The sequence below is a fragment of the Urocitellus parryii genome, chromosome 1 (genome assembly GCF_045843805.1).
Source record: "Urocitellus parryii isolate mUroPar1 chromosome 1, mUroPar1.hap1, whole genome shotgun sequence".
Lineage (NCBI taxonomy): Eukaryota > Metazoa > Chordata > Mammalia > Rodentia > Sciuridae > Urocitellus > Urocitellus parryii.
The window spans coordinates 250,800,124-251,088,481 of NC_135531.1; the positions used below are offsets into that span (position 1 = coordinate 250,800,124).

The 288,358-nt window shown below is 38.3% G+C and overlaps 4 protein-coding genes, 2 non-coding genes and 3 pseudogenes across 8 annotated transcripts; 4 read left to right on the forward strand and 5 right to left on the reverse strand.

Moving 5' to 3' along the window:
• Positions 1-9,919: 9,919 nt before the first annotated feature.
• Positions 9,920-31,435, reverse strand: Tmem237 (transmembrane protein 237). The gene is made up of 13 exons (XM_026405366.2): positions 31,333-31,435; positions 29,288-29,319; positions 28,669-28,679; positions 27,486-27,542; positions 26,483-26,620; positions 22,697-22,817; positions 21,881-22,038; positions 19,422-19,545; positions 18,815-19,006; positions 18,148-18,221; positions 17,349-17,442; positions 16,148-16,269; positions 9,920-12,892 (listed from the first exon to the last, which is right to left on the reverse strand). The coding sequence occupies exons 1-13, from the start codon at positions 31,372-31,374 to the stop codon at positions 12,831-12,833; spliced, it is 1,227 nt and encodes a 408-aa protein (XP_026261151.2). The 5' UTR covers positions 31,375-31,435; the 3' UTR covers positions 9,920-12,830.
• A 1,730-nt stretch (positions 31,436-33,165) lies between these two features.
• Positions 33,166-76,612, reverse strand: Mpp4 (MAGUK p55 scaffold protein 4). Of its 2 annotated transcripts, XM_026405337.2 has the most exons (21): positions 76,537-76,612; positions 75,653-75,774; positions 73,044-73,121; positions 69,723-69,803; positions 68,462-68,593; positions 67,715-67,796; positions 65,814-65,899; positions 64,499-64,570; positions 63,874-64,070; positions 61,691-61,755; positions 60,309-60,326; positions 54,321-54,359; positions 50,195-50,215; positions 47,467-47,481; positions 46,246-46,287; positions 44,085-44,255; positions 42,585-42,665; positions 38,835-38,928; positions 38,330-38,438; positions 36,108-36,242; positions 33,166-33,357 (listed from the first exon to the last, which is right to left on the reverse strand). In XM_026405337.2, exons 1-21 carry the CDS (start codon positions 76,610-76,612, stop codon positions 33,166-33,168), a joined length of 1,908 nt encoding a protein of 635 aa, XP_026261122.2. The 2 variants fall into 2 exon arrangements, with proteins under 2 accessions (XP_026261122.2, XP_077655370.1); XM_077799244.1 differs by lacking the exons at positions 47,467-47,481; positions 50,195-50,215; positions 54,321-54,359; positions 60,309-60,326.
• Positions 51,500-53,413, forward strand: LOC113194300 (ras-related protein Rap-1b pseudogene; annotated as a pseudogene).
• On the reverse strand, positions 58,471-59,457 carry LOC113194299 (endosome-associated-trafficking regulator 1 pseudogene; annotated as a pseudogene).
• A 6,210-nt stretch (positions 76,613-82,822) lies between the features above and the next one.
• Positions 82,823-156,918, reverse strand: Als2 (alsin Rho guanine nucleotide exchange factor ALS2). Of its 2 annotated transcripts, none has more exons than XM_026405327.2 (34): positions 156,852-156,918; positions 144,064-144,143; positions 141,417-141,571; positions 137,286-138,223; positions 133,034-133,391; positions 130,369-130,537; positions 129,347-129,443; positions 128,136-128,213; positions 125,053-125,235; positions 118,827-118,998; positions 116,490-116,670; positions 113,777-113,842; positions 113,279-113,441; positions 109,330-109,461; positions 108,814-108,942; positions 107,930-108,000; positions 107,424-107,490; positions 106,917-107,119; positions 106,740-106,805; positions 105,344-105,442; positions 104,510-104,674; positions 102,694-102,805; positions 102,449-102,526; positions 97,371-97,504; positions 96,313-96,477; positions 92,706-92,823; positions 91,278-91,435; positions 89,011-89,133; positions 88,381-88,557; positions 87,067-87,112; positions 86,816-86,877; positions 86,529-86,678; positions 86,088-86,184; positions 82,823-84,188 (listed from the first exon to the last, which is right to left on the reverse strand). In XM_026405327.2, the coding sequence occupies exons 2-34, from the start codon at positions 144,081-144,083 to the stop codon at positions 84,150-84,152; spliced, it is 4,971 nt and encodes a 1,656-aa protein (XP_026261112.2). In that variant the 5' UTR covers positions 144,084-144,143; positions 156,852-156,918; the 3' UTR covers positions 82,823-84,149. The 2 variants fall into 2 exon arrangements, with proteins under 2 accessions (XP_026261112.2, XP_026261111.2); XM_026405326.2 differs by having other exon boundaries at positions 96,313-96,480.
• Positions 149,203-149,278, forward strand: Trnai-uau (transfer RNA isoleucine (anticodon UAU)). Its single transcript has one exon. It is a non-coding gene; the product is annotated as a tRNA-Ile (tRNA).
• Positions 156,919-165,648: 8,730 nt separating the features above from the next.
• On the reverse strand, positions 165,649-165,846 carry LOC113194331 (U2 spliceosomal RNA). Its single transcript, XR_003302263.1, has one exon. It is a non-coding gene; the product is annotated as a U2 spliceosomal RNA (small nuclear RNA).
• Positions 165,847-179,201: 13,355 nt separating this feature from the next.
• Cdk15 (cyclin dependent kinase 15) lies at positions 179,202-269,022 on the forward strand. The gene is made up of 14 exons (XM_026405349.2): positions 179,202-179,324; positions 180,052-180,201; positions 180,432-180,526; positions 187,045-187,124; positions 199,639-199,733; positions 200,712-200,774; positions 210,329-210,452; positions 212,102-212,222; positions 228,166-228,259; positions 235,689-235,752; positions 250,752-250,800; positions 255,492-255,631; positions 266,395-266,537; positions 268,705-269,022. Exons 1-13 carry the CDS (start codon positions 179,202-179,204, stop codon positions 266,502-266,504), a joined length of 1,308 nt encoding a protein of 435 aa, XP_026261134.2. The 3' UTR covers positions 266,505-266,537; positions 268,705-269,022.
• Positions 204,393-204,676, forward strand: LOC113194315 (elongin-C pseudogene; annotated as a pseudogene).
• Positions 269,023-288,358: the final 19,336 nt, after the last annotated feature.

Consider the following 288,358-nt stretch of genomic DNA (forward strand, 5'->3'; position numbering starts at 1 on the left):
CATTAACTGCTATCCCTTCATAATAAGGGGGCGCGGCAGAGAGGCATAGCCAGCAGGATTGGGTGAGGTTTGGCTGTGTGGAATTCAGTACCTCAAAGGTTCCTTTAATTAATTCCCAGGGGGAGGAGTCAGCTGTACTCTGGGCTGGGGACGTAGGCAGAGAGGGAAACCGGGAGGAATGAGATAATAAAGGGATTCTGGTAGTTCTAAGCGAAGGGGGTTTGGGATGCTTAATTTCTGGCTTAAAGGGATTGGGCCCTATTGCCGTGGGATTTTCTTCCTGCTTAAGCCTGATGGTGAACCAGAGACCAAAGTCATAGGTGGGGCCATAAACATAGAATCGCATTCCCCAGGTGTTCCCCGTAAGCCATGTCGTCCTGAGGTAGCCCCTTGCTTTGGAGGTGAAAGTTATGTTAAGGGGGTTACACAGACTAGTTTTTCCACAGCGAGTGTTCGACACTCGGCTAGTTAAACAGTCTCTAGGGTTTATCCAGGTGTTATTTCGCCCTACCTGAATCATGCTGTCTGGGGAATTTGGTTTCCACCATGCAGCTCCTGTCTGTTCACAACCCCAGGATTTGCAATAAAAGTCACCGGGCCCTCCACAGGTTCGGGCCTGTTTGCGACTTCGTAAATCAGCTGGACACACATAATAATCAAGACTGGCTAGTCTACACCTATAACGTGGGCGATGACATCCATAATGCATATAGTTACCCCGTGGGGAATGTTGCCCTGGCTTGGGGTCAAACGGGATCTGTGTGGGGTCCTCTATGTCAGGGAGGTCCCAGTCAGAGAGGCCTATGACCAGTTGACAAATGTCCGGATGGAGAGATGGCCACCAAGTCCATAAGGGAGCTATATGTGAAATAGACCATACTACTTGTCCAGTGGGATTTATAATCTGCCAGTGTTGTTGAACAGGCTGATGGGGGTTAGGGCTGCAGGTGGTCAGGGGAAGAATCCATAGCCCTACCCACACGACGGACACGCAACTTGAGAGGGTTACCAGTCTGTTCCAGTTTCCAGCCGGAGTCTGGGCAGGGCGCAGGCTTGAGATGAGAGGCATGGATCCAGGAAGCGATTCCATCTACTTTTACCGCCGTAGGCGTTATAAGCAGCACCTGGTATGGTCCTTTCCAGCGGGGTTCCAAGGATGACACCTGATGTCGTCTTACGTAGACGAAGTCTCCCACTTGATATTGGTGTGGGATCTCCTTGTCCCCGGGCTGATAAGCAGTGGCCAGCTGTTTCCACAGGTATCGCTGGGTGTGTTCAAGGGCTTTAAGTCTGTTAAGCAAGGAGGTGTGAAAGGAATCATTAAGTCTCAGGGTTGGGGTCAGGTCCCTGATTGGAGGAGGGGCACCATAAAGAATTTCATAGGGGGTGAGGTTATACAAAGAGACTGAGGGGGTATTTCTTGCACGAAACAGGGCATAAGGTAGGAGCATAGTCCAATCTTTTATGCCGGTCTCCAAGTTTAATTTTGTTAAGGTCTCTTTGATTGTTCTATTCATTCTTTCTACCTGTCCTGAACTCTGGGGTCTATAGGCACAATGTAGCTTCCAATTAATCCCCAGGGTCCTGGCCAATCCCTGACTTACCTGGGCCACAAACGCCGGTCCGTTATCAGACCCCATTACCTTAGGCAGTCCAAATCTTGGAAAGATGTCTTCCAGAATCTTTTTGACCACCATCTGAGCCGTTTCTTTCTTCGTGGGGAAGGCTTCGACCCATCCTGAAAAGGTATCTACAAAGACTAGGAGATACTTAAGTCCATACCTTGCTGGCTTGATTTCAGTAAAGTCCACTTCCCAGAACTGTCCGGGTCTGGTCCCTCGTAAACGCTTTCCTACTGGAAGCTTGGATGGGTATGCATTAACTAACTGGCAGACTTGACAAGCTCTAGTCACCTGCTCAGCTATTTCTTTCCTCTGCGAGTCAGTCAACAATAAGTCCTTTCTTTTGTCCTTCAGGAGTGCCTGTAACTTTTTTGAACCTAAATGGGTGAGCTGGTGTACATCTTTAATGTAGAGTTGGGCTCTTTGGACTGGTGAGCTTGGTTTTGTGGGATCCCGGAGTTTGTCCGTGTCCCCAGGCCATAAGCTGCCTGAATGTTCCTGTGCAGCCAGGTTTCCCGGTTGCTGTTCCTTTGGCGTGGAAACAGTTAACAGGATCACTCCGTTTAGGGCTGCCAACTTAGCTTCCTCATCTGCCCGTCTGTTTCCAACTGCCACGGGGTCATTCCCCTTCTGGTGCCCCTGACAGTGCACTATAGCTAGTTCTTTAGGGCCTTTTACTGCCGAGAGAAGATGGAGGATCTCATCTTTGTTCTTTATTTCTTTCCCGGCGGAGGTTAGTAACCCCCTTTGTTGGTAAATAGCCCCGTGCACATGAGCAGTGGCTAAAGCATAGCGGCTATCAGTGTATATGGTGGCTCTTTTGCCTGATGCTAGCTCCAGCGCTTTCGTAAGGGCAATCAGTTCTGCTTTTTGAGCTGATGTTCCTTCTGGAAGGCTAGAGGACCAGATAACATCAGTTTTGCTAACTACTGCTGCTCCAGCCCGCCGCTTACCGTCTTGGAGGAAGCTGCTCCCGTCCGTAAACCATACGACCTCAGGGTGGGGCAGTGGCTGATCCTTTAAGTCTCGGCGTACACTGGTCTCTTCTGCCAGTATGTGTTGACAATCATGAACAACAGGTCCTGATGATTCTTCCGGCAGCAGTGTAGCCGGGTTAAGTGGAGCAGGGGGTCCCAGCGTTATTCTGTCTTTGTCGAGCAGGAGGCTCTGGTAATGAGTTATTCTGGAGTTTGATAACCACCTGTCTGGAGGCTGACGGATGATGCTTTCCAGGGCATGGGGGGCTATGATGGTTAGCTTCTGTCCCAACGTTAATTTATCAGCATCCTTTATTAGAAGGGCTGCCGCTGCTATAGCCCTTAGGCAGTGGGGCCACCCGCTAGCCACTGGGTCCAGTTTCTTTGATAAGTATGCCACCGGCCTTTTCCAAGGTCCCAAAGTCTGAGTGAGCACTCCCCGGGCTATTCCTTTCTTTTCTTCGATGTAGAGAGTGAAGGGTTTTTCTACATCTGGGAGTGCCAAGGCCGGGGCAGATAACAGCGCCTTTTTAATATTGTCAAAAGCCTGTTGGTGCTCAGGGGTCCATTGGAATTGGACATCCCCCTTTATCAATGGGTATAGAGGGGCCGCCAAAGACGCAAACCCAGGAATCCATAATCTACAAAAGCCGGCAGTCCCAAGAAACTCTCTGAGCTGTCTCTTATCAGATGGGGGCGGTATCTGCACAACAGTTCGTTTTCTAGGCTCAGTAAGCCATCGTTTGCCACCCCTAAGAGAATAACCCAGGAAAATTACTTCTTGTTGACATATTTGGGCCTTTTTGGCAGAAGCCCTATATCCGAGCTGAGCAAGCTCGGATAATAGTGCTTGGGTCCCAGACTCACAGTTCTCCTTGGTGTTGGCTGCCAGCAGCAGATCATCCACATATTGGAGTAGGGTGACTTCGGGGTGTGCAGTTCTGAAGTCGTTGAGGTCCCTGTGGAGAGCTTCATCAAAGAGAGTGGGAGAGTTTTTGAACCCCTGTGGGAGTCGAGTCCAGGTTAGTTGGCCAGATGTTCCTATTTCTGGGTCTATCCATTCGAAAGCAAATAACAACTGACTGTCCTTATGCAGGGGCAAACAGAAGAAAGCATCTTTTAAGTCCAGCACAGTGTACCATATCCGCTCCGGATTCAGAGTGCTAAGTAAATTGTATGGATTAGGCACCGTGGGGTGAATGTCCTGCACTCTGCTGTTGATCTCTCTCAGGTCTTGAACAGGACGGTAGTCCCCAGTTCCTGGCTTTCTTACTGGTAACAGGGGGGTATTCCAGGCCGATTGACAGGGCCTTAAGACCCCAAGAGCCAGGTATTTCTGAATTTGGGGTCTTATCCCATCCCTAGCTTCTTTGCTTAGAGGGTATTGTTTAACACTGATTGGAGAAGCAGAGGCTTTTAATTCTATTACTATTGGAGGTTGCTTTACGGCCAGACCTAACCCAGCAGTTTCTGCCCAGGCATCAGGATAATCTTTCATCCATCTCTGGGGTAGTCTACCTGTTTGACCAGTCCCAGAGGCCGTGAAGAGTTGATGTTCATCTTCTACTGACATAGTCAGAGCCGTGACTATGGGGGTCTTTACTGAAGGGTTTAGAAACTCCACTTGGGGGCCATCAGGGTTAAAGGTTATTTTAGCCCGAAGCTTGGTGAGTAGGTCCCTGCCCATTAATGGGGCTGGGCATTCCGGAATTACTAGGAAAGAGTGGTGGACTTTTCCCCTTCCTAGGTCCATTGTCCTCTTTGTTGTCCAAGCCCGATATTTACTGCCATTAGCCCCTTGAACTAAGGATCTTTTATTAGATAGAGGGCCCAGTGGGGCCTTGAGGGCTGAATATACTGCCCCTGTATCTACCTCAAAGTTCACTGGGGTCCCCTCCACTTCAAAAGTTACCCTGAGCTCGGGGAGGGGATCCGAGCCCCGACTTTCCTAGTCATCTTCTAGAGTCAGCATGGCAGGCCGGCGCGTCTGCTTCCTTTTGGGGCACTCTTTAGCCCAGTGTCCCTTTTCTTTACAGTAGGCACATTGATCTGAGGCCAGGGGCAGCCTTTGGCGTGGGCCCAGGTATCCCTTCCTGTCTCCCTGCCTTCCAACTTCTGGCCTATCTGTGGCTGTGACCAGGACCTTAGCCAATGCTTTAGTCTGCCTTATGTTTCTCTCATCCTCCCTGCGTTCCCTTTCCTTCTCCCTCCTCTGTTCCTTTTCTTCCTCAGTTTCTCTCTTATAATATACTTTTTCAGCCTCTCTAACCAAATCTCTTAAGGTCATCTCTTGTAGTCCATCTAGACGTTGTAACTTTCTCTTAATATCCAGGGCAGCCTGCCCAATAAAAGCCATTGCAACAGATGCCTTTTGGTCCTCTGCCTGAGGATCAAAGGGAGTATATCTCCTATATGCTTCCATAATTCTCTCCAGAAACATGGAGGGAGATTCATTGGGTCCCTGAATAATCTCTCTTACCTTGGCCAAATTAGTTGGCCGCCTAGCGGCCGCTCGGAGACCCGCTACAAGAGCCCGGCGATAGGTGGACAGATGCTCCCTACCTTCAAAGGTGTTAGGATCCCAGTTGGGTCGGTTTAAGGGGAAGCCAGCTTCGATAATGTTAGGAAGTTGGGTTGGTCTCCCATCTGGTCCAAGAATATTCTTTCTGGCTTCCAAGAGGATTCTCTCTCGTTCCTCTGTTGTGAAGAGAGTCCCCAAAAGCTGTTGGCAGTCATCCCAAGTGGGCTGGTGTGAGAACATCAGCGACTCAACCAAACCTGTAAGCCGGGTGGGGTCCTCAGAAAAAGGGGGATTGTTATTTTTCCAGTTATAGAGATCGGAGGAGGAGAAAGGCCAATATTGGTAAGCTTGCATCTCTCCCCCATGCCCATCATCTATTGTGGGCCCATAGGGACGAAGGGGAAGCATCACCGGGGCTTCCAAGTTCTCCATTATCCGCCGCCTACGGGTTCCTTTAGCTGGCCCAGTTTCCTCCGGTGGGGGAGGGGCTGCTGCTGCTGTTGCCGTGGGGAAGTCCCCGGGCGGGCTTGGATCTGACCCCACCACCTCCGACTGCCGGGTGATCGAGTCAGCTGCAGGAGGGTCACCTTGGGCGAACTGGGGATTTGGGAGCCCGGGTAAAGGATAAGGAGGGGGTGTGGAGTCCAGTAAAGTTAAATCCTGCGACTCAGGGAGAACGGAGGGACGAGGGGGAGGAGCGGAAGGTTTGAGTGATAGGATTGTAGGGGAAGAGATTGGAATAGGAGGGGGAACCAAGAAAGGCTTGACCCACATAGGAGGAAACTCACAGAGGTCCTGCCAGGTTAAAACATATGGCTGTTGATCTGGATGGCCATGCAGCCCTGGCTGAAAGACAGAATCTCTGACTTTACGGATTAAAGGGAGGTGGAAGGACCCTTCCGGGGGCCATTCAACTCCGAGGGTGGGCCATTCTGAAGCGCAGAGTGTCCGCCAGGTCCTGCGTTCTACTACAAAAGAAAGATTCTGGGCCCTTGAGCGGACATCCGTCCAATGATCAAGGGTCAGGGACAGAGGTGTGGAATGGTTCTGTCCCATATTGGGAGTTGCTTGACAAGGACAGAGACAAGACAATACAAATGGGACACAACTAGACACAATCACAGACACACAGTAAAACGTTTAACACAGGTTTAGAAGTCAAGATTAAAGACAGGCAGTAAACTCAACCTGAGAGAAAACAGAATTGCCGGCAAAACCAGACGGGTTGGCAGCACCAATGGGGGCGTTTTTGCCCCCCCAGATGAGGGACCTTTGTCCCTCCCCCGAGTTCCCCAGGGCGTCCCTCTGGGGAACGTGGCTGGCTAAAGACACGTCTGTCCGCCACAGCCAGCCACAGCCAGGGAAAACTCACGTTTTCCACTGGGAACCACACGCTACCAACCCAAAACCAGAAAGGCTCTGAGAGCTCACGCCCTCTGGGGGCTCACGCCCGCCATTGAGCCAAAAACCGAACACCTGGAGAGGCTCTGAGAGCCCACGCTCTCCACTGAGCCCAAAACCAAGCCCTGAGCGATCGCAAAAAAAAGACAAGAGAAGAAGGAGGAGAAAGAGAGAGAGAGAGAGAGAGAGAGAGAAAGGAAGGAAGGCGCCTTACTACTTACCCCCGAAGCAGTCCGTTGGGGTCTCCCTGTCCGGCGATGCGCAGTTCCCGGCCAATGCACCAAATGTAAGGGTCCGGCGGAGCGTCGGAGGAAGAGACCACACAAGAGACCAGCTTCATGCAATAGGCAGGAGGGAGTTTATTGAACCAGCATGCTGGGGCTCAAGGCTCACTCAGAAAAGGAGAGCAGCCCAGAGCCCAGAGCAGAGGTCAAGCAGGGCTTAAGTACACTTTTTGGAGAGGGTAAGGGGCTTTGCATACATCAGAACAAATCATCTTGAGGCGCGGGAAAATTGAACAACAACCCTGAGCCCTGATTAGTACATTTATTGGCGGGAACAGTCTGGGCATGGGCGATTGGTCACTACTAAGTGGGGTACACATTTAAACTGATTGGTTTGGTGGCCTGGATGTTTTCCTACCGAGTTATTTGGAGCCCTTAGCTAATGAACAACCAGGGATTCAATGGAAATATTACTGAGCAGTTCAGGTATTGTCCTAACAGCTACAGAGATTACAGGTTCCGGGAGTTGCAGAGGAATTTTAACAATACCTGGTCTATTATTTTCTTTTTTTAGCCCAAGCCTTTCAATTTAGAAACTTTACAATGCCCAATCTTTTACACTTTAACTCAAACTCTTGCAGCTTAGAGTCAGCTTGGAAATTTTACCTTTACACTTTATATATTGCTCTTCCCTCTGAACCTCTAGTATGGTTCCAAACCCACTTGTGTTTTTAGGAAACAAGCTGGTCGAGAAGCAGCAATTGGTATTCGGAGAGGAGAATTCCAAACTATTTTATACCTGTGGGCTGAGAGGAAAACAAAACTCCAAAGTCTGAGCTCCCATCTACAGTTTCTCACAACATTTATAGGCTATATTGTGTCATAAATTATCTAGTCCAGATTGTCAATGGGGTTTCTAGCAGGAAATATGTTTACAGAAGTTCAGTGTGATAAGGGGAAGAACTGGCTCCTCTTACAAGGCCTTTGATAAATCTCTAGGCTTGGGCCCTGAGCCTCCACAGGTGCATTTACAAGTTAAAGGGAGTAGTTAGACTCCCAGGGGAAGTTATCTACAATCCAAAAGGTAGGGGGGACTCATGATCACTCAGGCTTCCAGGAGAAAGGCTGAGAGGGGAAGGGTAACTGACCCCTTCCATAGGCATTGGTTTCTTACTATAACATAATTTCATTTCACAACCAGGTCCGATTTTGCCATCACAACCATTTCATGGTTGTTTCATGCGAACAACCATGAAAATTCCGACATTTTTTTAAAAATTTGAATCCTATTATCTGAACTCAACTTTTTCTTTTTAAAAAACGTAATTTGGGACCCTCACACTCAAGACTATTGCAAAGGTTTACTCCCTATCTGCTGCCCTGGTGAACCCTCTTCTCCCTGTTCATTCCTTCCACTATTCAAGTAGTAATACTGTTTTGCCATTATACATAAAGCAAACCCAGAAACTTCCAGAACTGCATTATTGACCACAAAATTTAAATTTCTTAATACAGAAGACAACAGTCTCCAAAATGCACTTTCCTACCTCAGAATTATTCTTTATCACTATTCTGTTTGGAATCTATTCATTTATAAAATAGTCAGCTTAACATCATTTAGTTGTCTTTATAACTCCATACACATTTATTCATCAAAAGCAGAATAAACTGTTGTCTTCAACCTACTTGGCATACTCCTATTAGTTCATCCTATTAATCTCAAAAGATACAGAGCTTTGAGGGCAAGAACCTGATCCACACCTTTTACTTTTCAGGGTACATGACACAATAACCCAAGACCCTAAATACATATTTGTTGTCAGTTTGGGTCTATGCCACATTGGGCCTATGTGTTTAATCACTCTGTCAATGAGAATTACTATTTACCATCTCACTCTGACTTCCTTAAGGTTCATGTTATGCAGCATCTATGGAAGCATAGATGAAGTAATCTTGTTTCTTTAAAAAAGAAAATAGCTAACCAAAAAGGTAATCAAACTTCTAGACCTAGGCTCCAGTCTACCGAAACTTCTGTTTGAAAAAAAAAAAAAATTAAATGACATTATAGGGAAAAAGTCAGACAGTCCAAAATGTGAGACACTCTAAAACAAAAGTGGCTTGGACTGTTAAAAAAAAAAATTGTGGCAATGTGTAGCATACAAACAGCCACTCTAGAAAACTTTTAAAAACCTACACATGCAACTACCATACAACCCATCAATTACACTCCTGGGTATTTATCCCAGAGAAATGAAAACTAATATTCACACAAAAATCTATATACAAACACTTATAAGTTTTATTTGTAATAGCCAAAACCAGAATCAGTTTAGATGTCCTCTCACAGGTAAATAGTGCAGCACAAAATACCTTGTAATACTGGTCAGCAATGAACCATTGATACACACACTGGGATGAAATTGACAGGGAATTATGCAGGGCAGAAAAAAAGGCAATCTCAAAAGATAATATACTGTATGATTAAATTGATAATATTATTGAAATGACAAAATTTTCAAAACATAAGACAGATTAATGGTTCCCAGGGGTTAGAGTCAGGGGTACAGGGGTATACTGCAGAAGTGATTTGGGCATGGTTAAAAATAACAACATGAAGGAATTTGTGGAATTGTTCTATATTTTGGCTGTGATGGCCAATACACAGATTTACACAGAAGGTACAACTCTATAGAAATTAAAACTGAGAAAATCCAAATAAGATGGGTGGGTGATCCATTTCAACATCCTGGCTGTGACATTAATACTATAGTTTCACAAAGTGTTATTGGGAGACACTGACAAAGTATACAAAGGATATCACTATATTAATTTTTTTTATAATCAATTGATTCTGTTCGTCTCCGTGAAAATTCTCATTAAAGAGTGTTTTGGAGGGGGCTGGAGTTGTGGCTCAGCAGTGGAGTGCTCACCTAGCATGTGTGAGGCACAGGGTTCAATCCTCAGCTCCACATATAAATAAATAAAATAAAGGCATTGTGTCCATCTACAACTGAAAAAATATTTTTAGGAAATGTTGTGGAGGGGGACAAAAGGTAAGGAAACCAATTTAAACAAAGAGATAAGGGAGACAAAACGAAAAATAAATGTGTACACCTTGACTACTACAGAAACAAGTGGGAAAATCTGAGAATGGACTGGATATTAGATATTATAGAATTATTGTTTTCCAACTGTTTTAGTAACATTGTACTTACACAAACAAGTGTCCTTATTTTTAGAGCCACATGCTGACATACTCAAGTGAAATGCCATGATTTTAGCAATTTATTTTCAAGACTTTGAAACAAAAAAAGAACATACAAAGAAAAGACAAATGATGCAAATTGTTAACAACGATTAAATCTAGGTTGATCTATATTAGTTACTGTTATACTGTCTCTCAACATTCTGTTTTGATCAATTTCAAATAAAAAGCCCTCAGGGTTCACCTAGCTGTGGCTTTTTCTGGGGGCCCCATCTCCATTGGTAGAAATCCCATATATCCTATAAACTTCCTGTTCACAGCATCCTATTAATCTGACCCACAATTCCCTCCTAGGTTCTTCTACTCCTTTGCCTACCTATGGCTAACTACATTACATGAGCCTCTAGAAGGCTACCACTGTTTTTGTTTGTTTGTTTGTTTTTTGTCTTCCCACAAACCTAAACCTCATCCTTAGAGAATCTAATAGGTCTGATATTCTCATCTATAGCCATAGCGATCTGCCTTGACTTAGCCACAGTGAGATTATTCCCTAAATCCTGGGGCATTCATTTGCAATAAAACTTCTTTCCTGTTTCCCAATCATCATAATCAAAGGAATCTTTAATAGACACTTAGGTTTTCCCTGATGAAGGATTTGTTCAAGTGCACCAGTGGCTCTAGGATTTTGTACCTGCCTGGGGTCATCAGGAGATTTGAAGTCCAGGTCATATTTCCCAGACCTGAAAGAATTCTAAGACAACCATACTCATGCCAGCTTTCCCAGTTGCATTCCATAGCAGCTCTAGGCTTCTTTATTCTCTAGGACTTTAGGAGCAAATTTAGCAGCTCAGACAACACATTTGCTATCTTATAGTTCTGTGTACCAAGTCTAATGTGGGGTATCATAGGGCCAAAATCAAGGTTTCCACAGAGCTTCATTCCTTTCTGGAGGCTCTAAGAAAAGATGTTTCTTTGTTCATCTGGGATGTTGGCAGAATTAAGTTTCTTGCAGGTTTGGGACCAAGATCTCTGTTTCCTTGCTGGCTGTTGGCCAAAGGTTTTTCTCTATTCCTCTGAAGACACTCACATTCCTTCTCTCACAGACCTCTCCTGCATCTTAAAATCAGCAACATCACAACTAGCATCTTTCTCTTTGATCAAGACATGAAGGTTCTCTGCTTTTAAGACTCATAAGATTATACTAGGTCATCTGGATAATACAGAATACTCTCCCATTTCAAGGCTCATTACCTTAATCTCATCTACAAAATCTCTCTTGCTGTATAAGTAATATATTCACAGATTCCAGGGATTAAGACATAGACATCTTTAGTGGCCACTGTTCAACCTATCACAATCCTCCACATCAGTAGCAGAGCCCCCATATTTCTCCTTGGTGACAGACTTCAGGTATGATAAGCCTCAGCAATAATGAGCATGGCTTCCCAGCAGTTTGCTGACAGGGAGGATCATGAACCCCTACACTGCCCACCTTGTTCAGCAAGAGAATCATGGCAGACAGCAGGGAAAGCTGGAACTGGCAGAATGACTTCCGAGTTGCCAGGATTCACAGTTCTGTGACAGCAGGGCAAACAGCTGTTTAGCAGCTCCAGCCTTACCAATAGCAAAGGACATTTCTACATGGTGCTGCCATCAGATACAGAATGCTTCTCAGGGCCATCTGTCTCCGTTATCAATTTATCAGTCCTCTTCTATTCCACAATCTTTATTGCTTGCCAATCAGTGCAGGCACAATAGTTTTATGGATGTGCTGAACAGCCTTTAAACCACCTCTTCACCCAGCAAATTTTATCATTGTCTTGAGCTGTCGAGTCTCACACATGCCAGGTGAGGAACCACTGGATACAGCCCTGAAGATACCTTTTTCAGTGCAGGATCCACCTCAAGAGTAGGATTTCCTAGAAAGCCAAAGATCTCTCCAACAAAGAGCTTACAAATAGGGATGGTGAATTTCTATCCATATTTCTTATTACTCAAAACAAGAAACAAGAAAGGATACTGCAGCAGTCAATCAGAAGTGTTAGCTCAACAAGCTCACAGGTCTCCTGACTGGCTCAGCTTCTCTTTTGCTATGTATGTTTGTTTTGGGTTTTTTGTTTTTTTTAAATATTTTTTTAGGTGTCAATGAACATTTATTTTATTTATTTATTTATATGTGGTACTGGGAATTGAACCCAGGGCCTCACACATGCTAGGCAAGTGCTCTACCACTGAGCCACAACCCCAGCCCTGCTGTTTGTTTTTTAAAGCTCCCTAACCAGACATGGAAATCACTGGTACAAATTTCAAAGGGAGATTAACATTTTAGGTTATAAAATTTTTCAAACAAAAAGATATACTTCCATTTTATTAGCCATAAGAAAAGCATCTTTCAGGCTAAATTACATCATATTATAATTATTTCATGACACACAACCACTAAGCCAGATTCAAAGAAGACAAGTTTCATATTTCAATTTGTTCAATAAGGAGACATCAAAAATAAATAATGAAGGCCTTTTTTTCCCTTCTAGCCTATTCCCTAAATTTAACACCAAAGTCGTGGGTTTTCCAGAATTAGTGCTTTTTCAGATAATGCTTATGAAAATAACTAATTTGAAAGAATAAAAAATAAACTCTTTTACCGGCTGGTTTCTGGCTCATTATCTCCTTCGCCATTAAGATGATAATACTATAGAAATTAATGTTTAAGTATAAATTGAGGTACAAATTTAACATTTTCCATAATTTTGAGAAAATTTCCAGTATTATGTAACAAAAAACAACTAAAAATACACATATACATATCTTATAAAAATACACTTAAAAACAAAAATGGAAAAAATACTGCGTCATTATTCCTCTGAACATGAGTTGGTATTATGAAGAGGCTTTGATTTCTGTATCAGGATATTCGTCCACATCAGAGAAGAACATTAACTCTGGAGAAGAAAATGAAGAGATCATATTTAAAAGTGGTTTCCTAGCATCTCACAAAGATTTACAAAGCTTAGTTATAAACAGTCTCTTAAAATATTGGCATAATACACAGTAACACAAACCCTCAAGTAAGAATTCTTGACAGTGAAATCTGATTTAAAAAGTGAGCTAATAATAAACGTACACATTTTACTTTTTTTTTCTTTTCTTTTTTTTTAGTTGTTGATAGACCTTTACTTTATTTATTTTTATGGGGTGCTGAGAATCAAACCCAGTGCCTCACACATTCCAGGCAAGTGCACTACCGCTGAGCCACAGCCACAGCCCCACATTTTACATTTTTAAATGTTTAAGTTTTAAATTTATCATAAAGCCTGAAATAAAACTATATAATATAATGCATACAATATATTAAATCTTAACAGGAAATTTAATTCACTAGACAAGAATTATTGTACAGATAAAAAGTCTAATTTTATAGTGGTCATATAATTTAAAGTGTAAGGAACATATATGAAGGAAGGACTTGGAACTAATATTAGGTGTGTAGTAGGGTATGTTGAATGTGTTATTCCATTGGATCACCAAAACAATCCAATAAGCTAGGCATTGTCCTCATTCTATATTTATCCATATGGAAATAAAATGTTATATGACTCACATGGCCCTAAAAAAGAGCAGGTTTCTAGATATATTTACTGTACAATACATACTTTATGATTTAGACTGAATATTGCACAAGCCAGCCAGATGCATCTTTAGTCCCAACCACAGCACAGAATGGTATCAGTTGACATTTTACTTAGCATAGATAATGTAATTCATCAAAATGCCAAGAAATATAAAAAAGAAAACTTTGAGAATCTAGTAAAATAGATTCCTCTAATGTAAGTAACTAGATGAAAAATTCTTTGAATAATCAAAACTATACTGAGAGAAAAATAACAAAATATATAAAGCAGAAGACTTTTAAAAAATATTTTAAGTACATCGAAATGAATAAAGCAACAGGATATTTACTGGAGCAACTTGAGAATTGCAATGCAAAAAGGTACACTTATGAATGAAAATACATAAGAAGATAATAGTCTTTGTCCTGGTTTTTATAAATAAAAATGATGGGAAGATTCTCCATTCTCACACTTCTGGGACAAACAAGTTGTATTAATTAATCAAATAAAAAATAATAACCAAATTCCAGAAAATATCCAAAAGAAAGATTTAAGGATAGAAATGTAGAACACCTGTCAAGGAAGTGCAATGTGCACTACTAAGCAGTTCCTAATGCATTGCTGTTGGGCTAGCAGTCTGCTAACACTCTTCTTGTCAGGTGTTCAAAAAGGGCCTGGCTGTAGAGATTAGTAAATCTCACTAGACACTGGGCATATTAAAGGCAAGATAACTAAATACTATGTTATACCATGAAGGGTTAGGAATTTGTGCCAACAGCAAAGAAAACAATTAAGAATGCAAAGAGAGAGCCTACTGAATGGGAGAAAATCTTTGCCACCACCTGCACCTTAGATAGAACATTAATCTCCAGGATATATAATGAACTCAAAAAACTTAACACCTAAAAAACAAATAACCCAATCAATAAATGGGCAAAGGAACTGAGCAGACACTTCACAGAAGAAGAAATAAAAATGGCCAACAAATATATGAAAAAAATGTTCAACATCTCTAAAAATAATTAGAGAAATGCAAATTAAAATTACTTCTCACTCTAGTCAGAATGGCAATTATCAAGAATATAAGTAACAATAAATGTTGGTGAAGATGCAAGGGAAAAGGTACACTCATATATTGCTAGTGGGGCTACAAATTGGTGCAACCAGTCTGGAAAGCAATATGGAGATTGCTCAGAAAACTTGGAATGGAACCACCATTTGACCCAGTTATTCCACTTCTCAGTATATACCCAAAGGACTTAAAATCAGCATAGTACAGTTGTAGCAGCCACATTAATGTTTATAGCAGCCCAATTCATAATAGTTAAGCTATGGAACCAACTGAGGTGCCCTTCAACAGATGAATGGATAAAGAAAGGGCTAGGGTTGTGGCTCAGTGGTAGAGCACTGGTCTAGCATATGTGAGGCACTGGGATCAGTTGTCAGCACCACAAATAAATAAAGATCCATCAACAACTTAAAACAATTTTTTTAAAGTTTCTTTTAAAATGAGGTATATATACATAATGGAATATTACTTGGCCATAAAAAAGAATGACTTTAGGACTTTTGCTGGTAAATGGAGGGATCTGGAGACTATCAATGCTCTCTGAAATATGCCAATCCTAAAAAAAAACAAAGGTAGAATGTTCTCTCTGATATGCAGATGCTAACACACAACAAGAGTGGGAGAAGGAAGAATAGAAGTTCACTGGATTAAACAAAGGAGAATGAAGGGAAAGAAGGGGAAATGGGAATAGGAAAGACAATAGAATGAATCAGACATAAGTTTCTTATGTTCATGTTTGAACATAAGTGAAACTCCACAACATGTAGAGCCACAAGAATGGGATCTTAATTAGAATAAGTCATACTCCATATATGTATAATATGTCAAAATACACTCTATTGTCACGTATATCTAAAGAGAACAAATTTTTTAAAGAGGAAAATCCACAAGCAAATGTTCCAAGAAGTCTGAGTAGAGTCTGTGAGCTACATTATGACTGTGTCCCGCTTTCCCAAACATCACTTCTGCTTCCCTTATACAAAGAAGTCAAAAGGCAAGCCTAGTTTCAAGGAAAATGTAATTACACCCCATCTTTCAATGAGAAGAGTAGCAGTCTTTATAGTCATCTCTAACTTACCACATAAAATAAATAAATATACTAAAAAAATTTAAAGAATTTTTACCAAGTAGAGGAAGTGATAAGAATAATTTATTTGAATATGTATCTGACAGAGACAACATGGATAAAGCACAATTTATTTTAAGTTTAGAAATACTTTCATCAGAAAGATACTAAGAATAGCAAAGAACAAAGAATTTCTATAAATTACTTGAGGATTCCAAGAGGAGAAATACCTCTTGATTATGCAAAAGTTCAGCAGATGCCCCCATTCACTTCCACCCTCCCGCTCTCTAGGTCCTTCTCCATGCTTCTCCTGTCACTCTGTTAGACCACTTTATTTTTATTCTTTTTGAACTATTTTATTTTGAATATATCTTTGTTTTAAAATATTATAAGATTTATGAAATAATTAGAGAAGAATTCAGGATATTTTGTATCATTTTCTCTTGAATACCTTCACTAAGATCCATGCCTGGCCTATAAGACAAAAAAAGCCAAGATAATCCAACAAGAAGAGCCACCACCAGATTCACCACAATCCATGGCTGGAGAATCTGTTCCTCAATTCCTGCTGCCCTGGAGATACAGAAACACTCATTAGAAACATCTTTATTTTGGTTTATATACCCAAATGCAGTTATTTTACGAATTTGGGGTGGGGGAAGCAGTAAAATAACAAAACATGAAATAAAATATAACTTCCCTATGAAATACACCATATACATCAGGAGAATAAGGTTCAAAGGTTATTAAAACTGTAAATAGATCTGCTGTTAACATTAACATAAATGGAAAGTTAGTGTTCCCAAAATGTTTCCTAAAAGTTTCCCTTCCAACTACCATAGTCTTTTTCTTCAATTAAGTATCTTTCCCATTCCCCAAGCCACTCTCCCAAGGACTGTCCCCTCTGAGTTTAAACTCAAACCTCAGGATCCTGTCAGCTCTATGTTTGGCCACTAATCTACAAATGTTGGCTCTCCCTACTCTTCTCTTTCTAGCATGCTTGGTTTTTCTGAATCTATTCCAACCACTCTTCCATCTAGTCCATCAAATGATGACTTATTTTAAAGATCTAACTTTTAAAAAAAATTTTTTTAGTTGTAGATGGACACAATATCTTTATTTTATTTATTTTTATGTGGTACTGAGAATCAAACCCAGTGCCTCACACATGCTAGGAGAGCACTCTACCACTGAGCCACAATCCCAGCCCCCTAAATTTATACTTTTGAAAAGAAGACATTTTATTTAAAATGGAGGCATTTATAACAATAGCTATCAATTAACCAAAGGAATAAGGATTTCCTTTCCTTATTTTTGGAAATCAAAACAGGGTCTTAATATTATTTATAAATGAAAATATAAAAAGAATGGAAGGGCCAGGCACAGTAGCATACATTTGTAATCCCATTGACTTGGGGAGGCTGAGACAGAAGAACGGAAAGTTCAAAGCCAGCCTCAGCAACTCAAGGAGGCTCTAAGCAACTCAGCAAGACCCTGTCTCTAAATAAAATACAAAAAAGGGCTGAGGATATGACTCCATGGTTAAGTGCCCTGGGTTCAATTCCTGAAACCAAAAAAAAGCATAGAAGGAAAAATTCTATTATTTCCACTATTGCTGTTATTACCATTAACATGTTACTATAAATTCTTACCAGAGGCTACCATTAACAGAAGAAGGCGTATAAAGGTGGATTCTGTCACTTGTCATTTGCTGACTCAGAGATAGTATAAGAGCAGTCAAGTACACTGAGAAAAAGACAGATAAAATTACTAATAATTTTTAACAACTCAAGTTTATTTTGACCTATATATTTCTTTAAGGTCAAAAATACTATATACTTTAGTGAGTGATGGTATCAAAGACATTCACTTGATCAATTTCAATAGAGAGCCTTATAGTATTTTTCAAGAACACAATACAGTCCTTTAGATGATATTTTATCATTAAAACTAAGAGGAACCTAGAAGATCTTTTAAGAAATTAAATGAACTTTCTCAAGGTTCCAAAACTAGCTCTATTAATATTCTCATAATCTAGAATAAAATGTATTCTAAATTACCAGAAAGATACCAAATGGTGCTTGCTACCAAAAGGTTGATTCTGTTTAATGTAAAGTTGAAAAAAAAAAACTAAAAGTTTTTAAAAATACTAAAATTTCTAAATATAGAACACAAGTTAAACTTTTATTTATTCGTTTCTTTTTAGTGCTAGAGATTGAACCCAGGTCTTCATGTACAAATGAAACCTTTACAAGATATTTAGATGAACCTCTAGTGAAAAATAACATCAAAATTATATCTACCATGTTTTTAATTACAAATTCACTAAACATCTATAGGTAGTAATTTCTAAGTAATAATATAAACTTTTTTAAAAATAAGATTATATTTTTCCTGGGTCAAAATTACAATATAATTCAAGTATTACATAAAAATTAAACTATTACTCACAGAAAGACGCTAAAGCTGTTGGATCCAGGGCAAAAAAATTTCGGATTGCTACTGACGTTTTAGCAAAGTCAATTCTAGAAAATACAAAAGCTTCTCATCACAGTGCAATTGTAAACTTTTAATAAAATTTACTTTTCTACATTTTTTTCCTTTTTTATTCTATTACCAAATATATTGTTTATTACTAGGCTTTTTACATATCTATAATTTATACTTACACAAGAATATTTTCTTTACAAAGGCCACACAAAATACCTAACTAGAAGGCTATTTTAGGAAACATTACTCTGCAGTTTAGACATACTGAAGAAACAAATTATACTTGATCTGTAAAATTCATTAGCTTCTACCTTTTTCTATTACCCATATCATTAGGTTACAAAGAGGGGTATATTTGCATTTAATGGATTATATTGCATTCCCTCCAAAAATATGGTGAACTCCTAACTTCTGGTACTTATAAACATGACCTTATTTGGAAATAGGGTCTTTGCAGATGTAATAATGTTAAAATAAGTCACCCTGATTCAAAGACTGGCTTAAAAATGGTAAAGAAATACTAATATTCTATAATTCTATTTTAAAAACTGACATACTCAGAGACACATTTCTTTCAGTATTTTCTCTTGAATAAAAGTTAGAGGAATATTTAGTCACAACATCTTACCTGTCAAAAGCTGAAACTGTACTTAAAGCCAAAAGTAAGTAAAGGAGACTCTGGAATGGATACGCTAAGGTCTTATAGTGTTGCAAAAGGTTGGAGAGGTCAGACAGCTGATCTCCAGCTAGAACATATATCACAACAATATTCCATACAGCACAGCCAGCCAAGAAGCCATGAGAAAACAGACCAATCATCCTGCATGAAAAAGGGTTAACTATTATACACAAACTACTTAAGTAAAAGGCTGAAATATTTTTAATTTTTTTCACATAAAAGAATAAAAATTGACATATTATCAAAACTAAAAACAAGACTGTGTGTGTATGTGTATGCAAGCAAGTGTGTGCACACGCTCAGTAATTGAAGCCAGGGCCTCATGCATTCTAGGCAAGTGCTATACTACAGAGCTACATCTCCAGCCCCAAGCCTGTTCTTTTTCTTTACACTAATTGGCAAGTAGTTTAACTTTATTGGAAGGCTTAAAAAATAATTTTTATAACCCATTTTAAATTGCAATTACATTAACAGAATTAAACAGCTAAGACTTTTCTTTCATTTTAAATTATGAAACCCAGTTAATATTTATCTTAAGTTCAATAAAAGCAGCCACCTAAAAGCTCGGTGTACTGAAAGTGCCACATCTCTGGTGGTCCAGGAAGGTTTCATGTCCATTGACACATCTATGTTTTCTGTGGTCTTGATCAATTCTGAACGATCAGCAGCCTGGAATCGCCCTAAACACACAGAATACAATTATGAAAAACTAGCAAGAGAGAACCTATTATTCCATACTTAAGAAGCTTCATCCTAAGACTGAAATGTTGCTGTTTTTCCGAATAAAAATCTCTTTGACTCATACCTTTTTTCTTTTTTTGTGTGTGTATGTAGGGGGAGGTGTTACTTAATCATACAATTTCTTCATCTTTTTAAAAGATAAGCAACATCAATGCACTTCTCAACAAATTGATGTTAAAGTAACTATTTTAGAAATCAATTATATTTAATAATAAACTTTCAACTCAAAGTCTAAAAACCTTAACATGACATAGTCTATAAAATTCAGATTCAGAGATTTAAGAAGTATTAAAGTTTAAATGCCTATACTATCAACGTTAAGTCAATATTTAAAAACCAATTAATTTCTTAGGAAAAGACACCAAGATGTATAGCATGGCTTCTGTAATGACAAAAAGAAATTAATTGTTTCATAAATTTATCTTAAGATTATCCAGAATATATCCATGGGAGTAGGACATGGTCATGATCACACTTGGGGCAGGATTTCTTAAACACTGTAATATAAAGTGAATATGTCCCACAAAATTCATAGGTTTGAGCTAAACCCCAGTGTGCTAGTATTTGGAAGAGGTACCGGGAAGTAATCAGGCTTACATGAGGTCACAAGGGTGGGTCCCATGTTGGGATTAGTGTCCTTCTAAGTAGAGGAAGATATACCAGAGCTCTCTCCACCATATAAAATGACATCCGCAAGCCAGGAAAAGAGCCATCACCAAAAATAGACTCTGCCAGCACCTGTCTTGGACTTCCCAGTTTCCAGAACCATAAGAAATAAGTGTCTGTTGTTATTGCAGCAGCCAAAGTTAAAATTAACTGCAAGCCCTGTTGTTGTTGTTCTGATTAGTTATGCATGAGAGTAGAATGCATTTTGACACATCATAAATAAGTGAAGTGTAATTTCTCATTTGTCTGGTTATATATGATGTAGAGTTACAAAGGTCATGTAATCATATGTGCACATAGGGTACTAATGTCTGATTCATTCTTCTATCATTCCTACCCCTGTGACCCCTCCCCTCCCTTTCTTCCCTCCCTTCACTCTCCTTTCAAGCCCAAAATACCTCTACTCCCCCCTTATTGTGAATTAGCATCCGCATATCAGATAAAACATTTGGCCTTTGGTTCTTTGAGATTGGCTTATTTTGCTTAGCATAATATTCTCTAGTTTCACCCATTTACTGGAAAATGCCATAATTTCATTCTTCTTTAAGACTGAGTAATATTCCATTGTATATATATAAACCACAGTTTCTTTATCCATTCATCTGTTGAAGGGCACCAAAGTTGGTTCCAGAGTTTAGCCTCCTGCTTCACTTTTCTTGCTAAGGATTGCTTTGGCTATTCTGGGCCTCTTATTTTTCCAGATAATTTTCATGATTGCTTTTTCTATTTCTATGAAGAATGTCATTGGAAACTTAACAGGAATTGAATGTAGAGGGACACATTTGATTTATAGGTGTAATTTTTTTATCCTACTACTTTGCTAAATTCATTTATTAGTTCTAGAATGTTTCTGATGGAATTTTTTGGATCTTCTAAATATAGAATCATGTCATCAGCAAATAGTGATAGTTTGAGTTCCTCTTTTCATATCTGTATCCCTTTAATTTCTTTCTTCTAATTGCTCTGGCAAGCCCAGTCTTATAAGCAGTACATGCTACACAACATCAGAACTATTTTTCCAAAAAATATATATTTAGCTACAAAGATGTATTTCTTATTCAATATGGTAGTATCATCACGTAGTTTCTCTTTTGTTTTACTTGAATTATACTATTACCTGCCCTACTACCATAACCACTACCATTTGACAAAAACTGATCAAGAACAATAAAACATGAAGAAATGGTTGGGAATGGGGGGAGATATAAAAATTACTCATAACTCACAATGAACCAGCATTAATATTCTGGTATATTTCCTTCAAGTCTTTTGTCCTATGCATTTTTCTATATTTGAGATCAAACTGTGTATATGTATATGGTAGATAATTTTTCATTAGAATCTTCCCATGAAATGAAAAATTCTCTATGAAGATTTTAATACCAAAAAATAGGTTATTATAGACAAAGCCTAGCCTTCTGAAATCACTCCCCTTATTTTACATTTAGGGTTGTCCAGTTTTCACTCTCCTGATAAAGTGTGGTGATAAATTCAGTATATAAATTACTGTCCACATTTTTTTCAGATTGCAGAAATATAATTAGAAGGCAAAGGATTTCCTTACATAATTTTTAAAGAGGTAATACTACAAAATAAGAAACTACTTACGGCTTTTTTCCACAAATACTTTGCCTACAGGCTGGCTAATGCCAGTGGGTGCAGTGAATCTGGACTGTTGTTCTGGAGTTGTTTGCTCATCAGTGATTATGTCTTCATCTTCTACTCCTAGTTCATTGGCATACTGTAACTGCGCTTTCTGGGTTTTCCTATAATCAGGGAGAACATTAGGTTAAAAAAAAAAAAAGATTCTTGAATTTTTAAAGAGTCCAAGACTTAGAGTCAAGAAATAGTTTTTTACTCAAATGAGTAAAACATTTCTCTGGGCCTCAGTTTTCTCATCTGGAAAATGTAGATATTTCCAGACTTAAAATTATATGATTCCATATATAAATCAATCACTTTGCAGCATCACTTTCAAATAAAATATGTTACATAACTTTCAGGGTATTTCTTACATCATTCTATTTTACCCCAGGACAATCTCCTGTGCTAAAATACATAGTATTACTATTGCTAAAATAATCATAATTCAAATTCTATTAACATGAGGAGATAAATCAAATGGCCTAATTTATTACCTTTAATTTTTAATATCTAATTTTTTGTAATTTATATAAAATAGTCTCTATTATTTCTTAGAGATGACTCCTTAGGTTTTTTTTTAAGTACAATATTGATTTTTTTCCTTTCTTAGTTTTTACCTCTTTTCAAATTTAACAGTAGGTTGGTTTGATATTTCATAATACTACTTATGCTAGAGATATACCAAAAAATATTGACCTAATAAGAAACTACCCTTGGTAGCTCTGAATTAAACATCTGAATAATCCTAGAGAAGATTTGGAAGGATAAATAAACTATTACTTTGTCTTCCTTCGTGGTTTTGGAATAACAGCCTCCTCAGCTGGCTCTGCATCAATACCATTTTCATTTCGTAATAAAGATGGATTAGATGTCTTCTTCTGAGTGAAAGAAGTCTCCAGCTCTGAAAATAAAATAAACTATATTTTCAATGACTAAAAGGTAACAATAAAAGTAATGTACAAGACTCTTGTAAGACAAGAAAATTTTAATGGGGCTAAAATTTTTTTTTTACTCTTACAAATTCTTAATTTCTGAAAGCTGACATCTATAAATTCTCAACACCTAATTCAAGATAGCAATGCCAAACAGATAGAAAAGAGTTAAGTGATCTTAACACCCAGAGTTGGGTTATCTCCAGGTCTAGTGATTTGCTAGAAAGATTCACACAACTCAGAAGTCATGACATGCACTACTACAGTTTATTACAGCAAAAGAATAAAAAGTAGACAGTGCAAAGTCCAGACAAAATCAGGTATAAGATTCTAATAGTCCTCTAATAGTAGCATCAAACAGGATGCATTAATTCCTCCAGAACTGAGTTATCACAACACATGGGGTCCACTCTCTGCCAAAGAGACTTAGTACCCAAGGTTTTCATTGAGGGCTAATCAATAGGCTTAGCATATGCCAAAATTTCAGATTCCCAGGAGTTCAGCATAAACTATATTTCATGCACAACTGCACAATGAGCTACCCTTATAGTTTTATGTCAGCGTAAGGAAGTGCTTACCATCTAAGTTCCCATATACTAAAGACCAATTTCACAAGCAAGCCTTGCTAAGAATAGCAGTATCAACTCTCTATGTTAACTCCTTTCTGCACCCAAGGTAGGTATTACGTTTAAATGAGTCAACAGAGACTTCTAACCTTCTAGCTACTCTTCCTTCCTGGAAATACTGGCTCCCAAGAATGCCCTTATATCCATTCAAATTCAATTTGAATAAAACAATTCCATCCTCAGCTGGAAAGACTATATAAGCAGTGGATCCTACAGTGATCACTCTAAGCAAAAGAAAACAAAATTTTAAAATCTTGCAATTCAGAAAGCTCAACTTGCAAGGTGGAGTACACTCTGGATAGTGACAGGTCTTTACTGAATCCAAGCTTAGTTGGATCCTGAGTTTTCTGAAATTGGTCATTTCTGTTACAGACATTTTTTTTTGCAAACTATAAAACTTGTCATTAATATCCATCTTAATTTTCAAATCTGTCAATTGAATTACAAAAAGGGTAGCTTTTATTAAACTATATTTAGAGTCAGTGATAAATCATTTCACTGAAGTAAAACTCTGGGAATTGTTCCTGGTTTGTTTTTCCTTCTGCCCTCTTCTGCTCTTGCCTTTTCCTCATATTCCATACTCCAGGCTCTGTGGCATCCACTTCAACTTGTCTTCCAAAACTGTGCTGCATTCCCCTCTCTTTTCTATTATTTTTTTATCCTATTATTTTTTACTCCTATTTTTTTATCCAATCAGGACCTGCTATTTTATAAGAGGACAATTAATTAGGGAAACTAAATTGTAATAAGTTACTCACAGGGGCTGATGTTAAAGGACAGCATTAATCTCACAATCTTATGCTCTTCCCTTTGTTTTACACTAACTAAACCTGTTTTCTTTTTTTCTATTATAAAAGCCAGACATACCTCTATGTGAAAATTAGTACAATATAAATGAAAAAAAAAAATAAAATCACTTTTCCTTTTGAAAAACTTTCACTTTTTTATATACTTTTATTTGTTTATTTTCACATGGTGCCGAGGATTGAACTCAGGGTCTCACATGTGCTAGTCCAGTGCTATACTGCTGAGCCACAACCCCAGCCCCAAACCTTTCACTTTTAACACTGCTATATTCTTCCAATTCATTGTATATGTGTAAATTGAATTGTGCGTTCAAAAAAAAAATTTCAATTCCTAACTCCAAGAAACTGTCAGTATAACTTTATTTGGAAAAAGGGTCTTTGCAGATATAATCAAGTTAAGATGAGGTGAGGAGGTAATACTGGATTAGGATGAACCCTAAATCTAATGACCCATTTCTTTATATTTAAAGAGGAAAATTTGGACCCAGATACTCAGGGGAAAATGTGAAGATGGAGGCAGAGATTGGCATTTTGCTGCCACATAATGCTACAAAGACTCACAGAACTCGAAATCATGACACACACATTAAAGTTTATTACAGCAAAACAATAAAAAAGTAGACAGAGCAAGGTTAGACAAAATCAGGTTCAAGATTTCAATAGTCCTCTAATAGTAGAGGATTAATTCCTCCAGAACTGAGTTATCTCAACACATGGGGTATATTCCCTGCCACAGAGACTCGGCATGCAAGAATACCAAGGATTCTTAACAATCACTAGAAGCTAGAAGAAGCAAGGAAGGATTCATCGTAGACCATTTAGGGGAAGTGCAGACCTATCTGTGGACACCTTGATTTCATATTTTTATCCTCCAGAATACATTTCAGTTAAGCTATCCAATTTGTGGTAATTTGTTACCCCACCCCAGGAAACTAATCTGTTAAAAAAAAAATTGGAATCCTCCAATGCATACTATTTTGTAACCTCTGTTTGGGATTTACCAATAGTCAGTTTTCCATATCACTGTTTCACTTTAACAATTCTTTTAAAGAAAGAATTGGTTTCCATTTATTGGCTAAATCATGTTTATTTATAGTATCATGTTGTTAAGTATTTGGTTATTACCATTTTCTACTCTTAAAATAATGTTGCTGATAACATTCTTTCATTATCATAGCTATTAGGGTTGTTTTATTTCTAGCAATCTGGACAGGCTATGTCAGTTTACACTCCCATCAGTGTTTGAGTCCATTCCTCTAAACACTGGGTTTTCTAATTTGAAAAAAATCATTGCCAAAAAGCATTACAAAAAAAAAAAAAAGGTGATATAGTATTCTGTTTACCTTGTGAACAATTCATAGAATAAAGACTCAATAAGTGTCAGCTAATGTTTTCATTATATTATCATTAACGCAGAAGTTATGCTTTCTTCACTAATCTAAAATGTCTATTTTTTTTTTTTTCAGTACTGAGGATTGAAGTCTGGGTCTTTTTAATATTTTGAGTGTAAGTAAGCCTGGCCTTAAACTTAATCCTCCTGCCTAAGGTTCCTGCGTCTACTGGGTTTACAGGGATGTACCACCACACCTGGTATCACTTACTAAATTCTTATGTATACCAAGATCTGAATTTTCTGTTTTAGTCCTAAATTTGTACATGTATTATCAAAAGAGGCCTGTAACATGTTCCTGACTGAAGTCAATGGAGTTGTAGTGGTAAATATTTTAAGAAAGAAAGCAAGAAAACACCTGTGAGAAATGGATGGGGGGAAAATGAGGGTAGATATGTTATTGTCATACCCCCACTCACAACTGCTAACATATAAATGAAGAAAATAAAAATCATCCTTCCTTCTTAAAAATCTACCACTGTTAACATGCTACATCTTTCCATTCTTTGTGTTTGTGTATGTTTTCTGTGTCAAATTGTGCTCCCCCCAACAAACAAAAAAAAAAAGGAAAAGAAAAAAATGTTTTCAAGTCCGAACTTCCAGAACCTATAAGTATAACTTAATTTGGAAATAAGATCTTTGCAGGGGCTGGGTTTGTGGCTCAGTGGTAGAGCATTTGCCTAGCATGTGTGAAGCACTGGGTTCAATTCTCAGCACCACATACCAATAAATAAATTTTTAAAAGATCTTTGCAGATATAATCAAGTTAAAATGAGGTAATGCTGGATTAATTTTCTTGGTTCTTCACATACCAAGAGGTAGCCTCGTCTTCCTCTGTCTCCTTTGAACAGGAGCCTCTGGATGCTCTTTGAGTTCATTAGTTGGTGGCTCAATGCCCTCAGATGATCTATGAACAACAGTCTCATCAAAACCTTCCAAAGAAGCACTAGCTACAGGGGAAAACAGAGCAGGAAAACATGGGTAACTTGAACAGAGATTAATCAGTCTTTAAAAGATAGGAAAAAGATTAACTAAAATGTTTCCTGCAAAGTAACACTTTCTCTATCAGAATTGGGCCTCAAATCTTATTTTCTTCCTCCTCACTTGTAACTTTAGACTTTAAGTTAAGCAAACATATAAATGAGGAAATAAGAAAGGCTGAGGAAGAAAAGAGTAGGGGAGGGCTAGAAAGAAGAACACTAGAAGGGGAGAACGACAAAATGGTTCAGAATATTTAAAATTATCAAAAAAGTAAAAATATTATAAAAGCTGACACCATAGAGAACTCTTCTACTTGTCTCCTGCCTCAAGAATTTTTATCAGCCTCTAGTCCTTCATTATTAACCCATAATGAAGTCATCACAGATAATTAATCAGAAAACAGGTAATTTATTAATCTCTTCACTTGTTCATTCATTTCAATCTCTCCCCTCATGAAATATTTTAACAGGATTTCAATAATTTCACTTGACTACATTTGCTTGCCTATCTTCTTTACAAAAATAAGAAATAGAAATGTATTAATAAGCAAATTAAAATATATAACCTCACTAGTATTTGAGAAATGCAAACTAAAATAAACTACTTTTCACCCCATTGAATTAATTTTGAAATTAATCAAGTGAAATTTAGAAAATATAACACTCTCAAACTCTATTGGTGGTGAGAAAATAACTAATGCTTCGGTGAAAGCAATTTAGCAGAATCTATCCTTTCAGTACATTGCTGGGGTCTTGTCTCTACCTGATTTGTGAGGTTTGTCACATCTCACATCCTGGGGAAACCTGTGATCCCATGCTAAAAAGAACTTCTTACCTAGTGTAGCTTTGGTTCTGGACTTCTTTCTTTTAGGACGACTTTGTGAAACATCATCTATAAAACAAAGAACATCAACAGAAAAGCCTACCTTAAATTCAATGCAGAGGAGAGTCAAAAGAGAACTGTTGGTTGGGAATATTTTCCCTCTCTTCCCTGGATCCAGCTAACTTCTACACATTAGAAGGGAAAGGCAAGAAACTGACAAGGTCAAAGAGAACCCATAGGGTGGCATCAGTAGAACACTGATCAGTAATGTCAGAAACAGTGATAATAGAAAGTGAGTTTAACAAACGTTCATCTGACTTCCAAGCCTCTTGCACTTAGGTGTGGCCTCTGATGGGTTCTAGTCAATGGGCTATGAGTAGAAGGGATATATATCTGCCTCTGGTTCTACAACCCAGAAGGTTCCTGATCTTGTCTGACTTTAAAAGCTAAGCAGATAGACCTGGTTAGCACTTGAATGGGAGAAATAATCTGTGTTACATGGAGGCCAAAACACTGAAAAAGTCATCTACTATGTTAAGAGCAGCATGTTAAGATTAAAAAAACAAAAGATAGAAGTAACCAGGATTTCACATCATTAATGAAGAGGAAAAAGAAGGGCAACTTTGTTGCCACAATGAACTTTGCAATTGACCTAATATTATTTCTAATAATCCTACATGATATTAAGTCACTGAGATTTGAAAGTGGTTAGTGTAGCATGATCTTTCCTATGCTGACTAAATGAGGGGGCAAAAAAAGGGCAATCTATCTTACAGTTATAAACTAGTCAACAGTTATGTTCTGGGTAACTTCTTTCAGGGATGAAGTGCTCTTATAATAAAGCAATCTGGTGTCATACATCATTCATATTTAATAAATGAAAGTCATGGAAGATGATTATGACTAGTAGATACTATACTATTATCAATAACACTATTCAGATATAATTTTAAGAGAAACTAACTAAGAAATCAAACTGATTTTTATTTTTGTAGCGGGAGAGAGCACTTATTTTTAGAATATGGTCTGTGTTGCCCAGGCTGGCTTGTACTCCCAGGCTGAAGCAATCCTGCTGCCTCAGCCTCCCAAATAGCTTAGACTAGAGGTGTATATCCCCATGTCCAGCTTTCAAACTTATATTTGAACACCAAAAACTATATTTAGAAAATTTTATATTAACAGCAAACTAACTCACCTTGAACAGCACTTCATATGACACCGACCAAATTTAATCAGCACAACAAAGACAAAAAAGGAAACTATTAATTAGAAATTTATTGCATGAATGAAAACTGACTTAAATCATTATAAATTTAAAGTAAAAATGGTTTTTATAATGTCAGCTAGTTATAAACTACCTTATCAGTAATAACTAATAAGCCTTTTAATTGCACTGCTAATAAAATAACCCCCAAATTTTCCTGAATATATTCCTTGCTGTCTATTAATAAAGTGGATTAAGCAGATTAAGAACTCTTATTTGTCACTGACTAAAATCAGCTTAAACTCTGAGGAAACTATTCTAGCAAACAAAAGAGGATCAAAATTCTGATAAACAAGACACTAAAACATTCAGAATGGATTCATTGTTCTATCATGTTGATATTCAGGCTTTCAAATAGAACTTTTAATTATAACTGTTATTTTCATGATTCAAGGATTTTTTTTTTCCTTTAAAACTTTAGGAACCCTTTTCCTAAAATGTTCAGGAAGTTTTCTCTGAAGCATCATATTTTTTCAATGGTACTAGTCAATTTTTCCACTTTTCATTTTACATTTTTAAAATTCAATAATGAAATTAATGAGATTTTTACCTTGGTGCAGGTGGAAGTGCTCGTGGAGGACGCTATTGGGGAGGGGAAGAAAGAAAATTGCTTGTAAGTAAAATCCTGGAGCATCTTACCATCATGTATCTCAAGTACCATAAAGCTATCCTCTAAAAAGCCTATTGTTCAGACACAGCAGGAAAATATAATGGATCAGATGAATATCCTCAAATCTTTTGATAACTGTGTTCATCAGCAAAACCTGGGAGGAACTGATATAAATCAGATGGGTCAGTGTAAATTTGTTCTACCATTTCTAAATTTCACATAAAATTCTTTCCTTCTTACATTTCTTTCTGTCCACAAGCCAGGCTCCATTTTAAGCATTAGGGATGGGAACAAAAGAGAGATCACTGCTTTTCTGAGCCTACATGGTAGTGATTAAGCATTAGAAGATAAAGTTTATATAATAAAAATACACATTTTATGATAAAATATGTAGATATGTATATATCTACATGTTATATATGATAAAATGTATATATATATATGATAAATAAACATATATATGGTTTTAAAATGAGGAGTGCTACTTAGGGAAAAGTTTCTCTGAGATACTTGAGCTAAGACATGAATGAATAAGGTAATGGGCAGCAAATGCTAAATCCTTCGGGCAAAACTAAGCAAGGCTGCAGCACAGTTATCAAGAACATGTAGAAAGGAATCCGATTAATTAGGGCCTTGAAGACAGAGGGAAGAAATCTGGATTTTGTTTGAATTAAATGGGAAGCCAGTGGAAGTTTTAAGCCACATGGTAATATGCTTTTTTTAAAAAAAAATAACTTTGAATACACAGTTTAGAATGGATTTTAAGACCAAAAAATGGGGGTGGGCTCAAATATGCTGCTATACATGAATAAAAAAAGTGTGTGCAGTTCAGAAAGTACTACAGTTAAGAAGCATTCTGAAATCTTTCAAAAATAAATACAGAAATGCCTACAAGCGAATTCAATATTCCAGGTAGCTCATGCTGCTTGCAGAAGACACTGATTCCAAAGACTTACATTTTAGACACCCTGGTAGTGTGTCCCATTCAGCACACTACGTTCCATTTAGCAGTCCATTCAAACCCTAGTTTTAACACAAATGCTACAAGATTACGACAATACAGGATGTCTTAATACTATTCCATAGTCAAAACTACAACTGGAAAAGAATGAGAGGGCAAAGTCTGGTGAAAGCACTAATCTCAAGTTCTATCCAAGGACCCAGAACCCAAGATAACTGCAGCATCTCAAAAGCCCCGCAAAAAAAAATGACGTTTCCTCCGTACAGAAACCTAACCTCTAAGACCCTCGAAAGTAGATGGCTCAACTGAAGACAAAAGTCCTAACAGCTCCAAAGTTACTAAGGCTCGCTTACCACCTGCTTCTTCCCCATTCCGTCTTCAGCCCAGCCAGCGGCCGCCGGACCTGGGCGCGGAGCGCCACTCTGCCGCCTGGCTGCCCGGCCTCGCGCAAGCGCAGTGCGTCATCGAGCTGCGCCTTACAGGCCGTCCAGCGCCCGTGACCCCTGAGGAAGATGTGAGGGGGACGGGGGCGCCGGGACCTGGTTTGACCTTTCCAAACCAGCATTACGGAAAAGGGGCCTCGAGATCGTGGCCAAACTGCCCGGGAGCCGAGACTCCAGCGGGGATGGGGCTACGATCACGGTTTCCCCCATGGTTGGCTAAGTGCTTGCCGTGATTTGTTGTGGTGGGGGTAGGGGTAGAGAATAGGAGAGGAGTCCTTGATTGAAAGGCTGAAAGGCCTGTCTGGGAGCTCTCGGAACCCGGGCTTTAGCTGCAGCACCGCATCCCGCCCGGGGACGGCGAAGCGACGCGTCGTCATGGCAACGCGAACTCAGGAGTCGGAAACTTCCTGTTTGTTCCCAGCCCCTTCCCACCCTAGACAGGCTCCAGGGGCCAGTACGCAGCAGTGCAAGGCCTCCCGAACCCCGCACGCTGGAATCGGCCCTGCCCCAGGATAGCTACTGCTTTAGGGCACCCTCGGACCCGCCAGCCCTAGGGGCAGACGCGACCCTCGCCCGCTCACCGGGTGGCCCTCCTCCAGCGGAGGCCCGGCGTCGGTCCTCATGGTGGTCTCCCCCGGGCTCCTTCGAATGCAGCGGACCAGAGCCTCGCTCCCCGCGACGCCGCGGCTTACAAGACCTGCGAGATGCTGGAGCTTCGTGGCACGGGGCGAGGCCGCCACCCCCTGGGCCAGATCCCCGCCCGCATTCGATTTGACAGGCGGCTGGCTTAGAACGGAAGGAATCCGCGCCTGCCTGCCTTTCCATTAAGGCGAGGCAGTTCTGCTTTTCTCCAAAAAAAAAAAAAAAAAAAAAAAAAAATCTACTCACCCTCCATCCTACATCAAGTGTGGAGAAACTTTTTCTCAAAGAACCACAACATAAAATCAAATCGGATCTCACATAAGTATTAAAAAAGACAATTTTTTTCGTAAATTTTTTTCTTAGAAATGTTAAGGGCTGGAATTGTAGCTCAGTGGTAGAGTACTTGCCTAGCACGTGTGAGGCTCTGGTTTTGATCCTCAACAAATAAACAAAATAAAGATATCGTGTCCATCAGCAACTAAAAATATTTTTTTAAAGGAAAAAAATGATGCCTTGCAGTGGGAACTTTGTCTCAGTGCAGACAGACAGGAAATCGAGTCAAGGCAAGCAGGAACATACAGGCTAAGCTTTTATTGGGCCTCTACTTGGGAAGCTCCACAAGAAACAAAAGAAAAGAGCTCCTTTTATTGGCTCTTAGCAGAGATGGGGTTAGGAATGTTAATTGGCTTTAGAAACTCTTCAAACCGTGAGGTCACTTCAAGCATCTTTGCCCTGTGATAGGGATGAGTCGCCTGAACCACCTTGGTTGTAATGATAGTGGATAAATGAGGCACATTTGTTATCTGAAAATCTGCGAGTGAAATGGGACCTTTTAATGGCTGTCAGGCTATGAGCCAAGGCCCAAGAGTGCTTTTGCCCTTTATCCCTATGATGTCCCCTGATCATATCAGAAAGATAAAATTTGTTATCTAAGTAAAAAAGAACCATAAATATTTTTGAATCATACACTCTGCTTTATAGTTAAGAGATTGGAGGCACGGTATACATATGGAGAAAGAAAGTGATGCGAAAGATTAACAAATATACGAGCAGGGAGAGCAACTGAAAGTCTCAGATCTAGGAAAAGAAAGAAAAATAAGTCTTTGGAATAATATCCTCATCTTATGGTGTTCTCAGATCTACAGATCTACAGGACTAGTCCATCATCTTTTCCAAATTTAGGCATACATATGGATGTTGGCTTTTAGGAAAATTTATGATTGTTATACCTCTGATCAGAAGAATATGTGTTCCTTGTAGCCTGATTCATAAATGACAATGGCATTTGTAGAAGTTTTGATGTTAGATATGAAATGTACATATTAGCTATTTTTGCTGATTTGGTCCAGTAGGCACTTTTTGTAAAAACAAATTTCATAAAACAAGTTTCATGAACTAAAAATACAGTTTCTGAAATTAAGTACTGTTTATTTTATTTAGGAAAGCTCTTTTTACCTGAAACTTAGACCATATGAAATCTATGAAAGGTTCTCATTTTCAGCAACTTAACATAATTCATATTTCTACCAATTCTTCATATGAAGTAAAGGGAAAAAAATGCCTAAAAGCCAAACAGGTAAATCTATGTAACTATACAATAACATATCTAACCATACATTTTAAAAAATAAGAATAATTAATAAACTACAGTACTTCATAAGTTGCACACATTATAATGGGACAAATAATACTGTTTTAGATTGCAACTGTCATTTCAGATCTCTGAAACAAGGGTACAATATTAAAACTTCAGTTTTAAGCAGGAGGCTTGATTAAGACTCAGCATCGGTGGAAATCCATGTTGCTGGTACCCACTGAGGCTCTTCCTGAGCCTTCTGTACTGCAGACAACAATTGGGCACATGCATCTTGCAAGTTGTCATTCACAATCATATGATCAAAAAACTGGCCAAACTGAGTCTCTATTTTTTTGGCTAAATCTTCCATCTCTTGCAGGTCTTCATCCTTCAGAGAAAAAAATATATATATATTGATGGCACAGACTTAGTGACACAGAAATAATACACAGTTTGTTATACTGTCACATTCAGTTGTGAAGTAGTTTATAAAAACATGTTAAATAGGGGCTGGGATTGTGGCTCAGCAGTAGAGCACTCGCCTAGCATGGGCGGGACCTGGGTTGGATTCTCAGTACTACATAAAAATAAAGGCATTGTGTTGTGTTCATCTATAAAAAAGATTCATATTCTCTCTATCTCTCTCTTAAAAAAAACATGTTAAATAAATGCCCTCTATTCTATATTACAAAACCTACATTTTTGACCTTTAGTCTTACTCAATGTTTCTCTCATCAGTATTGCAAATTTTAGGAATAGTTATAGACAAATTACTCCTCAACTTCCCATGTAGACTTATTTTGCTCCATTATCTACATATTTGAAGCTCTCAAACCATATGTGGCATAAAACCAAAGGAAAATTATCCACTTAAATAAAATTTAAACATAAATTTCAAATGAACATTAACCCAATAAGAATGACATTATTTTGCAGATACAAAATGACCACTTGCAACATTAGGGTAGCCTGACATATTCCTATTGCATTGGGCATACATAAATTACCTTTTGTTCTATGATGACATAATTTACCTATAATATTATCTATTTCTTCCCTTGTGAAATGGTCCTTAAAAGAAGGTCATTTGGCCTTCATTTGTCCCTAATACACTAAATTCATTGCTGTTGTTTTCTTAGTTGTCTACAACAATTAGAATAGTACAATTTGTTGCCAATGCAATCTTAAATGCACATATAAATGCTGCATAGAAATATGTGGCAGTATTTCTTTACAAGGTAAATCATACTCATGATCCAGAAATAATTTTATTAATTTGTTGAGATGACTACAAATAAGAACACACTTTTTTGGAAGTGTTGGGAAGGATCCCAGGGCCTCACACATACTAGACAAGTGCTCTACCACTGAACTACATTTTTTTAAATAAACCTTTCCCTTTTTAAAACTTTTTAAATTTTTATTTATTTATTTATTTGTAGTTGTAGATGGAAAGCATTCTTTTATTTGTTTCATTTTTATGTGGTGCTAAGGACTGAACCCAGGGCCTCACACATGCTAGGCCAGTGCTCTGCCACTGAACTATAGCCCCAGCCCCTAAACTACATTTTTATTTTATTTTGAAACAGGATATCACTAAATTACCTCAAACTTGTCAATCTCCTGCCTTAGTCTTGAGTAGCTGGGATTACAGGCAAGCACCAACACACCCGGTGAAAACACAATTTTAAATGCCCAAAAGACTCGGAGAATACATTCGTGGACTCCAGTCCAAAAGGCAAATTTAATACTCATTGAAAAAATATGATGACAAAAATAGTTAAAAATAAAAGATAATATAAAGCCACTTTGTGCTTACTTTGGCAGCACATATATAATAATATAATAGTATGGAGATTAGCAATATCCTCTCTGCAAGGATAACATGGAAATTTGTGAAGTAGTCATATTTTTAATTTCAGTTTAGCAAAATGAATAATATTTGGCTATTTACAGTAATATGAATATATTCAACACTATTGAACTGTACACTTGGTAAAGATGGTAGGTAGGTTTTATGTTGTGCGTTTTTTACTTCCCCCACATACAAATAAGTATAATATTTTAGTCTAGGTGATGGTTGTAGGGTGCATACAACATGTAAAAATTCATTGAGCTGCACGCATAAGATTTATACAACTTAATGTATCATATCTTATGACCCAAAACATCTCAAGTAGACTTAATTTAAAAATACACATACATGCATACATATATGTGTGTATGTATGTATGCTTAGTTTCTCTATTATTGCTATCATCATTAATAAGAGTTTTTACAAGGGATTGGATTGTGGCTGAGCGCTAGAGCACTTGCCTAGCATGTGTAAAGTACTGGATTTGATCCTCAGGACCACATAAAAATAAATAAGCTGGATGTGGTGGCACATGCCTTTAATCCCAGAGGCTTGGGAGACTGAGGAGAGTTCAAAGCCAGATCAACAAAAGCAAGGTGCTAAGCAACTCAGTGAGACCCTGTCTCTAAATAAAATACAAAATAGGGATGAGTGGGGATGTGGCTCAGTGGTTGAGTGCCCCTAAGCTCAATCCTTGGTACCCAAAATTAATTATTTAATTAAAAGTATTGTGTCAATCTATAACTAAAAATATTTTTTAAAAAGTTTCTGTGAGATACCTCATATTACAAAAATACATTCACTAAAGCATTTTTAAAAATTAATGTCCAAGTAAAAATAAATGATCTGTTCAAAATATAAATATGCTTGTACATACTCATTTCTGTTTGGCTTTGCAAACTGTGGCATGAGGGTCTTTAAAAAAAAAAAAAAAAACTAGACCCCCAAAAATAAAAAGACAAAAAATAAGCATCATAGCATTTACTAACTTTATTCAAATATCTATAAGTGATGTCCAGTAAAAAAGAATAAATTATAAGGGCACTACTCATTAGGAACAAAAATTACATTCTTTGATATGGGGATCATGTAAAAGCAATACAATGATTTTTATTTTCTTATTTATTTTTGATTGAACCATTCTGAGGGACTCTTGGGAAAAGGATCAAAGAAGGGGTAAGTAGGACAATGAGGTCAAGGTTTTCAGCTCAGCCCAACCTGGCTTGGATCTCCTGGCCTCATCATCACTGACAGAAATACAGTAATTTTTTTAGTTGATCTACCTTGAACTTCATGTCCACAAAGTAGTCAGTGATAATCTTGGCATTTTTCCGAGATTGTTTCATGCAACTCAGGCTAGATGGCTTTATAAATATAACATAGGGCTTCAGTTCTCGGGTTCGAGCTGCCTGAATATCCTACAAAGAAAAAATTGAATGTACATTTAAAAACCAGATTCCTAACTTCCTAGAGTCAACTGGAATATTCTCAAAACTTCTAAGAAGACCAGAAATAAACTAGAGTATAGTCTCATGAACTCCCAGTTCCTCAACTCTAAAATAGTAAATGTTTTTTTAATAATTAAGAGGTGGGGTTCAAGAATCAAAATTAAGTTTCAATCCTGGTCTTCCTCTTTCTAGTTATGACTTGCTACGTAAATCTTACAAGCTGATTAAGCTCTATTATGTGACAGAATCTTACTGAGAATAGGATCCTATATATGATTTCGTATGACACAGACAGAAACTCAAGATGAGTCAACTCTGTTTCACCCTCATTTCTCTTTCCTTTTGCTATCACCTCATGTTGGATACTGCTACCATCTTCACCTTGACCACTGGCTTTGACCCAATGAAAAAGAATCTCTCTTCCTTTGATTCTCTCTAGCATACAAAGTATATTTTAATGTTTTTATTAGTGCATTATAGATATACCTAACATTGGGGTTCATTTTGACATAATCATATAAGCATGAAATATAATTTGCTCTACTTCAGTCCCCAGTACTTCCCTTTTTCCTCCTCTTCTTCCTCTCTGTTCCCCTTCCTCTAGTCTTTCTTCTACTTATTTATAGTTTTTTTTTAATTAGTACATTATAGACATACATAAAGGTGAAATTCACTGTGAGATATATATATATACATATATATATAACTTATGCTATGTCATTTATATATATATACTTATTTATAGTTTTTTTTAATTAGTGCATTATAGACATACATAAAGGTGAAATTCACTGTGAGATATATATATATATAAATTATGCTAAACACAGCATAATTTGGACAATTTCATTCCACGATTCCTCTCTTTTCCCATTTATCCTCCCTCCCCCTCAAGCCCTTCCAATGAGCCACTGATTTTTTATGGAACTCTGCACACACACACACACATACTCACACACACACACAAACACACACACCAAAAAAAACCCCACATTTTCCCCTTCATTTTAGTTTCTGCATACGAGAGAAGACATTCAACACTGATTTTATAAGTCTGACTTATTTCACTTAGCATGATGTTCTCTAGTTCCAGCAAATGCCATAATTTCATTCCTCTTTTATGGCTGAGTAAAACTCCGTTGTATATTACATTATGTTTTCTTTGTCCATTCATCAATTGATGGGCCTCTGGACTGATTCCATAACCTAGTTATTGTGAGTTATACTGCTACATACATTGAAGTGGCTATATCACTATTGAATACTGATTTTAGTTCTTTTGGAAAAATACCAAGGAGTGGGATTGCTGTGTCATATGGCGGTTCCTTCCTAATTTTTTAATGAAAAATGAAACAATCTCGGAAAAATGCCATACTGCTTTTTCAAGTGGTTTTACTAATTTGCAGTCCCACCTACAATGTAGGAATAGATATCTTTTCCCACACATCCTCACCAGCATTTATTATTATTTGTATTATTAATGATTGCCATTCTGACTGGATGAGATAAAATGCCAATGTAGTTTTGATTTGCATTTCCCTAATTGCTAGGGATGCCAAACACTTTCATATATTTATTGGCCAATTTATATTTTTAAATGACTAAGAAAATATGAATCATAAAAAGTGAACCTATTCCTTGCATGCTCTTGAACATACCCTATGTTGCTCACCCCTGCTCCTCTACATGTGGTCTCAGAGAATTAATAAAGATATGAAAACCTAGGAACCTCACCCTCCTTGTATACAGCCACATGTTATTGCTTCCATAAGAAGTTACCTTGATGCATTTATGATGAAGGTCAAAGCAAGAAAGATTCTAAATTTTCTTTATGACCAACTTTTCAGTTCTGTTCTTGTGTCTGACAAGTAAGAGTTCTTCCATAACTGAGAATAAGATGTTAGGAACTGATACTTCAAGTAACAACCTCGTCCTTAGAGAGGGGGTCTCATAAGGCTAACAGAATAAAATGTCTCAGCTATAACCTACAGCATATGCATAACACGGGTGATGCACTTAACTTTGGGGCGATCAGAAAAATTGCCACACACACCCACCTGAGGCTCTAAGTCCATGACACAGACCTTTCCTTCATCAAGGACAGCATTAACAGCATCCACACTAGTGCCATACAGGTGGCCTTTGTACTCACCATACTCCAGCATCCTGCAGGGGTAGAACAAAGGAAACAAGAACTTCTCTACAAGTAAAATCATAGTAGTAACATGAAAATAATTTCCAATAGAATTGAATATAAATATAGAGATTTTATATTTGTTTGCAAAGAAAAGAATTAGTGAATACTCGGTGGGGGAAAATATATTAGAAGACATAGGTCTTAACTATTTCCTCAGATTCTCTAAATTTTGCAACCTGATTCTGCCCCCTTTCCAAAACCAATGGATTGGTGTACTAGGTATCAATGTACATTTCCTTGCTTAACTCTTTAGTCCAGAGGAATTTTCCCAGAGGAGCTTTAGAAAATGCATTTTAAAAAATGGAGAATGTCAAACATTTTAAATTTCAAACAACTAGCAGCAAGAATTAGCTTCTGAACGTTACCTATGACTGTACATGAGGTTTTCAAATGTTTCTTTCGACACATAGTGATATTCACGCCCATTCATCTCATAACTCTTTGGGGATCGAGTAGTATCTATAAAAAAGGGGAATGAAAGTTTTCAGAGTCTTCAAAATATTTTGCTTTGTTATCAATATGCATTTGGATAAAGAAGCTTGATCAAAACAAATAAGTGAATACGTAAACAAACAGATAAGTAAAATGCAAAAACCAAAAACAGGAAGGCTGAATTGGTGATAAGAAAGAAGTTCTCATATCATAAACAATCAATAAACCTTTATTGAGTGCTCAGACTGTGGAAAAGAATGTATTAGTATTAAGCCAGGATAAGAAGGCCCTAACAGAACACCTGCTAGAATTCAAAACAGGGGTCTGGGGATGTAGCTCAGTGATACAGCACTTGCCTAGCCTATGGGAGAGCTTGAGTTCAATTCCCAGCACTGGGGGGAAAGTCCCTTAGTCAAAACAGACAATGATTAATTATGTGTGGACCCTAAAATTCCTGTATACTCCCAGGTAGCAATACCAACAGTACCCTTCGATTGGATAGTACCTTTCTAATTATTTCATTTCATCCCCCATACTCCTAGATAGATGAATGTTATTATGTATATTTTTCTGAAATGTAACTCATGCTTTCGGAGAGTAACTAGCTTTCTCACATTCATGAGACTAATGAAAAGCGAAGGTGAAATTAGAACCTAGTATTCTGCCTCCTCCTAGACTACTATTTTCTGTTCTACCAGATTGTCTCAAATTTGAAATGGAAAAAGTCCATGTCATTCTACAGTCTTGCTCAAATGAAATGTAATAGTACCCAAGTCAGGATGGTGATTATTCTTGGAGATGACTGAAGGGAAAAGTTAGGCCAAGTCTAGATTCAGTCTGATTCTTTGACATGGCTGCTTTAATTTTAGAATCTTCAACTTAAATAACACTTGGTAGAAAATATAGGAGTTCATCAAATACCTAAAAGTGAGTTACTTATTGTCTGCTCATCCATTTATTCAACTAATGTGTACTGTGGGCCTTCTGTGTTCCAAATATCATGTTAGGTTCTTAGAACTCAGATGAATAATACACAGTTCCAACTCTGTATCCCACATGCTTCAAAGCTAGTTCCTTACTCTCCACTACAAAAATCTTCCCTTATTAATAAAGAACTTCTGTTTTTGCATTTGATAAAGTTTAAAGATGAAATGGATCGATACCTGATGTATCAAAACATGGAAATGACCAAGCCAGAGCTGGAAACACACCCTAAATGATCAAAGTTACAGACCTTCAAGTGGCTCAAAAAAAGTAAATGCCATCTTGGGGTCATTTTTGTTTTTTATTCATTCAAGTCTCTAAGATGACTCCTTCTCCTTTTTTTCAGTTGGATTGATATTTTATAAAGTAAGTTAAAGTCTACAAATTAATACATAAGTGGGATAGCCATTTTAAGTATAAAACTGTTCAGCTAACTTAAAAAAAAAAACAAAATATAGGCATTTTCTTTTCCCTCACTTTGAATGATAAAATTCTTCTACGATCTGTGGGCATCTTGCTTTTATCTGGACTACTGAAAAATGGTGATTTCTTAGTTTTTGTCTTTGAGATTAATGTCTGCTCTTGCATATGTAAGTGATGTTGATACTTCACAAAACACAACTGATGGGGTGGGACCATAAAGCAACATTGATGGTCTCCCATTGCCTCTGGGAAGCAAGACCTTCCGTTACCTTGGAAGAAAATCTAGTAGTTCCTCAGACTTTTCTGATCAGCCTTAGGTTTAATTTTAAACAATTTTTAAAGTCTACCATCATTCCTTCCACAATTACATTTTCTTCATTCAGATTCAATTTAATAATTTAAACTCCTTTTCCATGTAATAATCAAAATTATGAGCTGCATTTATATTTTTGGCATTTCTTCACATCTGTCTCAAATGTGTTACACAGAGGGAAGCCTGAAGTTAGAGAAGCCAGAGGTCAAGAAAAGGAATAATATTCTCTTTTCTTTCTTTTCATTGCATTTCTACCATTCCTCCCTCAGTTTTTATAACTCTCCAAACTAGAGTGCAGGCAGAGAAAGGAAAAACAGGTCAGAGAAGTTTCCACTTGACAGATACCAAGGCTGCCCTTGGCTTCCTTTAGACTCATCAGATGTTTAAATCTGGCTCTTTCTCTCCTAGATGAAGTATTGGACTATTTTGCAAACCCTACCACCCTACCATCACCACCCACACAACAACTGGGGCTGGCAAATCCAATCTCTTTTCCGGCTTGTCTGTGTATTCCTTCTATACTCTGATGCATCTGGGAGTCCCTTTTGGTCTTCAACTGAGGCCTCCTCTTGGGCAGGTGCTAAAATAATCCCAGGCTGACATTTTCCCACACCATCTACCCAGATTTGCCTGTCTACACAGGCAGCTATTTCCCAAATGTCACCATTGGCCTCTTGCTCTAATCTCTTGTCCTTTAGATTTTTCAGGAATAATTCTAACATCAGTCTTCTGTGTTTCTCCCTCTACATTCCCTCCATGAAGGGAGCACATATAAAGCTCCCTAAATTAGTCTCCCTATGTTCCTTCCTCCTGCTCTGAAGGGAAGGAGAAACACCACACCCACATGCTCTTCCCACCCACATTGGCCTGGAAGCCATCCCACAGCATGGCTTACTCCAGTAAAAGTGTCCTTAAAATCTCCTATTATTTCTATTCCCACCCCTTTCACTCTGCTTATATGTGTGCCAGGCTTAAATAATTTCTACATTCCTCACTTAAAAGTTTACATCTTAGTGCCTCAGTTAAACTTTACCCTCCTTTTACATGTAATAGACTATATATGATTAGAAACCTTCTATTTTCTTGAACTCAGGAATTCTAAGTCTTTGTCTTTTATATTTTTGCAACCAAACTGAGTTTCTTAGAGTGATTTTAAAGATGTTTTTTTTGAATAATGAAGCAAATAATAATAATACCTTATTTTTTAGAAGTACAGTTCTCAAATATCTTAAAACTTAGAAAATATACTCTGACTGGATAAATGAATATAGAAAAATCTAAGAGATTGCATCTTGGGAGGTGGTAGTGGTGAACCGGTAGCTTATGAGAAATAAAGGACCCTGGGTAAAAGGTAATAAGAGAATATGATTTTTAAAAACACCATGTGTGGTTTAATCATACTTACAATTTACATAAAGTTACATGTGCAAATATTAATTTTTTAGATTAAAAAAATAGTAAGATACTGGGCTGGGGATGTGGCTCAAGCGGTAGTGCGCTCGCCTGGCATGCGTGCGGCCCGGGTTCGATCCTCAGCACCACATACCAACAAAGATGTTGTGTCCGCCAATAACTAAAAATTAAACATTCAAAATTCTCTCTCTCTCTCTCTCTCTCTCTCTCTCTCTCTCTCTCTCTCTCTCTCTCTCTCCCCTCTCTCAAAAAAAAAAATAGTAAGATAGGCAAGAGCCAAGAACAGTGCCAGGAAGATAAGAAGTACTGAATGAATATTTAGCCTTTTTTGCTGAAATATTCTTTTTCCTGAGACGTCATTTATATTACAGTTAAGAAATGGAAAGTCACATTTGAAAAGTCTCTCTATCTGAAATGCCAGTATATAGTTAGAAATACTTAGGGACTATTCCTTGTGTCTTAAAACAATATGACACGGTTAAGTAAGATTGGGACATTTGAAATAATGTTTTACCAAAACATGAACTGCTAAAACAGAAACCAAACGTACGTGGCACAGCACTCTGAAAATGGTTGGGATTAAATTCAATAAGTTGTCTTCTCAGCTCAGAGACTCCAACGCCAGAAGGTCCTAAATATAAAAAGAGTCACATACAGAAATTATTAGATGTGCATACAAATAATTATGTGCTAAGATCATTATTTCAGTCCTTTTATTGAAGAAACTTGAGAGCAAATGTTTCTTGGGGAAATTATGTAACATCCTTTCTTGTGAAATAATAAAACTCTTGGGAATTTTCTTGGTGATCCGTGCAGTAACCCACACTGCTTCAACATGCAGAAATGAGGTAAGGAATTGCAAGCACCTGTTACTCCAGTGAACTTTACCTAATGTTGGATGCTGTGAGAACTTGCTGGTCTCATTTAGGATAATCTGAGACATCCTGCCTTTCCTCTTCAAATGAAGTTACTAACATATCACAGTCAGAAATCAGACTTGACAGCCATAGGTTCTGTGATTTAAGGAATTCAAGGGCACATTTCTGACTGGTAGTTAAATCAGCAAAACATGTCTAACTAGAAACAGGGCTGATTTTCTGAGCACAGAGAGCCCATGCTTAGGATACCTTACTTGCATTAATGCTCTGCTATTCTACCTTGAAATCCTAATAATTTGAACAAACAACTCTTGTGTTTTCATTTTACACTATTCCTTGCAAAGGAGATAACTGGATCTATGACATGTTCTGCCCTGCAGGGGCCTGCCCTGCTCACAGCTGAACAGAAAATGGCAGTAAGATATAAGCTGCTAACTTTGTAGAGATCTTGGTTACAAAAGCAAGACACTCAAGCTCAACATTTGCCTGGTTATTTAGTCCCCAAAATACAGTACAGAAGACTTCAGCCACTTTTCTGGAGGAAATGGTTACAAAGTTCTTAGGGAAATCAACTTTAAGTGTTTATTTTCCTAACACAGACTAATGATCCAGTTTGGGGGCATACAGAACAATGTATGCTTACAGAACAACTTCTAAACAGACAGAAGAAATATCAATTATGACTTTGTCATAATACAACTTTTTATTATGTTCATACATAATATGAACATAATAATTAGGTTTATTAGGTTCATACATGGCATAACATATTCAATTGTATATTTTCCCAAAAGCTTGCTACAATAAACTTTTGTTTATAAACACAAATATGAAATAAGCTTTTTTTTTCTCTCTCTCCCAGTACCAGGAATTAAACTGGAGTGCTCTACCACTCAGCTACATTTCCAGCCTTTTTTTTTATTATTTTTATTTTTAAGATGGGATCTTCCTAAATTTCTGAGGTTGGTCTTGAACTTGCAATCGTCTTGCCTTTACCTCCAGATCTCTGGGATTACAGGTGTGTGCCACCCACACCCTGCTGAAACAGGCTTTTTTTTTTTAAGGAATTATATAAAGGTCTATAAGGATTTCTACTACTCACAATGCAAGACAATTAAATCTAGAAGGCAACTCCCCAATGACAAGTAGAGGCAGAGCATACTGAGACATACCCACAAGCACTATGAGGCGGTGCTTGTCTGTTGGGCGTCGCTGGTACCTCACCACCTCCTCATAAGGGGCACCCATTGCATTGTAGCAGCTGCCATCGCAGCATGCAGTGGCATGCAGCTGGCTGAGGTGAGACTTCCTTCGACAAAGGCGCATGCTGCGGCGGAAACCAGCTGGGGAGGATGGAAACACACAGAACATGAGCTCCAGGGCAGGAGCTTCAATTCTGATGAAGCACATAATGTCTGTGATATCTGAAGTAAGAAAATAAGAGAGAATGTGAAGGGAAAATACCCAAATGTCCCATGTACTATGTAAGTTGCATCCAGCATCCATTATGAGCCAGGCATTGTACTGGGTGCTGGAGCTGTGTGACCAACCAGCTCAAGCCCATCATCTCTTGAAACCTATGTTAATGGAGGAAGAGACACAAAAATAGATAACAACCAAAATAAATACTTGGGGGAAAATGGTAAGTAGACAGAGTGACAGGGGTGCTTTTTTAGACAGTTCAAGAATCTGAAAAGTTGGCATTGAGCAGCTGTCTGGATGCAGAGATGGAGCCAGTTAAGGAAGCATCTAGGGAAAGAGCAATCCAGGCTGAAGCAACAGAAAATCAAAGGAGCAGAGAAGGACTGTACTTGCAGCATTTGTGGAAGGCCAGGTAGCCTGGATAGCTGCAGGGCAGAGAGTAATTGGTAGTGTAGGAGGAAATGGGGTTGGAGAGGTAGCTGGAGGCAGATCACACAGCACGAGTTGGTGAAGTGTTGGAATGTGGTTCAAGTATAAGTCATTGGACAGTGGAGAGACAGTTTGTGACTTTATTTGATTTCTGTTTCTAAAGGATTCCTCTGATTGCTGTTGGCAGGATGCAAACTGTAGAGAGTGAGTCAGCTTCAGGGAGAGCAGTCAGGCAGCTACCACTCTAGTCCAGGTAAGAGATGATAGTGGCTTGGGCCAGGGTGGACAGGCTTCTCGTTCACATTTTTCAGGTGAATACACTAGGACTCAGGTTGCTCAGGACTGTGTGATCAGTGGCAAAGTTGGACCTCTTCATCTTGATTTCCAAACTCCTAGAATCCTGCTTTGTCTGCCCATTGAATCAAAGAGCTTTCTGGTACTTTCAGAGCTGTTTCTAGCAGTACAACTAGAAACCACATATGTGTGTGTAATATATACACACACTACTATTTGTATTTATACCTATACATATCGAAAGTCATGAGATCATACCAATGCTTATGAAATGAGTTCAAACCACAGGATTCATTGCGGCCTTCCCCTTTATTTGCGACTCCCTTTTCTAACAGGAAAAACCCTGACATCTGATTCTCAATACATCTACTTATTACATCAACTAAGAACATCTGTGTCAGATGGGACTAACAGTAGTGGCAGCCTGACAGAAAGTGTCAGCCCACGAGAGATGATCTTTGTAAAGGTTGTGGAGTGTTAGAGGCCAACAAATGACAACTGCCATCCTCATTTCCTCTTACACTGACCACCTGCATCAGGCCGCCCTCATCCCCTGCACAGATACCCTCCACCTTGCTCTACTCAGGCTCCTCATTCTCCATCTTCATGCTGCTTCCTAACCTGCTCTACCTTACCTAATGGCTTTGGGGCTGATGATTCTGGAAGTAGTACAGAAAGGTGGCCACTTATTTTTTTAAAGGTCCCCCAATGATTTCAAAGTGCATCTAGGCTTGGGAGCCAACACTCTGGTTTACAGACTGCAGCTCTGTGGTTCTCTCTCATCTTATGAAGAGGGAAGTCCAGAGTAGCTCTAAATGAGAGATACCTGGTCCCTTCAGAAAGCTCTGCGAGGTGACAAACATATAGAAATGTGACCATAAAAGGAGAGTTTAGTAATTAGAGAACTGGTCTCTTCAGAAGGATAAATAGGTTGTGGAACAGACTTGGAGACAATGAAAAGAAGTATGTTTCATAAATAATTAGGAGATACCTAGTGGAAATTAGAAGACTAACAATGAATAATTAATAGATCAGAGCACTGAGAAGAAAAAGTAGACAGGTGGAAAACAGGACAAGGAACAATTTTGGAAATGTCCACCAGCAAAAGAAACTTTCAGCAGAACACCAGGCTGATATGAATACCACTTCAAAATGATTAAGACTCACCTCTTATTAATCATCACTTACCAATAAAGAACTTTTGACCAGAGCCAATAAATTCCTCCTTGTCTGGGACATGAAATGGCAAGAACAGAATATGAGGACAAAGAGAAGTTTACTTAGAACCAATGCATGAAATCATCTTCAGATTGTCAATTGACGTTGTTTTATTAGTTGGCAGCACAGTTGACTTGATTCTTGAGTGGCTTTCTAAGATTGTTCTCAGCAATTTCCATCCTTTTATTCTCACTCAATAAACTATAGAAAAACATTCTTCAGAACTTCCGTTTTATACTGAACTATTTTTATAGTATGGTTAAAAAATTAGGCTTGTTTAAAGATATAAGAAAAGAGATGAAGCCATAGTAAAAACACAAAAGCTGGGTATTCATTTTTTAACATATCCTAAGAAAACTGATTTTTAAAAAGAAAGAAACTGGCTTTTGTCTTTAACTTGCTTATACAGTGTTCTTACAGGTCCTATAATTAATCTCTTTGCTAAATATGAGCTTTTATTTTCCACTTAATTAATATTCTATATAAAATTGGTCCTTGCTCTATGATAGTCACTTGTTTTCTTATTGCCGAGAAACTATAAGACTAAGTAAGGAAAATTGTGCCTGGGACCTGTAGCATATAGAACTAGTTCAGAAACCTGTTTCTGCTTCTTCTGAGTCTTTGGACAAACTTATAAACTCCATAAAAAATGTTCTAAAAATGTCATTTCCAAATTATTTGTACTTAAATTTGTTGTCATCTATTCAACTCTGCTTTGCTCATTAAATAACATAAAAAACATTTGTTCATAGGATGAACTGACAGACAGCCTTCTTTTTCTTAATCTTTATTTTTAAAAATTTTTTTAAATACACATTTTAAAATACAAAAAAGACATACCAATATCAGTTACATCTGCTGGTAAGTACATTTTTCATCTCAATAAGTTTAAAAGACAATGTCTACTGAGGGACAGTTTAATAATGCTTAATTACTTCCATCATTTATATTTATATACTTGTTTGCAATACTGGAAATCCCAGGGCCTTGCACATGTTAGGTAAGTGCTCTAATCATCATTCATTTTAAAATGCAGTCTATGAAATTGAGTATTTTATCATTGATTTCACCTTTAACATATCTACTCCTCATCCTAGAAGTTATCCTGTCGATTATTCACTTTGTGGCACACTGAAAGACTTTAAATAGAGCTCGGTCTAGTGTGCCCAGGAAATAAAAATGAACAATTACCTTCTGAAAGTTCCTCTGGGTATTTGGTCAAGTGAAGAAAGAGATGTGAAAAAGTTAGGCCAAGTTAGCCATCAAATACAGGCAAATGACAGCATTCATGTCACCATTAGCAAAAGTTTTAACTTGGGTAAGGCCTAGGACACTCATCTGACCTCACTCTACCCCTGAGGGACAACAATTTTTTTCTGCAAGTTGCCTCTGAGACTCTCCATGAAGTCTTTTGATCCATGAAGACTCTGTGGGTTGGAACAAGATGAGTCTTGAAAGAGACAACTACCCATTAAAGGCAATGGATTTGAGGCTTCTCTCTCCTCTCCCAGAGGCCATTTTGTGGCACCTTGTGAAGGGGAAGAAGAAACGACATGAGGGTGGGGGTGGGACAGATGCTGACCCAACCTCTGGTCTGATTATCCTCATTTCTTAAGCCCTTCCTTGGTCTAATGTACACATTTTCATCTCCAACTGGCCCCTTGGAGACAGGGGAACTGAATATGAAGCAAACTGTTTTGTTGTCTAGACATCCTTAACAGCTGTACTTTCTTTTCTTTTTTTAATGGCCTTCTTAATTAAATGAGCCTCCCAAAGAAATTTAAGGAAGTCACATTATACCTCATGAAGAGATCAAAACTGAAGAACCTTAACTGCTACTAAGTGAGTGTCTAGGTAACAGGAGTAAGTACCATGAATGAATGCCAAGGGTTATCTACTTGGAAAATACGCCAGTTGGGTGCTAATTGTTCCTTAATTGAGCTCCTAATAGAGCCAGTTCAGCATGTTCTTGAGAGTTCTTTTTCAACTGAGAAGCTTTGAAAGGAGTGCTTTACACTGCATGCTTTCCTCTGAAGGGCTGGTCTTAAAAAACCAGCCACAAACTGCCCTAAAGAATAAGATTTCATAATAACACCAAACTAACCCTCATGTAGGATTTACTAAGTATGGAGGTGGTGGGGGGTAAGACACTATTCTAAGCACTTTACTTATGCAAATAATCTAATTATGGTTCCCATTTTGGAGATGAGGAATCTGAAGGCAGAGGGGGTAAGCACCAGAAGGTTAGCCAGAGTTAATGAGTAATGGACCCAGGATTCATACTTGGACAATGTGACATGAGATCATGGTCTTACCTACAATGACACACTGGCTCAGCTTTTACAGACCCTTAAAATAATGCCCCTGAGCCTCAGCCACAGCCTTAGCTGGTGGAGTATTTTCCAGCAACACAATGAGTCGAGCAGAACAAAGAAGGATGGGTATAACTCAGAGGAATGAAAAACAAAACCAATCCCAAACACTGACCCAAGTATAAATAATTAAATTATCCCCAGTAGACCAACCATCTCATGAAATACAGGAAATTTTAGAAATAATATAAATGATAACTAGGCTAATTTAAGTGAGTGGTTCCAAACTCTACCTAATTCAATGCTATCTTTTTTATAACTAATATTTGTAGCAGTCTATTTTTCTGAAATAAAATTCATAGGTGATATAATCTACAACACATGTAACTTTAAAAACCTATACAATGCTCTTACTATAATGTAAAGGAAAAACAAAAGGAAGTAATTTATATTTTAAAAGTATATATACCAAATATAAATTTATGGGCAACATCTCTAAAAGACATAGAAAACTAGTAGATGTTTATACCTACTTAAATGAGGAGGCATAGATTTAAAAGAATCAAGATCAGAAAACATTCTTTATAGGAAGTGCAGAAGAATAGAACAAAAAAAGGAAAGAAGTGGACACTAGAATCAAAAGTATTCTGCCAAGTAATAACAGACCAGATTGACTTGTACATGATAAGAAAGGGAAATTGCTTTAGTTGAAATAGGGATAATATACCAAAGCAATTGGAGACCAATGAAATAGAGAAAATGAGGAAATGTAATATACTTGGAATCAGGTAAGTAATGTTAACAGGCCCCAACAGGTTGCCAGCTTTTATAAACCTCCCTGTGGGACATATTTTGCTACAAATGGGGTCAACATTATTTTGCTGGATAGACCCTTGATACTTACTAGGTGTCATCAATAATAACAAGTAATGTATTAAGGAAGAAGAAAATGGATTCAGTATAGATACAATACTTTCCAATTTATTTACTATCCATGTAGTGTAGACAGAAAGTTTGGAATAAAGGACTTCATAATTTCTAAGGCAATGTCATTATGTCTCTCTAGAGTGACCATCTTCTGAACCACTGGGCCCTTCATGTTGACTTGTGAAAACTTACTATCATGTAGTAAAGAGCTTTTTCATTAGATTGGTAATGGGTTTTGCCTAACAGGAAGATATGTGGGTCTTGAGTTGACCCTTCATTGTGCAGGACATTTAACATTCTTGATCCTACTAGGTAAAGGCTGGGAGGGACCCCAATCCATGTGGCAGCCAAAAAATGCTCCCACAGAGTTCCAAAATGCCCAATTGAGGGTAATATTGACCCTAGGAGAAGCATTAGTTAAGGTAAAATTTATATCTCACAACCACATTGTTGATTTTTTAAAAATAAAACTTGTATTTTTGAGATTTACAACATGTTAAAGAGTATATACAGATAATAAAATGGTTACTATAGTAAAGCAAATTAACATGTTCATCATCTCATATGTTTATTTTTACTGTCATATTTAAACAATTATTATATCATATCTCTAAATATATGGCTAAATTATATTAAAATGTGGAATATATATTTAAATTCAGTACAAATTTTTCACTTACCAGATTCAAATGTTTCTTCATCTATGGTTTTCCATGGAGGCAAAAAGCAAAATTGTTATTACATTACTATCTACACTGAGACTGTATTTAACAATATAATTGCCTGGCTAATGCTTTTGTGCCTATGCTACCTTTATCAAGGTCAAGACAGTGGTATCTCTAAATCATATACAGATATCTTAAATGAGATACGTAATATTTAGTAGTTGGGCTGTAATGACAACCAGAGGTGTAGCCGGAACTTAAAATAAATAAATAAAATAAACAAAAGAGAATAAGTAAAACACAATTTTAAAAGAGGCTCAGAGAGAAGGGAAAAGTGAAATGTCACAGGAAAACCCTATGGATAGTTGTACACTGCACCACCTTGCTTCTGGAAGACTCACATGTGTGGGAGGGAGGCCTCTGCCTGCAGAGCTGGGGGCTACAGGCAAGGAAAGGGAGAATGAGTACTTGAATGTCTTGACTGAGCAGGATCAGGTGACTGAGAAAGCATGAGAGAAACCAGCTTCTTCCTTCATTAAAACAATTCTTGTTAGCATTTTAAAAAGGGATTAAGGATTACAAAAGTAAAAATTTATATGGAGGACAATTTGAAAGATATAGTAATATTACCAATGCATATACCCTTGGCTCAGGCAATGGTACATCTTAAGTATACATGTGTGAATGACATATCTATAAAGCTATTCATTGTAACAATGCTTATAGTAGAAAATGAACACAACTCAAATATCTACAAATAAGCAATTTTTAAAAGATGATGAGATAGAATCATCTTTAAGATATATGAAGTTAACCAGGCGCTTCAGTGCACACCTATAATCCCAGCTACTTAGAAGAATTATTTCAAGTTTGAAGCCAATCTGGGCAATTTAGAAAGACCTTGTCTTATAATTAAAAGTTTTAAGGGGCTGGGGCCGCAGCTCAGTGGTAGAGCGCCTGCCTTGCATGTGTGAGGCCCTGGGTTCGATCCTCAGCACTACATAAAAATAAATAAAGATATTTTTTAAAAAAAATTTTTTTTAAGTACTGGGGATGCAGCTCAATGGTAGAGTACCCCGGGGTTCAATCCCCAGTACTGAAAAGGAAAAAAAAGATATACAGTTAGAAGGCCAGGAACAGAATAGTGTATATATCATATCATCAAAGGATGTGTGCATTCATGTTTGGGGAGACAAGATTGAAGTGTATGCAGAGACTGTCTGGAAGGATACTTAAGAAACTGATGACATTTATTGGCTCAAGAAAGAAACTGAGGTCTGGCGTGTAAACCAGGCGGAGCGGCTGCGGCAGCGACAGGACCGCCATGGCGCCCAGAGCAGCGACCCGGAGGGAGCGCGGGGCGACGCTGGCTACGGGAAGCCGGTGACAGCGTGAGAGGTTCGCAGAGTACTCAATTTTGACAAGTTTGCATCATGCGTGAATATAAGCTAGTCGTTCTTGGCTCAGGAGGGGTTGGAAAATCTGCTCTGACTGTACAATTTGTTCAAGGAATTTTTGTTGAAAAATATGATCCTACGATAGAAGATTCTTATAGAAAGCAAGTTGAAGTAGATGCACAACAATGTATGCTTGAAATCTTGGATACTGCAGGAACGGAACAATTTACAGCAATGAGGGATTTGTACATGAAAAATGGACAAGGCTTTGCTTTAGTTTATTCCATCACTGCACAGTCCACCTTTAATGATTTACAAGATCTGAGAGAACAGATTCTTCGAGTTAAAGACACTGATGATGTTCCCATGATTCTGGTTGGTAATAACTTGGAAGATGAAAGAGTTGTAGGAAAGGAACAAGGTCAAAATCTATCAAGACAGTGGAACAACTGTGCATTCTTAGAATCTTCTGCAAAATCAAAAATAAATGTTAATGAGATCTTTTATGACCTAGTGCGGCAAATTAACAGAAAAACTCCAGTGCCTGGGAAGGCCCGAAAAAAGTCATCGAGTCAGCTGCTTTAATATATTGAATGCATTGTAGCTCTGAGCCAGGTCTGAAGAACTGTTGCCCAATTCAACAGTGCCCGCATTCCAACTTTGTTAAACCTACCAACATCTTATATGGACTTTCCTGTGGTGGTACCCTTTAAGAGGCGGATGAAAGCTACTATATCAGTTTGCACATTCTAATCACTTTTCAGTATCACAAGAGAGATTTTTACTTATATAATAGTCCTAGAGTATGCAGCTGGTAAAACCAGAGGCTACATCCAGTATTACTGCTAAGAGACATTCTTCATCCACCAATGTTGTACATGTATGAAAATGGTGTACTGTATACTTTAACACACCCCATACTTTGTATTGGAGAGTACAATAATGTAAATCCTGAAAGCACCACTATTTTAGCATAATAAAAGAAAGTCCAAAGAGCTCCTATATAGACTACTCCAGATAAACTTTGCTTCTTTGATACTTGTAGTTTATTGTAATTTTTTTAAAATCCAAGGTCATTATCATTGTATTGTATAAAATAAGCGCTTTGATTAACACAGCTATATAGTTTTTTTTTAATTTTTCAAAAACCTGTGGAGACAGTGATCTTGTCTTTAAAATATAGTCCTTTCAGTATGATGTCTTAGATTAAAGACGTTGCCTTTAATATCTGTTGGGAAGGAAATGTCCAGACTTTTCAAATCTCCTTATTATGTGTTTCCCTTTTTTGTTTACATAGGGAACAATGTTTGTAGTTGTGTGTACAGTGGGGGTCTACAACAAGAAGTGTATATTTTCAACAATTTTTTAATGATTTAACAATTTTTGTAAATCATTTTCAGGCTTCTGCAGCTGTAGATTCTCACTGTGAATCCCTTGCTTGCTCATGCATAAGTGTATTTGCAATACCAAATATACAGGTTTAGTATTTTTGCCTGTTAGTGATTGTTTCACATGTGTAACGTTTTGGTTGAGATGTTAAATGGTGGATGAGTACTGTGGATGTGAATGTGGGAAGTAATTTTAATCATGTATAATTGGTCACAAGGCCTAATTTGCAGTAACTATTGCTGTTTTATTTAACAATGCCTTGTTGCTTTGTATGCATTAACGTTTGGGTGTAAAGATTGTGTGTCTATCCAACAGGGAGCCACAGTATTTAAATTGACCAACCTAATGTTACAACTACTTTGAGGTGGCCAAATGTAAACTAAAAGCCTTAATTAAAGTGGTGCAATTTTGTATAACTTAGCATCAGTAGTTCAATAAATTTGGATTGCCATGCAAAAAAAAAAAAAAAAAAAGAAAGAAAGAAACTGAGTAGGGGAACATGGAAAGAGAAACTTATTACCGGGTACACTTTTGCAGTTTTTTTTTTTTTCAACTTTTGAATGATGTGAAAAGATTACTTAATAAAAATTTGATTAACTGCACAGAAAGGAATTACATATTACCACAAGTTTAAAAACTGGAATGCATACTTGGTAAACTAACTGTAGCATGAGCATTATTTTGTAGTTGTTCTGGGAAATATATGTAAATCTCTGAAATAGTTCTTTCATTTCTAAAACCTAGATTAACCCATAAAGCCAAGACAAATTCATGTGTCAGGCAAATGACTTTCAGCAAAACCCTAGTGATTTTTGAACCAACCTTAGTACTACCACTAAATTTGAAAAAAAAATCCAATTTTTTTAGAAAACCTGAAATATAGAAATGTAAAAGCTTTCATATATTTCTCAAAATTCTGGAAGCCATTACTACCTATCTATACCAGAATTTACCAGAAGATGGGGCATCAAACTTAATGACAAAAAGATGTGTTTGGCTTTCTACACATTTGGTATCACAGATTTTATGCTGTTCCGCAAAAACACAGGGAGGAGGAGGAGGGTTCCAAGTGTTCCACTGTCTGGTAAGCTGATTGTTAGCACGTGTTCCTGAGGTCATTTCCAAGATGCAGCTTTCTAGAACACTTTCCAGAAGTTTAGTGGGGACCTACAGACATCCCCAAACTGTGTTTTTCCTTCTATATGCAGAGCCACAAAAACAGGGGTGGGGTTATTTTATATGTCAATTCTAGAGGAAGGATCTATGGCCTCTTCTACCACCTCTGCTCTAGATAATCTATAGCTGAAGTGCTTCATGTTCCTTCTGGGGGTGAATCAATCAAGAGGAAATGTTACCTGCTTCCACACATTTCTCATCAATCCTCATGTCATCTTCTATAAAAGAGCATAGAAAGGAAAGAGAATTAATAATATGTCAGCATTAAAAACAGCGTTCTCCATGTAGAGACTGTGTCAACAAAACTGAGACCACCTTACAATGTTGTTTGTGGAACTATCACATATTTGGTGAGATAAAATGGACTCTACTGTATTAGATGAAAATGTGTAATGTAGAAGGCAAAATACATAAAATGTTATATTGGAGCATTGGATTGTCAGTGCTGAGAAAATCAGTTATCTCAAAGCCATAAATGGGGGAAATAAACCATATAGAATAAGATTCATTGAGATAGTTCATGAAAATGTCAGGTACATGGTAAGTGCTCAATAAATGGAAGCTGATTTTACCTTTAGCTGACGAATATATAAGAGAATAAAAGAATGAAACTTAAAAACCACTTATGGGATGAGATACACATCATTACCCTAGGTACATGTATGACTGCATATATGGTGCGATGCTATTTCGTGTACAACCAGAGAAATGAAAAGTTGTGCTGCAATTGTGTACAATGAATCAAAATGCATTCTGCTGTTACATATACCTAATTAAAATTAATTATTTTTTAAAAACACTTATCCTAACACTCAAAGCCTTCATCATGAGACCCCAGTTAGAAGGTCCATATCTCCCCTTACATCTCTTGTATCACTGTTAGAGCTCACCACATGGGTCTTTCTGTTGTGCCTTAGTGTATGTTGTTTTTTCCCTGTGCCTATGGCACATCAAGGCCCACCTCAAACAATGATTAAAATAAATACCCTTCTCTAAACCTCTTCAGCATGTTCTTCCAACTACCTTGAACTTGGACTACTATATATCTCTTCTTTTGTAATGTAACCATTTGAGTGTTTGTTTTACTTATTCTCCTAGAATGTTCCCTGAAAGCAGGCACTATCTAGTTTTCACATACTCTACAGAGCTCAGAACAATGCCTTGCACATAGTAGCTATAAGATTAATTATTCATTAATTTGAATTTACTTTTGAAGATTAAAATAGTTGATTTAAAAATGCCTCCTGAGAATTTTTTTTTTCTTTCAGCATTGTACATCTTGTGCCTAGCATAGTGCCCAGCACTTCCCAGATGCTCAAAACAAATAGTGGCTTAATGAGTCTTATACATGTCACCAAAATTCAAAGTCTAAGCAACAATCTATAATATTATAAAGTAACACTTATCACCACTGCCTTAAAAACTATATCATTCATTATTGTTTTTAAATAAAATATGAAACATGATAAATTTTAAGAAGTAATATTCTCATGGAGACTAGCACAGATAAACAAGTGACACAGCTGAGATATTTAGCCCAGGTACATGGTAAGTGCTCAATAAATGGTAGCTGATTTTACCTTTAGCTGACACATATATAAGAGAATTAAAGAATGAAACTTAAAAACCACTTATGGGATGAGATAGATATCATTACCCTAGGTACATGTATGACTGCATCTTATCATTCAGATAAGATGGAAGCTTTTATTCATTTAGAGATTACTTTCCAGATTAGCCATTTATATTAACAGGTCATAGCTAAAGTGTTTTTTTGAAAGCAAATAAAAACTATAATTGTCATTCCTATTTTACAACATAGGTACAGAGGCCAGAAATGATTCTCCAATGATCACACAAGGACCCCTGAGGCTCTTTTGACATGTGACTCTGGAATCTAGGATAGGGGAACTGCTTTTATTCTCCCAAATCAGCAATTCTACATTACTAGCTAAGGTGGGTGCTACAGAATGAATTAGTTCCCACTGTGTTCATAGGTTGAAGCACCAGCCCTCAACATGATTGTATTTAGAGATAGGGTCTTTTAGAGATAATTAAGGTAAAATGAAGTCCTTGGGATGGAGCTTAATGCCAAAAGGACTTAGAAGCAGATGAAGAGACAATAGATATCTATCTTCCCAAGTATGTACTTAAGAAAGGCCACATGAATACACAGTAACCAGGTGGCTGTCTACAAGCCAGGAAGAGAGGCGACAACAAAACAAACTTGATCTTGAACTTCCAGCTTCCTGAACTAGAAAATAAATGTCTGTGTATCTCATTAGGCGGCCCACTCTAAGACAGCCCACCCACTGAGTGTCAACCCCTCCCCAAGTGCCAGAGCCAGACTGCCCTTCACAGCGCTGCCCTTGACGTGGCCTTGGATACACAAACCTAAGCGAACCCTGGACTTGACTCTCTTCCACCTCCTCTGGTTCCCTGCCTGTGTCATATACAACTCCTGTCCTTGGAGGACCCAGGCTGGAGCCTATGCTGAGAGATCAATTCTCAAAAGTCCCTCTCAGGAGTTCTCAGGTCTCTTGTTTGTGCATGTACATGTGCATTTGTGACATCATAGTGCATTATCTGGATGGTTGGACATGGACAAACGGAAGAGGTAGTCACTGAAGGTTCTACTTGCCCCCGATACAGGGCCATTCAGATAAGATGGAAGCTACATTGTTTGCAACTTCTGACAAACGTTATTGGGGCTTTTCTGAACCTCAATCTTTTCATCCATAAGATGGTGAAAATAATTGCAATCTCCCTGCAGTGTTTTTTTTTCTTTCCCCTTTTTTAATTTGTACATTATAGTTGTACACAATGATGAGATTTTTTGCTACACATTCATACATACAAGATAATATAATTTGGCCACTATCACTCCCCAGCACTTCCCCCCCCCATCCTTCCCTCCTCTCACCACCTGGTCCCTTTAATCTACTGCTCGCCTTTGATTTTCATGAGATCCACACCCCCCTTTCTTTTCCTTTTGCCTCTATAGCTCCCACATATGACAAAAAAACACACAACCTTTGACCTTCTGAGTTTGGTTTATTTTGCTTAACATAATGGTCTCAAGTTCCATCTATTTTCCTGCAAATGACATAATTTCATTTTTCTTTATGGCTGAATAAAACTCTATTTTGTATATATTCCACATTTTCTTTATCCATTCATCTGTTGATGGACACCTAGGCTGATTCCATAGTTTGGCTATTGTGAATTGTACTGCTATAAACATGGGTAGCATGTATCACTGTAATAAGATAATTTTAATTCTGTAAGGTAAATACCAAGAAGTGGTATTGCTGGGTCATATGGTGGTTCCTTGCCTAGTCTTTTGAGGCACTTCCATACTGACTTCCACAGGGGTTGTACTAATTTACAGTCCCACCAACAGTGTGAAAGTGTCCCCTTTTCTCTACATCCTCTCTACCATTTCTTATAGTTTGCATTTTTTTTAAACTTCAGAATTTATTTGAACAGGAAACCTATAGATTTAAACAAGAGGGGGAATGGAAGGCAAAAACCAGCATCTCCAGGAAAACAGCCCAAACCTGTTGTGCCCTCCCAAATAGTAAAACAGGTATAAGGAGCCCAAAGACCATATGCCTACCCGATGAGGCTCTGCACACACTTTAGACTACCGAACTCTAAGCTTCATTGTACAAATCACACTTGAAACGTGTATCAAAATCACCAGCCAAAACAGCTTTTCAAAGCTGAAGGCTCAAAGCCCAAGTTTAGATACCATCACGGTGTGGAATATCTGCAATCTTGTGTCCCTGTGGGAGGAAGAGCAGCATCCACCAAGTGGTGCCTCTGAACTTGGGCCACTGACCACAGAAACCACCCCAGGAAGGCTATGATAGGTGCTGAGTGACAGCAAAAAGGCACATGTCCCTGTTCACGTTGTTCATTCCTGGGTGGTTGTAAGTGTTCTTTCTACTTACCTAATCAAGATAATCAACTGAACTTATCAATGTTCTGGGATGAAAATGGAAGAGCACTTATTACAGAACTTTTGTTTTCATGTTTGGTAATATAAAAACTCACTGGATTTTATAAAAATTTCTTCCAACAGATTACTGAATCTACAAAACACTGCGAATTTCCCCAAGAAGGACTGCACATAAACCACAAATGCAACTCATGGACAAGAGCTGCTCTTATTGCGGGTGGCCAATAACACTGTTTTAGGTCATGAAATTAATATCTCATGATAAATATGCTGAGTGAAGACGGCATAGTTTGGGGCACAATTGCACATTCAGATGAAGCACTGCTGATCAGGGCACACCGGAGCTGGGAACATCCAGAGGTCCTTTATGACTTCTCCTCCTCATCTTTAATTTCGGAAATTCTGTCTATGGCTTTCAGGATTTCAGCAACAAAATTCAACGTTTCAGCTCCAGAAACCAGCTGCTTTATGGAGGCATGTGCACCGTTCATGACAACACGGAGATTCTGTAAGGCCATGTCAGTGTTCTGCTTTACCACCGTCAGGCTGGCACCCTGGCCCGACCTCAGGGCATCATTCTCGCGCTTAAAGTTGGAGACCTGTGCCTGGAGCAAGTTTATTTCCTGTTTCAGCATTATGACGTGATTTTCTGCCTTTACAGCTCGTTTCATCATCAGCTCCAGGTTCTGCTCCACCTGCTGGACCACTGACTCCAGGTCATGGTAGTCACTCACCTCCTTGATCCTCTTTGCCTCTAGCTCCCGCTCAAGCGTCCTTATCATTTCTGTTTGAGTATCGGAGAAGCTCTGAACCTCATTCAGCTTTCTTCTTAGCTTAGAATTTTCCTCTTTCAGGGTTTCATAACTTATCTGCAGCGTGCGCAGGTGTCTGTCACCCAGAGACTCCCCAAGAGGTGTAAACTCTGCACCAGGACTCGCCGCACAGGGTGCTGTGCCGGCCAAGGCCCTGCAGGAGAGCGTCTTCTCCACGGCAGATGGCAAATAGGCCCCATTCCACCGCCTGTTTTCGTCTTTCGCCTCCTCATCCAGGATGTTGCCAGGCCCTGTGGGGCCTTCAAAAAATGGCTGCTGATATTCCAGGCCGTACGCCACAGCCGGGTGGGTGGGAGCGCTGTGGTCCAGTCCCAGTGAGTGCCTCGAGGCTTCCTTTGGATGAATTCTGCTGTTGGTCATGTCCTCTTTCGTTAGACCAAGGTTCTTGGTTTTCAGAAACTCTTTAAAGGAGAATGGATTTGCCTCTTCAAGGTCTTCCAGTTTGTCATTATCGGGAACAACGAGGCTTCGGGCCCGGGACATCGGTGTGGCACCCAGGCGGCGCGCGTAGCCCGACATCATGGCAGTGGCGTGGCCGGGCCTCGGCCTCACAGCCGGCCACCGCGTCGCAGCCACCGCTCTCATCCTCTGGCCGCCGCTCCCATCCTCTGGCCGCTGCTTCCCGTAGTTTGCCTTCTTGATAACTGCCATTCTGACGGTGTGCGATGAAAGCTCAGTAGAGGTGTTTTTTTTTTTTTTTTAATTTTTTTTTTTTACTTGTAGTTGGACACAATACCTTTATTTTATTTATTTTTATTCGGTGCTGAGGATGGAGCACAGAGTCTCACACGTGCCAGGCGAGCGCTCCACCGCTCAGCCCAAGCCCCACGCCCCCAGTATAGTTTTTATTTGCATTTACCTAATTACTAATGGTATTGAACATTTTTCATCTATCTTTGGCCATTTGTATTTCTTCTTTTGAGAAATGAGAGTGTCTGTTTAATTCATCTGCCCATTTATTAACTAGGTTACTTGGTTTTTTTGTTAAGTTTTTTTAGAGTTCTTTATATATTCTGGATATTCATCCTCTGTCAGAAGAGTAGCTAGTAGTGATAATCTCCCTTTCCCTGCAGTGTCTTTTTTATAAAATGCATCAAAAGCAGTTGAAATAAGATATCTGATCAGTTTCACAACTCATTGGGTTCTTATTATGTGCTGTGTTAGACTCAGAGTTGTGTATAAATGTTACTTTTCTTTCCTTGATTCTTTTCAGTGTTAGGATAGTTATGCTTTGAATTCTAGCACACTAATGGGTACATAGGAAGTTTTAAAAAATACCTGAACTGAATTGAAGTGAATTTTTAAAACTAGAAGAAATTTCTAGGAGACTTTGAATATAAGATCTTCCTGCCCTGAATGTTATTTCTTACCTTCTTCCATAGAAATCACTGGTATGTTCAAATGATGGAAGCAGGAGGAGAAAAAGGGAACACAATGGTTTATGCTCTCATTTCTCAGATTAATTTACACTAAGAAAAGCAAAGTGCCAATATTATTGTAATTGATCTTCGAGAAATTTAGTGGAAATTCAATAACAAATGATAAATGACTATATTTGGGAGAAGCTCCCTGCTTCTGGCAGCTCCCATCCTCTTTCAACCCAATTAGCTGTATGAAAATCACACAGTTGACTCATTTCTGAATTAATGCTCTTACACTTCAGTGTATTTTAGGAACTAAAATCTTGAATGGAAGGAAGGAATAAAGGAAGAAAAAAAAGAAAAGTAGCTGGGAAGGAAGAAGGAGGGAGTAGGAAGGGAGGGAAAGAAAGGCAGATGACAACAAACACTTTTCAGTAAAACAATAATCTGTAAACTACCAAAGGCTAGGAATTTTTCAAAACCTCTGAGTCAATTGACTATACCTCTTCAATTAGTAGCTTGTTCCTGAGATCTGCCCCTCCCCCCCACCTCCACCATGGGAAGATTTAAGCAGAACTTAAAAGATGTAAAATAATATTTATTATAGTATCATCTACAACAGCTAAAAAGAAATGATCTAGTAGTTTCAAAAGTGATCATGCTCCATCAGAAACATGCCCTGTGAGAGATGTCTCTTTAAGTTAGTGGCTGCAGACCTGGTTTCTGTACTCAGGAATGTGTGAAGATACTAAGAGGCTGATGTAAACTACTTTCAGTATAATTAAAAGTCTACTATAAATCACACTTAGGCTACAGGAGCAAATGACGTGCCAACCCGACACACAAGTTATCAGATACTGTCTGGAAAGTCTAATTAACATCTCCCTGTGCCTTTGGTGATTGAAATAGGTAAGTGAATAAAGAATTTTTTCAATCTAGGTTGGTTTAAGAGGGGGAACAAAGGTTTTTCAGGGACTGGGGATATAGCTTACTGGCAGAGCACTTGCCTGGCATGTGTGGGGCCTGAATTTGATCCCTAACACTGCCCTCTGTGGGGTGCAGCTGGCCTCTGTCCTGGTCCTAAGAATGGCCTCCCACTCCCATGGCCCCCTTTATTAAGACCATAAGTAGTTCCCAAGCATTTGCCACCATGGATCCCTTCACTAACCACTCCCCTATTATTTGAATAATATTGTCTAACAATCAAACTGCATTTGTTAAGAATAATTTGGCCTCCTATTTAGTCATCTAAAGAACATGTGACCATCAACCAAGGAGATTATTTGGAGTGGTGGAGACATTTAGAGGTCCTCTCTTGGGCAGGAAGCCCCCCCTGACAGAGGGAGCAGGCTTCCCTGTGCACCTGTTGTGTCTGAGGTGGTTTCACTCACATGCAGTTGATTTGAGACAGGTGTGAGGCTGGTATGGCTGAGACCACCAGAATTCCCGTTGCTTCCTATGCAAAAAAAGAAAGCAGAGACTTGCTGAGTCAGGTAGTGTCTGTTTCCTCACCCTGGCTAATGACTGCACCGGACATGGATGTGAGCAGAGATGCCACAGTGGGCTCTTGTGGGGGACTCCAGCATGCCACTGTGCATGGCCCCTTCCACTGCACCTGGAATGCAGTGTGTCCTTGTCCTCAAAGCCATTTCCATATTCATCTCCCTTTTCCTTAAGAGCCCCCACTTTGAACATCATCCCCAATCACTCCTGGTTGCTCCCATGCTCTTCATACTACTCAGTCATAATTCTTGATGGTTTTATTAAACATATAAATGCCCCTCTAACACCCTGGCTTCTCGGGTTCTTGATCTGGTTTTTGCCAATGACCTTCCCTCCTCCTCCCTCAGCCTCTGCCCTCCCACTGTCATAAACTAGACTTGTTCAGTACCAATAGCTAATCTCTCCATAATTTCAATTTCTGGCATCCCTTTACCTACCATCTTTGAAACTCCGATTATCTGTTGACCCTATAGGGACCTAAAATCTATTAATCTTATTTCCTTCTTATGGATCCTCATCTGCTTAATTTCCTCATCTTCCTCCTTAACAATTTAAATGCCATGACCCATCACTTCTCTTAGGTCCTTTTTGGATTTGCAGTTAAATCTAACCCTCTGTCTAATCTGGACCTGCATCCAAGAAGCTGACTGGAAGCACTTCAGGTTTATGACCTTTAATCTTCAGTGGACCCTTAATGCCAATCATACTATATCTATTTTCTTTCCAGCTCTTATTGAAACTTTTCAAGTTTTCTCCTTTCTCCTTCTCAACACCTCCTTACCCACCTTATTCTCAGCTTATGACATTGCTTCTCATTTCACATACTCCCACCACTCCCAATCGTGCCCTTCTTTCCTGTGACTAGCCCTGTGGATGAACTGTCTCTGCTCCTATATCAGGAAAACCCCACTTCTTGTACACTAGAGTGTATCTCCTTCTGCCTGTTCAAGGACCTCAGTAATCCTTTCTCCTGAGACTTAAAAAATTCCCCTCTCACTGGGTTATTCCCATTAATATTATTCATCCCATCTAAAAATTTTCTCACATCATTTCACTTCCCTTTCTAGATATTTCTCCATTGTTCTACTCTGCTTCACCCAAATGTCCCAAAACATTTTCCATGCTTATTATCATCCGTTTCTTCAAATACCTTTCTTACAAGGATTTTGGTCCCATCCCTCCACTAAAATTGCTGTATCAAGATCACCCATGACCTCCACACATTGCCAAATTTAATAGTCAATTCTCAGATCTCTCTGCCACAATTGACAGATATAACTGATCAGGACACAGTATGGTCAGGACTTTTGCCCTTCTCAATCTCCTTTGCTTGTTCCTTTTCTTCTTCTTGATCTTTAACACTGGCTGAGCCTTGGACCTCATCTTTCTATATTTACTCACTCCCTAAGTGATTTCATCAAATCTCACAGTGATGGATTGAGATTCAGTAGCTGAGGGCTCAGCTCAGCCTTGAAAGATTAATACTTTTTATCTTAGTTAAGGCTTCTTTAATGAAATACCATAAACTGAATAGTTTACAAACAATAGAAATTTATTTTATCACAGTTCTGGAGTCTGGGAGATCTGGTTTTCAAGCTACCAGCAGATGTGGTATCTAGTGAGGGCATCTTTGAGCTGTCCCTTACTTGGCAGAAGGGGGTAAACAAGCCTCTTCCCTTGGTTCTTTATAAGGACAGTAATCCCATTCATAAGAGGTTGACCTTCATGACCCAGTCATCTCCTAAAAGTCCCACTTCTTCATATTATTGCCTTGGGGATTCAGTTTCAATACATGAATGGAGATGAGGGCAAAAATATTCAGACCATAGCACTTCTTAAGTTTAATTTAGTTTCACAAACACTTTTCTCTCTTTTTCATCTGATTATTCTGGTCCCTTTAATATTTACAATGCTTAGAGCACATCAATAAATTGGCATTTGGATTTATAAGCCAAGTGTGTGTTTGTCCACTGCTTGATTCCCTTCATTTCGTGTTAATTTCACTAACAGAAACTTGCTGTCCCAGGCCTTTCCGGAGGGCCCAGTCCTGAATACAGGAGAATGACCTTACCTCTTCAGAAGGTGGTTAGAAGGGATTAGCCCAGCACAGGTAGAAAGGTCTGAGATTTTCCGGGCCTGCCACCAGAGGGCATCATTCTGGTCCACAATCTGGAGGATGTCGCCCTTCTGGAAAGGCAATCCAGCATCCATGCAGGGGATGGAAGGATCCTCCTGTGGCCAGTAATCCGTCATGGCACGAACATAAATCTGATGGCAAGTGCATGGTGTCATCAGAAGAGCCTTTGTCCTTGGGCTGGTAAGACTTAAAATCATTGCTCCCCTTCTTCCATGAACTGGTCATATCTTTCCTCTCTCACCAAAAAAGAGAATTTGCTTCCTGAACTAAGTACCATGAAAAAAAAAAAAAAAAGCATCTGGGGTAATAGCTCTGAAATGTTTATGTTCAATTTTTCAGAATTTTCAATGTCACTTCATGACTTTGTGGCACCCTATCTCCCTTTATTGTGCTCCTTTACTCATTTGCCTCCTCGTTCATCAGTATTGAAAAATATCCAGCACAGTATCGAACACATGTTAAAACAGCATTGAGGATAGGAGCATGATACATCATGTTGGATCATGTCATTATTTTGGGACTCACTGTGTGCAAAACTAAAGGTTCAGTCAGCTCTTACCATCTTCTGACTATTCACAGGAGGGTCAGAAACCGGAACCACCTTGAACATGATTGTGCTGCGAGACATGGCCTAGAAAATGACATGGAGGAGAAGTCACGGAGTCAGCAAGGTTGCTGGGGTTTGGCAGATGCAGTCACAGCTGAATGTGTCCAGGACTAATGGTGACATCCCCCATAGTAACTTTTACAGGGCTCAGAGCTGTTTCCACCCAGGAATGGAAAGAAATTAGGAATCAGTGTAGCTCTGTGTCTGCAGGGCTCTGGAGTCACAGGTTGCTAAAATCCACACCCTCTTCCAGGGCCCCTCCATCTTAGTGCTGACAGAAACACCCTACTCTGCAAGGTTTCCTTCCCACAGGCCCTGTCTGACTTTCTGTCCTCATGTCTGTGATTTACAGTACTTCACTCCCTTTGCAGCACCTTATGTGCCACACAGAATGTTGAGGCCGTGTCCTTTTCATATCTTTCCTCCTCTCGGTCTCTAAGCCATCACTGTGAAAGGCTAGAGTTCTCCCAGGCACCCAGTTTGAGAATCACTGGTCTATATAATATATAGTGACAAATCTCAGGCCCCAAAGTTGGGGTATGCATTGGGGAGATTGATGGAACCATGCTGCTTTGGCTAATTAATGCTGGACTGTGATTCAGGGAATGGGCTAAGAGGTGAGAATGGAAACAGGAGAGACCAAAGTCTCATAGATTCAGACTATGAATCCTCAACTTCAAACACCAAGGAAGAGGGGCGGGGCCAAACAAGGATGTCCTCCTCCCTATCTTCTGTCCCATGGTGACTTCTTTCTCCCCTCAAAGCTGCCCTGGAGAAAGGTTAAGCAGATTTCAGCTGCATAAATGTGTTAGGGGAGGGATGGGGTTGCGGCTCAGTGGTAGAGCCCTTGTCTATCCTGTGCAAGTCCCTGGGTTCAATCCGCAGCATTGAAAAAAAAGTGGGGATGGGAGGAGCAAGCTGTGGTTTGCTTAGGCTCAAACTCTCCTGCAAAGCTCACTTTGCCCACCCACGCTCAGTTTCCAATGGAGAAACACAGGTGACAAGAAACCTGAGCTGGGGACCTGATCCTCCCCTAAGGAGAGCTTGGGTAGGAACATTTCCCAGGCAGGGTCAGAATTTCTGGGGGGTAAAGGAGGAAGGTCAATGAACTACATGACAACAGGTAAGATCTGCAGGCCTGGAGACTGGAGGCTGCAGAGAGGAACCCAAGTCCCCACACTACAATGCACACACCACGGGCTCCATGGGCCCAGTGCCTCAGCTCTTCACTAAGTCATGAACAAAAGGACAAAGAGAAGACAGTTACCAGAATATGGATCACTTGCTCAGGGTCTAGTCCCTCAACTGAGACTCCGTTCACTTCCACCAGTTTGTCTCCGGCATATAACAACCCTAGGCAAACAGAAACAAAGAAACATACCAAAAAAAGGAAAAAATGAGGTCACCATCTCTAAAGCTATAAGCAAACTCACTAGCCCAAGCATCCTCTAAACATTCTAAATAAACCGTTTATTCCAACCTATACCACCACAGAGATCTGTGAGCATGCCATCCACCTCTTTTCCAATGCAAATGGTGATATTTTTCTTTCTGCTAATCTGATATAAAATGGAAGGAGAACATTGTAAGAAGTAGCACTAAAATTAAAGATGTTGGGGTCGTGAATAAATGATAAAAGGAAGAGGTGTGTGTTTGAGGGTATTTTCAGAAGAGAAAATGTGGAGAAATTTGGGGGGGGTTCAAGATTATACCTTACCCCTAGAGGTTAGGAAGGACAGGGGAGAGCAGATACAGAGGAAGGTTAGACAACAGGTACCCAAACACAGCTACATAGAGGGAAGCAGCTCCAATGTTCTACAGCACAGTAGGGTGATGATATTTCACAACGATTTATTGTATATTTTATAAAAGACTAGAAGAGAGGAGTTCAAAGTTTTCCAATACAAAGAAATGATAAACCTTTAAGAAGATGGAAATGCGAATTACCCCAATCTGATCAATACACATGTGTACATGAATTGAGTTATCACACTGTACCTTCTTAATATAGTTATTATATATATATATATTTTAATAAAGGAGGGCTAGGGTTATGGCTTGGTGGTAGAATGCTCGCCTAACACATGTGAGGCACTGGGTTCAAACCTCAGCACCACATTAAAAAAAATGAAATAAAGATATTGTGTGTCCACCTACAACTAAAAAATAAATACTTTTTTCTTTAAAAAAAAGGAGCCAGGCATGGTTGCACATGGCTGTAATCCCAGCAGCTTGAGAGGCTAAGGCAGGATGATCGAAGGTTCAAGGCCAGCCTCAGCAACTTAGTGAGGCCCTAAGCAACTTAGTGAGACCTCGTCTCAGGATGAAAAATAAAAAGGGCTGGGGTTGTGGCTCAGTGGTTAAGCACCCCTGGGTTCAATCCCCAGTACAAAAAAAGGAAAAAGGGATTAAACCTTGAGAAATATGAGGTAAAATGGAGGAGCTGTGAGGGAAATGAGCAAAAAGCAGGATGACCTCACAGAAAAGACACTAAGGTCAAGAAAGGTGTCCATGGCAAACGTGATGCAGCAGGAAAAACAAGCCTGAGGATGAAAAGGGGGTCCCAAGGGACTTAGAAACTTGGAACTCCTCAGTATTTGCCAGAAGGATGTTGGGGTGTGAACCACATGTGGGCTCTAGGGAATCCTGGGGCCAGATCCTGAGGCAGCCGGTGAAGAGACACTCAAATCAGAAGCACATTAGTGAAAGGAGGAAAGTGTGCTTACCTGGTAGAAAGAGCAAACCAAAGGCATTTCAAGATGGAAAAGACCTACTATGTCTTTTTGAAAGCAGAAGGGTCAAAAAGTGGGGACTATGAACTCAGGTACTGGAATCCTAACTCAAACTGTATAACCTTGATCAAGCTAGTGACTTCATCTCTGTGACCCTCTGTCTCTTCTTCTGTAAAATGGCATGGTAATGTTAGGCTACCATGAGAATGTAAAGTGAGAGAGCTTTTATATGGTGCCTAGAATGGGAGGGACTCAGTGAAGAAGGGAAGCGAGACTTCCCTGGACTATCTATCTGATCTTTCTGTCTTTGCTACTCTCATGAAACCATGGAAATTACAAAAGCCCTGACCTGTCAGGAGAGAGGGTTCCTTGGAAAAGAGACCACACAATCAAGGCTTTTGAGTAGTCACACTAGAACCCTGCTGCTCTTGCTTACCACTCCTCTCCACCAGCCCGCCATGGATGACCCTGGCCACCAGGATGTCTCCTGTCATCTCGTGGCGCTTGATCGTAGCTCCCTAGAGAGAAAATAAAATGGGGTCCCTCTTTTATCCCACATGGCCACTTTCCTGGTGGCTTCCTTCAATCAACGCAGCTCTGGCCTTTCAGACAAGGGTATGTATACCAACCAGTGAGAGAGGGGCCACACAGTGTCCCATAACCTGCCAGTGACACCAGACTATCAGCAAAGGACAGACCATTCAGCCTTGGCCTCATGACGTCAACTTACAATCATACAGATGTAAAAGAATATTTAGATCCTTCCAAAGATAAAGTTCCCATGATAACCCAATTGTAACGACTGCTCCTAGAACATCAAATTAATGCCCTACTTGGTTTCCCATTAATAAAGGATAAAATTTAGGCAAGTACATTGGAACTGAGTGAAATATAAACACATCAGAAAACCAAACAATAAAATAAAAAATATATATTTCTGATTTCTCACAAAATAAGTCTTGTCTTGTAAGACTTGTCTTACTTTTCCAAAAGGAAAAAAACACTAAGCAGAAATCATTCCATAACAAACACTTTATAACATGCCATGTGTTTAAAATCACAGACAAAAATCAGACAGCTCACTGCACCATCACTGTCACCTGTGCATGACCCAGGGTGGGGTCGCATTGCCCAAAATAACTCTGGAATAATCCTTAAGGAAAAGATGTCATGACTTCCTTACCAGGGGCTGCTGGTTTTTCACCAAGCAAACAATCCTCATGGCTTCCTCGCTCTCAGGGATATTGTCAGGCAGTGGGGGAAGAAGGGGCTCAAAATCTTTCTGAGCTACCGTGTCATGGGCACTGAGCAAGGCCTGGGAACAGGGAAGAAAAAGTGAACAAATGTCACTCATGGGTCACGTGCATCTAGAAGATGATGACTCCACACCACACGAGACGTACACCAACTATGCATGCCAGGCATAGTTCTAAGCAATGTCAGTCTTCATGTGAGGCAGGATCACTTACTGCCTTCTATTTAAAGATAAGGAAACAAGCCACAGAGGGGTTAAGCAATGTTGAATATTCCCCCATTTTTGCTAAAATGTGTTATTCCACAATATTCTGATTTCTGGGAAGCCCAAGTAATCCAAAGTGCTCCTATGAAGTTTTGGCCTCCAAAACAATTTCTATAATATTTTGTATAATGAAGGCAGAATGAGGACAGTAATCAAAACATCTAGCTACTTCAACTTATCAGTAACATCCAAGGGCCCATGTGGAACAGAATAGGAAAATTAGTTCTTGTTTTACGGTGTGATGAGAGTTCCTTCTAATGGCCACTCAAACTTTCAACTGACCAGGTGGGAGGCTATTGGCATTCTTCAGCCTGCCTGACACTGGACACGCTATAGTTAGAACTCAAAGGAAAGTTGTCCATATAGGCTGTGGTGTTGAAGATATGTGATAACCAGTTATCTTGTGAACCCTGAATTCCATGACTCCAAATTCAGTCCTTCTCTTAAAGTTCCAATGTATTGATAAAATGATCTCAAAATCCATAAATCCTAAGAGAAGATTTCTTTTATGCAATCAAATGTTCATCATATAGCAACTCACAGGGGTTAATCATCATTACACTGTATATTCCAAATACCTTCACACACTAAATCCAAAATTTAAATTATTTTCAAGTTGGGAAGAAAGTGTGGAGGTTAGCTAGAAGCTCCCCTGATTTCCCCTTAGAATTTTCCAGGGATGATTGTTTTGTAGGGGAAACAAGACACCATGGAAAATTCTGGAAGCCTTGTCATAAAAATAACAGGTCTGGCTCCATGATTGGCAATACTGAATCCCACAACTTCAAGGTACAATCTGTTGGTCGCTCATGTACAGTAACAGAACATCCATTCAGAGAGCACATTTTCTACTCCATGTACTCATTCTTTCCAGTTTTGAATGTGTGCCAGTTGCCATACCTTATCTATTTTAGCAAGTACTTGCCTTATAGTGTGGAGCCTGAAGGAGCTTTCTCAGCTCCTGGACCTCAGGAGAATTAGGGACATCACGTAACAGCTCTATTACCTGGTTCATGGAAAAGCACAAGTTATAAATTCTTAAAAACTTTCACCACCTAGTCAATTCCACCCAGTCTAGATAACAGCTACACTGACTAACATGAAATTGACCTAAGAAAAGCTGTTATTAGAGCCTCCTTTTTCATCTTTAAAATCAGAGCCTAGCAGCCCTTCCTTAGTCATTAAACTTCACTAGAGCAGGTAATTCAAAATTGGGGGTGGATCTAAACCCCAATCCCAGGCCTGGCACATTATAGCACTGGAGGAAGAACATATGGATTTTCTAATAGCACGTGGACCAAGACAAGAGCCCTCTAGTGGTTCTAAAGTCACTGTTTGCCAATGTCAATGCTTCAAGGGCAGATGAAGCTGCATTTAGGTGAACAGAAGAACTTGGGAAGTTCAACCCATGGAGTTCTCCACTCTTCAAACAGAAAATGGGAATATTAATTTATATTTCAGGGTAAACTATTTGATAGTAATTTTCATGATTGTTGTAATATAAAAATGCTAAACAAAATTGATTCTGATATCTTTGCTGCAGTTTAAATGCAGAACTGCTTTTAGAGGACACAAGCTCTTTCAAGACTTTAGTCAGCCCCATGAATCTTTGGCAGTCAGACATTGTACATACAGACAAATGAAAACAAGTGGCTTACAAAACTTTATCCCCTTTCAGTAGGACTACAACTGAATGAAATATCATGAGTGTATTTTTTTGTTAACAAATGAGGAAAATTTGAGTTGTTAATTATTGGAATTGAAGGTATAGTTTTTAAATTTTTTCTACATATTTTAATATAATTTGGACAATAATAATAACAGGGATTTCACTTATTTATCCATTCCACAAATATTTTTGGATACCGTTTTAGGTGATGTGAAAATAGTGGTAAAGAGGTGGACAAAAATCCCCATTCTCATGGAGTTTATATACTAGTGAGGAGAAATGGTCTCTCCTTCCCCCCATACACACACACACACACACACACATACACACACACACACACACATATACACAAATACATGTGTAAAATAAATAATTTTGTTTGGTGATGAGAAGAGTTAAGAACAACAACAACAACAAAAAAAAAAAACCAGGGAAATTGGCTAGGAGATGCTAGGAGGAGGGCATGCAGATGTAGGAAGATTATCAGGAAAAGTGTCACTGAGAAGTGGTATTTGAGTGGAGATGAGTGATCAAATCATGGTAGATGGACCAAAGCATGACTGAAACAGGGAAAAGCAAGTGTCTGATTAATTCAAACCTCCACAAGGGGCCAATATGGCTGGAGCAGAGCGAGCAGGTGGGGAATAGTAAACTCAGAGTCAAAAGCCCATGGCAGCTCAATTATATTCAGCTATGTAAGAACTTTGGCATTTGAGATGGGAAGTCATGAGGATTTGAGCAGAGAGGTGATTAAAGAGGAAATTAAAGAGGTGATTCAAGAGCAACCAAAGAGCTGCTGTGTGGGGAACAGGCTACAGGGGGCAAGGGTAGAGCCAGGGAAAGAGGTAGGAAGCTACACTGCAGTTATCACAGCTTATATTAGGTGGCACAGGGGTGATGAGATTCCAGATGTTTTTTGAAAGTAGAGCTGATAAAATTTGCCAGCAGATTGGGAATGAGTTTGAAAGAAAGAGAGAGTCAAAGATGACCCCGCAGATTTTGGCCTAAGCACTGAAGAACAGAGATGTCATTAACTGAATAAGAGAAGGCTATAAGAGGAGTGCGGAGGCAGAGTGAGCAGGAGTTCAGTTAAGGACACTTTAAGGTTGAAGTGCACATTAAACAGCCTCATCATATGGGGGGGAGACAGTTGGGTAGTTGAGACTGTAGTTCAGAGAAAGGGTCCAGGTTAGAGAGAGAAATTGGGGAATCGTTAGTGTAATATTATTCCATTTATATGAGGTAAATTGAGTTTAAAGTTTAGGGGGAAAGAGAGAAATGATGGATACATGCTAAGAATGTAGGGGTGTTTAATTTGGGGAAATATCCAGATAATTTCCTTCATTAAAACTCAATTATGGGCTGGGGATGTGGCTCAAGCAGTAGCACGCTTGCCTGGCATGCGTGCGGCCCGGGTTCGATCCTCAGCGCCACATACAAACAAAGATGTTGTGTCCACCGAAAACTAAAATAAATAAATAAATAAATATTTAAAAAAAAAAACTCAATTAAAAAGGAGAGGAGATAGGAATAGGAAAGATGGTGAAATGAAAAAACCCAAGTGAATCCCACCATTGTGTACATCCTCAAGAACAGGGTCCTAATTAGAATAAGATATAATTTATGCATGTATAATTTTATCAAAATGAATTATACTGTCACGTATAACTATAACAAAGTTCAATTAAAAACATTTATTAAAACCAGGCACAGTGGCATATGCCTGTAATCCCAGCGACTTGGAAGGCTGAGGCAAGAGGATCATGAGTTCAAAGCCAACCTCAGCAAATAGCAAGACCCTTAGCAACTCAGCAAAACCCTGTCTCCAATGAAATATTAAAAAGGGTAATGGGTGGGGGCTGAGGCTGTGGCTCAACAGTAATGCACTTGCCTGGCATGTGTGAGGCACTGGGTTCGATTCTCAGCACCACATATAAATAAGTAAATAAAATAAAGATCTATCAATAATTTGAAAAAAATAAATTTAAAAAGGCTTTAAAAACATAGGTAAAAATAAAAAGGGCAGGGGGATGTGGTTCAGTGGTTAAATGCCACTGGATTCAATCTCTATTCCAAAAAAAAAAAAACCCACTTATTAAGATGCATGATCATCTCTCAAACTTTTCCAGTAGATCTTTAATTCACTTAAAAAAAAGCACTAGAGGGCTGGGGATGTGGCTCAAGTGGTGGTGCGCTCGCCTGGCATGCGTGCAGCCCGGGTTCGATCCTCAGCACCACATACAAGGATGTTGTGTCCACCAAGAACTAAAAAATAAATATTGAGAGGTTCTCTCTCTCTCTCTCTCTCTCTCTCTCTCTCTCTCTCTCTCTCTCTCTCTCTCTCTCTCTCTCCCCACTCTCTCTTTAAAAAAAAAAAAAAAAAAAAAAAAAAGCACTAGAGGAAGGGCTGGGGTTGTAGCTCAGTGATAGAGTACTTGCCTAGCATGTGTGAGGTACTGGGTTTGATTCTAAGCACTGTATATAAATAAATGAACAAAATACAGGCCCATCAACATCTAAAAAAAAATTTTAAAGCACTAGAGGAAAAGTCAGAGTTCGGGAGTGAAATCCCCTTACCTCACAGGATAACTTCTGTGCATGGGGTGTGGCGGGAACTAGTTTCTTTTCTTTAAATTCTTGGAGGCAGTCATAAACCTGCAGATGGGTGAGGGTGGAGAATTGATGTTAATAACATACATGACTATTAACATTCTGGATTTAAGACTCTCAAAGGGAAGAAACAACCTGGGAAACTGTCCAAGCAGCTGAATAGCAGGATGTGAGTTGGCCTTTAATAAGGTGTGTCTCTAATTGCAAAAGAGAAATGAACTCAAGTCCTGGGTTCAGTGTCTTAATTATTGGCTACCATGAGTCACTGAATTTCCAAGAAATTTTATTGAAAAAAAAACCCAGCCAAACTTGACCCTTTTTACACTGATTAAATTTTCCAATGCTGAGACCAATAGGGATTGGTAGATGATGCACACAGGGGTGTCTCAAGGAAGGGACTCTGTGAGAATAGAGACCCATGAAGATCTCTGCGCAGGGAAACCGTGTGGCTTTGGGCCAACCCATGTCCTGAAGAAGAGACCCACCAGGAACACTATGCTTATCTGTCCTCTGCTCTGATCTTTAGGGCTGTCTGTTTCACATCCCTCCCTTAATTTTCCAATACAACTTTATTTATAAAAATTCCAATCACATCTCTGTGGGTCCCTAGAAATTTTTTTCTGAACCAGGATGTAGGATCAGGCTGAGTATACTAAACCCTAGCTCCACAGTGCAGTCCTTAATTTTATTTCAGGAATTAAGCTTTTCTTATAGAGAAGCAAGGCCCAATGGGCCAGCTTAGCCCAGTCTTTTCCACCAAGTCTGTGGTGTTACTGCTGCTTGAACTTTCCCTAGGGACCAGCATTCAGTGTACCTGGAAATGATCCAAGTTGATGGATCAATGCAAGAGCACAAAGCACAAACAGCCTGCTAGTGGGGAGCAAGGACAATGCCCATAAGGAAACCCAAACTCCCCTCTTTTGGGTGGGGAGGTCCGATAGATACCAAGTGCTTTGGAACAAGCGAAGTGTTCATGTTGAAGATGTTGCCTTTTCAAGTTTTAAACAACATAATATTAGCACGCATTCTAAGATGGACCACAACCCACACTTAAGAGAAACACCCACACAAAAATGACTTCAAGACTTTTCTTAATAATAAGATTTGTTCAGAAAAACAAAATTATAGTAGTATTGATTCTTGAATAATGCATGAAGTTTTAATCAAATTAAAAGAGAAGGGCTGGGGGTGTGGCTCAAGCGGTAGCACGCTCGCCTGGCATGTGTGCGGCCCGGGTTCGATCCTCAGCACCACATACCAACAAAGATGTTGTGTCCGCCGAGAACTAAGATAAATAAATAAATAAATTCTCTCTCTCTCTCTCTCTCTCTCTCTCTCTCTCAAAAAATTTAAAAGATAAACCTAAAAGAATTATAAAAAAAAAAAAAAGGCTAGGGATGTTGCTCGGTGGTTGAGTGCCCCTAGGTTCAATCTCTGGAACCCCCCAACCCTAAAAAAGAAGAAACCTAGGGATGAGAAAATGTTAAGATACCCAAACAGAACATGGATGTCTTATTTCCTGATTTTAACAAAGAGAAATAATTTTTTAAAGATATATATATATATATATATATATATATATATATATATATATATGCATGTGTGTGTGTGTATTTTTTTCCAGGATTGGCCTCAAGAACAAATGATTATAATAATTATAGAATAGCTGATAAGATGCTGCTGATAGCCATTGTGGCAGCTTTGTGATTCTAGGGCTCTCTGCAAGAAAAAGAATTACAGGCTGTTATGACTTGGATCTGTTATGACTTGATCTTCAGCTCATGTGCTGAAGGCTTGGTCCCCAGGGCAGTAGTGTCAACAGGCAGAGGAGACTGGATCACAAGGGCTCCAACCCCAACAGTGGATTCATCCACAATGTTCTGCCTCACAGCCAAGTGACTGTGGACTGAAACCTCTGAAATAAGCCAAAATAAATAATTCCTCCTTTAAGCTGATTCCTCTCAGGTATCTTGTCACAGTGGCACAAAGCTGAGTAACTCAGGGGTAGAAAAGAAAGGAGCTGCCATATTCTTTTCCACCTATGTCAATTCCTTTCAAAGCTAAGAGGTGTGTGTGGGTCTTCTCTGAGGATGGCCTTCTAAGAACTTTTTCCATGTTGAAATTTCCTGCCAGGTAACAAGTAATACCACTGGGTAAGCAGCTGCTATGGTCTGAAAGTGGCCCCCGGCCCCAAATTCGTAGGTTGCAATCTTCACCCCAGGGCGATGCTATTAGGAGGTGGTGCCCTTGGGAGGGGATGAGGTCATGAGGGCTGCACCCTCAAGAATGGGATTAGCATCCTCATAAAAGAGGCTGGGGAGATCCCTCACCTATTCCACCATATGAGGTCACAGTAAAAAGATGGCCTTCTGTGAATCAAAAAGTGGGTCTTCATGGGACATGAAATCTGCCAGCGCCTTTGATCTTAGACTTCCCAGTTTCCAAATCTATCATAAATAGGTTTCCTGTTTATAAGCTATCCAGTCTGTGGCATTTTGTTACAGAGCCTGAATGGACTAAGGGAGTAGTTTTTAACCAGCCAGTTAGCAAAGAGCTGCAAGCCACAGAGTGCTCACCTTTAGCAGGGCCCGCAGCCACGGGGAGTGCAGGAGATCATAGAGGAGGCACACTCCATTCACATCTCGGCTGTAGAACAGGCTCAGCTCCTGCAGCACATGCCTCAGGATTTGGGAGAGGCCTAGAAAAGGGAGAGGACAGAGACTGATGGGGTGGGGAAGGTAGAAAAGCCGCTATATATATGAAAGGCAGCTGGCCAACTTCAGAAAGTCCCATGACCATCTGGAGACCAGTTTCTTTGTGGCTAAATGAGAATATGCTGGATTTCTTACAGGGTTGTGGCTAACCCTAGATGAAACAGATCATAATATTCAGAAGTAAGATATCATAAGAGCTTCCCCCTCCTCCATCTTACTAGTCTGTGGTTTATCCAAAATTATCTGTTTCCTGGATCCTCTTTCTCACATCCAAATATGGAGTCATTTGTTTTTATCCTTTCTGAAAATTCTTATGGAAAGTGTTACTGAAAAACATTTAACTCACAATAGGGTTTTAATACAAATTTCAGTAGTCTGCTGGGTAAAAGGATATTAAGTAGGTTTCAGTGAATGCTTGATTTTTTCCCCCACAAGTATATTTATAAAAATTCTTTTTTAAGTGATATTTTGAATGTGAACAAGTCGTGCAGTTCTCAGTTTTACATAAAGCATTGTGGGAATGGGGGAGGTAGGGAGGTCTGAATCTACTGTCAGTTTTCTTTCCTTTCTGCCTTGAAAACTGTTTCCAATTTGTCACTAGCAGTTGTAGTAGGGTGATCAAAAGTGTATAGCAAGTCCCTGGTTGGGGTGACAGTAAATGTGTTAGAATTTCATTCCATGCCTAGACTGCGTATCTAGAGTGATATCATTCTTTCTGATTTCAAGGGAACCTTGGTGACACGTACCATTCTGTGGCTGGGTTGCAGTAGAGAGCTTCCTGTCCCTGTCTGGAGGATCTCCTCCTTTGTCTGACTGTATCATCCTCCCTGCCAGAGCTTCCAAAGGGAGGTGGGACCTAGGAAGCAGATCATAAACAACTCAGAGTTCATGCAATCACACTGGCCACACACTCAGCCTGCAGAAATATATTTTCAACGGCATTTATAAAGCACACTAGGCATTGTGCCACACACTGAGGTACACATCAAATAAAATGCAGTCTTAAAGACAGTGGAATGAATTGGACATAACTTTCCTATGTTCATATATGAATACCTGAACAGTTAACTCCACATCACGTACAACCACAAGAATGAGATCCTAATTAGAATAAGTTATACTCCATATATATATAATACATCAGAATACACTCTACTGTCATGGATATCTAAAAAGAACAAAGAGGGGCTGGGGATGTGGCTCAAGCGGTAGCGCGCTCGCCTGGCATGCATGCGGCCCAGGTTCAATCCTCAGCACCACATACAAACAGGGATGTTGTGTCTGCCGAGGACTGAAAAATAAATATTAAAAATTCTCTCTCTCTCTCTTAAAAAAAACTTTAAAAAAAAGAACAAAGAAAAATTACTAATAAATAAGTAAATAAAACCTAGTCTTGCCCCATAGCAAATTAACCATCACCAGTAGTGGGAAGGAGAAAACTACTATTTCAAAAAGTACTCCCACTATCCCTCTGTTTTTTAAAAGCAAGTTACAATGTTATATATATCTTCCACTGATTTGCCTCATTAATTTTACCTATCTTTCAAAGCTCAAAAGGGTCTCCCCTGGCCTGACTGCTTGTATGTGCACCTTACGGTTCTTCATAAAAAATAAATAAATAAATAAAAATAACTAGTCACAATTGTACAATTGCTGTTAGAAGACTTAACTGAATCCATGTGTGATGGATTGCTGCTGAGGCAGACTCTTAGAATTTACAAACAACATGATAATGATTTTTTTTCCTATAACCTTCCTGACTCAACTCCACGATCTATCTAAATTCTAGAGAGCCCTACCAGATTCAATACTAATCTTTAACAACTTACTTGAAATGCTTATTTTAATGCTTATTTTCTATATTGCTTTAGGTGGGTTTGGTTTTGAGAAAGAGAAACACAAAGTGAGTTCAGAGGCAGAGACAATCCAGGATTGGCAGGGCAGTCTAGCTCCACAAAGTCCTTAGGGAACAGGTTACTTCCAGCTCCCAATCCCCACCCTAGGTGTGACATTGTTCTCATCTACGGGCTCCAACATGGTGGCTGAAGCCCCAGCCATCAAGTCTACATTTCAGCCAGCAGGACTGGAAAGGATTAGGAAAACAAAGACAGAGGGAATGTGCATACTGCTCTTCAAGAAAATTTCTTAGAAATTGCCCTACATAACAGGGAATCATCTTAGGCCCTATGGAATTTTCAAATGTCCTACTGGAAAAAACAAAAAGAACTATAATTATCTGAATCTAGAACCCAACTTTTTATTACATGTAAGTACAAAAGATTTTGCATATTGATTGGATGGAGTGGTACCACCATATTTTGAGGAATGAATTTACTTGGTTTTGCTTTAAACTTTACCAAGCTGTCCACCAATTCAGAAAATCATGTCACTAATGGTAATGCTGCGTGTGGTACCCAGGAAATCACTACAGCCTATCAGTATTAGGCTGCATCTGTGCCTGTATTCAAAACTGCCAAATCCCTTGAGGAGATTTTTGTGTATGTTCAAACATTTGTAAGTTTCTTTTAACTTTTGATGTAGAGAAGTCACATATTTACATATTGAAATATACAATGTCTTATGATCAATTCTTTTTTTTTTTTTTTTTTTTTTGTGGAAGAGTACTGGGATTAAACCCAGGAACACTTTAACCACTGAGCTATTCCCAACCCTTTTTATTTATTTTGAGACAGTGTCTCGGTGCGTTACTTAGGGCTCACTAATTTGCTGAGGCTGGCTTTGAATTTGTGATCTTCCTGCCTCAGCCTCCAGAGTTGCTGGGATTACAGGTCTGTTCCACCATTCCCAGCTTGATCAACTATCCTTTTAATTATTATTAGGGAATTATATGCAATTTTTTTCAAAACTCATAAGTAGGTATGTTGGTTGAGTTCCCCCAGATCAATGAGCAAGGACTATAGGGTAGATAATGTATTTATAAAGGGACCCCAGGAAATTCCCATGGAGGAGTAGGGTATAAAGGCAGGGAAGAAAAACAAGTCATTAAAAGTGTGATCAAGTGAGTAAATACTGTGAGTGGCAATTGGATGGTAATCCCATGGGGTAAGAAGGAACACGGGAATGGAGGTTTAAATACCAATGTTGCTGCAGGTCCTTGGTTGAGGGCCATTCCTGAGAGCATTTCTTCTGACCTTTCCAGCCTGCTCCAGGTGGACTTTCAGATAGCAAGGATAGGTGCTAGCAGTTGGCCCAGACAGAGTACACCAGAATGGAAAGCATCGAGGTGATATATGTGGGTAGGGCAATGATAATATTTCTTATAGTAGGATAAAAAAGAATAAATTACGATTTTCTAAAAGAAGCATTTAAGGGTCTGGGGTTGTGGCTCAGTGGTAGAGCGCTCACCTAGCATGCAAGAGGCACTAGGTTGGATCCTCAGCACCACATAAATGTAAAATAAAGATATTGTGTCCATCTAAAACTTAAGAATAAATATTAAAAAAAAAAAGCAGCAGCATTTAAAATTAGTTGTTTAAGACTGGGGTATTGAATCTGATTGGGCCACAAACCACTGTCTAGATACTAAATCAATTATGGGGTTGAGCAGGAAATCTAAAAGATAAAAAGATCATTATTACATTGTCTCTAAATTCTACAGCAGTGGGAACAGCTCAGAAATTTGCACAGAATTTTCAGCTGCTTTCCTATACACATTCTTCTCCAGTCACACTGAAGTATTTTACTAGATTTCACCAAAACCTGACATTGTTGTGCCTTTCCTTTGCCCACTCCACTCTAGATCCAGCCCAGCCAGGTTAAACTGGGCCTTTTCCCATGTTCTGCTTTTTTTTTTTTTTTTTTTTTTTCCCAAAAATCCAGAGTAGGTATATTGGAAAGGGAAAGGGAGGGCCTGCCAGATAGGCAAAAGTCAGAGCAGACAGATGGGGCTGACACCAGGCAACCTCTTAAAACCTGTTAGCCCAGCATGTCCCACAAATCATTGTCCTTGGTAAAACAGCACAGATTAAATAAGCCAATGTTGTTTGCACACAAGATGGACCACATTTCTTCCATATTTAATGCCTAAATGATAACACACTGAATGAGGCCTACTCATTCAGTAGACAAGGGCACTGGAGACTGATTTCTGATATAAATGTATTCTGAGCTGTGAGGCAGCAGCTGACAAGGCAAGTGCCTGGATATACTGACCTTAACCTTTTGTCCTATCAGACTTCAAAAACTGGGCCAATGGGCATCTTAGAGAAAATAAAATACAACATTTTTATTTCCAGATAAGGACACTGACTTTAAAAAAAAAAAAATAGTAGCCCCAGCCACTTGCAATTCTGGGTGATTAAGTAACACATGAATAACCAGTTCTCTTGTCATGGATTTAGAAGCTGCAGTACTGTCGCTGACTCCTAAGGCATTTGTCTTAAATATTATTTTAAAATTATTTCTATTAGCTTTCTAAAATGCACTAACTACTATTCAATGATCCAACCTATTACCCCTTTTATCCTATTTTTAAAAATAATGCTTTTTAGCTGACAAACACTGAAAAAAAAAAAACAAAAAAAACACTTGAAGACTTAATGAGAAATGGTCCCTATGATAATGACTGGCTTCCAAAATGCTACTGTATAGGACTGGGATAAATGCTCAGTTTTACTCAAACTCCATGACAGTCCATTATTCCATATTTAAAGAAATGGTTTCTCAAAGCAGAACCTCTTCTTCCAAAGTCATAGAATTCTCCATATTTGAGTTGCTCTGAAATTCAACTATTTGAATTAGATTATCCAGAATGATATTTTAGCTATTAAAAAGGACAGACATGCTAGACAGTTATAGGAGGGATCTCTGGTAACTGAGGATTATTTGTAGTATCTTACCTGTGTAAGACTGAACATGCAATGTTGCTCCTATGCAGACAAAACCTTGGGTGGAAAATACTATGGGCTATTAGCTGCCAAAGTCACCTCACTGCTCTAAATAAAACCTCTGCACATCCTCTTTGATTTAATCCACACACAGACCTAACCTAGCCTAACCATGAACTCATAAGCTTCCCCTGCCACAAATCTTAAAATATTCCTTAGACTAAACATCTAATTTATATAATTTTCAACCTTTACCTAGTATTTTCTTACATTGTCACAAGTTAACACACACACACACAATTTTTGTTAACTATTTCAGAATAACAATCTACAACAGAAGGTGGCATTTTTTATTTTAATGGGGGGGGGGAAGCAAAAACCCTGTAGGCACCTGGAGTAAACTAACCCCATTAACCTTATTTTCTCATGTTCTGGTGGGAAAACAATGGGGCTCTTCTGCCAGTAATAAAGAGAGAGCACCATCAAAAACAGCCCCTTCCGGTCTGTAACAATTAGCGCGCCCATGCTTGATTCTCAGATTGGAGCTACAGTAGGGAACCCAGCAATATCCATGGGGGACTGCCTGCTAATATGCAAGTCTGCAGATGCTCAAGTTCCTTTTATAAGACAGCACAGTACTTGCACATAACCTATGCACTACTGTAAATCATCTCTAGGTTTATTATAGTATCCAACACAACACAAATGCTATGAGGTTATTATACTGTATTGTTTAGGAAATACCGACAAGGAAACACAAAATCTGTACCTGTTCAGTACAGATGGAATGTTTTTTCCTGAATATTTTCCACCCATGGCCAACTCCATGAAGTGATCCACAGATAGAGGTCAACTGTATTTCTGGTATTTGAAAATTTATATTACAGGGTATAGTCAGTGGAAAGAGCACTTTGACAAAGATATCACACAAAGAACGTAAGAAAGGGTGAAGAGCAAATGGCAATTATTAAGAGGTTTTCCAGCCCTGCTATCCTAATTAAACACATAGTTTTCTTCATCTCTCCACTGCAGAGGGAAATACAAGCTGGGAACGTAAGACATTTGTGTTTTGAGCACAGAATGGTTTATCAAAAGCACTTAATTTTTATGTAGTTTTCATTTTCAACTAACTTTTTTTATTTTTGAGAACTACCAATGCCTAACCCAGCTATGAAACACCACCTCTGGCAGCTGTAGTCAGAAAATGCGTTGGGACTACAGGAGGGGTTTTAGGATGGGATACCAGCTCCAGAAGTGAGCAAATCATATACTCCTTGTTGAAAAGTGAGCAAATCACAGATACCTGCAGCCAAGAAGTGCTGTGAGCATTGGTACAAGTAAAAGATCACCATCAACTGTTGCGTGAATGCTAGGTATTTCTATTTATAGATACTGGCCCGGATATTTAGGGCTTCCCCCACAAGAACTGGAAATTCAGGTCTCTTTTAACATGCAATCTGAAAATAAAATATACAATGAAGAATCTAAAGTATTTGGATAGTTTCATTCAAGACTCCAAGTAAAAGGATGAATTGTAACATGTTTTTCTTAGAACTGAGATAGCCTATCATCCTTTGTCCATTTCCACATATTATCCCTGTCTCTTAATGAGTTAGATATTCAATAATTTGTCTTTATCAGCAAATGAGGCATTTGTGTGGTTATTCAGAAAGACAAAACAATCCCCAGTGGAAATGCAAAGTGTTTAACATACACAAATCTTTAAGAACCGGTCCCTTTCCTACTACAAGTGTGTACATTCCAATAGAAGGCATGGCGAAATGGAAAGGCTCCTTGAGAAAACATTACAACTAATCATTACCTGATGCCTAATGTTTCTCACCAAACTTTTATTCCTTACCCTTTCCATGAATCTATTTAGGGTAACTATCAATAACTATCAAATACATCATTTTTCCCCCAAGAAATACTAGATTTAAGACTTGTCCCAGGATCTTTAGGATCAGAAAGTTAATCTGTTCTTTGCTAGCAAAGGTGCTGTAATTATTGGTTTATGTTTAAAGAGAGAGATCTCTAAAGTCCTAGAAGTTCCTCTGAGGTCAAAAAGGCATAAATTACAATGTGGGCAGAGGAAATACTGGGTTTCTTTTAAATTTTAAGCCTGGCTTTCTTTTAAATTTTTAGGCGCCCTGTGTCATTTCTTCTGTAATCATAAACCACCTCATAAAGATGAATGTTTTTTATTATGAAAATCGCTGTTACAAGCCAACATTCCAAAACAGTATTTTAACAAACACTTGTCTTGATTATAAAGTAGAGCAGAAACCATGATCCTATTTCAAAAGTAATTAACATCAGCTTGAGTCACTTCACATAAATCAGGACACTCCATATGTTCACCGCAGTGGGTAGGAGATGAGATGAGGGAGAGCACCTATGTTATCCAAAACAGCTACTAGTGTTACTGGTACAGTGTAAACCAAAAACTTACAGTAAGACATTTTTTAAAAAAGGAAAACACTGAACTGATGAGGTGCCACAATACTTTAGAGATGGAAACAAGTCAAAGCTTATATTCTTTTTCTTTCCATCTTGGGTTCAGTGTGAGGTATAGGGAAGAACCACAACACTAGGTTGGGGATCAATGCAGTTCTTTGCTTCTGTATTTCCCAAACTTCAGTCCTGCTCCAAAACAACAGCTTGTATGCAGAAGCTCTTCGGGCTGCCAGTCACAGGCCTCGGAATACAGCATTTGCACATAGACAAATAAGGGTTCCACAGCAGCTGAGTGGTGCTTCAATTCCAGTGTACTCAACTTCCTGCAGCATATTGAGGAAACCAAAACCAAAATTCCTATGTTCCTTTCACTCAGCAGGCAGAAGGCTCCTATTTAGATTCATTCTGTGTCTTGGGTCAGGATGTGGTAGTCACTACATAGAATCTCTCCCATCATGAATATCCTGGTGGAAAAGCTTAGAAAAAGTTAAAACTGCAGTTCAAAAATTCCTCCTTCCCCTCTCCAAGCAAAGAAGCATAACACACACATGATTGGAAGGGATCTAAAAAGGCATGGTGTGGCTACTACAGTTTTTAGTACAATCTGCTCCTTGCAAAGAGATCTGGGGTAACTGCAGATGGATTCAGGCAAACCAGAAACTCAAAAATATTCATCATTAACTTCTTTAATGCAAGAAGCGATGCTGGGAACTTGCCTTACAAATCCACGTGGCTGACATACCCTTCACTTCAGGAGGGGATATCCTTTTTTTCCAAATAGATGCATGAAATTTCTGGGACTTAACACAGGCCAAGCACTGGTCTGATTGATTTCTACCTTCTTTTCCATCCTCCCTGTAAACTAGTCTTTTTTGTTTTGTTTTGTTTTTTTCCTGAGCTCAGGGCTCTAGTTTTTAGTAAGGCTCTGAAATAACAACCAAAATAACACAGTCCTTTTCAATTTTCAACACCATTCTTTTTCACCACTACAAAGATTCCAGATGGTGCTGTGACCCTTGGTAGATGGTAATCCAGTTTTCAAGCTATTATGCAGCCTAGTTAAGCTTCTCACGCTGAATCTGGTAGTAACATGCCTGGAAAAAAGTTCAAAATAATTTTCAAATTTACTTTTAAAGAAATTACATAAATAAAGCAATGAATATGTAACCAAAGAAAGAAAAATCCTTTATTAAAAACTAGTGACCAAATAAATTCAGTTGCTTACACTTTTCCCTGTTCCTGTCAAGTCCCCCATTCAATGGCTATTTCCTGTCTAGTTGTAATTAATACAGATAAAATTCTGCATTTTTTCCTCTAATTCTAAAACAAACAAAAAAACTCCTTACAAGATGGTGATATTCTTCATCAAGTAGAAATACCATAATGAACCATTTATGATTGAGCAAAATATACTGATCTTTTAAAGGTATACTAGAACAACTGTCATCAGAAACACCTGGGACATTTAACAAACAGAGATTAAGTATCATTGCAAATCTAGTGAGCCAGAATTCTCAGGAATCTATTTTTAAAGAAACATCCTCAATGTTTCTGAAAGTGCCTAGGTCTGGGAATAATTCATACTATAAAGAACACCACGTTCAGATAATATATACCAATTTTCTTTTTTTAACTCCTTAGGATAAATTCCTAGGAGTAAGATTACCCAGTCAGATTCAACATATCTGTTAATAACAATTTATAGCAATTGTAATTATAAAAGCAAAGGATGACAGCTATTTACCCACTGTCAATGTGGGAAATGATTTCACTATAAAGCCACCAGGACTAGGCATAATTTTGACACATTTCTGCTAATTAAGCAAGCACAAAATGATATCTTGTTTAATCAGCAGTACTTAGATTTTCAGCAAGTTTGAGCATTTTTCCACATCTAAACTCACTCATTTAGTCTCTTGTTCTCTGTTTAGAGGCACTCTTCATGTAACAAATACTAATAATGCAAGCAATTTGCAGCCAGTGTCTCCTAGTTTCTCCCCTTTTTCAGTCTGTTTAATAAAAATGTTAATGGTTTTAATTACAAGTTTTAAAAGTTGTCAGAAATCTGACATTATAAACATTCTAGTTTTTTTTCTCATTTCAATTTACCTGTTTTTCTTCTCTCTTCCTTTCTGTTTAAACCCCAAAGCATCTATAACTTGCTAGTCTACCCTTCCCCCAAACTGCTAATAAGCTTTATCATTTAAAATAATTCCTCTCTTTTCCATTTTTTATTTGCCTTTTCCATTTTTGATGCTTCTATTTTCATGAGAAATTTTTATTATAGTGCTGTCTATACAGGGGTTATTGCTTAGGTATTATTTATTTCTATGTCAGCAACATACTATTTCATCTGAATTATTATAATTTCATGATATTCCATTAACTGACAGAGTGAATCTATTTTTCCTCCCTCTTCTTTTGAAGATATTCTGTCTGTTGCCCTTCTGATAAACTTTAGAGTAATTCTACGAAATTCCAAGAAAAAATTCAAGGTGGGAAGTGAAAATTACTTCTAATAAATCCCTAGAGGGTATCCAGATCAGAGAGCCTCATGTAACCTATTGGTTATAGTAAATACAAGTGAAAGAAAAAGATGGAATTCAAATTCATTATTTTCATGTTGCCTCTGTGTCTTTCCTTAGTTTCATTACATAGCTCTACTGCTGGATACTTTTTAGGACACTAAGAATCCTCTCTGCTTCTTTTCTAGAGTTATTTATATAAATGTAAGCATTTATGATCACTTGAAATGTTCAATTTACAAAGAACATTGGATAATGAATAATTTGCTTTAGTATTTTGAAGAATAACTGACTAATCCTACTTTTCTTCAAAATGTTATCATGCTTTTAAATATCAATAACGTGCTTTTCTAAAGGTATTTAATGTTTACAGTAAAAATTTTCTATAAAGAAGAAAACAGTTAATGACAGGTTTATAATATAGTAAATGAAGGACAATTTTTATTATTAACTAATACCTACACTCACCTTCAAGGTGGTGAACATTATGCCCTGTTCCCCATGCTGAAGATAGGGGTCCATTAGATCCTCAATGAGATGTACCTCAGAGCCTAAATTCCTAATCCTGTCCCAAAGAGAAAAAGATGCTAAGTTATTTCTGCTTACAAGTCCATCTTCCTTTTTAATCTAGGATGGGAAGAGAAAGAACAATTCAATAAAAAGGTAATACCAAGGCTGGGGATGTAGCTCAGTGGTAGAACACTTGCCTAGCAAGTATGAGGCCATGTGTTCAACCCCCAGGACCCCAATAACAAAAGGAAAAAAGGTAATGTCATGGTGAAATGGATTAAGAGAGTGGATTGTTTTTCCCCCTGGTAAGAGAGCATATTCTTGGCATCAGTTCAACAAAAGTAAAAAGACTCGTTAAATAATGATTTAATAGTAATAAAATCAGAAAAGATAAGCTACCTGGCCCGTAGCACCACATATAAGAAAACAGGGAACAAGTCATCCATGGACCACAAAAAGTCTTCCTGCAGCGATGCCAGGACACTCTGAGAGATCTCCTCAAAAGTCTGCTGGATAACCTTAAGTTTGTCTGATGGGGTAAATGTTGTGCTGTTGTGGGAAACAAAACAAAACAAAAATATATCCTCTCAAAGATAGATATATAGCAAAGACCAGATCTTAATATAATATCTTAATAAACTAACCACTACTTTGTGTGATTTCTCCATAAATCATAGACTTATTACCTGATCTGCTGCAGACACTCGACTGCTGAGGCAAAGCAAGCATCTTTTGTGGTTGGCAAAACCTACAAAATGAATTAACAAGGGTCAGAGAGGAGAGCTGTCTTTTTCAACAAAAATAAGTGCTGCTGATGGCAGAGTGCAGCTCACTGGTGGGTAACGGATCCAAGTAAAATGGAATTTTTTTTTTGCTATCTTGAATCCTTCATGGCAAAGAAAAACATATTTACAGAGGAAACTAAATTCTACTATACCTTTTTACTCTCTCCAAGGATTGACAAGGTCACTGGCCAAAATTTCCTAGAATGAAATCCATAAATTATTAATATATAGTTACTATGATAGAAAAATCCCCATAAAAACAGTTGACAGCTATATTAGCTTCCTGGTTCTCGTTAAAAATAACTTCTGCCGATTGGCTAAGCGTTAATACACATTCCAGAAGTGATTTAAGAGTTTCTAAGGGCTGGGCATGGTGGCACATGCCTTTTATCCCAGCATTTCTCCTCTTATACCAGCAGCTTGGGAGGCTAAGGCAGGAGGATTAAAAGTTCAAGGCTAGCCTCAGCAATTTAGAAAACTGTCTCAAAATAAAAAATAATCTGGGGATGTAGCTCAGTGGTTAAGTGCCCCTGGGTTCAATCCTTGGCACCAAAAAAAAAAAAAAAATGATTCTATTATATTTCTACGGGATTTATAATTATAACTCTATACTTCAACAACCCTGTGCACTAATAGGTACTGGCCAAAATCTTTCCTTCATTCAGGTTCATCTAATTTTTACTTATTACTATGTTATTGCACTATGGGAGGGGGGATGTTGAAAACTATACAATTAAAGTTCATTCATTCACTTTTTTTGATAGCACAATATATAATCATGAAACAGGTAAGAGATCAGCTTTATCACTACAGGAGAAAAAAGTCAATGATTATTATTTAGCATTCCCCTGGACCAGCAGAAGTTTCTTTAAGTATATCCAGAATATTAAATTACAAATTGCAGAAGGGAAAAAAAGGAAGAATGCCAAAGACTGAATACAATTACTTTTATTTCTGAGGAATATGAATATAAAATGTTTTTGAGCTAGGTGTAGGGTGCACACCTGTAATCCTGGCTGGTGAGGCAGGAGGATCAAAGCTAGCCTCAGTAATTTAGCGAGTATCTAAGCAACTCAGTGAGAACCTGTCTCTAAATAAAATATATTTAAAAGAGTTGGGAGGAGCTGGGGATGTGACTCAATGGGGAAGTACCCTTGGGTTCAATCCCTGGTACCAAAAAAGTATTTTGTTTCAAAGAAGTACAAAATAGCAAGATAACTGATATTTAACCTATATATACATAATAAAAATCACATTGATAATAAGCAGTTTCACACTCATCTCCAAATACTCTCAGAAATAAGAAATATTAAATATCACTATATTGCTAAATAAGATATACAAATAAGTACATAAACTACAAGTCATATATATGTAAAACTAGATATTGAAGTACCAGACTCCTGATAAACATGATAGAGCTTCAATTAAAACATTTTGGTTCTATTCATAACTGTTGTCCTTACCTCTGTACTCCAAGAAAGCCCAGGAGAGCAATATCTGGCTGCTTGTTTAGTCGCAGAACACATTCCCAGTAAATGTCTTCCTCTCGATCATTGTCCAAAGCATAAAGCATGAACAGAGGTGGGTAGAGGCGGGGGAGCAGCACAGGAAGCAGTAATCCAGAACTTGTTACAACGTAACTACACAATATTAGAACCAAATATAGAATCAAAGAGAGTTGCAGTTTCTAAAAGTCAAAAAGTATGAATGGAAAATTTTAAGGAAATTATAATGCTACTCTCCTCTTTATATACAGAATTGACAGAAGGAACTCATATGGCCCCAGAGCTTCATCTTGGTCCAATTAAGAATTCTATTCAATAACTCAAAATCTAACTGAAAATCCACTATGTTTATACTTTGAGGCTGCTTTCTTTGGGATTATTCTTGGTAAGTATTATTTGTGGTTGCTCGTTCCTGGGGTATGCTAATAGAACTAAAGACCTTAGGGGAACCTAAGGTCTTTAGTTCTATTAGAGATCTCCTAACCTAATCACGTCATTGTAAAAATGAAGAAACTGATCTAGGAATCTCTGGATAAGATCATCTAGCTCTCACACCCTGTCTTCACTATCTCACCCAACTGCATTTACCCTGGCTCTGGTGATTCAGATCTGGAATCCGGCTTTCCTGTGCAAAATGACTTCCTTTCTGACGGCAGAGGAGCAGAGAGAGGAATTGTGCTGCCCTCTTCTGGAAGTTCAGGAAATAAGAACCTAAGAAAGAATAATAAATATAACTGTACTCTGAGTGGCTGCAAAGAGTAAAAATACATTTCCATTAGTTAATCCATTTCAAGGCCTATAAAATCAAACTCTATCATCAAGTAAGTATTTTACTTCTTTGAGGTTCTTAACTGATGCTTCCTACAGAATAAAACAGAGTGCAGCTAGTGTCTGACATAATGGTGCACACCTATAATCCCAGCCGTTTAGGGAAGCCAAGGCAGGAGGATCACAGGTTCAAAGCCAGCCTCTGCAATTTAGCAAGGCCCTCAGCAACTTAATGAGACTTTGTCTCAAAATAAAAAACAAAAATGGCTGCAGATATAGCTCAGTGGTAAAGTACATCTGAATTAAATCTCTAGAACCAAAACAGTGCAGTTACTTAATAATATTTTAAAACTTTTATTTGCTGTGCTTTTATCCTGCTTAATTACTAAGAAATGAAAATTTATGATCTATACAAGGTATGTATTTCTTTTGGCAAAGCTTATCTGAGGTTATTATGTACTAACTTTGACCAGAAATCATTATCCTTAGAGTACATGCAAATACTAGTGGATATTACTTATCTGTTCAAAATTAAGGTAAATTTTGAAAGTGAAGATGCTGAAAGCTAATTTTCAAATGACCAAGAGACTAAATTATTGAGTTTGTTTTTTTCCCTAGGTTTTCTGGAGACTTTCCCCCTAGATTTATCTAACTTCTCGTATGCCTGTGGCCTCTACCATAAATAAGTTTATTGTCCTCTTTATTTTTATAGACTTAAATCTCCACCCTTCAAAAGTACCTGATAATTTCTATTTGTGTAGACTTTTATACCTTGCCTCTTCCTCTGCCCAAATTTTATAGTTGGGAAACTAATAAATGTCATGAAATTTATCTTTATTATTCACATCTACTTAATGTCATCTGAAACACTTCCAGCTCAGTGATTTTGGCGATGGGTTTGGAGGGTGGGATGGGGGTAGTTTACTGGAGCAATCCAGAGGTGCTCTACACTGAGCTACATCCCCAGCCCTTTCTACTTTTTGAGACGAGGTCTTGCTAAATTGACAAACCTGGCTTCAAACTTGTGGTTCTCCTGCCTTGTCCTCCTCAGCTGATGGGATTATAAGGCACATTCCATTATACCCGTTCCAACTCAGTTACCTTTTAAGTGGGACAGACTGTTCCCTCAAAACCTGAAACACTTTCTTACCTTGTTCAAAGTCTCTGTTCAAATATTACCTGACTAGTTAGGCTTCCCTGACCTTCTATTAACATAGCAGCATCTTATCTCTAGCCATCTCATTCCCTTCCTTATTTTTCTCTAAAGTGCTAATCACCCCAATATCCCATGTTTTTTATTTGCATAGAGCAGTTTATTTTTGTTTTGTTTTGATTTTTTTTTTCATGTTCACTGATAAATTCCCCCCAAAGCAGAGAATGGTCAGTAACATACAGAAATACTCAACAGATTATTTGTTGAAAAAATTAATATATATGATGCCATTGTCAACGGACAGGCATCATATATGTTAATAATAATCAGGCACAAAAATTTATGTCAAACCTCATCCATTTTGTGGTTAGGTTTTAGAAGCATGTTTAGAACTTAAATACAAATAAGAAGACAACTACATTTCATACCAACTAGAATTGGAAACAGACAAATATTTATTTTAACCTTCTGAAACACTTAATAAGCAAGAAAACATAAAAGGAAATAAGTAACAATGGCTAAGGTTCATACTTTTTTATTGTTTATAGAATAAACAAATTTTTTTGAAAAATCTTTTTTGACATACTGGGAGTTGAACCCAGGACTTTACATTTGTTAAGCAAGCACTCTACCACTGGGCTATATTCTCAGCCCTTTTCATTTTATTTTGAGACATGGTCTTGCTAAGTTGCCCAGGCTGGCTTTATTAAACTTGTGAGCTTTCCAAGCAGTGCCACTGTGCCCAACTCATTATTTAATCTATTTAAGGACCTATGGCATAAAATCATTTTTTTGATGAATAATTTCCAAGATAAATGGTAACATTTATTATTCTTCACAAAGTTGTAATGTCTAGATTTAGGGTGAAGATACCCAGGCATTAATATACATTACTACTCTCTAACTTTCAGACTTCAATGAACAGATCTTTTACCTCACCAGCTGGAAGATTCGCTTAAGATAGGACTTAATCTCCTTTACAGCCTCCTGCAATAATCGGCGGTTGGCTCCCACGCCCACATATGTCATTCTATATACTGCAACCAGCGTCTCCACAAGCCTGCCCAGAGGGTGCAGAGGAGTGTCACAGGCCTGAGCAGGAAAAGAACCAAAGAAGTCAGTCAACACACATTAATAACAAGATCAATCAATAAGAAGCAATTCATAAAGAGTAAATAATAAGCAATTTCATAAACAGCAAACAATTTTCAAAATGTCAGGAGTCATTTTTTAGATCAGGAAAATTCAAATACTTTAACTTTTCTGAAAGTATTAAGTCTATCCAAATTATACAGAGCTGGAGTTTCTAATCTTTTCTCTTCTTTTTTAAATGATAGATACTAACTGCACACCTGTGTAGGGAACAGTATGCTTTTGTGGGGTATGTTTACACACTGCATATTGATAAACTGAGGATACTGAGGTTATCCATCATCTCCAACATTTATCATTTCTTTGTGATGAGAACAATCAAAATCCTCTCTCCAGCTATTTGCAACTATTTGATACAATCCTGTTAAGCATATTTGCCCTCTGTGTAACAGAACACTATCCCTTACTCATCCACAATGAAAAAAACTAAGTCATAAAAAAGTACAAAATTCTGTTATTTGTAGCAATATGAATGAACTTGAAGATCACAATATTTAGAGAAATAAGCTAGCTGGGGGTACACGCCTATAATCCCAGCAACTCAGAAGCTGAGGAGGAAGGTTGCAAGTTCAAAGCCAGCCTCAGCAACTTATCGAGGTCCTGTCTCAAAGCAGAAAATAAAAGAGGGCTGGGGATATGACTCGGTGATTAAGTACCCCTGGATTAAATCCCTAGTACCCCCACCCCAATAAAGACAAATACCACATGTTCTCACTCATATGTGAAACCCAAATGTGTTGAAGTCACAGAACTAGGGAGTAGAAAAATGGCGATTAGAGTTCCTAATCTTCTTAATCAAAGAATGCTTTTAACATCTTTAATATGTATTTCCTTCCTGCACCCCCTACCAATGCTTATCAAACTTTGAACTCTAGCTGATCTTACAGGATTGAGAAAGAAGTAGAGTATTTTAGAGGGTGAAGACAGTGTACTTTATATATGATCTCTAGTTTGCTAATGTTAGTAACAAAAAGCCACTTTAAATTCTTGTCTTAAGTTTTCAAGAACTATCTCAAATACCTTACAAAACTCAAAAAGTCTTATCCTAATAATGGGATAATCTTCATGTAGAAATGTGATCTTAGTACTCAAGAGAATTTGCAAAAGAAATACTCAGAAAGTAAAACCAGTATTAGGTTAATATTTGCATAATGTTATTGTAGTTTCATTATTAATTCACAAAACCAATGTAATTCAAACTCCAGTTTACCTTTATTAAGTACTTCTTAATGTCATCATATTTCTCCACAGAGAAGGCACCAACATGCTGTGGAATGAATTCCAAACTTTCTAGTGTCTGAGTTTGTGAACGACTTAGTATTTCTGGACTGTAAAAAGGGAAAGGAAAGCCATTATGTATTTCACATTAAGAAAGCAAATAAGTGTAAATGTACACACGAAACATAGTTATGAACCAAGAATGAAGTAGAACATCAAGCAAAGTATTGGGCCCAGATAAGTTCAAAAATGGTAAACAACCTGCCATTAGGTACCCTGTTAACATAGCACTCATTCAAATGGCATTTAAGATTACTTCATATCAACTACAATAAATTAATGATTTTGCTCCAATCTAAAACATGGTGTTGAGAAATCTGTGACATTAGTTTGAAAAGAAAACTGGTCATAGACCTGGTTACTGATAAGAGGAAAATGGAATAAAAACAGGGGAGGAGCTGAGGGAAAAGGAAAATAAATCAAAGGGCAAAGAAAGAAATGAAAATGAGCTCAAGAAGCAAGCTGATGAGAGCATTCCAACAGCTGGCAAGGGAAGCACCTAATGGGTAAAGAGATGTTTTGGATGGAAAGGCTAATGACAAATCACATGCTAGCAACCAAGAGAAACTTTTGGCAAAGGCACTCTATTGTTATAATACAACTAGTTGGAAACTGGAAACAGCACATAATCATTATTATATTACTTAAGATAAATAAGATCTTCGTGGTTGCAATGTGGCTTTATGTACAAGTCCGTTCATTCTCAATTCTCAGGAATACCCATTGGCAGTTAAGCAAGGTTAGCTGGAGGGCTATCAGCTAAGGTCTACACCAACAGCTATACAATGAAAACTGATCATTTGCATCACACACAAGGGCCAGTCCATGATTATAGTCAATTCTGGAAGTTCGAATTTCTTCCACCAACAGAATAGAAGGTAATAATCATGAACTACATTAATGAAACATTATAATCAATACCTCTTTATCCCAAATATTTTATAAAAAAGACTTTCATACATTTAATTTCTTAAAAATAAAATACACAGAAAAACAGCAAGAAAAAAGATAATATAGTTTATTTTAAATCCTAATCAAAAATGGAATTGAATACCTTTTGGGACTCAGTATATACTTTTTGGGTATTGAATTAGACAGAAGCTAGATTAACCTCTCTAGGCTAGAATAACAATTATTACTTGTTAGACTTTATTGTGAGATATTTAAACTTCCTGAAAATTTTTTCAACCTCTGGAATTTAATTTCTATGTAATTATATTGAGTTCGGTATCTCAGTTATTTGAAAATTGATAATTTATTTAGAGAATTAAGTAACGTTTAGGAAACCACAATATTTGATTACTCAGAACAAACATTTATATTCTGAATAAATGGACAATTGATGAATTTTCTTTCCTCAATTCCTGAGTATTAGAAAGCAACTGATACATGTAAATGAAAGTTGGCATAAATCTAACAATAAAGGAATAGCTCAAATAACTTCTTAGAATTACACAAGTAGTTTAGTAAAGGTTTTGCTATGGGGATTAGTAAATTCTTTAGGTCCAAATGCTAAACAATCCTTATGGGAGTTATTAGCTAAATTTTAAAAATAAGGAAATAAAAAAGGCAGTTGGAAAAAATGCAGGAGAAAAACAAGAAAAGGGAGAAAGATTTTAAAGTTCATCTGTAACTTTCCTTTTAGCACAAAAAAGTTGTGCCATTTCTTTCTGGCCTCCAAGTTTTCTGACAGAATCAATATGCAGTCGTTTGAGCTGCTATTTCCTTATGTATGATAAAACACTTTTCTCTAGTTGCTTTCAAGATGTTATTCTTTGATTCTGAGTCCATATGGCAAATGATTTTGGTTACTGTATTTTTCAACTCTGCAACTTCTATTTGGTTCTTAATTACATTTTTATAATTTCTTTGCTGACTTTTTCAGTTCTAATATTTATTTCAAGGATTTTGTGATTGTTCACTTCAGAATTTTTATAACAGCCACTTCAAAGTTCTTTTAGGCACCAAAAAAAATTAAAAATAAATAAGCAAATAAAGTTCTTGTCAGGCAACTCTAACATCTACATCATTTCATTGTTGGTGTCTGTTGACTGTCTCCCCTAATGAGTTGAGGTTTTCATGTTTACTCCGGATCTTGTTTATATACTATGGAGAATACTGACATGAATAAAATAGTTATCTTTTTGCCTGCATTGTTATCTTTAGAATAACTTGTTTGTAAGGCTGGCCCTTGGCTGGAGCCTAGGAACTCAGCTTGTTAAAAGTTCTCTGTACTGATAAGGGTATATGCTGTCCACAGATGTATTAACAATGTGATTTATGGTGAACATCTGCTTTCCGTCTGTGACTGTGGAAGTTTGGTAGGTGCCAGGTGTAGGGTACCAATGTGCTTCCCTGGGCCGGAACATTGTACATATGTAACTGCATTTTAACTGCTGGGAAAAGTGTGTGCTTTGGTGTGACCACTCACAGAAAGGAGAACGTGGGAAGTTCACATGTGGAATTCTCTACATTCTACCTCCTTCTTCCCTTCTCATGGAGCTATGTACCCATGTTGCCTTAATCTTACTTGTGAGTGTGATTATATTTTGAGTCTTGTGAATTAGTGAAAGTGTAGATAATCTTGGGAATCTCTAAAACAACCAACATTTTAGCCTCTGTAATCCTATTTAGGTCTGAACTGTGAATGTAGCATTTAATAGTCAGTCTGGAACTGACCTATTAGCTCAGTTCTCAAAGTCTTTGATAAATTAATTAAAACCAAACTGATGTGGATGCAGGTCTGAGGGGACCCCAGGAGTTCATGAACAACTTTATGGGGTTGTTTCCAGAGCTTTTCTCTCTCCTTTACCTCCCTGGCATTTTCAGGTTCTCAGGACTTCCTGTTTAAGTACTCCAGCCAGAAAATGCCAACTTCCATGAATGTGCCATATCTAGGACTGAATGATGGGAGAACAGAGTCCCCCGTCCACCCAAAATGGGGTTTAACCTTGCCTCTTGGACCTGATAATCCATCAATAGAGGAAAAAGATTCCATTCCTTTGGAGTTATGCTTCCTGTTCATGGCTGCTCTAGCCACTGCCATTGTTACCTTTGTTAGAGACTACAGCAGGAGAGACTGGGGAAAAGGAAGGGGAAGAGAACCAGGTGCACAGGCTCTGTTCTGAGTTTTAGGAGTCCTTATCTCACTCCTTGAGTCAGAAGCAGAGGACATTTTCTAGATCTCTTGTCTGTCTGCTTACTTTAGGTTTCAGGTTGCACTGAGTTCAAGCTGAGAAACACTGTACTAACTCGCTACTAACCACTGGTTTGGTGGCACTTTGAATTTAGGAGTTCTTCACTTCATTGTTGATATTTACTTTTCAGAATTTTCAAATAGCTATCAAGTATTCTGTTCAGGTTTTATTTGAGTTTAATAGAAGATAAGGGAGGTATGCTTTAATCCATCTTACACAGAAGGAATACATGATTAACTTTTAAATGAAATTGTAGTTTGTAGTTGAATGTACAGAGCCTTGACTAGTTCTAAGTTACATCTTCCTAATGCTATGTCCTGTGCTGGGTAGGCAAGCACTCACCTGTCTCTGTGCTGGCGCCGATTGGTGGTCAAGGCCACAGCAATGTTGTCCCAGGCTTTCCAAACATCCCCTTGGCCTGGGCTCTCACAGCCCAGCTGATGCCAACATTCATCAAATACTGCTCTCCACTTTTCGTCAGCAGCCACTGCCAGGTTTCCTAGCTTCCTGCTAATAAATCCATAGCAACCCATTATCACTTCTTTTGTACAGTATCATTCTGAAGAATAAAAACTTTCTAATATACAATTGAGAACAGTTCTGTGACTAAAACTGTTTAGTTCTACTTTAAAAACACTGAATGAAAATTTAGAAGGGATGCTTTTTACCTAATTAATGTTTATTAAATATTAAAAGTTTATGGATTTTTTAAGCTTAAACCACATCAGAATTGACTTGTCTGCCTCCTTCATTTCTACAGAATTTATTTTATAACATTGATTCATGTTAAAACAAGGGCTTCCTGAACTTAGCACAGTCAATGATGAGAATTGTGAAATATATCACACAGAGGGTTTAAAAAATACCCTAAAAATAAGCATACTACAGAAGACACATCCAGCTCCCATTGGAATAAAGAATCTGAGATACTACCAAAAAATAAAAAGCAAAGCTAATAAAAGAAAGGCATAGGGAAAAACCTTGGAAGAAAAAACAGATTTAGATTTTGACTTTTTAACTCATATGCAGATGGTACTAGTCCACATGGGGTGGGCATATATCTATCTGTCTACTGATCTTTACTTTTCAAATTAAAGTTGTGAAGGGATTTTATTTAAGAATGTTCTTTTAGTCAGTTGGACACCTGCAACATTAACAGTTGGATTACTCTTATCCCTAGTAACTTTTATTTTAAACATCTATTACTAAGACTTAAAATTTAAGCCAAGACTATAGATTTAGCTATCTATACAGTGTCAGTTCACAATTTAGGAGTTTCATGGTTTTACAATGATGACTTTAAAAACTTGATTTTTCTTTTAAAATATTAACCAGCTTTGATGAAAGCAAAACAACTCAAACATTCAATAATTAATCCAGAATTAACGTCAGTTACTCACAAAACTTTGGGTTTGTCTTTGTCATTCTCATATAGACTAGGTTTAAAGTAGGTTCCAGTGATTTTTATCCCAGATCCCCATTCTCCACTAAAGTATCCTTCAATATAATCTCCATTTGGCATGGTGAGTGTTCCCTAGGTAAAGTTAGAGGGAAAAAAATGTGGACTTAGAGGAATTAATTTCAATTTTTAAAATTAAGAGCCCAAACCACTAAATTGTTAACAATTTTCTTTTTAATTTGATTTTACCAGTCTCCAACTCTTTGATAAACAACAACTACAACAACAAAATGTATATATGTGCAAGTCCAAAAAATGTACGAAAATAATCCATGGGTGAAAGAAAAAAAATCCACAGGAACAGTTGGAAAACATTTTTAGATGTATGAACATCTAAACCCTATTAAAATTTATGGAATCAGGCTAAAGCAGTGCTTAGGAGGAAATTTACAGCTGTTAATACCTGTCTAGGAAAATTAGTAAATCTCAAATCAGTAATATGAAATTCTACCTTATAAAACTAGAACAAGGGGAACAAACAAAAGCCAAAGCAAGAAGCTGAAAGGAATAAAGACTAGAGCAGAAATCAATGAAACAGAAGACCCCCCCCCCCAAAAAAAATCAATGAAACCAAAAGCTGTTTCTTTGAAAAGGTACAATATTAACAAATATTTAATTAGACTAATTGGGAAAAGAGAAGACATAAATTTACAAAATAAAGAATGATACAGGGATATTATTAGCATTTTTACAGAAATGTAAAAGGTTAGAAGGCTATGGTTTTAGTATGTGTCCCCTCCAAAATTCATGTTGAAGCTTAATTCTCACTAAGGTGGAATTAAGAGGTATAGAGAGGTCTTTTGGGGAAGTGAAGAGGTCATGAGGGTTCTGACCTCACAAATAGATTAATGCCTTATAAAAGGGATAGAGGGAAGTAGTTTACAACCTTTTGCCCTTCTGCCTTCCACCATGTGTCTGCACCTTCTACCATGAAGGGTGTAGCAGGAAGGCCCTCACCAGGCACCAATGCTGGTGCCTTGATCTTGGACTTCCCAGCCTCCAGATTTGTCAGGAAATAAGCTTCTCAATCTATGGTATTTTGTCAAAGCACCACAAATGAACTAAAACAGAGAATACTAAGAAAACAACTTTATGATAACAAATTAGATAACTTAGAGGAAAAAGAAAAATTCCTAGGAAGACACAGATGACTAAAACTCAATCAAGAAGAAATGGACTATCTAAATAGACCTAAAATAAGAAAAAAAATCTTCTTATAAAGTAATGCTCAGGTCCAGGTGACTTTTCTGGTGAACTCTTCCAAACACTCAAAAGAAGAAATAATACCAGGGCATCATGAACTCAGGAAACAAGAGAGAAACTTCTCAACTTGTATCAAAGAGACTGGAAGTATAATAGAATGCTTGCCTAATAGAATGTATCATGAGGCCCTGGGTTCAATCACTAGTGTAGATCTGGAGGGACAGGAAATGGAATGGGTCGGGGGGCACAAGAGAAAAGAAAACTACAAACTATTACCTTTCAGAAATATAGATGCAAAAATCCTCCATAAAATATGAAATGGCTTATGCTTTACAGTCCCAATACTCAGGGGGCTAAGGCAAGACAACCACTTGAGCCCAAGAATTTGAGATCAGCTTAGGTAACATAACAAGAACCTATTTTTTAAAAAAATCCAGCAATATATAAAAGCATTATATACCCACGACCAAGTATAATTTACCCCAGAAAAGCAAAGTTGGTTTCACATCAGAAAAGCAACAAATATAATACTGATAGAATGATAGACAAAAACTATATGTTCATCTCAATAGATGCAGAAAACCTTCTTTAACAAAAATGCTTTTTGCCTAAAACAAGGAACAATGTAAAGATGTTCACTCTTCATGACTGCTTTTTCTATTTCTATGAGGAATGTCATTGGGATTGGAATTGCATTAAATCAGTATAGTGCTTTTAGTAGTATGGTCATTTTGATAATATTAATTCTGCCTATCCAGGAGCAAGGTAGATCTTTCCATTTTCTAAGGTCTTCTTTGATTTCTTTCTTTAGGGTTCTGTACTTTTCATTAGCTCTTTCACCTCTTTCATTAAGTTGATTCCCAAGTATTTTATTTTATTTTTTTGAGGCTATTGTAAATGGGGTAGTTTTCCTCGTTTCCCTTTCTGAGGATTCATTACTGATATACAGATATGCCTTTGATTTATGGGTGTTGATCCTGCTATTTTGCTGAATCCATTTACTAGTTCTAGAAGTTTTCTGGTGGAATTTTTTGGGTCTTCTAGATATAGAATCATATTATCAGCAAATAGTGCCAATGTGAGTTCTTATTTTCCTATGTGTATACCTTTAATTTCTTTCATTTAATTGCTCTGGCCAGTGTCTCAAGAACTATGTTAAGTAGGAGTGGTGAAAGAGGGCATCCCTGTCTTGTTCCAGTTTTTAGAGGGAATACCTTAAATTTTTTTCCACTTAGAATAATGTTGGCCTGGGGCTAAGCATAGATAACCTTTATGATATTGAGATATGTTCTTGTTATCCCTAATTTTTCAAGTGTTTTGAACATGAAGAGGTGCTGTTTTTTGTCAAATGCTTTTTCTGCATCTATGGAGATGATCATATGATTCTTGAAGTCTATTGATGTGATGAATTACATTTATTGATTTCTGTATGTTGAACCAACCTTGTATCCCTGGGATGAATTCCACTTGATTGCAAATCAAAACTACTCTAAGATTTCATCTCACTCCAGTCAGAATGGCAGCTATTATGAATACAAACAACAATAAGTGTTGGTGAGGATGTGGGGAAAAAGGTATACTCATGCACTGCTGGTGGGACTGAAAATTGGTGCAGCCAATATATGGAAAGCAGTATGGAGATTTCTTGGAAAACTGGAAATGGAACCACCATTTGACCCAGTCTATACCCAAAGGACTTAAAAACGGCATACTACAGGGACACAGCCACATCAATGTTTATAGCAGCATAATTCACAATAGCTGAACTGTAGAACCAACCTAGATGCTCTTCAATAGATGAATGGATAAAAAAAATGTGGCATATATACAAAATGAAATATTATTCAGCAACAAAAGAGAATAAAACAATGGCATTTGCAGGTAAATGGATGAAATTAGAGAAGATAATGCTAAGTGAAGTTAGCCAATCCCAAAAAAACAAATGCCGAATGTTTTCTTTGATATAAGGAGGCTGATTCATAGTGGGATAGGGAGAGGAAGCATGAATAGATGAACTCTAGATAGGGCAGAGGATTTGGAGGGGAAGGGAGGGAAGATGGGATTATAAATGGTGGTGGGGTGTGATGGATATTATTATCCAATGTACATATATGAAGACACAAATTGGTGTGAATATACTTTGTACACAACCAGAGATATGAAAAATTGTGCTCTATATGTATAATATGAATTGTAATGCATTCTGCTGTCATATATAAATTTTAAAAATTAATTTTAAAAAATGTTCACTTTATCACATCTATTTTCACTTTATCACATCCATTCAACATTTTACTGGGGATTCAAGACAGTGTAAAAGAAGAACCCAAACTGTCTTTATTTGTAGATGACATGATTCTGTATACAAGAAATCCTAATAAGTCTACAAAAACAAGCATGAGAACTAATAATAAATGAGCAAGGTTTCAGGATATAAGAACAAAATACAATATCAACTATATTTTTATATTATAGCAATGAACAATCTAAAAATAAAATTAAGAAAACAATTCTCTTTACAATAGCATTATACCTAGGAGGAAATTTAGCCACAGAAACACAAGACATGTACGCTGAAAACTACACACTGCTGAGAGAAATTAAAAACCTATGTAAACTGTGAGATGTTCAACATTTACAGGTTGAAAGATTTCAAAAATTATTAATATATCAATTCTCCCCAAAACTGATCAGCAAAAACTGATTCAACAGATCACTATCAAAATCTCAACAGGATTTACTCCAGAGTTTGACAAGCCAACCCTAAAATTTATACAGAAAGACAAAAGATCCAGAGTAACCAAAGAAACCTTGAAAAAGAACAAGATTGAATGATTTACACTTCCTAATTTTAAACCTACTGGAAAGCTGTAGTAATCAAGATAATGCAATATTAACACAAAAAGAGACATATTAATCAGTGTAATATAATTGAGAGTTCAGAAATAAACAATTTTATGATCAATTAATTCTAACAAAGGTATCAAGAAGATTCAGCAGGAAAAGGTGTTGGGCAATTAGCCATCCACAAACAAAAAGAGGAACTTAGACTTATATCACCCACAAAAATTACCACAAAGTAAACCACAGGCCTAAATGGAAGAAGTTAAAAAACTATAAATCTGTTGTTTATTTATTTTTACAGTACTGGGATTGAACCCAGGATCTCAAATATACATTGGCTGGTGGGAATATAAAATAGTGTAGTCGGTTTGGAAAACATTTTTGCAGTTTCTTAATATGTTAAACATCATTTACCATATAACCCAGCAATTGCAAATATGTACACACAAGAAATTATATTTGAATGCTTATAGTAGCACTATTTGCAACAGTCTAGAGTTAGAAATATCCCAGTTTCCATCAAACTAGCAAAAGGATAATATGTGATTTTGGAATACCATTATTCAGCAATAAAAAGGAATAAAGTACAACACATGCTGCAATATGGAAATACTATGGTAACTGTCAAAAATACTACGGTAAGTTACAAAAAAAAAAAAGAAGAAACCACATGCATGATTCAATTTATAAGAAAAGTTCAGAAAAAGCAACTCTATAGCATAAGAAAGTCCACTTTCATTGCTTGGTCCTGGAGGTAGAAAAGGGAGTGACTATGAGTGGCAGGAGGGATCTTTTCAGATGACAGATGTGTTCTAAAACTAGGATGCGGTGATGACTATATAACTATTTTCTTCAAATAGGTGTTATGTATACTTAAAAGCAGTGAATCTTATGGTATATAAATTGGTTTCATTAAAGTCAAGAAAAATTGGCAAAAAAATGTATTAGGGAGACAAATAAAAAAGTTCCAACCTTTCCACTAAGAGTCCAGTCATCAGAAAATTCTCCTTCGTAGATAGTATCATCTTCAGAAAGTAAAACCCCATTTCCCTATGTGAAGAAATGAAACAAAATCACAACACACAAAAGGTGAGTCCTGAGAGTATGTTCAGCCATGCCCAAAACTTAACATAATCTTAAAGACAGGAGAATAGCACCAAGAAGGTAGAATACTATTAAAAAGATGATTTAAGAGTCAGTGTGAACACTCCACTCACCATCATTTTATTAAGGTGGAAGTTGCCTTCATAGTACAATCCAAACTGGGTAACGACCACACCATTCCCTTGACACACATCATCCTGCCACATTCCCATGTACTTTTCTCCCCTGCATAGAAATAAGGGGAAAAAAAATCACCAATAATAAGGATAAATCAGATTTTAAAAATTAAAACAAAAGAGATTCCAAACATCACCTCTAGGTTGGTATCAGTTCCATTTTTCTAGTTAAAGTGGTTACCTAACCCCTCAAACATGGGACAATGTGATTAACAAAAGACATCTTATTCCAAGTAATGTTCTCTCAGGAATTTAACATTGTGGCCTACTTGATACAGATCTGTATATACTTTATAGATTTCCTAGATACCTTTAATCACACAGCTTATAATAACAGCAATTTTTAAAATCCCACATTATGGAAGCTATGACAAAAGACATCTTATTCCAAGTAATGTTCTCTCAGGAATTTAACATTGTGGCCTACTTGATACAGATCTGTATATACTTTATAGATTTCCTAGATACCTTTAATCACACAGCTTATAATAACAGCAATTTTTAAAATCCCACATTATGGAAGCTATGGCAAATAATAACATGGGTGGGATTAGTATACACTAAGTCCAAAGTAAATTAAGCCAAATCAAATATGGAGGCAAAAGGATTATATTCCTCCCCAAGGTTTAGTTAACTGAATTTTATTAGGCTTGATTTCTGGTAGGTAGGCACAATAACAAGTTTCCAACTTAACAGGAAGCCCTAAGAAGAAAGTTGTTTAGATACCATTCTATCCTTTCTTTGGGGTAAGGGAGGTACTGAGCATTGAACTCATGGATGCTTTATCCTCAGTCCTTTTACATTTTTTGAGACAGGGTATTGCAAAGTTGCTGTGGGTCTCCCTAAAGTGCTGAGGCTGGCCTTGAATTTGTGATCCTCCTCCTGCCTCAACCTTCTGAGCTGCTGGAATTGCAGGTGTGCATAACCTTGCCCAGCTCCAGACTATTCTCTTTAACTTCTAAGAGTTATCCATTGGTTCTCTCCTATCTTTTGTTCGTATTTCTATTGACTACATTAGAAATTTTTCCCTAGTCTGGTGTGGTGGTGTACACCTGTAATCCCAGCAACTCAGGCAGCTGAGGCAAGAGGATCACAAGTTCAAAGTTAGCCTCAGCAATTCAGTGAGGCCCTGTCTCCAACTAAAAATAAAAAGGGCTGGGGGCAGGGGTGGCTTTGTGGTTAAGCACCTCTGGGTTCAATCCTGGTACTAAATTTAAAAAAAGAAAAAAGTTTTTCTTTGTATAATAAGATGTGGTAGCTTCTTTTAGACAGTGAAATTCTTGTGTGAAGCTTTAGGGAAAACAGCACAAACATAAATTTTTAGTTATTATGATTTCATAAAGAAGTAATCTATTGTCTAACCCACAAGAAAATGGAAAAGAAGCCTGGTGTGGTGGTGCACGCCATAATCAAAGCCAGCCTCAGCCACTTAGTGAGGCCCTAAACAACTCAGTGAGACCTTGTCTCTAAATAAAAGACAAAAAAAAGGGGGGGTGCTGGGGATGAGGCTCAGTGATTGAGTGCCCCTGGGTTCAATCCCAGGTTAAAAAAAAAAAGAAAAGAAAAAAAAAAGGAGAAGAAAAGGAAAATGGAAAAGATGATGGCTGTCACCTCTGCTTCCTTATGAAAATTTTATTAATGTTGTTCAATGAAGATGCTCAGCCTTCATATAACTTTCACTATTTTCGGAGAAGTAAAAGAACCCTATCCTGTCACACACTACACTTTTGAGATTAAAAGCAGAATAACGTACCTAGTGATATCATCAAAGACACCATATCCTGCTTTCTTATCCATTACCCACTGGCCAATGAACATACTGGGAGAAGAAGAAGTCAGTTTTCCGCTTCGAAGGAGACCATGACCATGACGCATGTTATCTTGAAAGCAGCCTTCAAACACTTCACCAGAGGCATAACTATGGTTGGAAAGAATGGATAAAGATCACACACACATTGAATTCTGATGTTTATCTTAGTCTAAAAACTCCAAAACTATACTTTATCTCAGTGGTAACTATAACTATATACTTGTTTATATAATCATTTTTCAATCAAAAACTCATTTTTCAATGATTGAGCCTAAGAAGTTAAAGACATCATGGGTGGTTATCTTGCATTAATAACATGGAGAAAATTATATTAGTTCTTTATGAGAAAATTAAATAATAAGTTGTCGATAAAGAGAGAAGAATATTAGAGTTGAGTAATAAAATTAAATTTGTAGACAAGATGTGGGAAATGTTATGGTTTATATGACATATACAATTTAGATAAGAATCAAAGTTAATAACTTAGAATTTCATCTTGTGATATATGAGGGGTTGCTCTTTATAGGAAGATTATACTTTTAGTCATTAAGAGTCATTAAATAGGTGCTGGGGCTCAGTGGTAGAGTGCTTGCCTAGCATGTATGAGGCACCAGGTTTGATCCTCAGCACCACATAAAAAAATATATTTGTTTTTTTTTTTAAAAAAGAGTCATCAAATAAAATTTACTCCTTAGAAGTTCTGACTACACAAACTTTAGATTTACATGGTTCTTTGAAAAAGCAATACCAGTCTAATAACCTTTCTAACATAATTACCTATAGACTCCTTGACCACACATTTTTCCTTCTTTCCAGTGGCCCACATAATGGTCTTCTTTGTTCAGAGCCTTGTTTGGAATTCTGTATTCTCCATACCTTCCAAGGAACATTTAAAAATACCAGAAGATACATTTATGATCTATTCATCTTTATTATGTATATGTCAGTAAGCATTTTAATGTGGACAGAGAAAAGATTTCCCTACAGGAAGAAAGGGGATGTTGGTTAAGTTGTATCTATTACTTAGATCAACTGGCAAGCCTTAGAAGGGACATCAAGCCTACAGTGTACTGACAGAATGGATGTTTTATTCCAAGGCCAGTGAAAAGCAAAGCCCTGTGCTCCAGGACTCTCTAACTAATAAGCTGTATCACCTTATGTAAGTCTGGGAATCCATCATCTCTCATTGGCATAATAAAGGGGGTAAAGCATATTATCTAAAGGCTCTTTCATTTTAGAAATCTATTAAAAAGAGATCAAAAGACATAAAAAAATTTGTATTATCACATATACACAATCATGTACTACACATATGAAAAAATTTATGCCAAGTTTATGAAAAAGGTGTTATAGAGTATCATTAGGATAATACATCACTTGCAAAATTTCCTTTTTTTAACGGACCCTTTATATTGAATACACCTTATGCCTCATATTTCACATATATTACTCCCATGTCTCCCAGCAACCAAATGCCAACAAGAGTCTAATGTCCATTTTATAAATCAAGGAAATCAAGGCATATAGCAATTAAATAATTTGACTAAATTCATAAATCTAGGTACTAGAACTGTTGGAGTTTGCATGGGAGTTTCCTTATCAGCACAGTCCCAAACGCTTGAGGCCTGTCTCTGAGGAGACATTGACATAGATAATTACAAATTACAATTCAAGATAAGCGGCTGTGGTGATAAAGGAGAGTGCAAAGTGCACTGGGGCTAGAGAAAGGAAAATCTCACAATGGCAGAGAGCAGGGCAGGGCAGAACTCCTCAAGATTGCCCTTTTGACAGACATATCACAAAAATTAAAGATGATTTAAAACTAAAAGGAAAATTGCTCTTGTTCTTTGTGTAAAGGGGGCACTACTGTCTGGACAACCTCACCATTGACATTCCCAAAGGAATGGGAGATAGCGGGAAAGCACAGACCCATTTTAATAGATGGAAGGCTATGTAACTGAGGCCACGTGACTATTAAGGTAAATCAGAGGCTACACCCCATATTCCCAGCTCCATTTATGGTCACACATCTGCAGTGTAAGTACTAATAAACTATAAGCATGTCTAAAAAACAAAACGAAAATCTATTGCATATTTGAAAAGCAACTCTGAACATAATATAACTTGTGATCAAACTCAAAATTTATTCTTATGCTTTAAACAATTTTCTTACCCATCTTCCAAGCCATTCCTGAATAAGCCAGAATACATTTTTCCATCAGGCCACTTCAAGATCCCCCTGGAAAGCATAAGCAAAGAATAATGCATATCAACTAATGTTTCAGGTACTTTTTCTATAATGTGACTTTAATTTCTCCTAATCGCAGGGACAAATCTTAAGCATTTTTACCTGCCATGAGGTTTCCCTGATAGCCACCGCCCATCATAAGTGGCATCCTTTAGGCGAGGATCCTTGTAGAATGTATATTTGGCACTGCGTGAAATGGGTGGTTCCTGCCTCTGAACACTGCTACCACTTCCATAAGGTGGAAGATCGGATGTGCCCCTCAAAGCGTGATCCACAGCTTGGCTTATGGCTCGTAGCCACTTAGTCTAGGAGTAGAAAGTGAATGTCAATAAGCTTAAGGCAACAAGTCATCAAACACCACTTTAATCACAGTTTTCTTTGTTGTAATTTTTCTGTCTCCTAATACTTTTCTAATTAGTTGAGTAGTACAACTTAGTTATATGGTTAAGATTATGTTACATTGAAAAAAAACCATTTTTTGGTTTAATAAAGAATTATATAACTATGGATTCTTAGTCAAACAAGAACAATTTTTATTTCCTCTTTACTACCAAAAGAGGCAGAAATAGCCAGGTCAAAGACAGAAAGAAAATACCATAATGGACTAACCTTTTCCTGGGGTGTTGATGAAATGAGAGTGAATTGTTCTTCAGGTGTAGTTATCTTTAGGCCATTCCTAAAATGTTTACAAGGATAAATACCAGTAGGTATGACAAACTGTCATTACAATATCAATCCTAAAATATGAAAAGCAGTCTATTTATTTCAGGAGGGGCAGAAGTCAATTAAATATAAATGCTAATGGCCTGATTTTGAATCCTACAGTAGGGGAAAGGATGCAGAGCTACTTTGCTCTGTGTTAACAATGGGGATGAGAGCAATGGAGATGCCCTTCTACTCTCTATCTTGATTTTTACAATAGGCCATTTTATTATCAACAGGCCACTTAACCATCAAATGTGTTAGGAACTCTGATTACTCAGCCTTCCAAGCCTTCCTGAGTGTCTTTTTTTTTTTTTTTAAACAAACAAACAAACAGAAAACATGTAAAGAAATGACCTGGGTAACAGGGAGAGAAGTAGTGGAGGTAAGCTGGGAAGAGGAAGTGCACTTACACATTACCAGCTTCTTCAGAAAGTGGCTCCACCCACAGTGTGGCCAAAGGGAATACATGGTGTGTGGAGAACTGAAATAAGAGAACACAGAGGTATGTCTGTGAAAGTCCACATACACCTAGGGTCTCTGCGCACATCCTCTGCATGCCCTTGGCCCATATGGGCCTATCTCTGCAGTATAATCCCCTTGCAATGGTTAAGTCCACGTGGGTGCTACCATCTCTGCCACTGAGTTCCCATAATGTAACTAAACCCAGTGGACATTGCCATCACTGCTGCAGGGACCTCTTCATATGGCTGACACTCATTCTCAATATAAATAAAGGATATTATTCAGTGATAAAGCTAATGCCTCGTGGCACACAAGGTCCTAGGTTTGGTCCCCAACACTAAAAAAACAAACAAAAGTTCTCTGAAATCTAGTCTATACTACAAATGCAAGCTGTAGCTAAATATTCTCTTTTATTCAACAGCTATAGAGAAATCACAATAGTTTTTAAACACAAATTGATAGTCATGTACTACCTAATGCCATTCTGGCCTATGGTGGACCATACATATGAAGGTGAAAAATTCCTGTCACTGCACAATACCTTATTCATGTGTTTGTGGTGACGCTGATGTAAACAAACCTGTTTAGATACATTTAAATATACAAATATTTTCCACTGTGTTACAATTGCCTATGGTACTCAGTATGGTACCTGCTTTACAAGTTTGTAGCCTGAGAACAACAGGTGTATAGTGGGCTATATCATCCAGGTTTTTGAAGCACACTCTATGATGTTTGCAGAACAAGATTACCTACCAACATGTTTCTTAGTATGTCATTAAGTAACATATGACTGTAGTCATTAATAAGGCCTGTTAGAAATCTGGCCTACCTGGGCATGGACCAGAGCATCATTAAAGAGAATGAACCAATTCACAGAAAACCTCCCAGCATGCTGCAGAGAGAGGGCTCGGTTACTACTTTCGCATAGCAGTCGACGCTCTGGCTTCCTCAAGGAATCCTAGAATTAAAAACAAATACTATGTTAAACAATCAAAATTATTTTAACATGCAAAGAAAAAGTGAAGCAGACACAAACCACATTTAGGGGAATCTCCTGGTCATGGCTCAGCATGGTATTTTACTTATATTTACATGGGATCCAAATACTTCATAAAATTAGAGCCTTAAGGATATTAAAAAGAAGACAGGAACAACTAAAGAAGGTAAGCCTTCAGAGGATTCCTATAAATGAAGGGAGGTGTTGGTATTTAAAGCCCCCATTGCTCTGATAGGATCATTAAAACACTATTGTTATAAACAAGTGAGAAACCAAGAAAATGATGGCAATCGTTATGAAAATGCCTGCTGTTTGCTGGAGTAACAAATGTCAGTTGGCATGGATTACCGTCATTTTTCCAGGAAAAGTCTTCCAGAAGCCCAGTGTGTACTCTGCTTCCTTCCTTTTCCTGCCGAGATGGAGAGCAAGAGACTCATAACAAGAACTGGAATCCTGCAGTTTCTGATATTCTGGAGATGTCTAGAGGCCAATAATTAAGAAAAACAAGAAAAGAATATAAAACAATTGTCTAGATGTCTAGAGGCCAATAATTAAGAAAAACAAGAAAAGAATATAAAACAATTGTCTAGAATCTGTAGCCTTAGTGTGATTTAGACATGTAGTCTTTAATTGAGGGAGAAAATTCAGCCCAAGGACAGCAGTGGTACACTAAAGGGAACTGGGGAAAAGATTCATTTCCAAAAATACTTGCGATGTAAGTATGTCTACATGAGATGGGGGAATAATGCAAGGGGTGGGGGAAGAGTGCACACTGGCAATTATCAGTGAGGACACAGGTTAGGGCAGGAGGTCTCAAATGTTTTATTTTCAGAGTCCCTGTAGGGCATACCTATTGATAAATGTCATTTTAGATAATAAGAATTTTTTAAAGATATTCATTCATTTCAAATAAAATTTAAGATTTTAAATGATAACTGTATTTCCCCCCAAAAAAGCATTTTTAGTAAGAAAACTGGCACTGATTTTCATTTTTTCAAATCTCTTCATTATCACTTAAAAGACAATAGCCAGATGTTTATATCTACTTGTGCTTTTGTTTGGTTGAAATATTGGAAGAAAATCTGGCCTTATAAGGATAGATAACTAGAAAAGGGAGATGTACTTTAATATCTATTTAAAATAATTATATAGATATTTTCCTTTGAAACATACTAAAACTTAAGATAGCTTCTTACAGGGTAGCTACAAAAGTGAAATCTGAAACCACAGCAAGAAACTTCTATACTGTTATATATATCCACTGGAGTATCTTGCACTTTAAGTCACTTTCATCATACATGATTCTGTAACATTGTAGATGAGGCAACTGGAAAACACTAAGTTATACAGATCTTCCAAATATAGATACATTTTTATATACAACATCAAAAAACATTAATATTACCATCTATTTGATCAGAAAAAGTTCTAAGCATTGGGAAACTATCAGTGATTGTCTAATTTTTGCTTATAAAAGTCCAGATTTGCTGGGTGCTGTAATCCCAGCAACTTGAAAGATTGAGGGAGGAGGACCAAAAGTTTGAGGCCGGCCTTATCAACTTAGTGAGACCTTGTCTCAAAGTAAAAAGGGTTGGGGATGTAGCTTAGTAGTAAAGTGCCCCTGAATCCAATCCCCATACCAAAAAAAGAAAAAGGTTCAGATTTTACCATTGGCAACAAATATCATCATGTTTTCCCTGAAACAATAGGTTCCTTTACTCATATTTAAGAAAATATCTCACAATACCCAAATCTGAGTAACCATAGTTTATCATCTGTCCATTTAAATTGTCCACTCAAGTTAAAAAAAAAAAATAGCAGTTCTCAGCTTGATTGCCATTGTGCTTTTTCTTGAGAAAAACTTGGGGTGATAGCTGAACTGCTCTATGGGTACTTTCCCTTTTATCACACAGAGAATTAAGAAGATATCTACTCAATGGCCGGGGTTAAATAAAGTTAATAATTTTAACTGCTTCCTCATTCTTTTTTTTTTAAACATTTATTTTTTTTAGTTGTGGGTGGACACAATACCTTTATTTTTACATGGTGCTGAGGATCGAATCCAGTGCCTCACGCATGCTAGGCAAGCACTCCACCACTGAGGCACAACCTCTGCCCTTGCTTCCTCATTCTTAAGGGAAACTGGAATTTTTGTTTTGGTTTTAAACTGCAAGTACAAGGCTAGTACAGTTTGTTACCTACCATTGCCTGATTCCTGCTAAGGAACCAGTGGTTTTACCCATCTTTACTTTTGTACTATTAATGCAAATCACAACATGGAAAAAAGGACAAATGTCTTAGAATTGTCATGAAAATAGAAACAACTGCCAAGACAGGATACAACTGCTGCGCCATATGGTAAATGAGCAGAAGGTAAGAGTGGCTTATATTCATATTTGCTGGATGCCTGTAATCCCAGCAACTTTAAAGTACTTAACAAACATTTAATGAGTATCTAAGAGATTTGTCTTCTAGGAGCTTATAAGTAGGCAGGAAAGATTGAAAAACATGTAATACAGGATAATGCAAGTTTTTAAAATAGTTTCTATATCAGGAGACAATATAGTAAGGAAAGTGGTTAAAAGAACAGACTCTGAAGTCAGAATGCCTGATATGAATTCTAGCTCTGGCAATTCTCTGATGTGCCTCAATTCTCTCATCTGTAAAAGGGGGATAGTAGTAATACCTATTTCATAGGTTTGATGTGGAGAGCAAAAAACTAGAAGATGAAATGCATTAAACAAACATTAAATATTATTAATTTTTATGGGGAAGTTTAAAAAATATACAAAATGATGATCTAGGTTGTACCTTAGACTTACTAACTTATACTTTACAATAATGGAACACAGGTGTGTGTTTTGAGAAAACTTCCACACAGATGATTTCAATACACTGTGACAAGGAGCACTAAAAAACATAATGGAGAAATAAAGTGCTGGCAGAGCACAGAGGAGGAAGTAACTAACTGTTAAGAGCTGGGAATAGGAGGAAGAAGCAGTATAGGCTAGAAGGGCTTGATTTTTAAAAAATAATAAAACTTTGGAGCCAGGCCTTTACAGTTTCCATAGTGAGGATAGTATTAAGGTTACTTTAGGAAGGAAATATAAAGCACATGACTAACGTATCAGACACAGGAAAAGATAAGACTAGAAACAAAAGAGGGTTAGAGTATGCAAGGCCTTGATTGACAAACAGTCTTGATTATTCCTCAGAATTATGCCCTTCAAACTAGAAATAGTACAACACCAGTCTTGCTGAACAATTCTAAGCTGACCTAGCAGAGAAAATTTTTGATCAACTGAGGCCATATTGAGGTGAAATCTCCATCTTGTTGGGTTATTTGGTGGCTCAAACCTGCACAGCTAAAACTAGATCAGTCTGGGCGAAAATAAAATCAGACTAAAGGAAACACATAAGAGATCACACAAGTATCAAATACAGAAATCCCATATCAGTTCCTGGGTCACTCTGGGGACTGAATCTGTCCAGATCAGAAGATTATAATTTTGGAATGGTTTTAAGGGGGGCTGGGGTTGTGGCTCAGTGGCAGAGCACTTGCCTCACACATGTGAGGCACTGGGTTTGATCCTCAGCACCACATAAAAATAAACAAATAAAGATAAAAAAAAAAAATTTTAAGGAACCCTGGAATCATTACGGTTTCTCTAGAGTTCTTCAGAGTAGAAACAAAATGCAATCATACATTTCAGTATAATTTCAAAAGTGAATATCTCAGCATCAGCTCTTATACCCAAATCCTACAGTGGTTCTAATTTCCTAGGGCTCCAATTGGTTAATTTTACACAGAAAGTAGACTGGCTAACATTTGAGAAAATCCTATAACAGTGATTTCTCAAAGCACTTGCTTCAGTGACCAAAACACCTGATTTCAGTCTACCATGAATCCAGGCCAGGTGGTAACTCCATTACCTCACAAGTGTGTACCATTATACAGAAGCCAGGGTTTAAAGAGTTCCGTGTCACTCATACTCAGTATGCATTCCACAGACACTAACAACTACTGAATGAGTAGCACTCATAATAGGATCTCAAGTTTAGACACAGTTTCATAAAGTGAATATAATCCATTTGGATATGGTCCTGAAAGGAAGCTGAATCCAAAGCAAAGAAAACTAGATTTACCTACACTTTTATGTTCCCAAAGAAAAAGAAATTTAATTAGACACATGTAAATACTAATGAAGTTTTAGATCTTATGGTAGCATAACCCAAACAGACTACCATGATCCTTTAGCTTCATAAGTATCCAAAGGGAGTACATATGGAAACTTACCACTTCAAAACAAGTAGCAAGCTTTAGCAAAACTTTTGCATAATTATGAAGCCGTCTAATTGGCAAGAAAAACAATGTATTCAGTATTTCCATCAACTGAGTGCTTTCATCATTCACTTCTGATAAGTCCTGCAGCAGCTCTTGGTTTTTATTTAAGAAATCACTGGAGGTAGAAGAAAAAAAAATTCAGTTAATAATTTGGTATTAGCTAATACGCAGGACATTGTATAGAAAATTTTATCAGATAGTATCTTTGTTCAGAATATACATGTTTAGGTGCTATGTTCTAGGAAATGAATCATATATTTCACAGTTTGGGGGAATAATCAGAGACCAAATGACACCATTACCTGTTATTTTCAAAGCAAAAAGTCTAAATTTTAATTCATTTAGTAAAAGGATCAAGTCAAAAGACTTTCCCTGGGCCCTCAAAAACACACAGCACTATAAAACATGATCTTTGGATATTAGGATAACTGGAGGAACACATTTGCTTACATGGCAGGTTTAGCAAGAAGTTGGAATCCTCCCATAACCAGGAAATTTGTAATTGATGTGCAATACCTTGAGCAAAAAAAGAAAACACATGTATATTAGTGATAAAATGTAAATAGTTCTTCAGAGTTTTCAAGCAAGTATCTGGAACAGATGCTTCTTGAAATCTCACCAATGAGTTTCAGAACTTTAGTGATGTCAACATTTGGGAACTGTAAAGGAATGAAGAAAAGAGCAGATGGTGGGATAATCACAAGAGGGTGGGGAGTGGTAAATGCCAGTTTAGGGGTAAATGTTAATAAAACAGAAAATTTTAAAAGCATCTAAAGCTATGAAGATGCTGAATTTATTTGGCAGATAGTAAATGGTAACTAACTAGAAAAAATATGATTAAGGTTGTTTAATTTTAATGAAAATTTAATCTTCAAGTTTCCCAACTAAGATTTCAGAAAATGAATAATAGAGAAGGTAAGAAAACATGTTTAAAGAGCCTGAGTGTGAAAATATTAGAAAATGTTGATTACATGTTGACACTGCTAGAGAGGTAGACAAACTGCTCTAAGCTAGGTACATTAATTTTATACTCATTTTGAAAGAGAAGGAACACCCTCTCTCTCTCTTTTTTTTTTTTTTTGTCATACTCAGAATTGAAACCAGAGGTACTCTACCATAGAGCTATATCCCCACTTTTTTGTTAGTTTGTTTTGAAACAGTGTCTCATTAAGTGGCCAAGTCTAGCTCGGAACTTGAGATCCTCCTGCCTTTGTCTCCCCTGTCACTGGGCTTTCAGGTGTGTGCCACCGTACCAAATAAGAAGGGAAATTCTGTATTTTATTTTATTATTGTATTGGGGATTAAACCCAGGGGCGTTTTTCCACTGAGATACTTCTCAGATCCCCTTTATATTTTGAAACAGGGTCTCACAAAGTTGTCCATGCTGGTCTTGAACTTGCAATTCTCCTGCCTCAGCCTCCCTCTCTTCCCCGAGATTATAAGCATGTGCTGTCACAGATACCAAGAAGGGACTTGTGTGTGTGTGTGTGTGTGTGTGTGTAAAAACATTCCTAACAACTTTATTCAGAACATACCCAAACGGGGGTGGGAGGGGGACCAACAAATGTCATCTATCAAACAGGTAGGTAAACAAATTGTGGTATACTCATTTAAGGGAATACTAATCAGATTCAAAAAGAAATGAATTATTGATACACAAACAAAATGGATGAACTTCAAAAGTATGCATAGTAGCCACCTCAAGTGGTACACGCCTATAATTCCAGTGACTCAGGAGGCTGAGGCAGGAAAATCACAAGTTCAAAGCTAGCCTCAGCAACTTACCAAGAACCTCTGAGATTTAGTGAGACCTGACTTAAAATAAAAAACAAAATGGGCTGGGAATGTAGCTCTGTGGTAAAATCACCCCTGTGTTCAATCCCCAGTATCAAAAAATGAAAAAAGTATTTGTAGTAAAAGTCTTATATGTACTTTATAATCCCATTTATATGCAGTTCTAGAACAAAAAAAACTATGGTAGGAAAAAAATTCTTAATAAAAATAACTCAAGATGTTGTAGACTTTAAAAAAATGGTTTTGGTGGTAAGTTTTAGGTGATATGAATTTTACTACAAATAAAACAATTTAAAAAATTCATGGGGTTGGGGATGTGGCTCAGTGGTAGAGCGCTTGCCTAGCATGTGTGAGGCACTGGGTTTGATTCTCAGCACCACATACAAATAAATAAAATAAAGGTCCACTGACAACTAAAAAATATTTTTTAAAAAAATTCATAAATATGCCGGGTTTTGTGGTACACTCTAGTGGCTCAGGAGGCTGAGGCAGGAAGATCACAAGTTCAAAGTCTGCCTTAGTAACTTAGTAAGGCCCTAAGCAACTTAGTGAGACCAGGTCTCAAAATGAAAAATAAAAAGGGCTGAGGATGTGGGTCAATGGTTAAGCACCCCTGGGTCCAACCCCTGTAACAACAACAACAAAAAAAATCATAAACACAGTTATATTTTGTACCATCTATAGGAATAAAAATAAATTCATGGTTGAGGTATGAATGAGTAAAGAATAAAACCAATACATATTTCAGCATAGCAGCATAAAATAGTATACAATAAAATAATTCATAAAGTATGCCCTAAATCATAATATCAACATATAAATCAAGACAAAATGAGAAAATTTCTAAGTTAAATTTTCAAATACACCCAGGAAAGTTTACTTAAAAAACAGAAAGAACCTTCCATAACTAATTCTATGTTTTATCGAGGAAATATTTTTATGTTAAATATAGTAGACCTTTTAAACCTTCCATTTATATAAATAAAAGCAGACATCAGAACAGCTCCATATTTATAGTTGGTCTTAAAATAATTTTGTTTAATTTCTTATTTCCTCAACTTTTACTAAAAATTACTTAAGTAAACAAAATAATCAGATTTACTACAGCACATTTCATGTAAATTAAGTATACTATCAATCACTGCCAGAATATAGAAGGAAATAAGAGAATCCAGAATTTTTTTTCCCATTAAAGAAAACTGAATTTTAACAATGCAGAACTACAGTCGGTTTAAAATTAAAATACTGCTTTTCAATTTCTATTACCTTATATCACTCTCCCTAATCTAGTCTCTTCTGATTAAGGAGCTGTTCTCCTTGGCAGAATAACCCTGCAGAGATTGAACATGACACGGGACTGGATACTTGCTCTGTATAACTATCCAAGAAGAGACTTGCATGTTTCAGAATGACCAAACTCCTGGCTTCCTTTATCCCCTGAAGGAAGCTGCTCAGGGAGGCTCCATGCTGACCAATTAAGTAACACAGCTTGCTGAAACGGCCTGCCACCTCCTGTAACAGCTGGACTGCAGGCACAGTGCCCAAATTTTCTGCAACAGAATAATAATGATGACAACACAAAGACCAAATGCTTTCTTATGATTAAATTAAATTAAATCATATTATGATTATATGATCAAGAGTTTTACTTTTCTAAGAATACTTAACATTTTGAGATGTATTTTCATCTATAGGACCCAAATAATTACAGAAAATGTTACAGAAAGCAATTTCAGAAATCATGGAATCCAATCATTTGAGAAACTTACAACAAATTCACAGGAACTTTTAAGTTCTGACCCAGTAGATCTAGTTTTAAGATTCCAGGTAGTTAGTTTAAAAACAAAAAAGTCCTTTCTAGCTGAAGATTAACCAAATTAGAACCTCTGAGCTACCCCAACATGTCTCAGGTTTTGAAAACATGTAATATGAAGCTAATAGAACGTAAGTGAATTATTCAATTTCACACAATTTTTTTTTTATCCAGGAATTAAACTCACTTCTATAGTTATATCTTGATTAACCTTTTCAGCATTTTATCCTTATTTCTTCTCTACTTGCCCCTTAGACAAGTTTAATGCAGAGGGAGGGCAAACCAAAAATAATACTGTCTAGATCACCCTGAATTTTATAAAAGGCATCCAAAGATTATTTGCCTTTTCCCTCTCCAAAGTTATTCATTTCTAGGACTTCTTTCCAAGAAATGAAATAGATGAATAGATCAGATAAGACCAACACAGACATTGGGAACTGGGGCAGGGGAAAGGTAGTCTTCACTTTCTTTCCAGAGTAATCCAGGAAGGAGGGGTTGCTCCCTTTCCCTTGTCTAAATCCTATAGTGTTAGGCCCACCCAAGAGAGAGAATTTACAGAATAGGGACTGTGAACATTTAAAAATGCAAAGCATATTAAAAAAAGAAAGAAAGAAAAATGAGATCATCCCCAATTTACAAAGTGATTGTATTCACAAAGAATGAGGTAGTTCTTAGGAAAGCAGATGTTTTTCTATTAGGAATAATAGGCAAACCCACACAAGTTAATGTCATCTTAATGTAGGAAAACTGATATGCTAGAGATTAGCCTAAATTCTAGGTCCTCAAAGCGCAGCAGGGAGTAAAAGAGAAAAAGAAACTTCCTCTCCATTTTCCCAGCACAAGACCAAAGAGAAAAAAACTTTGAAGAAAAAAAAGGAATGGTTATCTTCAAACATCCCCCTGATCTATTTACCCCACATTCCTTCCTAACCTCCCAGAGACTCAGGTCCCAGTTATTATTGGAAAGCAGCATCCTATTGAGTACCACAGTAACTACTTTCTCCACATCACAGCTCACTTCTAATCCCTCTTTGTAGCCAAGAGTAGAAAAATAATAGATTTAATCAACTTGTGCTAATGTGAGATAAGACCCTTAACAATTGGGGGTGGGGGTACTGGAGATTTTACTCAGGGGCGCTTTACCACTATGCTACGTCCCCAGCCCCTTTTTTTTATTTTGAGACAGGGTCTCACTAAGTTGCTTAGGGTCTTGCTAAGTTGCTGAGGCTGGCCTTAAACTTGTGATCCTCCTTTCTTAGCTTCCAGAGCTGCTGGGAGTATAGGCATGTGTCACCAGGCCTGGCCCTTACCAATTATATGGAGATCACTTATTTAATCCAAATTAATCTACTTGATATAATTCTAAGACCTATAGCAAAGAAAATGAAAAATTCAGAGTATAATGGAAGATATCTTAACACCAGTGAAGCTGGAAGTGTTGCTTGGAAGTCCAAATGTTGGGTTACTTCCTCAGATATTAATATTCTGAAAGTTTCAATTTCAACTTGCATACGAAGAAGGAGCTCTGGGAGCAGCAGGATAGGGTGGAGACAGCTGGGCTAGTGAGAAACTAAAAACAGTTTGAATTGTCTGTGTCCAAAAAAAGAGAGGGGGAAGGGGAATGGAAAGAAAAGGAATAAACCATAACTCAAAGGCTTTTCTTAAAGCCAGTTAAGGTAGTGTGTGCCACTACTTGGAAGGCTAAGGCAGAAAGGATCACTTGAGTCCAGGAGTTCAATGCCAGGTTGAGTAACATAGCAAGACCTCATCCCTTTAAAAAAAAAAAAAAAAAAAAATCAAACCACAAAGTCTTATTTATAATACAGGAAGAACAGATAAAACAAGCGCCCTGATGATTTGGAGTTGCTGGTGGGAAGAGGTTTCAAAACTTACCTAAACTGAGAAGAGGCCTGAGTATCTGAGATTTGATATCACTTAGTTTTGAATAGAATCGTCTTTCTGTAGTAGCCAATTCATGGAGACTGGCAATATACCCCATAATGTTTTTGTCCACCAAGGCTAGGTAGCTGTCTTTTCCTGCTGTTACTCTGCTTATATATCCAAGCTGAAAAAGAGGAAAATTTTAAAATTACAGATAAAATATAATTTATTACCACCAATTTGGTGGGCTGAAGCTGGCTTATACAACTGGAAAATGCAAATGATTAAATATTCAGGAATTTTTTAAGCAGGTGAATAAACCGCTTCAAACTGACCATAGTGGAAATCTGCAAACACTAAAGATCAGGACTTTTTCATTTGTTTATTTTAGAGCTGGTTTGTTGTATATATATCTGGATCTAGGTATTGTTATATATATCTACTTCAATTTATCTCTAAGATACTTTTTATTTCATATTACAAGTGCTTAGAACCATAGACATCCTAGATATATAAATCCAAATGACAGCTACAAGTCTCAGTAACCCCTTTTGCATAAGATTAATGAGAATGAAGAAGAACCTTATGCTATATATGAAATTAAGAGTCTAGGAATTATCTTGCCTTCTTGAAAGTAAAACAAAAAGGAATTTCCTTTAAGAAAACAGAGGATATGTTTCAGGATGTTGCTCTGGGCAAGTATTTTTTGGCTATCATCCAAAAAAGTATAAAAGAAAAATGGGATTATAGCAAACTAAAAAGCTTCTATACTGGAAAAGAAACAACAGAATGAAAAGAAAATACTGTACTTATAGAATGGGAGAAAATACTTACAAACCATCCATCCAACAGAAGATTAATAATATAATAATAATAATATGTAAGGAGCTAAAAAAATTCAATAGCAAAAATCTTCCCAAAATCCACTGAACAAATGACCTAAATAGCCTTTTCTCAAAAGAAGATACACAAATATCTAACATATATGTGAAACAAGAATGTTCAACATCACTAGTTCATCAGGGAAATGCAAATTAAATCATAATGAGATATCTCACCAAGTTAAAAGAATTATCAATAAAAAGATAAATGCTGGCAAAGATGTGAAGAGAAATTCTCATACACAGTTGGTAGGAATGTAAATTACTTCAGCCATTAGAGAAATCAGTATGAAGGCCTCAAAAAATTAGAAATAGGGCTGGGGTTGGGGCTCAGAGGTAGAGTGCTCTCCTAGCATGCGTGAGGCACTGGGTTAGATCCTCAGCACCACATAAAGTAAAATAAAGACATTGTGTCCACCTATAACTAAAAAATAAATATTAAAAAATTAGAAATAGAATTATTATAAGTTCCAGCAATCCCACTTCTGGGTATACACTCAAAGGAATTAAAATCAGTATGTGAAAGAGATATCTGCACTAGCATGTTTATTGTAGCATTATTCACAATAGCCAAGATACAGAATTAACCTATGTGTTCACCAGATAGATGAATGCATACAGAAAAAGTGATATATACACAAAATGAAATACTATTCAGCCATAAAAAAGAATGAGATACTGTCATTTGTACCAGCATGGATGGAACTAAAGGAAATGTCATTAAGTATAATAAGTCAGGTACAGAAAGAGCCATAAAACATGTTCATGCTTACATATGGAAACTGGAAAAGTCAATCTCATTGAATTTGAAAACAGAAGCATGGTTACCAGAACCTAGGAAGGGTGTAGGGGCAGAAGTGATGGAGAAAGAGTGGTCAATGGGTATAGGGGTGTAGTAAGAAAGAGTAACTTCTAATGTTCTATAGCATGGTAGGATAACTATGGTTGGCAAAAACTGAATATCTCAAAATAACTAAGAAAGGATTTTAAATGTTCTCAACAAAGAAAAGATAAATGTTTGAGGTGACAGATATACCCATTACCCTGAATTGATCATTATACACTGTATACATTTATTGAAGGTCACACTATACTCTGTAAATGTTTAATTAGTATGTGTCATTAAAATATAATTTTTTTTTTTAGGGAAAAGAGGTTTCTGTAAAAGGAATTTTTTATCATTCACCCATGATACCACTGAATGTAAACATGCAATGTCTTTATTTACATATCTTTATTAAACCAGCAGGCAAAACGTATACACAATGCAAAGTTAACATCCCATGGTAACCAAAGATATATACTGGAACCTCATCCCTTTCATCATCCTATTTCACCCTTATTTAACCTGTGGACCCTTTCAAGGAGAATATGGTCAACAATTACAGCTAATCAACATGCTGAAAAAACAAGCTATACATAAGTCAAGAGTCAAATCTTGAACAATGATGCCTTAGATCTTGTCCTATAAGATCTTACTAGCCAGAAAAAGACTAAAAAGCAGTCCATAATACATATTATTCAACAAGAATAAGAAATACAAAATGTAGGAGCACTAAGGGTTAATTTTCCTATGGCATGTTACTTTGAGGATATGAGTTATTTGAGTGAGGAACACAAAAACAGAAATAAATCAATGATTTACATTTATAAAAAGAAACACCAAAGCAGAAAAGCAACACCAAGCAATGTGCCCAATCAAATGCAGAAAAGATATAGAAGTAACAAGAAATCCCACATATAGCTTTTTAATTTAGAACTGGATTATTTTTATAAGCAGTAGAAAATAAAATGAAAAGGTAAGAGATCAGGGGAAGCAATGAGAAACAGCACTGTTAATGGTCTGTAAGTCTGTCATAGTCTGCCACTAGCCCTTCTTAGGACCCTGCAGCTTTTACTTCCCATCAAGAGAAATTCATCTACTCTATTTGTATACTAATTCAACTGAGGGCTCCCTGAAACACACTCAGAACTTCATTGTGAAATGTGCTTTTCAATATACTGACATGAGGGTATAATTCAACAAATACTTATAAAGTATGTACTATGAGAACCAACTAAGGACACAACAAGGAAAGAAAACTAGACCAATATCCCTGATGAACTCAGATGTAAAAATACTTAACAAAATATTGGCAAATCATATTCAATAACATATTAAGAAGACTGTACATCACAACCAAGTTGATATTATTCCAGAGATGCAAGGAAGGTTTGCCAGGTGCAGTGGCACACATCTGTAATTCCAACAGCTCAGAAGGCTGAGATAGGAGGACGGCTAGTTCAAAGCCAGCCTCAGCAACAGTAAGGCATTAAGCAACTTGGTGAGATCCTTTCTCTAAATAAAGTACAAAATAGGATTGGAGATATGGCTCAGTGGTTGAGTGTCCCAAAATTCAATCCCTGGTACTCCAAAAAAAAGGATGGTTTAATATACATAAATTAATAAATGAAAGACAAAAATCACTTAGTCATCCAAAACAGATGCAGAGAAGGCCTTAGAAAAAAATTCAGAACACATTCATGATAAAAACACCAAAGAAACTAGTGATAAAAGGAACCTACCTCAACATTATAAAGGCTATATATGAAAAATACAAAGCCAACCTCATAATAAATGGGGGAAAATGAAATGCATTCCCCTTAAAATCTGGAACAAGACAAACACATACTCTTACCACTCCTACTTAATATTAGTGCTAGAAATTCTAACCAGAGCAATTAGGCAAGAGAAGAAAATAAAAGGGATAAAAAAAGGAAAGGAAGAAATCAAACTGTCACTGTTTGCAGATGACATGATATTATACATAGGAAATCCAAAAACTCCACCAAAAGACTGCTAGAGCAAATAAACAAATTTAGCAAAGTAACAGTTTATAAAATCAACATACAAAAATCAAGTTTTCCCATAGAACAACAATGACTCTGCTGACAAAGAAATCAGAAAAACAATTCCATTCACAAAAGCCTCAAAAACAAACAAACAAACAAAAAACCCAGAAACACAAACAAAAGAACACCCTAGAAATAAATCTAACCAAGGAGGTGAAAAACCTCTACAACAAAAACTACAGAACACTGAAGAAAAAAACTGAAGACCTCAGAAGACGGAAAGACCTCCTATGTTCATGGATAGGCAGAATTTATATTGCTAAACTGGCCACATTACCAAAATCAATATATAGATGCAATGTAATCCCCATCAAAATATCAATGACATTCTGCACAGAACTAGAAAAAACAGTTTTAAAATTTATTTGGAAGAATGAAAGACCTAGAAAAGCAAAAGCAATTTTTTTTTTTAGTTGTAGGTAGATACAATACCTCTATTTTATTTATTTATATATGGTGCTGAGGATCGAACCCAATGCCTCACATGTGCCAGGCAAGCACTTTACCACTGAGCCACACAACCCCAGCCCCTAACCAAAATAATTCTAAGCCCAAAAAGCAATGCTGGAGGCATCACAATACCTGAGTTAAATCATATTACACAACTATTGTAACAAAAACTGCATGGTACTGCATAAAAGAGATCAATGGACAGAATAGAAGACACAGAAACAAACCCACACATCTACAATCACATGATTCTGAACAAAGGTGCCCAAAATATACATTGGAGAAAAGATAGCCTTTTAAACAAATGGTGCTGGAAAAACTGGTTATCCACAGGTAGAAGAATGAAACTAGACTCTTATTTCTCACCCAGCACAAAAGTTAATTCAAAATGGATCAAAGCTCTAGGAATCATAAAAGAAAATATGCAACTCCCAGAAAATGTAGGGTCAATACTAGCAATTAGGCACAGGCAACAGTTTTCTCAATAGGACCCCTAAAACTCATGAAATAAATGCCAAGAGTTAATAAATGCGACAGCATCAAATTTAAAAGTTTCTGCACAGCAAAGAATATCATTAGAAATATGAAGAGAGAACCTACAGAATGGGAAAAAAAATCTTTCCTCTTCTGACAGAGGATTAATATGTAGAATATATAAAGATGTCAAAAAAACTTAATACAAAAAAAACAAATAATTCTATTAATGAGCAGATAAATTAAACAAATACTTCTGAAAAAAAAAGAAGTATAAATAGCCAACAAATATATGAAAAAATGTTCAACATCATGGGAAAATACAAATCAAAACTTTATAGAGATTTCTTTTTGCAAGGGGTTGGGGGGAGATTTACCAGGGATTGAACTCAGGGGCTTTCAACCACTGGGCCACATCCCCAGCCCTATTTTGTAGTTTATTTAGAGACAGGGTCTCACTGAGTTGCTTAGTGCCTCACCATTGCTGAGGCTGGCTTTGAATCAGCAACCCTCCTGTCTTAGCCTCCGGAGCCACTCGAATTACAGGTGTATGCCAGGCAAACCTTTAGAGATTTTATCCCAACCAGTCAGAATGACAATCATCAAAAATACAAATAACAATAAATGTTGAGAAAGATATACAGAAAAAGGAACACTTTCACACTATTGGTGAGAAATGTAAATTAGTACAACCATTATGGAAATCAGTATGGAAGTTCCTCAAAAGACTAGGTAAGGAACCATCATAAGATCCAGCTTGATATTTATCCTAAAGATATTTATGCAAAAGATATTTATTCTAAAGAATCAAAGTCATCTTACTATGGTGATACATGCACTCCCATGTTTATATCAACACAATTCACAATAGCCAAAATATGGAACCTGCCTAGCTGTCTATCAATGGATGAATTTATTTAAAGAAAATTCGGTATATACACAAAATGGAGTTTTAGTCAGCCATAAAGAAAAATGAAATCATGTCATTTGCAGGAAAGTGGATGAACTTGAGACTATTATGTTAAGTGAAATAAGCCAGACTCATAAGGTCAAGAATCATGTTTTCTCTCTTATGTGGAAGCTAGAGAGGAAAAAGGTAAAGAAAGGTGGGGGGTGAGGATATCTCATGAAAACCAAAAGATCAGTAGAGGAAAGGGACCAGGGGGTGGGAGAAGGGTAGGAAGGGAAGAAGTGCTGGGGAGCGATGCTGGCCAAACTCTATTGTTATATTGTGTACATGTACAAATACATAATGAGATGGGAATCTTTATGTATAACTATAATGTACCAATAAAGGAATATGGAAAGATTTTTAAAAAATAAAGTATGCACTATGAGGATACAGCAGTGAATAAAAGCCTAAATCCCTTCCCTCATGAATCTCACACCACAGTAAGGATAGACAATACACAAAACAAGTAAATTACACAGTAATATGCATGCACTGCTATTTTATAATAATAGGCATACATACAATTAAAAACACAATCAAAGACTTCTCGTGTTACAGAATGTGGGCCTAAGATCCAATTACTGTTCACCTTACTACAGGAGAGAAGTACTGGAGTCTTAGTACCACTGGGATTCTCTGGAGGGCTGTCACCTTCTTCAGGGTCCTGCCGGCCACTGTAATACAACCCAGGCTGGAAGTCTTCTGTATCCACTAAAAACAGGGAATAATCCTGGCCTGCAGCTACACTCCAGACTCCATTTTCACCATTTACCTAAAATGATCGAAACATACTGTCTGAGATGAAGATAATCAGAAAGAACCTCAGATGCACAGAACCAAAATGTTAGGTTACTTAAACAGGCATGGCACAAAATCACTCAGCAAAGTGTGCAATCAAATGCAGAACAGATAAAGAAGTAGAAAGAAATACCACGTTTAGCCTTTTCATTTAGAACTGGATTATTTTTATAAAAATCCAAAGACTGGTATCTAAAAAGGAAAAACCACAGATCTAATTTTCTGAGTTATTTTTGGAAGCCCCAGAATAATCTGTGTTACAATCAAGAGGCTCAGAAATGTCTGGAGCCCCACTCTAAAAGTAACAACTAAAATACACCTTTGTCCATCCACATTTAGTTGTGTGCAGAAATATCAAGGTAAAAAGAAAAAAAAATTAAGGCTATATTATCTTCTTTCTAATAAACCTTGGATGCTAAAATGCAGTTTCCCAATTGTAATTTATTACCTTTCTGACATGAATTCACTATGCCAATTCCCAGAATGTTGAAATAGGCAGGACCCCTAGAAGCCCATCTGTGTGAACCTAGACCAGTGGTTTTCAAACAGTGGTCTCTGTTGTAGCTGCTACAGCAGAAACAATCACCTGGCAATTCCCACAAACCTTCAACTAAGGTGGTTCCATCATGATCTGTTTTACATATCAAATTCGTCATAAATTAATTTGAAGAAAGTGTACTACTGCAGAACTACTTCCCTAAAACCTCTAGACCCAGCTTTGGCCTTGACTCCAACCCTGAAAAAAAAAAAAACCCAATCTGTTGATCTTTTATGTCTATACAGCTTCCGTCTGATTCCTGAGCTGATAAACAAAAAAAACGAGCAAAAACTAACTAAAATCCTAGTCCATTAGATCCTTCCTGTCTAGATAGGCTCCAAGCACAAGGTGACTGTGCAAGTGGTGATGGGGGTGCATGCGTATCTCCACAACTTCATACCTATCCTTTTCTGCTTTTCAAGCCATTCAAGCCATTCAGTTACCTGACTTCTGGGTGGGTCAGCACCCAGAAGATTTTAATAGGAAGAAACGGAGATTTTAATAGGAAGAAAAAACTCATCATCTCAGTCTCTAATCAAAACTAATTCAAATCTTACTGTCTTTACTTTTAATTTTCTCAGACTGATTGGAATCACTTCAAAATTCATGTTTACCCTTCCTCAAATTAAAAAAATAAAAAGGTGATGCTATAACTTTTACATATACAATTAAAGAATTATGAAACTGAAACCTAATAACAAATTCTATTCTTCTCTGACTCTAAAAATGTTAAAAGAATATCTGATTTCTAGGGTCTCTAATGCTATACTTTAAAACTTTCCTTAGTGTGAATAAGTATACTTTCTATTTTATTTAAATTAAAAAAAAAAGAAACAACAATTTGCTATATTTTTGTGAAAACAGAAACTGGATGGCTTACTACTATGTCATATACTGAAAATATTTAGGATTAAACTAGACTACCTGTTCTCTGATGCTTTATTATCTTTACTTCCAAGTAAAATTAAGTTCATTGAAAGAAAAGGCAATATGGAAAAGTCTTAGTGATGGATACATGGTAAACATTGCATATATGAATTAATGGAATATTTATTAACTATAGTTTAAATTTGAATCATGTTCCTAAAATTGAGCTAACTATCCTTTTTTTATTTTCTATCACTCTCAATAGAAAGAGGATGCCTTCAAATGGGGGAGATACTAGAATCAAAATGCATAAAGAAATGAGATCCATATCCCATGCACCTACCTTGCCCCCAACCAAAAAACCCAAACCCTTGTAAAAGAAACTAATATTATTAATGAGAATTTGATATTTCTTCCAAGTGTTGAAAAAGGTTGAAAAACACTATTCCAGATTTATATAAAAGGGACTAGAAGCTACCAAGCTCTTAACAACATTATATAATAAAAACCATTCAAAAACAGTGAAAAAGTGACCTATACTTTTTAGTTTTATTACAGAAACTGAAAAGACTTACAAAAGGATTTTACTGCTAAGTATGTTACAACACACACACACACACATACACACACAACACCACAAAATGTTATATGAAAAAGTCAAATTGAAGTGAGAAGTCAAAAAGTAGACATTTTACGAATAAAGCTCAGAAAATATCACAGTCCTAACATTTGTTTTAAAAGAAAGTACTTTTAGTCAGGCATGGTGGCACATGCCTGTAATCACACAGTAATTTGGGAAGAATGAGGCCGGAAAATTTCAAGTTTGAGACCAGCTTTAACAATTTAGCGAGACCCTCAGCAATTTAGCAAGATTCTGTTTCAAATTAAAAAATAAAAAAGTCAGGAGAGGTAGCTAGTGGTAAAGCACCCCTGGTTCCAATTTCTAGAAAAATACAAAATATAAAAGAACTTTTACCTTTTTATTTTTTTTTTGCCTTAAAAAAGACAAAAGAACCATAAATATTCAGTGAACAGTTATGGTTAAGAAATTAAAACTAACACATTTGGTAGGGAGTACTTGAATCCAGGGTCTTATACATACTAGGAAAGTGTTCTACCATTAAACTACATCCCCAGCTCTTTTTGGTTTTTTTGTTTGTTTGTTTTTTGAATTAGAGTTTCCCAGAGTTGCCCAGACTGGCCTCAAATTTGTGATCCTTATGCCTCAGCCCCCAGAATAGCTGGGATTATAGGCATGTTCCACCATGCCCAAATAAAACATATTTAAAAAGCATATTTAGCTTGAAAAGAAGTGGCTTCGTGTTACTAGAAAAAAAATTTTAAGGATCAAAACAATATTAGGCTACAAATATACAATTCCCCTAATTTTTTTGTAATTAGAAATAATAAACATGAAAGCATTATAATTTAGAAGTCTGAGTAAATTGTTATCAAGCTCAGAAAAGTACCTTTGCAAGACGAGGAACTGTTGTTGGAAAATCGGAATGCCCAAGTTGACCAAAGGTATTGCTACCCCACGAGTAAACCTACCAGAAAAGCAAAAGAATGGAGATAAGAGTTGTGAATCTGATCTTGCATATCAATTTTGAACCTTTCAAATCATTAATATATATCAATAATCATGCATAATTACTCATATTATTCATTCACTCTTTAAAATAACAGGTATTTTAAAGTAACATTAGAAGTTACTTGAAAAGAAAGTGATAAAAAAAAAAAAAAAAAAAAGGTAAATGCTCTGCAGAAGGGAAACTATGGAATGACCAGAAAGCTTTTGGTATATGAAGTTCATTGTCACTATAGGAAAAACAAAAGTATCTGTGCTCTACCAGAGACAGCTGAAAACTGGATCACAAAGATTATGTTAAATGAAAATGTTTTTTGTTCATAGTGATCATGAAAATAATTCATGGTCCTTGTATAAGACTGTGATGATAGTTCAAAAAAGGAAAACATTGATGAATTAGCCACTTAAAGACAATTACTAGTGTGTTTTGAGAACATATATTCTTCCAGAAATTGTTAGGTATGTGAAATCTAAAATAAAAATCAAATATTTAAAAGTTTAGGACAACCTGCTATCAGATCCCCTCTTGCCCTGTGAGAGTTCTCTTTTCTTCTCATTAGAATAAATCCTACTCCTTTCAAAATAGGAAGGGGGAGGGAGGGTAGCTAGAGTCCTTCACTGGCTTCTTAAAAAGATAAGAGAATTGGTGAAGAAGCCATTATCTGAATATATTTAAGAATAACTTAAAACAACTTATTTTCTTAGAAAGGTTTATAATGTCAGAAATCACTTTCAAGTCCCGTGATTTCAAAAGAAAAATGCCCTTTTTTTGTGTATTACTATGGATTTTCTTCATCAAAGAACAAATCAACAATATAAAACAACATTAAATAAATAATGCTTCTTGGTAAGATAGACCAGTGCTAAATGCAAGCTCTACTATCTGGCATTTGTGATTTAAGAATATCTTAAGCTACAAAATTTCTCTTAGCTTACTTTCTTCCTGTGTAAAATGGAAATAGCACTATGTAATACATTCAAAAGTTTAAATGAGATGTGACATTTTTGCCTGACAGAGCAGGTACTCAATAAACCATATTTGCTTTATGTGGAATGGAAATAAGATCAGCATTTAAACGGTTTATCTTTTACCTGGGATTTGGCAGTAAGTGCAAGAGAATGGTAACCACCTGCCTCCAGGTGGATCACTTCTTTACCATCCAGACACTTTACACACAATGGCTGAAGCCTTAAAGATAAACACACAAACATTACAAAATCAATGTATTCTCAGCAAGAATTATGATCTTGCTCAAATTATAGGGGCTTTTCAGTAAAAATGAACATTAAAATAACAATAACATATATGTTCACACTACTCCAAATTTTATAAATAATTTTAGAAGGTTTTTAATTCAATTTTTTCTATTGAACACTAATGAACCCCCATAAGTCAGAATATTTTAAGAACCACAGAACTACAAATGATTCATTATAGCAGAGGGTATACTAAGGACACAGTAGAACATAACTATAGAAGTGGGTGAGTTAAAAATTTTTTTTTAATTTCATAGTATCCTTCACTCTGCTAAGAACAGACATTTATATCAACCCATTGTTTTAGACAATCATTCCATTTACACATCTTCAAGCTTCACAAATATATACTTTTTAATATAAGTATTTCTATACTTATGTTAAACATTTCTATACTTATATTAAACATAATGATAGTTTTTCCCTGATGTACGCATAGTTTAGTGTTTCAGTTATAGTTATTTTGACAGTGGCAGAGAGATATCTTTTGGATAAAATAACCTTGGTATTACTGCATAAGTTAAAAATTTTAACTATTCAAATGATGCAATGAAATATCATCTTATCTTTAACATTGCTTTTTTTTTTTAATTCCAAGATCAACATACATCAAAGGAGACATGGAAAAGTATACCATGAATACTTAAGTCCTTATTATTAGGAGCAAATTCAAGGCTAAAGTGACAGTTTTTTGTTTGTTTGTTTGTTTTGTTTTTTAGCAGAGTTAATGGTGCATTATAACCTGGATCTAGAGGGACCGGATTTCCTCTAAGAGGAAATGGACATGTAGAGACCTTCATACTCGGGCAGTTATTTGTTTAATCCAACTTTTATCAGTAAATGCTTGTTGCACTTACCTAGGCAGAACATCGCCATGCCCCAACTGCCCTTCCTTTCCTTTCCCCCAGGTCCACACCTCTGTTCTCAGAGAAGGCAGAAGGGCATCTGCTTCTCCACTATATGTGGGAGTCAGAACCACTGTCCTGGTTTTCACCCGTGCAGCTTTTCTTAAGAGCCTGGGAGAAACTAAAAAGAAACCAGAGATAAGATAAAGGAGCAGAGAGCCAGAGAAAAGATACAGTTTTCATAGAGTATCATAATTTAAGTATACATAATTTTGAGATCTCTTTGACCCACAGATGTGGAATATTTATTTTGCCACGTCACTAACACATTTCCATGCTAAGGTCAAATTTTACTTAGTAATCTAAAGCATACCTAGAAAAATTTTATTTTTCCTCTCTCTTTAAAAATTATCTGTGGATCTGGGTGTGGTGGTGCATGCCGATAATCCTAGGGGATTAAAAATTGAGAATTTTTCAAATAAATACATTAACATGGTATTTTTAAGCATATTTTGATAGGTTCTCTGAAAAAAGGGGGATTTAATAGTCATGTACATTTGTAATAAAGGACTTATTTATTTATTTATTTATTTACTTACTTACTTATTTTGCAGTGCTGAGAATTTTGAACCCAGTGCCTCACACATGCGGGGCAAGTGCACTTCCACTGAGCTACAGCCCCAGTCCCCTAAAGGACTTATTTTAGATAAAAAATTTCAAAACTTGTATGGTAGAAAAAGGCTTATGTTAGTATTAAAAGCTTTTGCATTTTGCCTGTATATTTCAAATTATTTTATAGAGAAATAATCTTTTGAAAGGATGCTGCCATCTTTGTAGTATTCAAAATTATAACAAACATACACCACACTATGTAAATCTTATATACCAATGTGGTTGCAAGATAAATTTTGAAGAAAATCATCAAAATGTCACTAAGTGCAGACCTATTCACTCATGAACTTAGTCATTAACTTGTGGGCCACCACAAAGTGATCATCATTTCTTACATTCTTTTCTGGTTAATGTACAATTTGTAAGCATAGAGACCCAAATAAACTACTTGAAGCTTCTTCAAAGATGTACTGCAGATTTTTTTTTTTTTTTTTTTTTGGTACTGGGCATTGAACCCTGAGGCAGACCCTCTCTGTACATCTTCAAAGTCAGTAATATCAGGATGAGCGTTCACACTGTCCTTTCTCTTGATTTCTTCCTATTCCTTTTATTGAACCCAGGGACGCTTAACCAATGAGCCACATCCCCAGCCCTTTACGTTTTTTGATTTTGAGACAGTGTCTTGCTTCAAAAGTTGCTTAAGGCCTCACTTAATTACTGAGGCTGGTCTTGACCTTGTGATCCTCCTGCCTCAGCTTCCTGAGTTGCTGGGATTATTGGCATGTGCCATCGCACCCAGCTCCACAGATAATTTTTAAAGAGAGAAAAAATAAAATTTTTCTAGGTATACTTTAGATTACTAAGTAAAATTTGACCTTAGCATGTGTTAGTGACATAACAAAATGAATATTCCACATCTGTGGGTCAAAGAGATCTCAAAATTATGTATACTTAAAAAGCTAAAGGACATTTAAGATGAAAAAATTTTAATTCTCCAACAGACTTAATAGAACCCAAGGGCTTTCTTATATATCATATATATATCATACATAAAAATCTAGTGGAAATGAGAATCAGGAGATCGGATAAGAGAAGTACACAGTGGCACAAGAAACTGTGGGAAATCAAATGTAGGGAACAGGGCCATAAGAGGTAAATTTTAGTCAGGCTAGGATTTCTAATTTTGGAGCTCTACACAAAATGGTATAAATCAGGGGTTGGTAAATTATAGATCATAGATCAAATAAGGCCCACTGTCTGTCTTTATAAATAAAGTTTTATTGAAATAAGCACTTCATTCATTTATAGACTGTCTGCAGTAGCATTTATGTTACAACAGCATAGTTGAGCAGTTATCACAGACTGTGTAACCTACAAATCATATTTCTCTTTGGCTCTTTACAGAAAAAATTTGACAACTTCTAGTCTGACCTCATACTTTTCAAATACTAATGTCACACTAATCACCTCAGTACCTTGTTATAATGCATGTTTTGATTCAGTAAGTTTGGGGAGAAGTCTGAGATTCTTCCTTTCTACCAAGTTCCCAAATAATGCTAATGCTATTGGTCTGCAGACCATTTCAAGGAAGCAAAAGTCTACTTAGCTGAGATTACAAAACTGATTCAAAAATGCAAAAGAACCCCAACTGTGTAATGTTCTAAATACTCTGTAACCACATTACTAATGGTTACAGAAATGAAGTTTTCTCTTATTGAAGCTTAAAAATTCACTTACCCAATGCTCTTATCTGCAAACTCATTGATTTAGAGTAGAGGTCCCAATAAGGAAATAAGGCTACTGCCACATTCCAGAACAAATAAGATTCATAACAAGGTTCATAAGCAGAAGCAGACATCAAGAAAAAATTATGTTCTATAGTTATTTCTAAAGCAAAGCATATATGTGACCCTTTTTTTAAAGCCACCATTTTAATAAAACTATATAAAGTTTGAGTATGTCAGCTCCATAATCAGAAAACCTAATTTATTATAACATAGCATACAGTACTGATAGCATCTACAGTTCACCAGAAGTCAGTTCACAAAGCTGGTTATTTCCTTACCTTGTGACAGTAATCCAGGGAGGGAGAGTCTTCGACTGCCTCCCTCTGATTCTTCTTCCCTGATATCCACAAGACTTGAACTTTTCTTTCCTTGCATTGACTCCTGTTTAACCTGTTCTTCTCTGCTGTCTTTCAGACCTTCTGGGCCTATGGAACTACTGCCTGCCTGCGCTCCAGTTTCACAAGGGGCTGTACTATAAAAGTTCATAACTTTCTTAAGAGACAAGGCCCCAGCCTCATAGGTAGCAGCCACTCTCACACCAACAGCAGATGCACAAGAGACCACCAGGCTGTTGAGGGCTGAGGTGCTTGTGGTTGGTGGGCTGTGAAGATTAGGAACTGCTTCTTCTACAAGAGGCTAAAATACACACACATAAAAAAAAAAAGAACATAAAAATATAATCCCTTATAAGACAAATAATCAATAAAGAAAATTTAGCCATCACTATTTGCATACAAAAAATTTAAACAAGAGAAGTCTTCATCTCCAACTTAAAAGTATCCCCTCTTGATCACAGTTAACATATTAGTACTTCAGTTTCTTATCTGAAGTACTTCCTTCTGTCTGGATGTTGTGTTTTTTCATGACATTTAAAAATAAGCTCTAACTGTTTTCATAAAATCAAGCAAAGGAAAAGAGGAGAGGAGAAGGAAAGATACAAAAAACACTGCCTTTAATATAAGGTACACTGACACAGTCCTGGATATAAGGTGGAAAAAAATCCAAGCTTTACTACTGATCACTTTTAGGAAAACTTGCAGATTGCTACTCAGAAATAGCAGGAAAAATAAGATTTTAAGAACATTTTATAAATGGAAATTTAGATATGGGATATAGAAACAGAAAAATAAGTTAGGTCTCTGATCTAACATCCTCAGAATTATGTTAAGGCTTTCTGCTTCTTTTATCAATGAGTTATTTTCCATGACCCAGTAGCTAGACAAGTGGCGGGATTACCTTTGCTCTTATTACCATAGAGAGCGAAAATGATACGTTAATAATTAAACACCTGGAACCAATGTCCTTAATGTGATTCACAGATATATTAAAAAGTCAAACCAAAGTTTTCTACTATCTTAGTAAAAAAATGAGCTGAAACTTACTCTAAGCTAATAAATACCATTGTTCACTAAAAAGAAGAGTCATTAAATATACCTAGTTAACACAAAAAAAAGCTTTTTGGCATATAAGTATAATTATAATGAAAAAAAATCATTTCTTATTCTACCCTAAGTTCCCAAAGGATACCCACACATTCCTTAATTTGTCCTGAATTAAAAAATAAACCAGGGCTGGGGGGTGTAGCTCAGCAGCAGAATGCATGCTCAGCCCAAGTGCCCAAGGTTCAATCCCTACCACCAAACCAAACCAAAACAACAAAATAAAATATATATAGTACTTCACTTTTGCTTCTGATTTTCTTAAATAATTCCTGGTTCCTGGTATAGTTTCTGAAGTGTAGCAGGTACTCAATATGTTTTATTGAATTAAATATTAAATTCAGGAGAGCTATTTCTACACAAAGTAAGTAGTCTGTAATAAGTCAATGAAATAAAAAAATATACCAATCACATGAAATGAAAGATAAATAAAAACCCTGTTACTTCTTTGGTAATAGAATTCTCATAACTTAGCTGGGCATGTGGTGCATGCCTGTAATTTCACAACTTGGGAGGCTGAGGCAGGAGGATCATAAATTCAAACCCAGTCTCAGCAACTTAGTGAGGCCCTAAGCAACTCATTGAGGTCCTTCCTATCTCTAATAAACTATAAAAAAAGGCTGGGGATGTGGCTCGGTGAGTAAGCATCACTGAGTTTAATCTCTGATACAAATACGTGTGTGTGTGTGTGTGTATTTTTTTTTACCTCATAATTTGCTCAGAAGAACCAACCTCAATATTCCACCCTTTATGAAGGTTCATTACGGAAGTAGTGATATACTTAGGGGTGGCTATTAAGGTGTTCTTACCACTAGGTAGTGGAAAAGTAAAAAAGGCTATCTATTGGACTGGGGGTGTGGCCCTGAGTTACAGCAATTGCCTGGTGTATATGAGGTCCTGGGTTCAATCCTCAGCACTGCCAAAGAAAACATACATAAAAAACAAATAAACAAAATATCTGTACCTTATATAAACATTAAATTATTATTCTAATTCAGTCTTTCTATTTAATTACATTGGAGAATACAGTAAGTGAATCAATAAAACAAAAACAAGACAGAAAAAATACAAAACCAGCAATTTTGATGAAAGACAATTTAGGAGTACTGGTCAACCAATAACATTTTGGTTTACTTCACATAAATGGGAAACACTTTCAGTTATATCTGGCCAGAAGAGAAGAATCTTGTCCCAAACCTCAATTTCTAAGTTGAATATATGACTGAAATGCTGTTTATGAAGAAAGAATTAAATTTAATAGGAACACACATTGCCAAAACTGGCACAAGTGACAAAAACTTTCAATATTTAACAAAATAAGTCTAAAGTAAAATGCAATGTCATTGATGGCAATTTAATAATTAAATAAGCTATATATAACAAAATAAACTTTAGTAAATTAAAGGAATGACTTTTTTTTTAATCACACTTTTTTTTTATAAGCATGTGCAGTCTAAGAATGTTCTTTTGGTTTTTGTTTTGTTTTTGGCAATACTGGGAATTGAACTCACAGCCTCACACATGCTAAGCAAGCACTCTACCACTGAGCTACAGCCTTCCGGCCATTTTTATTTTATTTTTACACAAGGTCACCTAGCTAAATTGCCCAGGATAGCCTCAAACTTGCAATCCTCCTACCTCAGCCTCTTGAGTAGCTGGGACTAGAGTTAATATTAGAAAACAGCTATTATTAGATACCCACCAACAGATGAATGGATGAAGAAACTGTGGCATATATACACAATGAAATATTTCTCAGCCATAAAGAAGAATGACTTTATGATATACACCAGTAAATGAATGAATCTGGAGACTATCCGCTAAGTGAAATAAGCCAATCCCCATAAAACCAAAGGTTGAATGTTCTCTTTAATATGTGGATGCTAACCCACAACAAGGGTTGGAGGAAATAGAAGCTTAGCAGATTAGACAAAGGGGAATGTAGGGAAAGGAAGGGGGATAGGAATAGGAAAGACAGTGGAATGAATCTGACATAACTTTCCTATGTACATGTATGAATATACCACAGTGAATCTTACCTACATCCACAAGACTGGGATCCTAATTAGAATAAGATATATTCCATGTTTGTATAAATATATCAAAATAGATTCTATTGTCCTGTCTAACTAAAAAGAATTTTAAAAGTGCCAAATAAAAGTTGAAAAAACCCAGTTATTATTAACTTTTTACAAATGAAATATCAACATGGTTTCATGAATGGATTGTGAAATAAAGATTATTTCTAAAAATACCTCCATGCTCTCATTCTGACAGAGTAACAATAGCAATAAAGAATCAAGAGACTGTATGGTTTTTAAAGCATGAAAAAAATACCACATAGCAGATCTTCTATGACTAGATGTTTTTTTAATTTTAGTTTCTTAATTTTAGGGTTTTGGTAAAAGCAAAATCAAAAGGCTACACCTAAGTAAAAAGCAGAAATTATCCTTTTAGAAAAATTAGTTTTAAGCAGGGAGACTCAAACTTTATTGCAAGGTACAGGTAAAAGCTTTTGTTCATCTTGCCACAAGTATTCAAAATGAGAATGGTTTTAACAAGATAAGAAAACATTACCTCCCAACCAAATAAAGTTCAGTAAGGACCACAGCTATAACTGATAAAAACTGATAAAAACGCAACAGAATGCCTTTCAGTGTCTTTCTGCCTATAACTGAAGGATCTGCCACCCTGCAACCTTCCCTGTTAGGAAGTAAAGGACTTTCCAAAACAGAACTCAGAACATTCTGTGCATATGTGATTATATTAGACTATTCAGGGATCCACCAAAATTCAGTACCTTAGCCATGCTGGGGGGTCACTAATGAGGAGGAAAAAAAAAAAAGGAGGGTGCTAATTCCAAAATACACACAGCAAGACATTTTTCAACATGATAAAGAATCAAAATATGAACACAGTGATTTTTAATTAATATAGGTTCTTTTCTCTAGGCTCACCTAATAAAACAGAAATATAGTCAAACTTACAAACTAAAACACACCACAAAATCTTAGCATTTCCAAGTTTCTAAAGCAAAGTACATATAGTTCAACTCCAATAATACCCTTAGGCTATGAAATTTAGCAAGTACCTGAGGTGGCATTGACTTTTCACCATTCTTTGAATCCTCCCTTACTGAATGATCTGACAGTTTCTGCAAGTATTCATTTACTGCCTGGGTGTCAGGGTACGATGGTATGTTTCTGGCAGAAGAAATTTCAGTTGTTCCCTGGATGTTTTGTTGGGAGGAAGTAGTATCACCACTTGTGGTAGGGGTGCTTTCAATGTTCAATTCGGTGGCAAGCGGCAGTCCAGCTTCTACAAGCGTGTTCTCAAACACTCCTCCCTGACTGTCAAGGGTCTCAGCAGAGGGGCTGATGGCAGAGCTGGCGTGGTTTTCTGCCTGGGATTCTGATAGTGTCACACCTAAAGGGCAACAGTGACTGTCTGAGATAATCACATGGTCCTCTTTGTCAGTCATGGTAATGAGGAGCTGGCTGCACTGGGTGCATCTCTCAGGGACTGGCTTCAGGTCCTGGGAAGGCAGGCACTGCACAAGTGCCAGGCTGTGGAAAGCACCACAGGCGACTTGTAGCACTACGCGCCCAGCAAGATGTTCCACCTTTTGTGGCTTTGTCACTGGGAAGGTAGTGGTGATGAGACCCAACTGACAACCGGTACCCCATGCCCAAATCTCTCTGCTTATTGACAATGCCAGAGTGTGCTCCTCGCCACATGCCAACTGCAAAATTCTGACTGCCAACAAAGGGCTAGTTTCAGAATCAGAAATGCTGACAGGATTCGGTTCTGGCACATACTGCTGGTTAGCTACTGCACACTGACCCGCAGAATTCTCCCCCCACATGTACACTACGCCACTTTCTGTCACTGCTCCGCTGTGGAAGCTCCCTGTTGCCACAGTAACAACATGTTGCCCAACCAGGGCATTTTCTAGAATGGGACTATCTGGACAAATTTCTGCTGATTCGCTTCTCCAAGGAAGAGTCCCAAAGCTGTAGACCTCACCATCTGAAGGTTTAAAAAAAAGAAAAAGAGAAGGTTAGTGAATTAACAAAAAATTTTATCAGCAAACTTCTAGCACTACGCCCCCAGATTTAACAAAACAGAATTTTTAAAAATTCTTTCCAAAGGACAGTTGTAGCAATTTGATTCAAACACACAGTATTTCACACTTATTTGTCTTTTAATAAATAACAACTTTTTTTAATATTTATTTTTTTTAGTCATAGGTGGATACAATATCTTTATTTTATTTTTTATGTGGTGCTGAGGATGGAACCCAGTGCCTCACGCATGTGAGGCAAGCACTCTTCCTCTGAGCCACAATCCCAGCCCCAACAAATAACATAACTTTTAACAAATAAACATTCTATACTATAATGAGAATTTACAAACCGCAGCAGGTTACTTTTAGTCAAAGAGTATTATTACTCTTTCCTTCAGCCCCATCCTAAAACTCCCAGCATGAATCTACTACTAAACTCTAGCTAGTGTAACAGTCTACTGGAGAAGCAGATACCAAATACTCAGAAAAAAGTAACCATAGGATAAAGTAAGCAGAAGATAATAAAATAGACACATTTGCTAATGTCTAGAAGTTGGAACAACAGAAAATCATACAATGGCATAAAAATAAAGATTCATTTGGATCCAGACTAGGAAAGTGGCTTTATGCCTCTAGGTTATACAGAAAGTACCAGTATCAACAAGACATGTAAGTCACATCATATATAATTTCTAGATGTTATATATATATATATAGTATACTAGATACTAGAGAGCCTTTCTAAGATTTATTTAAAAAGCAAATCGTCACAACAAAATAAATATAGCAGAAAGCAAGCGAAACTAACAAATGACTAACTTTAGAACTAAAATGAAAGGCAGTGAGATATACACAAAATTTTAACTTCTATGTATCCAGGTAGCTATAAGTCTTAATTTTATTGCTATATTGTAGGAGTTTGGGAGCATGTACATATGGCTGGCTAAAAATTCAAGCGTAACATAGACTTGACCGTAAGTTTTAAAAAATATTGAATCAAATTTACTATTCCTTCTTTTCTATATGAACAGAAACTTATCCATATTTTTTGATTAATGAAGAAATAAGTACTGTTTTCCCCTCGAGGCAGCAATTAAGTTGATAATTGAAAAAATGTAAACTTTATCTCTGTCCTGTTGTATGTGGCATATATAGCTACACACGCCAACTCATCACAATAGTTATATAGGGAAAAACACAATAGTAGCTAGAGGGAATATAGGAACTTTTATTAAGAAATTTATGCTTGGATAAAGAATAAATGGGGGACTGGGGTTGTGGCTCAGTGGTAGAGCACTTGTCTAGCACATGTGAGGCACTAGATTCAATCCTCAGTACCACATAAAAATAAATAAATAAAAAATAAAGTCATTGTGCAGGGCTAGGGATATAGCTCAGGTGGTAGAGTGCTTGCCTAACGTGTGCAAGGCCCTGGGTTCAATCCCCAGCACCACAAAAAAATAAAAAATAAAAAAAGTCATTGTGTCCATCTATAACTAAAAAGAGTATTAAAAAAAAAAGAAGAAGAAGAATGGGAAAGTAAGCTCACTGATTAAGACTTTCTAAACTTTTCTCCCAAGGAATAAAACAATAGTCACTCACTCTTTCAAGTAACATTATTCCACTAGCAAGAGCAACATTGCAAATAAATGGATATGTAACTTCCCCACCACTTTATTTTTACCCTGAAATACATAATAACGGAGCATCAATGAATTATGAGCTAACAGTCAAATTTAATAGAGACAAAGAATCTTGAATCAGTTTAGCATTCAATCAGAACCATTCATTTTCTCACCTGAAAAGGATAACATTAGAGATCTTTGTGCTAAAATATGCTCACATTGTGTGAAATGAGGTTTTTTTACTTTGTTTTTTCTGGAGCGTAGGCATCTTTGAGGATACTGCTTTAAACACGAACAATAATAGGACATTTATATATATTTCAAGTTATCCCTCAATTGTCCCAGCTTTTACTGAAGATTTCCAAATATCTTAATGAACATATTCCAACTTTTCATTCAAAACAACAGTATTCTACTTTTATGAGCTTGAGAACTCCAAAATCAGATTTAAGCTTTATTTCCTAGAGTTTATCTTCCCTTAGTTCCTAGAAGGAAAATACCAAAACAGCATTTAATATTTAATAAATGTTTATACAGCAAAATGTATGAATTAGTGAAATCAGTGGCAATCCTGGCCCAAATCAAATTTGCCACGATTGATTTGATAAACTGACATCAAGATTAAAGGCAACTCTCAAAGCTCACACCTATAATCCCAGCAACTTGGGAGACTGAGGCAGGAGGATCAGAAATTCAAGGCCAGTTTTAGCAACTTAGCAAGATCCTGTCTCAAAATGAAAAATAAAAAGGTCTGGAGAATGTAGCTTAGTGGTAGAAAACCCCTGAGTTCAATTCTCATTGGAGGCAGGGGACTAAAGGCAACTCTACATTAGCACATTTCTATTTTAGATGCACAAGTTTTTATGTGCTCTTATGAGCTGCTACTTATGCCTGAGAAAAACTGTACTGATACAATACAGTCCAGTGACTTAAAAACTAGGCTTTGAGGGGCCAGACAGTGGTGCACACCTGTAATCCCACTGGCTCTGGAGGCTGAGGTAGTAGGATCACAAGTTCAAAGCCAGCCTCAGCAACTTATCAAGGCTCTAAGCAACTTGGCAAGACCCTAAGAAACTAGGCAAGACCCTGTCTCAAAAAATAAAAAATATAAAGGGCTGGGGGTGTGGCTCAGTGGTTATATGCCCCCCCTGGGTTTAATCCCCAGTACCAAAACAAACAAAAAAAGTAGGCTTTGAAATCAGACTGAGTTCCCATCCTGATTCTGACACTTTAAATAGCTATGTATGCTAAGGGAAATTATTTAACTTCCCTGACATTCAGTTTATTTATTATGACCTTCATTTTATCTGTAAATAACAATAGCAACCACGTCATAAGGTAAAGATTCAAAGATAAAATGTGGAAAATGTTTAGTGTTAATTCTGGCACACAAATGTTTGATAAACATTGACTATTATAAGCAGCAAAGTTCACTGAGAACCCCTAACATTCAATAACTCATGACATGACTTCACACACTGGCATTTATTACCATTTTAGTTAGTATTTGTTAAACCATTCTTTTCAATACCTTCAGTCAAAAGAACTCCATGTTTCACTCCAAGGGCTGCTTGAAGAACAGTCTTTCCTCCCCAGCCTGGCAATCTCTCTGGTATGATGGAAAAGGATCCCGCCTGCCAGACATGGACCAGGCCTCTTTCTTTGGATCCTTCTGCTTCTGTTGAACTATAAACATTTGGGGAAAATATATAAATATATATTTTTTTCTTACAATTCAAAACTGTATCTTTTGGTCTTAATATTTTCCATGAAATTATGTTTTTTATCAGGATTCATGGATGATTGGGTCCTAAAAGTTTAATTAGAGCCTACATTATGCTTTGGTTTTGATATAGGAGACAAGAAAAAACAACTATTTACATAAAGGCTGGAAGATAATCTAAGCCCACAAATTATTTCTCTCTGTCTAAGCAGAAAGAAAAAAACTGGATATTTTTGGACGTTTTATGATTTGGGAGCATAAAATTTTGAGATTCTAACTTCTCAATACATTAATTAACACCTTGTTTAAATACTCAAGTTAAAACATACCCACTGGGTTTGTTCCCTAGTACCACATTAAAAAAAAATTTAAATAAACAAAATAAAGGTATTATGACCATCTACAACTAAAAAAACTAAAAAAAATAAAGTACCCCCAAGATGAAGTCTTATTTTAAAATTAGTTTATAATTGATGAAAAGTTTTGATGAGAAAGATCTGAGAAATAGAAATCCATATTTTACTTTAAGCTGAGTTTAAATCTATAATTTCTGTTTAAGTTTTTAAAATAATTTGAGCCAGGCATGATGGCACATGCATGTAATCTCAGTGCTTCAGGAGGCTGAGGCAGGAGGATCGAAAGTTCAGAGTCAGCTTCAACAATTTAGCCCTAAGCAACTTAGTGAGACCCTGTCTCAAAATAAAAAATAAAAAAGGGATGGGGATGTTGCTCAGTGGTTAAATGCCCCTGTTTTTCAATCCCTGGTATCAAAAATAATGTTTTGATTTGTAATTGATACATAATTGTATATATTTATGGGGTGCAGTGTGACTATTTCAATACGAGTCTACAATGTGTAATGATCAGATAATCAGATCAGGGTAAATGGCATATTTATCATTTCTTTATGTTGGAAACATTCAAAATTCTCTCTACTAGAAATTTTGAAGTATGCAATTAATTGTTGTCACTCATATTTCCCTACAGAGATATACTATCCCCATTAACCACCCTCTCTCCATCTCCACATACCTCCCAATCCTTTCCAACCTCTGGCAATACTATTCTATTCTCTACTTCTTTGAAATCAACTTTTCAGTTTCAGCATGTTAAGTAAAAACCTGTGGTATTTACTTTTCTGTGCCCGATTTATTTCACTTAACATAATGTTCTCCAGTTCTCTCCATATTGCTGAAAATGATAAAATTTCAAATTTCCATGGCTGAATTTTTTTTCCATTTTTCTTTTTTATTTTTTTTTCAGTACTAGGGATTGAACATTGAACCAAGGGCCATTTTACCACTGAGCTACATGCCCAGCCCTTTTTAATGTTTTATTTTGAGATGGGGTCTTGATACGTTGCCCAGCTTAGCCCCAAACTTGTGATCCTCCTGCCTCAGCCTTCCCAGGAGCTAGGATTATAGGAATGCCCACAGTGCCCAGTCATGGCTGAATATATTCTGTTGTGCATATATATACCACATTTTCTTTATCCATTCATCCGTTAACAGGCATGTAGGCCGATTCCATATCTTGGCTATTGTGAACAGAGCTGCAATAATCACAGGGTTACAGACATCTCTTCAATATTCTTGTTTTCTTTCCTTTGGAAATATTCGCCCAGTAGTGGAATTTCTGGGTCATATGGTAGTTCTTTTTCTAGTTTTTCAAGACTCTCTATACTATTTTCCATTATTTAGATTTAAGAAAAATTTACAACAGATGCCAGTAAAATTCTTCAGGCTTTATTCATTTTCCAGCCTAAGAATTCTATCTGATTTGATGATTTTATTTCAAATAATACAAAACTCACAGCTGAAAAATAATGACTATAATCTAACAGCCACCCCTTCTAGGAAAAGTGTATATTAAGCTATTCTGTTTTCCTTTACAAAGTTTTCTTACATGCCACAATGATAATTTTCCCCCTTTTCCTTTTTACTAGAACACAGGTGCTAAAAATTTTAGTGGGGTAAATTTAGTTGATATGTGGAACAATTTTTTTGAATACCTAGAATTTCTCTACTTTTGCTAAACAATACTCCCTTAAATTATTATTGTGTGAACCATGGTTCTTTGGAAGAAAAGCCACAAATTTAACCTTCTTTCTAAATATCTTCCATGATTAGTTTTCTAAGGATAGTCTGATTAAACTTAGTAAAGATACCTCTGAAAACTTGAAATTATTTGTAAGAAAAAAATGGCTATAAGAGCTTTAAAATGATGAAGTAAAGCTATTTAGTTGTCTTTACAAGCATAAGAAACTAGCAACAAAGCTTATTACTAGTCAAATTTTAATATTATTCTCTCTTTACCAATCAACTACAAATGTCACTAACTATTCCCACTTAACAACCATCAACAACCAAAAAAATTAAACTGAAGAAAAGCTACCGGCATAGAATTGTTTATTGTTTTCCTAGAACAATAGAAGAGAAGGAAGAATTGATTTTACCTTCTCTTCTTTGAGTCCATCGGTCAATGGGAGCACTCCATCACCAAACCATTCCCTCTTCAGAAAGAGTATATGAAGACCTAAATGGGAAAAAACAGGGTAAACACAAAGAGAGTTAAGAATACTTTGCTATTTTATTCCTCAGACTTGAAAACGGAGGGGGGGAGGGCTGCCCACTAACAAGTGTACATTCACTGGGCAATAAATACACAGCAAAACTATTTAAACTATTTCACATCCTGCCTGCCAAAGTCAAATATCTAGACTGAGCCTGCCCACCAAGCTTATAAAAATGCCTGTTGACCTGCCAAATGTAATGTCAAGGAAGAAAAGACTACTACAGTTAAATTGTACTGTTCCAGACAACTGATTTTTTGTTTGTTTTGTATTATGAAGAAGGTGGTTTAATCCAAAAATCAATGTGTTAAGTTCAAAAATCACATACATATTAAGGTTACTTTTAAAATGTTTCTGGAAAATATGAAGACTTAAATATCAACTGAGGAAGATTTGCTAAAATCACCTCAGTAATGTATTAGATTCAAATAATTTTATGTATTTCAGTAATGAACAAAAAGTTACATTATTAAAAAAGGAAGTTTTTTCATTTATTGGAACTAGCAGTATTTTCCCCAAATCAACCTCAATTCAAAACTAATAACATGCCTCATCTAGAGGGCTAGAAATTGCTTGAATTTTACAATAGTTGTTTTAAAATCCACCATTCAGTGGGAAAGAGCCACATCAAAATCACTGTACAAGGGCTGGGGTTGTGGCTGGGTGGTAGAGCACTTGCCTAGCATGTGTGAGGCACTGGGTTCAATTCTCAGCACCGAATATAAATAAATGAACAAAATAAAGGTCTATCAACATCTAAAAAAATTTTTTTAAATCACTGTACAAATATCATGACCCACCTGTTTAGAAACTAAATGTTGAATAAATATTAAGACATTGAAAAATAAAGAAGCAGAAGAAATGCTGAAAGCATTTCAATTCAGATATTTACATTTTTAAGGTTACCAAAGCTCATGAAAATAACAGCAATGAAGCCTTTTTATATGTGGACCACAAAAATACTGTACACAAATTTGTGATTTTTTTTCTGGAAAAGGATATGGCTCACAGTGCACTGGAAACAGCCCATACTGGCAGGGGTAATCTAAGGTCCATCTGTTTACTCCAGGTTGCCTGTGAATTCTTACTGTTTTCCATCTGTATATTTAAGGAAATTACTTTCTACCTACTGCTTATTTTAGAAAGATTTTGAATCATTCAAAGTTGGATGAAGGGTACTGTGTAAACAGGAAGTAAATCAGAATAAATTTAATAAATGTTATTGATTTGAAAAATACAAGCCTTAAGTGCTACTGCATTTTTTGCATAAGTAACTAGCTTTAATAAAATTTACATTTCGTGAAATTTTGAAGCCAGATCTAATCTGTGCTTATCTGTTGCAGATCAAGCAGTTCTATAACTTTGGCTAAATTCCAGCAGTACCCTACGGAAGCCAGAAAACTCCTCTGGGAGGATGCGGAAGTACATAAGCACATCATACTTCTCACAATAGATTCGCTGCATGGAAAATACCTCAAGAATATTGAGAACCTTTTGGTAAAGTGAATAAAATCATCAATATTTATTCTTAGTGTCAGAGTTTTGAATAGTTTTTCTTTTCTTTTTGTTTTTATTATTTTGGGAGATGCTTACTAGGAATTTTAACCCAGGGGTAATTTTATGCTAAGCTATATCCCTAACCCTTTTTATTTTTTATTTTGAGACAGAGTCTCACTGAGTTGCTTAGACTAGCATTGAACTTGTGATCCTCCAGTCTGAGCCTCCCAAACTGCTGGGATTACAGGTGAGCGCCACTGTACATAGTCAAGAGTTTTCTTAAAAAAACAATTACATCTTTATTTATCACCACCCCCCTGTTTCCCTAAACCCAAATTGAATTAAAATTCCATAAACTGCTTTGCAAAGTTTTTGTTGTTGTGTTTTACTTATTGTATAGGGTAGACAGAATAACGGTCCCCAAAGATGTCCAGGCTCTGGGACTCATGGGACTAATCAGCTGACCTTAGAAAGGGAGATTATTCTGGTCATCCAGGTGGACCCAAGGTAATCACAAGAGTTCTTTAAAGTGGAAGAGGGAAGCTGGGTACAGATGTGCCAGCACCATGGTACACTCCTGTAATTCCATTTGATAGGTTAAGGCAGAAGGATGGCAAGTTCAAGGCCAGCCTGGACAACTTAGGGTCACCCTGTCTCAAAACAAAAAAGGACTAGGGATGAAGCTCAGTGATAGAGCGTCACTGGGTTCAGTCCCTGGGTTCAATCCTCAGTACTGGGGGAAAAAAAGAAAGAAATAATATTGGAATATCACAGTTAAATATGAAAAGCTTGTTATAAAGTTTTACTCACATGTGTAAATTTATCAAGACATTCTTTCTCAATTATGCATTCATACAGAAAAGGGAAGTAAAACTAAATCTTTCTTTTTCTAGTATTTTTAGGATTTCCTCTCCAAAATATCTATAAGATTTTTAATAGCACTTAAGCTTCCTTAATTGCTTTCATTGCTGTATTTTGTAAAGTTTTATAAAATTGTTTAATCATGGGGCTTCCTCTAAACTTTAAGGTCCTTACCCTACATTCTTTGAGGGGAAAGATCTCTGTACTACTGCTTTTCTTCTATTAATAATAACTTTCTTCCATAGACCTGTTTTAGATTAAGCAGCTCTCATAAAGAAGCTGTGTGATGCTATATAAGCATCACTTACTTGGAGTCAAAATACATGGGCTTCTCTTGCCTTTTTGCCTCTCCATAGATCAATGGTATCTCCAAAAAGTAAGTAAACTAGACTCTAGCATTCCTTGTAGCTATTAAGTTCTATGAGCCAAAGAACAAAGCTTGATCCACTTTAAAGTATATCACCCAATACTTTAAATTACTATCTCTTCCACAGTAAAATGTAAAGTAATGAAACTCTCAGATGCTCTTTAAAAATAAGAGCAAATAGTTCTTAATGATCTAACTCCATTTTTGGATTCCACTGGATACACATCCTCCTGCTACATATAACAGAAAAAGAAGCTGGTATGTGCTGAGGATATCATTTAATACCATAATCTGGGAGTGCCCTAAAAATTAATCTGGTCTAGATGTGCTAATTATTGAAGAAAGAAGAGCTACAAATCACCTACAGTTCCACAATACCTTAGCCAGAAATCCAAAATCTAAAAGCTTTTAAAACTAGATTTTTTTCCGTAATTCTTTTGGTGAAATAATCTAATCTGACCTGAACCCTCTGACAGCAAAATCTGACCTGAACAAATGTGAGGTAGTCTAGCCTTTATATCTCTCTATCTTGCTGCATAAATATTAACATGATAATAATGTAATAATATTATAGATCCTACACAAAGTATTATATAACATATGGTTTATACACCTTATTCTTAAGAGAAAAAGAAATATAAATTCCAAAACACATCTTGCCCCAAGGGTTTTTGTAAGAGTAAAAGAAATTAAAGTTAAAGTGTAAACGACCGGGCATTGTAAAGTTTCCAAGCTGCAGGGCCTGAGTTAAAAAGTGAAGGACCAGGTATTGTTAAATTCCTCTGTTAGGACAATACCCGAACTGCCCAGTAAATATTCCTCCTGATCCTCTGGCTGTTTAATAACTAAGGGCTCTGAGTAGCCCGGCATGTAGGCATCCAGGCCCCAAAACCAATCAGTTTGAATGTGTACCCCGCTTAGAAGTGACCAATCACCCCTGCCCAGCCTGTTCCCGCCAATGAATGTACTAATCATGTCTAAAAGTTGTTGTTTGATTTTCCCGCGCCTTGTGATGATTTGTCCTGATGTATGCAAAGCTTCCGCCCTCCTAAAAAAAGTGCACTTAAGCACTGCTCAACCCCTGCCCGGGGCTCTGGGCTGCTTTCCTTTCTTGAGTGGGCACGGAGCCCCAGCATGCTGGTTCAATAAATCCCCTTCTGCTAATTGCATGAGTGGTCTCTTTCTCCGATGCTTCGCCAGACCCTTACATTTTAACAAGAGACTTGAATCTTGTATTCTAAAACAACTACCATTTTTGGTACATGTCTCCCAACTTTTAACTATTTTTATATTTCCTTCAGTTTATGTATTTTTGAGGGGAGTGGGGTGGCAGATGGGGGTCTCACTATGTTGCTCAGGCTGGCCTCTAACTCCCGGCCTCAAGTGATCTCCCTGCCTCAGCCTCCACAGTAGCTGGGATTATAAACACAGGGATCCAGTTCTTTCTTGTACTTTTAACATTAACTTCACCTTGAAGAGTACAGGAGGAAGTTGTACTGCTTCCACCAAGATATTCTATTGATGTTTTGATGACTTAATGGCAATGATTTACATTTCTTTGTTTTTTAATTTTTTTTAGTTGTAGATGGACCCAATACCTTTATTTTAGTTATTTTTATGTGGTGCTGAGGATAGAACCCAGGACCTCACACATGCTCTACACTGAGCTACAACCCCAGCCCTATGATTAACATTTCTTTGAAAACATTTAAGTCAATTTTATACTGAACATATTCACTTACAGCACACAAATTAATGTTGCAAGGAATATCCTGCCTATAAATACTCCCTTGGCTCATGTTCTCATTGAAGTGAGATCTGGGCTCTCTCAAGATCTGCCAACTTGGTGGAGATGAAAGAGATGAATAAATGACATAAAGGAAGAGGTATCAAGTTTGGGCTCCAGGTTCTAACTTGAATAGCTATATGTTAATATGTTAATGGTTCTTTTTTTTTTTTTTTTTTTTTTGAGTACTGGGAGTTGAACCTATGGCCTCTCATATAAGCTAGGCAAACACTCTACCACTCAGCCACATCCCCATATCCTTTTAAAATTTTATTTTGAGCAGGGTCTCACTAAATTACCCAAGCTGGCCTGAAACTTGCAATCTTCCTGCCTCGGCCTACTGAGTAGCTAGTATTACAGGTATATACCACTGCCCCAAGCTTAGTGGTTCTATTTACTGAAATGGGAAAGACTGAGAGAGACAAGATCCTCAAATGAAATACAAGACTCTGGTAAAATTTTTGTTGTTTTTTGTTAAGTTCAAGTTGCCTGTGAGAAAGTACATGTCAAGGGTGGGGATATAGCTCAATTGGTAGAGTGCTTGCCTTATATGCACAAGGCCCTGGGTTCAATCCCCAGCACCACCATCAAAAAAAAAAAAAAAAAACAAAGAAAGTACTTGTCAAATTAGCAGTTTAATATAAGAACATGGAGTTCAGAAGAAAGACATATGGGAAGACACATGAATAATATCTGAAATCAGCACAATAGGCATCGAGTGTGGGTAAAGAAAAAGGAAAGGCACAGGATCAAGCTATACAGAGCTCCTATACATACAGCTTGACCAGAATGGGGACCCAACAAAGATGACTGAGGTCAGAAATGGTCCGAAAGGAAGGAGAAACACGACCATGTTGTGGGTACATGAAAGCAAAGCAGAGGAGGAGGCCAATTAGGTCAAGGCAGCAGAGATCTTAAAAAGTGTCCATTACATCTGCCAAAACAGGTATCACTGCTGAGCTTGGTCACAATTTCAGTGGTCTGTTTGGGGAGTGAAAGCCACACTTGTGAATTTAAATGGGAAATGAAGACCCAAAACAAAGAACTAGAAATGTAGAAATGGAAAACAAAGGAATGGAGCAATAGCTGAAGGGGAATGTGAAGATCAAGGGTTTTGTTCCCTTTTGTTTGAAGTGGGGGAAATGAGATAGTTGAACCTGTTTGCACAACACTGGTTATCATCCAAGATACAGGGAGATGAGGACAGAGGACAGAACCAAAGTCCCAAAGTGAGAGTGAAAAAAATAAAATAAAAATTTTATAAAGCAACCAAAAAACAAGAGATTGGCATCCAGAACATGTGTAGAAGAATTCATCTTTCACAAGAGGGTGTATATTTTTTAAAAGAAGAAAAAAGATGATCAGTACAGACAAAGGCAGGATTATGGATTCTAGAGGAGGATGTCCCATATGATGCTGCTTGTAGGTGATTAGGACTTTACGATATGTGTGTTGTATATTCTATTCTCACTCCTGGCTTCATTCTTTCTGTTTCTTTATTTTATCTTATATTTACACACTTTTGTAAGCTGCCTTAAACTTGGAGGGAACATGGCAGGATATAGATAAAATGTTTGTGGTAAAGGAATGCATTACTAGACTATTATCTCAAGTGCAAAAAAGAAAAAATTGTATAGGAATTTCCTGTATTTATCTCTAGTAAACTTTAAAAGGATAAAGTCCTTTTTCCTTAATAACTTAGTGACAGATAAATCTGTGGATCATAGTGAAAACTTCAAGTGCTTAAATTTCAACATCTAAATTGCATGTATTTTTTTATTATTATATTCCAGGTACTTTGCTAGTCTAAAATTTCCATGAACACAGGTTGCATATCCTAGCTGCTTAGCATGTTTCTAAGGTACTTAATATCTGTAGACAGACAACATACATGTGTAAATAAATGAATTTCCATACTACAATAGTCCCCACCCTTATACACAGGAGATAAGTTCTAAGTCCCTTAAGAGATGCCTGGGACAGTACCAAGCCCTATTATGTTTTTTCTTACATGCATTATCATGCAGTATCAGAGTTAAATTATCCGTCCATGTTTTATATCCTGGTATCTCCTTTGTACCACCATTCTTACACTTTGGGGGTCATTATTAGTAAAATAAATTACATGAACACAAAATAACAACAATAATAATAACAATACCAGCTACTTAGGAGGCTCAGACAAGAAGATCAAAAGTTTGAAGCCAGCCAGAGCAACCTAGAAAGACCCTGTCTCAAAACAAAAGGAAAAGATCCGGGGCCATGACTCAGTGCTTGTCTAGCAATGTATAAAGGCCCTGGTTTCAATCTCCAGCACCACACACACAAAAACAAAAGTTCAAGTACCCATTAACATTTTCTTCTTAAAGTTTTAGTTGGTCATATTTTATAATAATACTGTAGTAAGCTAGAATTTATATTGTGAATACAGCAAATAATAATTTAAGAGTATCTGGAATGTATACAGGGTAAATGCTTAATAAATATTTGTCTCAGTCAATATATTTACACCTGGATTAACTCAAACATCTGACTTGCAAATAACCTATACAATAACAACTGCTATTTTTTGGACATCCTGCCACTGAAACCTTCACCAAGCACTACAGAAGGTTAAGGAAGATCACCTAGCACTGAAGCCTTGACAAATCAACCACCATGGAAGGTCAAAGCCACTTAAAATCCCAGCGTTCTCAATAGTTAAGTGATGCATAGGGAGCATTGCCTAACACTACTTCAGGAGCTGACTAGCCTTTAAATTTTCACCCAGATGAAGAACTCAGTAAATTAATGTATTGAATAAATTCAGTAGGCTGATCTAGAAAGCTACTTATTTACAACTTTGTTACCAATAGGATAATGCACTTACTAAGTCATTCATTCATGAAAAATTACTAAAGGTAAGGCAGGCACAGTGGTGCACACCAATAATCCCAACTACTAGGGAGGCTAACACAGGAAGATAGGAAGTTTCAGGCCAGCCTGGGAAACTTAGCAAGACCCTGTCTCAAAAATATTAAAAGGGCTGGGGAAGTAGCTCAGTAGAGCACTTGCAAGACCTGGGTATGATCTCTAGTATTGCCAACAACAACAAAATTCCTGAAGCCAAGACACTAAACCTTATTCATTGGTACAGTACGCCGGTACCCATAGTAACCACTTCATACAAGCTGGCTACATTTAAGTGAATACTTGAGTGGGAGACACTGCCCTTAATCTTGAGTTCTATTCTACAGTCTTCCAAATGCTATAGATTCCTAGAGCCTATAATAAAAGTCAACATCAGATACAAAAGTAAAATAATATCTTTCATAATAGAAATTCTTGTACACAATTTGATAATGGTATTTCCTAACCATGGAGACACTTTTATCTCATGCCACTTTGCAAATGTTACACAACTCAAGGAAGAATAATATCTTTCTCCCTTTCCCCTTAGTACAGGGAGACACATTTTGGTGTGATCAGGGATGTGAAGATTTCTCAGTGTTTATTTATTTATTTATTTATTTTTGGTGGGGGGATACCAGGGATTGAACTCAGGGGCACTCAACCTCTGAACCACACCCCCAGCCCTTTTTTGTATTTTATTTAGACACAGGGACTCACTGAATTACTTAGCACCTCTCTTTTGCTGAGGCTGGCTTTGCATTCACAATCCTCCTGCCTCAGCCTCCTGAGCAGCTAGGATTACAGGTACTCCACGGCGCCCAGCCTTACAGTGTACTTTTTGATACCTTGCTAATTTTATACCGAAACCTAATAAATCTGCACTCTTCTGATTATGGGAATCCTCTAAAAGGGAAAAGTACGTAAATGCAGCACGATAAATACCCAGTCATGCTCACTTAGCTTCTTTTGTAACTACTGCATATTTTTTAAAATGAATTTTTCAGAATTACTAAAATTCCCATGAAACATTGTGTAATAATGCCATATAATAAGAAGCATAAATTGTTGCAGTACTTGGGAATTTGAAATTCAATTGCTAGAATTATCATACCCATGAGAATAACTAATGCAAACCCAACTAAACCCAAACTTCACAAAACTGTTAATGATCACATGAAATCTGTGGTAATTTCATATCTGAGTTAATCTATATACAAATTCCTTTTATAGTACTATGATTCAACTTACTCCTCTATACTTTGAGAATTCAAGACCAGTATATGCCAGTATATTTCCCAGAATCTCTAGCAGTTTAATTCCTCTGCAGCTCTTTAAAAGGGATCACTCCTCATTTCCTTAAAAAAAAAAAAAAAGTGTTTCCCAGGACACAAAGTCAAACTGCAAAGTAAAGAATTGGTCTGTCTCCTGTCTTCAGAACAGTACAGCTTCACATAGTGGAGATGCACTGGTACATTCCTTCCCTGTGGCAGGGAGAGAAGTTATTTTTCATTCTACTACTTTGAGGTTACAAAGTAAAATAAAGAAAGCATGTTGGAAAGTACCCTGATTAAAAAAGAAATTTTAAAGTATGAGTTTCACAAACCATCTTAGCCATACATAAAACTGTAAAAATAAAAAAACAAATCCACATATTCATCACCCAGTTTTAACAGATTCATGAACATATTTCCAAATTTGCTTCAGCTTTCTTTAAAAACAGAAGAAAAAGTTATATTTAGAGCTGAAGGAGCTCTAGTCAGTAAAAATAGATCTCATTCCCACACAGATGCTTATACTTTTATGTACTTTAGATAAATACATAATACATACATGATATATACTTATCAATAAACAATCTATGTGACTGGATGGCTTTAAAATACATCTTACTTTATATATCCTTTGGCAACTTGATTCTTTTCAGTTAACATTATGTACTTGAGGTATATCTATACTGGTAAGTAAAGATATAGTTCATTTTCACTAGGGAATAAGTATTTAATTGCATGCATAAACCAGTTTTCCTATAACATACAGTTGGATTATTATTATTATTCTGTATTATATTGCTACTTTAAATCTTTGTTACATGTTTGTTTGGGAAACTGCCCCAAGTTCAGTTAAGAAATTGGTTCAACAAAAATTTAGGCTGTCAGAGAAAAGAATCCTGAATAAATTACAGCCCACCCAGATGCCACTTTCCAAATAAGAACCATGTGACAACTCAGAAGAAAAATACTTAAATAATATGTGATAATTAAGGGAAATATAAGTTGATCAATTTTTTATGGAATTAATTAGACAAAAGCTAATCTTTCTAGGCATACTTCATTGGCAGCAAAATGAACCTCTACCAAACAGCCCCAATCTTTTTTTCCTAAGAGCTGAGAAAAACTACATTTTCTTTAAATTTAAAAGAAATATAGATAGGCAGGCATGGTGGTACACACCTGTAATCTTAGAATATGGGGAGGTTGAGGCAGGAGGATTGCCACTTCAAGGCCAGCCTCAGCAACTGAGCAAGCCCTGTCTGAAAATAAAAGATAAAAAAGGACTGGGTATGTAGCTCAGTGGTAAAGCTCCCCTAGCTTCAATCCCCAGTACCAAAACAAACAAACACACTATACAATATCCAAAAAAGTATTCAGTACTTGACTAATTTAAATAGTTTTGCTCTACCCTAATTGGATCAAGTAGTTCATCTGCATACAGGCAAACACCAAGACATAAGCTAAAGACACCACCATCACATATCTAGAGAAACAGGAAATACAGATAGGAAAATTAGTACAATACTAAAGAAGAATCAAATCATAGTATATTGCTACTTTATTTGTGATTACCAAGCAGTTTCTTAAGGACCCACACCTTACAAAATGTACTACTTTCTTATTAGTGATAACTGGATTATTTGGTTATCAATAGATAGGGGTTAAAAGAAAAAAATCTGCTAAAAAAAAGGAAATTCTATCAAGAAAATCCATATCTCTAATATAGCTGGACTATGTGGTAGATTTAATATGTAAAGTTATTTTGAAAAGCTAAATGATTTGGAAGTCACTAAAATCATCCTATCATTCCTCAAAGTGACTGAAAAAGGTATTCAACTTTCTACTACAACAAAGCAAGCCTTCTTAAACACAGTCTCAAAAATCACCATTCCAACCTGCTTCGAAGTTTTTCACTCATACCTTACTAGTCTCATACTAATAATCATAGAAGATTGTTACAATCCTGTGACATTTCTTTAGAAATACTGTTAGAAGGAACTCCAACAGTTACTGCTTAAACCCATGTTTTTTTATGAAAGGTAGACTGATAGTATTCTTTCCACCTAATCACACGAAAACTAAAATCAGGACTCAGTAAAGTTCTTAACATGACCTTTGTTTCTTTAACAGTCAAAATGTTCAAAGTAAGGGTTTCAAATGATAGTCTAAACTGTGAAAAACAAATCTGGTAAGAAAGGATGCAGTTCATACTTTGTATATCAATTTATGAAATGAGCAGTCTGAGAAATGGTACTCAATTTTTTTCCCAAAAATTATGATTTGGTACTTTATTTTCTGGACCATTACCTATTCAAATCTTAATATCACAAAGTGGTTTTAAATTTTTTTTTTATATAACTATGAGCCTTCAATATGCCTAACTAGTCGCTCTTTAGGAGGTAATAAATTTAAGGTAGGTATAGACAGCATCTTTTACATATTAAAATGCCTTATTCAATATCAAAGTAACTAGAGACCAACCTGAAAGCATATTCTCTAAATATAAGTATCACAAAATTATCTGGAAAACTCTCTTGATTTAAAAACATGAATAATAATTGTTCTACTAAAATATATCTTTCTCACCACTCAGGGGAAAAAAATCCATATAGTATGGATCATGATGAAGTGAAGAAATAATTATAAGAAGAGTTAATATATACTGAATATTTACCATGAACCAGGCACTGTAATAAACAGATACATGAACCATTACATATAAAAGTTACTAATGTTAGGAAAGCAATTTTATCCTCGATTTAGTGATAAGGAAACCAATGTGAAGAGGTTTCAGTAACTTGCTCAAAGAAAGATGTAGCATGCCAAAGCCACTATGCTATATTATTAAGATTAAAATAGTGCAATCTACTACAAAATAAAATTTTCACGGCTTTAAATTCTGTGAATAGCCAGGAACGGCGGCACAGGATGGTAGTTTCAGCTATTCAAGAGGCTGAGGCAGAAGGACTGCAAGTTTGAGGCCAGCTTAGGCAACTTGGCAAGAGCCTATCTCAAAACAGAATTTTAAAAAGGGATGGGGTAGTACCACAGTGGTAGAACGCTTGCTTGGCATGCGTGAGGACTTGGGTTCAATCTCCAGCAAAGAAAAAAAAAAAATCTGTTAAGTTCTAACCTAAAGATCACTCCGAGTCACACACGTATACAATAGAAAAAAACGTGTGACTAATTGCTTTGCCAAATATTGTACCTGCTCAGATAAACATACGTCACACAATGTTATTTCTTAAAGCACTTTAAAGAACATTTACAGTCACCAACAAATAAAGGCAACAGAGTAAGGATCTTCATTTGGATACAACAGTTATTTCCTTCACCTTCCTAAACCAAAAAGGAAATGCCGTACCGAAATACACCACTTCAACTTCTAATACTTCTTAACTTAACCTCTCTTCTAATGGATCACTTGACTCACTAAAAAGACTTGACTAAACTCCTAATTACTAATATCAAAGTCATTTACTTCTTTCCGCAATCGCCTTTTCAAAACACCAAAGCCCTCGGTTTACTCTTCACCACGATTTGCACCGTGGGGCAAATCGGCCTGGGACACGCACCAGGGTTCATGGCCAGGGACCCGGGTTTATCTCCTTAGCATCTAGTGTGGGCAGTCAATAAATCCTCAAGAATGAATGGCTGGAAAGCAGCGTGGGTGGAGGCGGGAAGAGAGGGCATGAAGGAATTTCACGCCACTGAGACCACTGCAGGGGAGGCCAGACTGGGGAGGGTGAGATACGGGCGAGAGGGACAACCTGGGGCCCCGGGCAGCGTCCGGAGCTCCTCGACAGGCAGGCGCCGTCTGTAGACACTGGGTGGGAAGACCCGGGCGCCGAATCCGCAGGCCCCCGCAGTGCACTCCAGGGCCTCGGCCGGAGTCTCCGCCTCGCTCCCGGACCCCAGCCATCCGCACCCAGGAGGTCCCGACCGATAGATCAGTCCTCGGAAGCCAAGGGCCACCCCGGGACCCGCGCTGGCTCACCTGACGCTCCACCGGCAGCACAGCGATCTGCATCCGGCGCGAGCCCAGCAGCCCCGCGGGTCCGAAAGATCAGCTGATTCACGGGGGCGGGGCCTCCGTACAGAGGCGGGGCCGCGGGCGGTGAGCGGGTGGAGGGCGGGAGGGGATTGCTCCCGGAGTAGGTGGGGTGAGACTGGAAGACTGGAGACGGCGCCTGGTAGGGACCAAAATTATTGAAGATGCGTTAAGCCCTGAAGCCAACGTTTCCACGTGCAGTGCCCCTCCCTAGGCCAGGGCGGAACCACCAGTTCCCGGGCGCGCTTCAACAATGACGTAATATGGAATTGTCCCGGCCTAGCTACCCAGCGTTTCCATGGTGACGGGCGACGGTGAAGGAGTATCATTTTGTTACAACTTCAAACTGCAGGAGGTGGAAGTATAAAGTAAAAAGCCTGAAATATCTTTAAACTGCCTTTGTGAACTGTATCTTAACTGATCGCTTCCTGTCCCCTGGAATGACGTCATCGCCACGCGGCGCCGGTTTGCTGCAGTGTCCACACTGTTTTTACTACTCAGTTATAACCCCGAAGGTATTGGCCTCCCCTATGATTCCTGCGGGGCTCCCCAGTGTGCGGTCTGAATAAAATGAGTTTCCCAACCATCTGCTTGTCACAGCCCCACCCCGCCAGCACCCTGAAGTCCTTCACCGCCGGTCTTGGTACCAGGCCCCAGGGATGCTAACTCTCTTAAGCTAGGCGGTGCACTGGACCTGCAAACATATATTTAAACAGCCAACGATGAATGTGTATTCAGAGTCTGAAGCTCCCAGCTCCGAATGGTCTTTCACCAAACCCTCAACCGCTTGCCTCCTCAATGCTCCACCCACCTGCAAAACTCTTCTGCAACCTCAACCAGCTCCATCCACTCATGCACCAATGCAAGAAATCACACGACCCTGCGAATTGATGCCATTATAAACCAAAGGTGTCCAACTTATGTCAGAACTTCCATGCGATCAGGTATTATTGATTGAGCCTAAAACAGTCACATTTACACATTGCTTCTCAGACTATTAGCTTTTCCCTCCTGGCTAGTCCCAACCCTTGTACTCCTAACCTCTTACTTAACCCCCATCCCCTTTGGAAAAATAAAAATAAAATACTTCATCCCCTACATTTCTGAGGAAAATGAGACCAGTAGAGGTGAATTTCCTCAACTCCTCTAGCCACTATTTCAAAGTCTACTTGCAACACCAGCCTTCCTCGCCATCTCGCCATCTCCCTTCTGCCTTAAGAGAAATGTTCTGACCTCTCAAGGTTAATCTCTCCACTTGAACTCGGGAAACCTTCTGAGATATGGATTTAGGATAAACAGAGAAATACTGAAACTTGAAGGAAATACGCACAAGCCATTGAGAGGCACAAAACAGTTTGTAAATTTTGGCCCATGTGCTTGTAAAATGAGGGGAAAATGCAGAATTGTGCACCTCCAGCCCTGCCCCTGGACATCCCACTCCCCACGCCGAGCCCAAGTCAGCTTTCATTCTCCCTTGAATGTATATCTACCTTCCTAAGTAAACCTCTGCCTCTGCCTTGTCTGGCTTATGCTGAAATTCTTTTCCTTCACCGATGCCAAGACCTCATTGGTTCTGAGTTGAGTTCCCCCTCTCCTCTGGGAACTCCTTGGACCCTTCTCCAGAGACATCTCTTCCAATTCCTTTAGAGACTTTGCTCCATGATTTAGCCCTACTTTTTTTTGTGTATTTTCAATGTCCACCTCACTTAATCTTTCAGTATATAAGGTTGCTCCCCTCTCCTTCCCTTACTCTTTCCCTCAACCCCAGCCCCATACTAGAGATTGAACCTAGGAGCACTTTACCACTAAGCTATATCCCCAACCCTTTTGTTTTTATTTTGAGACCGGGTTTCACTAAGTTGCTGAAGCTAGTCTTGAAATTGCAGTCCTCTGTCTCAGCCATCCCAGTAGTTGGGATTATATGTGTGATCCACCGCATCCAACTCTGTCTCATTTTTATTTTTTTTCTGCCTTATTTCCTTTGCAACCTAATGTTATACCTCTACTTTCTAACCTCTCAGTCTTACCCAGTCTGTAATCCAGGCTTTTTCAAGTCTACTGGAAGCAGTAGCCACCTCCTAATTATGGAATCTAATGATATGGTCAAACAGGGGAACCACTCTAAATAAGAATAGATGGTTTGGCCCCACCAAAGCCTTTTCAAATGTAAAGACCATGAAGCTAAGGGGTGGAAACATTCCAGTCAACTCCTTTGTCCCAGAGCCCAGGGAAAATGGAAGGTAGGGGTGAACCCAGGTGGGGGTGAACCCAGATGGAAGTGACAGGAAGGATTCAAACTCAAAAAGACTAAAGGATACAGCCAATAGCCTTGATATTTTTTTCAATACCTATTTAACATGTATTTTGACCAATGGCTTTGGTATACTTTTTCAATGCCTGTTTAACAAATTTCCTCAATGTTCATACTTAAAACCCACATTAGCCCCTAGGTAGCACATCAAAAGGTTTTCCTGCTATCAGGTCCCTTCCCACATTGCAAAAGTTCTATCTCTTTTCACTTAAATAAATCCTACTCTTGCCTTCCGTTATTGTCTGTTGGCTTTCATTCTTCAAACCTGAGGGAAATTGTCGAGGCCTGCATAGAACCCATCCATGAAGTTTCATCTCAAACTCTGCTTTTAATTCTGCACAACCATTTAAAAGAATGAGGATTGTTTGTACAAAATGATCTGGAAGTTAGGTTGTTAAAAGGAAAAAAAAAGTTAGATGCTGGATCATGTGTGTAGTATTCTACCAATTGTGTTATGTATATGGTTTTTCAGGAAAAAGGTTAGGTAGGTTGGTGAATAGCTATTGTAACAGTGGCCCACTTTATGCTTTGAATATAGTCCTTGCTTCTCTAAAACTGACATTTTTTTTTTCTTCTTCCCAGCCTTCTCCTCTCTGATCTTCCTAATCTCCTCCCTAGTTTGGGGGTATAGCTTTTTAATCACTTTTTAAAAACCCTTCTTCTCCTTATTCCCCTGATGGGAAGAGTCACAGCCTTTGAGAAAGGGGTCCCCTGTGCTTCTTCTTTGCGAGATTCTATACAGGCCTCGCAAAACTCCTTTTTCCTTTTTCTTAAAACTGTGTCCTCATTATTGGATTGGCATCAAGGTCAAGGACTGAGTTTTCAGTAATAATATGACATATATCCTTATATTTGATTAGCTCTAAAAGAACACATTTAAGGGTATCTGCCACTGGGGGAAGGGAATTGGGAACAAGAGAGTGAGGAAAACTTGACTTTACTCTATGCCATTTTGTATGGTTTGATTTAATCATATGCTTTTTTACTTATAAAACTTTTAACATGAGAAGAGGGCATGGAGTGTTGAGAATGTAGCTTAGTAATAGTGCACTTGTCTAGCATGAGTGAGGCTCTGGGTTTGATCCCCAGCACCACAAAGAAAAAAAAAAGGTATAAAAAGAACAAAGCAGGAGGCATTATACTGGTGACTTCAAAATATATACAAAGCTATGGTAATCAAAACAGTATGGTATTAGCATTAAAAAAAAAAGACATATAGACCAAATTAACAGAATACAGACCCTAGAGATAAACCCAAGCATCCATAACCAACTGATTTTTGACAAAAGTGCTCAGAACATCCACTAGGGAAAGTACAGTTTCTTCAATAAACAGTTCTTGGAAAATTGAATAACTACATGCAAACTAACTGAATAATATCTACCTCCCCACCCTCTCTCCAAATCAACTCAAAAGGGATTAAAGCCTTAAATGTAAGACCCAAAAGAAAAATCTCTAAAAGAAAATGGGAGAAACACATCAGGACATTGGAATGGACAAATGTTCTTGGTTATAATCACAAAAGCACATGCAAAAAAAAGCAAAAATAGACAGTTAGATCATATCAAACAAAATCTTCTATACAACAAAGAGAACAATCTACAGAAGGGGGACACAACCTACAAAATGGAGTAAAATATTTGCAAACTATACATCTGACAAGGAGTTGATATTCAGAATATATAGGAAATTCAAACAATTCTATGGCAAAAAATGCAAAAACCCCAAACAATTCAATTTTTAAAATGGTTTATATGCCTAAATAGACATTCTCAAAAAAGACATACAAGTGGCCAAGAGGTATATGAAAAAAAAAATACTCAACCAATCGGCAGGGAAAGGCAAGAACTATATTGGGATATCCTCTCATCCCATTTAGAATAGCCATTATCAAAAAGACAAAAAATAAATAAATAAATAAACGCCAGCAAGGATTTGGAGAAAGGGGAAAATCTCATAAACTGTTGGTAGGAATGTAAATTAGTACAACCATTTTGGAAAACAGTATGGAGAATCCTCAAAAACTAGAAATAGAATTACCAGCAAGTATAATACTGGGTATATGTCCAAAGGAAATTAGTGTATAAAAGATATGTATGTATGCCCATGTTTATTGCAACACTAGTAGCCAAGAAATAGAATCAATCTAACTGTTCATCAACTGATGGATGGGCAAAGAAAATATGGTGTACATACAATGGAATACTATTCAGTCTTTTAAAAAGAACAAAATCTTGTCATTTGTGGAAACATGGATAGAACTAAAGGACATTAAGTGGAATAAGCCACCATGGAAAGAGAAATACTGAATGACCTCATTCAGTGGAATCTAAAAAAGTTGATTTCATAGAAGTAGAGAGTATAATAGTGGTTGCCAGAGCCTGGAGAGTATAGGAATGAGGGAAGGATGTGGATAGGTTGGTCCAAGGAGGTCCAAGAATAACTAAGTTAGTTATAGTTAGATAAGAGAAATCAATTCTAGTGTTGTATTACACAGTAGAGTGACTGTAGATAAAGATAAGGTACTATATTTTTCAAAGAAGCTAGAAGAAAGAACTTTGAATGTTTGTATCACAAAGAAATGATGTTGAGGAGATATATGGGCTTACTCTGATTAAACAATGTGTACGTTTACTGAAACATCATATGTAACCCCATAAATACGTACAATTTTTATGTGTCAATTTAATAAGAGAGTAGAAGGTAAAGTTCTTGGTTGGGTCTTTCTTTCACTCTTTTTCTTTGACACCTGGGACATAGCTCTTCCTGGTTTCCTCTTACTTTGGACCTTTCCATTATCTTTGCAGATTCTTTCTTTAAAATGTGCCTTAAATTCATGGATGAAATAAATATTTATTGCATACTTATTATGTGCAAGGCACTATTCTAAGAACTGGAGAGGCATAATAATAAATGAAATAGCAAAGAGTCTCTGTTCTCATGGAAGTTACACACTGGTAGTGTAGAAGACCTCTCCTAAGATTACATCTATCAGTTCCTTCTTCCATGTATACAAATGCCACTCTAAGCATCAAGAGATGGAGACTTTTTCTTCTCCCCCAAATATGGGTCAACCCTGTTATTTTATTTATTTATTTACTTACTTACTTTTTTTGGTACAAGGGATTAAAACCAGGGAGGCTTAACCACTGAGCCACATCCCCAGCCCTTTTCATTTCTTTATTTTTGAGACAGGCCTCACTAAATTGCTGAGACTGGGCTGGCCTCAAACTTGTGATCTTCCTGCCTCAGCCTCCCAAGTCACTGAGATTATAGGCATGTGCCACTATACCTGGCAATTTTTTTAAAAAAATTTTCTGTAGTTGTATATGGACAGAATGCCTTTAATTTATTTGTTTTATTTTTATGTGCTGCTGAGGATCAAACGCAGTGCCTCACGCATGCTAGGCAAGTGCTCTGCCAGTGAGCTACAGCCCCAGCCCCTGGCAATTTTATTTTAACTGATATATTGCAATAGAAATTAAGTTCTATGGGGCTGGGGATGTGGCTCAAGCGGTAGCGTGCTCGCCTGGCATGCGTGCGGCCCGGGTTCGATCCTCAGCACCACATACAAACAAAGATGTTGTGTCTGCCAAAAACTAAATAATAAATATTAAAAATAAATAAATAAATAAATAAATAAAGTTCTAGGATTTCTGGATCAAGAGTTTAAGTAAACTGGCAACTTTCACATCCTCTCTGAGAAGCCAACTGCCATGTTCTAAAGCTTCAGCCATAGCACGGGCCAATAAGAAACAATGTGAAGACAGAAGCCACATTCAGGAACACTGAGGTGCCAGAGTGTAGCTTTCTGAGACCTTCCAGGCTACTCAGTCACCAAATGAATGCAGGTGAGTAAGATGGGCCAAGGCAAAGTAGGTCAGAAAATCAGCCTAGTCAAGCCTTGCCTGAATTCCTGACTCAAATTCCTGAGGAATGATAAGTTATTGCTTTAAGCCACTAAGTTTGGGATGATTGATTATGCTGAAACAAGTGATAAAACTGTGAGATAATAAATATAAAATAGGTAGTGACTACAGCTATTAAAAAATAGGACAATAAATAAAAAGAACATGTTGGAGCCAGAGAGCATGCATTCAAATTTCAATTCCATCACTTGGTTTTGTAACTTTGGAGCAAGTTATTTAAGGTCTGTATGCCTTAGTTTCTTCATCCATAAAACGGGAATAGTAACATTGTCTATATAGGGTGATGTGAGGATTAGATGATTTACTATCTGTGAAGTGCTTACAATGATACCTGGCATATAGCGAATGCTATATGTTCTATGTGATGTTGTTGTTATTAAAAAAGGTATAGGGATAGAAGGGAAAGGGTGCTGCTTTTTATAAAGTAAAAAGCTTTCTTTTAAGAAGACATCTGAGCGGTGGTGCACGCCTGTAATCCTAGTGGCTGGGGAGGCTGAGGCAGGAGGATCGAGAGTTCAAAGCCAGCCTCAGCAACTGAGACACTGTCTCTAAATAAAATTCAAAAAGGGCTGGGGATGTGGCTCAGTGGTTAAGTGCCCCTGGGTTCAATCCCCAGTGAAGAAGGAGAAGGAGAAGGAGACAACATCTGAAAAGAGACATGTAAGGAAGTGAGAGCATGAACCTGTGGACACCTGGCACTCCAGGCAAAGGGAGCAAGTGATTGCAAAGGCAGGGAGGGCAGTACTGTTAGAGATGCATGATAAAGGTTCAAAGAGTCTGAATGAGGCTAAAGATAAATGAAAAAAGAATAGAAAGGTATGAGATAAGATCAGGTTGACAATGATGTGGTAGTGAGGCAATCATTTGGGTCTTGGGTTTATCTGATGTTCCTGACTCTTAGAGGGCTTTGAGCAGATGGTGTTAGAGGCTGGCTTTCTTTCTTTCTTTTTTTTGAGCAGGGGTGGTACTGGGGATTGAACTCAGGGGCACTTGACCACTGAGCCACATCTCCATCCCTTTTTGTATTTTATTTAGAGACAGGGTCTCACTGAGTTGCTTAGTGCCTTGCTTTTGCTGGGGGCAGGTTTTGAACTCACGATCCTCCTGCCTCAGCCTCCCAAGCTGCTGGGATTACAGGTGTGCACCACCTCACATGACTGGCTTCCTTTTTCAGAAGGATAGCTCTTCTACCAAATGGAGAGTGAAGAATAGAGTGAATAAGTGGAAGCAGGGACATCAGTGAGAGACTATTAGAATAGTTAAGGCAAACGGTCACTATGGCTTAACCCTGAGTGGCAATGGAGGAGAAGGTCAAAGTGTTACAGAGCCATTGATCCGTGGTGCACACCTATAATCCCCAGGGGCCTAGGCAGGAGGATCTCAAGTTCAAAGCCATTTAGGGCCTCAGCAATTTGGAAGGCCCTAAGCAATTTAGCAAGACCCTGTCTCTAAATAAAACATTTTTAAAAAAGGGCTGGGGATGTGGTTCAGTGATTAAGGCCCCTGGGTTCAATTCCTAGTACCAAAAAAAAAAAAAAAAAAAAATGTATTACAGAGCAAGGGCCTGCAGTAAAGCCAAGGCAGTCATGGAGGTCCTCAGTTACTGGTTTTTATAATTATGCCAGAAAGATTTCAGATGTATCTCTCAGAGTAATAGGCATGAGGGATAGGAAAAGGGACAAAAAGGACACTCTCAAGGGAGGGAGTAGGTCCTCTCAGAGAGGAAAAGAATGGTGCACCCCTCCTACCCTCCAGATTTATTGGTGGGGGTGGGGCTGAGGGAAATTTCCAAAGTCCCACCCAGGTCACCTCTTGACTTGTGACTGATAGTAGGATTGCATCAGACTGTCAAGTCCCCACTTCACAGGGCCTTACCCCATGGAAGAGAGATCTTATTATGATGATGGCATGCCAAAAATCCAAGGCAACTCTGAGTCACGTTGGCCCACATTAACTGGTTGTTATGTTCATCTCTCCTTGAATTCTGAAATCTGGTTGGTGTAAAGGTCACAAAAGTCACCCTTCTCCTTTAGGGTAACTTGTGCTTTTCTTATCAGTAGAGAGGAGTTTGGGGATCTGCATATCGCCTGAAGATAAGAGTTGTTTGCTAAAAAAATGTAATATATCCTATTGAATTATACTAGGCAGGGCTGCACATAAATTGCTTTTTAAAGGAAAGCATGTTGGGGTCAGTCAACTCGCTAGGCTCAATTTACAGAATTATCCCTTGAACCTCATGTTCCCACTGCTCATTTCTGTTACCTATTAAAAGGAGTTAGATTCTGGATATAATTTGAAGGTAGGGGCTACACTATTTGTTCATGGATTAATTACAAGCTTTGAGAGAAAGAAAGGACTTAAGACCTGAATTTTTGGTAAAAATGAGCCATCATTTATTATGTTAAATGACAAAATTGCAACAACTTATTTTAAAATCTCCTCCTCCTCCTCTTTCTTTTCCCCCTCCTCCTCCTCCTCTTCTTTTTCTTCTTCCTCTTCTTCTTTTTGTTGCCCTGTTCCTAAAAGTACTGCAGTACCAGGTGGATGCATGGAGTGGATGGAGAAAACTCCTGTTCCCTTTCCCTTCTTCAAAAATCCATTAACTATGTTGTCCTCATATACAGGAAATATCAGATAGCGAGTTGTAAATTGATAAGGACAGATACTACACTTGATCTTCCCCAAAAGGTCAAGAAGGATAGTTTAAAGATCTTAATTGGCTTTATTTTTGATTCTAGAGTTAGGCAACATTGCATTCCATAAGTAGAATAAGTGTTCCAGGGTACTGAGTAGTACCAGCTTGGTATTACAGAAAGATAAAGGTTGAAAAAAGCAGCAACAAAGAAGACAAAGTAGGCTGCTCATTTCAAGTTACTTCCTTTCGAGGCAGAGACAAAATAGAAAAATAACTGACTAGTTAATATCAGGTTATTTTGAGGCATTTCTTTTGTGTAAAGCTTAACTTTATTATTATGAACTATTAGGAAATTCTGCTTTTATCTCTCTAATGCTGATTTCTCTGAAGTTTAGATAAACAGTTTATTTTCAGATTGGTGATGTGGAAATATAAGGTCAATAAGTCCATTTTGATTTCTATCCCGGTCGTTTAGGTTCTAGTACAGAAGCCTGTTCCAAACAAGGCTTCCTATAATTTTTATTTAATACTGAGATAGAAAAGACTGGGAAAACAGTATGCTTGGGGAGGTAGTGAGGTTGGATATCAGAACTGGATATGTCATATATTTTGTATTGTTATTAGACATCTGAATGGACATATCAAATAGACAGTTGAGGAGATGATCTTGTTGAGAGAAAAATCCAGGCTAGAGATATAACTTGAGAAGTCGTTGAAAAAGAAAAGCAACCTGAGGCCTGAGCTCTGAGACATTCTTCTAGAGACAGAGAAGATGAGGAGGCCCTAGCCCAGGCTCCCGCTGGGTTCTCTGAGGGAACAAGTGACCTGTGTTTGAGAAACAGAAAGAAGGCCAAATTAGCAGAGAATGGGTGAAAGGGAAGAAGAGTAGAAAAATGAACTTGTAATGACCATGGAAATGTTGGTAAGCCATTGTATGAGTTTGTATTTTGTTCAAAATGCATGAGAAAGTTTTCTTCCCCTGCTCTCATCCCAGGACCTTGGGCATAATAGGCAAGGACTTGACCACTGTGCTACATCCCCAGCCCTGAGAAAGTTATAAGGAGGAGAATGATTTGATCTGATCCAAATTTTAAAAAGTTGATTCTGGCTCATGCTCCAAGTATATGTCCCATTTATTTACACAGAATATTAAAAAGATGCTTAGTTAAGGGCTGAGTCCTAATACAAATAGTTACTTGTTTAAGTTCATTGGGGGTGAATAGATACAGGAGGATCAGAATGGAAGCAGAGAGACGCAGTATGTTCTTGCATTAGGCCAGATGAGAAATGGTGATGCCTTGAACTGGGGACAGAGCAGTATGAGCACAGAATAAGACACATCTGAGTGGTTCTCTGGAGGACTGACTAATGGATGACACATGAGATTTGGCTGAGATTTTGGATGGGGGCACCCACCTCTCGCTGACATCTGGGAGCATTTTACTATATGGCAGAACTTCATGCAAGATATTGGCCAAAATGAGGAGCAAAGACCTGCAGATGACATGTGGTAATTCAGGGGATGATTTAAATAGAAACGCTTCCACTCATCTCATACCAAAAAATAATTAGTGGATTGAATGACTAATCACCAGATGTAGGTAAGCAGATGCTAACTTGTTATTTTTAGAATGGAAGCACATGCTATATGAGGATAGTTGAGACGCATACTCATAAATCCTATATTATGACAGGTAAGTAATTAGATATTAGAGCAGCTTTTTTTTTTTGGTGTGGTACTGGGAATTGAACCCAGGGGTGTGCGCTACCACTGCGTCATATCCCTTGTCCTTTTTATTCTGAGATAGGATCTTGCAAAATTGCCCAGATTGGTCTTGAATTTGTGATCCTCATGCCTCTGCCTCCTGAATAGCTGGGATTACAGGAGTGTGCCACACACAGACTACAGGAAGCATATTTAAATAATAATATGTTTAATATTTAAATAATATAAATAAATATTTAAATAATATTTAAATATCCATGTTTAAATAAAACTTCTTTTAAATCTGAATTACTTTATATAGTATGTGCATAACACTGCTACAATTATTTCTTATTGTCTCAGTTTTGTTGACAAAATCTATTCTATTGATATATCTTGGCATTTTGATCTCAAACTTATCATTACAAGTTGCTTTTTTTTTTTTTTTTGGTTTGTTTTACTAGTTTGGGGCTAAAGAACTTCTTTTGTTGTTGTTGTTGATGTGTTACAATGTATAACATGTACATTTTTCTGAAATATTTTTTAAAAAGCATTAGGTTCCCAATCTACAAAAAATAAAAATAAAAATAAAAAACAAGAAAGAAATATTTTGCAAGAGAATTATTTAAAACGTAGAACACATTTTCCCATATAAATAGTAAGGAACTTGAGGAGTAGCTTGGTGGTAAAGTGCTTACCTATCATATTCAAGGTTCTGGGTTCAATCCCCAGGACCAAAAAAGAAAATCATAGGTACAGTGAGGTAAATAAATATTTAATTTCTGTTAACTTATAAATGTTATTTGTGGTTATAATATTATTTATGATGTCACTCCTTTATGAAAACAATACTTTTGCAATATTTTGTAGTTAAAGAAACAAGAAGAAAAATTGTTTGATTTTGAGTGAGTCATTTTTCATGAATGCTGGTCCTTGTAGAAAAGCAGATTTTAAGGGACCGTGAAGAGTTTCTGGGAGGTGGTGCAGTTGAGGAGGGAAGAGAAGCAAGGATGTACAAACAGAGAGCAGAGTCCTATCCAGCCACATTGGAGCCTGAAGCAGAAGAGAAAATGTGCCCTAATAGAACAGGTATCCTTTCCCCAGATTTTGCAAGGAGGTTAATGGAGATTGATCCTAGGGGTGTTCTACCACTGAGCTACACCCCCAATCCTTTTTATTTTGAGGCCTCAAACTTGTGATCCTTCTATCTCAGTTTCTTGGGTCCCTGGGATTAACAACCCCACTCCCGGCATCCTCCTGTATTTTGAATCAAGTGGAAAAAGTCAACAAAAGCTCTACAATTTAGAAAAATGTCTATACATAAGGCCCCACGATGTCCATATGTTCTCATACTACTATCAACTCTCATAAACCTGCCCTGTGGTGGGGGATTGTGATGATGTCAGAGTGGTAGGGGGACAGTGGGTGCACCAGGTGTCCAGCAGCCTGCAAACCTTACTGGCTCAGGATTGGAAAGGATGTTCCCTTTGCATAATCACATGGGTTTTGAAACAGGCCACCTGTTTATATTTAAAATTCAGATACTGTATTTTTTTAAAAACATTTTATTGGGTTGTTAATAGACCTTTATTTATTTATTTTTATGTGGTACTGAGAATCAAACCCAGTGCCTCACACATGCCAAGCAAGTGCTCTACCACTGAGTCACAACTCAAACCCCCAGATATTATATTATTTTTTTAATCTCTTTTTTTGTGTGTGTGTGGTGCTGGGGATTGAACCCAAGGCCTTGTGCATGTGAGGTAAGTACTCTACCAACTGAGCTATCTCCTCAGCCCCTCAGATACTGTATTTTGTTCATCAGGAATGTTTATGTATTTTTAGCTTAATTTTTAGAAATACTGCATCACACAATTATTTATTTATTATTTTTATTACTGAGTGGGTTTTGGTGCCCCTTGTTTCTCATCTCAACCCCACACCGGGTGGAAGCAGTAGGAAAGGAAGCTGCAAATGTCTCCCCCTAGAAAACCCTCACTCTTTTCCTTTCTTTCTTCTTCCCTCCTTCCTTTCCTCTCTTTCTTTCTTTTTTTCTTTCTCCCTTTCTTGTTTTCTTGCTCTCTTTCCCTTCTCTCTTTCTGTCTGCCCGCCTTCCCCCCCCCACCCCCCCACACTGCTATCTTTTCTTATTGTGGGTCTGTGTCTCCCTCCCTGGTTGTTAAAGAAGTTTATCAGGTACTGGGGGCTAGGAACTGGAAAGAGGACAGTATTTCTGAAGTCCAAGTAGTCTAAGCAGTTTGAATAAGGTTTTGAAATGCTCAACTTTAAAAATCATGGTTAGTGTCAGGCATGGTAGCACATACCTGTAATCCCAGCAGTTCAGGAAGCTCAGGCAGGACAGCCTCAGCAACTTAGGAGAGGACTGAAGCAACACAATGAGACTCTGTTTCAAAATAAACCAGGAGGGTGGCTCAGTGGTAGACCACCCCTGGGTTCAATCCCAGTACTAAAAACAAACAAACAAAAAAAATCATGATTAACTCTTCCACATTTCCAAGCATGGGGGCCAAGAGTGGGTGGCCTGGCTCTAGTAGCTGCCAGGTTTACATATGTTGATAAAGGCATTTGAAGGAATAAGAAAAGATTTGAAGCAGCTTGGTAGGAAGAAGAGGAAATATTCCTTAAAAAGGATGTATGCAAGTGTGAAAAACGATTGCCTGAGGTGGAATCAACTTGGCTATGGGTAGCTAAATCCAGGGAAAGTTGGGGTGGGTGGAGAGACTGGGATTTGAAGCACATTGTCTGAGAAAAAAGTTGAGTAGGAAGAGTTTTTAGTCAGTTCTTCACCCTGACCACAGAGTGGTGCTGTTGGAACAAGACTGTCTTCACTTGGACTTGGCCAGGGGGCCTCAGGAACCCTGGGAATGGAGATGAGGAGAGAGAGGCTCAGAGATCTGACCCACAATTTGTGAATATCAGAAATTTACAAGTCAGGATATTGTAACGTGCATTTATTTGCATTTATGTAGACACAGTAAGTACCTATTTTAAAGTAGAAATAACTTCCAGTAGATGTTTTTCAAACATTCCTAAAACCACTGCTTTTAAACTGCAGAGTGCTCTGAACTTCACTGTTCAAAAGGATGTTTCCAGCTAGACCATTTTACCCTGACACAGAAGAAACTTCAGGACAATGTTAGAGGTAATTGGAGCATTTTAACGCATTCAGAGAAATTAACAGTAACTAGTTGGACAAAGGTATCATTATTTTTTTTTCTTTGTGGTGCTCGGAGTCAAACCCATCAAGATGAGGTAAGCCCTCTACCACTGACCTGCACCCCCAGCCCAGGTATCATTATTCTTTAGACACAGACTGAGCACATATGTAGTGGACAAACTGTTTTAATTGGACATTGACTAAAGGGACTGGCAGAAAGAGAGCCCATGGAGTTCAAGATCCCTATTTCAAAAAGGAAGTTTTTTTCACATGGGTTGGGTACCATTCTGAGTACAAGGAGCAAAATTCCGTTCCACATAGGTATGCTAAGTTGACCAACTCACAGTGTTGGAAAAGGGTGCTTGCTCACAGAACCTGAGTGCCCATTGTGTGGAGGCAAGAGACTAGAATCAAGACCATTGGGTTTAAAATTCTAATTCTGACAGTTACAGTCTAAAAAAAACATGAATGAACCCATTTCCTCATTTAAAATGAAGGGAATAATTACATTGCCAAATTAAATGAGATGAGATATATATGAAGATATTGTTTAGAATAGATTAAAAAAATGGTAGATGTATTTAGTGGCAATGTCTAATTAAGGAAGAAACAAGCACAGACATGAACACTCTTTGGGTATGAGTGGACATTCTTAAATTGTATCAGACAGGAAAATGGTCAAGCAGCTTACAAGTATTGACTTAGGAGCTGGCCTGTCTTGATTCACATCCTGGTTCTACCACTTCTGGCTAGTTTGACTTTAGGGCAAATTATTTAATACTTTTGACCACAATTTTTTTTTTTTCCTGGTACTAGGGATTGAGCCCAGGGATGCTTTACCAATCAACTACATGCCTAGCCCTTTTTATTTTGAGACAGAATCTCACAAAATTGCCCAGGCTGGCCTAGAAATTGTGATCCTCCTGTCTCAGCCTTGAGTCGCTGGAATTACAGGCATGCACCACTGCGCCTGGAAGTTTTTGGTTTTTGCTTTGAAATATTTTATTGGGATCCCTTTTATAGAACCAGATACTTGTGTAAAGAACAAATTCAAGTGAAAACTGAAACTGTCCCAAAATTTCTAATCAGTCTTTGTTCCAATAAGTTGACACCTACTCACACAGGTTAATACAGGAAAAATATAAATTCCTAGGATCTGGCTAGCACCACATAGAGGTCAACCTGTGTACAAAATCCACAGCAACCAGAAAGAAAGGGCCTGCTCTGCACTTGTCACAGCATGCACCAATTATCAGGGACCCTTACCCTGGCATCTTAGCCATCCTAACAGTTTCCAAGGGGAAGATTACACCTTAGGCTTTCAGTCAAGTTAGTACAGAATCTCTGTGATCACAGAATTGTTATAAGAAAATACAAGAAAACTGGGTATTTTCTTTATTAATGTCGATTTTCCCCCTCTACCCATAGCCAGAAGAGTTGGACTTAAGTATGTTTCAAATTGGCGTACTAGGGGACCTGACTATGCTGTATTTACAAATATGTTGTTTATAAAAAGAGCATTGACTCATTCTTTTAAAAAACTTGAGCTGTTAAATTGAAAGCGGAAAATTAAATATAGCATTGGTTTCTCTCATTTCAATAGGGACCAAATTATTAATTCGTTTCTGGAATATCTCCTTTGTCCATTCAGGCTCAAGAAATTAAAACAGTGCTGGGGATGTAGCTCAGGGGTAGAATACTTGCCTAGTACAAAGTTCTGGGTTTGATACCCAGAACTGCAAAATAAAAATAAATAAATAAGGAAATGAAATTAAAATAATAAAACAATCATACACATGCAAAGAACAACCAAGAAAATATCTAGTATATAGAAACACTGTTTTCTTTTTCACTTAAGACTAGAAATAGGAAGTCTTCCTCTTTCCCTACATCTACAGCTATTCCCAACAATTTTAGACAAGGGGTCCTTTTTTTAGGTCTATTGTTTAGTATAATTGCATTTATAGTTTCACAAGCCATTCTGTCACAGAAACACCTTGCAATTAGATTTCCCTACTTGCCTGTGAAACGTTTTGCTTTAAACCTATAATTCCTTTCCAGTTGTTTCAGAGTGTGGAACTGCACATATGGAATTACTTGGCATCCTTGAGCATTCCATTTATCATTAAGAGTTTTGATCCACAACAGGTAAACTGTGCTTTCAGAAGTGAAGGCCAGGATGAGGGAAAAGCCTGAATAAGAGGTAGGAGTCTACTAGGAGGGCAAGGAACACAGATTTTTTTTTTTCTTTTCTTTTTGGTGTTAGGGATTGTACCAAGGACTTTGGATATGCTAGCTAAACTCTCTATCACTGAGTTACATATGGAATTTAAAACTAGAAAACTAAGCATAGTAACTGGGACATTTGGCATTTGTGCACAGAAATTCCCAGGGCTTCAGAAATTACCTTCTTAAGTCAGTAAGAATTCTTAAAATCTGGAAATATGGCCATCTTGCTCCACATTCTTTTCCAATAACTAAGTCACCAGTTTTGAACATTACTGTCTTAAAATCAGCGGAAATAGAAGACAGCATGTTTAGAATGTCAACTTCAAAGTGAAAATTAAGTACTAGTAAACAAATAACACACTACCATGCAATAATAATGTGGGGTGGAAAACAACAATATATGCATGTAAAGATACAAAGGAAAGCCTACATGCCATGTGCTTGCAGTTCTGCTTATTGTCATCAGACAGCACTATCAACATGTGACAGTTACAAGTTAAAGTACTACAGGAAGAAGGAAGAAGGGTGATTTAAGAAATTATATTTTGTAGCTTTTATTTTTCAGAAAGATATGTATTTTACCAAAGATGATGACATATGCCCCTGATTAATGAACTACAGTCACTTACTTATTGTTGGTAAGTATTATATTTTGAATTGACTATTATATTTGAATAAAATGACTTATCTTAATTTAGCCCTCATAACTGAGGAGTACATCCAAACTAAAGAGATTTCATGCTCTTTGTGCAAATATAATTTATTAGCATCTCCCATTAAATGAGATTTGTGAAATTTGGTATGTAATCTTTGGGGAAATTTATAAATATTTTTTTGGTACTTGCTCATTTAGTTACCTTATGAAAAGGCTACTTGAACTCATTAAGATTTATTTCCCCTAGTGATTAAATGGGGATAGTAATGGTACTTACCTCATCGTCATGGCATAGTGATGATCAATCTCCATGCAGCATGTAGTTTGCCCCAGATCAAGCATGGACATAGTAGATGTGATGATGATGATGATTGCTATATTTTTATAAAGGCCTACCTGCCTTTTTGTTGTTGTTGTTTGTTTGATACCAGGGATTGAACACAGGGGTGCTTTACCACTGAGCTACATCGCCAGCCTTTTGTATTTTTTATTTTGAGACAAGGTCTCCCTAAAATGTTGAGATTGGACTTGAATTTGTGATCCTCCTGATTCAATCTCTTGAGTTGCTGGGATTTGAGAGAATTTTTTTTATATATTTATTTTTTAGTTATTGGTGGACACAACATCTTTGTTGGTATGTGGTGCTAAGGATCGAACCCTGGCCGCACGCATGCCAGGCGAGCGTGCTACCGCTTGAGCCACATCCCCAGCCCAGAGTTGCTGGGATTATAGCCGTGCACCACCATGCCCAGTTTACCCATCCTTTTTTGGAAATAGACAGGAATATAAATAAACAATCAAAAGGTATGGATTTTTCGAGAATGTGTTTTAAAAAATATTGTTCTTCTTTTTATTCAGAAAAACCTTAAACACATGACTGATCAGTGGGCTCAGCTGATTTCATGACAATGTTCCTCATCAGTCTTTTATCTCAAGCTTTCAGCATTCACTGATGACTGATTAGATCTACCATTGCATTAAGGATTGCATGATAGTGATTTTCTCTTTTTATTCTTTCTACTACATTTATTAGCTGGGAATTCTATGAGGACTTTCCCCTCATTAGCAATTTGATAAATCTGGAAAAATAATCTGCAAAAATATTTTTAAAATACTTGTTTTTTTCTTTTTAAAAAATTAATTGATATTCTGAGTAATGTTTGTACACTAGAAACCTCCAAGTGACAACTTTTTTTTTTTTTTTTTAAGAATTAGTCTACAGTTCTCGATTTTATGCACTCCTTGTTGTTGTTCTGTTTGACACTTAATTTGTTCCACCTTAAGACAATGGGGGGTCCCTTTCAGGTTGGTTGCTGTGTCCTTTTAACAAGACTCCTGTCAGCTTACATAAGCCTGAGACATCTTTCTTGATAATTTTCTTGCGTTCTAGCTAGTCAGATACCCATCTTATCCTGTGGAATTTGTACTCTAGACCTAGAATCCATGATTTCTCCATGGATGTTTAGTTCTTTTTAGAGGAAAAAAAAATGGTATTTAGAGACCATTAGGGTCTCTAAATTGAACTTAAGATTACTCATTTCTATTGTGTTGTTGTTCCTAGGTCTTTTTGATTGACAGAGCTTTTGGCTCCCCCCTTAGGTGCTTGGGATTGAACCCAAGGCCTGTACATGCTAAGCATCACTGAGTGACATCCCTAGCCCCCAGGGCTTTTCTTTTTGTTAAAGGAATAAGAAACATAAGTATATGTTTCCAAGTCCAATTTAAGTTCACGTAAGTTTTCCTTGATTTAATATTTATGTCTATTTTCTCTTACACTGAAGAGTTAGATTTCTAATGATATTAGCATATTTGTTTATTTGTTTTAGCCTTAGATACACATATAAGTGATGGGGTTCAGCCTGTATTAACCCACAATATGGCACCTTGATAAGTGAAAAAACAGCAGAAGCAGAAAGCTTTCTCTTACTTTCCTCTTCCTCTTCTCCCCTAAAGCAGGCCATTAAACCTAGCCGACTTTTCTCTAAAATGGGTTATAATACTTAATTCTAGGGATTACCACTCTCTACCCAAAGGAAGGGAACATCCCTATCTTTAAAGACACAGAGATACCAAGAGGAATCTGAAAAAACAGGTTTTGCTAAGTTCTCCCCAGTTTATTAACCATCAAATCAGACCCTTTTATCTTCCAGTCATATTTCTTCCCAACTATCTACTTCATCAAACTTAGAATAAAAATATACAGGCTTCCCTGTTTCTTTGAGTCTTCATGTGTGTCATGTATGTCTCCCATGTCACATAAACTTACATTAAATAAATCTGTATGATTTTCTCTTGTTAATCTATTCATTATAGAGATCTCAACCATGAAGTTAAGCAATAGATAAGAAAAGAAATTACTTCTCCCTTACAATAGACAACAAAATAAAAATAATGGGAATATTGCTACTATTGGTAAGATATTTAACTACATTTTATTTCCCCTAATTTTTTTTTGCTATAAACATTGTTCTGCATTTTGTTTTTTCACTTAAAATATTTTGGTGATCACTCTATGTCATTATATAAAGATCTCACTCCTTTTTTTTAGTTGCATATTATCCCACTGTGTAGATGTATATGAATTATTTTTAATGTTTCTAATACAAATTTTATATATTTCTCATGTTATTATCTGTTGAATATCTATGGTAATCTACATATCCTAGAAAGTTATAATTAAACCATAATTCCCACTATTTTGGCTAAATTTAATAAAGATAGAACACACACACACACACACACACACACACATACACAAAAGGGAAAAAAAAACACATACTCCTAGTTAAATATGGTAGTTCAATTTCACATCACTTGCAAAAGAAAAAAAAACTCAAAAAAATGGAATGAGTGGAGAAGCTAACCTGAATTTGTCAATAATATGATTTTACTGCTAATTTTAAAATGGCTGGCATTTTTCTTGACATAATTCCTTGAAAACAAAGCCTGGAAAAAAAAAAAAAAGGTAGGAGGAGTAGGTGACATATGCAATCCCAAGAAAGGTGAGGGGAAAGGAGAAAGCAAATGAATGGAGCTGGTTTCTGAGTTGACCAACTCTTGCTGATTTCATAATGGTGGAAGTGTGTTCCAGGAGTCTTCCTGCATTTCCTAATTGTGTGAGCTGGCCCTTGTGGGACTTTGCTGAAGCCAGAGTCTCTGTTAGTCCATTTGGGATGGTGGGCAGGCCCAGGGGTCTCTCCCTGTCAGTCAGCCTCATGTGTGGGGGCTCTTGTTCTACAAAAGCAAGAGGTAACGGCAATAATGGACATTCTTCTCCAGACAAGAATGGCTTCTCCCATTGGAAAACTAGTCAGACTGCAAAAAAGCAGGGCAGCCAAGTTGACCTGGAGTGGTGCATGAACCGGGTCTGAAGCAGAATTCAAAAAGAGATTATCATCTAAGTCTTCTGTCCTTATTCAGACATCTTTGGTAACAAAAATTATTGTTTTGGACACAAAGCTAGAAAACACCTTAAGAATTCCTCTGATATTTTTCTTAACTTTAAGCAAGACCATAAATTATTTAATTTTTTTAAATTCTGAAGAATATTTCACAATTTCTCCTCCGTAGCCCATTCTAGTATCTAAACAGCAATTTTAATCTTTAAAATATCAGGCTAGCCCAGTGCAGTTGTGCATGCCTGTAATCCCAGCGTCTCAGGAGGTTGGCTTGCGGCAGGAATGCAAGTTCAAGGCCAGCCTCAGCAACTTAATGAGAGTATGTCTCAGAAAAAATGAAAATAAAAAGGGTTGGGATGCAGCTCAGAGACAAAGTACCTCCTGGGTTTAATCTGCAGTGGCAATAAACAAACAAAATAAATCAGACTATTCTATTCTAGTATACTTGTTACTTTATGCATAATTTCCTTGACTAATAATAATAGTGATCATTTAAAAATTCTAAAGCTTAGGATAATTAGAGAAAGGTAAAAAAAATTATCCTATACCTGTTCTAGAATATAACTTTTATTTGATGAAATACATAATCTCCTTTTAGGAAGAAATTGGCATTTCTAATAAAATGTATTTTATTTTGGGCAGCTAAGCAAGACCCTCAGCAACTTAGTGAGACACTGCCTCAAAAATAAAATATAAAAACATTTTGATAAATTCTAGTGGAGTTAAATATTCTGAAAAATTAGCTTTTTGTTCTTTGTTAATTGATTGTTGGTTAAAAGTTTAATAGTTTTTCAAGACTATTTTAAAAATATTTTTGTATATTAGTGAAATTAGTCTCCTTTTTATGAAATATGAATCTTTGAATTGATTCTTTTTTGAAATAAAGCTTAAATACATGTTCATAAATGAATTATCAGAAAGTTTTTTTTAAAAAGTATTGTATTGTGAGGTTCAGATATCAAATATCCATAAATATTATTGTGACAATAGACATGACTCGCACACACATGTGGGCATGTGTGCATGTGTGCATGTGTGCGTGTGTGCGTGTGTGTGTGTGTGTGTGTGTGTATTTGTGACTTTTCTGTATCATTCTGTGAGTGGTACATTATAGTAGCAAGAATCTTAAGCGTTTGTCACAGAAAAAAAATTCTGTTCACCTGGGCACAGTGGCACACACCTGTAATCCCAGCAACTCAGGAGTCTGAGACAGGAAAATTGTAAGTTTGAGGGGATCCTGGGCAACTAAGCAAGACCCTCAGCAACTTAGTGAGACACTGCCTCAAAAATAAAAAATAAAAAAGACGAGGGATGTAACTCAGCACTGAAGTGCCCCTGGGTTCAATTTCTCACAAACAAACAAACAAAAACATAAAAATAAATTATAAAAAAAGTTTTGTTCAAAAACTGAAGGATATAAAACAGTTTGCTCCAGATTCCTGGTCATGTCAATATTAACATAGTACTTACATATAATAAGTATTATATTTATGTGGGAAGAAGGAATGGGAGAAAGAAGGAGAGAAAGAGGGAAGAAGATGTTTCATGCAAATTCGTGTCTCTATACCGTTGGCTTACATCCTTACCTGTACAGTAAGAACAACACTGGTGCTCATCACACCGTGATGGAATAAATGAATGAATGACTACCCATCTAAGACTGTTAGATACACTGTTGCTCGGAGGCAAAGAGATGAAGTAGACATCCTCAGCTTTCCTCCTCTTCTCATTCTATGGTTTTTTTGACCACTAAACATTGGCTGTATTGCAATTTTGTTTTAAAAGTCGGAAAACCAAAATGCTTTCAGATGAAAGGCAGGGAGAAAAAACTTCCTCAGTGTATTTGCTTTAGTGCCAGGAAAGCCTACTAAAGATCAATGTCATTATCCATGATATCTTGTAAATATCATCACATGGATAAGCAATGTGAATTCAGAAAAAGTATGCATACAAACAGCACTAACTTGTGGCTGGAAGAAGAACTTTAACTGTGCCCAATTTTATTCTGTCTCATACTAGAGCTGCCTTGTTTTCGTTGTGCATATATGAATGCAAGCAGCTGCCTTTCTGATGTCGAGCTACTTGCACTGAGATGGAGAAACTGCTGAAGTCATGAGGCTGCTCCAGGCAGAGCCTCATGTGAGTCATATGAAAGCTCCACACTGCTGACCTCTGGCAAAAAGGGAGTGAGAGAGGACAAGAGAGGCAGAGGGGGAGAGGTTCAAGTGTGGGTTTTCTCCTTGAACCTGAAAGACTATGGGTCAAGAGCTGTGTGCTAAGAGTCTACAGCCTGGGTGCAGCTGCTATCACCGTTCCAAAGGAGGCGAGACACACAGCAGCCGGAGGAGTCAGCCTGTGACCATGGAGGCTGAATTCCAGGTATTGGTATCCCAGGAGGAGCATCTTTCTCTATTGATAAACCAAGGAGTTCAGACAGACGCTCCCTTTCTGAAGCAGAGGTCTGATTCCTTCTGCGGTAGGTCGAAACCCATAAAAAGAAAATTCTATTAAAGTCAGAGAATTTATGGCTGTAGTTATCAATTGTGGGGATGTGCTTGTAAACCAAAAGGGAAAAATAATCCTTGACTTTGTGCTGCAAGAAACTCCCCTTGACTTGAAGTGGAAAAAGTGGTTCTTCTCCTGAAATCTCTAAGGTACTACATTGCAGAGCTGACAGGCTGCAGTATTGGTTTGTGGTGGATTCAAAATTCCAGTAATTAGCTCATATCTATTAGCCATGTCGTGCTAGAAGACTATTCCTCTAAAGTGATAAATTACACAGATGTGTATGGGGCAGAGGAGGCTGAGTTAAAGAAAAAACGAAAAACATGTATCAAGGAGATTCAGGTTAACCTAAGCATTAAAGGTAAATGTATTCAAGTGAAGAAAGATTGCAGCATTTCCGCAGATGATACCATTATGGTCGTTTTTTTTTTGTTGTTGTTTTTGGATCTGACTTTCAGAAAGGTATCTTTTGGGGGTGTAGGAAGAACCTTAGAAAACATCTTAAGGGTGAGAATCGGGTAAATTAAAAAAAGATGGTTTTGGCAGCGGCTGAATCTTGATTTTGCATAGATTTTACTCCTGCGCTTTCTTTTTTCTCTAGCTAACAGACCTAAAAGAAGCATCAAGCTGCATGACTTCATTTCACCCCAGGGGAGTGCAGGGGGCTGGTGCCCGGAAGTTTGAGAGTAAAAGGCCACGGAGTAATAGCGATTCTTTCCAGGAAGAGGATCTGAGGCAGGATTTTCAGTGGGTGAGTGAACCGCTGACGCTGATCTAGAAGAATTTTATGTGTGCTGGTCCCGGGAAGCTGGTCCTCAACTTCCAGGACAATTACTGAGTGGGCCTTCCCAGGTAGCTTCAACAATACTGTTTCCCTGGGGGGGGGGGGGAGCAGGGGAATCAACACTAAAAATAAAATAAAAGAAAAAATTGATCTTTCTGTCTTTTCCACCTCTCACCCCTCCCCTTCCTTTCAAGCAGAGGAACAGCCTCCCTTTTGGGGCCGCCTCATCCTACTTGAACTTGGAGAAGCTGGGTGAAGGTTCTTATGCTACAGTTTACAAGGGGATTAGCAGGTGAGTTACAGTTGCAGGAGGCTTTAAAAGATGAGGGCTCCATCCCCCTCCTTTTACATTATAGAGCCAGATGACACAATACAGAAGTTCACAGCGTTTGGAACCTGTATAAGACACCAGGGCCAACAGGGAGAGAGACATGATGACTTAAATAGCCTTAAAAGAAAAATAAACCTGTCCTACTCCAATTAAAACCAGCTCACTAAAATGTTTATCAGCCTTTCCTCTCTTTTATTCCATTAAAATAAAGTAGACTTTCTCTACTATTAACCAAAAAGAACAATTACTGCCTGGTGGGAAACACAATTGGGAAGGTATTTCTAGAGAGTTTTTCATATGTAAGTCACAATGATAAAGTTTTACAATTGTAATTTATTGAATTTGCTGCTAATTCTTCCACCTTGCCTTCTTATAAAAAATCTGAAGTTGGTTTCTGCAAAGTATGGAGTATGCAAAAAAATGATAAATCCTGAGTTTTCTACACTTGCAAAATATGCAAATAACTGGAGAATAAAAATACTACTTATCCAAGACAATTACCCATTTTGGAAAATTGAATTCCATTGCCTTTTAGGGTGGGAAGTTTGGAAGGTCTTATTTCTTTCATTTATCTTACTTGGATGGAGAAAAATAATGGCTTAATAGTGGTTAAATGTTAATTTTAGAAATTTAATATATAAACAGTACAAAATTAAGTACTTATTATTTATCTTAATGGTTTGTGATTTTTATGATTTTTTTACTTGTTAAAACAAGATTATAAGGGAAATACAGTTTAAAAATATTGTATAGAAGCAAGATTTAATTCACACCTGCAGATTGTCATAGGAATTAATGATATAAAAAAATTATTTCTCCTTCAAGAAACTCACCAGGAATAGGATGAAAAGTGCATTGGAAGTACATGTTCAAGTGCACAGGCTTATAAGTAGAGGTGTGCAGCTCACTTAGGGATTTATAATAGAATAAATAAAAACCTGGTCACAAATAGTCATCAAGGCAGGACTGGATAAATAATCACCATAGTGTGAAATTGTATGCAGCCATGTGCAGTATGAAGTAGATGTACTAATATGAAAAGATGTCCAGTATTTTAAAAGAAAAAAAGCAAGTTACCGAACAATACATACTCTTTGATCCCTTTTAGAAAAAAAAAAACCACTCAGATGTATTATACATATATAGATTTGTATGTACATAAAAGAGTCTGGGGAAATACACAAGAGATTAGTTATTTCTAGTGGTTGAAACTGGAGCAGGGAAACAAAGATCACTCTTAAACTTCTCACTTTATTCCCCACCACAAAGGCATTACATTTATAATATAAAAATATGTTCAAAAATACCGTAAAGATAGATGCCAAAAAGGCATTTGGTAAATTCAACATCAATTTCTAGTTTTTAAAGCTCTGAACAAAACAGAAATAGAACGATAATTTCTCATTACCATGAAGGATATTTCAAATCAATAGCACACACACTTTTCTGTTAATTACAGAGACTTTCCTGGTATGATTGAAATAAGGCAAAAATGACCATTATCCATAACTGACAAACAATGTCAAAAATAATTTTTTTGTATATGATATCATTGTCCCCCTAAAAAAACCAAAGAGAATCATCTAAGAAACTATTAAAAGTAGTAACAGAACAATAGGTAATCAGTTACAAAATCAATATATACCTATTAAGATTGTCATATGTATTAGAAATGATTATTCAGAAAATATAGTAGGAAAAGTTCCTCTCATAATAACAACAAAATGTGATGATTAACATTAAAAAGCAGAGCAGGATTTATGTAAAGATTTACTAAGGGACATCCAAGACTTAAAGAGTCAGACATTCATTCATTCTACTAAAGTCTATTAATTTTTCTAATTGTGATATTTATTATGTGTCACATACTACTTAAGCTAATAAGAATACATTGGGGGCTGAGGTTGTAGCTCGGAGGTAGAGCGCTTGCCTAGCATGTGTGAGGCACTGGCTTCAATTCTCAGCACTGCATATAAATAAATAAAAGGAAGGTTCATTGACAGCTAAAAAAAAAATGCATTGGAAAACAAAAGAGACAAATATCCCTGCTCTTACAGAGTGTGATGGGGGTGAGATAAACAGTGAATAAATCAGTAAACTACTGAATTTGTTGAAGGGTGAAAAGTGCCAGGGAGAATGGAAAATGGCCTGCGTGGTGGTGCACAACTGTCATCCCAGCTCCTCAAGAAGCTGAGGCAGAAGGAATACAAGTTGGAGGCCAGGCTGAGCAAAGTAGTGAGACCCTGTCTCAAAATAAAAAGGGCTGGGGAGGTGGCTCAGTGGTAGAGCACCTCTGGGTTCAATCCCCAATAATTCATAGAAAAGAATGAAACAGAGAGAGAGAGAGCGCCAGAGTTGTTGTTGGATTACCGTTTTAAATAGGGCTCCAATAGGAGGCCTGGCTGAGAAGGAAACACTTGAACAGGGAACCTGTTGGAGGCAAGGAGTGAGCTATGTATTAGCACAGTGGAAGGCAGGGGAGACTGCAAGTACAATAATCCCTGGGGCAGAGTCAGCCTGGCATTGGAGGAGACAGTGGACAGAGATGAATGCAGGCAGGAGGTCGAATGTGTGCCCCAGGAGATTGTGTAGGTCTTGTACAATGACCAGTCCAAGGACTGTTTAAGTACAGGGTATTTGAATTAAAAATTCTAATTATGTGGCTGGGAGTGTGAAGCTCAGTGGTAGAGGGCTTGCCTAGCACATGTGAGGCCCTGGGTTCCATCCTTAGCACTGCATAAATATAGATAAATAAAATAAAGGTATTGTGCCCATCTACAACTAAAAAAAGAAGAAGAAAGAAATTCTAATTGTGCAAACATGTCAGTGATTGTCTAATTTCAAGTTTTGATGTATTCTAGATATAGTGAATTCTCAGAGAATTAGACCCCCTTAGACACCAAAATCTATGAATCCTCAGGTGTTTTATATAACAGGGGGCAGTATTTGAATATAAATTAATACCTAATGCAATGTAAATGTTATGTAAGTAGTTGTTACATTGTATCATTTAGAGAATAATGACAAGAAAAAAAAAAGTCAATACATGTTCAGTACAGACATAATTTTTCCCAGATTATTTTCAATCTGCAGTTGTTTTAACAGATACAGAACCTACAAATACAGAGGTCCAACTGTGTATTCTAAACTACAATAATTAAAATTATGCAGCACAGGGCTGGGGATATAGCTTAGTTGGTAGAATGCTTCCCTCACAAGCCCTGGGTTCAATCCCCAGCACCAAAACCAAAAACAACAAAAAAAAAACCCAGCACAATATAAGGAAAGACAGATCAAAGAAACTTGGTTTTGAAAAGTTCAGAACAGTTAAAGATCCAAGTATCACTAAAATATATAATCATGGTGTATTAAGGAGATAAATGAAAAAGAAACATACAAGAACTAGAAGAAAAGATAAGTGTATTTTTTGTAACTCTTAGGCTGGAAAGTCTGTGTCTAACACTCAAATCAGAATCCATGAGAGAAGATAGGAAGTGTCCCTGGTGCCCCATATATCCAAGTATGTTCTAGGGATCCCCAGTTCTGAGACACCTTAATAGATGTTTCATTGAAACAGTTATGGACAAATCAATATGGGTAGCCCTAGAACAAAACCAAATTCAATTCTTTATTATAAATTCTTTCAGTATTTTAAAAATGTCAGTGTATACTGTGACCTTCTAAGAATAATCAAGAAGCATTTTCTAAACATATTTGACCAAAAAAAAACTTTTCTTGGGGGAGAGTAGGGTAGAATTTTACAGAAACAGGCTCTAAGCAAAACACTTTGGAAAATACTGAACATCATAAAAATCTTTTTAAGTTCAAAACTTCAGGGCTAGGGATGTAGTCAGTGGTAGAGCACTTGCCTAGCATACATGAGACTGTGGGTTCGATCCTCAGCACCACAAAAATAAACAAACAAGTAAATAAATCTTCAAAGACATTATAAAGCAAATGAAAATAACTGGTGAGATGTATATGTAAATATTTCAAAAAAAGTAGGCAATTTAGGGAAAGCACAAAAGAAATAGAAATGACTATGAAAACTCACTTGCATAAGTAAAAAAATTCAAGTGTGATAACGTCTTTAACTTATCATATAGGTTAAATGTGAAGATAGAAACAAAAACATCCAAAAACAACAACACAAAACCCAGTTTGGTGTGGATGTGCCAAAGTGATATGAGAGCTACCTGAAAGATTCTTCAAAGGACAAATCTGCAAACATCTGAAAAACGAAGTAAAGTAATATCAAATTATAACCCAAACAATAAAATACCTATGAGTCCATACTGATATAAATAAATGGTTCAATAAGTTAATAAATAAGAGAGGAGAAATAAATCTCCCATGTAGAATTCCACCCAGTTCTCAAGGAGGTAGATCATAGCTCTCAATTCCTTGCATGTAGTGACATTCATCCTGAAGTACAGAATGGAAAAGGGAAAGAGTAACTTCCCAGTAGAGAAACCTGACAAATGCTACTCCAGCCACGTGGTTAAGGTCCACATCATAGGACATACGTCATGTCCACAATAGGTATCCTGAATATAATGTGAAGATGGCTCCTCCCCAAATTCATGATCCCAAACCAATCATAAGAAAAACAGAAAGATCCCAAGAGAGGAGCATCCTACAAAATACTTGACCAGTATTCCTCGACACTGCCAAGATCATCAAAAACAAGGAAAATCTGGGAACTATCATAGCCAAGAGTGGCTGAAGGACACATGACAACTGAATGGGATCCTGGACAATAAAAAGGACCATTAGGTACAAACTAAAAAAATCTTAATCAACTCTGGGCTTTAGCAAATAATAACTTATCAATGTTGGTTCACTGTCTTCCTAAGTTTTCTGAAAAAGTGAAACTGTTCTTTAAAAAAAAAAAGAAATCTAAAAATACAAAAATAGAAACAAAACCCAGCTCAGTGTTAGCAAGGAAGTGATGGAATGGCCACTCTCATGCCATCATTGCGTGATCACTTAGTGAATTCAAGTCAATGAAAACATGGGCACTGAATACCCTTTGACTCAGCAATTCCATATCTACCTAAGGAAATAATAATTAAGGCTGTATGAGAAGATGAATCTTTAAATATGATCATTATTGTATTTTTATAGTAGTCCAAAGGTAGAAACAATTTACACACGTTTGGAATTGGCTGAACAATTTAGTATGTTTATATGATGAAATATTAGGCCATTATTAAACATCATACAACACAATAAGGAATGATAAGAGAAAAATGTTAAATGGAGAAAGATCAGATTTACTGATAATATGATATAAATCCTGCTCTGTAAAAATAACATTTATAGTTGGTTGTGGTGATGCAGGCCTATAATCTTAACTACTCTTGAGGCTGAGGTAGGAGGATCACAAGTTCGAGGCAGCCTGGGCAACATAGCAAGAACCTGTCTCAATATAAAAAGTAGAAAGGGCTGTGGCTGTAGCTCAGTGGTAGAGCACCATAGGGATCAATCCCCAGAACCCCACAAACCAAAGCAACCCAACATATTTATACCTGCATTAAAATCTCTGTTCTTTTTCTTTTTCCTTCATTCCTTTTTTTTTTTTTTTTTTAATCTCTGTTCTGGGCACTTGGCTTACAACACAAACAAAACAATGAATAAGGGGAGAGTAGGAGGACAAGGGGGAGAGAGAGAGAATGGTGAAGCCTGGGCAGATCAGGCAGCACTTGCCTGATCAGGAGGCTGTTGTAAAAGTCTGGCTGGTTTTTGAATGGAGAAGTGACTTGTTTTGACTTTGGTTTTTAAAATGTGCCCCCAGCTACTCTGTTCAGTATAGATAGATGGAGTACAAGTATTTAAGCAGGGAGATGGTTAGGAGACCACTACAAGGAGTCAGATGAGAAGTAAGAATATCTTAAAAGCACAAAAGGGAAATAAAAGAAACAATGCACATCAAACTATTATGAGGGCCGGGCACGGTGGCACATGCCTATAATTCCAGCGATTTAGGAGACTAAGGCAGCAGAATCACAGGTTCAAGGCCAACCTCAGCAATTTAGCAAGATCCTAAGAAACTTAGTAAGACTGTCTCAAAAAATCAAAAGGATGCTGGGGATACAGCTCAGTTGGTAGTGTGCTTGCCTCACATGTACAAAGCCCTGGGTTCAATCCCCAGCACCCCTATAAAGAGGGGGTTGATTTCTCTGTGCTTCTATTTTATTCATTTTTTTCTATAATGAACATACATCACTTTAGTAGATATAGTGTTGTTAAAATATATGAATCATATATATGATATATACTTTACATATATATATAAAAAACTTTGGAGAATATTTTTATGTACTTATATGTATAAATTTTTTTGTTTGGAGATAATTGTAGATCCATATGCTGGAATATATTTTGTCAGAAAACTCCTTTTCTTAAGCCTTCTTTTTCTATTGCTGCTTTGAACCATGTCAATAAGTGAGTGCCATACTTCCCATCCCCTTTTCTAGAATAAATGGACAACTAGTGGCTTTAAAAGTCATCAGCATGAATGCAGAGGAAGGAGTCCCGTTCACAGCAATTCGGGAAGGTAAGAACCGGAAAAGCAAACCCAAGAGATCTGTTTTGATTCCTGGATTTGGTAAAAGAATGCTTTGAGTTTATCTGTTCAACATCTGTTTTTTTATATTTATGAAAGAAATATTACCATTACAATTTTATTCTTGATGCCAGTTTTCTAAGAATACTTATACTACTATTTCATTATTTATTCTTGAGGGCGTTAAGATTCAAAACTGTTATATCACTTGACCAAAACTTTGACCTCAAACAGTGTTTCTGAATACGTTCCAAGTGTTTGGCCTCATGCTGGTTGTGAAAACTACATCTATACAACACCAAAAAAATTCATATGGAATTTTTTTAAAAAAAATCATACAAATTATTAGTGGGAAATTTGCCTAAATGTAGCATGTTTCTTTCATCATAGTTGAAAAACTCTTTTGGGAAGGCATGCACTTTAAGTGTTGTGTCTGTATTTCCTTTGTACCCTGGTTGGTATAGCAAGTGAGGAAGGATGGACTTGGGTTTGCATTGTAGGTCTACCATTACCAGTGGTGTGGTGTTGGGTAGGTTGCACAAGACTTAGTTTATTGTAGAGAGAAGATAATAATAGTCCATGTTTCACAAGTTGCTATGAGGATTAAACAAGAATATATATACAAGGCACTTATCACAGAGTCTGTTTTCAGACTTCAGTAAATGTTGGCTCTTATTATTCCATTCTTGCTCCTTTCTTTGGATAATTTCTTGTTAAGCATAGAGATAACTAATAATTTACACCATAAAAATTGAAAAGCCAGGCTGAGGTAGGAGGATCACAAGTTTGAGGTCAACCTGGGCAACTTACCAAGACCCTGTCTCAAAATAAAAAATAAAAACGACTGAGGATATGGCTCAGCAGTAAAGCACTTGGCTAGACTGGGTGAGGTACTGGGTTTGACCCTCAGTACTACAAAAAGAAAAAAAAAAGAAAAGCCAATAGAGTGAATAAATCATTAAAAATACAATGTATCAACTTTTTTACATGGGCCATTTAAAATGAAATTGAGATTACTGTCCATTTCATCAAAAAAACAAAAGAAATGCCTTTCCCTGGCTTTTCTTTCTCCCCCTTTTATCTTCTCTTCTTTACTGAGCACATATTATGTGCAAAGCATATTGCTGAGTGTTGTGAAGGATGAGAAAGCGCTAGTCTCTTTTCTATGTGGTTTTCCATGTGGAGCAGATAATTCACGGAACAAGTGTGTAAAAGATATTGTAAATCAAGACAAGAACCAGTGGTCTCATTATGGCTAATGGAGTCAGTAGATGCTGAGCTTAGGATGGGTTTATGCAAACAGGCATGGAAAAAGCAATTCAGCAAATGAGTTTATAACTGAATTTAATGCCATTTTCAAAGTCTTTCAGAGCCTCTGGGGAATACATCACTTTAAATTGAAGTGGAAGGGCCAAATGGCTGTCAGCTTAGCCAGGGACCCATCCTGGTAGGATCAGGTGCATTCTGGGGAATGCATGGTTTTAAGTGTGTAGTACCATGGAAGCTGCATTTACTGATGTACTTATTAGTGGTCCCTGTGAAAGATGATCATGTTTGGAAGAAATGTGTGGACAGGACAAAGAGTATTTCTGAATAGAATAGAAATCACCAGATCACTCTCCTTCAGGGATGGGATCCAGGTCCAGGTTCACTTCATTCTCCAGTTGTGGCCTTTGTGAGCTTGATTGTGTAAGGCCAGTGTTGCTGCTTAGCTTTTGCCCACAGCCAAGCTTTTCAGGTTGACATTTGAGGCTAACAGTGAAATCTTTTTGCTGGATTTGCTAACAGATGGTTCTCAGCATGGTTCAGAAAAGCTGGATCTGTCTTGTTCCGTATGCTAGATGCTTCTTTCATTGCACTTTTACCAACGAGCTGCCTCCCGGTCACAGGTGCTTACAATTACATTTAGTATTGAACTGAGGACATTCTTGGTTGGTTTTATGAACTTCCCTTACTGAAAGGTTTGCAATGTATAATAATAAAAACCACAAAAGGATTTTTGACACATTGGAGGTTGTTAGGCTTCCAGTTTCCAACAACGAATGTTTCTTTTTCCATCAGTATAAAAACTTGGAGTCCTTGTCAGAGAGGCCCTCTCCCTTCAAGATGTGAGGCCTCATTTAAGAACTTTGGCACTGTCCCATTTCTCCCGAAAGAACTCGAAGGATGTGCGCCCAGGGAGACAGGAGGTTAACTGAGTAGGGCTGGAAGGCAAAATAAGAACAGCTGGAGTTCATTAGTTAAAATCTAGGGTCACTAGCTAAAAAGGCAACCGAAAGCCAAGTGCAGAAAAACCAAGTGAGTACCACAGCCTGCTTTAAAAAGCCTTGAAGCAGGAATTACTTCTGAGCAGTTTGGCTGCTCTGATGGCATAGCAGCCAGAGACATATTGAGGAGGATTTTGCTACATGAAGAGTCTCTCTGTATGTTATAGGGAGAATACACGTGGCAGTTTATTAGTCTGGTCAAGTACAATACTATTTGTTTTTATTTGATCTTGACATATAATATTATGAAATTAGCAAAAGTATAAACAGCACTAAGGAAAATGTCTTAATTCAAGTTCCAGGTCCTTTTTATACCTCTTTCAATTTTCTTAACAATTTTCTTTAGCGATAGGTGTTATGATTGCACTGTAAGACACAAACTAAATCTGATTCAAAAATCCACAACTTCCTATGTATTCATTCTACAAATATTTATTGAGTACCTGTGGTGGCCAAGCACTCTGCTGACTGCTAGGTATACAGCACTGCTCATGTTTCTTACATTATTTTGCTAATTAAAAAGATCAGAAGCTTTTGCAAAAACTTCTGTCTTTCACAATTGGCTCAAAATTATATTTCAAATGTTTCTTCTCATAGCTAGAAGAAAATATGTTTATGTTTTTATATCAGGATGAAGAGTCTTCATTTTATTCAACTCTTCATCAATATCTTAGTAATATACCTTATTTTAAATATCTTTGTACAAATGTTCAACTTTTGGTTTAAACCTAGGACCTTCGATTATTACCAATATTTTCTTAGGAAGCAATTGTATAATTAACCTTTTCTAAGAACCAGGCATACAAGGTAGCCCCTCTCCATAATCAATTTTTTAAACCCCTTCATGAACTCTTGGTAGTAAAAAGTGTTATTTTTGTTGTAGAGATGAAAGAATCTATCTGAGTTTCAGAGAGGTTAGGTGACTTGTCCAAGGTCCCAGAGCTAGTAATAAGAGTTATTAGGTATTAGAATCCATATCTATTCTATTTAAAATTTTTTCTACTTTATTATATAAATTTGGAAATGCTTGGTCTAAGCATTTCTTTTTTAACAAGATTAAAAGTGAAAATAGAAATCTGTTTTTATGATGTTCTCTGTATGAAACATTAAGGAAAATGCAGAAGAAACATTTTTAAAGAAAATAATATTGTATATTTAGCAATTCTGATTCTATCATTGATTCTACAACACCAGTAATTGCATTCTCTAAATTGGAAAGTTTCAGCTAAGGATCTTTTAAGACCATTTGCTTTTAGGAAAATTACAGAGTAATTATTTCCAATCCATACAAGAGAAAAGTAAGCCAAAAAATAGTTCAAGGAGCCTTGCTGAGGTCATGGGATGAGACAAAGGAGGAGTGTGATTCGAATCTCAGAATTGTTCCTGGTGTGGTAGAGCATACCTGTAATCCCAGCTACCTGGGAAGCTGAGGCAGGAGGATAGCAAGTTCAAGGCCAGCCTGGACAATTTAGCAAGACCCTGTCTTAAAATAAAAACATTGACAAATAGTCTGCAGTGGAATGCAAGCAAATCACATCACCCACAGCAAATTCACATGTGCATGGTTAGATCTTTATAAAACAAAATGAAGGTATGTGATGGAGATTATAATTCCAGAAAAATCAGATGATAATCTCCTCCTCCTCCTCCTCCTCGGCCTCCCCTCCTCCCCCTCCTCTTCCTCTTCTTCCTCCTCCTCCTCCTCTTCCTCCTCCTCCTCTTCTCCTCCTTCTTCTTCTCCTTCTCCTTCTTCTTCTTCTTGCATCAGGGATGGAACCCAGGGACATTTAACCACTGAGCAACATCTCCAGCCCTGTTATTATTTTTTTATTTTGAGATAGGGTTTTATTAAATTGCTTAGGGCATCCTAAATTGCTTAGGCTGGCCTCAAACTTGCAATCCTCCTACCTCAGCCTTTTGAGTTGCTGGGATTACAGATATGTGCCTCTGTACCCGCCCAGAGGATAACTTCTTATCTGACATTTGTCTTAATGTTTATCTAGATTGTATCTTTTATTGGCATGTATAACTTGACTCATTGACCTGATTCCATGTCAGAGAAAATGGGACTATAACTGCAACCCCAATTTTTTTTTTTTTTTTTTTTGTAGTGCTGGGGATCAAATTCAGAGCCTCATGCCTGCTGGTTCAGAGCTTTACCACTGAACTACACCCCCAGCACACCGACTCTTTTTTATTCAATGTCTAGTGGGAGTTGAGGTGGGTTGCCTTATTGACTCCTACATAAACTCATTACAAGTGGCCTGCTCTTTATTAATTCTCAGTACTTATTGAGCACCACATTCAAGGCCTGTGTTAGTGCTGGAGATGGGAAAATAGGGATGGATTCAATCCATACTCAAGGAGCCCACAGTCTGGAGAGGACTCTGACCTGCAGGCACTCACCACGACTTGGGGAGGCAGCCTTGCTCTCCCTTGTCATCATCTTCCATATTTTCTTCACATCTCCAGGACAAGGAAGAGACATTGTGACTCATTGCACTTGAAAAGCATTACTTTTCCTAAAACTTCATTAAGCCACAAAATCCAATGAAATGGACAAAACCAAGATATTAAATATTCTCTTATCATTGTGAGATGAAAGTGATAATTGCTGAATTTTGAAATAGCTTAAATTATCATATTACTATCTAGATTTGTAGATATCTTATGAACAGAATCAAAATCAACCATGCATGATTTTTCCTGATCTTTGGGATTGTGTTTCTTTTTTCATGTTTCTTCTGATTTTCTGGATGTTTTCATGATCAAACCAAGTAGATACATTCAAAATTCTTACAACAATACCTGGGATGGCCTAAATACTCAATGAGTGTTAGCTATTATCATTGACATCATTTATAAAATTACTTCATTTGCTTTTTTCTTTTGCAGTGCTGGTGGTTGAACCAGGGCCTTATGCATGGCAGGCAAGTTCTCTACCACCGAGTTACACCCCCATCACTGAAATTACTTTAGAAGCACCATATAGCTCAGTGGTACAGCATGTGCTTACCATATGGGAGGCCCTGGGGGTTTGATTTCCAACTCCACATTAAAATAAATAAATAAATAAACCCCATTGTGACTTGTCTGGAGCTTTAAGCACCCTGCACCCCATTTATTTGTGTGTCTTTTTGTCGAAGAAAAACAAAAATAATGTCAGGCACAGTGGCACAAGCTTGTAATCCTAGCTACTGGAGAGACTGAAGCAGAAGGATCACAAGTTAGAGGCCAGCCTCAGCAACTAAGTGAGAATAGTCTCTCTCTTTTTTTTTTTTTGCATTTCATTATTTATTTAGATGTTTAAGCTCTCGCACTAAGTTTTTACAAGCTGGTGAACATTGACAAATTATTTCTCCCACAGAACTATAACCACACATTCCCAGACAGTATAAATATATGGTTGAACTAACATTAATACACATCACCATTTTATCAATTACATAATAAAATAAAATTATCAAGTATCCAAATATTAAGTTACACAGCTCAAAAGGCATATAAAATATTAGATGTCTGCTCAATTCATCAGCAGAAACCCACTTTTTTCTCTTTTTTTTTTTTTTTTTGCAAGAGGTTGGGAATAAAAGAAAAAAAATCACACTTCAAACAAAAAGTTGGTAAACAACTTCTGATAATTATGAAAAAAATTACAAGAATTTCAGAAACTTTATGATTAAGAATTGTTTTACCTACAATAACAGAGCATCTCTATCTTTTAAAAATATTTACTAAATTAAAGAGCATATATTCTACGGGTTCTGCACGAGACAAAGGCAACATTTTACTAAAAATATTTAATAGCCCCCTCCCATTTTTTTTCAGGCCCTCCCTTTTAAGTTTCACCTCAGAGTGCAAACATTAAATTAACTGTAAGGCTTTTTTTTTGTCTGGAGACTTAAAGACATGTGCTTCTGTAAAAACTTAGGTTTTCAAAATGGAGGTTTCCCATAACAGCAAAAAATAAGACTTATAGAAAGATATTGAATAAAAATAATTGCTGTAAGACTTGGTAAAAGGAAAAAAAAACCCAATAGGTAAAAGCAAACCTGATGTATACTGGTATGAATGTGGGAGATGTAAATATAAAAAGAGCAGGCAAATAATCATATAGGGCCTACAATGTTTGAAATGACTGAAGGAATAAATCACATAAGGTCTAGAGTATTCTTAGTTCCTGGAATTTTGGTTTTGTATGATACTAAAAATATGCAAGTATTGTGCTGGGTATTTTGGCACCTAATCTTTCTAAATTTCTTATGTAAGATTCTGGCATGGAAATAGATTTAAAGACATTAACTCAATACCGCATGATTTCAGGAAAGGTCAACTGGTACAAATGAGAAGCACATTTTAAAATGTGAACAGCAAGAATCTTTTGCTAAGTGTCCAAACAGGTTGATCATAACCCAAACATAGAGGTTGAAATTCTGTCAAGCTTGTGGCCTGGTAAAACTGCTTTCCAATACTCCTATGGAAGCTTCATCAGACTTATTCACCACGCTAACATGTTGGCTAATATGTACCACAAATTAGGTCCCGTCTTAAGTTCCACTTCCAAGGCAATAGCATCAGGCGCCCGAGTTTTATTGAATGCAACAGTTGTTTCTATGACCATGGGAGTCTTTGAAGCACAGACGCATTTTAGGACGATACTTCTCCAAATACAAAAGTTGCTTGCTGTTAAAGGCTCCACACCGCTTTTGTCTTATGAATTGTACTGCATCTTCATATTTCATTCCGCCTTCAATCAATGCCAGGGCAACAAGCACTGGAGCTCTCCTAAGGCCACAGTAAAAATATTTAATTATTTTTCTGTCTTACATTCTTTCATAGCATCTTTATTAAGATCCTTCCTCTTCCCGGCGCCGCCTGCCACCAACCCGCTGGCCACCATGTCGGTGGAACTGGAGGAGGCCCTCCTGCTCCCAGGCACCGAGGGGACCATGGGGGGGGGCGACGCATGGGGGGCAGCGACAAGGACCTTGGTGTCCCCAAGCGTAAGAGCAGCCACAAGAAGAACCAGCTGAGCAAGTACACCCAGCTGGTGGTGGAGACCGCAGGCTGGGCAAGCAGTGGCTTGTCGCTGGAGTGCATCTATAGTCTCTCTTTTTTTTAATATTTTATTTACATTTTAGTTTTCGGGGGACACAACACCTTTGTTTGTATGTGGTGCTGAGGATCGAACCCAGGCTGCACCCATGACAGGCGAGCGCGCTACCGCTTGAGCCACATCCCCAGCCCCATATAGTCTCAAAATTTAAAAATAAATAAAGATAAAGAGCTGGAGAATGTAGCTCAGTAGTAGAGAACCCCTGGGTTCAATCCCCAGTTACATAGATAGATAGATAAATAGATAGATAGATAATACTTGAAATATGATTATGAAAACAGCAATTTTACCAGAATCAGAATGCTGATTTTAGGATCTGTCTCCCTTTTTCTCAGTTGACTTTTGCATCCTCAATATGTTTAGTCTGCAGAACAGGCATTACATCCTACTGCAAAGATTATAAGATGTCTTTGAAATTTGAAGAAAGACTGTTCTTCCCTGGGTTTGAGACTCTCATATTTGAAACTAAAGACATTTTTGGTCCTGTAGTGCATACACTCAACCACATAGCAATGCCACCACAAGATAAAAGCTTTAAACATCATGTGCTCTTTCATGCAAACTCCCTATTAATTACTCAGTAAAATTCAGTTTCCACATAGCTATTTCAGTAGTCTCAGGCATTAAAAAAGCAATAGTAGGGGCTGGGTTGTGGCTCAGAGGTAGAGAGCTAGCCTAGCAAGTGTGAGGCCCTGGGTTTGATCCTCGGCACCACATAAAAATAAATAAATAAAATAAAGATATTGTGTCTACCTACAACTGAAAAATAAATATATTAAAAAATATCCGTAATAGACATGGCCATAAAGCAGAACATTTGGGAGGGAGAAGACTAAAGAAACAAGGAATAAAAGCATCTCAATCAGAAACACTCTCTACCAGCCAACAATGGGTGGAATTTATTGATAACATGAATATACCAGATGTTGTTCTGTGTACCATAGACACGGCAATAAGCAAAAAAGATAAAAGTCCCTATTGTTGATGAATATTATATTCACAAGGATCAAGGCAGACAGTAAACGTATGTGTGCATTTATATACACGTGTGCATGTATGTATTTTGTCTCTGGTGCTGGTAAGTGCTATGGAAAAGAATGAAGCAGGGTCCAGGGATGGAGGCCTACTGGGGTGGGATGGGGTAGAGAGCTGCTTTTTCATCTACAGTGGCCAAAGAAGCCCAGACCTAATGTGTATCATCCGGCAAAATCCTGAAGGAAGTGTGCAGAGAGCTGAGGAAAGAGTGGCAAGTAAAAGGATTGCAAACCTGAGACCTCAGAGAAGAATTGTGTTTGCAAGTTCCCCAGGAACAGGTAGGGGGCCAATGTGGCTAAAGCCCAGCAAGCCAGGGTGGCAGTATGAGGAGATGCCCAGGAGTGATGGGCATGGTTGGATGAGCAGAGGTGGGGCTGGCCAGAGCAGGAACTTCGGATTTTATTGAGTGAGATGAAAGGTCACTGCAGGGTGTGGATCCTTCTCCAGTGAAGGATTCCAGTGGTTAGCTGTGGAAGAGATGGTAGGAGCAGGGGGACCAGTTAGGAGGCATTTACAGCAGTTCTGCCAGGGTAGGATGGTGACTTGGCTCAGGAAGAGTGCAGAGGACCTGGCCCGTGAGGGCTTCTGGAATGTCTTGAAGGTCTTGCCAACAGATTTGCTGATGGATTGGGTGAGGGTGTGGGGAAAAAAGAGTAGAGAGAAGTAGCCATTTGCCAGAGCAGCGAACCTTCATAAAATGAATGAATGGCTTAAAAATATTTGTGCAAAAAAAAGCTGTGACCTGTAAGGGCTGGGGATGTGGCTCAGTGGTAGGGCATTTGCCTAGCACATGCAAGGCCCAGGGTTCGATCCTCAGCACCACATAAATATAAATAAGTAAAATAAAGGTATTGTGTCCAACTACAACTAAAAAAATAAAATAAAATAAGAAACTGTTACCTGTAGATAAAACTAATCAGAAAATAGAGATCAAAACAGAGAAATGGCAAAATTCCTAATAAGCAAAATAATCAAGAAAATTACATGAAATAAAGATTTATATTCACTGTTGTTAGTAGTCTCATCCAAATAGATATCATTCCTTGAGCTTTTTAGCAAATGATAGTTTGAAATCCTCATGATTAATAAAACATACGATCATGATTTTTAAAATAAGCATAAGGGTTTTTAGTAATATAATTAAGACTAAAATTGTATTAAAAATCTTAATATTTTTAGCAATGTCAGCTTTACCATCTCCTTTTAAATTTTTTTTTTTTTTTTTTTTTAGGGATCAGGTCCAGGGCTTAGTACATGCTAGGCAAGGACACTGGGTGCTAGGGATCAAGTCCTGGGTTTTTTTTTTTTTTTTTTTTTTTTTTTTAAATATTTATTCTTTAGTTCTCTGCGGACACAACATCTTTGTTTGTATGTGGTGCTGAGGATCGAACCCGGGCCGCACGCATGCCAGGTGAGCGCGCTACCGCTTGAGCCACATCCCCAGCCCAAGTCCTGGGTTTTGTGCATGCTAGGCAAGAGCACAGGAGCACTGAGCCACACTCCTAGCCCCTAATACTAATTTTGATACATACTTTGTAGTGTGTGTGTGTGTGTGTGTGTGTGTGTGTGAGAGTATGTTTATAAGAAGGGAAAATTATGAAACAATTTATAAGTAAAAATATACATAAAATACAAGCATTCTCAGTAAATGGTCAGAAGTCAAGGTTATAAATACAGAAAGTGTTGAAAACTCTTGCAGAAACATACCAAAAGCAAGACTTTAAGACTGAGTGTGGGGGTTTAATAGGTTCAGTGTGAAAGGGGCATAGAGAAGCAGATTTGAGGACATTAATTTGAATTTGCCTTTGAGTGATGCTTTCCAAGCGTTCTGCAAAAGGGAGCGGAGTCCATCCTTGCATCAATCCTGTGGAGTGAAGTCAGGAAAGCTGATAGGACTTTTCACTAGGAGTGGCTGCATGGAGACTTGGGTTGAGATACTCTCCAGAGATACTCAGATAGAAAGTGACAGGGCCAGGATTCATGTAGGGCTTCTGGCTCCACAGACAGTTCTCCCTTAAGACACTCAATAAATATGCTTGATAAATTAAGTGCTTACTCTTGGCTGAGTGTTGTAATAGGTGGTGTGGCGGGGCATCCAAAAGACAGAGAAAGTCATCTCTCTATTCCCATGTAGTCTTTGGTCTGGAACTTGAGAAATTAAACAGATGCCTGTGGAACTTGCTGATTACATTTATAAAACAGTGCATTTGTAAAAGCAAAATACTGAATTTAGTCCAAAAGGACTTTGGGAGCAAAAAGTATAAATTAGAGCATAATAGGATTTTGAACTCCTTTGGTGGTAAGAGGGTCCCAGTTCCAACCAACTTAATAAAGAAGGAAATGCACTAGCCCACAGATCTGATAATGAAAGGTTTGCAGGGTACAAACAGTGATGGTGGGAAGCCACGAATCTCCATCACTCAACATTGGTTTTCTCTGCCTTAGTTTTATTCCTAGGCCTGCTGTCACCAGGTGTTGGTAATTTGGTACCAGCAACTCCTGGCTAAATCCCACAATTCATTTCTCACGGTAGAAAAGAAAGCACCTCTTTCCTGATGGTACCACCAAAGTAGGGCTCTCCCAGGCCTGGGTTTTGTGCCAGTGTCTGAACCAATCATCCATCACTGGGGCTGATCTCTGGTTGGGTTGTATGCCCACATTGAATGGAAGTGAAGTCAGCCACAACAGAAGGGCATTGACTAAGTCAGAAGAGGGTTGAAACAGAAAAACAGAGGTGTCCCTATTAGAAGGGAGAATGGCTGTCAGAAGGGCTGTAATAAGGATTCATTATAACTGGATAAGATTCATGCAGGAAATAACTTTGTTCCCCAATTTGAGTACTTAAGTTTGTTTGCTTGTTTTTAATCTTAGGGAATTCTATACTAGGAGGGAGTTGGTGCAAGAGATTTGTGAGATGCAGGTGTACCCTACAGAACTTTTATACTTAACATTTCTTTTCTTTCCTCCTTCTCTCTCTCCTCAATGATGGGGGTTGAACCCAGGGTCTCACACATGCTAGGCAAGTGCTCTACCACTGAGCTGCATCCCAACCCTCTTTTAAGTCTTTTTTTTTAAAAAATATTTATTTATTTTTTAGGTGTAGATGGACACAACACAATGCCTTTATTTTTATGTGGTGCTGATAGTCGAACCTGGGTCCCGCCCGTGCTAGGCGAGTGCTCTACTGATGAGCCACAATCCCAGCCCTCTTTTAAATCTTAAAGACACTATTTCTTCATTCAGGAATGCCCTGAGCTGAGACTTATCATCTCTTTATGGTGGCTTTTCTGGTTTTTGCTCTCCTGAAGACAGGGTCTTCCTATCTCTAGAGCCCTCAATGATAGCCTTTCAACTCTGTTCCCAGCCACTCCTGGCCTTTGTGATTACTTCTCCCTTTTAAAGGGCTGCCTTTAGCCATCTAAGAGCAACCTGTGATTGAAGAGGCAAGAAACAGTCATCAGCCCTTCCCTCTCTTCCCCTGACTTCCCAAGATGGCTCTCTTTCCAAGTTTGCATTTTTTGTCTTTCCACAGTGGTATGCAACATTCCCTAAGAAAGCCTTTCCACTCTCTAATATGCCTCAACAAATCTTCGCCCTATGCTTTCCAGTTATAATCACCTCCACTGACCCTGTTGACCACTAGCAGGACTTTGCATTTTGGAAACGGTCCTACGTTGCAAAGTCCTGCTCTAGAAGGCAGACAATCTATTTCCTGCTCTCCCAGTGGCCTTTATCTCTCCAAGCCCCTACTCCTATTGCTGTGGAGCGGGGATGATGAGATTCCCAGAGGAGAGCATTCACAAAGTGCTCTGAGTGCTTTGATGAAATTGATGAGGTAAACAGAAACAGATTTTGCAACCATTCTAGCCTGTAAGAATGATAAGTTGTATATATGCAGTGATTTTACCATTTAAAACATAATGGACTTTGTCATTTTAAGTATTCTTTCCAGAGAGATTTATTTCTTGCTGTAAGAAAACAGAATGCTTGATTTCAAACGTTTAAAAAAATAAATACGGCTTGATAGCTTTTAAAACAGAACTTTCGTTATCAGTGATTGATTTAATATTTTGTTTAATCTTTCTAGCTTCTCTCCTGAAGGGCTTGAAACATGCCAATATTGTGCTTCTGCATGACATAATTCACACCAAAGAGACCCTGACATTCGTTTTTGAATACATGGTGAGTTCTCCAGCATTTTACAACACATGAAGGAGAGGCCTGGTGCTTGTATAATGAATCTGTTAATATTTTATGGCATGGTAAAACTTTCATTACAATGTGGAAGGGAGCATGGAAATTTCCATTATATTGTGATTTGTGAAGCCTTAATGTTCCTGTATCCATCTTTAGTCCAGCTTCTTTGTCCACTCTTTTTATTTTTATTTTATTTTTTTGATACTAGGGATTGAGCCCAGGGTTGCTGTACCACTGAGCTACACCCTAGCCCTTTTTATTTTTAATTTTGAGACAGGGTCTCTCTAAATTTCTAAATCTGGCCTCAAACTTGCAATCCTCTTGCCTTAGCCTCCCAAGTTGCTGTGATTTCAGGGATGTGCCACCGCACTTGGCTTCCTTGTCCATTATTTTTGCTGTCTCTTTTCCTGTCTCCTCCAACAATAAACTAGGATTTTGAATTTGCCTTCTACATAAAATTTTGCCCTATAAAAACAACCTAGTTTTAATCACTAGTTGAGCAGAACCCAACATTTATTTCATTGATAACCAAGATATGTCACAAATATTTTAAAATTATATGTAAGCTTATTAAAGAACAACTCATTTTGTACTTTTAAAAGAAAAAATGATTCAAATGAGCAGAAAGAAATCACAAGGCGCATGTATTTGACTTGCCTCCAAGGATCCTTGGAGGGTGAAAAATTCCTGTGTTGTGTTCAGTGCCAGTCATTCATAATGAGCATCTCCATTTGTGCCAAGAAACAGACTTCCTTCTACAAGCCACCTATTAGAAAGACACATTGTGTTTGACCTTAACAGTGTAGTCTCAGAAAACCTGGTTATAGTCCTTTAACATCTTGGTCTCAAAATCCTTAACTTCGTCATTCGTCCTTCATGGTCAGGTCTGTGGTCTGCTTTAGGACAACATCCCAGCACCCCTGACTTCACTCTTGTCTTCTCTTCCTCTGCTGCTCCATTCAGCACACAGACCTGGCCCAGTATATGTCTCAGCATCCAGGAGGGCTTCATCCTCACAACGTCAGGGTGAGTACTGCAAAGGTCAGGCTTTCCTGTCCACAGCAGAGTTTTTTTTTTTGGTCCTGGGGATTAAACTCAGGGGCACTCACCACTGAGCTACATCCCCAGCCCTATTTTGTATTTTATTTAGAGCCAGGGTCTCACTGAGTTGCTTAGCGCCTCTCCTTTGCTGAGGCTGGCTTTGAACTCGCAATCCTCCTGCCTCAGCTTCCCAAGCCCCTGGGTTACAGGCATGCACCACCATAGTCCAGCTATAACAGAAGAATTTTGAAACAGATTTACATCACATAGCCAAGTACCATGACACCAAATAAGAGATGGTCCTCACTGATATTTTAGAGAAACATCAAATAAATATAAATAAATAAATAAATAGTTGTCCCTTGAGAACTGGAGCAATATCTAGCTATTTTCTGGGTAATGTAACCCTGTCAGTCATCAACATCATGCCAAGGTATCCTCAGAATTATAAACTAATTTAAAAGGATTATATTAAAAGAAAAGAAATGAAGGTAGGTCTTCATAAAATAAATGCTTTTTTCATGGGAGACTACTGTGGCCCATGATAAAATTTGCATTGCTTGTTCTAGTGGATCCTATTATACATATGGGACTAAATTCCATTTTCTCAGTCATTAGAATAGAAATAATAGTAAATGCTTAACTAGCAGTAATTCTACATTATAAATTTTAGAAGTCATTTATATTTCATACTTTCTACTCCCAAAGGGTTTATTGGCATTAATTAATTGATCGACTCTTAGAATAACCATATGAGATTTGTATAGGATATATTTATTCATTGAACTAATATTTATGTATTAATTTATTCATTCACTCAAGAAATACTGAGTACTCAGTGTTATATTAAGTTCTATAGTTTCAGTAACAAGTTGTGTTTCTTATTTTCAATGAGCCTAAAGTGAAATAAGATACATGGATTCAACTAGGCAGTTTGAAGTGCAGTACTAAGAACTATGTACACATTAACTAAGAATATTATGGGAATACATGGCGAGTAGACCTAACCCAGTCTTGGGTCTGGTAGGGAAGATTGAGGACAAGACCTGTAGAGTGGGGGAAAAAATTAACATAACTATGGATGATGAGATAAAGAACTAACCAGGGAAACCAAGAAGGAATGTCTAGTCTGTTGAGGACTCTGCTACGGATGAAGTCCATTAACTCATCTGTATGACGATGGGATTTATTTTATTATATCAGTGTTTAGCAATTTGAATGAGGGACAATTGGAGAAAGTAAACATTTGGACTGATCCAGAGTTAGTTTTGCCAGACCTGTGAAAAGAAAAGCCAGGTAAGCAAGAGGAGATAAGGAGATTGCTAAAGTGATGGTCAGCAGCTTCTAGACAGTATCTAACATGAAGATAGGAAGTGAAGCTAAGCAGTTGCTCAGTAGAGGATGGAAGGGCCAAGGAACTGGAGTGTTGATTAAACAGAAGACCAGGCAGAAGAAAGATAACGGAGAAGACAGATTTTCAGGTCTGAGTGACTTACATAACCAGACACTGTCCAAAATGATGAGAATGAATAAAAGATACAGAGGGCATGATTCCTGACCTTCAGGACCTTGCACCTAAAAACAGCAGATAAGATATATACACTGGTGTTACCGTGGGACATTTGTGAATTATGCCAACTAAGAAATGAGACCTGGTACTGTAGACTTGCAAAGAAGACGTCCGGAAAAGTTTCAGGCTTTAAAAAATGCACTGCATTTGAAGAGGCTGGAATAGCACAAGATGGTCCTGGGGGAGAGAATGCTCTCAGAAAAGGCACAGAGTGGGAAGTCAAGGATGTGCTTAAGGAAGAGGGACCCCGAGTTCTGCCCTGTTAGGGCTAAAAGCACTACAGTGTTTTTCAGTCTACAGGTTCTTACCAATGAGTGGGTCATAAAATCAATTTGGTGATTAGCAACCAGTATTTTTAAAACAAAATAAAATGAATGAGAAGAGAATAGAAAACATTAGAATGCATTTCACTTAAAGAAAGTATTATTTTGTGCAACTTTTGTTCTGGTTGTAACCATACTTATATTTATGTATGGAGATAAATGCTGGATGTGTATGTATTTTTTACTGTGGATTGCAGTCAACAAAGCTTCAAGGCACATGGCTGGTCTGACTTCCTTATTTTGCATACAAGGTATCCAGAATTTGAGAGGACCACTATATTGCCTGAGTTCATGGAACCAGACTTACTGTTACTAAAAGTGACACCTGGTTAAGATTCTTTTCTACAAGTGCCATACTGCATTTTTGGTTTTGTTGGCCTGAAATACAGAGAATATTAGTGAAACAGGGTACACAGTCTAGGGAAACAGATTAGGTGGCTGAGAGCCTTATTTTCTGAGAGGAATGGACTTTATTCCTTAGTATAGTCAATTCAGGAGTTTGAGTTCAGAGAGAATGACACAATCAGAAGGAAATGTTTAGGACTGTGATTTGTAGCATGGATAAAAGGGAAACAGAGGCTAGAGTCAGAGATTCCAGTTAGGAGTGATCTAGGATGTGGTCTAGTCTAGCACTTCTCAAACTCTATTGGCAGACAAGTTACCAGGGGATCTGATTCAGTATGTCTAAAGTTAAGCCTGAGTTTCTGCATTTCTGACATAATCCAAAGTGATACAGATGCTGCTGGTGAAGGACCAAACATTGGGTGGCATGGATATAGGTAAAAAGTTATAAAGGCCTAAATTATGGTAGTGATGTTAAGAATGGAAAGAAATGTGAAAAACAATAATAAAGAAGAGTTTACTTTGGACTTGAGGGCTAACTGGGCACAAGGAAGAAAAGGATGGGGCTGTTCCAAATCATTTTGAACTTGATTGACAAGGAGAATTATAGCTTTATTAATAGAAATAGGAGAAGTTGGTTTGGGAAGGGAGAAGAGTCCTGTGGAGACATGTCCAGTTGAGATGGGATACCCAAAGGGAATGAGCAGCAGGCAATTGAGGAGGATCTTGGTACTCAGAAGGGAGCTGTGAGCTGGAGATGTAGATCTGATGGTAGTTAACTCATGAATTTTGGAGTAAAAGACAGAGGAGAGTAGGCCAGACATGGTGGCGCATGCCTGTAATCCCAGCAGGTCAGGAGGCTGAGACAGGAGGATCGCGGGTTCAAAGCCAGCCTCAGCAACAGTGAGGCACTGAGCAATTCAGTGAGACCCTATCTCTAAATAAAATCAAATAGGGCTGGGGATGTGGCTTAGTGGTCAAGTGCCCCTGAGTTCAATCTCCAGTACAAAAAAAATATATATATATATAGGAGAGTAGATAACCAAAAGTGCACCAAGAGAAGAGGATTGAGGATGGAACTTTCAGTTTAAGGATGAGAAGAGGGACAGGATAGCAAGTGACAAAAGGGAGAAGCTTTCAGGAATGTACAGCACCCAGAGAAATACTTTGTCATGGAAGTCAAAGGAAGAGCTTATTTCAAGAGGGTCATAGTGGAGAGTATCACCAACACAAGAAATACAGTTAAAAAATCATCCTCTTGGGAGTTAGGGCTGCAGTTGTTTGAGGGGATGTGACATCGGTGGTCAGGGGACTGAGAGAAACTACTAATGTTCCTGTGGAACTGCATTTGAATTTTATAAAAATGTAATGGATTGAGAGGAGAAAACCTATAGTGGCGGTGAAGACCCTGATGCCATCTATGTCACATTGAAATCTTCTGATGGTCATGAATATGTTGTAAAAAGAGAACGTACACTAAAATAGCCCAAGTCAGTCTGCCAGAAATGAAACCACTGAGGTCAGTTTTAGAGAGATCCTTCACATGTACTATCAAAGGTGTACACAGCTCCACTGAGATTCCGGAATTCCCAATTGCACCTGAAATTGCACTGGAACTGCTGATGGCTGGAACTTCCGAGATGGTAAAATAAAATAAATCATAATAAAAAAATTCATCCTCTTGGCTTCAAGGGCTTTGTTGATCTGTGAGGGATACACTAATAAGCAGAGGAACTTATTGGGGGTATACAGAGGCAAAAAGGAAAAAGTAATCAATCAAAGCGGGTGGGAGTGGGGATGATTTCCCCAGAATGGAGGCGGCAGTAAAAATGTCAGAATGCCAGAGAAGGCATGGAACAGCCCCGAGACCAAAGCCAATTCAGTAAGGCTGGAGTTTAAAGTAGGCAGACTTTGGGGATGGGTAAAGATGAGACTCGGGAGATAATGAGTAGGAGCCAGAGCATAAAGGCCCGGTCTGTATTATTCTGTGCCATATGAGGACCCATTAAATGGTTTTAAACAAAAAGGAGTAAACTCAGATATTCTTTTTGTAAAGCTCATGATGATAACAGGTGTGGTGATTGAAAGGAGGGAAATACTCTTAAAAAATATTGTATTATCCAGACCCAACACCCTCCTTGATTTATCCTACCTGCCCGGCCCCCAGCTCCCACTCACACAGTGTGTAGGCTTCTCTTCCTCTGCTCATTCCCTAAGTGCTGGTGTCTACCTTGACCGAGAGGGTAATCAGCACAACGGTGGTGCCACGTGAGGTGATGGTGGAGGGAAGTGGCTCCATATGCCATCAGCTACCTAGCCAGCATTGACAGGAAGAGGAAGCGTTGGCAAGAACTGTTCTGGCTTTGAGTATTAAGGGGGATGGTGGTGCCATTTGCTGAGATAAAGGAATAGGAAGACAATGGATATTGAAGGTACAGTGAATGATGTTCGGACCTGCTGAGTGAGGAGATGATGGGATGTCCAGGTGAACATCAGGCCATGTGAGTCTAAAGGCCAGGAAAGAGATCAGAGTTGGAGATAAAGGTTTCAAATGATCAGAATATGGGTGTTCCCTGAAGTCCTGTCAATGGGTAAGGTGGTGAAGGGAGAGTATATAGACCCATAAGAGAGGAAGGTCAAGGACAGAGCCCTAAGGTACATCAGTATATTAGAGATTAGTAGAAGTGGAACTTATTAAAAGAACAGCCAGAAAGGCAGGAGGAAAATGAGGAGATTGGGGAACCAGGAAGAGAGAGAGTATTATAAACGAAAACATGGTCAACCATGCCAAACACTGCAGAGATAAGAAATGAGAGGAATCTATTGGATTTCATGGCAAAAGGCATTGGTGATCATGGCCTTTTGTAGAAAACCTCTTTCTAGGCCTCACTGTCAAAGCTTTTTTATGAATTTCACATTTCAAAAGACAGTTTCATGTGATGGTGAGATCCAGCATGTGACCATGGAGTCGGTGGCCACAGTAGACCCGAGAAGCAGATCGGGGGTGCTGGGGAGATTGACTAGACTCACTCTCCTGGGCACTGATGTCCTGAGGCAACAGCTGTGATCCAGATGCCCATGTCTTCAGTGTGATAGACAGGGAACAGGAGTTGATGAGATGACAGTGAAGACAGAGTAGAGGAAGACTAGCTGAATGCATGAAAATCTAACAGATACTTAAAATTAAGGGTAGAGAAGTAATGCTTCTGTTGTTTGTTTGTTATTGAGGTACTGGGGGTGGAACTCAGGGTCCCTCTACCACTGAATTATATTTGTAGTTCTTTTTAAAATTTTATTTTGAGAGTGGGTCTTGCTAAGTTGACCAGGCTGACCTGGAATATAGCAATCTTCCTGCCTCAGCCTCCCAAGTAGCTGGAATTACAGGTGAATGCCACCATACCTAGAAAAAGTAATGGTTTTGAAGTGATATTGGGAAGGGAGAGGTAGCATATCCTACCTTTCGTGATCAAAATTATGAGGAAGTTGTAGAAAAACTAGCATATAAAAAAGAAAAGAAAAATTCAATAATAAATCTAAAAAAATGAAAAGTAAAGAAAAACTAGCATCTATTAGAGAATAGTGTAAGGAAGCAATGAACTCACTTCTCATTGAAGGAAAGGAGGCAGATAAAAAAATTCATTAGAGCTTAGTCTTTGGAGTGTTTGAAACCAGGATTGAGGAGTAAAGAGTAAAGAATGAAATGGTTCTGGGGAAAAAAAAGAGCAACAGACACTGGGTTCAGTGATAGGACAAGCAGAGCCATATGGACATGAGGTTATGGGAGAGAAGGCAATAGTTAGAGACTTACATATTGAAAAGTGACCAAGAAATAAAACAGGGTGGAATCCTAGTGAGGTTTAACTTTGTGTTAGTCAGCTTTGTATCACTGTAACAAAGCACCTGGGACAATCAATTCGGAGGAGGAAAGATGTTTGGCTCAGGGTTTCAGTCCATGGTCACTTGCCTCTGGTTTTGTTTTGTTTTGTTTTGTTTTTTTTTGGTTGTTGTTGTTGTTTTGGTCAGGGAGCCTGTGTTAATGCAGAACATCATGGTGGGAGAATGTGGTGGAAGAGGCTGCTCACCTCATTGAGACAGGGAAAAGAGAGAGAAAGAGATCGAGAACAAAATATACCCTTCCAGGTCATGCCCCCAGTGACACACTTCCTCCAACTGGGCCCTACCTCCTACAGTTTCCACTACCTCCCAGTAGTCCATTCAATTATGAGCCCATCCAATTCATCCATTAATCCATGGATGAGATCAGAGCCGTTGTAATCCAATCACTTCCCCAAAGCCCCACCTCTGAACATCGCTGCATTAGGGACTAGCCTTCAATACATGAAGCTTTGGACCACTCTCTGTGTCAAAACATGATATCTGCTGGGCACCGTGGTGCATTCCTGTAATCCCAGAGGCTCGAGAGGCTGAGGCAGGAGGATTGTGGGTTCAAAGCCAGCCTCAGCAACAGCAAGGTGCTAAGCAACTCAGTGAGACCCTGTCTCTAAATAAAATAAAAAATAGAGCTGGGGATGTGGCTCAGTGGCCGAATGCCCCTGAGTTCAATCCCTGGTACTTCCCACCCCACAAAAAATGACATTGTTTATTAGATTTCTAATATGAGTCCTAGGGATCCCTGGTAAGTGGCAGGAGGCAGGCTTCCCTGCACATAGCAGGCTAAATGACTCAATTCTGTTTTTGAGGGACTCTAGCCCACATGGCACTAGCCCAGTGGAATTATTTTGTTCCCCTCAAACCTTATTGTGTTGGAAACATGTCTAACCCATGGGGTATGGGAAGTCTGTTTGGAAAGAGTCGCCCACGGTCTGGCTTGACTTTGAGAAAACCCCATAGGATTTGGTGATAGCAATGATGGAGTAATTGTTGAAGGAAGAATCCAGGTTGTGAGGGATGAAAGAGTGAGTGGGTAGTGAGCTTAGTCAACACACACTGCAGTTTTAAGAATTGTGGCTACAAAATACTATACCTTGATGCCGCAGGGCTTTGCCATTTACAATGCTTAGAGGTACCTGAAGAGGCAGAGAAGCAAGGCACTGAGCAGCAAGAAGGTAGGAGGTGGGTGTGACTAGTTAGTGAGACCTGTCTACACTTGGGACATGAAAGGCATTTCAAGCTGACCCACCAAGAAGCTGTGTCTCTGACTCAGCCAGCTGACTCTTTCCTTCTTGTCATGTTAATTTCCTGTCTTTTCTCAAGATGGTATAGTGGAGTCAGGCAGTCCTGAATTTGAGTCTGTGCCTAGCCTTGTGTTTTTCTAGACTCTTCCTAGACATTTTTTTTTCTTCCTGGCACTGGAGGAATTCAGCATACTCTTCCACTGAGCTACATCTCCAGTCCTTGTTATTTTTAAATTTTGAGACAGGGTCTTGCTAGGATGGCCTCAAACTTTCAATCCTCCTGCCTTAGTCTCCCCAGTGGCTGGGATAACAGGCATACACCCACTGTGCCCTGCTCTAGACATATTTTTAAAGTTTCCTGAGTCCTGGTTTTCTTATCTGAAAACTGAGGACAAGTTGTCTTCCAAAGGCTGGAACACTCTCTGGCCACCATATTCCTATCTACTGTCTCTCACCTGTCTTCATCTCCCTCTTTCCTTCATCCCTTCTCATTGAAAGAGCATACTATGATACCTTATCTTTTGCCTAAAATTTCAAATTGCTTCTTTTTATTGTCTTGGCTATGAAAATTTCTATTTATACCAATTAGAAGTTTTGAATGTTAGCATAGGAATTTTGTGCTTTGGTAGCTTATTGGTGAATGGTAAATTGAATAGTGTATGTGTCTGAGGTACCAGAAACATAAAGTGTTGGAAAGACTCATAGGAACAGTGAACATTTGAAGAAAGAGTCATATGAAAAAAAAATGGAGGGTGGTAGTGCTGGGGGCCTCATACATGCTAGATGAGTGCTTCAGAACTAAGCTACATTCTCAGCCCAAGAAATTTATAACTTTTTTTTTCAGTATTAGGTATGAACCCAGGGCCTTAAACATGCCAGGCAAATGCTCTACCACAGACCCATATCACCAGATATCTATATAGAGAGAGATTCAGATACACTGGCATATAAGTTTGCCTGTCTTCTGCTTTGGTGGGACCATGCTGCTCATTAACTTGGCTCCAATGTCTCCATGTCATTGTTAGGTTAGCCCTGCTCCTAGTAGCTCTGAAGTTCCTAGTTTTCAAATTGCCATGAGAAAAGTGGATTTATCCTCACACCTCTGCAGATGCCATTTTGCCTCTGTTCCCAGGAATGCTGGGCCTGGCCTTTTCTTTTCTAAACTGTCAGAACATGTTCCCACTTGGCAGAGATCTTTGTAAACACTGATGTTGGTGTTTGGATTCTCATTGCCAGTGGCACTGGAAAATAGCAAGAGACACATTAGTTTTTCCTTGTAAGCTTTTACATCGATGGGAATTTAGTAATGTCTTTGGTTTCTGTGCTTCACAATCACAAGGGAAAAAAAATTTTTTTTCAGGGCTGAAGATGAAACCCAGGGCTTCGTGCATGCTAGGCAAACACTCTATCACTGAGCTGCACCCCTGGCCTCCATGTGAAACATTTTAAAATTGGGGCCTGGAATGAATTTTTGCTTTTTCCACCAGTACCACCACTCTTTCTCCTTTCTTCTCCCTACTATTGATTCCTTATTTTCTTTTGATTTTTTTGGAGGGGGGTTCATTTCACTTGGTCTCTTTTCCTTCTTAATCTATACTGTGTATTTATCTTGTTTTTAGCTTTGAATTTAAGACTTTAAAATTAAGTTTAAAAAGATAATGATTCCTTTCTTTCCTAACACCATCGAAGGATCTATCCCCCAGCCAGGTCTCCTTGCATTGTGTTTCAAAGAGGATTTCATATCAGAATCTGGAAAACTTTCATAATTGTAAACTTTAGAATATCATTTCCAGGTCAACTTTGATCTTATATGCCAAATTCATTGGTGGGGGGAATATTATATCTTTCACATCTAAATCAATAACTAGTGTTCCAAGGGAAACTTCAAAGTTTGGCTTTATATTTTTAAGGAAGGGTAATTCCTGCAGTGTCAAAGAAATGAGATGTCAGGAGAAGCCAGAATCCCTTTGTTTAGGATGTGGTCTAGTTACTAGATTTTCTTTGTCCTTTTTTCCTCCCTCTGAATAAATGTAAAGTCTTTTTTTTTTTTCTCTCTCTCTCTCAAGAGACACTTCCACTATATTCTTTCAGACGCCTGTTTTTGATTTAGAGGAGAAGTCAACACATAGTGGCTCAAATGTCCTTAGGTTTGGTGTTCATTCCTTCCAGCTTTTCATGTTTCAACTTTTGCGGGGCCTGGCGTACATCCACCACCAACACGTCCTTCACAGGGACCTGAAACCTCAGAACTTGCTCATCAGTCACCTGGGAGAGCTCAAACTGGCTGATTTCGGTAAGTCGCCCCTCAGGTCTCTTTCTGGGCTGTGAACAATGATGCTTTTGTGTGTATGGACTCTCCTGGCCTTTGAAAACTTGGAGGCTGGGAAGGAGATGCCCAGTGAGGATATCGGATAACTACCATCCAGGAAGTGTGAGGCAAAAGAGAGAGTGGAGATCAACAGCTTCCTAGGATTCCGTCAAGCCCAAATCTAGTCAGATGCCTCAAAACTTAGGCATCCTCTACACCCTTGCTGCCATTTTTTAATATAGTGGCATTGGCAGAGTAGACTCTACTCAGGAGGTTTCCCTACATCTGAGTGGATATTACAAATTCTGTTAGAATAGATCAAGGTTATCCCAGGATAAAGAGATTACCTCCAGACTACAGCACAGACTCTTGCAGGAATGGACACTTTTTCCTGCTCACCTAAGTATCTGCAGAAGTGTGACTGTGTTCCCATCAAAGTGACAGATTTCCTCTGAGTATCACCCTTATCTTTCCATTTTAGCATTTATCACAGTTCATAATTATATTCACCTACCAATGCATGCACACACACACACACACAGTACACACGAATACACACACATGCCCATACACGAATGTACATACACATAGCTTTTTCTCCTCCACTAGAGCGTAAGCATTATGAGGGCAGCTGGGATTAGATTTGCTTCTCATTTTATCCCTACTGCCCTGTACCACACTAGGTGCTCAATAAATGCTTGTTGACAAACTGATTCCATGAGAGTGGAGGAACCACTCTTCTCTGTTTGACAAATGTCAAATGGTAGTGCTGAAGCTGCAGGACTTTATTATGAGGTAGTAGCATTCATCTTGACATATAAGCATTTGACAGAAATTCATTTACCACTTCTCTACAACAGTGAACTCCTCTTTTAAGTTTTTTTTCCCAATTACAAATCATATAATTATGTGAAATAAGCAGCTGACAAAAATACTGTCATTTTGTAGAATAGTGCTTGAGAGAAAATTATCTCAGGTCCTAATAAATGAAATAATTTGGATCATCAGTCCCTATCATTTACCTATGAAACTGGGGGTTCCTGCAAAAATCGAGGGTAGACATATTAGTCCTAAACACAGTTAGTTTGGTTGCTGTTGCAGAGACCACAAATTATAGAGGTGTAGCATGCTAGAAGCTAAGAGTCCTAACCACACAGTCAAGCTTGTATGGTGGCCCCTGGTGTCTCTGCTGAGGCTTCTTGTGTCCTTAGCCCCACCATTCCCATGACATTTTCTCAGTTGTGTATTTCAAGGTGTTTGCCACTTCAGGCTCATCACAGCTCAGAGAAAGAGAAAAAGGAGACAGAACACTTCACTCCTCCATGAGGACATGACTCAGAAGCTCACCCATCATCTCTGTTCACATCATATGGGCAAGAACTTGGTCACCTGACCACACTTAGCTACCAGGAATTCCATACCTAGCTACAAAGCAGTCAAGCTTTGGGAAATCCTCTTGGTGAGAATCAAGGGTCAAGAGAGTTGAGTGCTTCTATGAAAATCCCCCAAAGTTTGTGTGTTATTTTTAAAATTCTGTTTACTCTGCCATTCACACACTCTCCCAGTAGAGTGAATCATTGTGTCTCCCAGAAGGGTCACCACAGTGAGTTCCATGATTTTCCTCCTTTGGGCAGGTCTTGCTCGGGCCAAGTCCATTCCTAGCCAGACATACTCTTCAGAAGTTGTGACCCTCTGGTACCGGCCTCCTGACGCTTTGCTGGGAGCCACTGAATACTCCTCTGAGCTGGACATATGGTAAGAGCTGATGCCAAGAAATTGAAGAAAATGTGAGTCGCCCAACCATGAGGGTTGCTTGATCATCTATAATACATGTCAAGTAATGATCTAATAAGGACAGTCACTAACGTTTATATAGAAAGAAAGACCTTAGGTGTTTTGAATGCACTATCTCATTTGATTTTTGCAATCAGTCTATGAGTTTTTATGGTAAAGAAACTGCTATCCAGAGAGGTCTTGCCCAAGGGATCTTCTGCATTTTACACTCCTTCTACCACTCCCCTCCTCCTGGCTCCTCATTTCAGTCTTTTGCCTTTTCTCCTTAACACCTTGTCCTCAGAAAAACACATATAAACACCCCCAAAGAGACAGATACAAACACACACAACTGCACCCACACACTCTCATGTGCCCAAACATAGGGCACAGTCTGGTGGGAAAGGCATGAAGACTAAGACCAGGAGACCTGATATTCATACCAATTCTGTTTCTTTCTTTTTTGAGGGTGCCCAGGGGCACTTAACCAATGAGCCAGATCCCCAGCCCTTTTTTATATTTGATTTAAAGACAGGATCTCACTGAATTGCTTAACACCTTGCTAAGTTGCTGAGACTGGCTTTGAACTTGCAATCTTCCTTCTTCAGCCTCCTAAGTTGCTTGAGATTAGAGGCATGTGCCACCATACCCAGCTTTATTTCTAATCAATTAATCTTGATTCTAATATTTTGAAAAAGTCATATATCTTTCTTTTGTGTGTTTCTTCATTTTAAAAATGAGGGTCATAAGCTCTCCCCACCAGGGGCTAAATGGAACTGTAGTGCAAGTATAAGGACCAGATAGATAGATGCTATAAGTAGAACCACATTGTTAGGGTGACTCTTGGGTCAAGGGAGTATGTGGAGAGAATGAGACCTCAGTGGTGTTATGCACTCTGGGTGTTGTTCTTGGAGGTAGCCCATCATTTGAGGGCCACAGTTACACAGTCAACTCTTCGAAGGTGATAAAATGCACAGACCTCTTTCAAGAGGCTTTAGAAGAAAGGGTTTCTATAAACACAGGCTTTGTTTTTAAAAATCAATAAATTTTTTTAAAATAAATAAACAGTGCACTAAAAGGCTGGTGTAAACTTTTAGATTTCCCAACAAATTGAAAAAGTTTGCAGAAAATTTCCTCCAGTTTATTGAGAGTCATGGATTTTTGATATCTGGTCCCATTTCTAGAAATATCACCTGATAGTCAAACCCCTCTGAAACTGTCAGCTTACCCTGCTCTGCACTGTCACTTCAAAGGCCTTCAACAGGCTCAGGCATGCTCAGCTCATAACGATGTCTTCCTGTTGTGTTTCACAGAGTGAAACTTCTACCCATCAATTTTAAACTCACTCTTATTAGAGAATATTTAAAACACTCAAACATATGGAGAACACATATGTAGATCAGTGATTCTTAACCAGGAGCAATTTTGCTCCCCAAGGAACACTCGCCAATGCCTGGAGACATTTTTTTGTTGTTGTTGTCAAGGCTGTGTGTATGGGGTGCAGTGGGGTAGGTTGCCACCAGCATCTAGTAGGTAGAAAGACCAGGGATACTGCTAAATATACTACAATGCATAAGATAGCTCCCCACAGCAAAGATTTATCCAGCCCTGATTGACAATGGTGTAAAGATTTAAAAAGCTGATACAGGTTAAGAAGCATAATAAAGTGAACTGCATGAACCTACTACCCTGTATAACAGCTAGAACTTAATATTACCATATTGACTTGTGTACCTTTTCCATCAACTGACTGCTCTACTGGATCAGTGTCCTCCTGAATTTTGTTTTATTTTATTTTTTGATCCTATTCCCTTACCCTAAAACTTTTAAAAATAGTACCTTACCTGGCATAGTGGTACATGCCTATAATTCCAGCATCTCAGGAGGCTGAGGCAGGAGGAGGATCATGAGGTTCATAGCCAGCCTCAGCAATTTAGCGAGTCCCTAAGCAGTTTAATGAAACCCTGTCTCTAAATAAAATATTTTTTAAAAAGGCAGAGGATGTGGCTCTGTGGCAAAGTGCCTCTGGGTTCAATTCCTAGTAATAATAATAATAATAAAAATAGTACCTTCACATTTTATTTGTATTCTTAAAAATTTTATTTTATTTTACCTGCTTTTGAGCTTTTATAAAAATGGGATTACATTGTTTAGTCTTCTGTATCTTGCTCTTGTTCTCATGTAATGTTTCTAGAATTCATCCACATTGATTTATGTAGCTACACTTTATTTCCTGTTGTTGAACATTTTATTTACTTTGATTTTGTTTTGTTCCTGCTATTTTGAAAAGAATTGGTGTTTATTTTTAAGGGTTTTTCTAAGATACTTATCTAGGGATAAATGCGCCATCTCCCAGGGGATGTAAATGTTCAATTTTATAAAACAGTGCTTCATTGTTTTCATAAGTGGTTATAATAGTTGATATCCCAGCAGTGGATTGTAGCCTCTGATTCATATCTGTACCAATTTGCAATAGCAGAATTCTTAATTCTTGGGGTTCAATTCTTAGCACTGCATATAAACAAACAAACAAACAAATAAATAAATAAAAGTCCATCATCAACTAAAAAAAATTTTTTTAAATTCTTAATTCTTGCTCATCAAGTGTACAGAATGTTTTCATGTTGTGATGTAAATCTGCTTGTCCCTAAACACTAATGAGGTTGGGCATCTTTTCATGGATGATTTGCCATTATGTTTCTTTTCTGTGATTTACTTATTCCTGTCTTTTGTTCATTTGCTGTTGGTCTCTCTGTTTCCCTCTCTTCCTTTGTTGATTAACAGTAGTTCTTCATGTATTCTGGATTTTAATCTTTTATCAGTTATGTGTCTAACAAGTAGCCTTTCCTAGTTCAGGGCTTATGTTTTCATATCTTAATGTTATTCTTTTGGATAAAGTTTTTAATTTTAATATTGATAACCTTTTGTTTATCCCTTTTAATTTCATATTTCAAAAGTCCTTCCTTCCTTCCTTCCTTCCTTCCCTTAGGTGAGGATGATATTTCCTAATAGATGCTTTTAAAGATTGAACAGTTGTGTACGTGTGTGTATGTGTGTGTGTGCACACATGCACACCACTTGGGATTTGCACAGGATAGGCAAGCACTCTATCAGTGAGCTACATTTCCAGCCCTTTTTTTTTTAAAAAAAATTGTATTTTATTTTGAGATAGGGTCTCACTAAGTTGCCCAGGTTGGTCTTGAGTTTGCGTTTTTCCTGTCTCAATCTCTTGAGTAGCTGGGATTACAGGATTGAAACACAATGCTCCATCAAAGGTTATAAAGTTTTTTCTTTGCACTTTAATCTTTGGTGCATTGACTTTTGTGTATGCTAACCAAACTGTCTCACTCACTTCTTCAGTGACTTGCCATACCAAATCTCTCATATATCAAGTTTCCATAAATGTATAGGTCTGTTTCTGGGTTCTCTATTATAGTCCACTGGGGTCAATTTATCTGTCCTAACTTCTATAGCATTATAATAATAATTGATAGGTTGTAGGACAAGTTTCCTCACCCACTTCAACTCTTCCTTCAAGAGTATCTTGATTATCACATATCTAAAATCCCATATCTAAAATGCCAACTACTCAGGTGGCTGAGGCTAGAGGATTGCAGATTGGAGCCCAGCTGGTCAACATAACAAAAACCCCATCTTAAAAAAAAAAAAAAAAGTTCTGATGATTTTTTGTATAAAGTTTAGATTCAATACTTCAAGTTTCATAAAAATTCCTAATATGATTTTCACTGGGATTATGTGGAATTTATAGGCTACTTTGAGATTAACACTCATGATATTGCCTTCCAGTTTTTGAACATTATTTATCTCTCCATCTGTTAGTTATTCTTTAGTGACTTTTGGCAAAGTTTTATAATTTTCTTTTAATCTAAGTTCTTACATATCTAAAATAAAGGTTCTTAGCCAGATATAAGAGTACAACATCTCAGGGAGTCTGAGGTAGAAGGAGCCCAAGTTCCAGGCCAGTTGGGTAATTCAGCAAGACTCTGACTCAAAACAAATTAAAAAGTACTAGGGAAGTAGATCAGTGGTAGAGTAGTATGGGGCCCTGGATTCAGCACTATAAGAAGAAAAACAAGTAGAAGTTCTTGTAAGCCTATTTTATGGTTTCTTTTGTTTCTTATATATGGTGTGTTTGCCCCCCCTCTGTGGTCAGTTGTTTTTGACAGTGATGTTAATTTGCTTTGGAATTTTATTTGTGGGATTTCTTTGAGGTCTTAAATGAGGTGAGTCCTTCAGACAGGATTTGTATTTGATGACACTGGGGATATTTATCAAAATAATACAAATATTTTATTAATTGCATTAATTATTTATCAATGTAGTTTTACCTACATTAATTACCTTTTGATTTCTTTTACCAGTATCTACCAAAAAGAACTGTGTCAATTTAGAGGAATAGTTGGGTAGAATATGTAGCCAGGAGCATCTTACAAAGTGATCCAAATGGTTGAGGGTGTGTCAAAAGGACACAGAAGGGCTGGGGTTGTATCTCAAGGCTAGACTATTTGCCTAGTATACAAGAAGTCTTGGGTTTGATTCCCATCATTGCCAAAACAAAAAAGGACAGGGGAATCTGTTTGAAGAGATTTCAATTGACCAAATCTAGGGAAATTTGGATAATATTAAAGTAAATGATGAGAGTAGAATACATATGTTCACACTAAAGATAGATAGCTAGTTAGATGGATAAGAAGGGCGTCGCCTTCCTACAGTAGAATGCCAATTTAAACTGAAGAAGAAATGATGGAGGTGGAAAATCACTATTTTATAACCAGTATGGGAGTAATTAGTTGAAACAAGAACTATCGGTGCTAAACTAGAAGGGGAAAGTTTGATGAGCAGTAAGATATTTACATGGTCTCAAAGTACCTCTTCTCAAATCACTTAATTACAAAGAAAAACAATAGTGACCTTATTGGAGAGAAATATGGCAGGCAACATCTTACCTAAGTAATGAAAGTTAATATGATAAGACTACTGACATCATGTGCCTCCAAACATTATGCTCTGAGAAGGATGCCCATCATTTGTTTGGTATTCCCGAAAAACATAGTCTGAATCTAAGCATGAGGAAACAGGAGATAAATCCAATTTAAGAATATTCTACAGAAGTAGTCAGCCTGATTGGTACACTCTTTAGAAGGTCAAGCCCCCCCCGCCCCGCTTTTTTTGGAGGGCAGTGCTAAGTAATGAACCCAGGACTTCATACATGCTAGGGAAGTGCTCTACCACTGAGCTACATACCACCCCCTGGGTCTAGGTTTTGAAAGCAAAGAAAAATGGAGGGACTGTTCCAGATTAAAGGAAACTACAGAGACATGTCAACTAAATGCAATGCACAGTGCTAGATTGGATCCTAGGGCAAATGGAGCTATAAAGAATATTAGTGGGTTCAAAATGCTAGAAAAACTAGGGTTATCAGGAAAATACCTCAACATCATAAAGGCTATCTATGCTAAGCTCCAGGCCAACATCATTCTAAATGAATAAAAATTGAGAGCATTCCCTCTAAAAACTGGAACAAGACAGGGATGCCCTCTTTCACCACTTTTATTTAACATAGTTCTTGAAACACTGGCCAGAGCAATTAGACAGATGAAAGAAATTAAAGGGATACCATAGGAAAAGAAGAACTCAAATTATCACTATTTGCAGACGATATGATTCTATACTTAGAAGACCCAAAATATTCCACCAGAAATCTCCTAGAACAATAAATGAATTCAGAAAAGTAGCTTGATATAAAATCAACACTCATAAATCAAAGGTATTTCTATATATCAGTGACAAATCCTCTGAAAGAGAAACTAGGAAAACCATCCCATTTACAGTAGCCTCAAAAAAAAAAAAAAAAAAACTTGGAAATAAACTTAATGAAACAGGTGAAAGACCTCTACAATGAAAACTAAAGAAGGGAATTAAAGAAGACCTTAGAAGATGGAAAGATCTACCTTGTTCCTGGATAGGCAGAATTAATATTGTCAAAATGACCATACTACCAAAAGCACTATTCAATGATTCAATGCAATCCCAATCGAAATCCCAATGACATTCCTCATAGAAATAGAAAAAGCAATCATGAAATTCATCTGGGAAAAATAAGAGACCCAGAATAGCCAAAGTAATCATTAGCAAGAAGAGTGAAGCTGGTGGCATTACTAGTCCAGACCTTAAACTATCCTAAAGAGCAATAGTAACAAAAACAGCATGGTATTGACACCAAAATAGACCTGTAGACCAATGATACAGAATAGAGGACACAGAGACTAACCTACATAGCTACAGTTATCTTATATTAGACAAAGGCACCAAAAACATACATTGGAGAAAAGATAGCCTGTTCAACAAATGGTGCTGGGAAAACTTGAATTCCAAGTGTAACAAAATGAAATTAAACCTCTATATCTCACCATGCACAAAACTCAACTCAAAGTGGACCAAGGACCTAGGAATTAAATCAGAGACCTTGCACCTAATGGAAGAAAAGTAGGCTCAGATCTTCATCATGTCAGATTAGGAGCCAACTTCCTTAATAAGACTTTTATAGCACAAGAATTAAAACCAAGAATCAATAAGTAGGATGGATTCAAACTAAAAAGCTTCTTCTCAGCAAAAGAAACAATCAGTGAGGTGAATAGAGAGCCTATAGGATGGGAGCAAATCTTTACCACAAATACATCAGGTAGAGCACTAATCTCTAGGATATATAAAGCATTCAAAATAATACCAAATACCAAAATACCTTAATACCAAAAAAACAAATAACCCAATCAATAAATGGGCCAAAGAACTGAAAAGACACTTCTCAGAAGAGGATATACAATCAATTAACAAACATATGAAAAAATGTTCAGCATCTCTAGCAATTAGAGAAATGCAAATCAAAAGTACTCTAAGATTTCATCTCACTACAGTTAGAATGGCAGTTATCAAGAATGCAAACAACAATAATGTTGATGAGGATGTAGAGAAAAAGGCACACTCATACGTTGCTGGTGGAACTACAAATTGGTACAGCCAATCTGGAAAGCAGTATGGAGATTCCTTGGAAAACTTGGAATGGAACCACCATTTGACCCAGCTATCCCACTCCTCGGTCTATACCTGAAAGACTTAAAAAACAGCATACTACAAGGACACAGCCACATCAATGTTTACAGCAGCACAATTTACAATAGTTAAATTATGGAACCAACCCAGATGTCCTTCAGTAGATGAAAGGATAGGGAAACTTTGGTATATATACACAATGGAACATTGTGTATACATACAGCATTAAAAGAGAATAAAATCATAGCATTTGCAGGTAAATGGGTGGAGTTGGAGAATATAATGCTAAGTGAAGCAAGCTAATCCCAAAAAACAAAGGCCAAATGTTTTCTTTGATATGAGGAGGCTGACTCATAATGGCAATGGGTGTGGGGCGCAGGAAGCATAGGAGGCATGGAGGAACTTTAGATAGGGCAAAGCGAAGGGAGGGGAAAGGAGGGGGCCAGGGGTTAGAAATGATGGTGGAATGAGTTTGACATCATTACCCTAAGTACATGTATGAAGTCAACGAATGGTGTGAAAATACTTTGTGTACAATCAGTGACTTGAAAAATTGTCCTCTATACGTGTGACATGAAATGAATTGCATTCTGCCATCGTATATAAAACATTAGAATAATTAAATAATTTAATTTAAAAAAGAATGTTAGTGGGACTATAGGTGAAATTTAAACATGGTTTATGAATTAGTGATTTGGGATCAATGTTAAAATTCCTAATTGTGGTAATTGTACTGTTTTTATATAAGACAATGTTTGTATTCTCAGAAAATAACCCACCTAAGGAAGCTGGAAAGGATAAAGGAAAATAAAGGTTGGGGGAGGGTGTCTCATGGAAATCAAAGGGAGATGACTAGAAGAAAGGGATGGGGGCCAGGAGGAGGGGAGGGCAAAGAGAAACACTGTGGAATGACATTAGCCAGATTATATTGTTATATCACATGCATGAACAAATATGTAACAATGAGTCCCATGGTAATGTATAATTATAAGCACTGATAGAACACATGGGAAAATAATAATAATTGGTTAATTAATTAAGGGGCAAAAGAAAAAAACACATAAGCATTTAGAAGTGAAGAGTCATGATTGCTGCAAGTTGCTCTCTAATGCTTCAGGACAGATAGACAGGTGGGTAAGATGCAATGGAAGAAGGAAAACACTGGCAATGGCTTACTGTGTTTGAAATACATAAAGGAGTTCTTTCTGTTCTTACATCTTTTCTGTAAGTTTGAGATTATTTCAGAGTAGAGGATGTAACTCAGTGGTAGAGCATTTGCCTAGTATGCAGGAGGCTCTACATTTGATCCCCAACAAGGAAAAAAAAAATTCAAGATTAAGAGTTACCAAAAAATAAAAAACTTGGTCTTTCCCCAAAGATAGTATAAGAAGCACTACTTAGTACATGATCAATGCTTGTAATTATTTCAAGCATTTTGAGAAGAAAGTATTCCTTAATTTGTAAGTACAGGTTTTTAATATATCCAAAAATTTAAGATTATTAATCATATCACCCAAATCTTTTTAATGTAATTTTGTCTCTTTAACCTATCAATGGAGATATGTTGAAATCATTCACTGTATTGTCAGTTTATCACAATTATATCCATTTTGGGGGTGGGTAGTGGGATTGAACTCAGGGGCACTTGACCACTGAGCCACATCTCCAGCCCTATTTTGTATTTTAATTAGAGACAGGGTCTCACTGAGTTGCTTATCCCCTCACTTTTCCTGAGGCTGGCTTTAACTCTCAATTCTCCTGTCTCAGCCTCCCCAGCTGCTGGGATTACAGCATGCACCACCATGCCTGGCCTTCTACTCATTTTTGCTTTACTTACTTTGAAGCTACTTTCATTAAGTACAAATAATTTTAAGAGTGTCCATTATTCCTTTCTGCACTTTAGATGTTACTTTTGGAATAATTTTCTTTCTTCTAAGGTCAGTCTTTTAGGATTTTCTTTAGTGTAGGCCTGTTGGTGGTGAACTCTCCCTTTTGTTTTCTGATGGTAAACCTTCACCTTCACAGGCAGTTTTTCTGGGGGTGCAGTTCTGGATGACAGTTATTTTCTCTCAGAACTTTGAAGAGGTAATACCCTGCTTTGTCTTCCATTGTGGCTGCTGAGAAGTTTGCTTTAAGCTTTTCAGTCTTCCTTTTGCAGGTGTTGCGTGTTTACCTTGAGATCCCCATTTTCTCTGGATGTTTTAAAGAAATTTTTCTTTGCCTTTGTTGTTATGCAGTTTCACTATGAGGAGTCTAATATGCTTTTTTTCATTTATCCTGCTTGATATAGATAGTACTTCTTCCATTTATAAATTCATGCCTTTCATCACTCTTTTTTTTTTTTAATATTACCTCTATTCCGCTACTTCTGTCCTCTCTTTCTAGAGCTCCAGTGAAAGATTTTTGGACCATAACCTATTAGCCGTATCTCTTTTTCTTTCCTTCATATTCTCCATCTCCTGAACCTTTTGTGCTGCATTCTGAATAATTTCTTCAGCTCCTGTGCCAGTTCTTTAAATCTCCCTTAAACCATGTTATTGCATGTACAAAGATGTGCTTTATTACTTTGATAAGTGTTTCATGGATTTAATCATGGATGATGATGGCACAAAACAAAAATTCAATTATGAGTTAAAATGATGTCATTACTCTTATTCATCCCACTATTATTATTGTTTGCCGATAAAACTAAAAAAATAATACAGAAATAGTGTTTGTTTTTCTGGTACTGGTGATTAAACCAGGGCCCTGAGAATGCTAGTGGTCTCTGAGCTACATTCTCAGCAGGAATATAGAAATAGATCAACAGGCATTTTCCATGGAGTTTACTATATTTGTTTACCCTCAAAGCCATTGCTAGAAATTGAGTATTTGCATTATGATTCTCCCTCTCCACTCCCATTTAATTTTTTTTTTAAATTTTTCTTCTCAGAGGGATAAGAGGGCAAGTCAGTAGGGATAAGATCTCTGATCTACAAAGGAAAGAAAGGGGAGGAAAAAATCCTGTTCTGCTAGACCATGCAAACCTATAAGGTCCAAACCAAATGACTTTGTAGGAGGCAAATGTCAGCGAGTGAGCACTGGAGTTTTTCTCTTAAAGAAAGCAGTTGACTACAGGGCTTGGGTTGTGGCTCAGTGGCAGAGCGCTTGCCTAACATGTCTGAGAAACTGGGTTCGACCCTCAGCACCACATAAAAATAAAGAAATAGAATAAAGGCACTTTACATTGTTCCTCTTTCCTTCCCCTTTTCAGACCTTAAAAGAGTCCATGAGGTACTTCAGTCACTGAAGTAAAAAACTCTAAAATCGTTCTAAAAACTGTTTTAGAATAATTACAATGTTGTTGTTTTACTTTTTTTGTATTAGAGTAAAATTTATTTTTATTTTTTATTTTTTAGTGCATTATAGTTATACAAATAGTGGGGTTTGTTTTGACATATTCTACTTATGTACATACATATAATAGTTTTCTCCTTTTCAGTTCCCAGCACCTCCCCCTTCCCTCCCCTTCCCTCCCCTTTCCTCTCCTTCTGCTTTCTGTCTTTATGAATTTGATTGTTCCAGGTGCCTCATCTAAATGGAATCATATAATACTTGTCCTCCTATGTGTGGCATTCTGCTCAGTGTACTGTCTTCAAGGTTCATGGCAGTCTAGTGTAGAGTTTTAAAGGAGGCTTTATTTGGGTACACCAGCTTCCCTATTTAGTACTGACTTCCATCAGCTGCTGGTTTTAAGACTATGGAAAGTTGTCCCTGCCTGATTCCTGTCCTGTCAGGCTTCTCTCTGCAAACTTGCAAATAAAAAATGCTGGCCAGGAAAAGCAAATGGACATGTCATGTCCCTGCAATGTATTTTGCTACTCTGAATCAAGTTCAGCACTAAAATGAAATACTGATTCATTTCTCCCAACAATATATCTTTATATGCTCCTTGCATCTCTGAAAGCCTTAAAACTCCTGAGATGGTTTTCTCCCCAGAGATTGCCTGAGGAATTTGAGGAATCTTTTTCTCTCTTATGGAAGATTTTATTCATGCTTAGAATAGAGAAAAAGTTAGGAAGATTGCCAGAAGGAGTAGAAAACATGTAAGCTGTTTTCTCTTGACTGAAGTACCACAGTTAGAGCAATAAAATGACCCAGGGCATCTCTCCCTTCCGAAGGATTCTCTGTTTATGCCACCTGGTCTTTTTTCCTCCTTGTGTGTGAAGTTCCTCTTCATCTACTTGAACAATCCCAAGAGTATCTCCAGACCAGAAATCCACTGAGAAGCCTAGGATAAGAACAGCCACCAGAATGAAGATTTAAAAACAAAGCAGAAGCCAGACGAAGTGGTGTATCCCTGCAATCCCAACAACTCAGGAGGCTGAGGCAGGAGGATTGCAAGTTGGAGTCAGTCAGCAAATTAGTGAGGCCTGAAGCAAATGAGCAAGACCCTGTCTCAAAATAAAAAATGAAAAGGGCTAGGGATGTAGCTCAGTGGTAAAGGATCCCTAGTACCAAAAAAAAAAAAAAAAAAAAAAGAAAGAAAGAAAGAAAGAAAAAAGAGCTAGTTTCCTATCTAGACTTTAGTGTTCAGAATATTTTAAATGTTTGCTTAATCCTAGTATGAAGTGGGCAAAATGGATGATAGTCTCACAGCTTATATTCTTAAATTTAAAAAGTAAATAAAAAATAAAGCAGCTAAGGAATTTATATATACATATATATTCTTATGTCCACATCTATTCTCATATCCATATAATGCATATGTGTACATATACACACACATATAAACATACACACATTCTTATATCCATATATACACATATGTATCTATATATAAATGTGTATATATATATATATATTTAGACTCCACATTTGTTAAAATTTCTGCCTGCCTTGAAATGATTATGAAACATTTCAACCAATAAACCAAATATTATTGTTTTATCTCTATAACACAAATATCTTGCGTTACTTTTGTAGTACTTGTATAATGGCCTGAATGTTCTAGATTTAATATATTTTACATAATTTTGTGCTCCGACTTAGCAGCGTAGAAGATAAAGACATTAAAAAATTGTGTAACAAGCTGAGTGCGGTGGCTCACACCTATAATCCCAGCCACTCTGGAGGCTGAGGCAGGAGGATGGTGAGTTCAAAGCCAGCCTCAGCAACAGTAAGGCACTAAGCAATTTAGTGAGACTCTGTCTCTAAACAAAATACAAAATAGGACTGGGGATGTGGCTCAGTGGTCGAATGCCCCTGGTTTCAATCCTTGGTACAAAAAAAAAAAGAAGGAGGAGGAGGAGGAGGAGGAGGAGGAGGAGGAGGAGGAGGAGGAAGAAATTGTGTAACAAAAGGACTTCCTTCTTGTTTTTCCAAATCTACCAATTGAAAAGATACTAGGAGGGGCTGGGGGTATAGGTAAGGGCCAAAGTAGCATGCCCAATGCAGGAAGCCATCTGTGAAATACATGAAGACCTTCTCTAGGCATGGGAGCTAGGGAGGGATAGGCCTGGCATAGGGAACTTTCTGTGGCTCTCCTGTGGCAACAGATTGCCCAATGCATGTGACCTTCGCCTCCACTCTGCTAGAAAGGTCTCTCATAGTAGTACTGGAGATGGGCATATCCTGTTAGGAACTGAACAGTCCACCTTTATATTAGTTTGGTGAAGAACAGTCTAATACAGAAGGCCTTTGATGTTTTCCGATAGGCTGGGCTCCATCTTGTTCCAGAAGCTCCATCCATTGATCAGCTTGCTGGTGTTGCCCCCGTTTTTAAAACTACTTTCTGTGTTCTGTGTTTTTTTCCTGTGTTTTATTTCTCTTAGCTTTTATTTCTCAGCCAGTCCATTCCACCAAGGGGAACCCCATTTCCACCATCCGAGGGGGACGTGGGCAGGACCCAGGGCCCTAGGTTCAAATCCCAGCAATATACACACACACCTTGAAAAGACAACAAACTTTTTCCAGGCAATGAAAGTCTATTTTAGGGAGAAGAAAAAAAGGTCGACTTCCAGTTTAACCCTAGGAATGACATACTTTTTAAACCTTGTTTAATATGTCTTCTCTTCTAGTGGTTTGTAAGCCATAGAATTTCTTGAAGGTAGTTGGGAACTGGAAGGAGTGTTGGGTCTAGTCTTCAAAAGCCAATACATTTTAATTTTTATTTTATAAACAAGTAATAAACCAATTACATATATATTTTATGTCCACACAATGTATACATTTCACTTCAAAATGAAATGGTGTTAGGCTCTTCAAGTGTGTTTGGAGAAAGCTTGGGCTATGGAAACCATTTGGGGTACTTGCTACCTGCTCCTCAGTTGACTTGCCCCTTATGTTACCATTGCTAGCAACCAGGATGGGTTTACCATTTGATAGGGTGCCATTACTTTCATTCTCCTCCATATATTGTTTCATTTATACATTTTGTATCTGTTGTTTTAAAGACAACAAGCAAAAAGAATAGGAAGATTTAGAAACAAATTAATGAGTTTTAAAATAACAATAATTCCAGAACTCCACTTCAAGATACTCTTTACTAGATCCATAAGTTACATTTTATCTGATCAAAATTTAAAATGTGTGACAAAAAATTTTTAAAAAAATGGGGGCTGGGTTGTGGCTCAGTGGTAGAGCAATGGGTTGAATCCTCAGTATCACAAAAAAATAAATACGTAAACAAACATAGAGGTATTTTGTCCGTCTACAACTAAAAAAAATTTTTTTAAATGTAGCTCTTATATACTAATTGACTTTTTAAAAAATGTGTAACAAAGACCCATTGTTCAAGAGGGTAAAGAAAAACCTGCTTGTAAAGCTTAGTCTGATATCTTTCTTTTTTTCATGAAATTATGAGAATAAGCTAGTTGATTAAGTTCAAAGGGTACGTCATGAAACCAGCTTTTGCCTATTGTGACATAAAATAAATTTCAGTTTTCTTTGAAAATATATATAGTCTCTCCCCAAACCAAATACAAGATAAGACTTTTTATTAAACTTGATTGTCGAGAAACCTGCCACCTTCTGCACAATCAGTAAAAGTAAATTAAACAGTGTATATTTACAGTCGGATGGAAAAAGTAACAATCTATCTATCATATGAAGTAAATGAATATGCAGTAGAGACAACATTTTATATGAACTTGATAATAAGTCTTTCATAATACAACAATCCATAATAAATGTTTTACTTAAATTTCCTTGTTCATGGTGCCCCACAAAAATTACAAATTTATGTGTTATGGTGAATGGGATTTGGAGTAGAAAAAAATTGAGAAGTATTGGGCCATGAAGGTAATTGCTATAATCAGTCACCTGAGTCATTTTTAATACACAAAAGACATAAAAATGTGCACATGGGGTTGGGGATGTGGCTCCATGGTAGAGCACTTGCCTAGCATCTGAGAGGCCCTGGGCTGGGTCCTAAGCACCTGCAACAAACAAACAAACAAAAATGTACATTCATTATTAGCAAAATAAATCTCACTCCTTCTTGTCCCTCAGGAATGATCTTTCAGTTTGATAATGGAGGAAGGAAAATTTATATTTTGCCTTATTTAATCTTTTTGAAGATGCACATTTTCTGTTAAATTGGGATGCATCTCACCAATAGTAGCATCTTCAATAGAAGTCAGCCAGCTGCAGCTGTGACTATAGTTACAATTGCAGAAAGAACATCAAATGAGCCAGCATCAAAACTTGCAGAATGGGTATCACTGACTTGGGAGGAAAACTTACAAATAAAGAACCTGAAAAAAAAAAAAAAACTGTATGAGCCAAATGATGTGGAGAAGGAGTGAGTTGAACATGTTTAGCAACATTCTTTAAGCAGGAGTCAAAAGTAAGCTAACTATGTAATTGCAAAACCACTTTAGAAGACCAGAACCAATGACTTAGTTCTTTTATAACTTATTTTAAGAAATGCTGCATCATCAACCTCTTAATACAGGGGATGATACCGTGAGTAAATACAGACAGATATTGAGGAGTCTGAGTCAAATGCTAAATGTGAATAAGTTTTAGGAACCAATTTATTTTGTTAATGTTCCTTTTCTTCTTGCATGTGTATGATAAAATAATCTAATTAAATTTATAACATTCCTTTCAATAAGTACAAAATAAATGTTCTGACCATGTCATAGTTTAACTTGCAAGGTGTGTGTGTGTGTGTGTGTGTGTGTGTGTGTGTGTGTGTTTTAAGGGGTTGAAATCTTTTAAATTATTAAAAAAAACTTAATGGACATGGAATAGTTGTACATACTTATGGAATAACTTGCAGGAGTTTTTAAATTATCTTAATGAAATACACCATAGTGAGGTCTTTTTTGGGGAGTGGGTGGGTACTGGGGATTGAACCCAAGAGCACTTAACCAGAGCCAAATCTCAACCATTTTTTATTTTTTATTTTGAGACAGGGTTGCACTGAGTTGTTTAGGGCCTCACTAATTTCCTGAGGCTGACTTTGAACTTGCAATCCTCCTGCCTCAGCCTCCTGAGCTGCTGGGATTACAGATGTGCACTGCTGCTCCTAGTAATGTCATTTTACAATGATAGCATCTTAGATTCAGTGGAAAGGGCTATGCAATTTGTGAATTCAGTACTTTCCCCTCTTCTCATAAAATGGATCACTAATAAGCTTGAATGACCTAAGATGTTTGATGATTCCATAGTGTTCCTTACTGCTGCTGGCTTAGTTGCATCTTAACAAAAAGCTGCATGTTGTTCTCACTTTCATTTGACGTGGGGACTTTTAATAGCATATGGCCCCTATTTAGTAGTCTCCAAAGTATTCCTCAGAAGTTGACACTCTAATAATTCAGTTTTGCATGTGTGGTTTCCCTGAAAATGTGTTGTTTTCCTTTGCTAGGGGTGCAGGCTGCATCTTTATTGAAATGTTCCAGGGTCAACCTTTGTTTCCTGGGGTTTCCAACATCCTTGAACAGCTGGAGAAGATCTGGGAGGTAAGAAAATAATTCCTCTTAAGGAAGAAGAAATATCCACATTTCAAACCTTGAACTAAATTTGCCTTAGAGACAAATGGAGCAGTCTGTCTGAGTCATGTATTAAGGATTATAGAAACTGTGGTATTTGCTACAGGGATAAGCACCTTAGAGATGAGTGTTTAGGAAAACCTCTGCTGCTCCATAGCAGCCCATGAAGCCACCCCACCAATGACATAGGTCTCCTGATTCCTATTCTTATTATGGTCTCAGCCTCCTGGGGCAATTTCTGCTATTACTACTTAAGCACTTCTCTGCCTTCTCACCTCCGACTATTTCCACCATGTATTTGGCCCTGAATGTTTCTCAGTTGAATGACATACAGTCATGGAACCCTCATCAAACAGAGAATTCCTTGACTTCACTTGTCAGTATGAGGTAGGTATTCTCTTTATCATGCTTCTCAACCAGGTTCCTAAGATGTGTAGGTGCCCGTGTCGTGTACTTCCATTCCTTTGTATTATTTATCTCTACCTTCTTTGGTACTACGATGTGGTTGGTTTTTATGTCCCTTACATAGAAGTATTTCAGTCATACTATAGTCACCTGTATGTTTCTCTTTTGATGATTTCTTTTATTGTGACAAAATACATAAAATTTGACAGGTTGGTCAATGGGAACTAAGTTACCATTAGGATAGGATAAATAAGTTCTGGTGTTCTGTTGCACAAAAAAAGCTAGAATAAAGAATTTTGAATGTTTTCATCACAAAGAAATGTTTTTGGTTTTGGGGTTTTTTGGGAGGTGGTGGTGGTGGTGGTGGTTCTTGTTTTTTGTTTGTTTGTTTGTTTGTTTTTGGCCCTGGAGATTTAACCTGTGGGCATTTTACCACTGAGCTATATTCCCAATCCTTTTAATTTTTAATTTTGAGATAGGATCCCCACTAAGTTGCAGAGGGCCTCATTAAATTGCTAAGGCTGGCCTCAAACTTGAGAATCTCCCGCCTCAGCCTCCCAAGTCACTAGGATTACAGGTGTGCATCACTGTACCTGATTTAGAAATGATAAATGTTTAAAAAGGTATATATGTTCATCCTGATATTAACATTACACAATATACAAATGTGTTGACACATCACACAGTAACCTATAAATTTGTACAAATTTTATGTGTCAATTAAAATGCAATGAAGTGAAAGCTTTTACCAATTTCATCATTTTTAACTGTACAGTTCATGCAATAAGTTCATTCCCATTGAATGTCATCGGTGACATCATTTCCAGCGCCATTGCATCATCCTAAACAGGCTCTGCAACTATCAAACAATAACTCCCCATCTACCCAACCCCCCAGGTCCAGGTAACCTCTAATCTACTTTCTGTCTCTATGAATTTGCTTATTCTAGGTACCTCATGTCAGTAGAATCGAGTAACATTTGTCTTTCTGTATCTGGCTTATTTCATTTAGCATAGTATTTTCAAAGTTCATTCATGCCGTAGACAATGTCAGGTACTTTACACTGGGGCTTTTATCACTTGCAATTCTGGATCCTGCTCCTTGTCTTCTGGCCAAGATAAAATGTATTTTGGGAAATTAGCACATTATATAGCAATTAATCACTGACTTATATTTTCTTTTGGAACCAGAGCGGCTTTTATGAAGAAACCTGGGACAAATTGGAAAGCATTCATAAACTAAAAGAACATTTTTCAGACCAAAAAGACTTAGAACTTTTTCCTAGCAAAACAGATAAAATGCTACTTTAAAATAACATTGTTAGATGGTTGTAACCATCTAAACTGGAGACAGGCTAATGAAATGGCTTTGGAATCAGAAAACCTGGATCTTCCTGAATTCTAGCCACTTTCTAGCTATGAATGTGGGAATGTTATGTAATATCTCTGGACTTCATGACTTTCTAATCTTGCTGTGAGCATTCCATAAGATCAAATGCATACAAACTCAGTATGCCATAAATGCTTGACAAATATTTGCTTTCTTCCTTTCTCATATAAATTGTTACAGAGATGTTTCAGTAACCCAATTACTATCGAATGTTATCTGATATTTAACTTATTTGGTCGATTCTTCCACTTAGCATTATTACTTCTTATCCACAATAGAAAAAGCACAATTAGCACTGCCTAAACTTTACCCTGCAAGAACCCTTTACACATTCAAAGAATTTTTCCCAGCTGTTTGATACCTATTGAACATTCACCATATATAAATTCTTTTCAAGGACTTATAGGAAGCAGCAAGTCATGGAAAAAAAGAGAATAAGAAATATTCGTGATTATGTTTTCAAGAGTTGTTCTAGGTGGGATGATGGGTACAGTCCAAGTAAATACATATAGAACAAACAAATGTGTACATATGGAAAGGATATATGTATAGTTAAGATAAATTTTAATATTGAAATAAGATGTAATATTCAGAGATTTGAAAAGTAGCATATTTTAAAAGAATATATCCTTATATGCTATAAGTGTTTAAAGAGCGGTGTATAAACTGACTTTTTAAATATCACACACTATTTAAATTACCATGAATTTAAAAAGCAATCATTTTATACTTCTTTGCATTTAGCATAGCACTTAGAAATCATGAACAGAAAGAGTAGACTAGATGTTTCCCAGGATCTGATGACACTCTAGCTATTAGTTCAAGTGTTTAGGCCTGACCTTGGTAAGTGACACTGGGTGCCTGAAGGATGTGTCAGGTAATTCAGTAAGTGAAAGATGCTGGACTTGAATCTGGATGTAAAGTACCAAAAAAGAGTGAGGCCACAGAATCCAACAGGGCCTGTCCCAGAAGCCATGTTCATGTCTACCGTTACTTTTACCACATTGCAGTGAGTGAAAGGGTCTTTATTTTGACATTTATGACAACCCACTACAAATTTAAAACAAGTGGACATATTTGAAACAACACTGGCCTGAAGTCAGGACTCAGGAGTTGTGAACACAACTCCAACTTCAGGCACGAAGTAGAGCAAGTGTGTATCCAACACCCCTGGCTCCAGGCCTCAGAGTCTTCAATTGTATTTGATTCTCTGACTCTGACTTCAATAACCAAAGTGCAAAGAGAGCACTGTAGGTCCTATGAATTTTAATCACAATATTCTCTGTTCATTAAATTTTTCCCTCAGTTTTTTTCTCAAGTTTATGTAATTGCATTGTTCACTGTTGACTTTCAACCTGTGCTTCTAGAAGAGAGTTCTGTATTGTGTAGCTGTGGATTATGGGCACTAGGAGGTCAGAGTCATGAAAGCTCATTTTCTCATTGTCCTCTCCAAGCAGTTTTGTTATTACATCTGTAGTTCCATACTTTGAGGAAAAAATGTGAATATCATGAGTTAGCAGATTTGCTGTCTTTTGTATCACTGTACCTCATCTGGTTAATCTCAAGCAGATTAGAATTATTTTTTCCCCAGTGCAGTGCCTGGCCTCTGGTAAGTGCAAAGTTACTAATCATACTATTATTGATAATAATATTTGTATTCCACTTTGGTCTCCATATGTAAAATCTGATTGTAACTAGTATGTATTGCTTTAGAAGCAATAGGGCCATAGGGGAAGTGAGTGTCTGGAGGAAAAGTGAGGAAAGAACATCTACAAAGGGAGCATATAACTGTGGATTCCAGTTTTTCATTTTTACAGTTGAGGAAATAATGTCCCAGAGTAGTTTCAACACAGGCAAGTTTGCACAGATAAAGTCACAGCAAAAAGGCCATAGAGAGAAAAAGACCCTGTTGAATATTGTTTGAAGCCACTAACATTACATTTGATGACATCACAATACCTATAAGCTTATCCATATGGCTCTAAGTATAGTGGATATGTGCTTTGGGCCTGGATCAATTTCTTTCTTTTTGATTGATAAATTAAAAGTGTGTTTATTTATCATATATAACATAGTATGTTTCTTGGGATTTTTTGGTTTTTTTGTTTTGTCATGCTGGGGATCAAATCCAGGACCTTATGCATACTAGGCAATTGTTCTACCACTGAGCTACACCCTAGAACCAGTATGATGTTTTTTTTAAAAGACGTTTTGGAACTAGGTACTGTGGTGCACACCTGTAACCCCAGTAACTTGGGAGGCTAAGGCAGGAGGATCACAAGTTTGGAGGCCAGTCTCAGCAATTTAGTGAGACACTGTCTCAAAATAAAACAAAGCCGGATGTCATGGTGCAAGCCTATAATCCCAACAGTTTAGGAGGCTGGGGCAGGAAGATCGTGAGTTCAGAGCCAGCCTCAGCAAAAGCGAGGTACTAAGCAACTCATTGAGACCCTTTCTCTAAATAAAATACAGAATAGGGCTGGGGATGTAGCTCAGTGGTTAAGTGTCCCTGAATTCAATCCCCAGTACGAAATAAATAAATAAATAAATAAAACAAAAAGGGTTGGAGGTGCGGCCCAGTGGTGTGGTAGAAGACTTCTGGGTTCAGTTCTTCATGCCACACACACAAAAAAAAAATAATTAAAAATCAAATAAAATACATATTGGAGTGACTAAATTGAGCCAATTAAAATATGCATCACCTCACATACTTTGTGTGTGTATGTGTGTGTATGTAAGTGTATTTAGAATACTTAAAATCTACTCCATGATATTCAAGAATACAATACATTAACTATAATCACCATGTTGTATTATGATATATAATACAATAATATAATATAATTTATAATTATATAAATATAATCAATATGTTGTATATTTCTTAACCTTTTTCATATCTAATTGAAATTTTGTATCCTTCAACCAACATCTGCCCAACTCTCAGCTCTAGTCCCTGGTCACCATTAGTCTAGTCTACTTCCTTGAGTTGACCTTCTTTAGATTCCACATACGAAGTTATCACAAGGCATTTGTCTTTCTGTGCCTGGCTTATTTTACTTAACATGTCTTACAGCTTTATATACGTTGCTGCAGATGACAGGATTTCCTCCTTTTTTCCAAACATCCCCTACCAGATGCATGGTTTGTAAATATTTTCTACCATTCTATAGGTTGTCTCTTGATTATTGTTCTGTTTTCTGTGCAGAAGCTTTTTAGTTTTATGTAATCTCATTTGTCTGTTTTCACTTTTGTTGCCTGGGAAATAGGCTAGAAAATTAAACAGATTACAAATAGTTCCTGAATTTGTGTTTTACTAAATGTGGTCTTCACAGATAAAAATAGGAAAGCTATTTGAGGTTCTATGATATTTGATGTAGGAATTGTTTCTTTGAAATCAATGGGCCCATTCTAAATTTCCCAACCTCTAACCACATTTTTCTCTACAGTTAGATCTCAGTCTTAGCAATAAAGACAAAATGAGAAGTTCTGAATATTTATTTTAACATCTTTTGGTCTGTGGGTGTGTGTGCATGTACACGTGATGTATTTTCATCTAAAGTCATAGCTGCCAACAGTTTCTGAAGTATTTTTAAAATATATTTTTAAGTGTTTTTGCAAGCAATCATGTATTCAGTCCTAAAATCAGAATAAACTATCAGAATAAACTATGCAAACTTTAAATCCATTCATCAAAATGCCTTTAGTTTTCATTCCAACGAAGGCAAATAAACAGCTCCTCCAACCACTGTGTTTAAAACCTAGAACTCTCTGCCTTATAAGAGCCCATGGGAAGAGAGAAAATCAGTAATTTTTTGAGTTTCAGTTTCCCAGAAAATGAAGATGAAATTTAGTAACTTTCTCAAGTGAAAAAGAATTCTCTAACTTTCAAATGGAAACTGAGCATCAAATTTCCAAATAAAGTATATTGAATATTTTGGTTTACACTTCTAAAATCTTAAGCTTAAAGCTTTTAGCTCAAAAGAGTTTCCAAAATCTTTGGTATCTGTTTCATTGGCACGAAATGCAACACTAAGTAACTGACAAGTCTGGTGATACCTAGAGAAGATATGAACGTGGTTGTTATTTTGTTTGTATTGTTTTCTCTCTTGATCTTTGCTTTCTTTTCCTCGTGTTTTGCCACCCATCAGAAGATGAATGGGTGCACATGAATCACACCCACTCATTTATACTTGCATCAAGGCAAATACATATGATGGTAGGTTAAGAAAGAAGAATTAGCTTCCCGTCCTCTGGCCTTTTCCTACAAAAGAAGAATTAATCCAGTTGGTTTTTCAAAATGGATTCTAGGATTCTGAGTGTTCCCTCAGGCTCAGGGTGGTTGATAGGAAAAGCCTATAATCCCCTCAGTCGCTTTTCAGTTTGTTTAGAGAATGGATCAAAGCAGGAAGATTTTGCTGGGTGGCATGATTTTTTTTTTTTTAATATATGAGGGAAAATAGCACTTCAGTATCTTTTGTTTAAGGACAAGCTTAAAAGGCTGTAAAAGTAGACCTCTCAGCCAGAGTCCTAGTCAGCAAACTGATAGGTTTGAGATTCTGGATTCCTTATTGATGATACTGCTGGTGTTGGGCAATTAACTTCTTTTGTCATAAAAGTTGCGCCAGCATCTTTATTCACATGGATCCTCCTGACTGTCTCTGTGAGATGCTTCTCAAGAGTAATCCTCAGGTATGCATCTATGAAGAGTTGTGCTATAGCAGTGTATTGGAAGCTACAAGTGCTTTACTAGTATTTCACAAAAACAGTGTGATTCAGACTCCCAGATATAACTGGCTATGGGCTTTCATGATCATCTTTTAAAAGAATGGGAAGAGGAATCCTATAGGGGAACTTCCCAGGACAGCACCATCCAAAATCTATTTTGGCTTTGTGTTCCAAACAACTTTTATTTTCATACAGCATCTTAATTTAGAATCAAGACCTTTGATTTGGTCATCTAAAGTATAGGCTAGCTCTTTTTCAAGTGATGCTACCATTATAGTTCACTAGTGAAAAAACCAAAAGCTATATTCTAGGCTGCTGGATACAAAGAAAACAACCCATGAGATGAATTTGGTAGAAAGGACTGGAGTTAGGTTAGGGGTCATTTTTAGCCAACATTCCACTGCCTAAAGGTCAGTAATCTGAATCCTTTTTAATCTGAGCACGTTGGGAACAGCTGAATGCCCATGCTGAGGCGTGATTTAAGCTGTCAAATGTCCTCTGTCAGTATGCTTACGGTAAGGAGATGTAAGGCAAAGGGACAGTCACTCTGGCTTGTTTATAACCCATCTGCTAAAATGACCTTCTTGTGCATGGTGTTCATGCAATAAATATTTGCAGATGAGGGTGACTTTAAGCAAGGCCATATGATCTGCCTCAGAATATCAAGTCAATTAGCAAAGACACACAGACCATAGGCATGTACTAGACTTTGCCCAATGATGGAAATACTACAGTTTCTCATATATATTAGCTGGTGTAATGTGACATAATCAAATTTTCTCCACTCCTCCCTGATCTATCCTTCATATCTCTGTACCTGCTTCATCCTCCTGGTCTTCCCATCGACCTTTATTTGTCTTTTTCTGTCTTTATATAGGTGTTGGGAGTCCCTACAGAGGACACTTGGCCTGGAGTCACCAAGCTACCTAACTACAATCCAGGTAATATCAATCCAAACTTCTGAATGTTTGGAATTAGCAATGTCAGGAAAGCATTGGCCACACAGAGTGTCTGCTTTGCATTGTGAAATTAACTTAAAAGATAGAGTTCAATTCATCTATTTCCTGATTCTTTTATGAGAAAGACATTGAAATAGTAGTTAACGTTAGATTGGTTTCCCTAACTCTGTAAAACACAAGTAGCAAACTGAAACATAATCTGGAATTACTAATACTATGGATTCCTCATTCATTTCCAACTGCCTGATGGCAAAAATAAAAAATTAAAATTAAAATTAAAAACCCCCCAAACTCAAAATATGATCTCACTTTTAAGTACCCCCTACACACACACACTGTCATTGAGTTACAGTGGTGTTCTCATCTTTTCCCACCCTGTCCCTACTTCTTCCTGTCCACTCTCCTCTCCATCTGGATGAAAGTGGGACCCCTAACTTTCCTCAGCTTTCTAACATGTATGCAAACAGAAGTTTGGAGTCACAGAAAACATTGTGCATGAGGTCCAAACAAAGCTGCTGTGGTAAACACATGTGCTGTTCCCCCAAACTTCAAACATTTGGGTTTCAGGTTGTCCAGGCAACAAATAGAGATCCTTAATACTGAATGTCTTGATGAGAATAACAATGCTAGAAACTTGGCCAAAAATGCCTTCCTGCCAGAGTCTATGCTAAATAAGAAATCTGTGCTATAATAGAACAGAAGTGAGTTGCATTTTACTGTCATATCAAAGTAATGTGCATTTTTTTTTTTACAAAGAAAACTCTCAAGGTTTAACACCAGGAGGGTTCATACTTTGCATTGTTTTTAGTAAGAGTTCAACTTAATTCAAGTAAGTCAAAAATTTTTGAGTACTATCTGTTAGGCATTAGGAGAGGTGCTGAGGCTGTGGGGATGAATACAGTGTGTTTTTGGATCTCTGAAGCTTAGGTTGAATTCATTCATCCACAGTCTTGCACTGGTCCTCCTTAGCAGGGTGCCTATTTGTAAGTGCTGCTCCCTTGGGCTTGGGAGGCTTGTGGCTTTGAGCCTGGCTGAGTTTATAGAAGGAAAGGAGCCAAAACCTTAGCCAGAGCCAAGATGTCTAATCCTGCCTTTGCAAATCTTAAGAGTTCATCCTATCTTGGGCATGGGGTCAGTACTATTAATAACTCAATTATAAGGAATATGTTTTTGAAAGGTCATCAGGATCTGTGTTCCAGGAACATCCCTTCATGTGAATCAGAAAGTCCCTTTTGAGTCACCCCCATCCCTAGCCCTGAGGTGCTGCTTCTGCTTCCATACACATGAACTCCAGCAATTAAAGGGCAATGAAGGGGAGATGGGAGTCAGGAAAAGCATCAGTTGGAACAATGTTTACACCATTCTGGACACGATTTCCACACCTTTCCCTTTCATTCCACATAAGTAAAAACACCGAAACTTTGAACTCAATCAGCACAATCTTCTAAGTATTTTTTTAATTTTTAATTAACACAGTAATTATATATATTTATGGGGTGTAATGTGACATTTCAATATGTGCATACAAGGTGTCATGATCAAATCAGGGTAATTGACATATCCATCACTTCAAACATTTAATCTTTTTTTGTGTGGGGAATAATAAAATCCTCTTTACTGGCTTTTTTGAAATATCTAGGTAATTGTTGCCAACCATAGTTATCCTACTGTGCCATAAAACATTGGAAGCTATTCCTCCTATCCAACTGTACCCCTGGACCCATTGACCATCCTCTTTCCCTTCACCATACCATTTCCCAAGTTCTGGAAACCACTATTCTATTCTCTACTTCTTTGAGATCAACTTTTTAGCTTCCACATAAAATATGAAACATGTTATTTACCTTTCTGTGCCTGACTTACTTCACTTAATCCATATTGTTCATCCATATTGCTGCAAATGACAGAATCTCATTTCTTTTATGGCTGAATAGGATTCTATGATGTATACATACTACATTTTCCCCCATTCACTTGTCAATGGACACCTAGGTTGATTCCATATCTTGGCTATTGTGAATAATGTTGCATTAAACATGCAAGTGCAGATGTTTCTTTGACATTACCAAATTTAATTCCTGTATATACCCAGTAGCGGGATGGCTGGATTGTATGGTAATTCTATTTCTAGTTTTTTGAGGAACCTCCGTACTGTTTCCTATCATGGCTTTACTAATTTACATTCCCACCAATAGTGTGTAAGAGCCACCCACCCTGCTCCACATCCTATAGTACTGGCTATTTTTTGTCTTTTTGAAAATAGCCATTCTAACTGGATTTAGATGATATTGTGGTTTTGATTTGCATCTCTGCTGATTAGCGATGTTGATCATTTTTCAGGTACTTGTTGGCCATTTGTATGTCTTCTCTTAAGATATGTCTAAGCAGGTCATTTGCCCACTTTTAATTGGATTATTTATTTTTGTGCTGAAGAGTTGTCTGAGTTCCTTATATATTCTTCAGCCAATGTAATTTTGAGAGAATTCAGTTGCTCTGAACTTGGGAGAACCATCCAGGGTCCATCCACGTCCACTCTTCCATTTCTCTGCTTTGTCTGGGCTCTGTCTAGAAGGACAACACAGTTTCTGTTTGTACAGTTTTGAAAACTCACCTGGTGCTGACTCAGCTTTAAGATATCTCTGCTGTTACCTGTTTTCTTGGATCTCTGATCAGCAGGGTGGTAAGCTTTCTAGCTACAATGCAAACTCTTTTGCCTGATTAAATCTGGCAAGGTGAAAGGGGTGTATTATTTTAGAGTCTGGCTCCTTCCTTCTTCCTTTCTTCCTTCCTTCCTTTCTCTCCTTCTCACCCACTCCCCATTTAAGTAAGCTGGCTGAGAACTCTGTGTCCTCCACTTCAAAGGGCCAGTTGTCTTATTTTGATGTGGGCAGATTGAGAAGTAGGCTTTGAAAAGTAGGCCTTTTTTTGTTTAATCTTTTCTCCTGGGATAGCTTTCAGAGCAATATATCCAAGTGTCAGTGAGGGGGTTCTGACGAGCCCGGATTCCCAGACGCTCAGCGGGATCATTCTCTAACAGAAATATAAAAGTGAAATATTAAAAACCCTGGAACGTGAACTCCATCTGCAGAGTAGCCGGTGTCTTGCCTGCTTGCACCATGAGAAAAAAAAAAGATCTTGAAAAAAGAGGGAGGAGAAAAAAAAGTGCTTTGAGTACGAGGTTTACAGGTTTAGTAGAGCATAGTAACATCCCCTCAAAGAAGTGGGTGTTGCTCTTGACCCCCCAAAATGCTCCTCCTTTGACTCAGCCGCCAGAACACTCCCCCTCCCCCACAACACACCCCCTTTTCACATGCTAACTGAGTGCCCGTGATTGGCTGAACAATAAACTGGTCACACTTGCTAAAGGGCTGCCATCTTTCACACAATTAGTCAAGACACATTAATCAAACTGGCGGTGGAGCTGGGGCTGTGCCGGCCTCCTGCAGTGGGGGAAGGGAGAAATTTTGGTGATCCTGCCTAAGAGACCCTGGGTAGCAAAGATAAAGACATGAACGCTGGAGGGGATTCTACTCTCAGAGAATTAGAAAAAGTTAAAGGCCCAGTTGATGCCTTATCTGGGATTGGTTGGTTTGTGGCTCAGAAGATCCCAGAAGCTTAGAGCAAACTGGATATTCATGTTGGCTAAAATCTGTTCATATAGTGGTATGGATTTGAACAGTGAACCCCTTTAAACAACTCTGCAAACTTCCTTCAACCATCTTAGCTTCCCTTTCCTCACCCACTCAGGTCACACCCGCCTTGAGCCTAGAGCACTAGACAGAGGACATGCCAATCCAACAGCAGAGGTTTCACTATTGTGGGGACAAACAGGAATAAAACAGCCAGCCATTTAGAACCAGTTAACACAAGGCATCAACTGGGAAGTTGTTGGTCCTAAACTCGGTATTTGAAAGACATTGAAAATAGCCAGTTCTGAGAGAAAAAGTTCAAACGTTTGTACTTTTCATCATGATATTTTCTGTTTTTTCTTTCCCAAGTCCCCATTTAATAGGTTTTCTGTTGGCCATAAGGACCTGATAAGATCATACCTTAGAGACCCATTTGCTACAGAATCATGTAGGGCTTTTCAGAGGATCAACTAAATATTTGGACACATCTCAGCTCAAGTAAATGGAGGCCTCCCTCCTCCAGGGGCTGCCCAGTCCACCCACTACCTCATTAGATGCAAAGATCCTGTGATAAAGAGAAACTTTTTTTCTGCCCACATGATTGCAGCCCAGTTGTGGTTTTTAATGTGTCGTTGATTGTTTCATCCAACTCCTTTTGCTCCCCTGAAAGGGTCTGTCGTGGCTCTGTTTGCTTCCTTAAACACGGTTTTTGAAAGCGCTCACGCTGTGTGAGCTCAAATCCTAGCATTAATGCACTGCTGAGTTCATTTCACCACACTCAAAAGCACTGAGTTTAAATCCCTCTCAATTCCATTTGAGGCACCAGAAGACTTTATCCTCCTCCACTAATGGTTCCAAGTTTACGTCTAGATACTAGGGTTCAAGGACAGGAGAGGATTTAGAAATAACAGCCCCTGATATTAGTCAATGCATTTGCCAAATTGGCAATTAGTTCCTGATGTGCGTGCAAAGCATTTTACTCCTGTCTCTTTGATGCCTGTTCCCATAGAGAAGGGAACAGAGTCCACCGAGGCCTTCCAACTTTTAAAGCAATATCTGCTGAAAATCATGCCTGATTTGTGACATGAACTCCGCCACAGGGAAGCATCCGGGATTAGCCCAGTTCTTTCAGTCCCAGGAAAGAACGCCTCACACGGGAAGTTTTTCCACTGGAGGAACTTAGTGGAAATCAAAAGGCAGAAAAGCAGTACAAAAAACCCCACAGGGACCAGAATCAGATGCACTCTAAGTGATAGGCCCATGGCCAGGGATAGGCAGCAACGCCCAGTTGTTTTTTGGTATGCTTGCTTTTTCAACTTTTGACCACCAGGTGGAAGCAAGAAATAACCAGGGTGGAATGAGTCCTGACAGAACAACCCTCCAGCACCATAGCCTCGCTCCCAGAATGTCTAATTTTGACTAAATGCAACGTGAGAGTTTCACTGCCTTTGACACCACTGTGGGATGGAGGAAGAATAAAATCTAAATAATCCATCTCCGTTGGGATTATAAAGAGCTGTTATGCTTTAGGCTCGAAGGGTTCTGAGCATATCTCTGTGTTTGCTATGAATACAACCTAAGATTGCCTCTGCATTGTTATCAGCTTTGTCACTTGAGCTATTAGCTGAGTGCGTTATTCAGTGGATTGAAGAAAAATGTGATAAGACAAGGCATTAACTAGGGGCATCAATTCTCATATGGAATAGCAAGTCCAAGCTCCCCTTCTTAATGTCAAGGGAATTGAGGAAGTTGTTTCCAGTTCCCAAATCTGTAAAATCCTGTCATTTAAAAAGTGCTCCCTATATGCGAGGCAATGTTCATAATTATATACATATGTGATGTACATATACAATATAGCAATATGCATATGTTTGTTGCTAATATACATAACTGCTAATTCCTACCATGGCCTGCCAACGGCAGTACTGGAAAGGGTAACACCATCCTACAGATGAAGAAACAGAGGCCTTCCTCCCAGGCTCACAAAGAGGCATTTCTTGACTGGAAATGGATCAAATCTGTATCCAAACCTTGTTTTCTCTCCATTAATCATGTTGTGTCCCTGTCTGAATTCACAGAGCGGTGTTGAGAAGTCAATGAAATTATTGAACTGCATCTGCCATGGTGTTTAACCTTCAGTAGGTGCTCAATAAATTAGGGTTTGGGGATTTTTGCTTTTTTTTTTTTTTTTTTTTTCAGTGCTGGGGATGAGCCCAGGGCCTCATACATGCTAGGCAAGTGCTGTACCACTGAGCCACAGCCCAGCTCCTACATTCTGTTTTGTTTTGTTTTGTTTTGCTTTTTTGCAGTATAGAAATTCAGCTGCCTAATGACTCACCATGGTGCAGACCCAATGACAGGTGTGAGAACTGATGCTGCCTCTTTCTTTATATTTAGCTCCTTCAAAAGCATAGCCTCCTTCTAAATGTCAGGTGTGTCTCCCAACAACAGAACTGACTTTGTTTCTGCTTGCTTAGGCCTAAGTGTTGCCTGAATTCCCACATTCTAAGAGTGGGTGCTCAGTGTTCAAACATCTACCTGAGTCAGTCTGAGTGCCTGTTAAGGCTGTCCCTGTCAAATGGTCTGTCCCTTCTGCTCCTCACACCTGAAGTGCTGTGAGATGTTTGCCCATTCTAGGTCCACAGGGCTCTTCCCTAGGAGAATCCTTGTGAACTACCTACCACATAATGAATATCCAGTAAGGGCCACCAAATCACAACAGCATTTGTGTTATCTTCATTCATTTTACCCAAAGATCAAAGACGGCATGGTGGAAAGAGACAGAGTTTTCTCCAGACCAAACTTCTAGCACTTCTAGTATTTTATACATGTCCCCTAAATGGCACATAATAGGTAGTCAGTAGATATTTGTGAAATGAAATCAATGACTAGGAATTATAAAACTTGGGTTCAAATTCCAGTGGCACCCTCTAGGGTTCTAATTATTCTTGTTCTGTCTGCTTTCCCAAGAAAAAAAACATATAGTTATTATTGACCTTATTTCTGGGCAGTAGTAACTATAATTTATTGAGTATTAACAAGGAGAAGCATCATTTTACATTGATTCACAACCACCCTATCAAATCAGGGCGCTGTTATCCTCCATACTTTACAAAAGAGTGCTGAAGCTTTGACAGGTATATGTCTTACTTAGGTCACCTGGCCAGTAAGGGGTGACCCAGTATCTACAGACACATTGAACCCCAAGATGGTGCTCTTAGCTGTGTTTCACATTACCTTAAATGTCAAATGGCAACGGTAATGATTTGGTGATTAGGACAATGTCCTACACAGGGGCCCAGCCTATGTCACTTTTCCAAGTCCATTTCCAGATGATTATGTCTTTCCACCTAGTCTTGATGTTCGAATCTGTGAGCTTGGCGACGGGTTCCTGGAATGTAATGTGACTGCCGTCCCTACCCTGGGACTCTGGCAGCCCTCCCTTGCTACAGCTAATGAAGCCACCAGCGATCACCGAATCTATGAACCGAGATTGGGCTCATTACTGTTTCGCTTCTGGAGCGCTGCCGAAAGCTCCCGGGGAGTTCCTATTAACATCTTTATTAACCCGTCCCCCACATCAGTCAGTGAAATTCATTTAGATACACAGCCCACTTTGATCTTCATTAATAGTTTCTTCTAGTTTCTACATTTATTTTTAGTTTTCTCATCTTTAATTTATTTAGTGGCAATTATTAGTTTTTATGGAGGGGGAGTAGATGATCTTAAAGTAATTAAGATTAGGAAAAATTGGGAGTGAAAACAGGTAAAACACATGTCTTTCTAAGAGAAAAGAAACATGCAATTTTTCTGTTGTGTGCTATACATAGAATATATAAATTATATATATATATAAATTTGTCAATTAAAATAAATAAATGCATTAGATGTTTAAAAAAATTTGTAAAAAGCAAAACCTGTCTATATTCTTGTACAGTTTCAGAAGAAAAGAGTTTTCAAAGTGCCAAATGTCATGGAACTGACTCAAACCAGGGGCTCCTTCCTTAACTTTATTGCCAGTGCCTTGTGGCGTCGTCAATCTCTGCTACACACAGGGCTGGATACACAAGTGGATTCTCATGAGTTACTTTTACATTTTAAGAGTAAGGTTAACTAAATTTATTGCATTTTTATTTTTTATCCAAGCATCAACTTCTGTCTTTCATTTAGCAAATATTTATTAAGTGCTAGGTGCTGGGACTGGGAGAATAAAAAAGAAATACAGCATGGAATCCTGCCTTCAAGGAATATAACCCAGAGGGAGAAATAAACCAATTACACAAGGTGGAAAGTACATTATAGCAGCATGCCCTGGGGACCTAAAGAACGCTGGGGAGAGGCCATCTTTATTTGGGGAGTTTGGAAACCTTGTAAGAGGAAGAAACATGAGCTGAGATTCTACAATGAGTAGGGAAAGGTGATAGGGGTGAGCAGGAAGAAAAGATATCCCAGACAAAGGGACCAGACATAGAAGAATAGGAAAGCAGGCTTATGTGGTAATGTAGCAAGCCAGTCAGTTGCTCGGGGCAGCTAGAATGGTGGCATCACTGGAGATGAAGTGGAAGAGTAGTCAAGGACCAGACTAGGAAATGCCTGGTAACCATGCTAAGGATTTGCACATTGACCTGTAAACAAAGAGAAAGACTTGAATGATTTTTAATGAGAAGTGATATGGCAGGATTTAATTTTTAGGGAAAAAAAATCTTGCAAGACTGTAGAATCAAACTGGTGGTTAAGCAAGGTGAGGCAACAAGCAATGCTCTAGATTCTAGAAGACAATAGGATGTCTGTACTTGAGCAGTGACTGATTAGATTTGAGTTGTGAAGGAACAAAAACCTGTCTCTATGGATGAGAGAGAGAGAGAGAGAGAGCACACCATTCACTGGGACAGGAAATAAAAGGGGGTAGGAACAGATTTATGAGGAAGGTAATAAATATAAAGTTTCAACATTTTGAGCCAAATGGAGATATTTAAAAACCAATTAGAAATTCAAGTATGTGATCACAAGAGTCCAGTTTAGAAATGCAGAATTGGAAGTCATTTGCTTAAAGCCCAAGATGTGAATCCTGTTACTGGTGAGAGACAATACAGAGAAAGAAGAGAAGACACTGCCAACCTAGTACTGAAAGGGCCTGGTAGAAGGAAAGGAGTCTTTGGGAGCTGAGAAGACCAGGAGGTGATGATAATAATAACATAGAAAACCACATGATTGTAAGCTTACTGGAGGAAGCCAGGTACCATGTGTGTATATTTTCAGTACTGAGCACAATGACTACACATGGTGGCCCTTAAATATTTGTAGAGTCTACAGGAGAATGACAAATGTTGTCAAATATGCAACTGTGAAAAGATGATCAAGTTCAAAATCCATTTTAACCTCGGTACTGCTTGCTGAGAGGGAGGTGACTCCTAACTGTGCCCACGACCTTCACCTCCATCCACCAAGAGCAAGGCCTGGCTGCTTCACCTGCAGAGACCTTGGGAACAGGCTTCAGAGGATGGTGCATCTTCTCAGACTCACAGAAGGTTTTGATGCAGAGTTAGAAAAGTGGCAAGTTACAAACATGAATCAGAGTGCCAGCCTCAAATGCCAAGGAACCTTGCCCAGGAGAACACTGACTTTTTGAGTCCTGATGATGCTCAAAGAGGAATCTAAAGCCTGTTAAAAGCTCCTGGAGCCAAAGAATAAGGAACCTTCCAAGCTAGCTCCTTGAGGAAAAGCAAAGCCAGCAGTTGAGTAGTTGGGAGGTAGGGAACGATAGCGTGTGTGTGTGTGTGTGTGTGTGTGTGTGTGTGTGTGTGTGTTTGGGGTGTACAAGAGGCACAGGTAGGAGAAAACGGCTACAGATTTTGGTAGTGCACTTTTAAAGTTACTGCTTGAGATAGCAAAGTAAGTCTAACAACATTATCAACTATCTAAATATATGGTATCTCAAGAATGCATTGTATTCAGGAAATTCCAGAGGTGTAGTTCAGTAGACCGCACTATAAGATAACCTTAGAGTGATTGTGGCAAGACTAGAAAATGTTTTACTTTGAGCGGAGACTCCAAATGTCCCAGTGATGTTTTATCAATCAACCAACAAATCTCTATTGACTAAGGTTCCCATATTTCAGTCAGTTGTGAAATGAGTTCTATTAAACATTTATGTGAAATAGAATTTATTTATTTATTTATTTTTATGGGGGCAACAGCTCTGCCTTCAGTGAATTTTCTTCCACTTACTTTGGACATTTAAATATCCCATCTTTAGTTTTCTTTTGCAACTTGCTTTGCTTTTCCTGCCTCAAATTTCAGTTGAACTCAAACGAGAGAACTCTTAAAAGAGAACCGCCAAGGGAGGAGATGGAGGGAAATCTGGTCTAATGATTTACTATCGTCTATGGAAGGAGAAGGGAAACAAACTACTCCAGATCTGTGATTTTTGAAGGCTAAATGGTGATGTGTACAATGCCTATCTGTTTGTGGACGGTTCCCTCATCGATCGCTTGCAGCTTAACTACTGGGAAAAATCAATGGAAGAGAGACAAGGTGTTTCGATGTTATTCAACATCTGGTTACCTGCTTAAGAGTGGGAGGGTAGGCCACAATAGGCCTGGGACTTTGACTTGGCTTCCTAGCAGCTCCTGGCTACATCAGTTGCTGTGAGAATGTAGCTACAAAATAGGAGTGGCAAGAGCCAGCCCTATCATTCTACACAGAACATGGAACCTCCAATTCAAAATGTTGTCACTCCTAGGGTCTGGGGGCAACTCTCACAGTCATCCTTTCCTGGTTGAATTTATGAGAGCTGATTTCTGCCTTGTCACACTTCCTCTTTTACATCCTGGAACAACAACATATTAAGGTATGAGTCAGACTCTACTGCAGTTTTTATATACATGGATTAATGGAATTCTCACAACAACCTCACTTGTCACAGCTGAGGAAATGAGGCTCAGAGAAGCATGTGGAGCCGCTGGTGAGTGCTGGACCCGCTTTCTTAGCTAGACCAGCAGTCCTCTGTCTTAGCCTCACTACAGACATCTGGAGACCATTAAAGACATAATAACAGCACAACAACTAACCAATGCCTGGACCTTCCCAGACTAGTTAAATCAGACTCTCTGGGGGGAGTGGAGCCAGGGCTGCCTTTCTTTTAAAAGCTCTGCAGGTGAGGCTCATATGCAGCCCCCTTGAGAGCCACCATGTTAGACCATGCAACCTCTCCAAGACAATGGTAAGAACAAGAAGAAGAAGAGAGAAGGAACGAGACAAACACCTTTTTAATTCCCTCTGTATATCAAATGCTTATTCTTTTCTAATCCTTCCAGCAACTGGAAAATTATGCCCATTTCATGGATTTGTAAGCTTTCTCGGTTACTTGACCAGAGAGGTTAGGCAGTTTTTCCCCAAGTCCCAGTGCTCCTAAGCAGCAGGGAAGCGATCTGAGCCTGGGTTTGTGTTCAGGTTACTGCACTACACAGCTAAGAAACACACCTCTGGCTCACACTGAGGCCTCAAAAGAAATCAAGCCAGGCCTATAAGAATTGGAGCTTGGAGCAAGTTAGAATTTCAGTAGCAGGAAACAGTTATGGAAGGTTTCCTAGGAGAACAATAAAGCAGAGATACCTGAGAGGAGAGAGAGAAACAAGGTACACCAGACAAGGGAAAGGAGCAGGAGAAACAGTGAGCAAAGTTTACAGGCACTTATTACCCAGTTCCACAACCCTGTGCAGAAGGAACTGTAATTATCCCCCTTCTACAGATGGGAAAACTGAGGCCTAGTGAAGTTAAGCCACACTTTCAAGTCAAACAATCAGTAAGTGGTTTATCGAGGAATGAAAACCCGGGTCCAGGATCCAAGTACGTCACCACCACCACACAGTTTACACTGCTCATCACTTTTCAAAGAAAGAGGAAGAAAAGGCAGATAGGGTTTATTTTGCTTAATGCTCCAGAGCAGGCACTTTACAGTCATTGTGCAATTGAAATGCTTTAACGTCCTTGAAGGTGACTGTGACCTGCAGCTTGGGTTAAGGAAACCGAGGGTCACCAGGGTTCAAATATTTGCTTCAAGTCTTGACAAAACTAAAGCAGCAGTCAGTACCCAGATGGATTCAGCTAACTCCCAACATGAACAACACTAAAGCTGGAAATAGTATAAAATTACTAAAGGCTAAAAAACACAGCGCAGAGAGTTCTACACTGGGAAAGACAGAAAATGGGAGAGGACTGACATGGATTTCATTATGCTAATTGGAAATTGGGATATGACTGAATGAGGAAATATTTTAATGTTGTTTGGCCAGGGAAGAACTGTAAATAGACAGCAGAAAGTGGTTTGGAAATAAACATACCAAACGAATACCAGATATTCTTATCTTTATTGGTTATTTTGAACTCAGGCACAATTGTACTGAACAGAGGGTAAATAACCTGTATATACTAATGCTTCCCTTAGTCCACCTGAGACTATAAACCACCGGCAGAGTGGTTCACATTTGATTGCATCTGACCTTGAAAATTCAAACCATTTTCTTTGATCACTGCTTTTACTCTACAACTCTTAGCACTATAAATTCAGCTTTTAATTGAACTTGCTTCTGAAAGTACAGCAGGATACTGACATCCTTCGGTATCCACAGGGGATTGGTTCCAGAACCTCATGAGATACCCAAATCTGCAGGAGCTCAAGTATCTTAGTATTTTTCATATAATTTATGCACATTGTCCCATATGCTTTTCATCATGCCTAGATTACTTATTGTACATAGTACAATGTGAATAGTTGTTATGATATATTGATGAGGCGATAATGACAAGGAAAAAATGTTTGTACATGTTCAGTACAATTGCCCCAGCAATTTTTTAAATATTTTCAATTCATGGATGGTTGAATCCTTGGATGGGGAACCTGGATAGAAACCTGCAGAGACAGAAGGCCAACAGTAAGCTAGGTGTGGTGCTGCACACTTGTAACCCCAGTGATGTGGGAGACTGAGGCAGGAAGATTGCAAGTTTGAGGGCAGCCTTAGTAACCTAATGAGGCCCTCAACAATTAGTGAGACACTGTCTCTAAATAAAAAGTTAAAAGGACTAGGGATGTAGTTCATTGATAAAAATACCCCTGAGTTCAATCCCTATTACCAAAATAAGAAATAAAAAATAAAAACTGGGCTGAGGATATAGCTCAGTTGGTAGAGTGCTTGCATTGCATGCACAAGGCCCTGGGCTCAATCCCCAGCACCACAAAAAATAAATAAATAGATACTAAAAAAAATAAAAGGCCGACCATATATGCTTTTTATTAATATTTTTTTGAGAAAATGGGCACAAAAGTATAAAGGGTAAGCCCCTCTAACCACAGTCACTATTTAGTGAGTAGTCTTCTACATGTTTCTATGCACATACCAGCTTGAATATGTCAGTATTATCAAAATGATTTTTTCTTTTGCCAAACTCTGATGAAATTCTTGGTTGTAGTAAACAGCATTGATATATTCCATTTGTATAGAACCAAGAAGAAGAAAAATTTTTTAAATCAAAATTTCATGCTTTAGAAAAGGGTAAGGCAGAAATATCACTTTACATGAGAGTCAAAATACTCTTTTCTCAATTTGGATGAGAAATACAGCAAATTTGATAAGCAGCATCAGCAAGCATCTTGTATGGATCTTTTCATGGCCCTCACCTAGAGGTGACGTTGGATTTCTTGAATGAAAAATGTCCCCTTTCAATGTGGTTTTATTTGGAGTTAGTATCAATACCAAAAATTATGGGAAAATCCTGTATCCAAATATAAATGTTCTAGAATGTTCCAATTAAAATTACAATTATTATTATTGGTTGTTTTTAGTTCCCCCCTTTTTTTTTTTTACCACTTTTAAGTCTTTGGAACTTTGCCCTATTGTTCCTTGCATGGCTTTTCATGTGTCTATGGCAAAGTTTCTTTTGATTCCTTCATATTCTCCTAGCACTTGATACATGCTCTGCACACCATATATGCCAAATAAATGTTTGTTGACTTTACTGAATATTTTGACTCTATTAGTTTGCTAGGGCTGCCATAACAAAGTTTCATAAATGGAGTAGCTTAAGCAACAGAAATTTATTGTCTCACAGTTCTAGAGGTTGGAACCTTGAAACTGAGATGTCCTCAGGTTGGTTCTCTCTGAGGACTACGAGACAGAATCTGTTCCAGGCCTATCTCTTTGGTTTGTAGATGTCTGTCTTCTCTTTTTATTTCTTCACATCATATTATTTGGTAAATGTCTACCTCTGCATCCCAATTTTTTTTTTGTGTGTGATGTTTTTGGTTTTGCAGTACCGGCTATTGAACCCAGGGTCGCTCTACCACTGAGCTATCTCCACAGTCTCTTTTATTTTATGATTTTGGTCTTTATTATTTATTGTATGTATGTGTGTGGTGGGGTGAGTAATAAGGATTTAATCCAGGGATACTCTACCTCTGAACTACACTCCCCAGTTCTGTTCATTAATTTTATTTCAAGATAGGGTCTTGCTAAGGTGTCCAGGCTGGCTTCCAACTTGTAATCTTCCTGCTTCAGCCTCCCAGTTGGCTGGGATTATAGGTGTGCACCACCCTCCCCAGCTAAATTTTCCCTTTTCATGAAGAAGCCAGTAAAATTGTATTAGGGTCCACCCTAATGACTACATCTTACCTAATTATATCTGCAATAACCCTATTTCCATAAAGGGTCATATTCTGCTGGGTGTTATGGTGTGTGCCAGTAATCCCAGTGACTCAGGAGACTGAGGCAGGAGGATCACAAGTTGAAGGACAACCTGGGAAACTTAACCAGACCCTTGTCTCAAAATTAAAAAACAAAAGGGCTGGGGTTTAGTTCAGTGCTATGTAGAGCATTCTTAGGTTCTATCCTTGGCACCAAAAAAAAAAAAAAAAAAAAAAAAAGTCATATTCTGAGTGAGATGCTTCCAATTAAGACTTCAAAATAAAAATTCAGAGTAAGAAGAGGCCTTAAGAAGTCATTAGTTAGCTTATCTAATTTTTTTTTTTTTTTTTTTTTTTTTGGTACTGGGGATTGAACCTAGGGGCAAGTAACCACTGAGCCACATCCCCAGCTCTTTTTATTTTTTATTTTGAGACAGGGTCTCACTAAGTTGCTTAGGGCCTTGCTAAATTGCTTAGGCTGGCTTTGAACTTGCAATCCTCCTGCGTCAGCCTCCCAAACCGCTGGGATTACAGGCGTGCACCACTGCACCCGGCTGATCCTTGAGTCCTCTTTTATCCAGGCCAAGAAGAGTATTTAGAATTTTAATAATATTTTTTGGCAACATATGGGGGGGTTGTTTTTGTTTTTTAATGTTTCACTCTGTGCTTTCCAGAATGGTTTCCGCTGTCGAAGCCTCAGAGCCTTCAGATTGTCTGGAACAGGTAAGCATCACATTGGGGAAGCTGTTTTTTTAGGCAGGAAGAAGAGACATGTCCCTGGACCTCGGTCCACTGAACAACCTCCAATGCCTTGACCTGGGAGCTCTGAGTCCCAGAAAGAAGCTCTGAGAGACCCAGCCCCCTGTGAATGTGTTGGTTTTTCTCTATGAACCATTTTACTTTCAGTGAGTTTGGTCATTAAAATTGTTTTGTGCCCCTCAGTCATGCCCCAGGCCCTGAGAACAGGGAGTGTTGGCTTGCAAGAAAACCTAGTGGGTTTATTATTCTCTGACACAGAGAAACCAAATAACATCATTGAGTGGCCATTGGAGGGGGAACTTGATTCATGGAGGTCATCCTTTCCCAGGCCCTCTCAACGCAGTCTCGGCTCAGACCAGGGCAGACTTTTATTACCAGCTTTCAACAAATCCCTAGTTTCTTTTGCAAAGTAAAACAGATAATAGAGACATTCCGGGAATAGTTAGCTAACTAAGCTGTGCCAGGCAACCTCGGGGCTAAGAAGAACTCAGTGTTTTCGGACAATGACCAATTACAATAACCAGTATTATTTGATCTGAGAGTAATTAGCCGAGCCTCTGTTCTTTTTGCTTCAGTGAGGAGGCAAAGAGGGTAGTGAGGAAAACATCAGAGACAGGGGAAACGAGCTCAAATGTCAAAGAAAAACACACTCACACAGGTGGGGAGAAGTGAAGAGTTTCACAAGCCAAGATCCTAACCGAAAGTTTGAACATTGCTCTTGAATGAAAATATGGAAGAGTTGAATCTCACCAAATGTCGTTTGACTCTTCCATTCCTACTCTTTGCATGCTTTAAAAAGTCACCACGTAGACCGAATACCAGGGCACAAAGGGTAAATAGGTTGGAAACAGAGCTATGGACTACCACAGGACCTTGTATTGGGAGGATGACTTGAAACTCCTCATTATCTCAAGGGAAGCTTCCAGAGAATTGCTGTTTATCATTTCATTCACATTTTCTCTTGCCAGTGTAGTCAGGTTCCCTAACCACTAGCCAGAAACATTTGGATTTTCACACTGCCCATGGCTTGCTTTCATTCCACTACTGGTTTTCAAAATAAATGGTACCTCCACACCTGTGAGGCATCCTAATGCTGTCTGGAGCTGCAGCCTCCTGCTGTTTGCCCACCAGCCCTTCCTTCTGGGCCAAGCACGACTTGAATCCCTATTCTGACTTTTCTGACTACACAACTCTTACCACCTCTGCCCATCCCCTGCCCATGGCAGTGTCTTTGCCTCTGCTTAGGCTTTTTTCTGCTCAGATTCTCAAAACAAGGAGTAATGTCTGGAGCTGTGCTAATACAGAAGCCACTAGTCGCACATGGCTATTTAAACTTAAATATTCCAAATTAAATTTAAAGTTCAGTTGTTCAGTTGCACAAGCAGCATTCCAAGGACTCAAGAACCATATGTGTGCAGTAGCTACCATATTGGGCAGAGCAGAAATAGAATACTTCCATCATCAATGAAAGTTTTTTTTTTTCAGTACTGGAGATTGATCCCAGGAGTTACACTGAGTTACATCCCTACAGGGTGTAAGTTTTTATTTTGAGACAGGGTCTAAGTTGCTGAAGCTGGCCTCCAACTTGTGATCCTCTTATCTTAGCCTCCTGCCGTAGCCTCCTGGGATTACAGGTGTGCACCATGGCACCTGGCTCCTCATAGAAAGTTCTTTTGGGCAGTGCTGGCCTAGATTATCACATGAGAAAATTCTTGGTGCTCAAAAGAGCCCTGCAAAGAGCAGTAGCATTAGTGAGCTATATACTATGTGCTTAGCAGAGTGCTGCTTATATTATTACATTCAATCCTTACAAATGTCATTTTCATGTCAAAGAGGAAGAAACTGAGGATCAGAGATGCTAACTAATCTGGCCAAGGTCATCCAGTTAGGTAACTGGTGGAGTCAGGATTCATCTTGTGTTCAGGTCTCTATGGATTGCCAACTGAATCCACAATTCAATTGTTAGTGTGGTTAAATCAAGAGCAGCTGACTTTTCATGACTTTTCTACATGATTCCTACAGAGGTGTGGTGGAACTATGCTCTGGCCTGTAAATAGGCACAGGTTCTCGATAGGGGTTTGATGGTGACCTCTTTAAATGTGGACCTAGTAAGACACACTCTTTAGACTGATTAGCAAATTGTAAGACAGCTTCTCTGCTGTTGTTTCTTCCTAATGCCGGTGATTGCTTCCTGTGGGCATCTACTTTACCATGTCCTAAACTGAAAGCAGTAAGAAAATTACCTACTCCATTCCTGTCCTTTTCCTTTCTATGGTTGCTGGGGGGGAAAGCAAAAAAACCCAGTAAGCTCAAGGTAACCAGGCTCATCCTGTGCTGCAAGGATCAATGGCAGATTTTCATACTTAGAGCCAGGTTTTGCTAAGAAATTAAAACCACTGTCTCATTCTTCTGAGAACAACTGGATTTAACATATGTTGAATGATGGGTTCATAGACAGTGTTTGACATAATCACAAAGACTGGGCTCGGCACTCTGAATGGAGAGTTACACCTGCCAGATCTCCTCAGTCCTCCTCCTTCAGGCTCCTTTTAGTCCTAACTGATCTGGAAATCTGCAAGGACTGGGGATTTCCAAATTTCTTCTTCATCTTGTCTATGAAGAATTTATTCCTGAGTTGGAGGATAGTAATCTGTTTGCAGAAACAGTCTTATGTCATGGAAATCAGGGATCTGAAAACTTCTTATGCAAGCCTAGTGCAAAAATTAGGCAAATTACAAATGTGCACCAAGACCTCCAGCATCCCAGCACCATGGAATGCAGAGGGAAGAAGTCTCTGCTTTCTTGCTTTTGCTCTAAGTTGGTATGTGAATTTGATGGTAAGTAAGCTGCTCTGTTTTTTGCTTGATTGTTTCATGACCATGCAATTTAATTTTGAATGTCAAACATCAGTTCTATGGTTAATTGTCTTCCAGGATCTGCATAGTTTTCCCTCTTGTGGCTTTTTACTTGTAAACCTATTTGTGGCTTGTAGAGATGGATGTACTTAAATGATAGGCACTAGACTAGCAAAAACTTTAAAGCATTGTAAGTAAATAGGCAACAGGAAGGACGTCCCCTACCCTACCACTCTCCCCAGGTTCATTTCAGGTGCCTCTCCCTCCCTTTTTCCCAGGCCAGTCACTAAGCCTTGATTCCCTTCTTTAACTCACTCTTCTCCCTTCCACTCCAGGCCCTGTAGGAACACCAGAGATTTCTGCAGCAATGCCTTCCCCTTGCCTATCCCCAGTTCTTCAGCTCTCAGCTCAAATGTCACTTCCTCAAGAAAGTCTTCCCTGGGGCTGGGGTTGTGGCTCAGCAGTAGAGTGCTTGCCTTGCATGTGCAAGGTTCTGGGTTTGATCCCCAGCATGACATAAAAAAATAAAAATAAATAAGATAAAGGTATTGTGTCCAACTACAACTAAAAAAAATTTTAAAAAGAAAGTTTTCCCTGACTGCCTTCTCCCATTCTGGGTCAGGTATCAGGGCTGTCTTGATTTGGGTTGCTATAATAAAATACCTGCGATTATATAATGTATAATCAACAGAAATTTATTGCTCACAGTTCAGGAAGCTGGGAAGACTAAGATCAAGGCCACAGTAGATTTGGTGACTGGTAAGAACTCTGTGCTCAAAGACGGTGTCTGTTTGGTGTGTCCTCATATAGTGGAAGGGGCAGTCTCCTTTATAAAGGCACTAATTCCATTATGAGGCTCTATCTTCATAATCTAATTACCTCCCAAGGGCCCCATCTTCTAGTACCATCATCTTGGTGATTAGATTTCAACCTAAGAATTTCAGGAAGAACAGAAGCATTCAGACTAGAGCAGGAGCCTTTTCTTCAAAGTGGTCCCTATGCATTTTTTGATAATTTGGTGAACTTCTGGCTTACTAGACCAAGATGCCAGAAGACAGTCTTGCCTCATACCCCCCAGAACCAACCACTCATTAGCACATAATAATTGTTTGATAAATTTATTTTATTCATCTCCAAATATACAGTTCAACATAAAATCAAGTTGAAAACTCATCCTTTGTGTGATTTGGGTGCTTAATTATCTCTCTTGTTCTGCTCTATCTCAGAAAGAAAGAAGAGGACTTCCCAGCTAAAAACCCTGGGGCTGAGCTTCAGAAACACTATAAATAATTGAATTTTCCACTCGAGCTTCACCTTCAGGAATCACCTCTCTCCCTCCAGGGTTCCTTGCTTGATGCTTTTGGCGTCCAGACCTAGAAAGCATTGTCAATTGGGCTTTTCCGCTTGGTTGAGGCTGCTGTGTCTATCCAAGAAGAATCCTTAATTATATATTTCTGTTTCTATAATTACAAAACTGTGTCCTTTATGTGTACATGGTGCTCAGAGACATGGTGGAGGGCAGGCAAGCTGAAGGACAGAACTTTGAGATTTTTTTTTTCCCCCTTAATCTTAGTAATAGGATATATAAGAATTTCAGGATGAAGGTTATTACTCCAACAATTGTGGTAAACCCAGGAAAGTTCTATTTGAAACATTATTCTACATCTAGCCTTTTCTATACTTTTAGACATTTCCTTTTCTATACTTTTCACACACACACCCTCCCCCCTCCTCCCCCAACCTTTATTTTCCAGGATGAAGGCCTTGGAGAAACTCTATTTCTCTCTCCCACTTTTCCAGGCTGGGCAGGGTTCCTGAAGCTGAAGACTTGGCCTCCCAAATGTTGAAGGGCTTTCCTAGAGACCGGGTCTCCGCCCAGGAAGCACTGGGCCATGATTATTTCAGTGCTCTGCCCTCCCAGCTGTACCAGCTTCCTGATGGTGAGTGAGGAGTGTGTGCATGCGCATTGGTGTTAAGTTTCCATGTCTTCAGTGTTCAACCTGGAGAATCATAAAATCATAAAATGAAGGTAATAATGAATTTGCCTGCAGGAATGCAAGATGGGACCGAATCTTGCCTGAGTTTTGCATGAGATTCTCTAAAACCCTGAAGCACTGGTAGAGAGGTGACAAGGATCCAACATTTCAAACACACACAACTTACACTTAGAAATTGGACGAGATGAAAGTTCCCTCTGAGTTGTTTGCTTTAGCTAGCATCTGCCAGGAGAAGCAAAACCAAAATTTCTAACAAGCCCCTTCTCTCTTTCCATAGAGAGTAAGATGATAGGTGACATGGATATGTCAGAGAGCAGAGCTGGGCCTTTCTTGATTGGTAACATGATGCTGCAGAAGGAAGTGTGGAGGTGGGGCGCTGTGGGGAGGGAAGCACCCTCCCAGGCCAGCTGCCCGCTGGAGAGGCAAGTTACCCTGAAATCAGCCTTTGCTGCCTGGGCCTGAAGTCATCCTCCAAATCTGAAATCTGCTGAGGGGTCATGTGGTTGGAGCTGTCCTCTTGTTTCTCAGAATGTGGCCAGAAAGGGCTATGAGGAGGATGTGGGCATTGTGGTCAAGGTCTGGGCTGTTTGAGGGGAATGTCCTTAGGTGGGGTTTCTTTGAAAATATCCACTATTCAACTGAAAACAGTTTTTAGGAGTCCTGAGGCAGAGAAAAGGAAGCTAAGCAGGAGGGTCTAGGGGCTCAGACTGTGAAGAGGGGACTGAAATGGGAGGAGGGGGCAGGGGGAATGAGGTTCATTGGGGTGCAGTGGGGTGAGGAGTTACTGCCCAAGAGGTGTAGACACAGTCTGGTTCAAGTGGCCAGGGTTTGCAAATAAATGCAGTTCCACTGTATCTGTGTCATTGTCCTGCAGTAGTTCAAAACTCTTAGTTTGGGACTTGTTGAGGAATTTTATTATTAAAATGAGTCATTTAAGATCTCCAAAAATAACTGTAATCATACAACTGGGGTTAATGTCTTACTTACCCTTGTAGGAAGAATCAGTCATTCGAATTTATTAAGTTGACATAAGTGTCAAAAACATATGAAGTGCTATAAAAAGTTGAAGAAAACAAGAGACTTGTCCTTGGCCTCAAGGAGTGGGAGGAAAAGAGGGTGAGGAAGAGGAAACAGGGCACCCTCGTACACATATTAGCACAAATCATATCTAAACAGCTAAAATCTGTGCGTAATCAACTGCAGATGTTCAGGACTGCGTGTGCTAACGGCAGTTCTTTGGAGAAACTAGAATAATTCAAGTGAGATGGATTAGGCTGGAGGTGAATCTGAAGTGGAATTCGAAAGGAGGGGAGGGACAGGGTTTGGCATGTGGGTGGAATGAAAGATGTGACGGGCAGACCTACAATTCTCACTTCCTTCCTGGCACCTCTGCCCCACTTCAGCCCCACCTTGTCCTCTCCCATCCCAATCCCCTCTTCCCAACCTCAGCCCCTAGCTCTTTCCTCCTTAGCTTTCTTCTTTGGGGTTTGGGATTTCTAACTCCATCACATCGTGCAAGTGTCCATGCTTGGGTGTACACACACCCTTCTCCCCACTTAAAAGAAACCTCCCCCATCAGCCCTCTCCAGGGTCTATTATTCTAAGAACTGCTGGGGGATCTTCAAAGTTTTCTGGGCACCAGCTTTTGCTTGATGAAGGGTAATTAGGAAGAAACAATCACTGTCCAATTGATGTGTTGTTGGAAACTTGAGTTTTGATTCTTCCTGGCAAAGCCACCAACAGAGGGGCCCTGGTGCATGCATGTATGTCTAGAGGTGTGTGTGTGTGTGTGTGTGTGTGCGCGTGCGCGCGCAAGGGTGAGAGAGACGGAACAATCTGTATTCCTTCTCTGTTCACCCAGCCACAGAGCCCAAATCTACTTTGACACTTTTAGAAAAATGAAAAGATGGAATCTTGCAGGAGCCTGCCTGTGCTGGGGGGAGATGAGGGGTGCTCGCAGCAGGAGGGAAGTTGACTTTTCTTTATACATATAGGGGTTTTTCCATGCAGAGTTTAAATTATGCCTGATAAAAGGAGTTTCGTGGATGTTTCAGTTCTTTCAAATTCTCCTGGCTTCCTCCCAATTAAATGAGGTTTGTCAAAGCCACAGGGCTCTGCTGCTGCTGCCTCGGCGGACAAGCACTTCCTGCAGCGACATCTCGAATCCCTGAGGGAGAAGATGAAAGGGCCAGCGCCAAGAGACAGGGGAGGGGGGGCGAGTGTGTGTGCGTGCACGTGCATATGTGTGTGTGTGTGCATGTGCCCGTGCGTGTGCATGTATGCTATGGGGAGGGGGTAGAAATACATAGAGAGACAGATTGACATTAGGACAGGGGACAAGTAGAGAGGAAAGGCAACGCTACCGGGAAAATTGGTAAAAGAGGTAGAAGAAGAGAGAGAAGCCCCTGAAGCCAGTTTGTGCACCTTCGATACAGTGGCCCTTGCCAAGGGCGCATTATCCACGAAGGGCTGCATTCCCTGGGCCTGGCAGTGCCAGTCTGCTTTTTCATTGCCCCTGGCAAAGAGCCTTTGTTAAGAGTCTCCTTTGCAGACAGACAGCACCAGTGGGTAATCACAGTTCCCAACCTGCGGGGACATAAAATCTCCATCACCAAGGTGGGCTGCTGCCCCAGGCATGAGAATCTAGCAAAAATGAGGTACGCCCTTGTTGGTGATTTGTAAGGAGAGTTTTCTGACCATAATTATGCAAGAAATTTTACTCTTGGGTAGCATTTGAGTATGGAATCATTTAAGAGCTTATATTTATATCAATTTATTATTCTGGTTGCAGGATAACAGAGTTGTCACTTTAAAATATATTCTGTTTCCCCTTTGATCTGGAAGATGCCAGCTATTATTGTCTGCCCTCTGAAGAAGACAATTAAAGCATGAAACCTGTGCCTGGGAAATATGTGGAGGGCAAAGGAATAGCCTAAATCTCAGCAGAAGCGTGGTTTAGCCTTTCCCCCCAAAAGAACGGCTCTCACATCCAGCCAGCTTGATTTTCATCAAACCAAGTCCCAAGTAACACTTTCTCTAGATTGTAGCAGTCTGCTCAGAGCCAGAGGAAATTTATCAGGGGGTTATTTGCCATGAAAAACCAGGAATTCCAGGATTCGTTCCCTTTTGGAGATGGCTCTTAAGTGGAAAAGCGTGAATACGGGAATGGAAAGCATGTGGGAACCTCAGCCAAGCTCTGACATTTTCCCTCATTGACTCTTGAACACCTGAAGAAACATTTGTTGAAGGAGAAATTATTGGTAGTCCCTCTCAAAACACACCCAACATCAAACTAATTGCTTTTGCAGATGGCCAGGGAGCTGCTCTCCCCGCTCAGGCACCAGCTTATGGCCACACTTGTGGTCCCCCTGGCTGAGCCAGCAGTGCAGCCCGTCAGCTGGGGCAGCAAGGACCTAAAATTAGGCTGTTGGCAACTCTCTAATCTTAGCTGCAGGTTCAGCCTCTTCACTTAATTCCCTTTGCCCCCAGCATGAACTTGGGCTCTGGGAAAGGAACACTGCTTAATGATCTGGGGGTGGGGGCGGGGGGAGTAGAAAATCATTAAGCTGCCCCTTCTAGAAACTGGCTCCACTCTGGTCTTTACAGGAAGCCTTCCAAATGTTGCCCTTGGAAAGTTAAGACTGATTTTGGAACCTAGCCATTTTGAATTACACACACTGATCCAGAAAAGTATTTTTTTTTTTTTTTTAAATCTGGGGCAGCAAATGCCACGTGATTTAAGAGTCTGGTCCTTAAGCCACCGTCCTTGATTGTCAAGACATCAAAGGCTGTCTCTCTCTCTCTCTCTCTGTCTCTCTCTCTCTGTCTCTCTCTCTGTCTCTCTCTCTCTCTCTGGGTTGGTCCCATTTTCTCTCCAAATCCCAGGCTTCAGTGTCTACTGTTCCTCTTCCTGGACTAAATCCCCCTTCTCCTTTAAAAACAGATTTTAGCATCTTAGGAAAAAAAAAAATTAAAACTTAAAAGCTTGCAGTTGTTTCACAAGTAAGTTTCTGAAAACAATGTGCCGCAGGCTGTATTGTCATCATGTACTTTTGTACACACAGGGTGGAAGGAGGCATGGCTTTGCCCTGCCCGTCTTCACACCACCCTAATACCTATATGCTTCAAGTTCTTCAGCAAGCCCCGCTCAGATTGCCCCATTAAAATCTAAACCATATTTTGTTTTACTCTAAACAAATTCAGGCCTTTTTTAACATTACTTTAATGTACTGGAAAATCCCTGTGATATCCCTTCCCAAAGGTCACTTCTCTAGGCTGAATATCTTCCACCATTTTTGTTGTTGTTTCCAAATGTAGATTGTTTCTTCCACTTTCTTTCTTTCTTTTTGCTTTTTATTTCGGGGGGGTGGGGTACCCAGGATTGAACACAGGGTCGCTCAAACTTTGAGTCACATCTCCAGTCCTTTTTTATATTTTATTTTGAGAAAGGGTCTCCCTTAGTTGCTTCACTAAGGCCTAAGTTGTGGAGGCTGGCTTTGAACTTGCAATCCTCCTGTCTCAGTCTCACTAGCCACTGGGATTATAGGCGTGCGCCACCACACCCAGCTGATTCTTCCACTTTCTTAGTCTATTCTGAATCCATTCCAATTATTTTGCTTATCTCAAAGATTCTGAACCCAGTGTAGACTCAGGTCTCTAATACAGTGGGAGAATTATGTTCCAGTTCATTCAACAAAGATTTACAAGTGTCTATTAGTTGTGATTTTGAAAATAATAGAAATGAGTTACTCATGGACCCTGTCCTCAAACAGCTTCCAGTCATTAAGGAAATGAGACAAGTATGTAAACAATTACAGATCAGATAACATATTTAAATGCTCCGAGAAGCAGAGATTAACCAGATTAAAGCCAGCTGTGGGGATCCAGGATGACTTTGAAAGAGTGAGTCCTAAAAGATGATGAGTCTGGAGGGCCAGGGAGAAAGGACATCCAGGGAAAGGAATGTCATGTTCCTCTTCAAACCATGCAATATCATCCTAAAGCTGTCTTCATTTTAATAATAGTAGCACAATCTTAATTCATATACCATGGTAATTTTTACTTTTATCATTGTGTATATTCTTGCAACACTCTTTAACACTCTTAAACACTCTTTAACATTGACTAGTGAAGTTTAACTTATATGCTTCTACGTGATTTCAGATTTATTTCATTTATTGTTTTTATTGTCTGGTTTACTCAGAGTTTAACCAGAATATTCTGGAGGCCAGGTTTCAGGAATTGAGGGTGGTAGGGAAGAGGGAAGGCAGATTCTGAGCCAGCTGTCTGAACTTCATACAGCTTCTAGGGGTTTCCAACATACCTTACACCACTCTCTCCAATTTTCAAATCCTGCATTAATCAGTACTTTAAAAACAATACGTTAAGAAACAAACTGGGAGTGCTGGGGACATAGCTCAGTTGGAAAAGTGCTTGCCTTGCATGCACAAGGCCCTGGGTTCAATCCCCAGCATCACCAAAAAAAAAAAAAAAAAAAGAAAAGAAAGAAAGAAAAAAAACAAATAAATTGGGTGCCCGGTGCCATGGCACATACCTGTAATCCCAGTGGCTCAGGGGGCTGAGGCAGGAGAATTAAGAGTTCAAAGCCAGCCTCAGCAAAGATGAGGCGTGAAGCAACTCAGTGAGACCCTGTCTCTAAATAAAATACAAAATAGGGCTGGGAATGTATGTGACTCAGGGGTCAAGTACCCTGGGTTCAATCATGATACCAAAAAAAAAAAAAAAAAGAAACAAATTAGGAAATGGCTTTCATAAAACACTAATTCATACCTTCTACACTCAACAGTTGTCCTCAATGTATTACAATACAGTAGAGTAGAGGAAATCTCAGGTTGAGATATGGTTTATTTTGAGATATGGTTTATGGTGTTGCATAGACTGTTGATAGGAGACAGCTGGGTAAACCAAGTCCCTCTGCCCTGCCAAGCTCTTAAATTGGTTAAATTTGTTATCATTATGTTCTGAAAGAATCTCCAAGTAAGGATGAAATTTTGAGGAAAGAGAGACCCTTGGAGAGGGAAAGGACTTGCAGACTACTTGTTCTATACCTTCGTTACAGAGATGGATTGCTGACACCCAGGGCAGAATGGTAATTACTGCCTTTTATGGAGCATCCATGTACTTTACATAATTCTCATTCAAACTATATACTAATCGATGAAGCTGGGATTATCATCTTCATATTACAGATTAGGAAATTGGACTAAGAGAGGCCAATTGCTTAATTTATGGCTGTGAGTGGTAGGGTCTAAACCTGACTTCACATCAGACTCCAAGCCCACTCTCTTCCCACCACATATTGCTCTTGTAGAGACCTCCTAAGAACTTCAGAGCAAAACAAGGAGCAGAACCAAGAGCTGGATTCCCAGTCCCTGCCCTTTCTGCTGTCTCATGTTCTATGTTTAGTTTAAAACCTTCCTGGGAAAGATTCCGAACGTCCCTAGGTAACATGTTTAATATGCAACACTTGAAGGTTCACTTTTAGATTTAATAGACTCACAGCCCAGTACCACTGACTCCTTCCTCAGTGCCATCTGATCTTAGTTTCTATTCTTTTTCTTTTCTTTTTATAATAACATACACAGTCACCCTTGGGTTTTAAGACTTCAGTGTTGGTTATGGTTTTTGTTTCACTCTATAACTCATTCCATTTTACAAGACAAACATCAGGAATCAAATAGAAAATGGGGCAAAGGCATAAAATAGCAGTTTATGCAAGAGGAAACAAAAAGAGCATACCGATACATGGAATAAACAGACAGCTTTACTAGGGGTTAAATAAATACAAATAACAAGTTAGTTAATTCTCCCTTTTACCTAATGACTCCCAGTGCTGGTGACTCCCAGTGCTTTGTGGTGAAATGATTCTCTGCTGTAAACTGGGGCAATTTTTGCAAAGCATTAGGGTAGGAATCACACAAATAAATGCTCATACCCTTCTACCCTGTGTTGGGTTCTTTTTTTTTTTTTTTTTGATAGCTTTATTGAGGTAAAACTAACGTACGATAAAATGCACATATTTTGAAGCATGCAATTTGATCAGTTTTGACATGTATGTAATCAAAACAATCAATACAAAAAGCAGGGGTTTTTTTCCATTACTTTATTTTTTTAATTTGAAATCATGCAGACTTGTGGTTCCTGCCTGATTTATTACATTAGAAATCAAACACCATCAACTATTCTACCCTGTATTTTTATTCCTGAAAACTATTCGAAGAAACAATTGAATAGGAAAAATAAAATAAAATAAAATAAAAGCTAGGTTAATGAAAATGTTCATTGCAGTGGTATCTATAAGGTTTTTACAAATATAAAATAAAAATGAGGGAAACAAGTTCAAATATTAAACACTAGAGAAAGGATTGGGGAAAGTGTGTGTTGACTCAACATACAGTTCCATGCGGCCAATTAACATAATTAACAGACGTGTGGGGTACTATGGAAATTCTTCTGCTGGGACATGAGCTGCAAGAAACTAGAATACAAAATTATAATGTACCTGTGAAAATTACCATACTTATGAATAAAACTGAAAGTTAGCACACAAAAGTTAAAATGTTCTTCTAGTTTAGGGGGTTTGCAGATTATTTTTCCCCTTTCAATTTTTTTTAAAAATTGATATTGAATTATTTTTATTGTTTAAAAGAATAGATTAAAACAAAATGGTACAGGGATCCTGGGTTCTGAATTGAGAGTTAAAGACCTGTTTTTTTCTTTTTTTCCCCCACTTAACACAACATGCACTATTGGCCTTCATAAACCTTAATTTCTCCATCTGCACAGTGGGCCAACACAAGTTTCCCTTGCCCCAAATGGAACAGGATGTTTATTTTGTAAAACTTTTAGCTCACTGGTTCATGTAAGTGTGGTCCTAGGAGAACGAGAAGTAGGAGGGAGAGGAAAGATAAATAGGCACTAATTAATTTTAAAAGGAAAGATCATCTGCTTTAATGGGAAATGCATATGTACCGTGCCCCTAGTCAGAGTCGGAAGTGCACTCCTTGTTAGTTAGCAGCTTCAATTTAAGGTACTGTGTGATCCTTTGGGCTTTGAAGATATGAAGCCTCTATACATACACATGAGCTAAAATTACCGCCTAGTCAGGACTACGTGTGCACTCTGAATAATTGCATGCACTAAGCAACCCCAGCTGATGGACTGATGATATGTAAGCATAGTGCAAAGACCACGTGATGAGGGGAATGGCAAGACATTTTGAAAGGATGGCATGATTTCCAAGCTTTCTTTTTAACTTACGCTTTTTCTTTTTGCCATTACAGACAAGTAAAAGGGATTTGATTATCTTGTTTCCTGTGAAAGGTTATTTAGCCTCTCAATCCCATTAAGTCACTCTCTGCACTCCAGTGCACCGCGCCTTCTCCAGGTTATCAGCCCAGGAAGAGTAAATGGAGACACCAGGATCAGATTTCTAAAGGAAGGAAAGTTAAAGCAAAGTTTGAAAGGGGTGACAGCCAACAGCCCTGAGCTTGGGAACTCAATTAGAATGAAAGACAACTATCTCATTATCTCCTTCCGAAATGATCTAAATACATAAGAATCTAAAAGTTTTAAATAAACTTGTCCTACTGACTTGTCGAGATGACTGAATTTCTCATCTCAAAAAAAAATTTTTAAACACCCACTTTCGTATTTATTTATTCTAAGCGCGAAGCAGCTGCGATAATTATGCTGTCAGATTCAGTCAGCTAATGAGGAGTCACCAGAGTGGAAGGTTTTGCATTTGTGAGATTGCTGAAGAAGGAGAGCCGCTCTACGGCTTTTTTCTTTCTTTTTCTTTCCCACCTTTCTCTTTCTTTTTCTGAGTTGGGAAGGAGAGTCTGGCAGTCCACAGTCAAACCAGAATCCTTTTGATTCCTTGTTTGTTCTCTCTGTCTGTCTCTGTCTCTGTCTCTGTCTCTGTCTCTCTCTCTCTCTCTCTCTCTCTCTCTCTCTCTCTCTTCCTCCTTCCCTCTCTCCGCAGTCCTCTGTGTTTTTGAGGAGCTGCTTTTGATAGGCAAAGAAGCCTGGGGGAAATCCCAGCTTTTCATGCCACTGTCCCCAAGGCACAAGGAGACTTCTCCCCCATAGAAGTTCCCAACATTGTTTGGATTTGAGGCGATTTGAGCATCACCTGTAAAGTGTACACACTGTTTATTTTAGCCATTTAACTGTTCATGCTATGACATGAGCTAAAAGAAAGTTGACTACAAAAGTGCATATTATAATGTCCCTGTGGGGATGTCAAATGCATATGGACAAAACTTGTCTCCCCTTTCTAGTCTAGCAAATATATAATTCCAAACCATAGAAGTAAGAGCCACAGACTCCCCACAGCATCTAAGAAAGTTCTGGCCAAGAGAGGCAGGGCCAGCATTGCAGGTTTATTTCTACCCTTTGGGTGAGAGCATCTTCCAGCAAACACTATCATTAAGGACATTTTATGCATGTGGAGAGCCAAACATAGAAATTTCTCTCTTTATAGAGTTGTGAGATGTTCTGAGCTACCCAGGTTTGTGCTGATTGTGAGACTTGGAGGAGAACGAGTTCTCTAGTAGATTTGCTTTGGCACCATTGTTAAGGTTTCTAACAATGGCTACTACTTATTAGAAACATTGTATGCCAGGAACTCCTCAAGGTGTTTTGCATATGTTCACTTCTTTAAATTTACAGCAATCTGCCAGGAATTTCAGCTTTCCCCATTTGTAGATGGAACTCTTAAATGTTAACTTTTGGAGGATTTGGCCCATAACTGTAGTTTAGTAAGCACTCAGAAACAATAGGCACTTAATAAAAACAGGCGTCTATGGACATGGAAACTGCTAGTGTGCTCAATGAACCAAATACCAACTGTCCCTAATTGACAGTGGTTTTATTTATATATTTTTTTTAACTTTTTGATGGCACAGAAGTCATCCACACGTCCAACAGAAACCTTACAATAGACCTCTGTGCCCAAAGGATCCTCATCAGTTGGTTTACCGACTTTGGTTTCAACCAACCACACAGATCAAAAATATTCAGGGGGAAAAAAAACCTCACATCTGGACAGAACATGTACTGTTTTTCTTGTTATTATTCCTTAAGCAGTGCAATATATAGCAACTATTTACATAGCATGTGTATTATATTAGGTATTATAAGTAACCTAGAGATGATTTGAAGTATACAGAAGGATCTGCAGAGGCTGTAAGCAAATACTGTACCATTTTATATAAAAGGACTTGGATTCTTGGATTTGGGAAGCAGGGACCAATGGAGAACTGGACTTAGAATTCTGAATTTTGATCTTTTTCCAGGTTGGTGATGCTCTTTCTTGATGTTCCCCAAGGGGACAGATTATCAAAATTCTTTTGTTTGCACCTCACTTTCCGCCCTTGCTTGTGTCTGTAGGTCTCTCCCAACTCGATCCCTGTTTTTACCATCTGCCACACATAGCACCCTACCTTGCCCTAGTCTTCATTTGGTAAATGCGCAGTGACCTGAGTCAAGTAGGAAGAACTTGACGATTATTAGGAGATTTGGTAAAGTGAGTCATCCTTGAGTTACTATAAATCACTAGTAAATAAGTCTGGCTCCTGTTTTGACATCTCTTCAGGTGACAATGTTACAACAGACATAAAAGTATAACATACTATGAAACATCCCAGGAAATAATATGTTGGTGCTTTCTTTCTTCCCTACAGAGGAGTCTTTGTTTACAGTTTCAGGAGTGAGGCTAAAACCAGAAATGTGTGACCTTTTGGCCTCCTACCAGAAAGGTCACCACCCAGCCTGGTTTAGCAAATGCTGGTGAAAAGAAGGGGTGGAGTCACCAAGAATCTTCCAGGTGAGTGATCCCAACAAGGAGACTCCTTCTGGACAGAACTGAAAAGCAGTTGCCGCCAGGCAGAGAGAACATTATTCACCAGTTCAGAGCATCTCTGTTCTGGGTCTGAGGAACAGGTGGCCTATGCTTCAGACCTCCATTATCATACCTCCTACCCTGGGGAAGAGGACAGTGTATATCACCTGTCTCTCTCACTCCTGGCATGATGGGGCTCTGTAGAAAGCTTCCAGATCACGGTGACACCTTTGGCCCATGCAGCTGGGACAAAACTTTACAACTGACCTCGTTTTCCCCTTCCTTAGGTGGCTCTCTGACAAAGCAAGACCATAAGAAAGGGTGACCAATTGTCCTAGTTTATCCCAAACAGAGGGGTTTCCTGCCAGGCTAGACATTCAGTGCTAAATTTGGCACAGTCCCTGGTAAACCAGGATAAGTAGTCACCTTAATGGTACAAATGACCTTCCAAGGTAATCTCAAGGAGGAAGTGATATTGTGGAGGATTTTTCCAAAGCTACCATACTCTAAAAGAAATTCTGCCAATAGGAACCAGAAGCCAGGTGGGACAACCCCAAAAGCCACCATAGTAGAGACATCCCTAGGAGCACTTCCCACATGGTCCTTCTGTGGAGGCTAGACAGAGAAGTCAAGCTGAAACTCATGTACAGGGCCAGCCAGCTCTTTAGGTGACCCTGGCTATGTCCCAAACTACAAACATTATACTACAATCTGACCATCCATTTGGTGGGCACAGCTGGGCCGTGCTTGCTAACAGAGCTATTGGGGCCTAGATGGTAACTACCAACATATTCCCTACACACACACCCGACTTACTCACATGGCAGGATTCAGCTCTTTGGATTTCTCTTTGTCTTTCTCTTGGATCTCTATCTTTGACTGTCACTATTTAAAGGCATATGTACATCAAGGATGTCTGCCTTCTGGCTCTTCAACAATGATCTAGACTTCAAAGAACAGGGAAGTTTAGAGTTAGAGCTATTCCCCAGAGTATTTTATGAAATACGCTAAGTTTGTATTTTGACAATATACAACTGGAATTACAATTGGCAATGCAATAGCATGGTATTCCTCAAGAAAAATATTTTCTAGAGCAGAATTTTTATTGTTTAATTATGCCACATCAAACCACCTAGGTGTGAGAGCTGGATGAACTTCAGCTGCAATCTATAAAGTGAAGCATGTGCCCTTCGTAAAATGATCAAAGATACTAACAAAAATGGTCTCAGATGGTGGTGGTCCTTAGCATTATCATGATGATTTCAATTGCAGTTGTTATGTATTTGGTCCTACTTAGCAGCCAGAAGGTGGGGAGATAACCTTGCCTTTCCATCTACAGTGACTTTGCACAAAGAATTGTCACCTATAGGCATAAATTAGTCACAATAGAAGATCAATTAAATGCAGCTGGTCAAACTTGGTGCCTGTGCCAGCGACTGAAGAACGGAAGAAGCAGATTGAGTCCCCATTGGAGTAATCTCATGATATCCCTAGGCCTTGAGACTAATGTAAGGAGATAAAACCGGTAGGAGATGAACCACAAGAGGGAAAAGCTAGAGCAATTAAACTGTTTAATAAATGGCTTGGGATCTGCAAAATCTGAGAGTGCTGGAGTTAAAGAGACTAAGAGCTGTAATCACACAGACACTGGGGGCCTGTAAATCTTTTCCACTGAATTGAATTTATGTTAAAATATTCACTTTTCAGGAGAGTCAAAATGTAAATTGAGGTGTTAGGATTTGGTAACTGGCAGCAATTCCTCAAAATTAAAACTCACGATAGATCCTTAAAATGTCAGTTTCAGGCATGGACAAAAAAAATGTCTACTGCTATCTATAGGAGAAATGGGAAGGAACTAAAATTCTCTGGATGCATTCCATGTGCCAGGCACTGCAGTGGGCCCTGTTCACATGTTATTTCAAAGCGTAGCATGTTTTGAGTAGTGGATTGGGGTGAGTTAACACTGTAGTTTGTACACCCAGAGTTAGATTTGGATTATTTTTTAAGTCTCAGTTCTTATTACCAGGGGTAACATGCTGCCTCTTATACTTACCACTAGAAACTTTGCAATACTGTTTAACAGGTTTTCTTGACTCAAACTATATGTTGTTGTTCATTATTTTGATCTTATTTATTCTTTATTCCCTTCTAGGGCTGTTTTCATGCTGCCTCAGTTTTCATTTGCTTCAGCTTACTACGAAGCTTCCAATCTAATTCCATACTGCACACCTGGGATATTTTAAATATGATGTTCAAGGAAATGGTTCATAATACTCAAAGAAAAAGCCATGGAAGATTGTTATGGTCATTGCCTAGAATTTAACAGTGATTGGCTCAAACACTGGGCAGAAACTAAGGTTCTCTGAGAGAGAACTTCTGAACAATTTCACCTGTTTTGAGAGAGATTCCTGGGCCAGAAAGTCAATTTCCCAACAGGACAGATGGGAAACTGACAGTTGAAAGAATTTGTAGACAGAACTGGTGCTTATAGAGGGCTGTCCCTCTTATATTCACTTACAATGTCCCCCAACTAAAGGACTTGTGTGGCCAGGAAAGGATTAGTCTGAAGTTGAGAAAAGTCTCCAGGGAAAATGGTCTCTTGGATAAAGTCATCAACAAAAGGACTTACTTAAGACTGGTTGTTATGCCTTGGTAGGGGGCGCTTCTCCTTCACCGCCTGCTTTATCAGAACACATTGCCGTCCCACCCCACACAGATTTCAAGTTTGGATTGAGCCACTGGTTAGAATTGAATTTCAGACTGTCTCCCCCAGAATTCTAATTGTCTATGGTGATGGCAACAGTGATGAGGAACCTTAGCTCCCATTTGACGGTGGAGATACTGAATAGACAGGAGCAGAGTCCACAGATGTCATTCAAGCCAAGTTGCACTATTGGACACACATGTGTGCACACACACACAGCCCTAGCGTTAAAGGAGATCTGTCTTGACTAAGGCTGCCCCCATTTATTGCAATGACTTTAAAAGGAGCCAGGGAAACTCTAACTTCATTTTGGGAAATTTGGTAGCCTAGAAACCAGAGACCTCTATGTATTCTTAGAAGAAAAAGGAGGACCAATTAACAGAGAATTTTAAAAATAATAACTATCCATCCAAAATTTCAGATGGAAGAGAGAACGATGCATACAGATAGTCCCATGAAAACTGCCTTTATGAGTATTAATAAGGCATTAAACAAAACCTGCCCAGATGTACCTAAAAGATGAAATGGAACAGTGTAGGCTAGATCATGGGGCAGATATGTGTGCTCAAAAATAATGACTGTCCAGCTTTTGGGCTAGGGATGTTGCTCAAGCGGTAGCGCGCTCGCCTGGCATGCGTACGGCCCGGGTTCGATCCTCAGCACCACATACCAACAAAGATGTTGTGTCCGCCGAAAACTGAAAAATAAATATTGAAATTCTCATTCTCTCTCTCTCTCAAATAATAATAATAATAATAATAATAATAATAATAATAATGACTGTCCATCTTTAAAGAAGGCTGATGGTTGTGTGGTACAGAGTTCAGACTTGTCTTATTCTGGTCAAATATTTTTTATTAATTGCTCAAATAAAATCTGAGAAGGTGGACAGCTTATTCATACAACTCACTGAAGTACTATTATTATGCATGTGTTAGTTCCATTTTACAGAAAAGGAAACTGAGGCTCAACAAAGTTAATCATTCCTCCCTGGGAGTACTCCAGAGTTCAGATGCAAACTTCAGGTCTGGCTGTCTCCAGTGTGATCTCTCCAGGAACCACATACACATCAGATTTATAGAATATACATCTCTTGAAGAAGCAGTTGATATTTAGCATTGGATCATGATTCAAAGGATTAAGCTTTGGCTAGAAGCTAATGAGCAATAAGCTGAAGCAATATTCATTCCTATCAAATTTTATCTGATTTAAATTCTTGCACGTTGGGCTTAAAATGCCTACAACTTAAGTCAAGTGGTGACTTAGAGGAAATTGGCACTGTTAAGTACAATGTGAATGAATAGTATAATCTGGCTGCCCTCAAAAGATAATGCTAATACTTTCAGGCTACATAAATGAAGGACTAAGATGATATCCCAGAGAAGGGAAGTATCTTGCTCCCTAGAGAACAGACCACATTTAAATTATCATGTTCAACTCCACACATCACATTTTAAAAGAAACATCATGCTGAAATAAATATTTATTGTGCACCAATTAGTCTGCTGATCTAATCCTCTTAATGAGACTAAGACATCAATGCCCTTGGTCACCATTTTACAGAGAAGAACATTAAGAATCAAATATTAGTTGCTAGAATTTGATGCCCATACTCTCTCTGTGCCCAACGTCTGTGCTTTCTCCAGCCTACTTCCAACTCTGTTGCATCCTCCAAGAAGAGAGGGCATGTGGGCCAAGCCACAGGGAGAAACAGTAGCAGAAAAGAGAAAGGCCAAAGGCCAGGCAGACTCCTTCCTGAGAGTTAAGGGTTGTCACAAAGCAAAGCAGCTGCCCTCACTGGGTGGCTGCCCAGCTAGGACAGATGGAAAGCTGTAGGATGCTTTTTTGTTTTGTTTTGGTACTGCAGATTGAGCCCTGGGGCACTTTACCACTGAGCCACATCCCCAGTCCTTTTTTATTTTAAGACAGGTTCTCACTAATTTCCTGAGGGTCTCCCTAAGTTGCTGAAGCTGGCCTGGAATTTTGATCCTCCTGCCTCAGCCTCCCCAGTTGCTGGGATTACAGGCATGTGCCACCACACCCAGCCTGATGCTACTTTTGATGCAGCAGGAGGAGTCCTCAAATAGTTTCTCCTGTCCACCAATCGACTGTGTTCCCACACAGTGGTAGACTTCCTCTGCCACCCCAAAGATACGGATTTCTATGGGAAGGACTCTCATATTGGAGGTTAGAACAGCTGATCTCTACGGCCTCATCTTCTCTCAAAATTTTCTGATAATGGTTTGTGAATAAATATGGACAGATTATACTTGGAACTCAATAATTTGTGAATAAATATGGACAGATTATACTTGGAACAGTAAGATATTACTGTTGCAAGGATAGAGAGACTTATTTTATTTTCTAAAATAGATATCTTTTCATTTAAGTCTAAATTGACAAAATTATCCTCTTTATAATGAAAAGTAAATTATGCTTATGCTTTCTTCTTTTTTCTTCTTCAAATGATAGATCTGCCCATTGAAAAGCTTAATAAAATTATGTGAAAGATTCTGAAACAGCATTCAAATCCTCCTTCATTCCTTGATTTTATAAAATGAGCATTTCTGGTGTTTGTGCACAGTTTTCCCCTCCCATGTTTCCTTTGGTTCCTTTGGTAGAAACACACTTGAATTTTAAAAGCATCATTTATTTTTGATCAATTTTATTAGTAATGCTTACTTATTTAGTCATGAGTGCTGATCATCTAAAATTCTCTCTCTTGACATCCATAACTGGATGACACTTCTTGGCTCTTTGGTGGGTAGATAGGGCAACATGATTGGTTCTGGCTAATGAATTGTGACATGAAGACATCTGTGTCATGGGCCAAGTTTTCATTTGGTTGCTGGTGCAAGGCTCTTCAGACTTTTTTTTTTTTAAATTGTCCCTCTGTTATAGAGACCAGCAGCATTCAAGAGGATCCCAGAATAAGGAAATATGGAACAGAATTCCCCAGATGACATGTGATGAATGTGTAGTGAGAAAGAGAGATAAAACTGTCTGCTGTTTGGAGCCACTCGTCTTTTAGGGTTATTTGTTACTACAGTATTATCTAGCCTATACTGACCAATAGTGGGGCACAAAAATTTCAGACCTGCAGTGCCGAACATGCAGGGCTACATGTGACTATTTATATTTAAATTTGAATTAATTATTAAAGTAACTTTAAAACATCAGCTCTTCAAATATGCTGATCACATTTCAAGGGCTCATTAGACAACGTGGCTGGTGGCCACCATGCTGCATGATGCAGATGTTTCCATCATTGCAAAATGTTCTATCAACTAGTGCTAACAGACTGCTAGGACTTTTATGAGAGTTGGTAATGCTATCTTCTAACATGTCTTGATATTTTAAGTGTGTGCATCTAATACCATCTTGGAGTTAGTCTTATAAAGTTGTAAGTTTTAAAATGAAATCTCTGATCCTTCATATATATATATATATCCTTCATATAGTTATAATGCACTAATTGAAATAATAATAATAGAAGGGAGATCAGTAGATTAGAGCAAGTGGGTTGGGGGAGGAAAGGGGAAGAGATTGAGGAGTTAGATTGATCCAATTATGTTAAGTGCAAGTTCAAATATAGCATAATGAATCTCACTATTATTTGTAATTATAGTGCACCAATGTAAAAAAATTTTTCAAATAAGTAAATGAATGAATTAAATCTCTGGGAGCATCCAATGGAGGTTACCCTGTGGAAGAAATCATTCTGAGCAGTTACATTTTTTAGAACCAAAGAGCTCAGAAAGTGCATTCCTGAAAGTCACATTGATAAAGAAGATTAATATCTTTTTGTTTCTCTTGATACCTTTATTTTGACTTATTTATTTATTTATTTTTGGTGGAATTGAGGATTGAATCCTTGGATGCTTTACCACTGTGCTACACTCCCAGTACTTTTCATTTTATCTTGAGACAGGGTTACACTAAATAACCCAGTCTGTCTCAAATTTTCGATCCTTCTGCCTCAGTCTCCTGAGTAGCTGGGATTACAGGCCTGTGCCACCACTTTGCATAAATGAATTCCCAAGTAATTGAATTGTAGTTCATCCTCTCAGAGTCTCTGAACTTTGCATTTTTTACTTCTTTATTTTTCTTCTCTATCCCTCAGTGGTTTAATGTGCATGAATATGAGATCTGATGGGCTCAGTAATGAATTCATCCAAGTTCACTATCATCATTATAAGCACTACCATTGAATATTACAAAAACATATTGTGGGAGTGGAAAACTGAACCAAAACATAAAATAATCTCCCAATCCATTTGTTAATTCACTCAACAAACATCTTTGCACTAGAAATACAAAGATTATCAGTGGCTTCAAGAATCTCATGGTCTAATGGAGAGGTAGACGGAAGTAAACATAAGATCCCATGACAACGTATCCATCTATCCTATCACAGAGGAGACGATGGGAAGCCTTGTCTTGAAGTGGGAGTTTGCCAGGCAGGGAATTGAAAAATGGAAACAGCCATGTGCAAGGGAAATGTAGAAGGGAGAGGATGTATTTGACTATAAGGAAATGAAAACCCCAGTCTAAAGGTCTCAAAATATTACTTCACGTAAGAAGTCCAAGGGTCTGGAGTTGTAGCTCAGTGGTAGAGCACTTGCCTGGCTCATGTGAGGTACTGGGTTTGATCCTCAGCACCACATAAAAATAAATAAAGATATTGTGTCCATCTAAAACTAAATATATATATATATATATATATATATATATATATATATATATATATATATGAAGTTTAAATTAGTTGGCTCCAGGATTAAGTCAATGGGAGAACAACACCCAAGGACACAGGTTCCTTGTCCTTCTCTGTGTCTTCAGGGTCTGCTGCCTCAGTGTTCAGGCTGGTTCCTCTCATGGTCACAAGGGGGATGCACGCTTCCAGGCATCACTGCAGTGGAAGCAGAGGGGATCTCTTCCTGTGTGATTCTTTTTAAAAGAAAGCACAAGTTCTGTTTACACCTTACTGATCAAGCTGTCACATAGTCACATTGAATGCTAGCAGGGAGAATTAGAGGACCATTTTAGAAGGTTCAGGATCTCTTCCTGACCTGAAGCAGGACCCCCTTCCCTGGATAGTCATGACAGCATACCAGTCTGCCCCTTGCCCGTGGAAGCAGGAACAACATAATCTACAGCAACTGATTGACTGTGGGGTCAAGGAGGGAGGCTCAGGGGGTGTAAAGAATGGCTGGAAGCTTTCCAGTCTGGGGCCAGGATGACTTGTAACACCCTTCACAGTCAGCTGATCAGTCTGGGAGAGAAGGTTATGAGCTCATTTTTAGATATCTTGAATTTGAAGTGCTGCATTCACCAGACAATTAGAACCCCTGGCCTAACTGCAGGAAGTGGAGCCTGGCCATATTGGGCATAATACTGATGGTCCTTGAAGTTCCCCAGTGTGATTTCCCAAAAGGACATAGGCAAAGGGAAGAAGTACAGGAACTATACTAGGCCCACATTTAGGGAGTGGGAGAAAAAAATTGGCAAAGGAGATTGCTATAGTTTGCATATGGTCTGTCCCCCAAAGGTTCACATCCTGAAGACTGATCCCCAGTGTGGAGGAATTTTCAGGGTGGAATCTGTAAGAGGTAGGGGCACAATGCCTGGTAATTGGTAATTCCTTCAGAAGGAATTAATGTTGGTCTCACAAAGCAAATTAGTTCTCTCAATAATGGATTATTATGAAGTAGGACATTCCACATGCTTGCCCCTCTTCAAGAAGCTGGTTCCCTTTCCATTTCTTTTCCACGGGATGATGCAGCCAGTACTCTTGCCAAAACACTGGAGCCATGCTTTTGGATCCTCCAGTAACCAGAATCATGGGCTATATAAACCTCTTTTCTTCTTTTCTCAGGTTATTATATCACAGTAACAGAAAATGGATTAATACAGAGATGTAACATTAGTGGCTAGAAATTGATGGAGAAAGGAGGTATTATCAGGAGGGGAGAAAAAACGAGAGTCATTCTATGTGACAAAAGTTAAGAAGAGCATTCTGAGACTGAGTAGCCTCCAGAGAAAAACTTTAGGACTGTGTAAACTCAGAAGGGTCATGGTTGTGTTGACAGTTGGTCATTGGTAACCTACAAGGGAACAGCTTTCATGGAATTATGGTCACAGAAAAACATGATGGATTAAAGAGAGTGACTGGTAAGAAAGCAGAAGCAAGGAACATCTATCAGAAATTCTTTCATGAAAGGATGAAAAACGTGGGATACTAGCTAGAGAGTGGAAGGAATGGGAGGTTTCATATTTTCTTTAGCAAAGGAAAGCTATGCATTTTTATGGGCTAAATTAAAAAAGAAGGAGGAGGAGGAGGAGGAGGAGGAGGAGGAGGAATCAAATAATCTAAAAACACCAGGCTTGCTCCACTCTGGGGCTTGTGTCTGGCTCTTTCCCAATTTAGACCTCTTTCCCCCCCGATGTCCACACAGACAGGTCCCTAGCTTACAGCAAGCCTTTACTCCTGTCACCTGTCAGTAAAGCCAGCCACAGCCACCTTAAGTAAGGGGGTCGCCTTCCTGCACATCAATCCTCTTAACCTGCTGTATGCTTCTCCAACACATTATCACTCAATTTCATGCTCAATAACTTATTTCCTTTTTATGACATTTATTGTTTATTTCTCCATTGCTAAAATACAAGGTCCACAAATACAGGAATCTATTTTTTTAATCACTGATGCATCTTGATCAGTGCCCTGCACATAGTAGGTCCTCAACAAGTGTCTTTTGAATGAATTGAACACCTTTTCCATGTCTTCAGGCAGCCCAACGTTCCCTTTCTCCCTTGCCGTGTCTGTTTGTTCTGGCTTTTTTTCCACATATGAGACACCCAGGTTTTATGTTTATTGTATGTCCTCCATTTCCCTCCGTGTGAGCCCTGCAGGAGCAAGGATTCTGATACGTTCTACTCACTGATGTATGCTAAGCACGTGGATTTGTGCGCGATGCATAGTCATGTTTACAAAATATTTATGAAACAAACAAATAAATAAATCAGTAAAGATTCAGAAATTGGAGGAAATGAGACAAAGAGTCTCTGTTTGCCTGGGAGAGGGTAAGAGAGGTGTGTCCTCTGAGATGATAGAAAAGGAAAAAATACACCGATACAAATATTAAGAATCTGCTAAGCAGGTGTACAAGATTGGGAGCCGAAGGATGACTTCTGCTCAGATCTGGCCATTTATTAATTGCCTGACTTTTGGGCAAATTATTTCTCTGTGCTTTTACTTCCTCCTGTGTAAGACACAGATAATAATAGTACCTGTCTCAGAGATTTGCTTATGAGGTTTAAATGAGTTAATACATTTTAAAAATTCTATTTTTTGAGAAAAGGTCTGTCTAGGTGGCCGGTTCTGGCCTCAAACTCATGATCCTCCTGCCTCAGCCTCCTGAGTAGTAGGAATTATAGATATGCACCACCACACCCAGCTTTATTTAGCGGCTGGAACATAGTAAGCGCTTCAAAAGTTAGCTAGTAGTAGTAGTTCAGGTGGCAGTAATAAGATATCAAGTTAGGTTCCAGAGTTAGATTGGCTCTGGGAATGACATGGGGAGGTAGTTGACAACCCCTAATTCTGTTTGTGACTGCAGTTCTTCCGGTGAGCCTGACTAGGTATGGCTGCGGGTACTTTTCTAAGGTGTGTACTTGGGTTTCCCTGGCCTCTTAGTCAAACAAACAGATTTAAAATTGAGGATCAGTGTTTAAAAACACAGACACCGTTCTCTTCAGGCACATTCCAATTCCTTCTATAAAATATAATAATGGCATTGATTTTTTTTTCATCCCTGATTCTTTTGGGGTTTTGTTATTATGTGTAAACAATGTTTGAGAAAAGATCTGGAGGATTCAAGGCAGGAGACACAAAAAGCCAAGCTAACAGCCCTAGCAGAGCCCGTGATGGCTGCAATGGGCCTCGCAGTTCTGGAAAAGACGATTCCCCAAAAGGGTGGCTGGGGAAGGCAGATAAAAGACCCAAGTTAGGTCATGTGACAGGTGTCACTTGAGTAAGATACTGGGGCCAGAGATAAAAGCCCACTCCTTCTGGTCACATGATACAGCTTCATTACGCTCCCAGTGGGGGGTTAGAGAGTCTGGATGCCATTTTTACTTATTTATTTATTTGTGTTTTTTCCCCTTATTCTGTGATAATGAGAAAATGTTTAAACTCCCATCTCTGTGTTTAAACATTTCTTCCTGCTGACAGCAGCGGGATACCCCTTGATCAACTGTCAGATTGGAAAGTGCAATTTTTCTGGAAAGTAAACAGCATGTTAGCTGGTTGGAAATAATTTTCTGTTTATTGGTAGCTGTTAGCCCAGGAGTGATGGAGCCCTGTGACAGCACTTGTCAAGTGAAGAATAAGAAACAAGTTTGGAAATACCTTTAAGACACAGCTCTGACAATGGAGCCTTACTATTTTTTTTTTTTTTATATAGAAATGTACTCTAAAAAAGTTAAATTAAACCAGGCAAAAAAAAAAAAAAAAAAAAAAAACTTTTTCAGTGTTACCAGCTCTTGGAGATCCTATGGCAAAACTGACACAGAATCACAGTCAAACTCTAGGAATGCTGGAGCCGGAAGGGTACTTGGCCGTCACTAAAATCAACCCCTAATTTTATGATGAGGAAACTGAGGCTCAGATGAATCCTCTAGACTCTTCTCACAAGTAAAAGGAAAACAAAACCATCCATGTAACAAAGAAATAAAGGTTTTATTTCCTTTTAAAATTCATGGTGTAGATGAATGGGAAAAAATGATGAAGGCTGTTTAAACTTTTTTTTTTTTTTTGTACTGGAGATTGAACTCAGGGGCACTCAACCACTGAGCCACATTCCCAGCCCTATTTTGTATTTTACTTAGACATAGGGTCTCACTGAGTTGCTTAGCATCTCACTGTTGCTGAGGCTGGTTTTGAACGTGCAATCCTCCTGCCTCAGCCTCCTGATCTTCTGGATTATAGGTGTGCACCACGAAACCCAGCCCATTTAAACATTTTTGATCTAAGTTTGGTTCTTCACAATTTTTAAATTATACACATGGAGAGATATGTGTGTAGGTGTGTATATATATATGTATGTACATATACCTATATATGAATTTATATGTATAAAAATACTACCATTTTTTCAGTGGTGAAAAAGATATCATCATAGTCTTTTAATGATTAAACAAATCATCAGGAGAGAAGATGGGTACTTCTATGTCTAATAGAAGAAATACAAACTATACACAGTTCTCAGGCCACACCTATCTTGAATTAGGGTCAATCTGAGGTTCTGATTGGTTCAGTGAATGGACTGAAAACATATCAATACTTGCTGTCTTTCCTTGAGATCAAATCATGGTACCATTTTGCTTTTCTTTCCAGAATCAGTAGAGCCCATATAGCTCATACCATACATGTATGACTCAGGAATCACACAGGCATGACCAGGAGCCAACAGATTTAGGTTCTGTCACTTACTGCGCCTTCTTTTTTTAATCTTTAAAACAGGGTTGATATTGCCTACGTTGTAAAGTAAGTGTAACACCCAGCTGCCTGGCTGACACAGACTAGGCACTAAATAAATTACTTTTTTTTATTATACTAACAAGCAAAACTAACTGAGAAGAAAGCTAAACAGAACAACACTTGTGTTTATAAGTCTGTCTCCCCTTCAGAGTGTGAACTCCAAGGTGGAAACTGTCTGATTTATCTGTGTGTTTCCTGGGGCGGGAACACCGTAGGCATTCATTAATGAGTTCAGTCACTCATTCAACCAGCATTTATTAAGTTAGTGAAAGAAATGAATGATATTGGGGTTAGAATGGTGGCTTGCTGTTTAAGCTTGGAGAGACACAGAAGTGTCCATCTTACAAAACTCACACACAGTGGCAGCTGGAAGGAGTGTCAAAGGTCACCTTTAAAGGTTCTCACAAGGTGAGGCGATGAAGGCAACAAGTCAGGAAAGCCATTTTAATTTCAACCTTTAATAAAGCTTCAAGTTGATGTTGACCAAGTAGGAAAGCAATCCCCTCAGCAGCCATCTGTTGGGGAAGGGCTCCATCGCTAGGAAGCACCTAGTTGGCACCTAATGAGAAATTGGGAGACTGAGAAAAATTTTAGAAAAATTCCCTGCAGGCACCTTTGAATATTTTCAATTCTGGATTGTATAATTCCTCTCATGGGAAACAAAGTACTTTCTACTCCGTATGCATTTAAATTTATGTTGCTGTCCTTTCACAGGCAGGAAGAAGCTCCACTTGGGTCATTTAATAGGTAAAGCATGTAGCAGACATATCCATGTAAATAAGTTGCTTTTCAAAAATGGATCACCTCAATAGACCTGAGCCGGAGAGCTGAGTCACTCCTGGGAGGTCTGAAAGCCATTTTCAGGACAGCCTCGCATGGAGCCTTCCAGATAACAGAAGAAAGGGAAATGAATGTGTGGAAGAAACTTGAAGGGATGAGTGCTGCAGCCACACACTGAGCCATAAACACCATGAGGCTTTCCTCTGTCCATTCCGACTTCACCTGACATGTGAGAAAGCACTAGGGGGCAGGTCCCAGGTCACTTGGAGTTCGGCAGGCAGCCCCCAGCCCCAGCCCAGATAGCCATCCACTCTCCAGGAATGTGTGTTAGGAAAAGCGTGGGCTGAGGAGGAACACTAAGTGGTTTTGTCTGTCACCTCCTCCACCCCAGCTGGAATTGGGCCACTATCTGATGGAAACACTTTGCCCACTTTCAGAGAATTCTCCACTATCAGTAAGGCTGTTTTTTCATACTTAGGTTATCGCCAAAGGCTTTCACAACAGGGCACTGCTATCACCTGGGGCAGGGGGGCAGTGCCTTAAGAGCAGGTGGTAGGCCACCAAAGCCAGGAGGCACATTGGGTTACTTGAGGTTTTCATTTACATTAACTACAGCCCCTGTTTCCTGAGGACCAGCTCCATGCTAGACTTTGCTCCCATAGCTCCTCTTCTTCAGCCCCAGGGGACACAGGACAGGTTTGGGGGGGGTGGGATTCAAACTCAAAATGGCCCATGGGGCTCCATTGTCCACACTTGAAGTCCAAGGACTGACTGGGCTTCCAGAATAGCTGCGTGGAAGGGGATACAGGGGCCAGCTTGCAAATCAAGTGCTGGATTCAACTCCCAGTGCCCTAGCCTTGTACCTGAATGCCTGTTAGCAGGTTACTAAACCTGATGAGGCCTCCTTTTCCTTATCTGTAAAAATGGGTCTGTAAAAATAATAGTACCTGCCTCTGAGGGAGTTATGATAGGCTTGAAAGGGTCTGACCCACTGGGAGTGCTCAACAAATGACAGTTACTAGAATTATCATATCCTCACAAATGCAATCCATGTTATTTGTTCCCACATAGTTGTGAACAGGCATATGTATTTGGAGGTCCACAATGTGACAATGAAGGAAAGCAACAGTCACTATTTACCGAGCACCTACTATGTGTCATCTAGTAGACCTGGTGCTTTATATACATGACTTTGTGTTTTAATACATGATCTTATTTATTTCCTGTGGCCATCTTGCAAGATTGTATAATCTCCTGTTCAGAGAAAGACAATGAATCTCAGAAAGATTAGGTGACTGGCTTGAAGTCAACCAGCTAATAAAGGGGGAAGCTGAATTTAGAATCCAGGACTGACTTCAGAGCCTGTGCTAAGGGCTGTGGTATGGTGCCTCTCTGACATAATAGACTTTTACAAAGAAATAAATTCTTAATATTGCTACTCAAAGGTGTGCTGTCTTTTGAAGAAAGCATTTTGAAAACTGTCGGCTCACCCCATCAGTGCCACCATCGTTCCCACTTTTAGGTCCATACACAAGCCTCCTGAGGAAGCTAATCTAATTCAATTTTATCAACCTCATCTTTTAATCTAAAATGGCATTACTTAACTTGATTATGCACCTTATTCCCTAGGCTTTGATCTGAATGAATTTTGGCTGTTGTTAAAAATCAAATCCACCTTTAAAAGATAAATATTTGCCCTGGTCAAGATACTCCAAAGAATTCACTGCAGTGTCTGAAAAGAAATGATCCAGGGGATTTTTAACAGCATCTTTGGGATAAGTGATTCGTCTTCCAAGGACATGGCTTTGAAGGGGCGACTCATGTGGGATGCATACGCTCTGGTATGTTTATTTAAAACATACCTTAAATTTCCTTCCACAGATTTACAAGTAACTTCCCTGGATGCCCCAGACGCTCAACCTTGCCGATGTAGGGGAAATTGATGAGGTCACCAAATTCTTTTGAATTGTGTCTTCCCTGGACTTCTAAACTTTTATTCAGAGGTTTATAAACATGAGCAAAAGGCTCCACGGAGGAAAGAGATCCCACTGAAACAGACACCCCCACACTTACACAGAGACCCATCTCAGTTCTGCAAGGCTGAACTCTAAGACAGAAATGGCAGTTTCAAGGATAGTTCGCGGCTCTGAAGAGACAGTTTGAGTATTGAGTTCAGCTTTTTTTATGCAACTACCCTAAGCTTAATCTATATGCCTCCCACTTTCTGGACACCTGGTGTGGCATCTGAGCCCAGACAGAGCCAGACAACTTGTAACAAAAAACTGTCGATTTTTCCATGTGTTTTCTTTTATGTGGCCTGACATTTGATAATCAATTTAATGTCAGACTTAAGGGACTACCATTCCTTGGCCTTTCTCAGCCCCAACACTTGATGAATCAGCCAGTAGGCCTAACCCAGCCCAAAGACATTCTCACTGGGCTGAGTCATTACATCAGACTCCACTGAAGCGCTTCTCTGCTAATTTACTCAAAGCACAGCCCTTCTACTTTCTGCAGTAACACGAACTTGTCACTTTTGGTTTTGCCTATACTGATGCCCACTTCCTCCCAAAGCACCTCCTCCCCATACTGAGCTTCCCAGGGGTTCACAACCCTGAAATAAGCCATACAATAAAATGTCTACATGTTGTACTTGTCTTACCTTGGTGCGGTTCCCATTTGTCTTATCGATTGAACAGTAAAACTTTGATTAGTGTGGTGGGCAGGATCATGGTCCCCCAAAGATGCCCAGTCCTAATCCCAGGAACCTAAGGCTGTGTTCCATTACATGGCAAGGGGGAATAAAGGTTGCAGATGAAATCATGATTGCTAGTCATCTGACCTTAATAAAGGGAGAGTGTCCTGGATTATCCTGGTGTGCTCAGTGTTATCACAGGGTCCTTAAAAGTGTCAGAAGGAGGCAGAAGAGGAAGGCAGAATACTGTGACAGGGAACTGGACCTGCTATTGTAGGCTCTGAAGATAAGGGAAGAAGGCCATGCGCCAAGGAATATGGTCAGCCTCTAGAAGCAGAAAAGGAAACAGATTTTCCCCTCTAGCCTCCAAAGTAGAACTAAGCCCTCCTGAGACATTGATTTTGAACCAGCAAGGCCCATTTTAGACTTATAAACTTCAGAATTATAAGATAATAACTGTTATTTTAAACCACTCGACTTCTTTTTGTCATAGCAGTGAGTAGAAACAAATGGGTTACTAAGACTAAAACGACCAGAAAGCATGATTCATTGACCCTTTTCCTGCATATCACTTCTAAGAGAAATATTCAAATCTCAAGAAAAAGTTAAATTAGAAATTTACTTTTAAGCAAGATCTTAGGATAAGCTCTCCAGAAACAGACTGTGACACAAGTTGGGTGCCACAGGCCTACTTGGGAAAGGTCTCAGGTGAGGAAAGCTGGACCCATGGATGCTGGCCTGTAATATGGTTGTCTTCGAAAGATTTAGCCCATCCTACAGGTAACTATGGACCTGGAATGGCCCTTCAAAGTTGTCCCAAACTGAGACAAAGGAGCTGGACCTTTGTATCCACACCATCCATTTGGGGAGGGAGTATAACTTTGGTTGGGGCAGTTCCTGGTAGCTGAGAAAAAGGCCCTGCAAGGAACATGCTGTGAGCCATCAACAGTGGATGGTCTCAGCTGCTGGGGGACAGGTGATTTGGCCCTGAGCCAGGCAGACACTAGAACATTCACTGCAAGCAATAATATTTGTAAGTATGCACCTGAGATCAATATATAATATACTCCATGTTGACTTGATATGACAGGTAAGAACCATTATGAGTTTCGTGCTTTCTATGAAGCAGACTTTATGTTAAGAACCTTGCAATCACCATCTCTAGTCTTGGTAAAGTAACCATTATTAGTTCCATTTTACAGATGAGAACACTAAGGCTCAAAAGGCACAACTGGTGAAGCTATTTGTCTCAAGCCACTCAGCTAATAAAGTGGCAGAGCCGGGTTTGGACATCAAAGGCAGTCCACTTCATGCACAGCTCACCACAGAGCACATGATGTTAGTGAACGAACATCCACTAACATCAATCTAACACCGAGATTCTTGGTTCTCAAAGAAAGATAAGATTCTATTCAGTGAACTCAGCTTCCTAAATAGGAAAAGCGGCCCAAGACCAATTGATAAGACATTAAACAAGGGTTGAAATGAAAAAGAACTTCTGGTGGCCAGAGGGTTGAATAGATTAAGGTTTGTACCACATGCTGTAAATCACAGTTAATTACATTTTTACTCCACAGTGTGCATGGTGAAGTGGGTCATAATTTTTACTTCTGCCTCAGTGTTCTCTTTCTGGATGGAGGTTCCTAAGGGAAAAGTGTCAAGACATTCTGACTTTCCTTATATGGCCCCTAACACTGCGTCAACCCAGGACAGCACATAATAAATACCGTTTGATGATTTTCTCTCCTCACATTCAAGGCCTCAGACCCCATCTAAAGGCTTGCAGTTCAATATCGCTCACTGTAGCACTCTCCCTGTGGGCTGAGTCCAGAAAATATGGTGCTCTGGAAAACACCATAAAAGCTCTCCTCTTTAATAAGGATCCTGGTGTCCCATGATGGATGCTATAAAATCCGGGACCGGCTGGTGTGTTCATTGCCGTGTGGGCCCATTAACAGCGTCTGGTCCTGTGGTAACATACTTCATATCCAAAGTGCAAAAGCGAAAGCATTTATTATAAATAACACCAGGTCACCCCGGAGTAAACACAGCTGTGCCCTCGTGGTGTCTTGTCAGTGGTGCTCCCTCAGTAGATTAAAGAAATCCATGTTTTATGGGGCCATCACTTATTCTGTATATACACAGAAGGCTGGTTCACTATCGACTCAAAGCTTGCTGCATATAATGTTTCAGGTCCGGGAATTGAATGGAGCAGAGATGCTTTGCTAAAACACTTATTCTTACATGTTTTAATATTTTCAAAAGGGTCAGTTTCTGTTTATTCCTAAATGATTTACACAACATTTTGGGCCCTGCCCAAATTGTAGCTGCCCTTTAGATTTCTCATAGACTCCTCAACGTGCCCTGCTCCCCAACCCCTCCCAGCAGCTGGGCCAATGGAATGAGGGTGATACTATCTAGGAAGGTTTGGGACTTGGCTCTGTCATCCACTAGCTTGGGGGTCTTCTGTTAACTCATAAGCCTTATTGTTCTCAGCCTTACATAGAAGAGAAGGAGCTCTGCTTTCTGGACTTGGGCTGAGCTAGATGGGTAGTTCCCAAATTAAGGGGCAGAGTGGAAAGGGAGTGGTAGTACAGAGTAAGATCCAGTAAGCTGCTGAGAAAAAAAATTGAGTACATATCAATATTATTACATTTACATGATACTATATAAATATTAACAAATATAAATTTGTTAATTAAATATGTAAATCTATAATAATGCAAAAGTTGTTTACTTTATATACATGCATATGTAGGGGTGTGTATGTGTGTGTATTAACAGTCACTCCTGACCGGGCATGGTGGCACATACCTATAATCCCAACTACTTAGGGTACTAAGTTAGGATAATGACAAGCTCAAGGAAAGTCTTAGACCCTGTCTCAAAAACAAAATAAAAAGGGTCAGGGATGTAGTTCAGTGGTACAGCTCTTGGTTAGCATGGGCAAGGCCCTGGATTCAATCCCCAGTGTCACAAAAAATAAGTAAATAAGTCTTTTTTTTTTAATTACGTATCTACTGAACATGTACAGACTTTTTCATGTTTATTTCCTCAGCAATACAGTATAACAATGATTTACATAGCACTTATATTGTATTAGGTATTATAAGTAATCCAGAGATGATTTAAAGCATAGAGGAGGATAAAACGTAGGTTATATGCAAACACTAGGCCATTTTATATAAGGGACTTGAGCATCTGCAGCTCTAGGAAGCTGCAGGGGTCCTGGAACCAATCCCTAGCAAATTCCAAGAGATCATGGTATACATAAAGCCTTTGCATGATTCTAACTGTATACAATTAGTGCAGTAGTACACACATCATTTATAAGTAAAAACTTTGCATAGATGGGGACAAGCTAGGAAGACCCACGGAGGTGGGGCGGGGGCAAAGCTGCAGACACATGCTGCAGTCTCTGGAGGTGAACAATGGCCACGTGATGGTTTTCTCATAAGGTTCACCACTTTTCCAACTTCTTTGTCTCCATCGGTGGGAACTAGACCCAGAGACATTGAACCTTTCCTTGTTTTCCCTAATTTCTACAAACTGAGATGCTCAGGAATTTTCCTCAACAAAGAAGTGGGTGATCCTGAGTCAGAGGGAAGAGATGTCCCTCCTGAGGTGGGTGATGTGTCTCCATTCCACACTACAACTGGATTTTTTTTTAATATTTGTTTTTTTTTTTTTTTTTAGTTTTTGGTGGACACAACATCTTTGTTTGTATGTGGTGCTGAGGATCGAACCCGGGCCGCACGCATGCCAGGCAAGTGCGCTCCCGCTTGAGCCACATCCCCAGCCCCACAACTGGATTCTTGTTCAAAAGATGCCACAGGAATGAAACCCAACTCTTGAAGGTTCTGTTTATACATAACTTGATTGCTTCTTCTCAGTTTCAAAGGGGCGAGAAAACTACATAACTTACTAAAATAATGCAGTTTTACTATCCCAAGTTCAGGACCCTCAAGTGTTCCACTTGTGTTCCAAGGGCCTGCTATGTCTCAGGAGTGTTGTTTGGCCCTGAGGATTCATAAATTTCCACTGTGTATTCCCGGACCTTGATGTGCTCACAGTGGAGTGAGCGAGATGGACAGGATAAAAGAGAATCTCAGGGCATGTGCAGATGGTGAGTCATGCAAAGAATTATGGGCACAAGTACACTGCCCGGGGTCCAGAGAAGGCTGCCCAGAGATTCTTTTTTCCCAAGGAGTAAGTTGAATTTTGCCAGACAAGGAGTCGGGAAGGTGGAAACAAGTCACAGAAGACAGAGGCATCTCATCTGTGAAGGCACAGAAGTGGGGCAGAGTGTGGGATGATGGCGGGGTGGCAGGGGTGATGTCAGGAGATGACCTAGGAAGTTAAGCAAAGACAGCTTGGGAAGAGTGGTGTCTCTTCTGCTTTATCTCACAGTCTATTTTAGAACGTTTCCAGTTCTTCCCCACAAATAAACCTCACAATGCTTAGCCATCAACTTCTAATCTTTCCTTTCAGTCTTATGCAACCATGAATCTACCTTCTGTCTTCATGGATTTGCCCGTCCTGGACATCTCTCATAAACAAATATTACCATTTGTACTCTTTCTTATCTGGCTTCTTTCATTTGGCATGTTTTCAAGAATTGGTCATATAGTAGAATGCATTAGTTCTTTATCCCTTTTTATGTCTAAATAATGTTCCATTGTATGGATGTACCATTTTTATTCATCCATTTGTCAGTTGAGGAACATTTGGGTTGTTTCCACTTGGGAGCTATGAATAATGTCCACACAATGTATGTTTTTCTTTCTTTGGGTATATCTCTAGGAGTAGATTCACTGGATCATAGGGTGGACCTGTATTTAACATTTTGAATAACTGCTGGACCATTTTCCAAGCAGTGGCATCAGTTTACATTCCTACCCTCAGTGTACGAGGAACCGATTCATTTTAATCCCACATTTACCTTAACTCCTACATAAATTCTTCGGATTGGCTCTTGACCCTCACTCCTGAGGGCGGAACTAGGAAGTGGTTTCAGTAGTGGCCTTCACTTTAGCCCTGCCTGGGACTTGTTTTAGAATATCTAGGCCACCCCCTTTCTGTCAAGCAGTCCCAGCCTCAGGGATACTGGAAGATATGTGTACTTTCCTGTTTCGTAGGAGTGTTTTGAGGAGAGAAATTCTTTGGGATCCTTGGAATGGAAGTGCACAGTTTTATGAGGTCTGTTGGTTGTAGTTGCCACAACAAAATGAACAGCCGTAATACTTAAAATTATTGAGTGTTAGCCCTGGAAGGAACAGCAAAGACCATCTAGTCCCACGTGGGCCATGAGCAGCCGCTTACAGGACATCTGCTCAATTCTAAGTGCTTGGGATGATGGAGCCCTGTCCAGGATCAGGCAAAGGACTGTGATTGATTAGCAATGTCTGCCATGGTGACAGGAGAGCATCCGTGGTGGCACATCTGCTACCTATTTGCACTCCCTGATTGAAGCCAGCTATAGAACCACTGAGGAAACAGGTGAGGAGGCAGCCAAGGTCACACATCTGGCTAATGACAGAGATAGAGCAGGAATCAGTTCAGTGTTTTTTCCTCTACGCCATACTGCCCCTGGTTCTGAGAAGTGCCTCATGAAAGCACCTGTTTGGGAACAATTATAGGGTTACCTGGTTAGATGGTCTGTTTCTATCATGCTATGTTCATATCATTCTCATCAATGCCGATGGGACTCACTCCACCAGGGCAACTGGTTAATGATTACAAAGACTTGGTAAATGCTAATTAATAAAGAGGAGTCCTTCCCACCTGCTGCACCCCCATATCTCCGGCACTCGTTTGGAACGCCCTTTGAAGTCCTCACTTGGTGCTCTGTATGCAGGGAGCCTTGAGCAGGCTGTGTTTGGACCAAAGAGAAGTTGAGCCCCTTCTGCTCTGAAAAGGAGTGTGTGTGTGTGTGTGTGTGTGTGTGTGTGTGTGTGTGTTCTCCACTTGAACAGAGAGAAAAGGAGAAACATACAGCTTTTAGATCAATCAAACTCCATTTTCCCAGAAATTGTAAGAACCCAAGGCATCTGGAGGAGAAAAATGACTTTTCTATAGGGGAGATA

Bases quoted from the DNA above. Each gene is read 5' to 3' on its own strand.
- Tmem237 (XM_026405366.2), bottom strand. From the start codon at position 31,374: ATGAGGACCGACGCCGGGCCTCCGCTGGAGGAGGGCCACCCG. The intron at 22,818-26,482 runs GTATGTGAAGAA...TTTTATTTTCAG, and splicing joins GAAGACGAGGCTACCTCTTG to AGCTGGAGACTTCTTTCACT. The intron at 18,222-18,814 runs GTAAGATGTTGT...TGTATTTTCTAG, and splicing joins ACAGTTTCAGCTTTTGACAG to AATTGACTTTGCTAAAACGT.
- Mpp4 (XM_026405337.2), bottom strand. From the start codon at position 76,612: ATGATACAGTCAGACAAAGGAGGAGATCCTCCAGACAGGGACAGGAAG. The intron at 69,804-73,043 runs GTAAGGGGATTT...TCCATGAACCAG, and splicing joins CACAGAAGTTATCCTGTGAG to GTAATAGAGCTGTTACGTGA. The intron at 50,216-54,320 runs GTAACATTTCCT...GGAAAACCATAG, and splicing joins TGAGAAATGTGTGGAAGCAG to ATGAAGAAACATTTGAATCT.
- Als2 (XM_026405326.2), bottom strand. From the start codon at position 144,083: ATGGACTCAAAGAAGAGAAG. The intron at 91,436-92,705 runs GTAAACTGGAGT...TTTCCTGCTCAG, and splicing joins TTAAGAAGTACTTAATAAAG to GCCTGTGACACTCCTCTGCA. The intron at 84,189-86,087 runs GTGAGTGTAGGT...ACTTTTTTCCAG, and splicing joins TAATGTTCACCACCTTGAAG to GCATGTTACTACCAGATTCA.
- Cdk15 (XM_026405349.2), top strand. From the start codon at position 179,202: ATGGGTCAAGAGCTGTGTGCTAAGAGTCTACAGCCTGGGTGCAGCTGC. The intron at 179,325-180,051 runs GTATTGGTATCC...TTTTTTCTCTAG, and splicing joins CCATGGAGGCTGAATTCCAG to CTAACAGACCTAAAAGAAGC. The intron at 255,632-266,394 runs GTGAGTGAGGAG...TCTTCCCTACAG, and splicing joins GCTGTACCAGCTTCCTGATG to AGGAGTCTTTGTTTACAGTT.